This window comes from Streptopelia decaocto (assembly GCF_964273445.1).
Source record: "Streptopelia decaocto genome assembly, chromosome: 3".
In the NCBI taxonomy this organism is placed as follows: Eukaryota; Metazoa; Chordata; class Aves; order Columbiformes; family Columbidae; genus Streptopelia; species Streptopelia decaocto.
In genome coordinates this window covers 63,328-342,160 of record NC_138656.1, presented here as the reverse complement: position 1 = coordinate 342,160, position 278,833 = coordinate 63,328, and the positions used below count along the sequence as shown (strand labels likewise).

Genomic DNA, 278,833 nt, shown 5'->3' with positions numbered 1-278,833 from the left:
GAGGGAAAGGGCTGCTCCTTCCAGCCTTCTGAGAAACAGGGACTTTCTGGTCATAGTCACAGGTCTAACGTGTAACCAGCTGTTACACAGTGCATATCTTCTCAATAAACCACAGCAGACTTCCGTAACTGCGACCAGCTAATGCCTTACTGAATTGGTATCAGAAATTAGATTAATAATAGTATATATTTGGGATTTTTTCTTTTCCTTTTTTTTTCCTTTCTCTGAAATTCAACCACCACAGCCTTTAGTTTCATTTTTCTCCCTTTTTGGCCATACCAGGCAGGTATAAACAACAAGTTATGATGTTTCAGGACAACCAGCACTTCTAAAATATGCAAAGCTACAACAACAGTTTTAATTATTCTTCGGTGACAATAGAATTAATATTACTGAGCTCCTCTAATTTCTGCTCAATTTCTACTGGCTCTCTCTCTGTAAGAACAGCACCAGCCAGGCTCTTCACGTACGATACTCCAGCTCCTTCCCGGGCGTGTATCTGCGAGACCGTCAGCGACCTGCGCTCGGCCATCTGAAACAGTCCGCAAATACTGCTCGCTCCCCAGAGCTGCCCCTTACCATTCCGAATACAAGGATACTACTACTACTAAAAATCTTACTTCAAGGAGACACACGGCATTGCAAACTATATCAGTATCAACCCTCGAAAGTAACATAGCTTTTAAATGGAAAGGAAAAACGAGATGAACGCGTGGGACCACTAATCAAGGTGCTTAATGAATTTCTGAAAAGCACTCGGATGGTAGATTGACCACAGTTATATAACAAACTGGACAGAACGGTTGTTTATGCTACTTAGCATGAACATTTAGAAAGCCTCATAGATTTCCTAAATGTCAAGAAAGAAGTGTAAAAGCTGTCCTGCTAAAGCCCCTACCAACAACCGAGCGGCACCGGCTCTGCCGCAGCTCCAGGGCGAGCCGCCGCGGCCACGGCCGTCACCAGAACCCGGGGACAGGCACAGACGGCTGCGGCTGAAGGGACCGCTGGAGGTCACCGTGCCCAAGCCCCTGCCAACAGGGGCCCTGGAGCAGCCGCCCGGCCTGCGTCCCAGCTCGTTTCCAGAACAGACTATCCGAGCGATCTTTCTTCCTCCCTCAGTCTCATTTGTGATTCTGCGTGTCTGTCACCTGTTTTGAAACCATCCTCCTGAAGCTCCAGGAGCGCAGAACGATGCAGGAGCAGACAGCTTCCTTCATCTCTCTTCACAAGGAGGACGAGTCCACGGGAGCAGCTCTAAGGCTGGTTTTCTCTCCCTGTCCTGCTCCACGGACACGGCCCTGAGGCCCCAGCTGGCGGCTGCTCTGCAGCTCCCTGGCTGCCTTTTCTGCCTGCTGCTTTGTGTTTAGACAAGCAGATACACAACCACCTAATGGTGTTTCCTTTCATTCTATTACTGATAATTAGTAGACAGCAAAATGTTGCCCTTTTGCACAAAATGCCCTTTGACACTGAAAAATAAAGGTGACAACTGTAGATCATTTACATGATGCTTCTGTTCTACAAACAGGTGCCATTCATGTTAATGGTGTCTATCATCTGCAGTAGGGTAGCTGCTAAATGTGGTGGTGCATCGTGCCCACTATAAAAATAAAGAGACAGATTCTTGTAACCTAGAGGACTGCAAACAATGAGCAAGGAGAGCAGAAGCTGGACCACAAGGAAATGGCACAAGTCAATGGGACAACATAACAGGCACAGTTAATCAGCTGCTTAGCTATCAGACTTTAGAACCAAATTTCAAAATTAAGTCTTCAATTAATAGTACAACTGTAGCTAATTAATATAAAATACACCTGATGCTTTAGCTTTCTGAAACTTGAAACCAAGGTTTATCCCGAGCCTGGCATAGACCAGCTCCCACAAACAGCAATCACTGCTGTCCTGAATTAAAAAGCACCAGACAACCAGCTCCAAAACAGATACCTTGTTTTGTTTTCTTGCTAGTAAACCTATATCCTCTTCCAACCTTTTGAAAAACCTATCAGAGGCTAGAAATAAATACATCTTGAACGTATGCAGCACTTGAGAATACAAGTACCTTCCTGAATGCTCGGCTCTCGCGGCACCTTGAGAACGTCAGGCTGCGGTTTGCAGAGGCCGTGAAAAGGGCCCAGGTCAAAGCACTCCTGAAGCAGGGAAACGTTCACTTGCGAGCACAGGCTCATGAACCCCACTGCAGTGCCACCATCCTGGAACAGAAAAGCAACGTCACACGCGTGTAACACTTGAGCACGTGGTTTTAGGTCAGCACAAAACCTGAACAAACAGGCGCTGGAATGTAAAGGTTAGTGTTCCACCTCTGGCTGTGCAAAATAGAAAAACATAAAGGAACTATTGCAGCAAAAGATGCTTTTTTTTCCTTGTGTGTATTAGGACTTGTACATTAGATGTTATAGCTAACGAAGTAATTATAACCTCTGAGAGCATTAGGATTATATATATGAAACAACTAATGACATACTGTTCCAATAAAACATTTCTTACAGTAAATAAAAACCCTACCTTTTGACTATATCTCTCAAAAAGGTATATTTTTTCTTTAACTTAGAGTGCAGCTACAGTAAAAACGGGGTTTAGCTGGCCACACCAGCTGAATCATTACTGGACACAGCTTTGTAAATAAAGTTGTGCTCAAACCAAAAAGCATGTTTTATTTTCCTATGAAAAAGATTAAATTCAAGAATGCAATTATATCGTATATAAACAGTATCTAATACTGTATATGGCATATATTATTTGCAGCAATTATAAGTGCTAATTATCTTCAAGTTCAAAAAAACCCTAAGACCTAGCGTTAAACAACAACAAGTCCTGGCAAGTGTGAAAACGACCAGATCGCTGCAGTGCTGAAACGGCACTTTGCTGTGGCTGGTGATTACCTAGCACTATATGCAACTTTCTAGTGGAACACACATAATCACAACAAGTTCTTTCCTTAATACAAATAATGAAAACCTCCTCTTTACACGTAACGAAATCTCCGTGGCTGGATTTGGGTAGCTGTTTTATCAGGCCATCAGCACTCCCGTAAACAGAAAAAAATACAACGTTTGATTTTTTTCCCCTCGAACAACAAGTGATTGTTTGTTTGCCTTGTTTGCGTAACCGGACAAAAGCTGGGGCGCTGCAGTTGTCTGGCCGCTATGTAATTTTAGGCCCAAGGCTCAGCAGAGGCTGATTAACCAATCCATCTACCATATGTGCAAAGAGAGGCTGCCAGCTTCACTCTCTGCAGGGAAAATTGGCTCCTATCTTGGTTCGCATGGAGGTGTCTTTCCAATCTGCAGCAGCAGCGGCAAGTATAAACTGCGAGGGCCTGAAGCACCTTTCGCTGGTATCACATTGAGCTATAAAGTGTACAATTGAAATGTATTATTTATAAAGACAGCCATTTGTAATGTGCTATTACACTAATGCTTTATTGTTTCCCATTTGGCTTCCAATGGTAGTGATTACATGTTAAGGTTTCATAAAATCATTTGCTACAGAAAGCAGACTTCTGGAATTAAGTAGGTTATGCTGCCTATCAGCTTGTGAAGCAGAATTATACCATGCAGAATTACTAACGCATGAAAACATTAACAGGAATTTTCAGCAGGACAACTGTTGCCACTTCTTTAATTTAATTCCTGGTTTTCTGTCTTGAATTCAGCAAAAGTCTGACTGCCTGAGCCAAAAGATAGAAAATGTCTATAGCGTTTTTAACTGTGAAAGTGTTACTGGCTGTTAGTTTTCACATGTTAATTTTCACCAGGAGTGAAAACTGGTCATCTGTGATGCAAATGTCCAAAATGGCAACGTGGTTTCCTCAAGTCGCTTCCAGTTACTCGAAAAGAATCTACACAATCACTAGGAATTGCCGCTTCGTTTGCTTACCAGGAGATGGCAGTCCCCAAAAGGCACGCGCAGCCCGCGGCACGCCAGCGCAGCCCGCTAACCCTGCCGTCCGAAACCCAGCCTGTTTTCATCCGCGGAGCTGCAGCATGAGCCGTTACTCACGTGGGACATCACTAACACTGAGCCTACCCGAACCCGGAGCTTACGGCACACTGACCTCACAAACAACCGTCTGATGTTCTGCATCTTGACATTCGATGAGATTAGCAACGAAATATTTACTACAGGTTTCTTTCAGGGTCCAGATTTGTATGAGATCATCATAATCTTCCAACCTACAAAAAACAGATCAGGTCATATCCTAAAGATCCACTGTTAATAGCTGTTGATCACTTCTGTTCTACTCTGTTAGCGTATGGACAAACATTGCAAATACCCGACCCAAAGCCTCCACGCACAAACGTGCAGCTCCAGGTGTGACACGTCCCCGGTGCAGACACAGAGCACGGCCAGCACAGCCCCCAGGGCCCAGCGGAGGCGCCTGTCAGCCCCGCCGGCAGCCCTGCGCGCAGCTCCCCGCGCTGGCTGCACCGGCCTTTGGGCCGCATTTACAGTAATTACTTTCCGTGACTCAAGCCATCAGCTGCTTAGAGTTGGCAGAGATCTCGAAAAGCTACACCGGTGCAATTTAGAAAATCGGTTCTTTAAAAAAAAAAAAAAAAAAAAAAGAGTGCCTTCCTGTATGGGAGAAACAGTGCTGAGGATCGGCTAGATGGCTGTCATTACACACAGCCGTGCAGGAGTCACCCGGCACACACAGAGCCATTACGCCTTTGTGAAGGCAAGTTAATGCGCCACTACTGAAAAAGATACAAAGGCCAAAGTGCAATTATTCTCCCCCTGTGCCTCCCGAAGGCTTCTGCAGAGCTGGAGCCGCCGCTGCGGGGCTTCGCTGCCCCGCGCTGCCGAGCTCCGCGCAGCCAGGCTGCAGGACACGGGCCACATACTGCACTGGGGTTTACCTGCTGCCGAGCTCCGCGCAGCCAGGCTGCAGGACACCGGCCACATACTGCACTGGGGTTTACCTGCTGCCGAGCTCCGCACAGCCAGGCTGCAGGACACGGGCCACATACTGCACTGGGGTTTACCTGCTGCCGAGCTCCACGCAGCCAGGCTGCAGGACACGGGCCACATACTGCACTGGGGTTTACCTGCTGCCGAGCTCCGCGCAGCCAGGCTGTGTCACACTGGCCACATACTGCACTGGGGTTTACCTGCTGCCGAGCTCCGCGCAGCCAGGCTGTGTCACACTGGCCACACACTGCACTGGGGTTTACCTGCTGCTGGAGCTCCGCACAGCCAGGCTGTGTCACACTGGCCGCATACTGCACTGGGGTTTACCTGCTGCTGAGCTCAGCACAGCCAGGCTGTGTCACACTGGCCACACACTGCACTGGGGTTTACCTGCTGCTGAGCTCAGCGCAGCCAGGCTGCAGGACACCGGCCACATACTGCACTGGGGTTTACCTGCTGCTGAGCTCAGCACAGCCAGGCTGTGTCACACCGGCCACACACTGCACTGGGGTTTACCTGCTGCTGAGCTCAGCACAGCCAGGCTGCAGGACACCGGCCACATACTGCACTGGGGTTTACCTGCTGTCGAGCTCAGCACAGCCAGGCTGCAGGACACGGGCCACATACTGCACTGGGGTTTACCTGCTGCTGGAGCTCAGCGCAGCCAGGCTGTGTCACACGGGCCACATACTGCACTGGGGTTTACCTGCTGCCGAGCTCAGCACAGCCAGGCTGTGTCACACTGGCCACATACTGCACTGGGGTTTACCTGCTGCTGAGCTCAGCACAGCCAGGCTGTGTCACACTGGCCGCATACTGCACTGGGGTTTACCTGCTGCCGAGCTCAGCGCAGCCAGGCTGTGTCACACCGGCCACATACTGCACTGGGGTTTACCTGCTGCTGGAGCTCAGCGCAGCCAGGCTGCAGGACACGGGCCACATACTGCACTGGGGTTTACCTGCTGCTGGAGCTCAGCGCAGCCAGGCTGTGTCACACTGGCCACATACTGCACTGGGGTTTACCTGCTGCTGAGCTCCGCGCAGCCAGGCTGTGTCACACTGGCCGCATACTGCACTGGGGTTTACCTGCTGCTGGAGCTCCGCGCAGCCAGGCTGTGTCACACGGGCCACATACTGCACTGGGGTTTACCTGCTGCTGAGCTCAGCGCAGCCAGGCTGTGTCACACTGGCCGCATACTGCACCGGGGTTTACCTGCTGCCGAGCTCCGCACAGCCAGGCTGTGTCACACTGGCCGCATACTGCACCGGGGTTTACCTGCTGCTGGAGCTCCGCACAGCCAGGCTGTGTCACACTGGCCGCATACTGCACCGGGGTTTACCTGCTGCTGGAGCTCAGCGCAGCCAGGCTGCAGGACACGGGCCACATACTGCACTGGGGTTTACCTGCTGCTGGAGTTCGGCACAGCCAGGCTGCAGGACACCGGCCGCATACTGCACTGGGGTTTACCTGCTGTCGAGCTCAGCACAGCCAGGCTGTGTCACACTGGCCGCATACTGCACCGGGGTTTACCTGCTGCTGGAGCTCAGCGCAGCCAGGCTGCAGGACACGGGCCACATACTGCACTGGGGTTTACCTGCTGCTGGAGTTCGGCACAGCCAGGCTGCAGGACACCGGCCGCATACTGCACTGGGGTTTACCTGCTGTCGAGCTCAGCACAGCCAGGCTGTGTCACACTGGCCGCATACTGCACCGGGGTTTACCTGCTGCCGAGCTCAGCACAGCCAGCCCGCGGGACACTGGCATGGGCTGCATACTGCACAGGGGTTTACTTAAACAGACACAAACTATCCCGCATTGAAGCACTTAAAATAAAAGTTAATTCTCAGTCAGGATCAATATAAGCCTTAACAAGAAGCTTCACTGCTTTACCAATAGACTGAAGAATTTAACAGTGTCTCAGCTGAGGCACGAAGGCCAACGGCAAACCAGCTCTAACATGGAACTGCTTGAAACGACACTGCCGTTTTATCTGTCTATCTGAAACATGTAAGTGGTCCAACCAACAATTCTGCTACTAAAAGCGGTGGTAAGAAAAGCGGGGCTGAGCGGGGCTGCCAGAGGGAACGACTCTGAGTAGCCGACGGTTCAGAACTGCTGTTGTGCCACGGAACCTGCTGCCCGCTGCCGCCCGCCGCGGCTCTGCTGCCCCCTGGCGGCTCCGCGGAGCGCCCGGCCGGGCCGGTGCGGGGCCGGCGCGGCATCGATGCGGTGCGGGGTCGGGGCGGCGCGGGGTCGGGGCGGTGCGGGGCCGGGGCGGCGCGGGGCCGGGGCCGGGGCGGCGCGGGGCCGGGGCTGGGCCGGGGCCGGTCCTCCCGTGTGCCCCGACCTCGGGCTGTGTACCCGTCACTCCGCACCGCCACCGCGCTCCCGCGGGACGGCCCTCCCTGTCTCCCTAACATTACATGTCAACAGAAAAATGATCTGCAATAGTTGCAATAGTTCTCTCTTCTTCAAAAACGTTGCGTGTTGTAGAAACAGGGTTCAGAACATAATGATCAGCAGTGATTATTACTCCCCTCAGTTACAGGAAAGCTTGTGTTTTGCTTCAGGCCCCTATTGCTCAAGTCTGTATGTGCTTTATCAAAATACTTGTACCTATAATTGGGAAATCTTAGTTCTGCATATGCAACAATTCAGAAAACCAAAAAAACACAAACCACCACCACCAACAACCCTCACGATACTGATTTCTATTCTTTACGGGTTTCTGGATCTAGAAGCAGCCTTAAACTTAACACGACCGGGCCAAAACATTCCATTTCTAGTTCTGTGAAGCACGGTCCGAGTCTCTCAGTGCTGACGGACCCCAGCAGGACACTGAAGGACAATTTCAGGGGTATCGAGGTGGTTTTTGCTGCTCCTGCACACCAGAATGAATGGCACCTTCTGTAGGTACGATTTTCCAAAAGGAAAATGTACAGAAAATATACCATCAATTACTCATCTGTAGAATTAATTCAAAAGATGAAACTAAAATGGAGTTCCGGGAATAATGAAGCCCTGAAAAATCTATAGCAATTCACATGATATCTCAAGCCAAAAGAGCAGTCTTCTCTTCCCCACGGTCAGTATCGCGAGGCAAAAACCACAGTAAGGTTTTCTGTCATCAGAACTTCACTACTTCAACACAACTAATTAGGGCAGCAAATCTGATAACGTGTTATGAAACCTCGAACAAGGCAAACTAATGTAGGGGTAAAGGAATAAGACTGTACTCTTATTGAAACCTGTGTTTTGAGTGGGATACATATTACACCCGTCTCCAAAGCCCACGCTGCGCTGGCTGCTGACAGCACTCTGTGTGTAAAACACGACGGCACGAGGCCGCACACTGAGGGGCGCACGGCAAATGGTGCTGGCTCGGGGTGCAGAGCCTGAGCCGGCCCAGCAGGGCTCCACGCGAGCCCAGCGCCTCCCGCACGCTACCAACCGCACAACACAGCTACTGCTCATCTTCCTCTGCTGTTAATACCGTCCACCAGCACCACAGTCTGAAAAAAAGAAAACCCAAACGCTCACAAAACAAAACACAACAGCTTTTTGAAATAAAAATACTACGGAATTCCTAGGTTGTGATAATAAGTACAACAAAGGCATTCTACAGAGCTGCAAATTTGTGAGCTCTCATATATGGTACAAACCCAAGAATGACAGGATCTGAAGGTGAGATATCAGCAAGAAACTGAAATACAAAAGCTTGGCGGACTGTGTTCTGGCACACTACAGATTTATTTCATATGATAAAGGTCAGATGGGGAAAAACTTCAAAACCCAATGGTTAAGCAAAGCATCAGGGCGCAGGTTCCTTCCCTGCTCTGCTGCAGGGCGGGGGGCGCGGGGCAGAGGGCGCGTGCCAGGCAGGCGGCGGGGACAGCGCAGCGCCCGAGCGCCCCGCTCCGCGTTACTGTGGATGCGGCTCAAGCGCAAGGGCGAGCGCAGGGGAGGAACGGCAAGCGGCTGCTGCAGACACCGGGCAGCTCACCGAGCACCCGTCCGCAGGCAGCGTCAAAGCACGCACTTCATACCACCAGCTACGGGGCAATTTGAAAGAAAACAGTCTCCGGGTTAGACTTCTAATAATAAAAGAAATAAGCTAACGTGAATAATTCTTATTCTTCATAAGAAACCACAGAAATCCCAGGCAAGACGATACCTCTTATGTGAAGTCTTGGTATGGTCTGCATGACACTTGCAGTCACCTCAGAAATATTTCTATTGATAGCACCCAGTGGCCATCAAAAGAAAGAATATGATTAATATTAAATAAAAACCAAACAGAATAGTTGGAAATCAAGACATATGTTAACACTTTAAAACCTCAGAAATAGATTTCACCAAAGGATAACTTCGCAGTATTAAGGTTCATTCACATACTGATAGTTAGTAGACAACTCAAAGGAAATACACATAAAAGTCTAAAAATTGTAAGTCAAGCTAATATGCAAACAATTCTGTAACATATTGAAATATCCAGCCCTATAGCAGAGGGGTGCAAACGGCCAAGGTCTGGCTCAGCCTTTTTTCTTAGAATGCTCAAAAGTCCAGCTGTAGGATATTGCAAACATTGACTAAAACTACAGGGTAAAGAGCACAATCTGCAGATTTGTTTCGGGCCTGTTTGGTAAAATTAAACATGTAAAACCTCTCTCCAGGAGCCAGGATGCTGTCACAACCCAGCCCAAGATGTCGGTACGAATTAACCCCACGCGCGTGCATTTCCCAGGCGGACGTGCCTCCCGTGGCGCCGCTGTCCGCCAGCCCGGGGGACGCGCACCCGCAGCGCCGTCCGCCAGCCCGGGGGACGCGCACCCGCAGCGCCGTCCGCCAGCCCGGGGGACGCGCACCCGCAGCGCTGTCCGCCAGCCCGGGGGACGCGCACCCGCAGCGCCGCTGTCCGCCAGCCCGGGGGACGCGCACCCGCAGCGCCGCTGTCCGCCAGCCCGGGGGACGCGCACCCGCAGCGCTGTCCGCCAGCCCGGGGGACGCGCACCCGCAGCGCTGTCCGCCAGCCCGGGGGACGCGCACCCGCAGCGCCGCTGTCCGCCAGCCCGGGGGACGCGCACCCGCGGCGCTGTCCGCCAGCCCGGGGGACGCGCACCCGCAGTGCTGTCCGCCAGCCCGGGGGACGCGCACCCGCAGCGCTGTCCGCCCGCCCGGGGGACGCGCACCCGCAGCGCCGCTGTCCGCCAGCCCGGGGGACGCGCACCCGCAGTGCTGTCCGCCAGCCCGGGGGACGCGCACCCGCAGCGCTGTCCGCCCGCACGGGGGACACACACCCGCAGCGCTGTCCGCCAGCCCGGGGGACGCGCACCCGCACACACACCCGTGTCCACGACACAGCGTCCCAGGGACGCGCTTGGCCCTACAGGTCAGATCCCACGACAAGGACCAGAAATGCTAATTGAATCACAATCCTGCTACACAACTGCATCGCAATTATACAGCACTGCACTTAGAACAAACAAAAGCAACTCCAGAACAAACCAGAACCAAATAAAATTACTTCATAAACCACCACCTTGCGTGCACTCTTCCCACCGAGCAGATACGGAATTAACAATAATTCAGAGTCTGACTTTTTAAATGACATTTACGACTTGAGTCCCTAAACAAGAGTACATCTGTGTTAAAGGCACATGTGTGAGCACATCAAAGTCTTTGCTCCAAACGGCACCCACTGAAACACACGACACGATTGAAAAAGCATGGCCTGTGATTTCCGTAAGCTTTCCGAGCAGCACGGAGGAGCCTGCTCCCGGGACACAGAACGAATGACGACATGCTCATGCAGACAAAGCTGGACCAAAGAGGATGACTTTCCGTGCCCGAAGGACTGCTGGGACTAGGGATTCCCTGCTCTTACTCAATTATTTTAAATAACAGCCCTTCCCATTCAGACTTTGCTCAACAGGTCGGAATAAGACATAAGAAAATTAAAAATAAGCTGGAATATGCTCCAGGAGATCTGCAAACTACATACATTATTCACTAAAACACACAGCGGAACAACTCGGCCAGCAGATTCACAGAATCAACATTTTAAACAAAAGTATTCTTTCCAGATAGCAACGTAGTTTTACAAAAAATACAATTGATCTTGTGATGCAGTAGAATAAAGACAGCATAGTCACAGAACTATCTAACCAGGTTATCCAGGAAAACGATAGCAGTTCAACTAAGATACCAATGCTGCAAGCCAAACGGTAAAACCCTTCAAGGACAGCCCTTGGTGTAGAGGAGAGAAACTGCATTACCGTGCCGTGCGGACGTGGAGCTGCGGGTGGCACCGGTGTCTGGGGCACACGAGCAGGGTGAAGTTCTCATCCACCACTGAACCCGGAGCAGTCGGCATCTCGTCAAAGACATTCCTTACGCTTGGCCCTGTGAACGACAAAAACCTGTTAGGAGCAGGAACTTCATTACGTAAGCTTTTAAATTATCACCGAAACTGAGGAAAAGAAATTAAACCACAGATGGTATAATGCTTTACATCTTTTAAGTTAAGCAACAAAGCTAAAATGACAGTACTATAAACATGTGAAAGAATTGTTACTGGATTAATTTGTTAATTAATCCAGCATCCCACACAAGCTTCAAAGCAATCAGAAACTGGTAGGATCCAATCCCTACAGAAATACTTGTCTTGCAACTAATAGCATATTAACACCTCATTAAGGTTTACAGATATCTAAAGGGGGAGTGTCAGGAGGATGGAGCCAGTGGCAGTGACAGGACAAGGGGCAATGGGTGCAAACTGGAACACAGGAGGTTCCACTTAAATTGAGAAGCAACTTGTTGGGGTGAGGGTGGCAGAGCCTGGCCCAGGCTGCCCAGGGGGTTGTGGAGTCTCCTTCTGTGCAGACATTCCAACCCCTGGACACCTTCCTGTGGAACCTCAGCTGGGTGTTCCTGCTCCGGGGGGATTGCACTGGATGGGCTTTCCAGGGCCCTTCAACCCTGCCATCCTGGGATTCTGTGATCTGACACTGGAGAACCTTTGTCAGGACTCTTACACCGAAGGAAAGGTGACATTTGTCTGACAAAAGCCTTTATTCAGGTAACATGCAACCATGTAAACCTCTTTCACAAGGTATGTACATTAGACGATACTTTCAGATTGTATTTTCTGCAGCTTTAGAAAATAACTGTTCTCAAAATTTAAAACAAAGTAAACCCAAACCCACACATGCAACAAAAGCCCACTAACACAGTGCATGGTAGTGAGGCTTGAAATCCTTCTCATTATTTTAAGAATAAAATAGTACTAAATTCTTACCTAAATTCTCATCAGCTGGTACGAAGAGAAGGATAAACTGCAGTTCTGGTACTGTGACAAAAGCTGTCCTGGACAAACAACATCGCTGTGTTCAGTCCTCCATTGGGACACACATCAAGCATGTACAGCAGCTAGTCTTTGCCTATGTAATGGTTTCCTCTAGTCTCACTACTCTTCCTCCACAAGTCCACACGGCTCAACACTTAAAACATTCCATTTATGACAAGAAAGATCATATGAAATTCATCTGGGCATTGTTAACGTTTTTCTACCTTACTTGTCTCTTAGTTTCCCCACCCTCCGATTTCAAACATCCGCCATTTCATACCCGTTCCCCAGTGGGGAAAAAGCTACAGACGCCAGATCTCTGCGGGCAGATCCCCGATCGGGGATGAGCCGGCTTGGCGTGGCAGAGGAACCGCCATTCAACAGCACCGCGCCAGTCCCTGTTACGGCAACAGACCGAGCCGTACAAATACCCGGGGCCGTGGCCACGCCTGAGTGCTGAGCTAACACGGCACTATGCTGTGCGGTTTGTGCTCTGGTTTGCAGCCTTGCCATATCATCTGTAGCTAGCAAACTATCAGTAGATTCCCCAGGAACAAGCGTATTCCAGAAACATCTACAGCTTTTAAGCTTCCTGCTCATTCATGCACTTTCCGTTTTGCAAGTGGAAATTTAGAAAAAGGAAAAATCAACCTGCCTTGCAAGTCCGGTTTCATTTCTGTGGACAACGACAGCAAAGAGGCAGCTAAACCTTTGCGGTTTGGGAAGCACGCTCAGGACCGTCACAGCTCGGTGTCAAAGCCCACAGCGTGCGTTTCATTAACACAAAGTTATCTTTTATTACCTCCCAGGACGGTTTACAGACATATTTGATTTTGATGCAGTGATCACCTTCGGGTATTTTGAAATCCCTCACTCTGACCGAATGATGGGTGGAGAGTGCACGTGCCTCGCTACAGAAGTCACGTATGAGCTCACCTAACGATTTCCTGGAGACATCCAGCTGCGTATTCCTCTTCTGCCACAAAAAGACGCAGGAACAAGGTGTTCAAAGGCTACAAAATGAAGAATGAAAATCTAAACACCATGCAGATATTTATTAAGTCAATCCAAGTATTAACACGCACACTTACTTCCAGTATATATGATTTGCACTCAAAATGAGTAGCTTCATGTATGTAAATAACTTCAAAGCATGTGTGGATAAAATTAAGTGATTAAAGGACTTTTTTATATAATGATTTGTGCTTCTGTCCTATTTTTGATTTACACTCAGGGTTACTATTGTTTCACTACAATATACATATGTAATTTCATATTTAAGAGCAGACATATTTAATTCCAGACTAACAAAACTTTAATTTAACCACAACAATTAACAACTAAACCTTAACAACATTTAACATTTGGCTGAGAAAGACATTGTTTCTGGGTTTTAAAACAACAAAGCTCGCATACCTCTCATATTCCTAAAATGTTGTTTCTTTAAAAGAAGAAAAACTACCAAGTCTTAAGATGACATGATTAGACACATTTAAATAGCCAGGCATCAACAGAGCAGACTGAAGGACAGCTTTATCCTATATGTCTCCAGGTAACCTGGAAAGCACTAGCAGAGGAAAACCCCTGTGCTGCTATTAATTCAGCTCTTTTCTCTTGCATGTTAGTTTTGGGTGCTGAGTCAAGGAAGCTCTACCTGTAGATTAAATGGTTATACAAAAATATTTTAAAAGGGAAAGCCTGATGTGCTCTGAAGAGTTTAATATTCAACTTAAATGTCATGGCTAGAGTCATCCATACATTTCACCAACTTTAGAGCAAGAATGGCTTTAAGAGGTCGCAGCATATGGACCAGCACAAAGACAACAGGTTATTTTCATGAATGAGCATCAAAAGCCATTTCTAAAAATAAGACCGGACACGTTTTTGAATGAAGAGCATTGGTGACAATGACTCCCGCTGCCATCAGCGCTGGCACGGCGCGGACACGTCCCACGCGGCCGCAAACACCAGACCTGTGTCCCCGCAGCTTCCGTAGGGGCAGACACGCAGGTGGTCACCGACCCCTGAGCACCTGAGGCTTTGGGTGGGACGTGACCATCACCTTCTCCAGCCTCGGCGCCTCAAATCTACCTCAACCGGACCTTAAATGCTGATGCATATCTTTTATACCTGAGCCTTATATGAAAACTCAACTAAAATTACACCATTTACTCACAGTGCATTCATTGTTAATGTAGTTTGCATGTAAGAACGATTCCCACTTAGACTGATCCGTGATATCACGATTTGGATAGTCCAGAAAGGCAGCATGGGCTATAACCACCTCCTTCTCGTTGCAGAGCGTCAGAGCAAGAATTGATTCCTCTCTGTGAAAACAAGGTAATTTTGCACAAGTTGAAGAAACTACACAAAGAAAAGTGACTGACTGTTAATCCAGCCTATTAGAATATCACAATAAACCAGTTCAACAGTGCTCCCAGGATCACGCCTCAATAAAACTTCATTGCCCATATCCTAATTTGTCATTACTGCTTCAATTCCAAATATTTATTTAGTGTTTTCTGACATAACTAATGATTTTTCAAACCCTCAATCACCATTAATTTGATATACAAGACTTAAATAGTCTTTCTTTGCATGTTTCTTCTTTCATCTATTTTTTCCTCAAACAGCTGGTACTTGAGCCGTTTGCCATTAACTGGTAGACAGAGGCTGTCTCCCAAGGTGGAACAGAGGCAGAAAGCAGCCCATTCTTTGCATTAAGGGTAAGCTGGAGGAGAAGGAAAAGGCTGAGACAGGAAAATAAAATAGAACGTTCATGGTCACACAGTAATTAATACACCCGCCCGTCTATCAGTCTCCCAAGAGGCGAAAGGCTTCTGTTGGCTGAGGAGAGAGCAGACACGGGAATGGGATGGGTCCAACCGTTATTCAAAACCAGCTCATCTGAACCTGTGTACAAAGGAGGCCAGTTCGGGGTCAAAGCTTGTCCACCACCCTGGCAACAGCCACCCCAGTTCGCACAGAGTCATGCGCGGGTGACACAGAACAGAGGAAAGCAAATTTTCTTTCCCTTTTTGTGAATAGTATAAAAAGTCATTAAGCCACACCATGGAAAGGCCCTTCATGTTTTCTGCTATTTTAAATGTAACAACTTCTTGAAGTTTCCTGCAGAAAGGTAACACAATATCCCTAAAATACCGCTACTTACAAAAGGTACATGACATCAATCCTTCCAAAAAGTTCGTCTGTAAAAGTGCTGAAGAGGCCGACGATATCTGAAACATCCTGCGGTTTTGTTCTCCTGGCGCGGATCACTTCTGTATTTCCGCTGGCAGAAGTTATGGTGGTCATTGTACAGCCTGCAACGAGAGCCATATGGAAACTGATCCTCACAAAAACTGTGAACAACATGGATTTAAGTGCCTAGTTCCTGCAGACCTCTACGTAAATCCACCCTGCATACACAGACAGCGTGCAAACAGTGCACATAAAGAAATACAGCAGACAATCATCCCTGTTGTGTGTATTCTACGTGGGAAACACATGTTTTTAATAGGCTGCAAATTGCTTTTACGTTTATGGGCTATCAGAATGCTATCAGAACAGTGCCCACCACTAACAGTTTCAAACTTAATAGCCGTAAGTCTACAGGCCGGGGAGGATCAGCTGCAAACAATCAGGATAAGAATGCCCTGGTCACATTAATCAGGCATTTCAGGTGAGTTAAGTGTATTTTGTCCAAAACAGCGCCTCAAGTTCCTTTTAAACTCAAAGGCAATCCTTAAATTTCTGAAGGAACTGAGAGCTCTACAGCTTCCCGGCCCGAAGAACAACGTTTTTATGGTTCCACATTCACAGTTTGCCAGGTCCAAGTGATTTATGGGCATGCCCAGCAATTCCAGAGCGTGTAGGGCAAGGCATTCAGACCACCTGTGACTCATCAGCTCACAGGTCACTTCTCTTTCAGCTGTGCTGCTACTCATTATGGCCACCTGTTGTTATATAACAAAGAATAAGGCATATAAAAAATGACCAAACACCTTTCTGCAATTTTTCTTAGATATACTTGTGCAAAATAGAGCATTAACTAACTCAAAAAAGAGTCTACATAACCAACATACCTAGACCAGCAGAACATTTTACAAACCTGCCAAACACAACAGCCATTTCTAACACTGACCCCAAACCCACATGAGATGCCCAATTATTATGCCCCACAGATCCCAACTAAAGTGGAATAACAAAGGAAACTGGGAATTTTATACCTTTTAAATACAGAGAAAGTCACGCGTACGGCTACATCTGTCACACACAGCCAGGGCATTGCTATAGGCGACAGCACGCTATAGGCGTTTGCACAGGGACCCCAGGACCACCCTGGGGCAAAATGTCCTCCACAGGTTTTAACACATACGATTACTACACAATGGTGGTATGTAGAGAGCCCGCTGGGCTACGGTGCACTTATAACCGAGCACAGCAAGAGCATGTACACAGAAAATGTGACCCTGGCTTGAGTAAGCAGCTTCTCCAACATCTTCACTTACAAGATACCAATATTGCTCCTAATGGAGTGGAAGGCAACTACACCAGGTGACTCCTAGAATGAGCACAGAAAACGGGCACGCAATTCCCTTACATGTTTCCTTCAGCAACTGCAAACCGCGAGGCTACTAAAATAGGAGGTTATTTTTTATTAACGTCAACTCCATATACCAAAGTAAACAGGAATTTTAAAGTGCCATTAACAAACTTAAGTCTAGCATTAAAATTACTTCAACTAAGGAAAAGTTTGCCACATTTCCACATTCAGCTGTTTAACTTAACGTATTGAAAAAATATCCCCCCCTTTTCTCCTAGCTCCCCTTGAATGCCCTAAGCACTCACGTAACCGTGGCTGCCAGAAAGCAGCACTTACACGTTTTAAAGTACCTTTTCCCCAAGGAAGCGCGCTGTTCCTGCAGCAGCTCCCGTGTTTTTGTGGGAGCAGCGCTCCACAGATGAGACACTCGGCCAAAGCGGCAGGTAACGGCCCGTTCCGAGCCGACCCGCGCCGGAACGGCTCCCTCTGCGGGCGGCGCGTGGCGCCGGCACACCTGCGCCAGCCAGCCGACGGCCCCGCGGCAGGGGGGAGCCGGCCCGCGCGGGGGGCTCGGCCCCGCGGCAGGGGGGAGCCGGCCCGCACCGAGGGCTCGGCCCCGCGGCAGGGGGTGGTTCGGCCCCGCACCGAGGGCTCGGCCCCGCGGCAGGGGGTGGTTCGGCCCCGCACCGAGGGCTCGGCCCCGCGGCAGGGGGGGGGCTCGGCCCCGCGGCAGGGGGGAGCCGGCCCGCGCGGGGGGCTCGGCCCCGCGGCAGGGGGGAGCCGCCCCGCACCGAGGGCTCGGCCCCGCGGGGCTGCAGGGGGGAGCCGCCCCGCACCGAGGGCTCGGCCCCGCGGCAGGGGGGGGCTCGGCCCCGCACCGAGGGCTCGGCCCCGCGGCAGGGCGGGGCTCGGCCCCGCACCGAGGGCTCGGCCCCGCGGGGCTGCAAGGGCCGGCCGGGGCGCTCACCTGGCGGGAGCGGGGCACCCGGGACAGCACCGTACCGCCCGCGCCGCTCACACCTCGCGGGACACGCGTGGGCAGCGCGGACGCTGCGCCACGGTCACCGACACGCGAGCCGGCCCCTCGGCCGCGCCGCCCCCAGCCCGCAGCCCCCTCGGGCGGAGCCCGCCGAGCCGCTAGGGGGCGCCGTCCTGGGGCACGGGGAGCCCTCTCGGGGTGCGGGACCCCCGCTGCGCCGGGCACTCACCGTCCTCCCGCTGCGGGGGAGCCCCGTTCGGCGGCGCTGCCCGGGACTGGCGGACCAGCCAGGGGCTGACGGAGCGGCCGAGGAACCGCGCGGCCCCCGTCCCGTCCCGCCTCGCTGCCGGCGTCCGAACGCGCCGCCGTTACTCCGGCAACGGCTCGCGCCGGCGCTGCGTGAGGTCAGAGGTGGCGGGGCGGCGCCGGCGCGGAGGGCGGCAAGATGGCGTCCACGGCGGCCGGCAAGCAGCGGATCCCCAAAGTGGCCAAGGTGCGCGGCGGGAGGGCGGTGGGCCCGCGGCCTGGCCGGGCCCGGCTCCCCGGAGCAGCGCCGGGCGGCCCGGCCCCGCTGGGCCCGGCCTGCGGTGCTCCCGGCGGCCCAGGCCCGGCACACGGCCGCTGCCCCGGAAGCTCGTCCTCCCGCCCGGGCCGGGCCGGTGCTGAGGGCCCTGCCCAGCGCGGGGGCTCCGGGCCCTTCCCCGGCCATACCGGCCCCAGGAGGCCGCCGGAGCACAGCGACTGGGGGGGTTCAGTTGTGCGCTAGAGGAGAAAACATGAATCAAGCGGCCTTACTTTACAGGTGAAAAATAAAGCGCCTGCAGAGGTTCAGATCACAGCAGAACAGCTCTTGAGGGAAGCTAAAGAGAGAGAACTCGAGCTTCTCCCACCGCCGCCTCAGCAGAAGATCACAGATGTGGAAGAGCTAAACGACTACAAACTCCGGAAAAGGAAGGTAAAGGGCGAGAAAACCCACCCTAATCTTGATGCTCGTATAAAACACTAAAATTTGACTATGTTTTAACTTAAGATGTAGTCTGTATCACTTGTGGATTTTCCAGACCTGCGTAGCAATTCTTAAAAACCTAACATTTTCTTATAAAAGGCTAGTTTTGTGCAAAAATTGTAAGTTAAACATGTGTTGTTTAATGTAAAATTTGATAGTAGACAACATGCTACACGTGCCCATGTTCAGAACATTGCAAGGGAATCGCAGCCGTGGTTTCTACGCAGTGTGTTCCTCAGCACTAGCATCAGTGTGACGGCGCAGCAGCAAGCTTTACACAGCGCAGCCGTGGTTTCTACGCAGTGTGTTCCTCAGCACTAGCGTCAGTGTGACGGCGCAGCAGCAAGCTTTACACAGCGCGGCCGTGGTTTCTACGCAGTGTGTTCCTCAGCACTAGCGTCAGTGTGACGGCGCAGCAGCAAGCTTTACACAGCGCAGCCGTGGTTTCTACGCAGTGTGTTCCTCAGCACTAGCGTCAGTGTGACGGCGCAGCAGCAAGCTTTACACAGCGCAGCCGTGGTTTCTACGCAGTGTGTTCCTCAGCACTAGCGTCAGTGTGACGGCGCAGCAGCAAGCTTTACACAGCGCAGCCGTGGTTTCTACGCAGTTTGCTCCTCAGTACTAGCGTCAGTGTGACGGCGCAGCAGCAAGCTTTACATAGCGCTGCTGGCCGTGCCACCGCCGCTGCTTTTAAAACACACTGCACTCACAAGGGATATTTCCGTTCTGTACAGCTATGGCATTACTTAGAACACAATTTCTACACTAATCATGGTTATGTTTGATGGTTGTCGTGCAACTTGACCATTTTGTGTGCGAGATTTCAGGTATAACTTTCTGTTCTTTCCTTAAAAGAATCACTTTGCTTGTGCAACCTTATCTACAGTTTTTTCATTTGATAATTGCTGTGCTGGATCAGCACAAACTTATCCCCAACAAGGAGCTTTAAATGTTTTCAGCACAGAGCAGTTTCTTTAGATACAGATCACATAAACCAGGGCCTTCATTCCCTGAAGTGTATGTGCCTGCTGTGCTGAGGGCTGGTGGCACCGTCCCCGTGCTTGTTTCCCTCGTCCCGCAGTGGCCGGGGCTGCTGGCGGTGCTGCTGAGCCTCGCTGGGGCCCGTGCAGGGTTTGACGTTAGCTTTTTACATCCCGCAGAAGCAGCAGTGACCAGCCACCACGTTAACTGCCTTAAACTGCATTTACCCACACGGTAAACACCAATAGCGTTGGTCCTGATGACAGACAAACAAGACTGAGCGTGCCCTCACCTGGCTCTGAGCAGTGACATTTGCCTGGTGCGTTAGATGCCAGCAAATTCAATGCAGGGAGTAAAAATAAGGCATCTTGCTTTAAAGAAAAATTTAGAGCAATGACATACACAGTTCAAGGTGAATATACTCATGCTGGTGCATCCAGGTATGTTCAGGGTTGCCTGCAATGGCTGGATTCCATCCATCCAGCTAACTTCGCTATTGAAACATTAAGCAGGAGATTTTTAAAAAGTAAGATCTTAGTGCTGTCAGTTATTATTGCATCAGTATTTCAGGTATCAGGTTGTAGGAGTTTGAGCTTAGCCCTATTCTGTCTGCTGGTCCACACTTCTAGGTTTTCTGTTATGCAGCTTTTACAAATTGTTGTATGGAGCATGATTTGTTACTCGATCAGCATGGGTGCAAGACACTGGGAATTCTTTCCAATAATAATCCATAAGCTATTTATAACAAGACTGGTCTGCACAGAGGCACTTCTTACAGAAATAATTTTCTCCTCAGACTTTTGAAGATAACATAAGAAAAAACAGGACTGTGATCAGTAACTGGATAAAGTACGCACAATGGGAGGAAAGCCTGAAAGAAATACAGAGGTAATTATGATATGGCTGTAGACGCCTGTTTCAAACCTTTTAAAAGGCATCTTGGCAAACACCATCAAGTCTTGGAGGCACATTATAAACACAGCTTATTTCTCTTTGCTTTCCAGAGCCCGTTCCATTTACGAGCGTGCTTTAGATGTAGACTACAGAAATGTCACGCTCTGGCTGAAGTATGCAGAAATGGAAATGAAGAACCGCCAGGTTAACCATGCCCGAAACATCTGGGATCGAGCCATTACCACCCTCCCCAGGGTGAACCAGTTCTGGTACGTTTGCAGAGAGCGGAGCACCGCTTCTGCCCCCAAACACTGCACATCACTTTTCTGTCTTGATGTCATGCAGAAGTGCATTGGTTTCTGTTTCTCCAAGCCTTCAGACTTGTCTGAAAACACAGAGGAAGGCTTAAGTTTTGGAGAAGTCTTGTATTTTTCAATTGGTAAGAGTGGTGGGAGAGAAGGATGTTCGTGTGTCTGTATGCTGCCAATCACAACAGTTTGGGAATAGGTGAAGAAATCTCAGTAATGCTTTTATTAAGCACTCAAAAAATCCTTGTAATTTGTGCTTACTAAGCAATTGTTAAAACTTGCTCTTGTTTTCTAAGGTATAAGTACACGTACATGGAAGAGATGTTGGGGAATATTGCTGGATCACGCCAGGTGTTTGAACGTTGGATGGAGTGGCAACCAGAGGAGCAAGCGTGGCATTCCTACATTAACTTTGAGCTGAGATACAAGGAGGTGGACAGAGCACGTACCATTTATGAGAGATATATCCTTTCTAGTGCACTGCAGGTTTAGGCCTGCATTCTTCATTTCTTTATTGTTTATTCTATCCCCCGCTGTGTCTCGGTGCTCCGTTTTGCTGGTGTGCTGGGAGCAAGCAGGAGATACAGAAGCACATGTTGTGCGTACCTCCAAATTCAGTTCAGTGAACACACATCCTGACAACAGCGCATGTTTAACAGCACTCATGCTTCCAGCTTTTCTGCAGTCAGCACTTGCTTCAGATTTCTTCGTAAACTTCTCCCTGGGCCCTGCCTCATTCTTACCTCTCCTTAATTTTCTGTAGGTTCTCAGTAAGGCACAGAGCCTTTGCGTGCTCAGAGCTGGTTTGTGTCTTCTTCCCAGCTCCAGTTTTTTGCCATTGCCATCCTTGGGAGTTGTTCCATGCAGTCTGTGACCCTGTGGTCACTGGGAGGAGTGCAATTCAAAATGTCCATTTCAAGCACCGGTGTTTCTTTAACATAGCTCTACTCGTTCTTGTTCATCCCGACGTTAAGAACTGGATCAAGTATGCCCGTTTTGAAGAGAAGCACAGTTATTTTGCTCACGCAAGGAAAGTATATGAGAGGGCAGTGGAGTTCTTCGGAGAAGAGCATATGGATGAGAACCTGTACGTGGCTTTCGCAAAGTTTGAGGAGAACCAGAAAGAAGTAAGACCTGCTTGATAACACATCAGACTGATACCAACCACCCCACAAGGTTTCTTCTTGAATATAAAACTCATGGCCACTTGATGCTCACTTCAATACATGTGGGTTTTAGTACTGTATGAGATAGCTATTTTAGTTTAAGACAATTTTTTGCTTAACTTCCATTTGCTGTTTGGTGACATCAAGGAAATATGTTCTAAGAAAGGCAGGCAAGCAAATCTGCCAAGCCTGAGAATACTGTCATCGGGTCAAACACATATCCTCAGACTTTCAAGTTTTTGAGAGGCCTGCATGACAAAAGAAATGAATTAGCCGTGGTTTTCCTCTAACAGTCTCTTGAAAGTGCCCAGACCATTAAAGAATTGAAAACATCTGTGAACTCAAACCTCTTAAAAATATTTTAAGTATCCCAAACCTGTAAATGAATAAGGGGTCTGGTATTTACAGTATTTTTTCCCAATGTTTACTCTTCAGGGAGGTCTATGTTAGTCCTGTCTTAAAACAATCATTTACACCGAGATACTCTATTCTATTAAATATTGCCAAAAGCTCATTGAGAAATTGTGGGAGAGGACAGAAGCTGCTTTGTGAATATTACTCAAGTGATATTTAATATTTTCAGTTCGAAAGAGTAAGGGTGATCTACAAGTACGCCTTGGATAGAATTCCAAAGCAGGATGCCCAAAATCTCTTCAAGAATTACACGATCTTTGAGAAGAAGTTTGGAGACAGAAGGGGAATCGAAGAGATCATTGTGAGCAAGAGGAGATTCCAGTACGAAGAGGAGGTGAAGGTAGGTGTTACGAACGCCCTGCGGCTCCTCGCGCAGCCAGCTGCTGCTTCGGGCGCAGGAGTGTCGCGGGATAGGGAGGCTGACGAGTTTCACCATACCCTTGATACTCAGTCTGAGAAAATACCAGTAATTCTCACAGTGCAGCTTGTTTGCCTTCACTTGAATGGACACAAATGCATTTTAGCCCAGAAGTTGTAGCTTAAGCATACCCGAGACTAACAGCTTTTGTTAATATTCTGGTGAGCTGTTTTAAAAGAGGAATTCTGAATAAAAACTGTAAGTAAAGGAACAGGGTCTGTTATTTGTAGTCACTGAAGTTTCCTTCCTGTTTCCCCACTCCCTTCTTTCCGAAAGGCAAATCCACACAATTACGATGCATGGTTTGACTACCTGAGGCTGGTAGAGAGCGACACAGATGCTGAGACTGTCCGAGAAGTGTATGAAAGAGCCATCGCCAACGTTCCCCCGATTCAGGAGAAAAGACACTGGAAAAGATACATCTATCTTTGGATTAACTACGCATTATATGAGGAGCTGGAGGCAAAGGCAAGTACTAAAAACTCAGGTTTTTATCTTTCCTTCCCAGGTATTTTCCTTAAAATAAATAGTTACAGATATTTTAACAAGAAACCTAAGAACTAAGAATTGTTTTATGTAGCTAGCTACAAGATTTGCTATTTAGGTATGGTGGGGTTTTTCCTCCCCTTCATTTTTACCCTCCTATGCAGAGAGGAAAAAGTATTTCAGTTTCAGCGCAATTCATGCAGAAACACACTGATACTTAAGTAAAAGCAGGAGTAGGTCTTTCTAGCCTCTCCAAATTGCCTGTTCCAGTCTGTTTCCTGAACTTGTGAAATAGTTTTCTATTTAACAAAACTATTTGTGAACGTGTTCTCTGAAGCAGTCAAGTTCTTGTTGTAGTGGCCTTCTGAGGCTGTGTAAGTGTATGTTCTGTTATCTGGCATTTAACATCATGGCTGCTCCTTATTGAATAAGTTTTTAGTGCAGTACACCTATTCAGTGTCTGTTAAAGGGAAAAAGACTTTTGCCAAGATGGGAACCCTCCTGATTTTATTGTCTAACTCCTAGTGTTGAATCTTGTTTTGAAACGATAACTCTTAGTGATTCTCAGAAGTTCCTATCTTTGAGTTGGGTGCACTAAGTAGACATGTACATTTATATCTTAAGTATACACAACTCTGATTAACTTAAAAGTCCTCTTCTGCAGGTTTGCGATCATTGCAAGATTCAAAAAACAGTGTAATCTTAGCAGTGAATAAATTATTTAATTTTCAAAATATAGTCTGATCTTAGTAGCAAACACAGTATTTAATTTTGCCTGTTCTTGCAGGATGCAGAGCGAACGAGGCAAGTGTACCAGGCGTGTGTGGAGCTCATTCCCCACAAGAAGGTACAGCTCCTCCCGCAGCTTCTCTTCAGCCTTGCCTTGACATTCCCAGCATAAGAGCCCTCAGTTTTATTTCCCCAGGGTTCGGGTGCATAAGCTGCTAGCACACTCATGAAGATGCCATTCAAGACTTTAGATATCCCTTCTAGTTTCTCATAATGTCCCTTTTCTAAAATCAATGGTGGTGTTTTAAGGGGAGGTGTGAAATAGCTGTAATTTGTGTCATTAATGGGAAATAGTAGGGCACGTGCTGATACCAGATTTCCTCATATGGGGGCAATACAAACATTTGTGCAGTATTTTCAGGTTACTAAGTACACTCGGCGAAGCTGAACTGGTCCATAGTCTGGGGATAGCCCAGTGCTACTGAGCAGTAGCCAAGAACTCTTAAGTTCACTTACCTGTTTTTTCCTTAGGTGGGTCCTTGTGGAACTGCTCTCAGCCCAGTTACTTGTGGCACCCACAGAGTGCTTGATGCTCCATTTACGTAGGGTTACTGCCTTTTATAGCAACTGCTGCTAGTTGTGTGCGTGGCCCCAGCTGAGGGAGGTGCAGCTGAATCGGCCTTCAGGTGTGTGTTCCCCATTACTATCAGTCTTCAAGACTGTTCTTCTGGTTTTGTGGGGTTTTTTGCCAGTGAGTTTTAACTAAAATGTCCACATGGCCAATACCCTTAAAACAATTCATCTACATTGCCTTGAATGTCAAGAAATATTAGTTCATGTACTTCTTTTTCTAGTTTGTTATTAGTCATGTCATCGGGGTATCAACTGTGCAGATTAGGATTTTCTGTAATTATTAAAGAGTTGATTAGCTATTAATTGATTCAGTGATAGCTGATATTTTGCCAATCAATTGATTGATTAATGAACCGTTTTCTTTATTTGAGAAGACCTCTCTTTTGGCCGTTTTTACTCTCATCCATGGTGGAGTATGTCGTCCTGTTCTTGAGGTTGTTTTAGGTTATGAACTCTCAGCTTTTCAGCAGGAAAACACGGAGGTCAAATGCAATTAACTGCAACAGCAGTAACATCTTCTAAAGATGGTTTTCTAAAGGACATACACAGCATTATTTACTGAGCTTCCAACCCAAGCAGCACGTTGTTCTCTTTCTTTCAGTTTACGTTTGCCAAAATATGGCTGCTGTACGCACAATTTGAGATACGCCAGAAAAATCTTCCACTTGCCAGAAGAGCTTTGGTAAGCTTTTCTTAATTCCATAATTGACTTTTCTAGCTGATAGCAACAAGGGACTGGCATTAAAAGATCTTAAATTGTCCTTTATAAATTGCTGGTTTAATCCACTTAAATAAAGCATCCAAGAAGTCTGCAGGGACCAGTATTTACTGTCATATATGATTTAAAAAGAAGTGGAGCTTGACATGCTGCATTAGCCACGGGCAGAAATGAACGTAGCTTTCTTGTTTCAGCTGACAAAACACATCTAAATGCAAGAGTACCCACGTCAGCTTGTGCTCTTGGAAATTTTTAACCGCTGCTGCTTTGTGTAAATGATGCTTGTACTAACAATAGTGTTTAAAAAGGCATTTGAAATGAAATGGAGGTTTTGGCTGTCAGAAATGAAGACGCACGCCCAGGGTTTGGGTCCCGGGCCGTGGGCAGGCGCTGTGGGGACTGGGGCGGGTTCAGGAGCCCCTGCCCCTGTCAGTGGGAACGGCAGCGGCACGCGGCGCGGGAGCACGTCTGGCAGCAAACCTGCTGGCGTTACACAGCTTATTCCCTTCAATACAGTTATTCTAAATAAGCGTTAAGAACGTTGAGAGAAAGCTGCTTTCATACTGGCCCTGAGCCGAGTCTGAGAGAACAAACTCTGCTCAGAACTGAATTGGAGTTCAAGTACTGTTCAGAAAGTCGGCTGGGTTGCAAGATTTCTAAGTGGTTTTTGGTTGTGGTGTTTTTTGTGTTTTTTGCTCAACAGGGCACATCCATAGGTAAATGCCCAAAAAACAAACTGTTTAAAGGTTATATTGAATTGGAATTACAATTGCGAGAGTTTGACCGTTGCCGAAAGCTGTATGAAAAGTTCCTGGAGTTTGCACCGGAAAACTGCACGTCCTGGATTAAATTTGCGGAACTAGAGACCATTCTTGGCGATATTGATAGAGCTCGTGCAATATATGAGCTGGCTATTGGCCAGCCCCGGCTCGACATGCCAGAGGTAAGGGGGCAGATGAACTGGACAGTTGGCACAATTTTAGGGTATTTATTACACAGTATGGCTAATTAAGACATTCATAATCTACCAGCTCAAACAGAACTGCTTACCGTAGTGGCTTAGCCTGTGTCTCATTAATTTAGCATCTGTTTCTTGGCAGGGTCCGCAGGACTCTAAAACCTGTGATGAAACACAGAGGCAGAAACGTGCTAAGCTAAACGGATTACATACACAAGATCAGATATTGCTTAGTCTTAATCCCAGCTCATGCAGCCAATACATACTCAGATCTCTGAAACTTTTTCAGAGAAATTTCACATTTAGCCATGCTCCCCTTTTTTCTCTTATTGTCTCAGTGCAATATGAACATAATGAGAGATTTCTTTTTGGCAGGTTCTTTGGAAATCTTATATTGACTTTGAAATTGAGCAAGAGGAGTATGAGAAAACCAGAAATCTTTACCGCCGATTGCTTCAGCGGACACAGCATGTTAAGGTGTGTTTGGGTGCCCAGAGCTCGGAATTGGCCTTGACTGGTCCGTGGTGGTTGGAAACTGTTTTGGGTTTGTGGCTTTTTCAGATCACCAGTGAACCTGAGTTTAGTAGCCAGTTTGTGCCATTGGAGGCAGAAAGACATTTCTGACTTACAGAGAGCAACGGGTGTATGCTCGATGTACGGAGGCTTGCGGAAGGGTTCCAAGTGGCCCTTTTCTGGCCGAGTAACTCTGAAATTGTAGCTGCAAAAACACTGAAAGGAAAACACAGTTGTGATTTTCCAGTGTGGTTTGGTGCTGTTGTTTGACTGAATTCAGACAGATTCGTGCTGATTTGAAACAACCTCAAGAAATTTGTCAATGCGGCTTACTTGATTATTCTCTCTTGCCAAAATGAGGGGAATCTCACACCTGTGAAACAAAGATGACTTTTCTAGGTATCTGCATGTGATAAAGTACTTCAGCCTTGCATTGACATTTGTTCCTTGGCTGCTTTGTGTTTTGAAAGCATCGCTTAGCCGTCAGACTGCAGATGGAGGCTCAGCGTGGTTTGGCTTTGCTTTCCCGCAGGTCTGGATCAGCTTTGCCCAGTTTGAGCTGTCTGCAGGGCGGGAGGAGAACTTGTCGCGGTGCCGGCAGATTTACGAAGAGGCTAATAAGGCCATGCGGAGCTGCGAGGAGAAGGAGGAGAGAGTCATGCTGCTGGAGTCCTGGAGGAGCTTCGAGGAGGAGTTTGGAACTGAAACCACTAAGGAGAGGATAGAGAAACTTATGCCTGAAAAAATAAAGAAGAGGAGAAAACTGCAGGCTGAAGATGGGGTAAGAGGACGAACCGTGCAAGTGGTTGCTTTGGCGGCTTTCTGCGGGGGTCTGGTAGCCAGGACAGAGCTGGCTGTGCGGGTGCTGTCGCTGCACACGCTTTTACTGCAGGGATTGAAAGGAAGCACTGGCCTGAAACACGTGCTGCTGAGCTCCTTGCTCTGCCGCGGGCTGGGGGGCATTGATTCAGAGTGAAATACTCGTACCAAGTGCTCGAGCTACCTTTATTTTAAACCCCTACCATCGACAAGTCACAACAGCTTGAGGTGGAGCTGTGCAGAGTGTTTCCTGAGTTTGGGAGGCGGCAGCCCGGCTGTTGGTCCCACGAGCCGGCTGGCGATGCGCAGGGCGGCTCTGTCCCGCGGCCGTGCAGCTCCTGCTTTCGGCTGCTGTGGGTGCTCCAACAAACGCTGGTTTTACTTCTGTCTCACCGTTAAACACTCATCAGAAGCACCTCCAAACAGGTAATGTTAGCGTGCAAATTAAACTTGTTTGTGGTATTTTTTCCCTAGTCTGACGCTGGCTGGGAGGAATACTACGATTATATTTTTCCGGAAGATACCGCCAACCAGCCTAACCTCAAGCTGCTCGCGATGGCTAAACTCTGGAAGAAACAGCAGCAGGAGAGCGAGGCTGCAGAGCAGGACCCAGACAAAGACGTTGATGAAAGCCAGTCTTAATCCATGGCCTTTCCCCACCCCTTTTCTTGCATATTGTACAGTATTTTCATTGGTGACAAATAAATGTATTTGAGGACTTTTACTATTACTGACTTGTGACATTTTTTGTTTGGAAAACAGTCTGATTTCCAGCAGTTAAAAGGTCGCGGGGCGAGTGCAGGAGTCTGCAGCCGTTGCCAGGGGCTGAGAACGGGAAGGACGGGGCGGCAGCTTTGTTTGTAGCGCAAGACCCGCCGTTCTAAGGCTCTTCTAAGGCTCCCAAACCACCGCAGCACTGCTCAGGGAAATGAACGTGCCACGACAGCAGATCTACTGCAATGGGAGATGACTCTAACCATTCCTGATAGATATTTTACAGAGTTACTGGAAAAACCAATTAATCATGAGGATAGTTGAAAACAATAAATCGCACTGACTGCAACCTGTTAAACTTTGTATTCAAGTAGGCTTTTATCCCACAAAACTCTGTGGGAGGGACAGTAATACAAGTTAAATACAATGAAACTAGCCCCTGGAAGACATCTGTAGAAATTAGTACCACATAGTCTGTGCTTTAATATTTGAATGTCTTAGCATCATATTTTGTAGTATATAATCTATTGTGAAATGAAGTAGAAGCAGTATTTGTGTTTTGTAGGGAAAACCCATTGAGCCTGAGCTTCCTGATGCCCAAGTTCTTGGGGAAGGAGCCTCTTTGCTTTGTGTTCCCTGGTCCATGCGGTGGGGAGGACAAGGGCTGGGGGCGTCGCCCACTGGGAAGAGTGGGGATTTGAAAACAAAAGTGAAACTGTGGCACAGTCACCACCTGAGCTACGAGTCAGGCCTTAAAGCTGCTCTTACCAAAGCCTGGGCAGTCCCCACCGCTGGGGCCACATCTGGCCTGTCCAGCTGTGCCCAGAGCAGCTGCCCAGCCCCAGGACGGCCCCTCGCAGCCGCTGCAGCTGGAAACGCTCCCTTCCCCACGCACCCCGTGGACCAGACCCCCGTCCTGCACCGCTCCATCACCGCTGTCATCCTCCCGTCACCCACTGCAGGATGGGTGACCAGGCAGGGGACACCCCCGCACTGCTGGGGACACCTGCTGCGGTCAGGCAGGACTTTGTGGCCCCGGGGTGGCTGAGGGCATGGGGTCCCTTGGGCTTTTGCCCTTGACCCTGCGCGAGGGAAAGGGCTTGGGAAGGGGGGGCTGCTGGTGCAGCTGCTGCCCATGAGCAACTGGGCTTTGCCTCCAGAGCCCTCGGCCAGGGGAGATGGGACCCACCTGGGTGAGGAGGGCGGTGGGAGGTGGCCACGGGCTGGCCAATCCGCCAGAGGCTTTAAATGGGGAACGAGGGGCAGCAGGTGAGGGGTGGAGCAGTGGGCTGGCAGGGTGGGGTGTAGGGGCCTCAGGGTTGGGGCAGGAGGACATAAAGGAGATGCCCGTAAGCGGTGGGGGACACTCTTGGGGTGCCTGCAGGAGCGAGGCGCCTGGGACGGTCCTGTGCGGAGCCTGCTGCGTCTGGTGAGTGCCAGCCCTGGTCCCGTGGTTGTTCCTCGTGTGCTCGCCCCGCTGACCAGCAAGGAAACGTCGCTTACCGGTGGGTGCTGCGCTTTCTCACTTGCTCACCACCATTCTTCGGAGTTAAAAAGCAAATATTTGGATTTTCCAGCTAGCAATGAAAGCTTGTGCTGTTATGTTGAAGCTTGGTTATTGGGGGGCGGTTCATAGCTGTAGCGTGCCTGGTGGCTGTGATGCTGATGTCTGCTGTGCGCTTGCGCCGTTCCCCGTGCCCCAAGTTTGCCTAAAATCCTGTCTGGTGAAGCAGTGCCGTTTCACCACAACAACTGAGAGGAGCGTGTTGGCACACGGGATAAAAAGCTGTCTTATTTAAGTTTATAGTCGCTCCTATACCTTCTGGGCTTTAGTTCTGCCAGTGTCTTGGTGTGGGGAGGGGGCGGCCGGACGAGGGAGGGTCCGCAGGGCGGGGGCAGGTGGAAATGCAGGGCAGCAGGTCTGCCTCGAGCTGCCTGCTGAAACTGGGGTGACGTTCGCTTTGGGCTGAGAGACAAGACGTAGAAGCTCAGCGAACATCTGAACGGTACATCTCCAGTGGTAACGCTGTCCCACCCTCAGAGCGCTGCTGAGATGGGCTGCTTTCACTGAGCTCTCAGGTCACGGCCGTGTTTCCACCTCCTTCTCTCCTTCTCCCTCCAGTTCCAAGCTTACGTTAGAAAAGGCAAACAGGAGGTTTTTATTCTGTAAAGAGCTAAGCAAAATTTATCTGCTAATGTACCTTTTGTACAGACAAATGCTGACACTGTGCACAAACACAGGGAAGACCGTGTATGTATCTAACTTCTCGGCAGTTTTATTAGCAGTTGCTTTAAGATGTTGTGTGTGCAAAGGCTCTGTGTTTGTGGCGGTGCGGCAGGTTCCAGCGTCTCTGGAGGTCTGTTACACCGAGGCGGTGCGGGAGCGCGCCGTGCGCCAGGCTCGCGGTGACGTGGAGCGCGGTGGGCGCCCGGGCACCGCATCGGCCTTTGCAGGACCTTTCCCGCTCAGTCTCCTTGGCGGGGGGTTCCCGTGGGTCTGTCTCGGTGGGTGTGACGCGGTGGTCCCGCTGGGGTGTGCGGCTGCGGTGGCGGCCCCGGCTCACAGGTCCGAACCCCCAGGAGCGGGAACCTCTTATTCTGGAGAGGCGGATGGGCGCAGGTTTCTGTGTGTTTCCCTTGGGGAACGCGAGGCAGCTGTAAAGCAGAGGTTTGTGCCGGGCACCCCGTGCTCCCCAAGGCCCCCCGGCCAGACCCACCCTCCTGTTACACGCAGCACAAAACTGAAGCTGTTTTTTCCCAACACTTTCAGTACTAATCTTTTGCACACTTCAAAAGCGGGGTGCCCGGCTCAGTAAGGCTCAGTTTTCCAGGTATCTACAGTGTCATTTTTTCTCTCTTATGCTGTTCTGTTGCTGAGATGGGGTTGAACATGGTCTGCCAGCAACTCTGCAGGTGTTGCAGTAGATCTCGGTTCCATGAGCAGGAAATGGCATCTGGCAGGAGTCCTCCCAGGAGAAGCCAGCTGAGCAGTGTCCCACCCGTGGGGGGGAGCGATGGCCAAAGCAGCCCTTTGTAGGAACGTGCGTCCAGCGCTGCGGGCTGGACACGGAGCCGGCTCCTTGTTCCGTGTGAGCGGAGCGGCTGGCTGTGCCTGCTCCATCGGGCACGGCTTCGGGACTTCAGGAGAGAGAACCAGCAGTTCAGCTGCTCCAAATGGAAGCTCGTTTAGATGGGGCTGATGCCACCTCTGCACTTGCTTGAGCTTCAATGGGTGGTGACTCCAGAAGTGGAAAAACTGCCTTCTGTGCGTGATTTAAACTTCATTTTGTGAAGCTCTGTTCCCCCCCAACAAGTAAGAGCAGGTGGTTCTTTGGGGCAGAACATTAAGAACTACAAGTCTTTGAGTTGAAGCCGTACTGAAGCAGCGGCACAGCTGACCTGCGCTGCGGGGGCTGCCGAGGGCGACGGGGCCCCGGTCACAGCGGGGCACGGGGCGTCCCCTCAGGAGGGACGTGGCGAGCTGGAGCTGGCTGGTGACCAGCAGCTGTGTGAGATGCTCCTTCTCATGGACTGCAAATCTGCGATTGATCTTTGTTTGTTAGCAGCACCGATGTTGGCTTTGCCAGCAGGTGCTGCTCTCAGCAGTGCTTGTGGGGGCTGCTGTGGGGGCTGCTGTGCTTTCTGCCCTGGCTTCAGGGAGTTTTGAGACTGGTGAACAGGAGCAAACACGCTGCTCCAGGTGTTGCCAGAGAACAAGGCTGAAAAGAAATGTTAAGGTGCATGTCAGACGGTGGTGCTGAATTAAATTGCAGTGCACATGAAGGAACCGCAGACCTGGTTCTGATTTATCTGTGTTTCCCTCACCCTGCAGAGCTGCGGGATGCGATGTCTATGCTGTGAAGCTGTGTCCCCGCTCCCGCTGGGGTTCATCGTTCCCCGCTCCTCCCGCGTGCCCGCGCAGGAGCTCGTGCAGCCCCGTCCCTCCTGTGGCTGCTCCAGGGTCTTCAGCCCAACCCGGCGGGTGTGACGCGCCAGGGCTGCGGCTGTGAAATGCGCTTCAGCCTCGCAACAGCCAGGGTCTCGGGGAGAGGACAACGCTGAGCAGCGCGTTCGCGTTGCGGAAAGATAATCAGCTCCCCTCTGGCCCCGGAGGATCCGCAGGGACGGAGGATCCGCAGGGAGGGCGGCGGACGGGCTGTGGGAGTCAGGGTGCACTTATTCTGCAATGGCTGTTTTAAGATAGTCTTGTTCACGGAGTCGCTTGTTTAAAAGGGAGCTGACTCTCACTTTAAGTCGGGGTAAATACATTTCACACTCTGGAGCCTGTTGTGTGGCACAGCTTAGACTTTCTGTTGCTGCCTTGAGGGCCCACAATTTAGCAACAGCTGCTGTTGTATCAGGATCCAGAAATCACTGATGTTTGCAAGCACAGTGTGCTCTTTGGTGGGTTTTTTTGACAACACTTTTTTTTAAACTTTCTGACACTTAATTCTGCATGTTATCTTTTCTGAGGTTGCCTCTTTACCTGTTTTTACAAAAATACCTCTTTTTGTGAGGGGTTTATGATATTTTGCTTTCATTCTGCTTCTGGAGATACAATCAGTCGATAAAGTGCTGCTCTCGAGAGAAGATGGTGTGTGGTGCCGAGCGGCACCTTCTCAGTGAGTCTGTCGCACAAAGTTTTGCTTGGAAGGCAAATCAAAGCCGTGGATTAGCAACTGCATAAGAAACAGGAAAACACAAAGGCATAAACGGCAGAGGGTCAGGATAAAGATGCTGTGACTGTTGACAGCTGATAACAGTGATTACATTTCTCCAGGGAAATAGGGGGGGCTAGCAGCAAGGCTGCAGGATTCATACTGACAGTAAGTCTCTCTTTAATAGAAACCGGGAAATGCGAGCCGTTTCGTGGCATGTGAGGCTGGCTGAGGGTGAAACATCTGTGCTGACACAGGGGCAGCTGTGCCCAGAACGTGTGTCTGTTTTCGCCCTTTCCCCCTGTTTTGGGGGAGCCTGGGGTGATGGAATATGTCTCTTGTGAAGAATTCGTACCTAGTAAGAAGCTGATGGACAGAAATGGAGGAGGGAGAGGTTTGAGAAGTTGGTTGGGAAGTGACATAGTGACATCTGGAAAAAATAAAAACCTTTGAGAGTGTCACAGTAATTATGGAATTCAAATTGGAAATGTTCTGTGCATTTTTAATGCTCCTGTGCTGTGAGGAGGAATCTATCTGTTTTAATGTTTAATGCACGTGCAGTAATAGAAGGCTGAGCTGATCTCCATGGGCCCGTTCGTTCCGTCACTGTCCAGAAGGAAATGAATCAAATTCTATATCAGAGCGTGCTTTGGATGTGGATCAGAGGCTGACAGCAGGGAGGGCTCTGTCCCTGCCCTGTCCTGGGAGCTGCTGGCCCTGCGCATGGCGCAGCGACGGGTGACACGGCGCTGGCCCTGGGGACGGCCAGAGACGGGTGACACGGCGCTGGCCCTGGGGACGGCCAGAGACGGGTGACACGGCGCTGGCCGTGTGCATGGCGCAGCGACGGGTGACACGGCGCTGGCCGTGTGCATGGCGCAGCGACGGGTGGCACGGCGCTGGCCCTGTGCATGGCGCAGCGACGGGTGGCACGGCGCTGGCCCTGTGCATGGCGCAGCGACGGGTGGCACGGTGCTGGCCCTGTGCATGGCGCAGCGACGGGTGGCACGGCGCTGGCCCTGGGGACGGCCAGCGACGGGTGACACGGCGCTGGCCCTGTGCATGGTGCAGCGATGGGTGACACGGCGCTGGCCCTGGGGACGGCCAGAGACGGGTGACACGGCGCTGGCCCTGCGCATGGCACAGCGACGGGTGACACGGCGCTGGCCCTGGGGACGCCCAGAGACAGGTCTTGGAGTCAGAGACCCAACTGGCCTGTATCTGCAGTGGCAGGAGGGTTTTGATTGCAGGAAGTTAATTCCAGACACCTATCAGCTATGCCTTAAAAAACTTCTTGTAACACTGCGATCAGGACTGTCTTCTCTCCTGAATATAAAGCAAACACAAAGCTTTAACACTTTTCAGTCAAAGCCTTATAATATAACATAGCCGAAAGCATTTCCACTGCCCAGAGAGGCTGCAGCTCGCCGTCTGGTGTCAGGGCAGCGCGGGGTGGTTGGGTGCTGCGTGATCAGGAGCACAGCGCTGCTCAAATTACCTTCTGGATTGGGTCAGCGTTTAAAATTACTTTATCTTGATGATTTTCTTCTAGTTTCTGGCATTTCCCGTGTGGTACCTTGGAAGTAAGAGGCCCACTTACCATACTCGAAGGGTAATTAGCGAAGGCCGCGAGCAGGGGAGCGGGCTCTGTGTGCAGATGCCCGCAGATGTTGAAGGTGCGCGGCCGGGTCCGCGGGGTCTCGCGCTCTGGCTCCGTTTCCTACCGCGGTTCAGGGAAGGGATTTTCTAAATCTGACCTCTTTCCTGCTTCTCTCCGTTATTCTTTAGCGTGCTCTGATTTGTACTTCCTTTACACTTCTTTTATGCATATTATATGAAAATAGCACACGTACCTATACACAAAACAATATACTTATTTTACATTTATTAACAACAACTTTTAGCAGTGCCATCCGTGTGCTGTTTTTATGCTTCCTAACGCCCGTGGTTTCCTTTGGGGCTCGTGCGGGTTCCGCTCAGGCTGGGTTTACGGTTAAGCCCGCTGAGCGTGTCCGGGTGGTGCCGGCTGCCCAGGCTGGCGCTGCCAGCGCCGGGTGCGTGTCCCCGACCCTCAGCCTGCGCACGGGCTGAGCTGCGCGGCGGCTGCTGCTCCAGTAAGTGCTCCTGTGTGAAAGGTCCCGGCAGCCGGCCAGCCTTGGCGTGACCCCAGCCAGGGCCACCGCACCGAAAGGGGCCCAAACCAACCCCTCAGCACCTCCAGTGTCCTCTCCAGTGCTTTGTTACGGCACTCGTGGGTCGTAACCTTTCATGATTTTGCTTATCCTGATTATTTCCAAAACTTTGTATATTTGTTTTCTAAAATGTTGCCACTAGAAAAACAATCATCTTGCATTTTGTAGAGTCCTACAAGTGTTTTTCTCACCCAAGGTCCCGGCCGGGAGGCCGAGCCCTGTGCCGCCCCGCCACTCGTGCCGCCCCGCCAGCCGTGCCGCCCCGCCAGCCGTGCCGCCCCGCCAGCCGTGCCGCCCCGCCAGCCGTGCCGCCCCGCCAGCCGTGCCGCCCCGCCAGCCGTGCCGCCCCGCCAGCCGTGCCGCCCCGCCAGCCGTGCCGCCCCGCCAGCCGTGCCGCCCCGCCAGCCGTGCCGCCCCGCCAGCCGTGCCGCCCCGCCAGCCGTGCCGCCCCGCCAGCCGTGCCGCCCCGCCAGCCGTGCCGCCCCGCCAGCCGTGCCGCCCCGCCAGCCGTGCCGCCCCGCCAGCCGTGCCGCCCCGCCAGCCGTGCCGCCCCGCCAGCCGTGCCGCCCCGCCAGCCGTGCCGCCCCGCCAGCCGTGCCGCCCCGCCAGCCGTGCCGCCCCGCCAGCCGTGCCGCCCCGCCAGCCGTGCCGCCCCGCCAGCCGTGCCGCCCCGCCAGCCGTGCCGCCCCGCCAGCCGTGCCGCCCCGCCAGCCGTGCCGCCCCGCCAGCCGTGCCGCCCCGCCAGCCGTGCCGCCCCGCCAGCCGTGCCGCCCCGCCAGCCGTGCCGCCCCGCCAGCCGTGCCGCCCCGCCAGCCGTGCCGCCCCGCCAGCCGTGCCGCCCCGCCAGCCGTGCCGCCCCGCCAGCCGTGCCGCCCCGCCAGCCGTGCCGCCCCGCCAGCCGTGCCGCCCCGCCAGCCGTGCCGCCCCGCCAGCCGTGCCGCCCCGCCAGCCGTGCCGCCCCGCCAGCCGTGCCGCCCCGCCAGCCGTGCCGCCCCGCCAGCCGTGCCGCCCCGCCAGCCGTGCCGCCCCGCCAGCCGTGCCGCCCCGCCAGCCGTGCCGCCCCGCCAGCCGTGCCGCCCCGCCAGCCGTGCCGCCCCGCCAGCCGTGCCGCCCCGCCAGCCGTGCCGCCCCGCCAGCCGTGCCGCCCCGCCAGCCGTGCCGCCCCGCCAGCCGTGCCGCCCCGCCAGCCGTGCCGCCCCGCCAGCCGTGCCGCCCCGCCAGCCGTGCCGCCCCGCCAGCCGTGCCGCCCCGCCAGCCGTGCCGCCCCGCCAGCCGTGCCGCCCCGCCAGCCGTGCCGCCCCGCCAGCCGTGCCGCCCCGCCAGCCGTGCCGCCCCGCCAGCCGTGCCGCCCCGCCAGCCGTGCCGCCCCGCCAGCCGTGCCGCCCCGCCAGCCGTGCCGCCCCGCCAGCCGTGCCGCCCCGCCAGCCGTGCCGCCCCGCCAGCCGTGCCGCCCCGCCAGCCGTGCCGCCCCGCCAGCCGTGCCGCCCCGCCAGCCGTGCCGCCCCGCCAGCCGTGCCGCCCCGCCAGCCGTGCCGCCCCGCCAGCCGTGCCGCCCCGCCAGCCGTGCCGCCCCGCCAGCCGTGCCGCCCCGCCAGCCGTGCCGCCCCGCCAGCCGTGCCGCCCCGCCAGCCGTGCCGCCCCGCCAGCCGTGCCGCCCCGCCAGCCGTGCCGCCCCGCCAGCCGTGCCGCCCCGCCAGCCGTGCCGCCCCGCCAGCCGTGCCGCCCCGCCAGCCGTGCCGCCCCGCCAGCCGTGCCGCCCCGCCAGCCGTGCCGCCCCGCCAGCCGTGCCGCCCCGCCAGCCGTGCCGCCCCGCCAGCCGTGCCGCCCCGCCAGCCGTGCCGCCCCGCCAGCCGTGCCGCCCCGCCAGCCGTGCCGCCCCGCCAGCCGTGCCGCCCCGCCAGCCGTGCCGCCCCGCCAGCCGTGCCGCCCCGCCAGCCGTGCCGCCCCGCCAGCCGTGCCGCCCCGCCAGCCGTGCCGCCCCGCCAGCCGTGCCGCCCCGCCAGCCGTGCCGCCCCGCCAGCCGTGCCGCCCCGCCAGCCGTGCCGCCCCGCCAGCCGTGCCGCCCCGCCAGCCGTGCCGCCCCGCCAGCCGTGCCGCCCCGCCAGCCGTGCCGCCCCGCCAGCCGTGCCGCCCCGCCAGCCGTGCCGCCCCGCCAGCCGTGCCGCCCCGCCAGCCGTGCCGCCCCGCCAGCCGTGCCGCCCCGCCAGCCGTGCCGCCCCGCCAGCCGTGCCGCCCCGCCAGCCGTGCCGCCCCGCCAGCCGTGCCGCCCCGCCAGCCGTGCCGCCCCGCCAGCCGTGCCGCCCCGCCAGCCGTGCCGCCCCGCCAGCCGTGCCGCCCCGCCAGCCGTGCCGCCCCGCCAGCCGTGCCGCCCCGCCAGCCGTGCCGCCCCGCCAGCCGTGCCGCCCCGCCAGCCGTGCCGCCCCGCCAGCCGTGCCGCCCCGCCAGCCGTGCCGCCCCGCCAGCCGTGCCGCCCCGCCAGCCGTGCCGCCCCGCCAGCCGTGCCGCCCCGCCAGCCGTGCCGCCCCGCCAGCCGTGCCGCCCCGCCAGCCGTGCCGCCCCGCCAGCCGTGCCGCCCCGCCAGCCGTGCCGCCCCGCCAGCCGTGCCGCCCCGCCAGCCGTGCCGCCCCGCCAGCCGTGCCGCCCCGCCAGCCGTGCCGCCCCGCCAGCCGTGCCGCCCCGCCAGCCGTGCCGCCCCGCCAGCCGTGCCGCCCCGCCAGCCGTGCCGCCCCGCCAGCCGTGCCGCCCCGCCAGCCGTGCCGCCCCGCCAGCCGTGCCGCCCCGCCAGCCGTGCCGCCCCGCCAGCCGTGCCGCCCCGCCAGCCGTGCCGCCCCGCCAGCCGTGCCGCCCCGCCAGCCGTGCCGCCCCGCCAGCCGTGCCGCCCCGCCAGCCGTGCCGCCCCGCCAGCCGTGCCGCCCCGCCAGCCGTGCCGCCCCGCCAGCCGTGCCGCCCCGCCAGCCGTGCCGCCCCGCCAGCCGTGCCGCCCCGCCAGCCGTGCCGCCCCGCCAGCCGTGCCGCCCCGCCAGCCGTGCCGCCCCGCCAGCCGTGCCGCCCCGCCAGCCGTGCCGCCCCGCCAGCCGTGCCGCCCCGCCAGCCGTGCCGCCCCGCCAGCCGTGCCGCCCCGCCAGCCGTGCCGCCCCGCCAGCCGTGCCGCCCCGCCAGCCGTGCCGCCCCGCCAGCCGTGCCGCCCCGCCAGCCGTGCCGCCCCGCCAGCCGTGCCGCCCCGCCAGCCGTGCCGCCCCGCCAGCCGTGCCGCCCCGCCAGCCGTGCCGCCCCGCCAGCCGTGCCGCCCCGCCAGCCGTGCCGCCCCGCCAGCCGTGCCGCCCCGCCAGCCGTGCCGCCCCGCCAGCCGTGCCGCCCCGCCAGCCGTGCCGCCCCGCCAGCCGTGCCGCCCCGCCAGCCGTGCCGCCCCGCCAGCCGTGCCGCCCCGCCAGCCGTGCCGCCCCGCCAGCCGTGCCGCCCCGCCAGCCGTGCCGCGGCCCAAGGCTCACTGTTTGGCAGCCCCGTCGCGGCCCAAGGCTCACTATTTGGCAGCCCCGTAGCCCCCCAAGGCTCACTATTTGGCAGCCCCGTAGCCCCCCAAGGTTCACTATTTGGCAGCCTCATTGCCCCCCAAGGCTCACTATCTGGCAGCCCCATTGCCCCCCAACACTGGGACCCTCCCTGGCAATTGGGGACACTGGGAACCTCCAAAACCAACTGGGGACACTGGAAACCACGCCCCCCCGTGCAACTGGGAACCCCCAAAACCAACTGGGAACACTGGGGACCCTGGAGAACCCCCCAAACCAAACTGGGGATACTGGGACATTGAAATTACTCAGAGAAGTACTTGAAATGGGGAGCACAGCGCCCCGCCACTCGTGCCGCCCCGCCACTCGTGCCGCCCCGCCACTCGTGCCGCCCCGCCACTCGTGCCGCCCCGCCACTCGTGCCGCCCCGCCACTCGTGCCGCCCCGCCACTCGTGCCGCCCCGCCACTCGTGCCGCCCCGCCACTCGTGCCGCCCCGCCACTCGTGCCGCCCCGCCACTCGTGCCGCCCCGCCACTCGTGCCGCCCCGCCACTCGTGCCGCCCCGTTACTCGTGCCGCCCCGTCGTGCCGCCCCGTCTTGCCGCCCCGTCTTGCTGCCCGTTACTGGTGCCGCCCTGTCATGCCGGCCCGCTACTCGTGCCGCCCCCTTACTCGTGCCGCCCCCTTACTCGTGCCGCCCCCTTACTCGTGCCGCCCCCTTACTCGTGCCGCCCCCTTACTCGTGCCGCCCCCTTACTCGTGCCGCCCCCTTACTCGTGCCGCCCCCTTACTCGTGCCGCCCCGTGTTCCCGCCCAGTCGTGCCGCCCCGTTAGTCCTGCCGCCCCGTTACTAGTGCTGCCCCGTTACTCGTGCCTCCCCGTTACTAATGCCGCCCCGTCACTCGTGCCGCCCCGTCACTCGTGCCGCCCCGTCACTCGTGCCGCCCCGTTACAAGTGCCGCCCCGTCGTGCTGCCCCGTCCTGCCGCCCCGCTACTAGTGCCGCTCCGTCTTGCTGCCTCGTCGTGCCGCCCCGTTACTCGTGCCGCCCCGTTACTCGTGCCGCCCCGTTACTCGTGCCGCCCCGTTACTCGTGCCGCCCCGTTACTCGTGCCGCCCAGTTACTAGTGCCGCCTCGTTACTAGTGCCGCCTCGTTACTAGTGCCACTAGTGCTCACTATTTGGCAGCCCCATTGCCCCCCAAGGCTCACTGTTTGCAGCCCCTTTGCCCCCAAGGCTCACTATCTGGCAGCCCCATTGCCCCCCAACACTGGGACCCTCCCTGGCAATTGGGGACACTGGGAACCTCCAAAACCAACTGGGGACACTGGAAACCACCCCCCCCCGTGCAACTGGGAACCCCCAAAACCAACTGGGAACACTGGGGACCCTGGGGAACCCCCCAAACCAAACTGGGGTTACTGGGACATTGAAATTACTCAGAGAAGTACTTGAAATGGGGAGCACAGCGCCCCGTTACTCGTGCCGCCCCGTCAGTCGTGCCGCCCCGTTGTGCCGCCCCGTTACTAGTGCCGCCCCGTTACTAGTGCCGCCTCGTTACTAGTGCCGCTAGTGCTCACTATTTGGCAGCCCCATGGCCCCCCAAGGCTCACTATTCGGCAGCCCCATTGCCCCCGAAGGCTCACTATTTGGCAGCCCCTTAGCCCCCGAAGGCTCAGTATTTGGCAGCCCCATTGCCCCCCAAGGCTCACTATTTGCAGCCCCTTTGCCCCCAAGGCTCACTATCTGGCAGCCCCATTGCCCCCCAAGGCTCACTATTTGCAGCCCCTTTGCCCCCAAGGCTCACTATCTGGCAGCCCCATTGCCCCCCAAGGCTCACTATTTGCAGCCCCTTTGCCCCCAAGGCTCACTATCTGGCAGCCCCATTGCCCCCCAAGGCTCACTGTTTGCAGCCCCTTTGCCCCCAAGGCTCACTATCTGGCAGCCCCATTGCCCCCCAACACTGGGACCCTCCCTGGCAACTGGGGACACTGGGAACCTCCAAAACCAACTAGGTACATTGGAAACCACCCACCCCCGTGCAACTGGGAACCCCCAAAACCAACTGGGAACACTGGGGACCCTGGGGAACCCCCCAAACCAAACTGGGGATACTGGGACATTGAAATTACTCGGAGAAGTACTTGAAATGGGGAGCACAGCGCCCGGTTACTGGTGCCGCCCCGTTACTCGTGCCGCCCCGTCACTAGTGCCACCCCGTTACTAGTGCCGCCCCATCATGCCGCCCCGTCACTAGTGCCGCCCCGTCAGTCGTGCCGCCCCGTCAGTCGTGCCGCCCCGTCACTAGTGCTGCCCCGTTACTAGTGCCGCCCCATCATGCCGCCCCGTCGTGCCGCCCCGTTACTAGTGTCGCCCCGTTACTAGTGTCGCCCCGTTACTAGTGTCGCCCCGTTACTCGTGCCGCCCCGTTACTCGTGCCGCCCCGTTACTAGTGCCGCCCCGTCACTAGTGCTGCCCCGTTACTAGTGCCGCCCCATCATGCCGCCCCGTCGTGCCGCCCCGTTACTAGTGTCGCCCCGTTACTAGTGTCGCCCCGTTACTAGTGTCGCCCCGTTACTCGTGCCGCCCCGTTACTAGTGCCGCCCCGTCACTAGTGCCACCCCGTTACTAGTGCCGCCCCATCATGCCGCCCCGTCACTAGTGACGCCCCGTCACTAGTGCCGCCCCGTCACTAGTGCCGCCCCGTCACTAGTGCTGCCCCGTTACTAGTGCCGCCCCGTCAGTCGTGCCGCCCCGTCACTAGTGCTGCCCCGTTACTAGTGCCGCCCCGTCGTGCCGCCCCGTCGTGCCGCCCCGTTACTAGTGCCGCCCCGTTACTCGTGCCGCCCCGTTACTCGTGCCGCCCCGTTACTAGTGCCACCCCGTTACTCGTGCCGCCCCGTCGTGCCGCCTCGTTACTAGTGCCGCCCCGTCGTGCCGCCCCGTTTCTAAGTTCAGAATGCGAGAAGCTGGTCGGGCCAGGGATTCCTGGTCAAAGCTGAATGAAGCAGGGACTGTTTTGGTCTGCTCTTGTTTCTTGGCCAATCTCTAATAATATTTGGGTTTTTGGAGGGCACTGACGGGTGGTTTGTGTTTCGGTCTCCTGTCCGGGGTCCGTGCCCCTGCGCGTTCCCGTCCCTGTCTCGGCGCGTGCTGTCCCTGCAGGGACGTGTGTTCGCTGCTGCTCTCGTGCCCCAGGGATCTGCCATGTGAGGTGCTCAGCAAATACGGGGAAAGGCTGTTCCATGCAAACCCCGTGATTTCACAGCGGGGCCACGGTCCCTGGCCGCTCGGTCACCGCTCTGACCGACTCAGAGCAGCAGATGGTGGCTTTTTATTAGGAGAGGGCGGTCAGGCAGCTGTGGTGGGTCAGGTGCCTCTCTATTAGTGAAAGAAATTTTAGTATTGGGGAAAAACGCTGCCTGCATCTATCTATCTATACACTGAAAAGAACATACGTTGCAGATGAGCTGGGCAAGTAACTGTCCAGACACACTAAGCGACATGAGATGATTTGGTCTCCAGTGCTGCTGAGCCCTTCAGCAGAGTTTGTACCTGTTTACAGATTTACCTGCCTTCAGATGGTAAATATATGGGATGGATTTGAACCAATGTAATTTTATCCCAGATAATCCCTTCAGCCCGCTGTCCTGTTGCCTCAGGTGCCTTTCGACTCTGCGCTTGGCCTGGTTTCTCAAACAGCAAGGTAAGGCAGCTGTAAATCACTGGAAGCCTGGGCTTCATGCCCTTGCAGTTGCTTTTGGGGGCACAGTTACTGGAAAGTTTGTGGAACAGACTTGGAATTTCCTTTTCTGCATCAAACTGAGGCTGTTGAGAGCGTGCAGGGAACATCTGTGCCGGCTGACCTGAGAACACAGCTCGGTTTGAGCGAATACAGGAGAATTGCAGTATTGTACAGCATCAGCGGCTGCCCTGCTCTCCCTGGCCAGCCAGAGTATCTTTCAGATAAGCAAATCACCTTTTGCAGGTATTTGTCTCTTCAATTTCTGGTCTCTTTTCCCGTTATGTAAATGGCTCCAGAACATCAGCTGTGCGCCGCTGGTGAGCGGATCCGCCCGCTCGGAGTGCAGGCACAGAGCACTGCGGGGCTGCTGTGCAAATTGAGTTGGCTTTTTTACATCTGTGTTTTTCTGAGCTCTTATGTAAACTCTTGGAATGCAATTTCTATATATACTCGGCTCGTTACGCAACCCCCCTGTGCAGTGATGCCAAAGGGATTTGATTTTCTTATCGCTGGCTTTTGGGAGAAGTGATCAAGCGTTCTTTGTGCAGAAAGCACAGAGAGCGATCGAGTGAGAAACAATGATAACAATTAAACAAAACAAGGACAACTGCACATTTAAAAAGCAGGGGGGGGAATCAAAATGTTCCCAAGTTACAGAACTACTTACAGTGGCTTTGGCTGAACGTGTGATTACTGTTCAGTACCACTTGACTACGTTTGGTTTTTATGGAAGTGATTGAAAGGCTCAACATGTACATCTGTTTTACAACCCGTGCTCAATACATCCTTCATGTATTATTGGTGAAACACGCTTATTGATAGCAGATGCTGTTTAGCGGGACAGCATTGAAGGCGCTGCTGGAAGCGTGCTCCCTCGGTCTCTGTGCCGGTGCTTTTGGTCGTGGTGCCGAGCACAGTGCGAGAACCGCCATGGGACCACTGTGGCCACGGGGACCCGTGTGCTACACCTGTTCCCGGCAGCAGCAGCGATCTGGAAGTGGAACATACAAATAGATTTCACCAAAACTGAATCAATTTCTCAATTAATTGATGTGTTATGTACTAAAAAGAAAAGACTGAAGGAAAAACTAAGACTGCAAAGTCAAACACTCCAGCTGCTGAAGCTGCTGCAGGAAAGTTCCCATGACCCTCTCTGGGCTTCAGAGGTTGAAAATAGTGGAGATTTTAGAACAACAAAACGCCTCTGAATTTCCTCCTATATTAATACCTCCTATGTCTTCAAGGATTTTTTTAAACACAAACATGTCGGTGCGGTGCAGCAGCGAGTCTGGAGCAGTGCTGGGTCACTGCTGCTGATCCCACCTATAGCCTGGTGCTGCGGGGGGTGTTTCGGAGGGCGGGTGGCGGAGCCGCCGTGGGTCACCCCAGCAGAGGGACACGAGGTGTCTGTTATTGCAGAGGGCGGGTGGCGGAGCCGCCATGGGTCACCCCACCAGAGGGACACGAGGTGTCTGTTATTGCAGAGGGCGGGTGGCGGAGCCGCCGTGGGTCACCCCACCAGAGGGACACGAGGTGTCTGTTATTGCGGAGGGCGGGTGGCGGAGCCGCCGTGGGTCACCCCAGCAGAGGGACACGAGGTGTCTGTTATTGCGGAGGGCGGGTGGCGGAGCCACCGTGGGTCACCCCACCAGAGGGACACGAGGTGTCTGTTATTGCGGAGGGCGGGTGGCGGAGCCGCCGTGGGTCACCCCAGCAGAGGGACACGAGGTGTCTGTTATTGCGGAGGGCGGGTGGCGGAGCCGCCGTGGGTCACCCCAGCAGAGGGACACGAGGTGTCTGTTATTGCGGAGGGCGGGTGGCGGAGCCGCCGTGGGTCACCCCAGCAGAGGGACACGAGGTGTCTGTTATTGCGGAGGGCGGGTGGCGGAGCCGCCGTGGGTCACCCCACCAGAGGGACACGAGGTGTCTGTTATTGCGGAGGGCGGGTGGCGGAGCCGCCGTGGGTCACCCCACCAGAGGGACACGAGGTGTCTCTGGGGTGACAGGAGCAGACACATGGATGTGGTGGATGGTGAGGAGTCGCTTCCGCCCACCACTGAGCTGAACCAATTTAATAGTTGGATTCACATGGTTTTGGGCACCCAAAGTCCAACACATCATCTGCTTAATCCTTCTCAAGTCAAACACACACATACTAAGTGGATTTGAAGAATAAACGTCTGTAGTTTCGCACACTTCTGCTTCCAAAGTGTTGAAGACAGAGGTTAAACTGCGGTGAACCTGGTTCTTTCTGTCTGCAAGGATGCTGGGATACAAAACCACGTTGCTGGTCCTCTGGAATTCTTCTGGCTTCTTAGTTTGTGGCTCTTAGTTTGTAGTTCAGTGTCTTGTAAGAGGGAGAGCTGAACACAGAGCTCTTTGGTATTAATCATAAAGATTATCTGACAGCTGTTTTATCTCTGCGCAGCTTTGCATCACTGTTCAGAATAATACCATAATACCACCTCATCCAATTATACGTGTTTCTCTCTTCTCATTAGGAATCTGCCTTATCTGAATGCACTCATATAAAGCTGGGGGTTAGGTTATAGCTGTGCAGAAGGAAACTAGCTTGTTTTCTGGTTTGTGTAACATTTTCAAAGGCCTTATATAATCACTGCAGGCTTGGACGGTCAAGTTGCCATAGGTTGTGGGCAGAAAATGTATTTGTTTGATCCTTCTGTGTTCTGAATGCAGAAAATCGTGATTTCCATTTAAAGGGGAGCTAAAACTGTTTTAACTTTCATTGCTAAGATAAACTTCTGTGGCTGCAGAAGAAACACGTTACCCTTTACCACTTAAAACATGCTGCTCGTTCTGCAGTTCTTTCCTGTTTCAGTAATACAAATAGTTGTATTAATTTAATTTTGTATTAAATTTCTCATGCATGTAATAAAATCCTGTTCCTTTGTTAATCCCGCAATCTAAGCAAACACAATATAGAGCATTACAGGAGAATCCTTAATCCCCCTTTTGTTTCTCTCCCGTGTGTTCAGTGGGAGACGAGAGCGTTTCTGAGCAGACAAGGTCAGGTATTGCCTTTCTGCGTTTATTGCCCACTTTCAGTTAATTATGTACCAAACCTCAACCAATATTAGGTTTTTTCAGCTCAAATGCAACTCCGTCTTCTGTAACTGAGTATTCTTCTAAATATCCTTTTAGAATACCTGAGCACTTTGAAAGCAAGGGGAGGAAAACAGGAGAAGTGTAATTCCTTTATTGCCTGTGCAATACAGGTGGGTGTCTCTTGAGCACAAAGAGGCAAATTTAATCACATCCTTTACATCTGAACTTTCACCCACGGGCTGCTGTATGCACAGACTAGAGCCCAGGTATGCACAAGTCCTCATTTATTGCGGTAATCGAGTTCTTGTGCACGGATCTGAGCCTTTCTCTCAAAACAGAATGTCTAAATCTGGGCACTTGACGTGTAATTTAGACTTGAGATTTGAAGAGCACCTCTAATCCCCCCCAGTGTTGGACAGTGCTCGCCCCGAGCCCGGGCACAACCGCTGCGCGTTTCCAGCTTCTTAAAGCGTGTCTCACCTCCCTGGTGTGACCAATGTAGACTAGTTTATTTGTTCTTTATTTTTGCTAATGATGCTTGTGGGTTTTTATTTATTGGTTCCTTTATTTTGCTTCAATTCATGTCAAAAACTAACAAACTGTCAGTAAACAAACTACTGTTCATCAGGTGACCCAGTAACTCCTCCTGCCAGTGGATGTCAGAGTGTCTCTATTCTGGCCCCAGAGCTGCTCCAGTGCTGCTGCTTTCAGACATCCTTGGGTGCTCTGTGTTTTTCTTCGTGTGTAAGTATGAGATTTGGAAATGAACAGTGGAAATGAACCTGCTTCAGCGACTTACTGCAGCTCTGGTTGCTCTTTAAAAGTTATTTTTGTTTTCTCAATAGGAAGTTTCCCATGGAAATCTCCTTGGTAATGAGAGATTGTCGGCGTCCTTTGAAAATGTACTGCTTGCTTTCGTTGACTTCTAGAAAAGACAATTTTAGCTGTAAATATCCTTACCAGTAGGTATCTCGTGAATGTCTCAGTTCAGGTCCTGAATGGAAGGGTTACATTGCTCTAAAAAGCGGAATTTTAATAGTGGAATAGCATGAAGAAGTGATGCTGGTATGATAGGCCAAGGGTATTTGGAAAAATAATTGAAGGGTTTTCATTTGATGTGTAAACACTAATGGATTGGAAGGGAAATAACTCATGGCTGTGATGTAAGCGCTCCAAAAGAAAGGTGTCACAGGTGTCAGAATGAAAGCTGGTGGATGGGCTCGTGGTTTCAGCCTCAGAGAGCAGCACGAGCGGTGGATCAGAACCGGTGTGATCTGCCGCGGCTCGCGGTGGATCCCTGTGCGGGGCGCTGGCCGCAGCTCTCGTGGTGCCGCGTTAGTGCTGCAAGAGGACAGGTTTGGGTCTCAGGGTCATTTACCGCACCGCGCCGCAATCCACCGCCGTGGACTTTCCCTGCGAACCAGCGTGGCTGTCAGTCTGTTTTAGAGCACGCTTCGACATCATGCGAACGTGAAGTTCTTCGAGCCTGATAGCAGTGCCTGCTAGGCTCGATAGCCTGATTTCTGCTCGTCCTTCCTTTAAAACTGGCCTCCTGATCTCGTTTATCCAGAGCGGTTTTTGGGGTCTCAGCATCTCCTCTGATGCCGGAGCCTCTTCTACCGGCGATGGCTCTTGCCCGCATGGGAGTTGTTATTTGGGAGCACTTGGCTCGCGAAAATCCTGCCTCAGCCGAGTGAAACAAATGCTGCTTTGCGCTTGCAGAATGTGCTTCCCATTCTGGTGACAGATGACTTCCAACTTCCACACTGCTGTACCTGGCGTGCGTGCGGGGGGCAGCCCGGCAGTGCCTGGCGTGCGTGCGGAGGGCAGCCCGGCGGTGCCTGGTGTACATGCAGGGGGCAGCCCGGCAGTGCCTGGCGTGCGTGCGGAGGGCAGCCCGGCAGTGCCTGGTGTACATGCAGGGGGCAGCCCAGCGGTACCTGGCGTGCCAGCCCTGGGCATCTCTTGGGGGCTCCCGGCGATGCCCTCGCAGTCTGCAGGAGGTGCTGGGGACACTCCATAGGAGCTGGTTTCTCCTTTGCCTCCAAGCGAGTGGGCTACCATTGCCTGCTGAGCCGGGGGCATTCAGTGCGCTGCTGGTTTCCCAGGCGGTGGTGCATTCCTGAGTCCAGGCCCTGGCAGCTTCTCATCTGAGGAGGAAGGAACACAGTCCTGCCCCTCTTCAGACAGACCCTCAGATAGGGAAACCAGCACATTCTTCTCTCTGTTGTCAGTTTTTAGGCTGGTTCTTGCGCAAGACAGAGCTTGTTAGCACACTTGTGTCATGACAAGGCCCCCTGGAGCAAGAGCGTCCCACTGAGATGGCACGAGGCTGCAAACCTGCGCTGTTCTGCACTCCCCACACCTTGTTCTTAATGCTTCTCAGCACTGCTTTTGTGTTTTCCTGCGCTTGGAATAATTGCCAGTACGCACAGTCAAATCGAGTATGGATTACAGTAATTTGGAGGTGAAAGGCTTGTGGGTGCTTGCTTTGATTCTTTTGTGTGCGAGAGGGAACAAACCCCGTCATTTAACCACGGTGCAATAGAAACAAGCGTGACCGCGAGAGCTCGCACTGCTGGGGGAGCGGAGCTGCGAGGAACAGCAGTCCATTAAATTGGATCCCATTGCTTGTTGCATTCAGTTTAATGGGCAGCGCTGGAGCCGTGACGCACTGGACCACCACTACTGTTGTCTAAAAATACCTCGAAAATAACATTTCAGATTGATATTTCAGTGAGTCACCCTTCCCAACAAAAGGGCTTAAGGAAAACTTTGTGCGCTGGTGGGAAGGGCTCTCGTCTCCTCGGGCGCAGCAGTGATTTGGGAAAGCGGGAGCGGGTTTCCTGGCGCACGCAGGACAGCTGTTTGCAGGACGCAGGAGGGAGCCGGTGGGACCCGCTCAGCCCATCGCGCATCCCCGGGGCCTCCGTCCCGCCGCGGTCCTGCCGCAAACAGCCGCATCTCTGAGCGGTGCCGTGCTCGGGCTGCGGGGCGCTGCGCTGCAGGGGCTCCGGTAGCTCCCAAAGCTGCTCCCGCTTTCCGGGGGCAGAACAGCATCGCGTAGGCAGGATGAGGGCAAGAGCCAAGCGGTGCATCACCGCGAGGCGCCTTGCCCAAACCCTAAGCTGGGGCCACGGTAGGTGAAGCACTGACTGTCTCCTCCAACGTCAAGATGTGAGTCACTGCCTGGGTTCACATGAGGTCCCGGCACTGCTTTGGGGGACTGTGCTCGCAGAGATCAGCAGATACAGCTACTAATGTTTGTTCTAGGAGCGGGGAAACAAGCAAACAAGCCCACTCCAGCAGAAACAGCGCTCAGCACAGTCACAGCTCTCCTGCAGATTTTTGGTGGAGGGTTTTCAGTGCAGACGGTGCCTCCCCGAGCACAAGCAGCCCGAGGATGCTGCTGTCCTGGGGACGGGGCAGCTCCTGGGACAGCCGGTCCCAGATCCCCAGCAAGGCTTCTCTTGCTGACCAGCACATGGGCAAACGGGACTGAAACCCCGTTTATGTGGACAGTCATGATGCTTTCTCCTCTAACAAAGCACGAATGTGCAGTGATCCCAAGGGATGCTCCTGGCCAGCGCCAAGGAGGCTGCGCATCAGTTCCTGTCGCTTTCCTATGGACCGTGAGGACCAGCTCTGGGGACAGGCAGGGCAGTGATGCCCAACTCAGGTCACATCCCGGCCTCCCGTGCCCTCGGGGCACCTCCCATGCCCTCGGGGCGCCTCCCGTGCCCCTCGGGGCGCCTCCCGTGTCCCTCGGGGCGCCTCCCGTGTCCCTCGGGGTGCCTCCCGTGGCCCTCGGGGCGCCTCCCATGCCCTCGGGGCGCCTCCCGCCTAGGAGCCCACGGCCTGAAAAATCTGCTGCTTTAGTGGTAATAATAGCGTTGGGAACAGTAATTTTTCAGTATCGCTTCCAGCTTCTCACCAGGTCTATTTTTAAGCCCGGTACCTTGATACTGGGCTCAAGCTCTGCCCAGCAGACGCAGCGCTGGCTTAGGAAGCAGTGCGTTCCTGCGGCTCGGTTTTGGTCCAGCATCAGCACGTGGTGAAGTACGATGTAAGGGATGCAGCAAGGGTTGTTATGTGTGTCTGTGGAGCTGCACTCGCTCCCAGGCGCTAAGCAGAGCGGCAGACGCTGTCCGGGCGCCTGGGCACGGCTCGGCCACCGGCTCCCGCCACCGTCACCTTTCCCTTGGCCTGAGCCGCACGGGTTGTTCTTGCCAGCATGTTCCCAACCAGAGATGTTGAGCTGGATAACGCAAGTAAACAGGGCTGTAATTCTTCAAAGTTATGTTCGTATTCTTTCTGTGTGCCTGTGTTGCAAAACACCCAAGACAGCTTTGAAATTAGAGTGCAATTTGCTGTGCTATTCAGGTCAATTTCTGACATGGCTTCAGTTCCTTGGAGTTTAATAGGAGTTACATTCTGTTTCAAAACAGTTCCAAAATGACACACTGCTGTTTCCTATGAATTTTTATGGAGGGTAGGAAAAGAATAGGATGGGTTGGGATCTTGCTTGAGGCAGTTCGTTATGAACAAGGAAAAGGTTTCTAAACAAAAGGACAGTGAGGTGCTGGAATAAAGCTTGTGACGGATTTTAAGAGCACACCGGGTAATCTTTGCACACGCAGGGTATGTCACGGCCCGCAGATCACGGGTGTGGAGCCGGGCAGCACGTGTGAGCACGGCAGCCGTGCACGGTGCACTGGAACAGCCTGACGAGCCGGGCGTGCTTCGGAGCGCTCGGCACGCGGGGCTGGCGCTCGTCTGGCTGCTCCCTGTGCTCCCCAGCAATAGGAATGCGGTTTGTTCTTTTTAGCGGGGTGTAAACATTTATGCTCTCCTTTCTGACCCTATCGCTTTGATCTCTTCCATATACTTCTCCAGCAATGCCTACTGGCAGTGGAAAAATGCATTAGCCTGGGATAATTTGTTTTTCCTTTATATACAAATGCATTAAGTCTCGGGAAACGGGACGGTGAGGTGGGACTGTGGAGCTGCAGGGCACATCGGTGCCTCTGTCACACCGGAAGGAGCTTTCCGGGGCACGTTTGGGATGGGACATCGTGGAGGTTCTGGGTCATTATACTTTTACTTAAAGGGATTTACTTTCTCTTCTTTAGTGCTAAGCAGTTTTTGCCATCAGCAACACAAACAAGGAGGTGTCTAATTGCTCTGCCCTTGCTGAGAGCTCCTTGTGTGAGCAGAGAAGATTAAGAGGAAAGAGAAACTTACAAAGACTTGTAAGCACAATTCACTGGGCCAAATTGTGAGTAAGCACAAATCAGCTGCTCCTTTTCTGGGTTCATACTATCCCTTCTGACTAGGACAGTTTTTGTCTTGTGGTATCTCTTTTTTTCTTTTTCCTCTTTATTTTCCTGTTTCAATATCACAAACAAGCTGGTGGTGTATCACCGCTTTGCTTCTGTTTCCTGGTGGGATGACTTTTTTTTAATTAGGAAAAGGTGGCATTAGTAGGACTCCGTTACAGTGTGTGATGTGACCACGGTGTCCCCGCTGCCCTGGGGACGCTGTACCACCGGTGTGACCCGTCTGCGGCGCCCTGGCGCAGGTGGGACCGGCCTCTGGTGCCAAGGGAGCTCGGGGCGCTGCGGCCGGCGCCGGAGGCACCGGGGGACACATCTGCACCGCACGGGGCTCCCGCGCACCGCTGCAAAGCTGGGCTCAGGTGCTGGGAAACACAGGAATACCCTAATGCTGGGAATGCTACAGCAGCCGTCCAGTCTGGGGCATCTTTTGACCACTTCTCCACCCTCCTGCTGCCTGCAAAAGTAACAGAAAAGGCTTTGTTCCTTGCATTGTTTTTATTTCAAGTAACCTGAGTTTGCAAGTACACGATCACTTACATGGGACTTCTCTCATTGCAGTCAAAATACTGAAGAGGGATTCAAATACTGTAATGTGGTTTCTGGTTTTGACAACCATAAAATCACAGTGGTGTTAGGGAGAGTTTCCCGAATTTTTCCTCTCAATATTCCATTTCTAGAAGGGGAATAATCTCTTCCTGTTTTGCTACTCCTCAGACTGTGAAATCTAAGGCAAAGAATATGGAGCATCTCGTACAGTAAATTCCTGAGCTGGACCAGCACTTTGCAGCCTTTTGATGCTGCTAAACCCCTGTGGTGGGATTGCTCAAAGGGGGCTTGCAGGAGGGTTCTGGATTATCCCAGCACTTGAGACCTTTGTCACTTTTTCAGGCCTGAGCTGCAATGAGTAGAAAAGTTGGTTTTTTTCTAATCTGATAATACGCTGTTGGGTGACTCTGGTGTTCTCCGCCCAGCCCCCCGAGCTGGGGCTGAAACATCACCCGCGCCTGAGCACGGGGTGTCACCCCAAGGCTGCTGCCCCGAGGTCTTGGCAGCTCCTGGGAAGCGATGGAGCTGCGGGCTCCAGCGTTCATTACAGACATCGTGACTTCTGCAGACCTTCTTACCCTGTGCACCATACAAGGTGAGAAAAAATTATGGTTGTGTTGAAAACTTGTTAAACATGTTTCACTAAGGTAAGTGTGTACTTTGAAAGTGCCTGTGACTGGGTTTTTATTGAGGAGCTCAAAGCTGTTTCCTATGATCACTGCTGTAGTTGACGCCTTATCAAGCGAGCACTAGAGGCTGCGTGTTTCCCGGAGTAAAAGCAGCCTGTTCAGTTCAGATACAGACAGACCCCTCCGGTTTGAAAGCACCGAGTCCATAGAGGGGATGTCCGGCTCCTGTACTGCTCCTGTCCGCCAGAGATGCTGGAGCACTCGGTGGCAGCGACGGGCAGGGTGGAGGGGGAAGGTGCTGGGCCTGGGAAGCCCCACAGAGCAGGGACATGGCCTGTCACCCGGCCGCTGGCCTGTCTCCTGCTCTGTCCCCTTCTCCAGCCAGCCGTGGCAGGTTTGCTGAACTATCCTTCTGACTTGTGGTGCTGTGGTCCATGTGGGTGGCGAGGACACAGCCCTGAGCCGTGGCGCTGGTTTGGGCGAGGGACAGGGACAGCGCGTGTGCCTGGCGCTGGGCGGAGGAGCCGGCCCTGCCAGCGCCGCGGGAGCCGGCAGCGTGCCGGGGGGACGCGGAGGCCCAGCCTGGTTCTGATTAGGGGCGGCTGTTTCCCAGCGCTCTCCCGAGCCACCGCGGCTCGCGGCCTTTCTCACGGTGTGGCTGAACCGGGAGCTCCGTGACCGCAGGCTCGGGGCTGGGTGGCTCCGGCTCGGCCACACGCTAGTGCAGGCTTAACCCATTAGTGTAGCCTTGGCTCATTAGCAGAGTCATTAGTGGTCGCAGGCAGCGCGTGCTGGCTCAGAAGGCGAGCACAGCACAACCTGTGCTGGTACGCGTCCCGCCAGCAGCAGCGGGTGCAGCGCGGGTTATCCTGGGCTCTACCATGGGAAAACGCACGGTGCCCTTGGGTCAGCAGGCAGCTCTGTTCTGTCTCGGGGTGCATCTTCCTCCTCCTGCTTGTCCAGCGTCACTCACGATGGCTGTAAACCACAGCGGTATTTAGACGTGTGAAGTACATGCTGTTATTAATAGGTAACTGTAGACATTAACTTTTTCTTCCAAACCCTGTTGTTCCTGCTAACCCACCTCCGCCATGGCCAAGCCCCCAGCTGAAGCAGCTGTACTGAGCTGCCCGCGCTCGCCGCTGGCCCCCCCTCCGCCGGACCCCCGTCCCGCGGCAGAGCGCGCGCTCCCGGCTCCCCGCCCTGTGCAGTGAGAGCATGGGAAGCCTCATTAAAAGCCTCTGCCTCCTTTTCCAGTGCAGCTAGCATTGTCTTGGGAAACCAAACCAAGGAATTAGCAAAACCAAAACTATTAAAAGAGCCAAAAGTATGATTAAAACCACTACAGGCAACTCAGCTGCCTCTCTGCAAATAACAGCCTGCAGATGTGCAGAATGAAGTAACTCTGGCATTTCGCAGTTCAGCTCAACTCGATTTACTGACTGTCACTGAGAGGAAAGGGGCTTGGAGATGCAGCCCTGCTCTACCCTGGCGGGCAGAGGAGATCGCGCCGTGGATGCGGCTCAGTGAAGTCTCGCTGCTGCCCCGCTCCTGAGCCTGGGCTGGCTGCGCTCCCCTGGCCGGGATCTGGGGCATGGTGCCCAAAAGTACCTGCCCCAGGTACCCCCCACTCTCATGGCATCATGACCCCGTTGCTGCAGCTCAGCTCTTTCCTGGCACCCAGCTCCCAGTCCCGGCGATGCCTGGCGCTCGGCTCCCCATCCTCACAGCGCCTGGCGCTCGGCTCCCCATCCTCACAGCGCCTGGAGCTCGGCTCCCCATCCTCACAGCGCCTGGAGCTCGGCTCCCTGTCCTGGCAGTGCCTGGAGCTCGGCTCCCGGTCCCGGCGATGCCTGGCGCTCGGCTCCCCATCCTCACAGCGCCTGGAGCTCGGCTCCCTGTCCTGGCAGTGCCTGGAGCTCGGCTCCCGGTCCCGGCGATGCCTGGCGCTCGGCTCCCCATCCTCACAGCGCCTGGAGCTCGGCTCCCCATCCTCACAGCGCCCGGTGCTCGGCTCCCCATCCTCACAGCGCCCGGTGCTCGGCTCCCCATCCTCACAGTGCCCGGTGCTCGGCTCCCCGTCCCGGCAGTGCCTGCTCCCTGTGAATCAGGAGCAAAGAGCCCTGTTCTGTCGAGTCTCGCAGTTCTGAAGTCAACCTCAGGGTTTTGGGGGCTTGCCTCATGGTTTCTGAATAGCCGGGGCTGGCAGCCCTGTGTTTGTTGGCTTTCTGTCCGGATGACTAACTACAAAAAGGCATGTTTGGATTTCTGCAGCATTCATCGTTTATTTCAGAAAACACAGCAGCATGTTTTTAGGCAGATCCAAATATGGTAATTGCAATGCATCTGTCATCTCTGTCTGAGACAAAGGAGTGACCCAGATTCCAGCAGCTCTTCCCGGCCCTGACCCACACCTGACACCAAGGATGCAGCTATTGGGCTGTTGAAAGCTCTCTGACTCTCGCTGTGCTGCTTATGATATTTTAATGCCTTTGTGAAAGTCCCATCTCTCCTGGGATTAGGAGGAAGTCTCTGCTTTTATACCTAAAAAAAAACACAAACAAAAAACACACACAAAAACCCCCTACCACTTTTTCTGGGAAGAGAAATGTTGAGAAAGGAGAAACCAAGCCAATGTGGTAATGAGACAAATCCAAGAGGTTTATTTGTTTTCCAGTGTGCTAACAGGAGATATGACAGGAGGAGCACCCCGGCTCTCTTCCCGCGAGCACAGACGCTGGTGAGGGCCGTTCCTTGTTGGAATAAGCTGTTCCTCCACTGTGGTGAGGACCTGAAGAGCCCCGGTGCTGGCTGGTGAGATGACCTGTTGCTCCTCTCTGTGTGCTGTACCAGCCCTTTGCTCTATCTCGGTGGGCAGCCCTGGGAGCAGGGGGTGTGAGCCGTGGCCCCGGGCTCGGGGTGGTGGCCGTGGGGCAGCCCCATGGCCCCGGGCTCGGGGTGGTGGCCGTGGGGCAGCCCCATGGCCCCGGGCTCGGGGTGGTGGCCGTGAGCAGCCCCATGGCCCCGGGGTGGTGGCCGTGGGGCAGCCCCATGGCCCCGGGCTCGGGGTGGTGGCCGTGAGCAGCCCCATGGCCCCGGGCTCGGGGTGGTGGCCGTGGGGCAGCCCCATGGCCCCGGGCTCGGGGTGGTGGCCGTGAGCAGCCCCACGGCCCCGGGCTCGGGGTGGTGGCCGTGGGGCAGCCCCATGGCCCCGGGCTCGGGGTGGTGGCCGTGGGGCAGCCCCATGGCCCCGGGCTCGGGGTGGTGGCCGTGAGCAGCCCCACGGCCCCGGGCTCGGGGTGGTGGCCGTGAGCAGCCCCATGGCCCCGGGCTTGGGGTGGTGGCCGTGGGGCAGCCCCACGGCCCCGGGGTGGTGGCCGTGGGGCAGCCCCATGGCCCCGGGCTCGGGGTGGTGGCCGTGGGGCAGCCCCATGGCCCAGGGCTCGCGGGGGCTCCTGCCTCCCTCGCCCCGGGTGCTGCTGCTCCCTGCGGGTTCTGTGCTCCAGCTCCCAGCCCGTGAGCTCATCACGCAGCACTTGCGTTCATCCCTTCACGTTGGTTCTGCTCTTCTCCCTGACCCTGCTCCCACGCCACGTCAGCCCTGCCAGGTCCTTTGGTTGCCCAAAGCTGGCAAGATCCGTCAGTTCCTCCCACAGCTGTCACTGTACCATGGGTGATGTGACATTTCCCTCCCACATCCACTGTCCCATCGTCCCACCGGCCCCCCCATGCCCAGCAGAGGGGGGTTTTGGGGACCCCACCCCTGGCTCCCCGCCTGTTGTGTCCATGCTCGGTGTACGTGAAGTCGCAGGCCTGGGGCTGTGAGCACCAGCCTGGGAGCCCGTCCCGCTGCTCCACCAGCCGAGAGCATTTAAATGGTCTTGTGTCAGAGCGTGTTCTTTATGATCTTTCATAATCTCTACCCCTCCTGACTAACGACAACACCATTTACAATGTGACTGACTACATGGTCAGGTCGCAGGAAGGAAAAACAAAAGAATCCACTTATTCTCTTAAAAAAAAAAAAAACAAAAACAACACAAAAAGCTCACTTATTTTTCCGTAGCCAAAGCAATGACTTTACTGCAGTGTAGTTCCTCCCTGCAGAATGCTCCCGCTGCCCAGCCCGGGGGCTCTCAGGCCGTGCGATCACCCTGACTTCTGACACATTAACTGGTTTACAGGGTTCCCCAAAGCGCACCGGTGTGGGGAACCGGAGAGGCTGACCGAGCCGGCACGCAGCCTGGGCTGCTCCGGTGTCGCTCGCCGGCGCAAGGAGCTCTGTAAAGGAAAAAGGAGTTGCAGGAGACCAGAAAGAGATTCTGAGGTCAGGCCAGAAGGAACGGGTGACTGGCGCGTGATGGGAGACAACAGCACCGGACTCACGAGGAGGAAGCAGCAGCAAGGTCCTGAGCAAACACGGGTTTTTCCCGTTTCTCTCCTCACTGTTCAGACAGGGCAGTTCATCCCTGGGCCCTGGTTTGCTCTGCTGCAGCCGGGGCGCCGGGGGTCAGCGCGGGGCACGGCGGGCGCCCATCGCCTGTGCTGCCGGGCTGTCCGCTCACACCCACCTCCTGCTGCAGGGAACGCGGGGGGCTTCGACTGCCGAGGTGTCCCCGCACCCTGATCAACGCAACGAACACCAGACCCCTCTGCGCAAGAGAGGAGCATGCTTGGGGTTGATTGCCACCCCTGCAGAAAGAGCAGGAGCTGGGCCAGGACAGCGCTCTCGTGCTACGTGGTGTTGGTGCTGGGCTTGTTGGGACACAGCTCTGCCACCCTGAGAAACTCGGCCTGTGCTGTTCTTATCAGCGGTAAGTCAATATTTTCTCCTTGTGCTACCGGGATATACTGAGCTATGCATTAGGCTGGGTGACCGCTCTGTCCTCCAATTAACAAATTATTTGCCTATTTTAAAACTCTTGCTGTTCATCCTCTGCCTGTGACGTCTGGGCAGCGCTGAGGCAAGTGTTGTTCTAGCCCTCGGCGGTGTGTGGCAATAGCATTGCTAATTGCTGCAGGACGGCGAGGATCACTAATTGCTGTCTGGGCACGTCGAGCGAGGCTGCCCTGGCTCAAGCAGCGCAGGAAATGGCCGGATGTGCGCAGGTCAGAGCGAGGACACGGAGCCGGCGCTGGACACCCGCTCCGCAGGCTCCCCAGCCAGAGCCCGCGTGTCCCCGCGCTGCTGTCCCGGGCAGGGGCCGTGGGGTGCGCGGGAGGGGCTGCGGGGCGGGTGGGGACACGAGCGGCTCTGCTGGCGGGCCGGGGGCAGCGGGTGCTGCGGGGCCATGGGGTGCGCGGGAGGGGCTGCGGGGCGGGTGGGGACACGAGCGGCTCTGCTGGCGGGCCGGGGGCAGCGGGTGCTGCGGGGCCGTGGGGTGCGCGGGAGGGGCTGCGGGGCGGGTGGGGACACGAGCGGCTCTGCTGGCGGGCCGGGGGCAGCGGGTGCTGCGGGGCCGTGGGGTGCGCGGGAGGGGCTGTGGGGCGGGTGGGGACACGAGCGGCTCTGCTGGCGGGCCGGGGGCAGCGGGTGCTGCGGGGCCGTGGGGTGCGCGGGAGGGGCTGCGGGGCGGGTGGGGACACGAGCGGCTCTGCTGGCGGGCCGGGGGCAGCGGGTGCTGCGGGGCCGTGGGGTGCGCGGGAGGGGCTGTGGGGCGGGTGGGGACATGAGCGGCTCTGCTGGCGGGCCGGGGGCAGCGGGTGCTGCGGGGCCGGTGGCACGGGCTGGAGGTGGCTGTCCCCGCTGCCAGCGCCGTGTCCCGCACTGGGCAGCCTGGGGACTGGGACAGGCTCCTGCTCCGCGGGAGCCCTCGCACGCAGCGGCCTCTCGCAGAACAAGCGTTTGGGTTTAGGTTTCTATTAATGCTCGCTCCAGTTTTTTAATATTTTCATTATTTGTTTCACGGTTGCTTTTTTCTTGAATTGGCTTGCAGCAGATAGTAGGAGATCAAGTTTGAGGATGTACTCTGGGAATGGTAAGTACTTTAATCACTCAATGATTACTACTTGCCTCTCCTACCCCCATAGCAAACTGGCCTGAAACCATTTCCGCATCATTGTGACGCTGCTGGGCGCTGCGAGAGCTGAGCCGTTAGCTGGAGGCGCTCGGAAAGTGAGAGGTCTTGCTGCGGGGGAAAAGGAACAGTCTGTTTGTTGAGCCTGGGACATCCGTTTGGTCAGTTCCATGTCGGTTTCACAGGCCGAGGGGAGCAGAGCGTTTCCAGGATGCCCCCCCGTGTGTTCCGGCTCTGGGAGCATTGGAGCCGGGGCTCCAGCTGCGCCTCCGGCGGGCTGCGCGGGACAGCGGTGGCACTCGGCGGGTCCCAGAGCCTGCGGGCTCACTGGAAAGCTGAGATTTTAGCCTAAAACCGTGGGACCAGACTCTCAACCGTTCTGATCCTGGATGGGTGTTTTGACACAGGTCGTGTTAGTTGTTTCAGTGCGGGATCTGGTGTAGCTTTTTACTTTCTTTTTTTTTCTCCATTTCTCTTTCCCCCTCTTCCCCACATTGGCTAAACAGGGATATTCTTTTAATTACTTTTTACTTTATTTTGTTGTTGTCTCACCTGGGTGCAATGCAGAGAGATTTCTTGATGCTTACGCTGCCCAGCCGGGTTTCCACGGCTTGTTTGGGAGGCGTCTGCAGCCCCGCAGCCAGGACCAGCGCCGGGTGCCGCTGCTGGTCAGTGGCTGCAGCCAAGAGAGCCGCGGCACCGACGCTGCACCGAGTCCTTCCACGCGTCCCGCTCGCTCCAGCTTTGGGAACTGTTTCCTAAAAGTGAGAAATATTGGAAAAATAGTTGTAGGCTGGAAATGATGATACAAAAGGTGAAATTTAGGTGGAAAGCATAGAATTGTCTGAACATTTATTGTAGTTTAGAATTTGTATTGAATTAGTGGTTCTATGCAGAAGAAAGTCTCAACTTGGCACATGCAGTGTAAGCACTGAAGGGTTTTTGTTGGGGTGCAGTGATTTGTCCGTTTCCCTGGCGCAGCTGGTGGTGTTGTGGCCAAGGTCCCTCAGACGTCCCGGTAAGCTGGTGAGCAATGCGGTGCAGTCCGTGCCGTTGGTAGCTGAAAACACTTGTGAATCAAATATCCGCATCTGAGCTTTCTAAACGCCTGATGAAATTTCACTGAAAGGAAAAGAGCGTCAGACTAAATTACAGGGCAGTTATTTCTAGAGAGGGGTGGAGCAATGTTGATTTTGCATTATTTAGATATTGTCAAAGAAAATAAATAGGGATGCTAGAAGAATACGTGTGGGTTTTTTATTCAAAGCAGTCAATGGGAATTGTTATTTATATAACGTGACTGTAGCGCTGGAAACAGTGCATTAGCTGATTAACAGAATGAAATTATTGTATAGCTTCATCTTTTAAAAGAGCATCTCAGGAAGGGCAGATGACATGGAGTGGGGGAGGCATCTTTTTCTCTCTTTGGTGTTCTTAGAGTGACAAATAATAATCAGTTTCTGTGTCCAAGCCATTGACAGGGCCTGACAGCACAGCGAGTCCGTGTCCGTAGGCAGTAACCTCAGTCCCACGCCGTCCTGCTCCCCGGTGTGCGCGTCTGCCACGCCGGAGCCGGGACCGGCGGCTTTCCACGCCATGGCGTCTGACACGAGGTGCCACGCGGGCCGGCCCCGCGTTGTCCGACGTGCCACACGGGCTGTCCCCGTGCTGTCCCAGAGGTGCCACGCGGGCCGGCCCCGCGTTGTCCGACGTGCCACGCGGGCTGTCCCCGGGCCGTCCCAGAGGTGTGTGCCGGGCGCTGTGAGCAGCCATCCCCAGCGCCGGCTGCGTGAGCCGGGGCAGAGCCCTTCCCGAAGGACTGCATGAAATGCTGAATTACCAGCTAATGAAAGGGTGGCATACTGGGTGATTAACTCACTAAAGCGGTATCTTGAACACCAGAGTCTTCTTTCAAAGGTTGGCTCTTTACCTAAAATATTGTTGCCTTTGTAACTCTATGGTTTTGCTAGGAGCAGAAACCGAGGGCTCATTACTTCCCTAATTAACGACATAACCTGTAATTATCCAAAATGTTACGGGAGATTGCCACAGAACACGTTGCGAGCGGCTGAGTGGACACCTGACTGATGGCTTTGAACAGCAGGTGGATTTGTCACACCGAAGCAGTTTCTGCACAGCCCGGGTGGCCCAGTTCTGCACCGTGACACTGTTACGTCACCCAGGCCTACGGGAATGCCAAACACTGCTGGCATCCCTATAGCAACGACACGTGGGAGGACGGCAGCGCCTGTGGTGGAGCGGGAGGGTGGTTCCCGCGTGGGCCAGAGCCCGGGGGGCCGTGGGACCCGGCTGGGGACGCTCCTGTCCCGTCACAGCAGCCCCGGCTCCGTGACAGCTGGTGCCGCCTCCACCTCGGGGCTGTTCTCCTGGAGCACAAGCGTAGCTGGTGGTACCTGGCGTAGCCACATCAGCGACACAGAATCACCCTCCTTATGGAGTTTCTGAGCGTGGGACACAGAGGTGACTCTACCGTGCCTTTTTTTGTATTAGAAAAAATATTATGCCAACCCAAGATTTATTTTCCCTCCTGATTTCATGATTTTCTTCGCCGAGGCTCAAGTTTTGTTTTGAGGCAAGTAAGAGACACAAATATTTGTGGTTAACAGCCAACATTAACTAACGAGCTAATGGAAACGCAGTCTTATCAATTAGCAGTTTAACACCAGTAGCTTTTGAACTCTTTTTTTATCTACGTAAGTGGACTGCTTAAACTGTGCTTAACTTCCATGGGGTCAGTCGCAGTCTGATTTAAAAAGGTCTTAATATTATTTAAGTTTGGAAATGACGAGAGGTAAATCAAATTTAGGTCATTTTGCTTTTGAATAAGCACTTGCACTGAGGGATCGAATACAGTTCAGCTAATCCTCTGGAAGTCAAGCAGTGACCTAATGTAGGTCATCTTTCCCGAGCACGTCTGTCCAGGTGCGGCCCCGTGCTGCTGTCCAGCCGCCCTGCTTTCCCGGGTGCGGCGGCCGGCAGGATTACACCGTTTGTGCCCCGAGTGCTGGCTCCTGGACTGAGAAATTAAAAATGTCCAAAGAAATGAAGTCATGGTCTGGATGAGGTTTTATTTATTTCCTTTCTAAATAGCCAGTGAAAATACGGTGCATACCTTTTCAGAAAGCAAGCATGGATTGTATCGGACAAGCATGTGAAGCATGCCCGGTGGAAACTCGCTTTGCTCTCCCTTAAGCTCAGTTTAACACCCGCGGTGCTGGGGCCGCCCGGCGGGGCCGTGTCCCTGGAGAACGCGCCTGGTGGGCGCGGGAGGAGCCCCCGGCCAGACCCAAACACCCTGCCCAGCCTCACAACCATCACTTCTTGTTTGCTTTTACAAAATGCAGCGTCCTGATGTGCATTAATGTACGTGGCACTTGCATAGCAGGCTGTTAAGTATTACCAAAACCAATTAGCAAAGGAAAGACTCTGTTTAACGAAGCTGGTGGAGGTGTCTCTAGAGGCGGGAGACCTGACGCCCCGTTTCCCAGCTGGCGTGGGCTCGAGTCTCGTCAGAGCGCTGCGAGGGGACCGCGGGTTTGCACTTCGCTGCCTCCTCACTAGATGTCTCTGGGAGCAACGTGCGGCTCCGAGATGCGTTTCCTGATAAGCCAGAGGCACCGAGGTGCGGCTGGAACCGGGCCTCAGCAGGAGGTTATCGGCTGGTATGTCAGCACTGCCTGTTCTGGAAACCCTACCCAGTCTCCGTTTTCTGTCCGCTCAGACCTGCTATGCTCACAGTTTAGGATGCTAATGAAGCTTCCTACATCAATCATCAGTGTCCTCCCCATCTTCTCCTATATCTGGAAATGGGGGAAAGAGAAAAAAAAGAAAAGATAGGCTATAAACCATCCATCTAATCACAGGAAAGATGAGCACAGCTTCCTTCCAGTGACTTTAATCAAGCTGCTTCAGCTGGGCCAGTAAGTTTTGCTCATTCAGCCAAGCAGCCACATTTCTTATTATAATTGGGAATTATCTGATGAAGCTGCAGCACTGTGATCTGATTGCATCAGCTAATACGTGAAGTGCTGATGAGCCAGTTTCGGCTGCGGACCTGTAGATTAGCACAGGGATCTCTGCCACGTACAGGTCCTGCCAGTGCGAAGGGAACAAACAGCTCCTCGAGTTCAAAGCCGGTTTGTCTCCTGCAGACCACGAGTGCCTCTGCTGCCAGCAGGAGCCATTCCCAGCCCGCGCGAAATCCAGGAACGCCACCGACATGGGAGGGAAAGGGTTTGTCTGCTGTCACACAGCGGTAGCCCCGAGCAGCCCGTTCTGCAGGGCCGGGGCCATGAGGATCCCGGAGGGTCCCTCTGGTGGGACGCTGGACACGCTGGGCTGAGCAGCAGGTGCTGCTGCAGCCTGGGCTCAGCACCTGCCCAGCGCACCTCGCTCCGCTCCCCTTGCCTCCGCGCAGCTGGGAGTCGCGGGTCCCGTCGCGGGTCCCTGCCCGGGCGCCAGCAGGGCTCCGGGGTCCTGCTCGCGCCGTGTCCCCACGCAGGACGCCGTGACCCCACGCGGGATGCCGTGTCCCCACGCGGGATGCCGTGTCCCCACGCGGGATGCCGTGACCCCACGCGGGACGCCGTGACCCCACGCGGGACGCCGTGTCCCCACGCGGGACGCCGTGCCATGGCTCTGCCTGCTGCAGAGCCAGCATCGCACCGGCAGCCCCAGGAGAGCCGGGGCGAGGGTTTCTGTCGCGAAGAGCTCATCAGCTCCCTGTGCTCAACAGGGCGGCAGCAGAAGAGCTCAGGAAATGCAGCAAGAAGAGCTGCTTTCACACGGGCCACGGGAAGAAATGAGTCTGAGAAGTGTCCGAGAGCTGCTGTGTGCCAGCGCGGGGCCTGAGGGGACAGGGACACGGGGAAGCTGGGGCAGAGCCCTGCCGGGGGTGCTTTTCGGAGGACAGCGCTCCTCACAGGCGGGCACCACAGTCACGGTGCAGGGGGATCAATGATCTCAGCTTTGTGTTCAATTTCCTGATGTTTTGTTTGTTTGTTTCCTAGGACTTTTGCAAAACGTAAACTATTAGCTCTGGATACACTACCTTTAGGATTAATTCTGACCCTGCTGCTCTCACTATTGACAAGGTTACCCAGATTTCTGTTGCATTTCACAAGTTTTTTTGGCCTCAGAAAAAACCTCCTGTGGCAAAGGGTCCTCCGAGATAATTTCACTGTGTGTAATAGGATTTCGTTTGCGCTTGTTTTGAACGTTCTGCCCTTTAATTGTGTTAAACGTTGCTGTTTTCGAGAGCTATCAGGCAGGCAGAGCTGCAGCTCCCGATGTGATTTGGGTAGACCCCTGGCCGTTCCGCAGCCCCTCGGCAGGTGTGACATGCACAGACGTGCCACCAGCCTGCGGAACCGCAGCGCGGGCGCGGCTGGTGAGGAGACACGGAGCTGCTCCATTTGTACACCAGGTCATTGATCCGAGAGCGAAGTTGGCTGCTGGAAGGGAAGAAGGAAAGCAGAGTCTCATCGTGAGGCGTTCAGCAACGAGCTATGCAAGACATAACCTCAAACCACAGGAAGCCCTGATATCCCATGAAGTAACAAATATTTTTCTATTAATACCAGTGCTTTTATTACCTCTTTCATCCTGAAAGAACACTAGTTGGCTTTTATGCTCTGCAGACTCAACCGGGTAATTACTTCTCCTCGCCACTGAAACACAAGATATTCCCCGAGATACGCGATGCGGAGGCAGACCCTGGGGACGGGGCACAGGAGGATCTCGGGTCGGCCAGAAAAGCTGGGGACAGCGACAGGTCACCCACAGCCCCCGCCGGGGGGACAGTGACAGGTCACCCACAGCCCCCGCTGGTGGGGCAGTGACAGGTCACCCACAGCCCCCGCCGGGGGGACAGCGACAGGTCACCCACAGCCCCCGCTGGTGGGGCAGTGACAGGTCACCCACAGCCCCTGCCGGGGGGACAGTGACAGGTCACCCACAGCCCCTGCCGGGGGGACAGTGACAGGTCACCCACAGCCCCCGCCGGGGGGACAGCGACAGGTCACCCACAGCCCCCGCTGGTGGGGCAGTGACAGGTCACCCACAGCCCCTGCCGGGGGGACAGTGACAGGTCACCCACAGCCCCTGCCGGGGGGACAGTGACAGGTCACCCACAGCCCCTGCCGGGGGGACAGCGACAGGTCACCCACAGCCCCCGCTGGTGGGGCAGTGACAGGTCACCCACAGCCCTGCCGGGGGGACAGCGACAGGTCACCCACAGCCCCTGCCGGGGGGACAGTGACAGGTCACCCACAGCCCCTGCCGGGGGGACAGTGACAGGTCACCCACAGCCCCCGCTGGTGGGGCAGTGACAGGTCACCCACAGCCCCCGCCGGGGGGACAGTGACAGGTCACCCACAGCCCTTGCCGGGGGGACAGTGACAGGTCACCCACAGCCCCCGCCGGGGGGACAGTGACAGGTCACCCACAGCCCCCGCCGGGGGGACAGTGACAGGTCACCCACAGCCCCTGCCGGGGGGACAGCGACAGGTCACCCACAGCCCCCGCTGGTGGGGCAGTGACAGGTCACCCACAGCCCTGCCGGGGGGACAGCGACAGGTCACCCACAGCCCCTGCCGGGGGGACAGTGACAGGTCACCCACAGCCCCCGCCGGGGGGACAGTGACAGGTCACCCACAGCCCTTGCCGGGGGGACAGTGACAGGTCACCCACAGCCCCTGCCGGGGGGACAGCGACAGGTCACCCACAGCCCCCGCCGGGGGGACAGTGACAGGTCACCCACAGCCCTGCCGGGGGGACAGTGACAGGTCACCCACAGCCCTGCTGGGGGGACAGTGCACAACGGCTGGGCCTCTGGCAGGGCAGGGGGCTCCGGGGCGGCCGCGGACCCCGTGGGGAGCAGGTGTTCCTGCTGGGGTGCCGCAGCTTGCCCAGCACTCCCCTCCTCGCCCGCCTGCTCTCGGAGCCCTGCCCGCCCCCCTGCCCTGCTCTGCTCCCTTGCTCCCCCACAGTGCCGGCAGGGTCTGGGTGATTTCGGCAAAGTCCTGCTCTGGCCCGGGAGAGCTGGTGGCCCTGCCCCCGCTGTCACCTCTGATGGCCTGGGAAGCACCGGGGTGCGGCTTCGTTAGCTCTGTGACGGAGATGGGCCTTCCTCGTGTTGCGGGAGGACTTCGGGTCGGACTGCTGCCTCCCTAACCCCCCGAGCTCCCCCAAAGCAGGCAAGCACAACTGCTTTTGCTCAAGCTTTTCAGATAGGGGAGACCTGGCAGCCTGCACGAGGAGGGTGCTCAGCTTTATCCAAGCATACAACCTTGGGCTGTTTTCGTTTATCTAAACAGATGCAAACTTATTTATATGCTCTTAAATCAAATGGGAACAGGCGTAACCTAAAATACTACAAACTGTTTTTTACATGGAAATTGTATCAGCCGGACAGCCTTTTGAGCCCGGCTACGAGTGCATGACTGGAAAGGAAGAGTTAGTCGCTCCACGTGGCGCTGCCCAGCAGCTGACCGAAGGCGTCGCGCCCTTCGGCTGCGGCCGCCCGCAGCAGCGGCGTCCCCGCGGCTCCGCGGAGGAGCGGACACGCGTCCCGGTCCTCCCTCCGCGCGCAGGCGGCGGGACTCACTGACACCGGCGTCACCTGCAAACGGCACTGGGATGGCAGCTCTGGGAGCAGAGGGGGATCCCTCGCACGAGCCCTCTGCTCACGCGCGAGGGAGGGAGCAACCACCCCTGGCAAGCAGCAGCGCATTGAATAGCGTCCTCCTCGCGGTTTGCAAAGAGGATGTGTCTGAGGCTTGCGGGTTCAACGGCTGGGTTAAGCCAGTCCCTCTTCTTCGCAGGAGAGAAACCACTGCGCTCAGGCACCACCAGCCTGCCAAGAGCCTACGGCTTTTCATCTCGTACTTCAGCTGTGCTCAGCCCTGCCAATAAACTGCTTAAAATATATGTAAACCAGCTAAAGCATGAGATGAAAGGGTGAAACTATGTGTAGACAGAGACTTGGAGAGATGGCACAGGAGCTGTGCTGAAAAAGTAGGGCCCTGGACTAAAGCCGGAGCCAAGAGAAGCTCCTGTCCTTTCTTTCCGGGCTGCCTTAGGTGGGTCTTCAACAGCAGCTGGGTGTGTGAAGTGCAAGAGCGGCATTTGCGGTGATTCCGCCACACCAGCGCCCTGAGCTGGTCTCTGCACGTGAGTGTTGCTCAGCCGCGATCTCGCCGTGTCCTGCCCCTGCAGGTGTCCGGCAGGGCTCTGGGACACCTGTTGGTTCCTGGTGTCCCCCATCCGAACCAGCTCGGGATGTGCCCACCAGCTCTATGCGCAGCAGAATGGCTCACGTCTACCTGAAGATGCTGCTCTGTATTGATCCTAAATATTTTCTTCCGGAGTTGAAAGGTCTTTGTGAGCATAATCTGCCAGTCCAAACAGAAGAAAATCTCTGTTTGGTCTGAAGAGCAGAGCTTGGCGCAGTTTGCAGGGGAAAACGCCAAGTACGCGAGGCTGTTTGCTCTCCTTTAAACAGTCACGACTGTTCCTTAGCTCCACTAAGGCACATCTGGCTGTCATCTCTGCACATCTGTATCCCGTGATTTACAGTTTTCTCCCGATGATTTATGTGGTTTTATGCTGTGATGAGGCTCTAGAAAGAACAAAAGAGCATCTTTGTGCCCCTTGGAGAGCCAGCTCTCTGGGAACCCTCCTGCGGGCCTCCTCTGGAGCCTGCAGCAGAGCCCTCCCAGCCCTCCCCGGAGAACCGGCCACACGGCAGCGGAGATGAGTGGTGCCCTGAGGGGATCCGTGTGCGTCACTAAAGCATTGCAGGGTGCGTGGGGAAAGGAAGCCCTCCCTTAGCACCCCTGCTCTTTTTCAGCCCCAAGGTGAGGTTTAACACACACCTAAACACCATTATACTGCTTGAGACTTATGAGTCAGTCCTGGTAAGTTCGGTCTGTATTGACTGGTCCCTGGCCTGACAGGAAACAAGAGTTCCAGCCAGGCAGGGTTCAGCTGTTTCAGGGAGGATCCGCCATGCACAGAACCCCAGCACCAGCCGGAACCTGGGGCAACTGCTGAGAGCAGCAGCAGCTCCTGTCCCGCCAAGACTGTAATTACAGGAGACGTTTGCGCATCTCCTGTCTCCTCCTCAGCAGAGGAACTGCAAAGAACACGTGGTGGTTTTGCCACCTGCACCCCATCTCCAGCAGCCGCCTGGCCTCTGACATGCATCCTTGCTGACTGGCATTCAGACAGTGCTGAGACCAACAGACTCATTTTGGTGAAGAGGTGGAATCGGGTGGTACATAGCTATGATCTGACGACCTAAATGCAATGCATTCAGTTCCCATGCCGTTCACCTATTAGGTGATCAAGAGATGCTCCTTGAAGAGTATTGAAGTGGTCAGAAGAGGAGCAAGGGCACAAGGAAGAGAGCGGAAGAGGTGACACAAAGCAAACTGTATTCAGACGCATGTCAGTCTCATATGTTCTTTCTTTAGCAGTTCTTTTTTTTTCTTGCAGGAGGTTCCTATAGAAGATAAATTTAAGAGCTTTTTTTCTCAGAAGAGGAAGATCCGTGGCGATTCCCCCCCTTCTGTTTCCTCCCGCAGACAGATTGGTTCACAGCCCGCTCCACCCACACACTGCTTTATCGGTGGGAATTCTTCCCTGTCCTACGCTCCCCTGAAATGGAAATGTTTCACAAGCTGGTACTCACTATGCTAGTAAGGAATTTGCTAAATTACTTTGTGATTCTGAGTGGAAAATTTGTTCCTAAGCTTCGCAGGTATTGCCAGTCTCAGTTCTCCGCACAGCGAGCTCACACCTTGGTGTGCCAGCAGCTCTGCAGTGGGATGGAAAGGAGGCTTACAAAGGAGGGGGGAATAATGATTTTGCAATGACTCTCAGGGTCACATTTTCAGCAATTACAGACTTCAAAAGGACATGTAGGTTTAAAAGGAATGCTTTGGGAGTGTTGTCTCAGTGCTCTGCCGTGTCAGCAGCGGGGACGGTCCCCCAGGCCTGGCTGGCCGCTCTCGCAGGGCACCGATGGAGAGCAAGCCCGGGGCCGGGCTCGGCCTCGGTCACAAGCCGCGGTGCCTTAGCGCAGTGTTGGACAGCGCTGCAGGTTTCGGAGTTGTTTACCATGGGATAAAACCTGCCCCGCCAGGGGGAAGGGAGTGTATCCTCCCCAGAAACAGCCCAAACCAAAACACATCTTTCATAGTTACACCTTAAGAGTGTTGTTCGCTTTATTGACTGTCTGGATGGGAACTGGCTCTGCCTACCTGGGGCCAACAGGGACACCAGCATTTCTAAAGTTGTGCTTAGGAGCACAGTCGATAAATCTTTAAGAGTAGTGTTGAAGACTGACATCCTGATTGCGTTCAGAATTGCAAGAAAGCCTTGGAGGAGAGGTTGGAAGCTGAGTGTGTAATGAGGGCTGACCCCAGAATGAGCCCCCCTAACAAGAATGGTTATAAACCAATCAAAAATATCGAGAGAGATGTTTTATTTGTGTGTCTGTGTGCAGCTAGCCACAGCAACTCTTGGTTAACGTTCAGACCACAGGAACAGATGTGTTCAGCTTCCTTGCCGTCCAGCTGAAGGTGTTTGGCTGTGGCGGGCAGGGCGACACGCGGCGTCTGCTGAAAGGAGGATGCTGGGTGCTGCTGGGGTGCTGCTGTGCCCGTGTCCGCAGCCGGGCCTGCCTGGCCCCTGCCTCCGCAGCCGCCTCGCACGGGCTGCGGCCACGCACGGGCTGCAGCCACGCACGGCGCGGAGGAGCCTCCCCAGGTGAGGGCCGGCAGCGGGCGGGTGCAGGAGAGCAGAGCTGCTGCGTGCTGTGAGTGCAGCTGCTCAGCTGCGGCACGCCAGGGCCAGAAAGTGCTCTCCGTGTTGCTGTCTGCGGCTTGTTTTATTTTGTCACAAGTTATTTTAACTTGAAATGTCTGAAATATTTTTGGGGAGTTTCTGTTCTGTCATTGCATCAATCTCCTTTGATTTAATTCAGTGTGTTTGCACTGCAGACAGCACTGCCCATGCTTTCACACCCTCTCCTGTCATTGATCTCAGCCAGCGCCTGTCTGTTGTCAGCTCGCTTGCTGATGCTGCTTTTGGGATGTTGGCACCGGGGAGCTGGGGGGGCCCGGGAAAGGTCCAAAACGGTGGCGCTGGCTTCAGAGATGCAGGGCTCAAACCCAGACTCTGCCAGAGGTTCATTCTGTGTCCTCGGGTAGATGTCATGTAACTCCAGAGCCCCTCCTGAAGAGCGGGGATAATGGTGCTCCCTCACAACTGCAGGCCTCACAGAGACAGATGTTTCCTCGCCTGTGCACAATACGCTGGTTTCAGCGCAGCCAGCGGGTGTTTCTGTTAATACTGCAATAATAATTGTGACTTTAAACCGGGAAGGAGGGATGAGGGGTTCAGATCGGTTCAGGTTTTTCACGGCAGGAGCCCAGGCGGTGGCAGATGTGGCTGTGCAGGGGTGTCCTGCGCCGCAGCCCGCGGCACCGCTCCCCAGCGCTGCGTGAGCCCTGTGCTGGCGCAGCGCGCCCGGCTCGCACCCGCACCCCTGCACCCGTGCGCGGCGGGGACAGCCCGAGGGAGCGCTGCCCAAAGGGACATGACAGCCCGAGGGAGCGCTGCCCAAAGGGACATGACAGCCCGAGGGAGCGCTGCCCAAAGGGACATCTGCCCGCTGGCTCTCCCACGGGTCCTGGCAGAAGGGCAGGGGGAGTGGGTGTTGCTCACCCAGCAAAAACCTCAGAGCAGAGTATGAGAAAGGGAAAAAAACCCCAAACATGGTGAGAATCCTCCAGATGATGAGTGCGTGGAATGCAAAGGAATTGCACTGCGTTGTTTGGGGGTTGTTTTAAACACTGCAACAACGGATAAAGGTTTTAGCCCAGAAAATTCTGCTGAAAGTCCCTGTTCAGGCCAGGAAAAGCAAGCTAGAGCGAGGGCTACAGCTGCGGCTGTGGAAGGTCTGTCACCTGTGGCACAGCAGGGTCTGATGGAACGATGCCTGCAGAAGCATGAGGCCAGGAGCGAGCTGTACCTGCAGCCAAAGCCCCTGCAACCGTGTGCGGATCCTCGTGTGTTCGAGGGGCGATGCATGCAGCAGCAGCACCCCGAGCCCGGTGCACGCAGCAGCAGCAGCACCGCGAGCCCGGTGCACGCAGCAGCAGCAGCACCGCGAGCCCGGTGCACGCAGCAGCAGCACCCCGAGCCCGGTGCACGCAGCAGCAGCAGCACCGCGAGCCCGGTGCACGCAGCAGCAGCATCCCGAGCCCGGTGCACGCAGGACTACCTCCTCTATCGCTGAACCACACTCGAGGGAGGCCGTGCAGCTGCAAGCGCCGTGCGGCCGGGGCTCGGGAACCGCTGTCCCCGCGGCGGGACAGCCCGGGCACGGGCGGCTCCAGCTCTCCGCCCCTCTCCGCCCGGGCAGCCGTCCCGCGCGCCGGCGGCCGGGAAGTTTCCGTCCATCCATCCGTCCGTCCGTCCGTCCGACCGTGCATCCATCCCTCCATCCCTCCCTTCCTCCCTCCATCCGTCCCCCGCTCCCCGCCCCGGGGCCGCTCCGCGCAGGGGCGGTGGGCCGGCCGGCCGGCGCGCAGGCGGCGGAGGCGGCGGGGGGCGGGCGGGGGCGGTGCTGCGGCGGCCCGGCTGGGCTCGGCGCGGCTGGAGCAGCGGAGCGGCCGCGATGGGCGCCTCGGCGGCGGAGCGGCGGCGGCGGAGGCGGCGGGGGCAGCTGCTGCGGGGGCAGCTGGGCGCCCTGGCCGCCCTGGCCCTGCTGCTGGCCGGCTGCGCGGCCGGGCGCGGCGGTGAGTGGGGGCCGGGGCCGCTCCGGGGGGCGGCGGGCAGGGCGCGGGGCCGCGGCGGCGGGCGGGGTCACCTGCGCGGAGGTGCCGCCGCTTCGGGGGCCGGGAAGGGCAGCCGAAGCCCGCGGGGGCTGGGGGGCCGGGGCTCCCCGCCGCGGGGGTCCGTGCCGGGGCCGGGGCCGGAGCCCTCCCCGGGCCGGGCCGGGGTGCGCCGAGGGGCGGCCGTGGCCCCCGGCACAGGAGGGAAACTTCGCGGGAGCGAGCGGCCGCGGGGCCGGGGCCACGGGCGGCGTGCGGAGCGGGGCTCTCCGGGCTCCCGCTGTGCGGGGTTCCCGCGGCGCTGGGGGCGGCCGGGGCGCGCTCCCCGCTGCGCCCTGAGCTGCCCGGGGGTCCCTGCCCGGGGGTCCCTGCCCGGGGGTCCCTGCCCGCCGGTCCCTGCCCGCCGGTCCCTGCCCGCCGCCGTGGGCTGTCGGTTCCCGCGGGGACGGGGCAGCCACGATCCCGCTCTGGAGGGTTCCGGGGCAGTTTGAATAGGCTCCCGTGTGCCATTTTGAGAGGAGAAGGGTTTTTGGAAGAGTGACACTCGGTCTTGGGTGTTGAGTGGCCGTCTCCTGCTTCGTTTTGCAACCAGCGGTACAAAGAGGGTGACAGCAAGCAATTTGTATTTTGCATTGCAAATATGTGAGTGTAAGCAGAATTTATGCAAGGCTTATTTTCCTTTAAGTGAAGGAGAGCCTACCCCTCCATGACTTGAATTTGCTTTTTAAATAAACAGATGTGTCTTAAGGGTTTTGCAGTGTCCAGCATGGTGTGAGGAATGCTCTGATACTTGGGAAAGAGCATAAACACCAGCTAAGACTTGAACACAGTTTTTCTTATGGAGTATAAGAATGCCTGGATGGGTTTTTAAGATTTGGGACTTTAATGCCCTAAAATTAATAAAATTTTCTCTTTTTTTATACATGTATTCTAAAAGTTATGCTAGCTTTTCATGAACATGGTGATTGCTTCTGAGAAGTAAGGCCAGGAAAGACAGACATGAGCACCGTTGTGAGTAAACAGGGGTGTATGCATGTACTTACGTAAATTTAAGCCTACCCACACAGTATACACAGATGTGTGACGCTAATACCGTCCTTCTTTTATGTAAACCCCAAAGACCGCTGGTGGGACGGGGCTTCCTCTGTGGGCCCTGCCTGTGGCGCCGGGCCAGGCCGGTGCCTTCTGCCCGCTCTGCCGGTGCGAACCAAGCTGCCTGCAGCCGGTTCCGCGGCGGGGCAGACGGGCTGCGTGCTGCTTGCCTTTGCCACATGGTCAATGTAGGTTACATGGCAAAGGCAAATTTCAGACCTGTTTTAATTGGGGCTCAGAGTGCACTCTTCTTTCTGATGGGTAGTGTCGATTCCCGTCCCATCGTTTGCTCTCCTTGAACGCGGTTTTCCTGGTTGTGTGGAAGGGAGCTCCGTCTGCTGAGTGAAGGCAGCGCGGGCTGTAAAAGTCCACACGGCACAGAACCTGTCCGTGCTTTGCCTGAGTTGCTCCAAGTGTTCCCCAGCCAGCACTACTAACTTTCTTCAGGCCTCGTGCCATTTTGCTTCAGTTGGGGAGAGTATCTCGTGCTGTGATCAGAGTTGCTTTAAAATTAATCTGAGATGAGAAATAGCGTTTGGCGCAATGGACGCGGCACGCTGCGCATCAGCTGCCGCGCGGAGCTGGGAGCGACGAGAAGAGCCGTGTCACAGGTGGAGGTTTTCCACAGCGCCCACGGCATCCGCCGCCTCCTCATGGATGCGCCCGGGCTCTCCTGGGAGCCGCGCTTGCAGCCTGACGCTCTCCCGGCTTGTGTTTGTGTCACCATTAGATAGGAGGTGGAAAGAAGCATTTCAATTTAGTGATTTAAATATTTTTCTTCATATAAGGATGTGTGGTTTAAGATCAAACGCAAACTTTGACTCAGCGCAGCGCATTTATATCAAATGGCATCTCCCTTCCCGCTCCCCTGGCTGGGTGGCAGGGGGTGGCAGCCTTACCCTGCACTTCTAGAGCCGTTTTCACTAGCAAGGAGACGTGGCGTTTGGAGTAAAGAACCGGGGCTTTGACTCGGCAGCAGCATGGGTGGTGCGCAGCTCCGTGGTGCCAGCGAGACCGGTGCTGGCGTAGAGCTGGGCTTAGGCTTCACTGGGAGACCCTGGAGCGCTTGCTGCTCCTGAGGAGCCTGTGCCTTGATACAGCCCGGCAACCTTGGGCTTGAATGCCCTGTTTCTATGATGCCTTCTCACTTGCAGTGCTACTGCTTTTCGTAGTCACCGTCCCATCCTCAGCCACCGTCCCTGTGTGAGCTGAGGGGCTGCTCGGGCGGGGGGTGGCCTCTGTCTGCAGAGGGGCACGTGGTGCCCAGACCCCCCGGGAGGCTGTGCGTGCCTGTATCTGCTGCAAGGAACAGGCTGGAGCTTTGCCCAATGGGGCGGGAGCTACGGCATTTAATAGATAAGCCATCTGTGGTGGGTGACTGCAGAGGATGTGGCACAAGATGTGGATTGCTGTTCTGGGGGCTCCCGCTGCTTTTCTGGGTGACCTAAACTCTCCGTATCTCACTTGGCTGCGTCTGTAAAACAAGGCCTGCTTTTTAAGTTGCTTTGGGATCTCCTGGTGCTAAATGATGTGCAACAGCAAAGTGATATGATATTATAATTTTTGTGTGAAGGTAGTTCCAAAGATCTTTATGTTTTCAAGGTTCAGGCTTTCAAACATGGTGCAAATTAAGAAGAAATCCAAGTTCACAAAGCTGATCTGGGCAGTGAATGTGCAGCTGGGTGCGTCTTTCTCTCGTCCAGGCAGTGCGGGTCCCTGGTTGCGCTCTGGCATCAAGGAGGGCACGCTGGTAACGCAGCGGTGCGGAGATCAAACAGCCCCGCGGGCCCAGGGCGCAGCTGCCCGCCCCGGACTGCGTGTGCTTTTCCGTGTGCTGGAGGGGACCGGGCCGGAGGAAAGGTACAGGAACATCTCATTAACTGGAGCAGCGTGAGTTGCTTCCAAAACTCTACCTGACTCTGCCATCCTTGCTGAAAGAGCCAAACAAAGCATGATTCCCTCCGTCGGTCTCTTAGATTCTCTCTTGCAAAGACAGGGAGGAGTGGAGAAGAGACAGTGCTTCATTATATGAGACCATCTTCCGAACTGCGATGATTCAGGTTTTTCAAGGGAGGCTTCTGAGTCAAGCCTTCTACCAGTTCGCTCTCGCGGACAGCAAAAATAGCAGAGGCATCAGTCAGTGGGATTTGTCTTTTCTTCTTCTGTGTGTGTGTTTTTGGCAGAATGGTAAGGAAAAGCTGGGTCTGATCCTGCAGCCCTTACTCATGGGGATGTGTACATCCAAGCAAATGGAGTTGCCTGCGTGATTAAAGCCTGGAAGATTTGGGTTGCTTTTAAGTCTTGTTTTAACTTGACGGGAGTGAGGCATTCAGCATGGCGGAGCAAGGCTTGCCAAGTGCCTTTTGACTGGCTCTGAGACTTGGTCCAAATGCAAAGCTCAGGCTGTTTTCACAGCACTGAGAGTTGCCCAGTCCTTTTCAGGGGCTGCACGGGGTTGAGAGCATCCATGTCACGACAATACACCTACAGAAAGCTCCCGGGTGATCATGGGTGGCATGAGGGGACACGGGCAGCAAAGGTCCCAGCGTGTCCACCTTCCACCCCCACGCGGGCCGGGCTGAGCCACGCGGGCCCGGGCTGAGCCACGCGGGCCGGGCTGAGCCACGCGGGATCGGGCTGAGCCACGCGGGATCGGGCTGAGCCACGCGGGATCGGGCTGAGCCACGCGGGCCGGGCTGAGCCACGCGGCCTGGGCTGAGCCACGCGGGCCGGGCTGAGCCACGCGGGATCGGGCTGAGCCACGCGGGCCCGGGCTGAGCCACGCGGGCCGGGCTGAGCCACGCGGGCCGGGCTGAGCCACGCGGCCTGGGCTGAGCCACGCGGGCCGGGCTGAGCCACGCGGGCCCGGGCTGAGCCACGCGGGCCCGGGCTGAGCCACGCGGGATCGGGCTGAGCCACGCGGGCCCGGGCTGAGCCACGCGGGCCGGGCTGAGCCACGCGGGCCGGGCTGAGCCACGCGGGCCGGGCTGAGCCACGCGGGCCCGGGCTGAGCCACGCGGGCCGGGCTGAGCCACGCGGGCCCGGGCTGAGCCACGCGGGCCCGGGCTGAGCCACGCGGGCCCGGGCTGAGCCACGCGGGCCATGTCCTGGCCGCGCTGCCACGGCCCTGTCTCACAGGGCTTTTCCTCAGAGATCTCCTTACTGCCAAAATATCGGTGAAGAACCTTGGTGTGACGGATCCTGGTGCTCTAGCTGGGAATTAAGTGAAAACTCCCTGATTTCATTTGAATGTTTTGGTTTGCGCAAACCAAGAAACCCAAACCGAACTTTAGAGGTCATGCAATGAAAGCACAAAAGCAGTTGTTTTCTCCACCTCTTCAGTGAAGCATAATCCCAGCCTCGGCGAGAGTAATCCTAGCCCAGATGTAGTGCTGTAATTGTTGGACCCCTGGATGTGGGAATTTACCCTCATAACCTAGGGAGTGGCATCAGGCCAGAGCGTGGTATGTGACCTCTTTGGCAGGGAGCTTGTTTGGCCTTGCAGGAAATGACTTGTTCATTGATTTAGCGCTCGCTCAAGGTCCCGCAGAGGGAAGCCTCCGAGCGGCTCGCGGGTGCCGGCAGGGCGAGGCGTGTGGCGGTGCCGGGCGGCAGACGTGCTCGGCGTTCGGCATCTGCTGACGGCAGCGGCGGAGCCGGGCCTGCACCCGGGGGCTCTGCCTCGGGGCCTCCCCAAAGCGCTGCCGTAGACGTCCAAACCGCCGCGCCTGTCAGCGTTTGGAGTCCACTTAATTAAAATGTTACGGAAGTGCTGGGACGTGTGCCAGACCGGTCAGCTTGCCAAAGTTGGGTGCCTAAGGTAAACTCCAGCACGCCACCTAAAATCACAGGTCCTGTTCGTCAGTCTGCGGGATGCTCGGGAGCTTGGCGGGTCAGGAAGGCGAGCGGTGGCCGGCCGCCCCGGGGGTCCGCACACAGAGCGAGCGGGGCGCGGGGCGGCGGGAGCAGGGAGCTCGAGGGACGGTGTTTCCCGGTGCCCTTTAGGGACGGCGGGAGCAGGGAGCTCGAGGGACGGTGTTTCCCGTGCCCTTTAGGGATGGCGGGAGCAGGGAGCTCAAGGGACGGTGTTTCCTGTGCCCTTTAGGGACGGCGGGAGCAGGGAGCTCGAGGGACGCTGTTTCCCGTGCCCTTTAGGGATGGCGGGCTCGCTGCTCCGCGTCTGCCGCGCCGTCCAACCGCGGCTGCTCCGTCCCGCCCTGTGTGCTGCTTGCGGCTGCGCCGTCCCTCCTCGCCTCCATTTGGTGGGCTCCGGCGTTTCGGTGGCCCTTGAGGCTTTTCAGCAGGCTAACCCAGCAGAACGCTAGCCCGGGATAAATGAGATCATCTGCCAAGTTAACGCACTACACTGACTCGTTGAGGACTCTTAAGAAGCCAGTGCTGAACCGAGAGCCCTCGCGTGGTGGCCGTGGTCAGGACGGCAGAGCTTGCGGCAAGGCGGGCATGGTGTTTGGTTGTCTCTGAGCCCTTTTGGAGTAGTTCCCTCTTGTTGCTAATCCTAAATGGTCGTTAATGTTGAGAAGGCTGGCTGGTGACCTGTCTGTTCTAGGTCCAGCACGCTCACAATGAAGGGGCTGGTGGGACCTGCCATTTGTCAATGGGGCAGGTGCTCACGTCTGTAGCCGCGTGGGAGTGAGACAGTGCCAGAAGTGTCCCTGGGCTGGGGGGTCCGGGACATGCCCCTCCCGGGCGGCTGGCCCTGCTGGCCCTGCTGGCTGCGCCAGGCGTTTCTCTGTGCCTCTGTCCTCCTCTCTTTACATTGATGGCAACTCTGCGGTGGCTAGAAAAGTGACCTTTTTTTTTTTATATCTTCTGGTTTCTGTGCCTTTGGATTTGTTTCAGTTACCCTTTCTAGCTTCCTGTTCACAACAAAGCATGAAAAACTTAGTTTTCCTAGAGCCTTCCCTCCCCCCAAGGAGACTTGAAGAAAAGAGCCAGATCTCATGGAAACCTGTCACCGAAAACTTTGGACTTCTGTTTTTCCAAATGAAAACCACGCCGGGTTCCTGGAGCACAGCGGCCGCTGGATGCATCTGGTTAGTGCCATTACTTGGAAGCAGCAGAGCTTCCTGGTGCAGTTTGGCAAGGGCGGGTTTGCTCCGCGGGCACGGTGATGTGCTCCCTCGCCGAGGCGGGCTGTGCCGTGCCTCCTCCTCACTGCCAGTGCCTTTCTGTACCAAAAGACCCAACCAAAAACTGTGCTTCCTTTTGCCAGCCTTGTCTTCTGTGCCCTTCTCTAGACCAGCCCTTAAGCACGGGATTTTAAAAAGTGCTGGGGATTTTTAAAAGCTTTGTCCTGCTCTAGATTTTACCTTCGGTATCACAAGTCCAGTCAGACCAATGCCAGAAGCTGTTGTTAACCTCATCCTATTTGTTTTCCGCTGCTGTGGCTTTATGGGAAGCAGCAGCGGGCATGGCCAGGCGTGGGCAGGATCTTTATGGTCCTGCCACTGTAACCATCATGTCCTGTAGACATGCACTAGGAAGAGTAAGTTACACAGTGAGTAAGTCTTTGTGGCTGGTCTGGAGCAAAACTGCGTTACTTGCAGCATCGAAGGGAAATCCTGTGAAAACGAGAGTGGTAAATGTGTGTAATTCGCAGCTCCCGAATGTATTCTTGGCTGACCCTGAAGGGAGGAGGGTGTTTTACCTCCACCTCTCCGTGGAATCATTGCTGGCCTGTCGGAGCCTCCTCAGGCCCTGAGCAGCCTGTCCTTGCGCTGTTTACTGCCAAGGGCGTCCTCACCCGGGATTTTGCAATTAGCTGCTTGAAGCCCCTGAGGAGTAGTTCCACCTCCCTTTATCTTGTTCTCCCAGCAAAGTTTTACATTCTCTTTTCTCGCGTCGCCTTCCACAGAAGGTCAAGTCTCCACAGCAGTCAGAAAAATGTCTGTTCAGGCGAGACTTAGATCTGATTTTGTGAGCTTGGAAATCGATAGCAGTGAAACTGCCTGGATATGGAGATGGCCCAGGGCTGCGGTGCTGCCCCCAGGGATTTGGGAGGGCGTTGAGGCCTCCATCGCTCTGACAGTGGAGCCACCGTGTCAGAGGAGCATCTCTACCTCCATAAGACGTTAAATACGTGCAGTCAAAGTGCTCGGACCGTAGCATGGCTGGATTTCAGCTTAACACTCGGATTCAAAAACAAAATGGTGTAATCTCTAGATGCTAAGCTTTTCTTTAGGAGCAGGCTGAGAAAACTCTGGAAGTGAGGGGATTTCTCTGTGTGTTTGATTTTTTAGTGTTAAGGAAGGAAAGGCAGCAGGACAGGATGTTGCATCCAGCAGCAAGGGCTGGAGAATAGAAACCCACAGTAACTGGAGACAACCCCAGGCTGGATTGAAAGCCGACGCTTGATGTGCACTAAATACGTTTAAGCTGATTTTTTTTCGATATCGCTGACACTGGGAGCACTGCACAAGGGTCCAGAGAGAGGCCCTGGGGCTTGTTCTTCTGAAAAGGGAGGCGTTGAAGAGGAGTCCAGATGTGGTGTCCGGGGAGCAGGCTGTGTGGGACTGTTTGCTGGGACTTGGTTTGCCTTTTATGGACTTTCTCGGCTAACAGGGGCTGCTGAAGAGGTGGGGTTGGATGTCATCTGCCCGTAAGCCTTGCCTGTGGGAAGCAGATAGTCCACAAGTCCTGCCCGCATTGTAAGCTGCCCGCAGTGCAGAGGATGGGGAGCGTGTGTGCTGTCACGGCCGCTGCTCCGCGGGCTGCCTTCGCGTGGATGCGAGCGTGGGGACGGGGATGCACCTCTGGTAGAAGAACGACGCTCGTGTGCACAAGGGAGCGTCAGAACTGGTTTGGAGGCACACGATTTGTTGTTTTGAAACATTCCTTTGCTGAGCTGTGAGCTGAGCAGCTGCGCGAAGTGGCCGAGATGCGCGGTCTGGTCTGACCTCTCTATACCTCCAGTAGCGTGTGCGGTACTTTGGCTCGCAGCCGTGTTTGTGTGTCCATAGGCAGTTGGGCTGTGATCCAGGGGGTGACGGCTCGACCTGCAGCGTCTGAAGTAACGTGGTTGACTTCAAGTGGGCTTGCGTGTGCACAACGTTAACCAGATCCTTCCGCAGTCCGTGGCCAGGAAGATGAGGAGTAAATGAGGCAAGTAAGCAAGTCCTCCAATCATAAAGTAGGGGAACTGAGGTGTGATAAGCATGTGCAGGGCTGTCCTGGCACAGGAGCGGCAGAGCCCCAGGTGCAGCGCGGATCTGCAGATGGGTTTGTGCATCAGCGCCCGGCGTGTTGCCGTGTCCCTGCGGATCAGCGGGGAGTCTCCCGTGGCCCCGCGCTGGCTGCGGGGTAGAAACGCGCAGCCAGGGCGTTCCTCTCTGTAAGCACAGCGTGTCTCACCTGCGACGGTGGCGGACGGCAGGAGGGATGTGTGTGGAGGGTGCTGAGCGTGCTCCTCCGAAGAAAGCTTCAGTGTGCCAAGGCTGGTCCTGAGTGCTCGCTCCGGCCGCAGGCACCACCTGTCAGAGGACAACCGCACACGAGCTGCAGCGGCTGATTAGGAAGGAGCCTGCTAAAGCCCAGGAGAAGAATCTTTTTGATATGCAAGCCAAAAACATGCTCACTGAACTACAAACAACTGAAGGGGCTGCTATTAAAATAATTCATTTCCATTCAAAGATAGACTTGGCTGGTTTTTTTCCCTAAGATGGCCAGAACATCCTGTAACATAAAGCAGGAGGAGAGGCAAGCCTTACATGGACATTCCTTTCTCTTCTGAGAAGATGTGCCCTCCAGTGCTCAGTGTACCTCTTGGTGATAGTCCATTGGTATTTTGTTGCCAGCTCACAGCGAGAACAGGACAGAAAGAACCTTTTGAGATGAACATTGCAGGCACTGCGGCAGTGCAGCAGTTCCTTTTGGGGGAAACGCGAACATAAGCCATTTCCATTGACGTTACACACAATGAGGCTCACAGCACTTGATTTCTGCCGTTAAAAAAGAGCAGGCGTGTTTGGTGGTTGGGAGTAGAAGGGAGCTGTTGGGTGCCTTGCTTTGTGCGGGTGAGGCCGCGCGGGGCGGGCGCTGGTGCGTGTGGCGCTGGGCGCTGCGCAGAGGGTGCGGGTGCGCGGTGAGGGCGCTGGTGCGTGTGGCGCTGGGCGCTGCGCAGAGGGTGCGGGTGCGCGGTGAGGCTGTGCGGGGCGGGCGCTGGTGCGTGTGGCGCTGGGCGCTGCGCAGAGGGTGCGGGTGCGCGGTGAGGCTGTGCGGGGCGGGCGCTGGTGCGTGTGGCGCTGGGCGCTGCGCAGAGGGTGCGGGTGCGCGGTGAGGCTGTGCGGGGCGGGCGCTGGTGCGTGTGGCGCTGGGCGCTGCGCAGAGGGTGCGGGTGCGCGGTGAGGCTGTGCGGGGCGGGCGCTGGTGCGTGTGGCGCTGGGCGCTGCGCAGAGGGTGCGGGTGCGTGGTGAGGCTGCGCAGAGCCCTGTGCGCCGGGGGGCAGCCCGGCTGCCGTGGAGCCCTCCCGGGGCTGGCGGCTGCTGGGCAGACCAGCCCCTTGGTCTAACACACGGTACCGTGCAAGGATCTTGCAGCTGAGCGCACGTTGCGTCTCATGTCTGGGTGTGCAGACACCATCCTGCCATGGTATGGAGTGTGCTGCCTGGTGCTGGGGCCATCGCAATCCCGTTGTGAAAACCGAGCTAAAAAGACCCTTGTCCCAAAGAGCTTCCAGCCCAGGGAACATCTTACAAGGCTTGCTGCGAATACATTTGTTCAACGGGCTGCATCTGTTGCCCTCATGGCAAGGTACCGCTTGTGTGGACTCCTCCTCAGAAAGCAGTGGTGGTGGAGGGGAGGGTGGAGGAGAGGCGATATTTAAAAAACCCTCAAGTTAATTTTACTGCTGGCTAAAAGTAAAATAAATGAGGAATTTCACGTTCTTTGGATTTATTCCTGTGCTACATCAGAGGATGCTGCAGGCGGGCTGGACCGCAGGCACGGGCCGGGACCTGGCGTGGTGAGCGCGAGCGGGACGGGGACAGCCCCGCGGTGACAGCGCGGTCTGAGCGTCACGCTGGGGCCTCGCCCATGGACGTAAACCAGCCTTCACGGGGGGAGCTCTGCCCTGGTTCTGCTGCAGAAGAAAGTCTTTCACGGACAAGGTAGTTTCTTGCTACCTTTCTTGATGAAAGAATTGGTCTTTTTTCATCTTTATTTAGGTCGTGTCTAGAGTTTCTCAGCCTTAGGAGCTTCCTGTGATGAAAAGCAGGAGCCCTGGCGACTCCGAGCCCTCGTGCCATCCATCCTTCCCGCAGGAGGGTGTCAGGTGCTGGGCGGCTCGGTGCCCTGAGGAGGCTCAACTGGTGAGGAAAGCAGGCTGAGAGAAATCCGAGAACTGCGGAAAGAGGATGAAACTTAAAAGGAGAAGGGCGAAAAAAACTATCAGTCACCACCCATTACTGTGTGCCGAAGTTAAAATCCCTAGGGATTTGCAGCAGCTAATGCGTAACAGACTGTAAAATGAAACGACAGCATTGGCGGTTTTGTTTTTAAAGCCTTGATCATAAGGCTATTGTTTTAAAAATAACAAAGGCTTTTTGTTTCGTTTTAGTGAAAAAATATATTTTCCAGGGAATGTATGAGTTGTGTTGGTCCCAGTACCTGTACTAGGTGCACATTTCCAAGCATCCCAGGAGCGGGGCTGTTTGGACAGGGACATGAGGACCCGAGGCACAAATGGTTTAAGCTGACTTTGGTGGCACGGTGCCAGCTGACACCAGCTGGGAATCTGGACAGAACAACTTGTCCAAGGTCACCTCCTGGGCTCATCGCGGAGCAGTGAGTTAAACCCGGGTCTGCAGAGTCTCACTCAGGGTAAATAAAAAAGTCATCCTGCTCCTTGGAGGGTCCTGCTGTTCTTAAAGCCTTATAAAGAAAGGGAGCGTCAAACACTTGATTCTGGTATGGTGTGGAGTACTCCCCTTTTGTGCCAGGATCTCTGGTTAAAAATAGAAACTTTTTCTTTTGCTATGGTATTATATATTTTCTTAAAATACTCTGGAAAGCTGCAGTTTGGGATTTCACTAGAAAGATGCGCTTGCCGTGTGCGAGCGGGGGACTGGGCTGAGCTGGGTCTTGCCGGGGCAGTCCCACGGCTGCTTCCCGAGTGGGGCTGTGGAAAGGACCCGAACGGTGCGAGGCAGAACCAAGCAGGGTGCAGCTGTGCTCTGCACCCATGTGCTGAGATGAGCGCGGGCTTTACAGCCCCGCTGCAGGAATGAGGGACTGACTCGGCCGAGAGGAGGGGACAAGGGACAGCCTGAGGTGGCTCAGTGGTGACACCTGTTGACCGGGAGAATGGCCGTGGTGCCGGTCTGGGCGGGGGAGGCAGGAACAGCCCAGGTGTGTTGGTGTGATTAGCACTGCCGTGTGCCATGGGTGTGACAGGGCATGCAGGAGGCAGTCTGGTGGTGCAGTATCAGAGGAGCCTGTCGGGGGGAGGCTGCAGCAGGACACATCTTACTTCTTCCAGACAGACGGAGCCGGCGATTTCCCTGCGGCTGATTGCCATGCGCCTTCTCCCAGTTCCGCCTTTCCCAGGGCTGTTGGGCTCTGTCCCTCTTCCCTGATTACCAGATTTATTTCCAGATATGTTTACTAACTACGAATAAATATCAGAAAGAGATGTCCTGGGGCTTCTATGTATATTTGTCTGTAATTAAGGTAGGATTAATTGCTTGAAACTGTTTTTAAGGGCCCGTTATGAGATCAGCAGATAGAAGCATGGGATAAAATGCATCATGAACACATTATGTTATAAATAATGGACACAGCCAGTGCACAGGCATCCCTGAAAGGTAATAGCTCATTCAATATTTAATTAAGTGGGTACCATAGGGAAAACACTCTGTGTCACCAAGGTGATTTTCAGCCTGGCTTAGTGGCACACAGATGAGTGTGAATGAGGGCAGAAACCTGCACGCAGGCTGGGCGCGTGGCAGGCGCGGTCCCCGGATCGCAGGTTAGTGTTGGTTGGCTGGAGACCTGGCGAGAAGGCATAATGCTGGGGGTCGGTGCTGGTGGTGCCTGGAAGGTTTGCTGTAACTGGTGCTCTGCCCATTTTCGTGGGACAGCGTGGCGGATGGGGCAGCACAGGAGGCCTCGTGCTGCTGTCCGCTCCGTAGAACCGGGCTGTCCGGGGAGCGCTATGCGGGTTCCCCGGGCTCTGGGGCCCCCGTGCCTGTGCCCGGCGTGTCGTGGCAGCTCCGCAGCAGATCGCTCGCCGGTGCAGGACCACGAGCACCTGGCTCGCCGTGTGTGGCGCACGAGCCTTCACAGCCTTTCTCCAGCTCCTCCCTGTGGTTCTTCCCATGGCGCTTGCTACCGGGGTTCATTTTAGCCCCACGCAGAGGGAACAAAAGAGGTGCGTTAGAGCAGGGAATTCGGTTTCCTGGGCAGGAAGGCACAGCATCAGTCGCCAGGCCAGCGGCTGCCGCAGCGTGTTCAGATCTCTGACGAAATTCAGGTCTCGTGGGCTTTCTGAACAGACGCAGAAGAAGGGGAAGCGTTGCCCATCTGCGATGCCTAAACGCACACCTGTGTCCCGAACCCTCCTTCCACATTCCCGTCTCCGCCACGCTCTCGTTGCACTGTGTGTGAACGGATCTGACCCCCGCGGTGCAGCTCGGGGGTCTCTCTGCGTTTCCTCGCCTGGCTCTCCGGGGCGCTCCTGCATTTCGCCGCACACAGGGTGCTTTTGGGGAGCAGACCCGCAGCCAGCGTTGTACGGTGCAGTTAGACACCAGGGCCAGTGCGTTCTGTGGGCCGGTGCTTGTCTCCATGTGGCGGTGTCCAGCGTGTTTCCAGCGCTGTGGGAGCAGTAAATAATAACAATTAAACAAATAACAGTTACAGATTTATGGAGTGTTGGTGCAGGGAAACACAAGGGAAAAGAGTTGTAAGGCAAAGGGAAGGGCGAAATAGTCTTTTAACTTGAAAAACATGTTTGTATTGAAATCGGACACAAAAGGTCCCTTTTTCCTCTTGCTTGTTTATTTTTGAGAGATCCATTTCTTTATCTTTTGTGGAGAAAAGCATGAAAAAAATCCCTCTTTTGTGATGGCTTCCCTATCATCAGGGCGTTCTGGTGTTCAGATACCAGACTGGGAGCCAGGCCTGAGGACAGTCTTTATTTCTTTTCATTTTTCTGTTTTTTTCCTGAAAGGGGTGGCTCATCTGTAGCGCTTGCAGCACGCAGCGGGCTGGCGGGACACGGCAGCCTGTTCCTCCGTTCGCCGAGGGAGCGGGGTCCGCTCCTGCGCCGTGCCTGCCTCCCGCCTCTCGACTTTCTGGCGTTGGATGGCTCTGCAGCCCCAGAGCTGTGTCCTGCAGCGCTGCCGGGGCATCCCATCCCGGTGTCCCGTCCCGGTGTCCCGTCCCGGTGTCCCGTCCCGGTGTCCCCTCCCGCAAGGCTGCTGGGGTGTCCCGTCCCGGTGTCCCGTCCCGGTGTCCCAACCCGGTGTCCCGTCCTGGTGTCCTGTCCCGCAGGGCTGCTGGGGCATCCCGTCCCGGTGTCCCGTCCCAGTGTCCCGTCCCGGTGTCCCGTCCCGCAGGGCTGCCACGGTGTCCCGTCCTGATGTCCCATCCCGGTGTCCCATCCTGCAGGGCTGCTGGGGTGTCCCATCCTGGTGTCCCATCCCACAGCGCTGCCGGGGTGTCCCATCCTGGTGTCCCGTCCTGGTGTCCCGTTCCACAGCGCTGCTGGGGTGTCCCGTCCTGGTGTCCCGTCCTGGTGTCCTGTCCCGCAGGGCTGCCGGGGTGTCCCGTCCCGGTGTTCCATCCCGCGGTGCTGCTGGGTTGTCTCGTCCAGCTGGGGTGTCCCGTCCTGCCGGGGTGTCCCATCCTGGTGTCCCGTCCTGGTGTCCCATCCCACAGCGCTGCCGGGGCATCCCGTCCTGGCGTCCCGTCCTGGCGTCCCATCCTGGCATCCTGTCAAGCTGATATGTATAATAAAAAAAATACAAATTTCTGCACAAACTGGTAATGAATGATCAAGGACACCTGGAATAACCGCATGCCCAGTGACAATCTTTGGCGTGAGACAGTGAAAGGGAAACTATCTTCAGTTAACTAAGCCCGGAGCTGACGCTGTTCAGGATGGCGAAGCGCGGGCGGAAATCCGTGTGTTCTTGTGGAGCCTGTGTGCTGCCGGACAGATGAGCTATAGACTCATCTTATGGCTGGTCTGCGGTGGGGAGGTGTTTGAGTGACCCGGGGCGCTGGCAGACCTAATGAGAGCTGGCTTTTTAATGGATGGGTTTAAAAACAACCTGTTCATTTGTTAATAAGAACTTGCATTAAAATGCCTGTTTTATATGAATATAAAATGTCGCAGAGCTCATAAATTTAGGAAAAAAACCAAGCAATCTTCCTCCATACTTTCTCATTAACAAAAGAGACTTTCTCAGCTAATTTCTCCTCTGCTTTCCTTGAGGAAAAAATGCTGTTGCTCTTGGCTTTCCCTGTAGCTTTTGGGGAGGTGAAAAGACAGGTGCAGTGGGAACACATGCAGTCTGTATAAATAGTTCCTTAAAACCGGTTTTGGGGAGAGCCGCCAGTTTGGGCAGCGAGGGCAGAGGAGAGGCGTGCTCCGGTGACGCTCCCGGCGGCAGCCGTGCCTTGCGGAGCCGCAGCGCCGCGCTCCGTTGTCGCGTGTCCCTGCTGCTGGGAGCGGTGCCGACGTGTCGCAGGAACGGCCCCGTGCAAAGCTGGAGCAGGCGGAGGATGAGACTGGCGGCAGAGACTGCGGGCATTTGGGTGAGGTCACAGCAGGTTTGTGGCAGAGCGGGAGTGGAACGTCCATCTCTGCCATCATTGCTCTGGCTCCAGGCTCCGGTGGGCGTGAGTCTTACCTTCGCTTCGCCCAGACTGGGCCGGAGGTTTGATGGTGTTTCTCTGTATGTGCTGCAGCGAGCAGCAGATTTATCTCTTGCAAGGATATTCTTCTGTCCCCTGAGCTTTGCTGCATAAAGCACTGCAGGTGACATCAGAGCTATGGGTGCTGCCCAGCACCCCTCCACCAGCAGGGATGTACGGACTGACACCAGCCCCGGGTGACAGCCACCGGCGCCCTGGATGGCAGCCACCGGCGCCCTGGGACAGCCACCGGCACCCTGGGACGGCCACCGGCGCCCCGGGTGACAGCCACCGGCAGCCTGGGACAGCCACGGGCACCCTGGGTGACAGCCACCGGCGCCCCGGGACAGCCACCGGCACCCTGGGACAGCCACCGGCAGCCTGGGACAGCCACCGGCAGCCTGGGACAGCCACCAGCACCCTGGGACAGCCACCAGCGCCCTGGGACAGCCACTGGCACCCTGGGACAGCCACCAGCGCCCTGGGACAGCCACTGGCACCCTGGTACAGCCACCGGTGCCCTGGGACAGCCACCAGCACCCTGGGACAGCCACCGGCGCCCTGGGACAGCCACCGGCACCCTGGGACAGCCCCCGGCGCCCCGGGTGACAGCCACCAGCACCCTGGGTGACAGCCACCAGCACCCCGGGTGACAGCCACCAGCACCCTGGGTGACAGCCACCGGCGCCCCGGGTGACAGCCACCAGCACCTTGGGACAGCCCTCGGCGCCCCGGGTGACAGCCACCAGCACCCCGGGTGACAGCCCCCGTGCCCTGGGACAGCCCCCAGCATCCCGGGTGACAGCCCCCGGCGCCCCGGGTGACAGCCCCCAGCACCCCGGGTGACAGCCCCCGTGCCCTGGGACAGCCCCCGCGCCGGGTGCTGGGCAGAGCGCGGCCGCTCGTCGCGGCGGTGCCCCCGCAGCGGTCGGTGGTGACCCCGGGCGGGACCCCTGGAGTCACCGGGAGCGTGAGCAGCACTGGCTGCGCTCAGCGCGTTTCTGCAGGTGCTGCCTGGCCTTTCTTTGTGCTCGGGCTGGGAGCAGAGGGGGACTCCGCAGAACGCGTGCAGAAATTTCACTTTCAGAGGGCAGGTGGCTTTTCAGAGTTAAAACAATCGCAGTGTCACGTTTTTAACTGGTGTTTGTGCGATGCCGGGTGCCGTGGCCACCTGACCCTCGGAGCACGCGCACCGCCCGGCCAGCAGCTGCGCCGCGTGGGAGCCCCGCCCAGCTGCCGGGACTGAGCGCGTGCGCGCCCCTGCCGGCTGGGCGCGGAAGCCCCTCGTGCCCTCGGCGGGGTCGCGTGCTCCCTGCCGGGCAGCCCCGCGGTGCGGGCACCCCGGTGCGGCGGGACGGACAGGGGCCGGGACAGGGGCCGGGACAGGGGCCGGCGGGTGCGCGGCCGTGGGCTCCTGGTGGGGACCGGCTGCTCCGCGGGTGGGCACCTGCTGCTCCGCGGGTGGGCACCTGCTGCTCCGCGGGTGGGCACCTGCTGCTCCTCCGGTGGGCACCTGCTGCTCCGCGGGTGGGCACCTGCTGCTCCTCCGGTGGGCACCTGCTGCTCCGCGGGTGGGCACCTGCGGCTCCTCCGGTGGGCACCTGCTGCTCCTCCGGTGGGCACCTGCTGCTCCGCGGGTGGGCACCTGCTGCTCCGCGGGTGGGCACCTGCTGCTCCGCCGCTGCTCCCGGCTGTGCGGGAGGACGGGGTGCAGGGCCGGTGTTGGGTGCGTGGCCGTGGGCTCCGGGTGGGTACCTGCTGCTCCGCGGGTGGGTACCTGCTGCTCCGCGGGTGGGTACCTGTGGCTCCTCCGGTGGGTACCTGTGGCTCCGCGGGTGGGTACCTGTGGCTCCGCGGGTGGGTACCTGCTGCTCCGCCGCTGCTCCCGGCTGCGCGGGAGGACGGGGTGCAGGGCCGGTGTTGGGTGCGTGGCCGTGGGCTCCGGGTGGGTACCTGCTGCTCCGCCGCTGCTCCCGGCTGCGCGGGAGGACGGGGTGCAGGGCGGTGTTCGGTGGTGCCGTGAGCTGTTCGAGCTCGGGCTGTGTGTCTGGGCTCGGGTCAGCCCTCCCGGCGCTGCAGGGGTGTCCAGAGCGGCAGAGGAGCTCTGGCTCGGGCAGAGACTGTGGTCACCGGCGGTGCGGGAACAGGAGAACCGGCAGTTCCTCCCTGCGGGCCCCGGATCCCCCCAGACCAGGCCGCCTCTCTCCAGCTGTGTGTGCTCCTGCAGCAGAGTGAGAGGCCTCCGGGAGGTAATTGTGCCTGGCGGTTTTGTGGGGCTGCTTTTGGTTTTTGCTGGTGGTCACATACAAAATAGTGATAAATGGAGGAGAAAACAGTGGGGGTGTGTGGCGATAATGGACAGCTTGTTTCTGCCCGTTGGCTGCGTGCAGGAGCTCAGCTCCAGGCCCTGCTGTGTGGCTTGGTAGCAGAATGGTGGGGTGGTGCGGGCGGGCGCCGTGTCCTGGAGCCGCGGGCGCCGTGTCCTGGAGCCGCGGGCGCCGTGTCCTGGAGCCGCGGGCGCCGTGTCCTGGAGCCGCGGGCGCCGTGTCCTGGAGCCGCGGGCGCCGTGTCCTGGAGCCGCGGGCGCCGTGTCCTGGAGCTGCAGGCGCCGTGTCCTGGAGCCGCGGGCACCGTGTCCTGGAGCCGCTCGCGTTGCACAGGGCTGCTCAGGGCTCCTCACTTCTGCTGCGCCTGGGGATCTCGGGTTTGGTTGGTTCGTTGGTTGTAGTGTTGGTTTTTGAGTGTTTTTGGAGCTGGCACTTGAGTCACTGCATACTGATAAAACTGAAGAATCAGAGTGCTTCTTTTGACCCAAGTTGTTTTTTCTGCCCCCCTTTACATAATTTCCTGGAGAAGGGAGAAGGCTCGGAGATGGGGTACGAGATGTGTCTTCTTGAGTTCTGCCACCTGAGTAGGTTTGGAAGCCAATGGTGCAGGGACCTTCTCCTATTTATTAAATGCCTGGACCTGGCCGTGGCCCCTGAGCCCCGCTCATGTTACACCGGTGTTAACAACGGTGGTGGATTGCCAGGTGCGCTTCCTCGGCCCTTCTGCACCTTTCTGTCTAGGTCAGTGTGTGTGGAAATACAGCTTTGAAATCAGATGTAAGGAACAGGCTGCTTGTCAAAGCCAGGTGTGCAGGTTTTGGTCTGTGGGGTTTTTTTGTTGTAATTTTATTTGGTTTTGTTTTGGTGGGGGGTTTTGTGGTGGTGTTTTGTTGCTGTCTTTCCAAAGGATGCTCTATTTCTGTTTTTTGCTGCTGATTTTGAAAGGAAAGCATCTCCTAACTCAGCCTACAAAGAAAGGTAATCCATTTGTGAGATGCTTGTGCAAGGCTGAGCGGAGCCGACGCCGTGTGGATGTGCGGCGGCTCTGTTGCGCTGGGAGAGGCGCGGGAGCGGGCCAGCGGGCCGCGCGCCCGCGGGACGGGGACGCGGAGGGCAGCTCTCACGGAATCACAGGATGTCGGGGACTGGAAGGGCCCTGGAAAGCCCATCCAGTGCAATCCCCCCGGAGCAGGAACACCCAGCTGAGGTTCCACAGGAAGGTGTCCAGGGTTGGAATGTCTGCACAGAAGGAGACTCCACAACCTCCCTGGGCAGCCTGGGCCAGGCTCTGCCACCCTCACCCCCAACAAGTTTCTTCTCAATTCAGGTGGAACCTCCTGTGTTCCAGTTTGAACCCACTGCCCCGTGTCCTACTGTTGGTTGTCACCGACTGGCTGTGATTTAGTGTGTATTGAAATCAAAGGAAAGGACCCTTGTTCAGTGTGCTCAGGCCCCACAGCCTTTGGCGGCTGATGTGAAGCTTCAAGTCAGCGTAAGTTTTGCCTTGTAACAGTCACTTAAGGGATTGCAAGATACGGTCTGAAGCGAGAAGGCAAATGGACGTGTTGCAGCAGATTTGTCGCAGTTGTTGCGCCTGCCGTGTGGCAGCCCCGGGTGGGCGCTCAGCGGCGCCGGCGGCGGGGCCGGGGGAGCCGGAGCGGGTCCGGACACTGGCCGTTCCTCTCTCGCTGAGCTGCCTCCACACGGATCCGGGTTTCCGCGTGGTGTTCTGGAAGGGCTGGTGGGATTGCAGCCCGGATTGCATCAAGCTGCCCCTGATTGTGTGCCAGGGGCCCGTGCCAGCATGTGGCGGAACATGGACCCCACTGAATTGTCATAAAATGTCCTCGTTAGCAAGGTTACAATCTTGATATGTCTGTGTTTTCACAGGGAAATCCTTGGAAAGCAGACCTTTGGAGAAAGCGCTTCCTTGCATCTCAGCCTGTGTTTTCTATTGCTCTGAGCTGAGTGTGTGTGAGAGTGGAGACAGCCGGGCAGGGGTTTGGGCCAGCGGGCCGCGAGCGCTGCCGTGGGGCGGTGCCCCCAAACCCGGGTACCGGAGCGCAGCCCTCCCCGGCGCCAGCACCGCCGGCCCGGCAGGTGCGGCTGCGGGCCCGTGCTGCTCCTGGTCGCGCTCATTTGTGCGAATGCTGAATGTGGCCTTTATAAACACGTTTATTGCCAAATTAAGCGTTTCTCCTTCCAGTCACCTCAGATGACTTTCTTCTCTGCCCCTTGCTTGGGAAGGTTTGTGGTCTGACAGGCGCTGGAGGGCGAGCAGGCGGGGTTGTGCAGGGGGACAGGAGGGGTTGTGCAGGGGGACAGGAGGGGTTGTGCAGGGGGACAGGAGGGGTTGTGCAGGGGGACAGGAGGGGTTGTGCAGCACGGTGGGTTGTGCAGGGGGACAGGAGGGGTTGTGCAGCACGGCGGGTTGTGCAGCACGGCGGGTTGTGCAGCACGGTGGGGCCGTGTCAGCCCTCGCGTCCGTCCTGCCCTCCGTGCGGTGACACAGCCAAGCACTGGTGCTGGGACACGAGCCCCTCCGCTCCAAAAACTGCTTGTGTGTGCAACTGAAACTGCCGAGCTCGGGTTGCCAGGGTGTGTTTGCTGTTACAGGACAGGCTGATGTTGCACTATCGCACATGCTCCTTCTGAGAAACCCCTTGCGTGGGTTTCACTCGCAGTTTCGGCTCTTACCCATGCTCACGGACTAAACAAGCAGCAAACCGTCTCTGAAGTTTGTAAAGCAAAGCAGGTGCAAAGTGCTTGAAGTTTCAAATGATGATTCGTAGTTTACCAAGCTAAACACCTTGTTGTGTAAACATGTGCAAAATCCAGCAGAGGTTCGCTGGTACTTCACAGCAGTGAAAGGCCTACAGAAGTAATCGGTTGATTCGTTGTTGTGTGTGGTGGTTGGGTTGGTTGGGTTGTTTTGGTGCTGTTGTTTGTTCTTTTTTAAGCAGAGCGGTGGGTGATTCTCCAGTTCTAAACTGACTGAAGCTTACGAGTTCTCATGGAGCCATAGGTGCTTTTGTATGAACCTGTGAAGCTGTGGAGGGGCGGCCCTGGCTCCTGGCGTTTTTGGGACTAACGGGCTGTGGAGCTAATGGCACCGTACCTTTCCCGTGGGGTTACAAACACCGCTGTGTCTAACCCAGGGGCACGAGGTTTGAAACACAGCGTTTTGGCTGCTTCGAGCATTCAGGAACGGAATCACAAGCTGCCTTCCTGTGCAGTCTCATACATCTAGTGCTCTTTTCCTGTAGGTGACGATGCCCTGAGCTATTCTGTGGGCAGTGATGACAAACGGAGCGGAAGACAGCTGCTGCAGGCGAGCGAGGAGAACGCGACTGGCGTCCCGGGGAGCGCGGGGCAGCCCTACGTCAGGAATTGCACTGAACCAGGTAGGAATGGCAGTCGCTTCCAGGTGCTCAGGCTCACAGCTGGCTTTCCCACCTCCAGATAGCTGTATTGGTATCACCTTCGCTGCCGACAGCTTGTACTTAGTAATGTTGAAGTCTGTAAGCGTGCTTCTTGTCTTCCCGGTATGCGTGCACCGTAGCGGTGTTGCAGACTCCCGCAGCAGCCAGCGTTAAGGGGAGGACGTGCTGCCTGCGAGAGTACAAGACGATGTTTAGTATGCACTGGTAGCCAAGTGCTGAGATCATAAGCAGCTTGTCTTCTGCGGTTCTTGTCTAAACATTGCGTGCGGTTCTAGCGGCGGGATGTACGCAATGGAGACGTGTGCTGGTAGGGTTGCTGTCTGAGAAATTAGCTTCCCTTGGGCGAGCGTTGGTGCGAAAGTGCTGCCTCAAAAGACGATGTGTTTTTTTTCTCCTGCTTACTTCCAAAATTAAGTTGTACGAACACCTACAGCCAGGCAAAAGTGAGTGCTTAAAAGAGCAGTTTCACCTCATTGGTTGGGAGGGAAATAAAATGCCTCATTTTGAAGTGTTCTGTGGTTTTTTGCAGAGCTTGGTGTTTGTGGTTGGTTGGCAGTTAGCACGTAACAACGTGATAAGGGAAGGATCTCCTTTCTTTGACTGCGCGTGTGTTTTCAGGCTCGTTTGAAAGCTTGGCATGACATTTGCGAACTGCTATGTTTGTGTTCTCATGGTTTATCCAGTGAGCTATCTAGTAGCATTTTATCATCAGAACTGCTGCAAATAGTGGGGCTTGTGCTCTCTTCTCCTTGGAAACATGCACACTGGAAATCTGAAAGGAGTGAAATAGAATCCAGCCCAAAGACCTTTTTTTGGATTTTGTTTGTACTTCTGTAGTTTTTCACTCTGCAGCCGTTGCCATTGGAGTGACAGTGTGGTCGATCGGAGCAGTTCCCTGTGAGATGCGCGGCCGGTTGTGTCTGCGCGTCCCCGACGCAGGGATTCCGGGGCGTCCCCGACGCAGGGATTCCGGGGCGTCCCCGACGCAGGGATTCCGGGGCGTCCCCGACGCAGGGATTCCGGGGCGTCCCCGACACACGGATTCCGGAGCATCCCTGCGCCCGCGGTGTGGCGTTTGGAGATAGACACTGCAGGGTAGCCGCGGGGCCTGCACCTCGGTTTGTGCTGGAGAAGTTCAGAGAAACTTGCCGTTTGTCGCTGGTCACGAGGCGACAAGCTCAGGGCCCGCGCCGGGCGGGCCGCGCCGCGGGCGCGCGGTGGAGCCGCTGGGCCGCGCCGGCCCGTGCTGCCCTCCTGGCGCTCGCTGCGCCTGCGCTGCCCCGTGTTCCTGCGCGCTGCCGCTCCCCGGGCGCCTGCCGCCGAAAGGCCGCACGTAAAATAACAGCCCTGCTTAAGTGCGCTGTTCTAAAGTAATTATCGGTAATAGCAGGAAGTTCGTGATTACTGCAGAAACTAGAACATCTTGGTATATTCATTTAGACCCTCAGGCACAAAAGTGTTTAATTTAAACAGCCAAAGATGGTTTAATGCAATTATTTCTTACATTTCCTCCTCTTATTTCAAAAGCAACTTTCTCTTTTATCCGTATTTCTCCCGTGAGTCATAGACTATGATATTGTAATTTGTGGTGCTTGGCTGCAAAGTAGGTAACTGCTCGCTTATGCTCATTACCGTTTCTTTAGAGCCCTTTTTGTGCTGAACCACAAACCGTACCCACAAGCCCCAGACACCTCAGGTGAACCTGTGCTTTTGGGTCTCTCTCCCGGTGGGTGTTTTGTCCCCTGTGTCCTGCGTTGCCACCAGCACCGCGGGCCTCTCGGGGAGCAGCGGGTGACCGTGTGCTGGGGATGGGTGCTGGTGTCCAGTATCGCGGAGATCCAAGGAATTCCAGTTTTGAGGACTCCAGTGTGCTGTCATTCACTTTATTTTTCCCGCTCGGTGCGTTGCCAGTGGGGGTTGTCATTTGTCCCATCCCGACACCGCAGCCCCATTCCTGGGGCTCGGGCTCTGCGGTGCCGGAGCAGAGGTGTCCCCAGGGCACGGTGTCTCTGGTTACAGCGCAGAGCATCGCGTCTGGCGCTTGGGGAGCAGCGCAGAAAGGCTTCAGCAACGCCAAACCTAAAGCATTAGCAAACCGTGATGTTGGGGCTCAAACCTCCGAGATAAAAGCAGAACCCATGCTTGTTCCTTCCAGGTGTGTGTGCTGGCTTGGAGTTCTCGTTTCCTGCAGTCAGGCAGGAGAGATGTGCTCTTGGTGGGAGCGAGAGCGAGCCCTGGGTTAGTGTTTGGGAGAGTTCTTCCTCGCTGAGCCCGCCTGCTCCGTTTGTTACAAATTCGGGGAATTCTTTTCTTGTTCACTCGCGTTTGCCCTGGGCCACACACAAACGCGTTAAGTGCCGGCTGTTTCAGTGTTGATTGCTCACCTGTCATTATGGCTGTGTTTTTTTCAGGCCGTGGGTTTTTTGTTTTGTTCTGTTGTTTGGCAGCTGGAATTAGTTTCTGGAGCCAAGTTCAGATTCACATGAAGTCGGGTTAGCGGAGACAGGTGCACAGCACGTCTCTGCTGCTCACGAGCCTCCCGTCCCGTGTTTCAGGTAGGACAGGCCTTGTTGGACACAGGAGAGGTGACGGATGTTCTTGTTAGCCTGTGGCGGAGAAGTCGACCTGTGAAAGCTGTGAGAAGCTACAAGGGATGCTTAAAGATAACTTGCAGATGGTGGAAAGTACTCTGCGCTGGCCCTGCACACACGTGCATGCGGTGCTCGTTTGCCGCAGTGTCAGAGCAATTACCCTCGCGCTGGGACTTGGCACCGCGAAGCTCCTTGCTCTGGAGCTGCTTCGTGACTTGGTTTTGTGGCTTTATTCATAATCACGTTCAGTGCTCTGGAGCTGGAGCCGGGTGCAGCGTGTCCAGCGGTGCTGTGCTGTGCGCCCTCAGGTTCGCTTTCTGGGCTGCGTTGTGCAGGGCGTGCAGGGTCCCTCCGAAATAAGAGGTGGCCACAAGTCCTTTCTGTAGGACTTTTCAGTCATCTAAGGGGGTGACAGCCCAAGTGTCACCGAGTTACACTGGCATATCGGCGAGTAGGTTCCTTGGCACCGGGCGCTCGGAGTCAGGACCTGGTGTGTGCTTGCACGCGGCTGTACCTGGAGCACGCGGCTGTACCTGGAGCACACGGCTGTACCTGGAGCACACGGCTGTACCTGGAGCACATGCCGAAGAATGATTGATTTGTGCTGCATACTAAAACCTCTGAACTCATCTCCAGAATCATGCAGTTACTTGGAAAATAGGGCCCTCTGTCCACACACAGGAGGCCAATAGCATTGTTTTTGCCGAAATGTACCAGTGTTCCCATGTGCTAATGTGTGCGACTCCGGGAGATGAAGCTTTAGGGAGAAAAGGAGTGCAAGCTCTGTGATTAAAATCAAGAGGTGGCAGTGCTATTTCCCAGCTTATCCTCAGCGTGTTCTCTTGCGTTGATGAAACTTACTTACTCACTCCTTTCTGTTGGAACAAGGTGTGCTCGTGTTTTCCGTGCTGAGCAGGACCGTGGCGGGTTTTTGGGCTGGGAGGGAGCATTGTGGTGCCGTGCGGTGACGCCGGTGGCGCACAGGGGCTGTGCTGTGAAAAGTGGGCTCTAAGGGGTTATTGCCAGCTCAGACCTGTGCATCGCAGGTGGCCGTGTCCATGGTACGTGCCGAACCATCGTTCTGACCAGACGAGCGGCGCTCGCTCGGCAGACACCAAGCTGCTCGGCGCAGCGCGGCCTCGGGCTTTGCCGAGGTACAAATCTCGGCTCGCAGCCGTAATAAAGGAAATGCGCACCAGATGTACATGTTCTAGACTGGCCACATACCAGAGTAGTTTGGGGTTTTGTACATACTTGAATTATTCTTCTGTCACGGTAAATGCAAATTGTCCACTTAAACACTTAAAAATGTATTTCTGCATTTTTGTAAAATGTTATAGTTCTCCGCAGCATCCTATTTCCGCCAAGCTCCTATGTTGTGTACGTCCCGCGGCGTTTCCCCAGCGCCAGTGACAGCTGGCTTGGGCGCTGCGGGGCTCGGAGCAGCCGCGGGCTGTCGCGGGGCTGCGGGAGCGTGCGAGCACACACACACACACACACACACACACACACACACACGCGCTGCGGGGCTCGGAGCAGCCGCGGGCTGTCGCGGGGCTGCGGGAGCGTGCGAGCACACACACACACACACACATGCACACACACACACACACGCGCTGCGGGGCTCGGAGCAGCCGCGGGCTGTCGCGGGGCTGCGGGAGCGTGCGAGCACACACACACACACACACACACACACACACACACACACACACGCTGCGGGGCTCGGAGCAGCCGCGGGCTGTCGCGGGGCTGCGGGAGCGTGCGAGCACACACACACACACACATGCACACGCATGCACACACACCTGGGGAGCAGGACTTCTGCATAGTTCCACTCGTGTTTCCTGGCTCGTGACGGCGGAGATGAACTTGTCCGCCTGTGGCAAGCCCTGGGCAGGTGTCGGGGGGGGAGTCCAGCAGGCTCTTACATCGAGTGGTGCTTTGTCTCGATGACACAAGATTTCCAGCGCTCATTTGTGCAGGTAGGACAGAGCCAGGTCCCTTGTGCAAAACTGGAGCAAGGCGGGTTTTCTGTGGGACTGTAACGGGTATTCTGGGCTGCCGCATCGTTTTCCCCGTCTAAAGTAAGGCCTTCCACAATAGAAACCTATAGATGTTGTCCTATTTTAAAGTCTGTTTTGCTGCCAGAAGGGTCGAGGGAGCATGCTTGATAATGAAGAAAATCAGGGCAAATGGTTATGAGCACATGCTTTAAATTTCAATGCGTCTGTGGCATTTTGCAGATTGAACATGGATGTGTAAACGAGGGCCTCAAGCCTTAATTTAAATTGCTGTGCCTTCGGGGGTGAAAGCTGATGTAACTCCAAACTCTGTCCAAGGACAAGTTTTTATTAGAGTTTCTGGTTTAAATTTGTTATTTTTGAGCTATTACTCTAAAAGAAGAGAAATAACATCTGGCTCCATGTTACAAACTGGATTTTTGTTGCTTGTTTTTTCAGTTCTTGCCAGTAGTAAGTATTTAAAAATCAGAGGTCCAGATTTTCCACTGATGTAAATTATTACTAGCTCCATCGCCTTCATTGAGCTCATGCTAGTTTTAAATGACGGAGAATCTAATACAACATCCTAAGTCAAGAATTAATAGAGTCAGGATGGAGTCTTTATCATGTGTCATTTGCATTTTAAGCAGTGTTTAATTGTATAGTTTTTATACACAGACACGTGCATAAACTCACTTACGCATGCACAGAATAATGGCTTTATATCTCAGTGCTGAAGCAGTTTAATTTAGTGCACAGCGGTGGGTAACATAAAGGTATTTAATTAAAATGGATTTTTTCATGGACTGCATGCAGAATTTTCCAGATTAGATACTGGTTACCCAGAAGTGCAAGTTCCGTGTTGTTTTTCCGCGCCGTCCCTGTCGGAGGGCGAGATGAGGGGTTTTGGCAGCGTGGCGGCTCCGTCGCCGGGGCGGTGAGCGAGCGGGTGCTTGGGCAGGGCTGGCTTTGCTCCGCGCTCTCCAGAAGCATCGGCCTCGATGGGATCGAGGTGCTTTGTGCCTGGTCCGATAAAGCCCCACGGCAAAGCGCCAGTGCCGCTCTGCCAGCCCGAGCGGTGAGGTCTGGGGTCGGGGTAGCAGAGGCGGGGCGGCCGATGGCCCAGGCCGGCTGACCAGCCGGGGCAGCGCGCTCCGCTGGCTCCGTCTGCTCTGCGCTGCTCTGCCCCGAGGCCTCGGCCGCGGCAGGTGGCCGCAGGACCCTTGCCAGGCAGCCGAAATCTCACTTGGCCAGCTGATGTTACACATACAGAACTGTCTGCAAAAGCAGGGCGAGCTCTGGGCAAGACCAAATGATAACAAGAAAGAACGCCAGCTGCCTCGGCCCTTCAAACCAGGCAGGCGTCCGTGCGTCCCGTAGTCACCGCGTGGTTGTGGCGTTGGCCGCGGTGTGCGGCATGGAAAGCTGCTCTGTCCTTCAGGCTTGCTCACCCAAAGTTAATGGGAAGTTTTCAGATTTGTTGTTGTTTCCATCCCAAATGTAGGGATCCGCTGCTTCCCCGTCGGGTCAGGCCTCCTCCGGCCCCACGCGCGGCCTGCGTCCGGTCCTGTCACTGTGCTGGTGCCGCAGCTTCCTGTCCCCTCCCTTTCATTGATTTTAATGTGTATATGCATAGATAAAAAAAGGGCAGTTGTGACCGGTACGTGAGTACCCAGAGACACGCGTGACGCGCAGCCCGCTGAGCACAGCAGCAGTGCGAGCCCAGGCTTCTGGTGATGGACGGGCGGGTGCTGACGGGCGAATGACCTCTTCTGATTAGCACTCATTAATACTCTGCAGAGTTAGCTTCTGTGCTGCGGACAGTGACTTCAGGTGACCCGAGCACTGTGCTGCTCTGTCCTTGTGCAGCTCGGCAAGCTCGGTGCCCGGCCCGGTGACATTACCTGCTGAAGCATCCTGGTAATTACCCACCACACCAGCCTTGGCTCCTGAAGGGCTGTGATTAGGCACCAGCCAGAGGTGTCTTCCCATCTCTTAATCGATGGAGAGGAAAAGGAAGGGAGGAGGTGATAATTGCTTTGTGTTAAAACAGGGATAATTACTGCTATAGAATTCCACTAGAAAACAAAGCAGTGATTAATTATGAATCGTCACAGCGATGCGGATGGGCGGAGCTGCGTTAGGCGGGTGGCTGAGCCCCTGCTTTGCACAGGCTGTGTGGACGGCTCCCGCAGGAGACGCTGTGCTGAGCCTGTGGCTCCACAGAACCTGGGGGACCCCTGGGGGACCCCTGCCCGTGCTCCTGTAAGACGTGGCCGTGTCCGTGTGGCACAACAGGGTCAGCACATCTGAAGAAGCGCCCTGTCGTGGGAAGAGGGGGCTGGTCAGGCTGAAAGTCCGTTTGAAACTTTCTGGCTCCATCTGTGTCCAGTGCCGCGATCATGGGGACAAACGCAAGAGAAGTGCAAGATGTTTTTACCACTGGATTTGGGCCAGTGGACTGGGTGGCGCTTCCCTGGTGCACGCTCATGTCTTCCAGTAATTTGCAGCGTAAGGAGCCCGTGTCTGGGTTCTTGGTATAAAATAGCTCTTCGTGCTTTATTTTCTCTGAGAATCTGAGTGCTCTCTGACCCTGGGCGAGCCCTTGGCACCTGCAGCCGGTGTGGCCAGAGCTTCGCTGCCGAGCTGTGCCGGTTCGAGGACGCGTCTGCGGCGGGGGAAGAGGGAAGGACTAGACGAGCTTGGTGAGTGGGACGTGAGCGAGCAGAGGTGATCTGGGCAGGCAGGGCTCTCTGGAAGAGGCTGCTGCGGGAGGGACGCAGGGATGCACAGCCCTCCTGTAGCCATGGCAACGCGGGGATGCACTGGTAACTGCTGGCATCCCCAGCCCCAGAGGCATGGAAGAGGCGGAAATGAGCGTGGTTTCAAGGCCGGGCAATGGACTAAGCCAGAGTAATCCAGGTGAAGCAGGCAGACACAAGTAAGACAGCATCACTGGTGGTGGGAGCTGATGGTTCACTCCGGCGTGCCTTGGCATGCCCCCACCCCGACGCTCGGGCCGGCTTGACGGACACCTGGTACCAGGCTCCCCTGACTGGGAAGTGTTCTCTCTTGTTGCCTCTTTTGCAGACTTATTGAACTCCTCCTTGAAAGCGCCCATGGGCAGTTTCACAATCCCTGTTGTGCAGCCAAGGCTTTTGGCACTGGTCTCCCCGGTGCGGATGGGGCGCTGGGGCCGGGTTTGTCTCCGCCGCTCTCACAGCAGCAGCTGAGGCCAGGTCTGGCAGGCGTGCCACCGCGGCACCGGCTCTGCAAACACTGCGGGAGCTACCGAAGCTGGGGGGTGGGCAGGGAGTCGGCAAGGGAAGCTCAGAGGAGCAGCCGATAAGGGAGCGCAGATAAATGCTGCCACATAAACTACGTCTTGAAGCGTGAGTGTCGAACACCTACAGAGCCTGAGGCTCCTGTGGGTAATACTGAGCCTCCTCCTTTCCCCCATTCCAGTCTTGGTAACCAGGATTATGGGTTTAATGAGGATGCAGGAGCTGACAAATACTTGGACTGGGCGATGGAAAGTTCCACTGAGCCACCACCGCTCATGTACTGGGGCGAAGCCGGCAATGTGGGAATCAAGCTGTTCCTGCAGCCTCCATGCTTGAGTTGATTTTATGTTTTACTTGCACTTGGGTTCTTCCTTTGGACATCTTTCCCCACTCCCTTTTTCTTAATAAAACCAACATCGTAATGAAGCTGTTGTGAAGGCCAGCACATCTGCCGTACCTCCGCTGCGTCCTTGCTGGGTGCGTTTGGATGGCATCCCTGTCTCCCGGGGAAGACTTGCAGCGATAATTCTCCTCCGGAGAGCCAGCCTTGCCAGGCACCGCGCGGCAGCAGCGCCCGCGGCATCTCCTCCGCAGAGCCAGCCTTGCCAGGCACCGCGCGGCAGCAGCGCCCGCGGCATCTCCTCCGCAGAGCCAGCCTTGCCAGGCACCGCGCGGCAGCAGCGCCCGCGGCGTCTCCTCCGCAGAGCCAGCCTTGCCAGGCACCGCGCGGCAGCAGCGCCCGCGGCGTCTCCTCCGGAGAGCCAGCCTTGCCAGGCACCGCGCGGCAGCAGCGCCCGCGGCGTCTCCTCCGCAGAGCCAGCCTTGCCAGGCACCGCGCGGCAGCAGCGCCCGCGGCGTCTCCTCCGCAGAGCCGGCTGAACCGCCGTGCCCGGCAGGTGACGGTGCCAGCAAAGATGAGATTGACATGCCCGGGCAAATCTTTCCTTGTAGGAAATTCCCCACTGTTTGGAGTCTATAAATCAGAATCAGATGGCCATTTAAGGGAGTGTGCTGTCATCCAGTGTTTCCCATCCTATTTTGATTTTGCAGATCCTTGACATATTCCCAGCGGAGGTGCAGACTTGCCTGCAGCAAATCCAACCAGAAAAAGGAAAAGCCTGGCTGTGCTTTGGCTCCTTTCCCAGCCCAGTAAAGCGGGCCGGGGTCCCCCCGAGCCCTCCCCAGCCGGCTGATGCGCGGGTGCAGCGGGGTCCCGGGGGTCTGCGAGGGATGGGCCACCGCGCCGCCCCCTGGGGCCACCACCGTGTCCCCTCGGCGCACACAGGGCGCTGCAGAGCCCGCAGCAGCTGGGCCGAGCGGAGGGGCGGCAGGGTTACAGCATGGTCTCTTGACTAATTCCAGAGAGATATTTGCCACACTTAATTTACTGCCTTAATTTTCTGCTCCCACATGAGTAGTGGAAGAAACACGTGCTTTGCAGTTTATCTGCAAAACTTTGAGAAATGTGTGAACTGTTAAAGTGATGTTGCTGAGAGTGATGAGATGTACGGACGATTGAAATAACTCAGAGGTCTGTGCCTGGTGCTTTGAAGGTAATAGGCTGTGCTCCTCGCTGACTGTGTTACTCGGTGTTGATTGCTCTGGACATTGGAGAAGAGGGAGGTTACACAGCACATGGATGGAAGGACGGGCATGGATGGAAGGACGGGCCGTGGAGGCTCGGGAACGGTTTGGGGTGACGTTGCCTGTCTGATGGGCTTTGCTGTGCAGCTCAGTGTCTGGGGTGCTCGGGTCTGTAAAAAAGGGGTCGGCGGAGATTCAGGGTGAACAGAAGCCGATGGAAGGTGTAGCGCCTGCTTCCCGCGGGACCTCAGGTGTGCCTGTCAGTGCAGATCCACCTGCAGCGCTTGGTCTGCTGGGCGCCCGCGCGGGGAGGCTGACACGGGCACACCAGCCATACCGGGGGCTGGCGGTGTCTGTGAGCTGCTTCTGCGGGGGCGAAAATGCCTACAGAACACTTCCAATATTTCCCTCCGTTGCCTTTGCCTTTTCCCTCCCCCAAAGAGCTTCTCCTTGCTCCCGCGTGCCTGTGTTGGTGCGGGCTCTGAGGGGGGCCGAGGACGGCTCCATCGCGGGTTTGGACAGGACCGCGTTGCCTGCAGCGCTGGCTGCAGCTGACCGCTTTGGAGCAGCGTTAAATCCTGAAGCAATTACATGTATCAGCAGAGTGGGGGTTTTCTTTTCCTTTTGTGAGATACTTCGCCAGCTGTTGTTTGTGGAAAAGAAAAATCTAAGTCCTTTTTATGAGAACTGTTTTTAGGTTTCTTTGTGTTTGGGCTGGTTCATACATTATGCATTAGCACGGGAAGGCAAAATATTTATTTATCAGCATGAATATTTAGAGAGAGAAGAAGGAGGCATCGGTGAAAAGCGTATCTGGATAGGTTAGCCAGAGATCCAGAGGAACATTCCCAGTGTTAGCAGAAATTACCGGGACGAGAGCAGCTGGGTGATTCCTCTGCGGCGGGAGGAGCTGCTTCGTGGAGCCCAAAGAAAGGAGGGAGGTGGCCAATGTCTGGTAGCTGGTTGACCGTGTGTGGAAGAAGCCAAGCAGGAGCGAGCTTTCTGTGCTGATGTCTGCAGAATGATTTGTTTGACATACGTCTTTTGTGAAACCCTGTTCTGAGAAATACACGGATCTTTATTGCAGTCCCTTTTGCTTGCAATGAAAGAATTTTGATTGGAGCTCTTGGTAAGCAGCGAGTCATTGTTTGGTACGAGGCATGCTGTAGCAATAATGCTGCTATAGGAGGAGGCCCCAGACTCGGAGAAGTTAATTATATTGCTTGCTGACTGCAAAAAAAATACCACCAAATGATAGTTTCTGAGAGCCACGCTATCTCAGGAACAAAGGGTGTAAGTGGGTTGGAGCATGGCAGAAAATAAACCATGCAGGGCAAAAGAAGTCCTTACGGTTCAGAACATCCGCTTTGAGATGATGGTTGTGGAGTGGCCACTTCTCCTGGAGCGGGTCAGTGCTCAGCCCGTGATGGAGCTGCCCCGGGAGGCGGCGACGGAGCGATGGAGCTGGCGACAGAGTGGCCTCGGGAGGTGGCGATGGAGTGATGGAGCTGCCCTGGGAGGTGTGATGGAGTGATGGAGCCGGCACGGGAGGTGGCGATGGAGCCGGCACGGGAGGTGGCGATGGAGTGATGGAGCGGCCCCGGGAGGTGGCGATGGAGTGATGGAGCTGCCCCGGGAGGTGGCGCTGGAGCTGCCCCGGGAGGTGGCGCTGGAGCGGCTCTGGAGGTGGCGGTGGAGCTTCCCCGGAGGTGGCGCGGGGCTGGCGGGGCAGCTCACCCTGCGCTGTCCCCCGAGCAGCCCAGCAAAACCAGTGGCCTCGCTCCGGGTGCCCAGAGAAAAGACCAGACAAAACCAGAAGACTTGGCTGGAAATGATAACGTGATGTAGAATGAAATACAACCACCAGCAAGCAAACCACGCCACAAAACCTGTGAGCAGTGTTTCAAGATGACATGCATTAAACAGAGAAGTTGCAAAGCTTCCCGAGCAGACTGGCTGTGGAAATGAGGGCTGACCTTTGGAAGCTGCGGAACAACACAACGTCCCGTTCCCTGGAAATGCTGCGAGAACGCGCACAGTAAACAGCGATAAATAAAGGGTGGCAAAGACTGAGATTGTTTTCAAGGTTTCGAGGCTCTGCCGGAGCGCTGGCGCCAAAAAGCCTGGTTGCGCTGGGGCCGGTCGGCGTGTTTGCGCAGGGCAGGAGGTGGAAGCCGAGCAGCCGTGCGTGCCCTGGGCAGTGAACAATCGTACAAGTGCCTGCAGAGCTGTATTGGTCTGCTGGGGAACATGGGGGGCAACACAAAGCAAAACCACCCTGGGCTTTTTGCCCCAGTGGAAAATAGCGTTTTTCAGTTCTTTGGGGAGGACTCAAGCGAATTGTGTCATGGTCAAAAGCGACAAGCCCAGAATTCGGAAGGGCTCACGATTGTGCCTCCAGAAAGTGTCACTTGACCCACAGCATGTCCTGAAATAGTAATGTTTTGATAGTGCTTTCGGGGTAACTAAGCTGGAACATGTGTGTAATTCTCAAAATCATGAATGCCAAAAAAGGGAATCCATGCTAAGCTCAAAAATGTGGACTCATCATTTAATTTGAGTGTTACCATTGTAATTTGTTTTTGCTGCATTGTGCTATAGGCTTTTGGCAGGGGTTTCATGGGAGATGTGAAAGCAGCAGTCTGTTTAGCAAGACGGTTCCCTCGAGCCTTTTTGAGACCATTCTCTTAGTTTTACCCAGGTGTATGTGATGGCACGCTTCCAAAATCCCGGCTGGGCTCCCAGCCTCCCGGCGGACACTGCTCTGGAGGGCAGAGGCGAAGTGGGAGCGACCAGAGGGGCGCGTTCCCCGCGAGGGGTGGCCGTGTGTCAGGATGGCGCCGGGCTCGTCCCCAGCGCTGGGCCGTGGTGCTGTCGCTCTGCCGGGACAGGACGGCAGCCCCGCCAGGCGGCTGTCGCCAGGCTGTCCCTGTTGGTGCCGGCTCGTTGTCCCCGGTCAGCCCAGCCCAGTCCTTCTGTTCGGGTCCCTTGACAGTGGGTGATGGAGAAGAGACGCCTGCGGGGTGTGGGGCTGATGTGGGTGTCAGCGTGGCCGTCGGGACCGCTCGCCCGGCTGGCAGTGTCCCCGGGCTGGGACACAGCGAGCTGGCATCGTCCCCGTGTCCTGTCCGTGCCACCCCCTCTTCTGTCCCGTTTTTCCTGTGCTGGTCTTGGGGAGCGTTCGCAGTTGGTGGTCAACCAGCGGTGTGCAGTTATGGCAAAGCGATTGGGGCGCAGGGGGTGTCAGTTCTCCGGGCGCCGCAGCAGCGAGGCCCAGAGCCCCGGTGCCCTTCGCTCGGGGCTGCCGGGGGACTCGTCCCGGGCTGCGGATTGGCCTCCACAACCCAGTGAAGAGCTGCAGGGTTGGCCCTGTGCGCTTCACGGAGAGCAAAGGAGAGGTTCTGGCTGTTGGTGCTTCCATGGGCGTAACGTGTGTGGCCTACAGTCAAGCCATGATTAGGTGGAGCGGTCCTTGCAACGAGGGTAGAGCTGAACACTTCCAGTGTTGTACTTTTGCACATGGATACCGAACCCAGACAAAACCTTTTCACATCTCGGAGCACAGAAAATCAGTTTATAGCCGTTATATAAGGGTGTGTCATAAATGCCCTGGACAGAGAGGATGATTAAAAATGCAGAACCCTTTAATAGGGGAAATTTCTCAATTTCTCGGAGGGAAATAAAACCACAAGGGCATTCTCTTTGCTTGCCTTTTGAATTAACTCAAAGTTTAATTTGTTGCATTCATTTCAGTTCATCAGCTAGGCAAGGGTGAACTGGGGTGGACATACATCAGAAAATTAAGCTTTACCCCTAAGAAAAAAGTGCAAAGCCTTACAGCTGCCAATGTGCAGGAATTATGAGGTTGGTTAAGAGGAGACGGTGGAAAGGAGATTTTTAAAGCTAGTAGATTTATTCTTTTTATTCGTTTTCAGCTTTGGGACACGTTTTCAAGCTCTCTTCTGCAGCCTTGAGGGCTCAGGAGTGCTTTCTGCTCGTGTGGTTGTGTTTGTGGTTTAGTTTATGTTAACTCTGGTGCTGATGACGGGTGCGCTGTCCCGAGCGTGGCTGCGGGGCCCCGGGGAGGCAGCGCGTGTGCTGGGACCGGGACCGCGTGGCCCCGCAGAGCGCTCCCGCTGCTCGGAGCTGCGGGGGTCAGCACCCTGGTTTCGGGTGCTCCCTCAGCTGTGCGCTGCAGGGCGGCCTGAGGAGCCGAGGGGCACCCGGGTGTCCTCAGCCTGGCCCCCAGCTCCCCGAAATCTCAGCCCCGAGGGGCCTGTGCGTTCGGCAGGGGATGCCGTGCTGCGGTGCTGAGCGCCACAGGCATATGGCAGGGATGGAACGGTTTCCATGGAAACTTTCCAGCAGCGTGACATCACCAGCGCTGTCACATTTAAGCTTTTCAAGGCTTTTTGGATTTCAGGGATTACATAACTTGGGGGGGGTTAGGCTGGGGCTTGGATCTAATCAGTATTCAGAGTCTTAGTTGAATTAAATGTAGGAAAAAAGGAAAAAAAGCCTATCCAATGTGGCCGGGATTGGTGGCAGCTCCTGGGTGGGCCAGGGCCGAGCCATGGGGACGTGTGCCCTGTGGGGACGGCTCAGGGGGCCCAAGGGTGAGGACTCGTGCCCTGCGGGGACAGCTGGGGTGGCCCAGGGGATGGGGGCTCGTGCCCTGCGGGGACAGCTGGGGTGGCCCAGGGGATGGGGACTCGTGCCCTGCGGGGACAGCTGGGGTGGCCCAGGGGATGGGGACTCGTGCCCTGCGGGGACAGCTGGGGTGGCCCAAGGGTGAGGACTCGTGCCCTGCGGGGACAGCTGGGGTGGCCCAGGGGATGGGGACTCGTGCCCTGCGGGGACAGCTGGGGTGGCCCAGGGGATGGGGACTCGTGCCCTGCGGGGACAGCTGGGGTGGCCCAAGGGTGAGGACTCGTGCCCTGCGGGGACAGCTGGGGTGGCCCAGGGGATGGGGACTCGTGCCCTGCGGGGACAGCTGGGGTGGCCCAGGGGTGAGGACTCGTGCCCTGCGGGGACAGCTGGGGTGGCCCAGGGGATGGGGACTCGTGCCCTGCGGGGACAGCTGGGGTGGCCCAGGGGATGGGGACTCGTGCCCTGCGGGGACAGCTGGGGTGGCCCAGGGGTGAGGACTCGTGCCCTGTGGGGACAGCTGGGGTGGCCCAGGGGATGGGGACTCGTGCCCTGCGGGGACAGCTGGGGTGGCCCAGGGGATGGGGACTCGTGCCCTGCGGGGACAGCTGGGGTGGCCCAGGGGATGGGGACTCGTGCCCTGCGGGGATGGCTCAGGGGGCCCAAGGGATGGGGACAGCTGGGGTGGCCCAAGCTGGGTCCCCCTGCTCTGGAGCCGTGTCCCTCAGCCCCTCACACCCGCTGCGGCAACGGGGACACTTTAAATAGCTCTCTTGAAAGCAGATGAATTCATCCCGCTGCCCCAGCTGCTCTGCAGAGCTTTGTGCACTGCTTTGGTTTGAGCCGTCCTCTGACAGAAGGAAACGTTTCAGTAGGAGTTAAACCCAAGGACCGTGATGAAGTCCCTTTTTCCTGCGGTCAGCATCTGTGCCAGCGTCCCTACAGCAGTTGCCCAGGGGGCCGGTACCCAGCTGTGTCCCCTGGCGGTTTTGTAACAGCGTTGCTGTGCGGTTGACTCTCACGTTCGGGTTTATGGTGCTGGAAAGTGCGGTGCGAGGCAGACAGCAGCATTCAGTGTTTCCCAGCTGTCACTTCTAGATCTTTCTTGGGAGTCCGTTAAGTGAAAGACGGGAGTTAAAAAGCCATTAGGAATGATATTCGTGTTTCTCATCTTGTTAGGAAGTTATTCTTGCCGAGTTTGGGTTTCTGATCAAACAGAGCGGTGGGTGTACGGAAGACCCCACGAGTGTGCAGAGCTGTGTGTGCAGCGAGCAGCGGCTCGGCCGTGCTGCGGGCGGCGCGGCGGCACGGCAGGGCAGGGCAGGGCAGGGCGAGCACGCGCTCTCCTCGCGCCGCACCGACGGCCTGGCCCAGAGAACGCCTAGCACTGCAGCTTTAACAGGGCTTCAGCACGTGCTTCGGTAATTTCCAAGGCTGGAGATGCTTTGAAGTGCCATTGAAGTCAGGGTGAGAATTTAATGCTTCTGAGGGGAGAAGCTGGCGCATTTTCCTGCTTGGTTTTCAGCCCCGGTGTTGCCTTCTGTTAACGATCTGAATACTTCAAGAACCCTTTCCAGCGCGGCTGTTGGGGAGAAGGGGCTGGCTGTCCTCACCTCCGCCTCTGGGACAGACGACATGCCCGACCCAGAGTGTGCAACCGTCACGTTCCAGCGCCCGAGCCCCGCTGCCCCCCGTCCCGGCTGCCCCCCCCCCCGTCCCGGCTGCCCCCCCCCCCGTCCCGGCTGCCCCCCCCCGTCCCGGCTGCCCCCCCCCGTCCCCGGCTGCCCCCCCCCGTCCCCGGCTGCCCCCCCCCGTCCCGGCTGCCGCCCCCCGTCCCCGGCTGCCGCCCCCCGTCCCCGGCTGCCCCTCCCCGTCCCCGGCTGCCCCCCCCCGTCCCCAGCTGCCCCCCCCCGTCCCCGCTGCTCCCGTCCCTGCTGCCGCCCCCCGGTCTCTAGAACACACTTGCTGTTTCACCTGCTTTGTGCGTGAGCAGCCTCACGGTTCGTGCCATCTCAGGTTCTTCTCCAGCACTGACACGGGTTTGTGAAAGCAAGGCCTTAAACTCCAGCATCCAGAGTGCTAGACAGGCATGAAAAATGAGCATGGCAATTTTCGGAGATGCTGGGTGCTCAGTCAGCCCCTGGGTGCTCAGCACTCCAACTCAGGGTGTTGGAAGCCTAATGGTATGTACCATTTCTTGACTGTTCACACTGATCTATGGGCAGTCGGAACTTGTACCGCCAGGTTCTCAGCAGCACGGGCGAGGATGAGATCCCGCTCCCGTCCCTGCGGGCGGCGGGGCTGTCCTGGCGAGCCGTGGCAGTGGGTTTGCTGTCCCAGAGCCCCAGCCGTGGGCAGGGCTGTGATTTCCATGCCGTGGCAGTGGGTTTGCTGTCCCAGAGGCCCAGCCGTGGGCAGGGCTGTGATTTCCATGCCGTGGCAGTGGGTTTGCTGTCCCAGAGCCCCAGCCGTGGGCAGGGCTGTGATTTCCATGCCGTGGCAGTGGGTTTGCTGTCCCAGAGGCCCAGCCGTGGGCAGGGCTGTGATTTCCATGCCGTGGCAGTGGGTTTGCTGTCCCAGAGCCCCAGCCGTGGGCAGGGCTGTGATTTCCATGCCGTGGCAGTGGGTTTGCTGTCCCAGAGCCCCAGCCGTGGGCAGGGCTGTGACTTCCATGCCGTGGCAGTGGGTTTGCTGTCCCAGAGCCCCAGCCGTGGGCAGGGCTGTGATTTCCATGCCGTGGCAGTGGGTTTGCTGTCCCAGAGCCCCAGCCGTGGGCAGGGCTGTGATTTCCATGTGCGGGGTCTGGGCGCTGGAGTCCTCGCTCCTTCCAGAATAAGGGGGTTTGTCCTTTCTGTGTTCTGCCAAATAATCTTTCTCATTTGTGTACTTAAGGAAAATGCACTGTGGCTTTCTGTTAAATGCAACTTATTTTTTTCTGAGACTTTCAAGACTAAAAATATCTTGCAGGAGATTTTCAGATAACGTAATAAAATCTAGCGAGGTGATGAACGCTATAGACAGCAGAGGGAAAGTCTTGGGAAGGTGTGGGCTTGGTTTTTGACCACAGTTAAGTGCTCCAGACTTGGGGTTCACTGACGATAATGAGTTACAGCAATGGAGTGAGTTTCTGTGGAGCAGAGGTTGCCTTGGTCGGACACCAGTGACTTCCCTCGGCATCGCGGCGCGCCGTGGCACGGGTGCCTTTGGAGGTGCAGCGTGGCTTTTAAGCTTGCCTTGATTTTCCTTCCCTGCAAGCACATTTATTTGTGTACCTCAAAAGGCTTATCGGCTGCAAGAAGTGTTGTACCTAGAATAATTCAGAAACCAGGTGGCATTTGACTGCCTATGGTGAGTTAATCTCCTAATCTGTTTGTCATTTACCTGTAATTGCGTATGACAGACAACCGTTATTCAAGGGAAAATGATTTTTTTTAAATGCCTTTTTATTTAACTGGTATTGTTAGAGTTCACGTATGAAATTTTGATTTTCTGAACAAGTCCCTGTAACTGCCCCTGACACCCCTGTTTGGAAAGTTGTCCATGCAGATAGCAAACAGGCTGCAGCCTTTCTTTTCTCCACTAAAAGGTTATGGCTGCAGAAGATCAGGCTGAAAACCACCTGCTTTTGAAGGAGCGAAAAGTGCTGCAATTGAATAACTGCATGCGCCTCGGTTTGAGCGTAAGGACAGGTCTGCTCAGCGACGCGTGTCCCTTGTCCCCTTCCAGGGCCACCCGTTAGCAGCCAGCGTGGCCCTGCTGTCCCCGGCCAGCACCCCGAGGGACCGGGAGGTGCCGGGAGCGGGTCCGGCAGGGCCAGGGGCCGCTGGCCCCTCCTGCGTCCCACCTGCTGCGTGTCCTCTGCTCGGTGGCACGGCAGGCGCTGGGAGAACCAGAGCTCTTCGGTCTGTCTGTCTGCACCCTGTCCGGGTGCACCCGGGGTCTCTGTTGTTTGGTGTCGGGGGTAGAGAGTCAGGTGAAAAGAGCTGCCGCTCTTGCGAGAAGCTGGAGTAGGAGCTGCAGCCGGGGATGTCTCTGCGATCTCTGCCAGGACGGAGCGGGTCCTGCCGCGTTGTGCGGAGCTCCTGCCTCAAGCTGCCCCGAACCCGGAGGTGGCCGGTGCGGAATGTGTGCTGTGTGGCTCGCTGACAGGGTCCTCTGCTCCGGTGTTCGTGCGGTCGGTCTGCCTTTACTGACATCAGCAACAGTTCGTCACTCCTGACAAGAACATGAGAAGGAGTAACTCGGGAAAGAGCCAGCTGGGCTTTATTGCAGCCTGGACATCCTCAGCAATATTGTCTGATCTCTGGTGATTTCCCAGCCCTCACAGTTTTGTAGGTGATGGAGCAGAGAGAAGACAGCTCCACTTTGAAACATGGTCTGAGCTAGTTCTTCTGGCACGCAGACACCCGTCTTGCTTTTATGTGTAAGATGAACACACTGGGTAGCCAAAGGAAATAAATGCCCAATCCACAGTGTTGGCTTTTGGGTCAGCGTCCATGCCACCGAGCTTGGGGTGGTTCTGGGGGGTGATGGAGGGCTTGTAGAAGCCACAAGGCAGCAAAGACCAGTGCAGCTTCAAACGACCTCATTGCTGCGTAGGCTGCTCACTTTCTATGCTACTTGTGCTCAGTTTCCAAGCAAAAACATTCCTTTTGCTCGTGATTCAGGTCCCCATGTGCTCGCCCATGTGGTAACAGCCTGCGCATCGTTATCTGATGGGCGTCCAGCCATTAAACTTCCAGTGACCTGCCTGCTCGTATTATTTGGTGTGCTCCTGACACATCTCTGTTGGGCACCTTGCACTGTTTGCAGAGTAAATATGCGGGTAAACAATGAAAACCGAAACCAACCGCCAGGGATGGAGGTGAAGCAGAAACTTTGTACCTGGTGTTGGAAATAGGATCGTTGGTCTGGCTGCCCTGTCTGGAAAGGGGCAGGCGTGTTAGAGCCGCGAGCGGCGCCAAACACAGCACCCCTGACCTCTGCCGTCCCGTATGGCCGCTTAAAGGCGTCCTGTGCGGAACGCCGTGAGTTTTGGTTCCCGCCGCACGGCAGGTGCCGCAGGTGAGCGTGGGAGGCTGGGAAACAGCGTGGTGTGCCCCTGTGCCACCCCGCGGCCTCGGCAGAACACATCTGGCAGGGGCAGAACACATCTGGCAGGCTGGGAAACAGCGTGGTGTGCCCCTGTGCCACCCCGCGGCCTCGGCAGAACACATCTGGCAGGGGCAGAACACATCTGGCAGGCCGGGAAACAGCGTGGTGTGCCCCTGTGCCACCCCGCGGCCTCGGCAGAACACATCTGGCAGGGGCAGAACACATCTGGCAGGCTGGGAAACAGTGTGGTGTGCCCCTGTGCCACCCCGCGGCCTCGGCAGAACACATCTGGCAGGGGCAGAACACATCTGGCAGGCTGGGAAACAGTGTGGTGTGCCCCTGTGCCACCCCGCGGCCTTGGCAGAACACATCTGGCAGGGGCAGAACACATCTGGCAGGCTGGGAAACAGCGTGGTGTGCCCCTGTGCCGCCCCGTGGCCTCGGCAGAACACATCTGGCAGGGGCAGAACACATCTGGCAGGCTGGGAAACAGCGTGGTCTGCCCCGTGCCACCCCGCGGCCTTGGCAGAACACATCTGGCTTTTCCTGCAGCATGGAGCCATGAGTCACAGCACCAGGGTTCGCTGTGAAGCCCGTGCCAAACTCATAATTAGGACATTTAGGAGGTAAAGAGAGCTGCTGCATGGGCCAGACTGAAGATTTATTGTACCTGCTGTCCCAGCTCCAGCACAACCAGTAGCGGTTTTATCCAGATTGTGCTCTTTAATAGGCACTGACAGGAACTGTCTTCCATGAATTAGCCTAATTTGATTTTTAAATTAATCTAAACTTTTTGGTCTCCACAGTCCACTGAAGTTAAACAAGAATATAATGAGTGTTAACAGCCTATACCAGGCTGGGTAGCAGGGAGCTCGGGTGGCTTTGCGTGTCATGCAGGGCACGTTACCTATAGGACTAGCAGCCGCAGTCGATGAGCAGAGCATGGGTTTTGCAGCTCGTCATCGCGGCTCTGCCGCCAGCCAGCTGGGGGAAACCGCGAGAGCCCTTTTGCATAACGGTGGTGTTCAGTACAAGTTGATTTTAACTGTGTGTGTGGGACCCAGTGCTGTGGGGGCAGACCCCGGGTGGAGCCCCTTGGTTCTTTCCTGAGGAACGAGGACATTGGCCACGCGGGCTCTCTCTCCTGGGCGTGGGGAGGTCTGTCCCGCGGCATGAAAGCCTGGAGCAGCAGGTGTGGTGCCAGGGATGGAGAGCTGTTGGCAGACACCGCGGTGTCTGTGCGCTGGTGGCACCGCTGCCCGTCCCCGCTCGCACCGCCGCCGAGCGTGGGCACGGCGTTAGGACGTGCCGCTCAGTCGCACTGTAGGCGGGAGATGGTCAGGAACAGGCGTGATGTGTGAGTGCCCAAGAGCTGCTGCTTCTCGCTTTGGGTGAGGGGACCTCAGCGCGGAGTTCGGGGGTTCCCTGGGTGGCCCGGTGTCAGGGCACACGCGGTGCCTGTGAGGCAGGCTGACAAACACTGGAACGCTGCTCAAATGCACATCTGGGTGTTAGGGAGCTTGGTTGGGTTTTTCTGCCATTTTAAACAGATCGCTTGTTAGCAAAGTTTCACCCAGATGTGTTCACTGAAGTCTGTGAACAGAAACAGATAAACTTCCTGGATCCCTCGAAAGCTTTTCCAGTCCCAGTTTAAATGAACTCACTATGTTCCAGCTTGGCAGCAGTAAGACGAGCGATGAGGGAGAGGGGAAGAGATTTCAGAAACACCTTAGGAAGTGTTCCCAACAGCCACAGGCCCTCCCTTGGGCTCGTGTGCACACACCGGCGGGCTCCAGCGGGCTCCGGCGCAGCGCGGAGCGGGCCCAGCGCTCAGCCCTGTGTGCCGGGCGGCCGCGGGGCCGTCAGCAGCTACAGGACCGTGCGTTACGTGGGGATGGTCGTGGACATTCTGCTGTACAGATCAGTGCTTTCCCTACGGCTGCTGTATTCGTTGGGGTGTTTCAGGGGTGTCGCTCAGCCCGCGGGAGCACGGGAGGGTGTTTCAGTCTGTGGGTCGGGAACACGAGCCGGGCGCGGGGTCCGGCCGGACGGCCAGAGCCTCTCCAGACACAGCTCCCCCCCCTCTCGGCTGCTGAGCACCCAAAATGCAGGAGATAGAGCAGACACTATATCTGGCCGTATTTATCTTGTTCTGCAGAATAGCTGGGAGGCTTTTCCCAGGTGAAGAGCTGTGGCTTTTGGTCTCATTAATATTCAGCTGCTCTTCGGTGATATTTTGCTTTGTTGAGACCTGCCTTAGAAATATTGCGGATTCTTCTAGCAAAGCCTGTAGCAGAAATACTGTAAATCTCTGGTATTAGGTGACTGACAATATCCATGCAACACTTTAGTCTTCAGCCAGGCCATAAAAACCACTTTGGCTGATTATTTGGTGTTGACTGTTGTCACGGAGGGACCCCAAAGTCAGTTTTGGGGGGCAAAACAAGTTCCAAACCAGACTTTATTCTGGCTGGAAAAGCACAGCCAATGAACCGACCTAAGCAGGGTTTATACAATACGTTAGCACTCCAGTAACATAAGGTGAAGGTTCGGATAACGACCCTGTCAGCCCCACGCAGGAGCCATGAGCCGCCCCGCTGAAGGCGAGGGGGATGTACGACGGCCCCAGCCGCTCTGGAGCCGGCGTGCGGCTGCCACAGCTGTGCACACATCTGCTGGGGTCGTGTCCTCCCGCAGCGCGGAGCTCATGTCCGTGAGGAGTCTCTCCGTTTGCCATGTGCTGGGTTCCAGCGGCACGCAAACCTGCGGGGCTGCGGGCGGTGGCAGATGAGGCTGCGTCCCCGTCCTGTTTCACACCGTATTCGTGTTGTTGTTAGGCTGTGTTTGTGTTCACAGCCTTGTTGCAGAGTTGTTGTTGTTGACGTTTGCGCCCTGGTAAGGCTGTTGCTCCTCTGAGGGTGGTGTTCCTGGTTTTGCAGTGTTTGCTTTTGTTTCTCCAGAAGCTGTAACTGCAGGAATCCAGAGAGAAGACGCGAGAGCCTCCGTGTGCGTTGGGAAATGTAGCCTTGCGTCACTGGAGAAAAGCCTTCCTGCAGGTCTTGTCCCCAGTTGATGTCGATAATTATTTCTTTAACAGTCCTCTCTGTAAGTAGTTCTGTATTCATCTTGGATTATAGCAGCATGGATCCAATTCACAGTCTCCTTGCTGAGGTTTCCATATTGTGCTTGCCATAAAGCCTTGAACCAGTTTGGTTGTTGGCAGCAGGGGACTCAGAGATGCCAATTTTAATCAAAGCCTTTCATTGCAAATGCAATTTTTGGTTTGTTTGGGACAACGAGAATTTCTCACGATGAGAACTTTCCCAGGGTGGCCCTGAGCAAAGGGAACAGGGTCGGGGAGCCGCGGTGGCCGCGGCTGCCCCAGCGCCGAGCGTGCCCTGTGGGCGCCCGGCCGGGCTGTCAGCGAGGACGGTCAGTGCGGGGAACAACGTCCTGCCGTGCGAAGGGACGTCGCTGCAGCCGTTGTCCCCACTGGACTGAGCAGGGGCCGGGGTCTGCACTCTGCGGGTTGCCTGATTTCGGGGTGGTTTTTTCCCTCCTCGATCTGCCACGGTGTGGGCAGCAGTGGCTGCGCAGCCGGTGCGGGGGCAGCTGGGGGGTGCTCGCCTTCCCCGGGTCCTGGAGCTGGGAGAAAGAGGAAACAAAGTGGCAGGAGGCAGGAAGGACAAAGGCTGGTTTTTAATGACGGTTTCCTGGGTGGGCGGCGGGGCTGGCGGTGCGGCGGGGCTGGCGGTGCGGCGGGGCTGGCGGTGCGGCGGGGCTGGCGGTGCGGCGTTTTGGATGTCTTGTGCATCCAGGCTTTGTGCCTTCAGCTGTGAAGGAAAGGGATGTCTTAACTTTGACCTGGGAGGGATCTGACAGAACTAGAAATGGCTCAGATCTTTCAGGAGGCCGCACTACAGATGCTAAGGCATGCGCTGGTTTCAGCCAGCCCGGTGTGTGCGCTGGCACCCCGGTCTGCCCGCGGGGGAAGAGCGGCCTCCCGGCTCCCCGCCGCTCCGGCGCGGCTCCCTGCAGCCCAGCGGCCGCGTGGATGTGCCACGTTCAGCACATCGCTGCCTCTTGGAGCTCTAAGGAATCCATCTGGCTGCGTTTCTGAGGCGCTCAGGAGGCTCAGGCAAGCAGCGTGTCGTCTTCTCGGTTCTGCAAGCTCCGTGTCTCACCTGCGCGGCAGCGAGCGCTGGCCACGCCGTCGTGTCCTGGGAACGCCGGCCCAGCCTCGGCGGTGCCGGCAGCAGCGCTGTGTCCGCGGTCTTGTATGTCGTTATTCCACAGGAGGGCCTGTGTCAGGATGTTTGCAGGTTAATCACTGCAGAAAAGTGTCACAGTTATGCAAAGGTTATGCCACCGAGGGGCACGTGGTATTTAGCTTGTGATTGCCCTGCAATCTGTTGTCCTAGCTAAACCTGCCTGGAGCGCTTTGGAAGAGCCTTTGTTCCCCGCGCGTGACACAGGGAGGCCAGTCCGTGCGGTCACCTCGGGCGCCTGTGTCCCTTGGGGCTGAGGAAAGCCTCTGTCTCACACGCTGGATCACCAGAAACAGCCCAAAGCCTGCCTTGTTTGCCACACCTGTTACGGTGCGTTACCTTTCCACACCCACTCACATCCCAGGGCCCGTTTGTGTCCTCTGTCACTGGACGTCTCAGCCGTTTCCCCTTGGTGGCCCTTGTGGTCCCTTCCAGCTCAGGACGGTCTGTGGTTCCTCCCTGTGCCTTGCAGGCCGGCGTGGTGCGAGGCCTCTGGCCCCGCGTCCTTGGTGGTGCAGCGCTTGGTCTCTAGCCTGCCAAAACGGAGGGAGACGCTTGGCATCCTTCTTGGCTTGCTTTAAATGCGTCTATCTTCTTATAGCCAGTAAGACTAAAAGCCACATGTTATGCAAGTGGATTTTTCCTGTGTTAATGCTTTCAGGAGCCTTAGTCCACTTCTTATTTCAGCACGTGTGTACATGATAAAGAAATGGAGTTGCACTGGTGGGATTCTGTAATTTGCAGTGTGCAGGGTTTGGAGTTTAAACACTTGCATTTTTACCGTGGATCAGGAAGGTCCCAATCGCAGTTGCAGATTTCCAGAGTGGATCACAGGAGCCATCCCTGTCCTCCACGGGTGCCTGTGCAGCTGGCAACGAGGTGACACCCCGGAATTAATGAGTGCCCTCGTCATTGTGTCTGCAGGTGCTTAAGGTGGAGTGGATGGGTTCCATGTAAATATGGATGCAGGCAACGGCCACAGAGTTCCCAGTTTGTACGTGGTGAATCCTTGGGTGCTGCCACCCTGGGTGGAGCCCCCGAGCCCGGGGGGCAGGGGAGCGCTGGGTCTGTCACCGGGCAGCGCCCGCAGCCCCGGTGCCGCTGTCAGATAGCGGCCGTGTCACTGCTCTGCACGGGCGCCTCTCACGGAGCCTCTGGCACTTGCTTAATGACAAGCAACGCGTATCGGGAGATTCTTGTCATTTCACGCATCCCTTCTCCAGCCCCGGCCCTGCCAAACAGCAGACAGGGACTGCACAAAATGTCTATTTCACGTCCTGTTTCTTGGGGGATACAGCCTGTCAAACGAAGCAACTTTCCTTGGGGATGGGAATGGCACTTTTTTATTCTTCATTTTGGAAGGCAGGGCAGCAGAAGGGGATACGGTAATGAGGTGTGTGATATCTGGCGTAAAAGCAGAAGGTATTAAATAAGGCTTTGATAGGAAAGCGTCTCTTTGATGCTGTTCTTCTATCTGCAGCTGTAACTCGTAACCACTGCAAGCACCGCGCTTGCAAGTGGAGCTGCTGATGACCCGGGATTTTGCTGTACGGAGCAGAGCTGGTGTTGCAAGAGCAGGCGTAGCTGGAAAGCCCGTGCGGATGCTGTGCGGTGCCCAGGTCCCCGCCGCTGGCCTGTCCTCCCCCGGCTCCTGGCTGGCTGGCGGCACCTCCGAGACCGCGGCCGCCCTCGTCCTCGGGTGCGCCTCCGAGCAGCCCCTCCGCTGCCCCGCCGCTGCCCCGCCGTAACTGCCGGGGCCGTGTCTCCGGCGCTGGGGCTGCGGCCCCGCGGTAACTGCCGGGGCCGTGTCTCCGGCGCTGGGGCTGTGACCCCCGCGGTAACTGCCGGGGCCGTGTCTCCAGCGCTGGGGCTGCGGCCCCCGCGGTAACTGCCGAGGCCGTGTCTCCGGCGCTGGGGCTGCGGCCCCGCGGTAACTGCCAGGGCCGTGTCTCCGGCGCTGGGGCTGTGACCCCCGCGGTAACTGCCGGGGCCGTGTCTCCAGCGCTGGGGCTGCGGCCCCCGCGGTAACTGCCGAGGCCGTGTCTCCGGCGCTGGGGCTGCGGCCCCGCGGTAACTGCCGGGGCCGTGTCTCTGGCGCTGGGGCTGCGGCCCCGCGGTAACTGCCGGGGCCGTGTCTCCGGCGCTGGGGCTGCGGCCCCGCCGTAACTGCCGGGGCCGTGTCTCCGGCGCTGGGGCTGCGGCCCCGCGGTAACTGCCGGGGCCGTGTCTCCGGCGCTGGGGCTGTGACCCCCGCGGTAACTGCCGGGGCCGTGTCTCCGGCGCTGGGGCTGTGACCCCCGCGGTAACCGCCGGGGCCGTGTCTCCGGCGCTGGGGCTGCGGCCCCCGCGGTAACCGCCGGGGCCGTGTCTCCGGCACTGGGGCTGCGGCCCCACGGTAACTGCCGGGGCCGTGTCTCCAGCGCTGGGGCTGCGGCCCCACGGTAACTGCCGGGGCCGTGTCTCCGGCGCTGGGGCTGCGGCCCCTGCCGTAACTGCTGGGGCCGTGTCTCCGGCGCTGGGGCTGCGTACACGGCTCGGGAGCACCGGGCGGCTCTCTGGGCAGGGGAGCAGGAACCGGAGGACAGGCCTTTGTTGGGGGATACAGCCTCTGCCGTCACGTGAACGCGTCTCATTTGTTACCCCATAAACGGAGCCTCTTCCAGAGTAATGAAGTCGTAAGCATATCCTCTGAAGTTGATTGAAAGCCTTGTTGGCTGTTGTAAGGTATAATCCCACTTTAAAGACTTTCTCATTTAAAAACATGATCTTATTTTAAGACTCTCGATATTACCACGGCAATGCTTCCATTTAGGGAGGAGAGGGAGGAAAAGAATGTAATTGGGATTAAAACAGAAAAAAAAAGCTCCTAGCATCTTGGTAAAACAGATGGTCCTTTCTCTAGGCACACGGGAAATAGAGCCTGCCCATGCGGGGCTTTACGTGTCATTCCAGCTGCCCTCGCAGGCCTCTCGTTTCCGTTTTTGATTTCTCCACGGAGGGAAGCGCATCGCGTGCGCCGTTGTCTCTCGGGCAGCAAGGGCCCCAAGGCCCCGTGGTGTCCGGGTGTCCCCGTGGGCTGTGGACACGGTGTGCTCCGAGCGGCGCTCGTGGGACACCGCGCAGGGCGCGCTCAGCAGTGCGCGGGGCCGTGCCGCGCCAGGAAACGCCTTCGGTCGGCTGCGCATCCCGGAGCCTCGGTCAGAAACTCCTTCGGTATACCCTTCGTCCTCCAGCCTGCCCGCCTTCCCAGGTGTTCCTGTCCTGGAAGGTGATGGCACATGTGCCCCAGCACGTTGCTGGACGGGGTTTCAGTGTGTGCACATGTGCGTGTAGCTTGTTACGAGCTCGGATACCTACACGTGTTTTGGTTAGAGAACTTTCCAGCTAAACCGACCATTCAGTGGTGCTGATAAGTGACGTGTGCTCACTGCACCATTGTTTCTTTCAGCTTCTGCCGTTTTGCTCCTGAATTTGCTAGTGTTTGAACACAAAACAGCAGCAGTGGCGAAGCCCGGCCTGTGCTGCGTGCTGCCCAGCCATCTGAATGCGAGCACTTGGAGCGAGGGGCTTTGCGAGCTGAATGGCTCCTGCAGCGTCAGCTTGGACCCAGGCGGGGTTTCTTTCCGTTCCTGCTGCCTGTCCCTGCCAGCTGGGTTGGCCCTGGCGGCTGGCGTGGTTGGCCCTTGCAGTTGCCGTTGTCACTTGCGGCCGGCATTGTCGTCCCTCGGGGCTGCGCTGTCCCTCGCTGCCGGTGTTGTTGTCCCTCGGGGCTGCGCTGTCCCTCGCTGCCGGCGTTGTCGTCCCTCGGGGCTGCGCTGTCCCTCGCTGCCGGCGTTGTTGTCCCTCGCGGTTGCGCTGTCCCTCGCTGCCGGCGTTGTCATCCCTCGCGGTTGCGCTGTCCCTCGCTGCCGGCGTTGTCGTCCCTCGCGGTTGCGCTGTCCCTCACTGCCGGCATTGTTGTCCCTCGCGGCTGCGCTGTCCCTCGCGGTTACGCTGTCCCTCACTGCCGGCGTTGTTGTCCCTTGCGGTTGCGCTGTCCCTCGCGGTTGCGCTGTCCCTCGCTGCCGGCGTTGTTGTCCCTCGCGGTTGCGCTGTCCCTCGCTGCCGGCGTTGTTGTCCCTCGCGGCTGCGCTGTCCCTCGCGGTTACGCTGTCCCTCACTGCCGGCGTTGTCGTCCCTCGCGGTTGCGCTGTCCCTCGCGGTTGCGCTGTCCCTCGCGGTTGCGCTGTCCCTCGCGGTTGCGCTGTCCCTTGCGGTTGCGCTGTCCCTCGCTGCCGGCGTTGTCCCTCGCGGTTGCGCTGTCCCTCGCGGTTGCGCTGTCCCTCGCGGTTGCGCTGTCCCTCGCGGTTGCGCTGTCCCTCGCTGCCGGCGTTGTCGTCCCTCGCGGTTGCGCTGTCCCTCGCGGTTGCGCTGTCCCTCGCGGTTGCGCTGTCCCTCGCGGCTGCACTGTCCCTCGCGGCTGCGCTGTCCCTCGCGGCTGCGCTGTCCCTCGCGGCTGCGCTGTCCCTCTCTGCGGGTCGTGGCCGTGGGGCTGCGGGGCAGCGGAGCTGCTGGGGCATTCCCCATCCCCAGCTCTGCTCTCGCAGTCTTGCCCAGGGTTTCGTGCTGGAGTCGCACATTTTAGTCAAAGATTAATTGTACAGGGGGGCACATATCTATTGGGACAGGACTCTTCTGCTCAGCCTCCTTAAGTCTGTGCCAGGGGACTTATTTGTATCAGCTGGGATTCTGCTCTGTAGCTGTATCTTGTTTGGAAAGAAGTAGGTGCCCGGAGGGAGAGTAATACCCAAAATAAACTATTTCTATGAATAAGAGTATGCTACTGCTGTCACCGGGCCTGAAAAGCTTTTTCTTGGGTGCTTCAAAAATACACAGAAGGGGAAAAGGATAAAACATTTTAAATAATGTCTCTCAAATGACAGCCATAGCTGCCACAACATAAACCTTCTTAGTAATGTGGTTGCAGTGTTGTTCTGGAATGGTATTGAAGGTGTGAGCTGCGAAAGATGTAGAAATTAAAGAAAAGGGAAAACAGTGTTGAGGGAATGGTTTATTTATTTGTGAACAAGAGAGGAGTGTTTCTCTGTTTGTGTTTCAAACTCAGGAGCAAGCAGGAGGTCACGTTTGGCGTTCCCCAGTTTGCGGGATGGGCTTTGGAAGGCTGAAGGCCCTTGGACGTGACATCAGTCTTTGGCAAAACGTCTGCTGGAGTTTCCGGGGGCGGTGGAGTCTCCATCCTCGGAGAGGTGCGGAGCCAGCGCTGGGCACGGCGCCCTGCGCCAAGCACCCTGCGCCAAGCGTCCTGCGCCCCGCACCAAGCGCCCTGTGCCCTGCGTCCTGCCCGTCTCCGCGCTCCCGCGCCCTGCGTCCCGCGCCCTGCGTCCCGCGCCCTGCGTCCCGCGCCCTGCCCGTCTCTGCGCTCCCGCCCCGCGTCCCACGCCCCGCGTCCCACGCCCCGCGTCCTGCCTGTCTCTGCGCTCCCGCAGCCGCCCTGTGCCCGGGGCTCGTCCCGCGCCCTGCGTCCCGCGCCCTGCGCCCTGCCCGTCTCCGCGCTCCCGCAGCCGCCCCGCGCCCGGGGCTCGTCCCGCGCGTTCTGCCAGAACGTTCCGCAGGGAGGTCAGCGCAGCGCCGCGGTGCTGTTGTTGCCCACGTCCTTCGCAGTCCTGATGTAGCGCTGTCTTCCAGGACAGTGGCTGCAGGGTAGCTGAGGCCAAACCATTCTTCCCCTTACGATTTCTTCTTTTGCTCCAACAGCGCAATGAGTTTTCCTGAATTCCACAGATTTCCACAACTTTAAGGCCAGACAATGTGATTCTGCATTGTTTTGGCCAAATGTTCCTGACTTGTTTCCAGGAGGCTTAGTGACAGGTATAGGTGTATGTACAGGCAGGGTGACAGCTGTCGGGCAAGTTACCCCAGGAACCCTTTGGGAAGAGCAAATTCTCAGGGAACCACTGAAACCAAACACCCAGGTTTTGTGTCCATTTTTCTTGATGCGTGAGGAGGTGAAGGGTGACTCCTTCCTTTTACCATCCCAGCAGACAGCAACGGGTGCTTCTTCCATGTCAGCACCGGTGATGTGTAAAAGTTTGTGTATGTAAGAGGTGCAAAACATCTAAAGCATTGCAGAAAGGAACAGTTCTTTCACCTCTTCTATGAGAAAGCCAGGCTGTATTCTGAGCTACCCCAGCCGGCGGCATCCCCGGCTGACCGCGCGCCACAAACCGCCCGCCGCGGCTGCGCCGCAATGCCGCTGCAGGCCCCCGGCACACGACGACCACGACTGGGATGCTGCCTTCATCATCCAAGGCCCCAGCACGCTCCGTGGAGCCGGCGTCGGCACCCTCGTTTGGGAACTAATAAGCGTGAGGCATCCAGATGGCAGAAATAATGTGTGTATTGTAGCGGAGCCTGATGCTAACTCCTGGGGATAATGTGATGTTCCTTGGGTATCGGTACCAATGTTCTGTTCTAAAATGGTAATAAAGTGCACATTTGCTTATTAGTAATGAATGTCAAGCCATTCACTATCATGGAAATATCCCATTTCCATGACTTTGATAAATAGCTGCTGAAGCTCATGAATTTTTAATTGTAGTCCTATATTTAGGGGCTTTCAGTTTCTGAGAGAGATAAAAGGCTCTTTGGAGATGGAGTTCTGGAAGAGCCTTGTCTTTTGCAGCCGCTGCTACCTATTTAAAGCCAGTGTGGTCTTTCTGGTATATGAATATCATGTTGACATTGATTGATATGATTTTTATGCGGCAGATGAGGCTCTAAGCCTGCCTGTCACCATAAAGCAAAACGTGTAACTGCAGAGGAACCTACTTTGCTTCATCGGCATGTGATGCTTGTTCGTTCTCCCCAGTAATCACAGTATAAAACCAAACGCACTGATTGCTCTTTATCATGCGGCTCCCCAACTTCAGACGAGTAAATGTATGTATTATCACATGTATGCGTGGGGGGATGTATGTATGTGCGTATGCACACAGGTAAGTACAACTGCACATACATACCTGCGCGTACCCTGTGTAAGGCCTTTGTGTGGTGTGCCAGTCGGTGTCTCACCGGTGCTCCCCGGCAGCTCGTGGCACAGCAGGGTTCGGTGCTCTGCCGGCCCGGCTGGCTCTTTGGGGAACAAACACAGTTCACCGGCGGTAAAAACACAGAGGTCTGCATCTTCTTCTGTTGCGTAAGAACCAGCTAGAACTAAAGTGGAAGAGCAGAACTGAAATCCGCGAGTGACGCTCCAGAGGAAGGGGCGGCCCAGAGCGCGGTGTGGGCCAGGCTCCTGCAAGGCTCTTTGGGCACAGTGAGAGGAGGGCAGAGCAATGGCACTGCAGACGTAACTGAAAAAGAGACGAAACCTCTTGAATTCCTGCGGAACTCGGGAGTGGAGGTGTGGTGGACACGAGCGTGCACTCTGGGCCGTGCTGGAGAGAGGGGTCTGGGTTTCGGTGCTTGCCGGCCCCAGCATTCCGTGTCAGGCGCTGACCTCCTGCTGGACTCGGTTTGCAGCAGACCACTGAAGGCAATTAGAGACCCTCAGTGCTAATTGCTGGAGCACCCTCGGTTTAGACGGGGCCATGGTGGTTTCCGGCAGTGCAGGTCTAGCTGGCTGCATCCAGTTCTTTCTGTGGTCGTCTCCGGGTTCCAGCTGGCTCGGAGGAAGGTTTGCCGTTGCTGGATGTCTTCAGGCTGTAAGCAGTGACACTGAGCAAGCCCTGAACAGCGTTCGTGTGGCGAGCGCCGGGCTGGGGCCTGGCCCTCGCTCGGCTCGGGCGCTGGGACGGCTCTGGGCGCCAGGCAGAGCCCAGACCCGCGGCGCCGGTGCCGGCCCTGCACCCGGGCTGCTCTGCTCTGCCCACCAGAGCCAGCAGAGCCCGGACCCGCGGCGCCGGTGCCGGCCCTGCACCCGGGCTGCTCTGCTCTGCCCACCAGAGCCAGCAGAGCCCACCCAAGGGCATAATGGGAGCCCTGGCTGTTCTTAGTGGGTGAGTGATTCATCAGACTTCTTGGGACAGCGTGTGTATCCGTCTTCACTGAAAGGGTCATTGGCAAGCACGTTGTTAATGCATATAATGTTAAGAAAAATGGTGAAATCTCAGCCTGACGTTGGGAAGAGCTAGTGACGGTAATCAGCTAACGAGAAGTCTCCCAATTGAGCCTGGACACGATGAAGTTCATGGCGCGGTATCTAAAGAATTGGATTAATAATCCCCAAACCATTAAACCTGTAAAAACTGCCCCCAGGTGTAAAAGCCCAGCAAGGACATGGGGGAGCTGCACCGCTTGGTCACCTGAAAACCCCTCCCAGTTGAATTCAGAGGCAGCAAACCTCCGTGCAACATGTGCAGATGAGGATTTGCTCTTGCAGGCGCACATGAAGCGGCCGGCTGGATAACAAGAGAGTGCTTGCTCGTGTGTTAGTGCGCACGTTCCTGGGAGCCTGGTTCCCTCCAGGTGGGGGGCTGTTGGCTAATTCCTGCGGTGGTTTAGTGCAGCAGTATTGCCGGCACTGGGCACGGCTTGCAGAATTTGTTCCAGCAATCGTCTTTTTCATTTGAGTGAATGCTACTTGTTTACATTCCCAAGAATTCCCTTTTAACGTACACTCATATATCAGAGTAAAGGATTACTCTAATTCCCCTCGTGTAGATGCACCAGTTGTGCATATCATTTTAACTTCGGAATCTTGGAATGGAAGTTTTTGGTGTCGGTTTTATATGCAAAGAGATGGATGTCTGCAGTGTGTAACTGCTCTGATTCGCTCAGTGTATTTACTGAAATGGTGGGTGCCCAAGCAGTGTGAGCAGGGGGCGGGTGCGGTGCTGGGTGACGGGGACGGCCGCGCGTCCAGCGGGGCTGCGGGTGCGGTGCTGCGGGTGCGGTGCTGGGTGCCGAGGGGACGGCCGCGCGTCCAGCGGGGCTGCGGGTGCGGTGCTGGGTGACGGGGACGGCCGCGCGTCCAGCGGGGCTGCGGGTGCGGTGCTGGGTGCCGAGGGGACGGCCACGCGTCCAGCGGGGCTGCGGGTGCGGTGCTGGGTGACGGGGACGGCCGCGCGTCCAGCGGGGCTGCGGGTGCGGTGCTGGGTGATGGGGACGGCCGCGCGTCCAGCGGGGCTGCGGGTGCGGTGCTGGGTGCCGAGGGGACGGCCGCGCGTCCAGCGGGGCTGCGGGTGCGGTGCTGGGTGACGGGGACGGCCGCGCGTCCAGCGGGGCTGCGGGTGCGGTGCTGGGTGACGGGGACGGCCGCGCGTCCAGCGGGGCTGCGGGTGCGGTGCTGGGTGACGGGGACGGCCGCGCGTCCAGCGGGGCTGCGGCCGCACCGGCCCCTCCCCCGCAGAGACGGCCCGCGGCCTCATCGTCCACAGTTAATCTCCAGATAACGTAAATCACTGATTGCATCAAAGTAAGAAAACAGTTAATGGGATGCCTAATGTCAAATAACAGAGAGATTGTAATAGCTTTAAGCATTTAGAAATTTGAGGGAGCTTAAGGAGTATTAGAGTCGTTACGCAGATGAGCCTGGGCAGTTTAAACGTTGGAATTCATTTGTGGGTAACAAATCCCCGTGATGACGGCATGCGAGGCGCTCCTCGGCTGGGGGAGAAGCGGCCGGGGCTGTGGAATGTCCCTCGGTCACGGTTGTTCCTCGGTTGTTCCGCGGGTGGAGGAGAAGCGGGGCCGGGGCTGTGGAATGTCCCTCGGTCACGGTTGTTCCTCGGGTGGAGGAGAAGCGGGGCCGGGGCTGTGGAATGTCCCTCGGTCACGGTTGTTCCTCGGGTGGAGGAGAAGCGGGGCCGGGGCTGTGGAATGTCCCTCGGTCACGGTTGTTCCTCGGGTGGAGGAGAAGCGGGGCCGGGGCTGTGGAATGTCCCTCGGTCACGGTTGTTCCTCGGGTGGAGGAGAAGCGGGGCCGGGGCTGTGGAATGTCCCTCGGTCACGGTTGTTCCTCAGGTGGAGGAGAAGCGGGGCCGGGGCTGTGGAATGTCCCTCGGTCACGGTTGTTCCTCGGGTGGAGGAGAAGCGGGGCCGGGGCTGTGGAATGTCCCTCGGTCACGGTTGTGTGTGTGAGATGTGGAGCAGGGAAGTGGTAACTGGGGACTCCCGAAGGCAGGATCAATAGCAAAATGAGGAGACTTGCTTTTGATGCAAATGAACATCCCTTTGGCCTTCTCCGTGATTCCTGTCTGTGGAAAGGACAGGCTGTGTGAGGCTGGTTCTACTAGTTCTAATGAAAGGTCATGTTGCTGTTTCACAAGGCACACCAGAGCACGCTCAGAGCGGCTGCTCTCCCGGACAGGGGCTCCTCCGCGGAGGGGACGGCTGCAGCCGTGGGTGCCGCGTTCCCTGCTGCCCTGGCCGAGCGTTGGCTCCGTCCGTCTGGTGTTTCAGCCCAGGCTCCTGCTCGTTGTGTTGTGTCCCACAGCTTGTGCGCGGGGCTGGAAGGAGCGTCTGCAGCAGGAAACGTTCCCGGACCACGTGCTTAACTAAAGGTTTGACAGGTTTTGGGCAGAGTCACAAAAGTTTGTTTGCAAGAGGTTTTTTGGTTTGCACTGATCCGGATTCCCAGCCACGCCATGAATGGGGATCCGGCTGAAGCACACTGAGGGGAGCTTGCTCCCTCCTTTAAACTCATTGAATCCCTGTATCCAGCACTTGGGATTTTGAGAGATGAAAAACTCCCTGCCTTTCCTCTCCACGATAAGAAGAGATGAGACAGCAGCATCTGCCCCCTTTCAGGTGGCTTTGTAAAAATGCTTCTTGCAAAAAATGGCCTTTTTTGTTTGCTTGCCCATCAATATGAACATAATGTAAATATTTTTTCCCCAAAATCAAGCTAATGCAAGGGACTGCATTCTGTACCAAATCAGAAGGAGTCCAGGAAGGCCAGAGCAGCTGTCATTGAGCCAGGAAGTTATTGGGAGTTCTGGCAGTTCGTGCGAGGACAGGACCCAGCCAGAAACGTGTTCTGTTCTGGCTGTGGCTCTGCTGAGAGCCTCCCTGTGCCGGTCGTTGGTGTCTCTGGCCGCGCGCGGCGGGCAGGGATAACTGCACAAGGTCTGCGCTGGCCGAGGGAATCGTCCCGACCCGGGGCCCGCGGGGCTCGGCCGGGAAGGCGCAGCCGCGGCAGCGCCGCCGGTGCCCACGCGGCTCCTCCTCAGGGGGGGGCACAAACAAAGCAGAGCAAAAACGTTCCGACTAAACGCAGAGATACAAAAGCTGAAAGGTCCTGGAAAACAGTTGCCAGAATCTTGCTGGCAGAAATAAGTTTTCTACTGAACAAAAGAAAATATAACCTTCTCTTTAAAGGTCACTTGCTGTTGTTATTTGACTTAAACTCTCTCTGAACTGTATGTTGTTGCATATTATTTATTATTTCTGACTTCTTCCTCGTTTGTGTTTAGATACACTTGCTGTTGTCCTCAGAGCTCAGATGCGTCTCTGGCCTCGCAAGCTGTGCATTGGCGTGGAGGCCAAGGCAGGACCTCTGGCTTCACAGGGGCTCTGCTCATAATGCAGAGCTTTGTTCTTCAAGGCTTCACTTTCTGCATCTGGGGACAGCTTCTGTTTCAGGGAATCCTCTTCTGCACCTGACTCTTGTTCAGCGTGTGCTCACTCGTCACGGTGGAGGAGGCACATGGTGGAGCAGGACTGGAGCCCGAGGGCACCCCGCAACACAACACAGAGCCCAGGGGCTCTGAAGAGAGGGCGGACCACAGAACACGAGGTGCCCAGGGTTGGCACTTCACATGTGCCTCGTTCCAAAGGAAATGCACATTGCCATTTCTGTACAACTCTGAACACCTTCAGTGTTGAACACATCAAAATCAGATGTGCATGGAATTACAAGCAGCTGAGCCATCAGGTACACCACCAAAGCCATGCACATTTTGTGTGCGTGTGTCTGTGTGTTCTAAACAGAGATAAAGCATCTCCAGCCTGGCCAGAGCTTCCCCTGCTGGCCCTGGTGCTCCAGGGCAGGAGCGGGGCTCCGGGAGCCCGAGTGCAGGGTGTTGACATGGAGGGCGGGCGAGCTCGCTGTGCCCTGTGTTCTCAGTGAGCGATTGCTCCTGAGCGCTTCCTCCAGGATACAAGCGCTGCTTGTTCTCACTTCCCGTGCACATGAGCTGCTGGTTCTGAATTCCCGTGGTGCACGTGGTTCGTTGTCTCATATTGTGCTGCGGGCCGTGGGGCCGTCACCTCCAGCCGTGGGGCTGGACACACCGGCGGTTCCTGAGCCCCTCGTGTCCCCCTGTCTGCACGGTCACCCAGCAGGTCACGGACAGACAGGCGGCAGGACGGAGCGGTTACTCCTCTGGATAGCGGGCAGGGCCTGCGGCGCTGTCGGAGTCGGTGCCCTTCGGGGAGGTGTTGGAGGTCAGGGAGCTGGGCTGGACATGGTGCGGGCAGGCGGTGAGGGTGATGTTATTGCTGACCATGAAGCAATCAGAAATCTCGAGCTTGAGTTTAAAATTCGGAATTTGAGGATGGGGTGAAAAAAAAAGGTAACTAATTGTTTTAAACCACATTTTTATTTCCCTGTGTAAAAAGCTGCTGGCATAGATTCAGAAGTCAGAAGGTCCACCCCACTTAGGTCTGCCCCCATAGGTGATGGTAGCAGAAGTGACAGAAACCCGTTGAACAAACACGCGGGGGCGCTCCCTGGTGCGCTGTCCCAGCGGCGTGGTGCCGGTGGGGTGCCGGCGGGGCGGCAGGGTGCCGGTGGGGTGGCGTGGTGGCGTGGTGCCTGCATGGTGCTGGTGGGGCGGCGGGGTGCCGGCGGGGCGGCGTGGTGGCGTGGTGCCTGCAGGGTGCCGGCGGGGCGGCGTGGTGCCGGCGTGGTGCCGGCGGGGCGGCGTGGTGTCGGTGGGGTGGCGTGGTGCTGACGTGGTGCCGGCGGGGCGGCGTGGTGCCGACGTGGTGCCGGTGGGGCGGCGGGATGTCGGTGGCGGGGCGGCGTGGTGCCGGAGGGATGGTGGGGTGGCGTGGTGCTGGCGTGGTGCAGGTGGAGCGGCGTGGTGCCGGTGGGGCGGCGGGGTGTCGGCGGGACGACGTGGTGCCGGCGGGGTGGCGAGGTGCCGGCGTGGTGCCGGCGGGGCGGCGGGGTGGCGAGGTGCCGGCGTGGTGCCGGCGGGGCGGCGGGGTGCCGGCGGGGCGGCGTGGTGCCGGCGGGGCGGCGGGGTGTCGGTGGTGCCGGTGTGGTGCTGGCAGGGCGGCGTGGTGCCGGTGGGGCGGCGTGGTGTCGGTGGAGCGGCGTGGTGCCGCTGGCGTGGCGTGGTGCCAGCGTGGTGCCGGCGGGGCGGCGGGGTGTCGGTGGGGCGGCGTGGTGCCGGCGGGGAGGCGTGGTGCCGGTGGGGCGGCGTGGTGCCGGCGTGGTGCCGGCGGGGCGGCGTGGTGCTGGTGGGACGGCGTGGTGCCGGCGGGGCGGCGGGGTGCCGGCGTGGTGCCGGCGGGGTGGCAGGGTGTCGGTGGGGTGGCGTGGTGCCGGCGGGGCGGTGTGGTGCCGGTGGCACGGCGTGCCGGTGCTCCCTCGCGTTCCTGCTCCGCCGTGGCGGTTGCTCACGGTGTTGGTTGCTCTCCTGCCGGGGCTGGCGCGCTCTGAGCAGCCCGAGCCGGGCCCCGGCGCGACTGATCTGACGTGCGGGCCTGGGCGCGGGCTCGCCCCGTGCGCTCCCTGCCCGCGCTCGTCCAGCTGCAGAACCACAGCTGTCTGTGGGGCTTTGAGTGACTGCTGGAGTAGCGTTGACATGGAGAGTGCCGGCGAGCCCTGTTGGAGCTGTGTATCTAGATCCTGGTTTCTAATCCAGCCCGCTCATGTAATCTTTTCAAGTCTTGCTGTTCTGTAGCCTCATCGTCTGCCGCGCGGTGGGACGTGCGGCCCCTTCTCCAGCGCTCTCTGGAGAGAACCAGCCGAGCGGGATCGCTGGGCAGAGCCGTTTCGCTGACAGCTGTGTGCAGAACGGGCGGCCTCCCCACGGGCTGCTTGGCTGCTTCGCGCCTGCAGCGCTGGCACTGACGGGACTTGCTTCTGGCCGTGAAAGAGTTGTGAGGACAGCTTGAGAAAAGAGAAGTTTAAATCTCAGACAGGTTTCTCTGCTGATAATTCATTCCCTACACTGAGCATCCTCAGTTCTTCCTTCTCCTGTGAAAGCGACGGCACATTTCCCGAGTGGTTTCCTGTCCCTGGAGTAGGTGCACTGGCCAGCAGTGTGGAGACCTTAAGCAAAATGAGTATGTGCTGCAGCTTTGAGAGCTGTCAGTCCAGTACAGTGTTGGTCGGTTGGGTTTCTTTGTTTTTAAAAAGAATTCTTTTGGGAAGGTGGAAACGTTAAATAGGAGAGGGAGAGGAACGGCAGAGAAACGGGCTTTGGAACGGGTAAGGCTCCCCACTGCCCCCAGGATCACTCCAGTCTCGTCCTGCAGAAGGGCAGGAACATGAGCTCAGCAGCAGCATCTCTGTGCGGGGATCCTGGGATCTGCTGGAGCAGCATCTCTGTGCGGGGATCCTGTGATCTGCTGGAGCAGCATCTCTGTGCGGCGATCCTGTGATCTGCTGGAGCAGCATCTCTGTGCAGGGATCCTGGGATCTGCTGGAGCAGCATCTCTGTGCAGGGATCCTGTGATCTGCTGGAGCAGCATCTCTGTGTGGGGATCCTGTGATCTGCTGGAGCAGCATCTCTGTGCAGGGATCCTGTGATCTGCTGGAGCAGCATCTCTGTGCAGGGATCCTGTGATCTGCTGGAGCAGCATCTCTGTGTGGGGATCCTGTGATCTGCTGGAGCAGCATCTCTGTGCAGGGATCCTGTGATCTGCTGGAGCAGCATCTCTGTGCGGGGATCCTGTGATCTGCTGGAGCAGCATCTCTGTGCGGGGATCCTGTGATCTGCTGGAGCAGCATCTCTGTGTGGGGATCCTGTGATCTGCTGGAGCAGCATCTCTGTGCAGGGATCCTGTGATCTGCTGGAGCAGCATCTCTGTGCAGGGATCCTGTGATCTGCTGGAGCAGCATCTCTGTGCGGGGATCCTGTGATCTGCTGGAGCAGCATCTCTGTGCAGGGATCCTGTGATCTGCTGGAGCAGCATCTCTGTGCGGCGATCCTGTGATCTGCTGGAGCAGCATCTCTGTGCGGGGATCCTGGGATCTGCTGGAGCAGCCTGGCTGCAGAGCAGGGGCGGGTGTGTTGTACCAGCGGGTGTGTTGTACCAGCGGGTGTGTTGTACCAGCGGGTGTGTTGTACCAGCGGATCTCTGAGCAGCAGCGATGCGGATCCTTTTGTGAGGCAGCCAAAGGCTGAACAGGGTTCCGAGTTCAGTGAGTCGCACACTGATTGAGAACAAAGGACAAGGTTTTATTCCAGCTCGTTGTATTATGGCTAGAATAGCTTTCTGCTGTCTCGTGTGGTACAGACCCTTCCTGTAGCTGGTAGGGAGGGTGCTGGCCGTGCCGCGTGCTGGCTCTGCTGCGGGCAGGCAGCTGATCCGCTCCGTTGCTGTTCAGCCTCCTTTACAAAGCTAACCTGTACCATGCTCATAGTCATCTAGTTCCAATTACTTCCAGTTCCAATCATCCTAATATTTACTAGTAATTTTACAAGTTGCCGATGCAAGGTCAAACCGCACCCTAAGAAGGCGTTGTGTTGAGCCTGCGCTCCTGCACACGGCTCTTGTTCACCGAACGCTCACCGCGAGCTGCGCGCGTCCGCGCGCCGGAGCCGCCGTGCCCGCGGTGAAGCGCCGTCGGCGCCGGTGCTGCCCGGGGCGGCCGTGGCAGCTCGTGTTGTACCTGGTGCCGCGCAAGGAGCGTTGGTGGCGATGCCGAGCTCGTGAGGATCCGCCGGTCCGCAGGGCGGGAGCGGAGCGATTGGGCAGAAATCTCTGACAGGGTGGTTGGTTTTTTCCTGCTACAAGCCAAATAAGCCTGGCAAAATCTGCCGCTGCTTTCTGTACAAAAGCTGAGCACTCTTTGAAGCAAAATAACAAACTGCGTGAGCCTTTCTAGCAGCTAAATAGGGCAGCTGTTGGTGGAGTGGTGTTCCAGCAGCACCCTTTATTTCTTCTCAGAAAGGAGCTCCTGTGTTTCGCAGAGCTCTGCTCTTATCTGTGCTCATCTGCACCTGATGCATCTCATAAAAATGCAGCAGATTTCAGATTTGCATACATTATTTTGTAATTGTACACGTTCAAGTGTAAGCCACTAAAAGCGTTAGTGTTCGGACAGTGTCGTAGCAGTGCAGTGACGGACACCTTGGGTTTGCTTAGCGAGCGGGTGCATTTCGCTGCCGCGAGGGCGGGAGCGGGGCCCGGCGCGTGAGCCGTGCAGAGGGCTCCGCAGCCGCGGGGCCGCAGCCCGGCCTGGCTCCACGCTGCTGTTTTACCTGGGGTGCGCTCGGGCTCCTCGAGCACGCAGACACTCGCCATAAGGGCGCTGGGTTCTGCCGCCTCTGTCATGAGCTGTCGCTGAACTCCCCGGCAGCTGCGGGAGGATGGGGAGGCGTGTGTCAGCAAACCATTGTGCACAGTGCTGAAAAATACCTGCCCACGTTCCCTTTGCAGCGTCTTACGGGCTGGCGAGCAGTCAGGAACGTTTCTGAAACAAAACCGGGATGAAAACATTTGCCTTCCTCATGTAGTGGTATTTTTTGAGGAAAGATGAACCCTTTCCAGCTATTCCGACTTCATTGCCTTTTGTATTCTGTAGTGCTTTGTGGTGTTTGGGTTTTTTTTCCTTCTTTTTGATGATTTAGCGTCCTGTCCGCGTGCCGGTGCCGCTCTGACCGGCTCCCTCAGCCCGCGCGCCCGGTGCGGCCCGGCGGCTCGGCACCGCCGGCACCGCGCGGGCTGCGGTGGCAGGAGGGTGGCGTCCTGCCCGCACAGCGCCTGCTGCCTTGTTGGCGCTCGTTAGAGTATTTACCGGTGCACAGGAGCACAGTCGACAGTCTTAACCCCAGTCTTTGCCCAAAAGACTGCTTTCATAAACAATACTGTTATCCTCCTCAGACAGTGCCCGGGTAGATCCCTTGCTTGCATCAGTAACACAATTAAGAAGTAGCCGCCTTTTGCTCCGTTATTGCTTCACAGGCAGCAAAACTGTGAGAGTGAGCTGTGTTGTTTTTCCGTTTCATCATCTGTGGCATTGCTGACTTCTAATTTCTGGAGCTTTATTAACGATAACGACGTGAAAGCCAGCAAAAATGCAGCCTGACGTTTTCGGACTTGCGGTTGAATGTGCGGAATTGGCCGTTAGAAGGAAAGCGCTATTTCAGCTGTTATTGAGCAGCTCAACTCTGGAATGACTCAGGAGCACTTGGAATGCCAGAATACCATCTTCTCACTTGCTTTTCAGTTTATAACCAAAAGCCATTCCTGCAGCCTAACCTGCAGACTGTCTTTAAGTGCTTTGTAATTCCGTCAACATCCAGAACAGTAATAAAGCATTTGAGTAAGTGAAAGTAATTTGTCTTGAAATGCCTTGCAACACCGTGTTTGCAACACGGGTTACCTGGATGTATTGTGTGCTCTTTTCAGCTGTTGTACTGATTACCTGCCTTCGGAAAGAGAACGGCTAATCTAACAAAAATGTATTGCTCTTGATGAAGACACAGTGAGCAAACTAAACCGCTGAGTGGTTTGTGGGCTGGCACAGGGGCCGCCCGCTGTCCCGATGGCTGTCAGCTGCTCACTTCCAGACCTTCTGGCTCTCTCGGGCTCAGGCGCCGGAGCCGGTGTCGGCAGACCCGCTGCGGGCACAGCTCCGGGTGCTGCGCGGAGCACACGAGCAGAGCACCAGCGCTCGGGCATCCCGAGGTCACAGCTCGGCTTCCCCCAGCGCTCCTGCACAGTCCGGAGCGGCTCCTTCTCCTCTCTTGGCTGTTCAGAAAGTGCCCAAGTTGGAAGTCGGGTCGATGGGCACCTGGCCCAGCGTCCTGCCCTGGCGGTGCCTGGCAGGGACACCCCGGGGAGAGCGTGAGAGGGAGCAAACGACACAGCAAACGTTTGGGGAAGGGCCGTAATTGCCAGGGGACAAGTTAAGCTGAACTAACAGGGAGGCAAAACAAAGAGCCCCTGGCATGGCGGTCGTACGGCTGATGGCCAGCAGAAGGGCTTGGGCAACTTTTCGTTATGTTACTTAACAGCAAGGTGGTGGTTTTGAGTGGCTGATGAAACATCTAAACTTTCTTTTCTCCCCCCTTTTTGCAGCCCTCCATGAATTCCCTAACGACATCTTCACCAACGAGGACAGGAGGCACGGCGCCGTGGTCCTGCACGTCCTTTGCGTAAGTTCTGTCACCGTGCGCGTCTTCTGCAGTCGCTGCGGCCGACACGATTTTGATAGATGCTCCTTTGAAGATTGGAATTCTGTGCAATGTTAGGCGTGGAGTTTTGTGATCTCTGCCCCAAGCAGGTCGATGTAAGTGACGCGCATGGGTAAAGCCAAAAGTAAAGATGCTCAGGATAAATTTATGTGAATAGCCCTGGTCTGTCCGTCCACCGGACACTTGGCTTGTGCTGAGCAGCCGTGGTTCTCTCACAGAGGGCGGCGCGGTCCCTCCAGACCCGTTCCTCAACTTCTGGTAGGCAGATGAAGGCAATTCTTTTCTTTTTTAGTGTTCTCTTAATTGAAGAAGAGCTGCCAAGCTGGTACTTCTTGGGGGAAGAGGCATTCTTAAGCAGCCAATGAACGTGTGAAAGCATTTCGTAATTTGTAGTCAACTTAAATGAGCAGTCACCGTTAACTACGTTCAGTGATTCATGGTTTCTTTTATGGGATAAATTAGATTGTATTGCATGTTGTAATGCGAGTGCTCTGTGTTATGATTCTATTTCAGCTAAATGGCTGTTGCGTAGCGTCCCCATAAACTTTGGCAGGCTCAGGGCTTGCAGGTTTCCATGGGAACGCTGCGCCTCGGTGGTGCAGGAGGTGAGCGCCGGGCCGAGCTGGGTGTGCAGCGCCACGGCAGGCTCAGCCATCCACACCACAGCCATCCGCACAGCCCTTTCTCCAGGGTGCTGGGCCGAGCTGGGTGTGCAGCACCGCGGCAGGCTCAGCCATCCACACCACAGCCATCCACACAGCCCTTTCTCCAGGGTGCTGGGCCGAGCTGGGTGTGCAGCACCGCGGCAGGCTCAGCCATCCACACCACAGCCATCCACACAGCCCTTTCTCCAGGGTGCCGGGCCCAGCTGGGTGTGCAGCGCCGCGGCAGGCTCAGCCATCCACACCACAGCCATCCACACAGCCCTTTCTCCAGGGTGCTGGGCCCAGCTGGGCGTGCAGCGCCGCGGCAGGCTCAGCCATCCACACCACAGCCATCCACACAGCCCTTTCTCCAGGGTGCTGGGCCCAGCTGGGCGTGCAGCGCCGCGGCAGGCTCAGCCATCCACACCACAGCCATCCACACAGCCCTTTCTCCAGGGTGCCGGGCCGAGCTGGGTGTGCAGCACCGCGGCAGGCTCCCAGCCATGCACACAGCCCTTTCTCCAGGGTGCTGGGCCCAGCTGGGTGTGCAGCACCGCGGCAGGCTCCCAGCCATGCACACAGCCCTTTCTCCAGGGTGCCGGGCCGAGCTGGGTGTGCAGCACCGCGGCAGGCTCAGCCATCCACACCACAGCCATCCACACAGCCCTTTCTCCAGGGTGCCGGGCCCAGCTGGGTGTGCAGCGCCGCGGCAGGCTCAGCCATCCACACAGCCCTTTCTCCAGGGTGCTGGGCCCAGCTGGGTGTGCAGCACCGCGGCAGGCTCCCAGCCATGCACACAGCCCTTTCTCCAGGGTGCTGGGCCCAGCTGGGTGTGCAGCACCGCGGCAGGCTCCCAGCCATGCACACAGCCCTTTCTCCAGGGTGCCGCGCGGCGCGTCCCTTCGTGCCGTCCCGGGCCCGGCGCGGTCGCGGCCGGCGCGGTGAGCGCCCCGGGGCTGCCGTTTGCTGTCCTGCGGCCCACAGGGCAGCGGCGCTGTGCTCAGCTTATTCAGGGACCTGCGTCAGCTGCACTTAGCATACAGAAAGTGCGTAAACGTCGTAACGTGCTCTTGAGAAATACGGGTGGGCTGTTGGCACCCTCTAACTACACTGCGGGTGAGACGCAGCGCTCTGAGCGCTGTCCGAGACAGCAGCTCACCCTCTGCGCGTCACTCCATCTCCACTTGGAAAGCAGCGCCTGTGCAGCCGCTCCAGGCAGAGCTGGTGGTTACAGCACTGGGCTGCTGCCTTGGAACCTCACATTTCTTACCTTTCGCACAAAAACTGTTTGTTAAAGCTCTTGAGTTACAGGAATAAGTTTATTATGAGAGCATTAAAAATGTGAATTTCTAAAACAGTAGTTAATCTCTGTGTGATCCCTACCTCTGAACGTGCTTTTCCAGGCTATTTAAGAGATGAGACCTGGACTGTATTTTTTCATTATTAATAACAATGAAATCACACAGCATTCTCGTGCAGTTGACTACATAAACCATGAGATGGATTATTTTCCAGTCTGCTATAAATTGGGATTTGGGCTTCAGCTCTCAAAATAGTCTATTTTTCCACAGGCTTTTTTTGTCAGTTCTGAATAAGCTGAACATACTTTTAACGTGTATCCAAATGAGGTCTGGAAGACTGACATTTCAAGAGGAATGGCCTACCTCAGAATACAAAGAGAAATCTGGGTTTGTCAGGAATTAGAGAGCTGGAGAAGACAGACGACTGTTGGCGCTTAGCAGCCTTGCTCTTCGGTCTGGGTGGAAAGGGCTGTCACCGTATTGGGTGGTGAACCTCGCATTCTGTGTTTTACTTTGCAGAAATGGTTACCAAACACAATCAAATCAGAGCACACACAGAAATGCACTTTGTGGGGAAAAAAGGATGTAGACACAGAGTCCCATTGTCTCCATGGAAATTTCTTTGTGGGTTTGAGGAAACTGGACTGTGACAGGGGCTTTGAATTGTAGGGAGGACAATGGGGTGATGATTAGCAGGTCATCATCGCGCTTCTCGGTTATTGACCTCCCCTTACACTGTTTGTATCCATTTCTGTAAAAACTCACTCTTTTTCCTCTCTCCCTTTGCTCATACTTTCATGTTTGTTTCTGAAGGACGTCAAGGTGAAGCTGGTTTATCAGAAGCCAGAGAAGGCGCTATGGCCGCGGTCCTGGGGGTGTCACGGGCTCCCTGCCGGGGCTGTGGCCGGGTCCTGGGGGTGTCACGGGCTCCCTGCCGGGGCTGTGGCCGGGTCCTGGGGGTGTCACGGGCTCCCTGCCGGGGCTGTGGCCGGGTCCTGGGGGTGTCACGGGCTCCCTGCCGGGGCTGTGGCCGGGTCCTGGGGGTGTCACGGGCTCCCTGCCGGGGCTGTGGACGGGTCCTGGGGGTGTCACGGGCTCCCTGCCGGGGCTGTGGCCGGGTCCTGGGGGTGTCACGGGCTCCCTGCCGGGGCTGTGGCCGGGTCCTGGGGTGTCACGGGCTCCCTGCCGGGGCTGTGGACGGGTCCTGGGGTGTCACGGGCTCCCTGCCGGGGCTGTGGACGGGTCCTGGGGGTGTCACGGGCTCCCTGCCGGGGCTGTGGACGGGTCCTGGGGGTGTCACGGGCTCCCTGCCGGGGCTGTGGCCGGGTCCTGGGGTGTCACGGGCTCCCTGCCGGGGCTGTGGACGGGTCCTGGGGGTGTCACGGGCTCCCTGCCGGGGGCTGCCAGGGCGTCTGCGCACTGTTGTTTAACAGAGGTGAAAGCACAAAGACCCCAGCAGATCCTGCGCAGAGCTGTGCAGAATACTCAGCATAATCTGATGCTTCATAAATATGAAAGTAGATCCCAAAACGCTTCAAAAGTCTGGGAAAAAATGGGCAGGAACAGTTTAGCAATAGTTTTGGGTCTGAGCTGAACTTGCTTCTGTTTAAAGGAAAAGTGGGCCACTAAAAATAGATTATGTTTGGAGCGATAGAGCTTAATTTCCTTCTAGTTGCTTCTTCGGAACTCATCAAGTGGTTTCGCGGTTTCCCCGGCGCTGTGCGCGGTTTCCGCGTCCCCTGCGGGAAGGGGGCGGCTGCAGGGACAGGGACCCGGTGCTGGTCCCTCTGGCGGCGGCAGCTGCAGCCAGGGCTGCGCAGCGCTTGGCTTTGCGTGCTGGCACAGAGCTTCCCTGGGCACTCTGTGTGCTCCTGGCCTGTGCAGGTGTCTGAGCACCCCCGCAGCTTTTCTGGTGGTTGTGGCTTGTCAGGCAGACGGATGCTGACGCCCACTGCTGCGGGCTGCTCTGGAGTGTCCTGCCGTTACCTGTTTCTGCCCCGCGTCAGAGCCAGCCGTGCCCCGTTCCTCCAGCACGGGGCTGTCGCTGGGGAGATGGTTTCCAGCGCCCCGAACGCGCTCGGCTGGGCTCGGCTGCACGATGCGGGGTTTGCTGTCGCGCACATGGTGGCACCGCGGGCTGCTGCTCCGAGCACACTCGGACTCTGGGGGTTGGCCAGTTGTGGGCCGGTTGGTTGGTTGTAGAGATTTTTTGTTTGTGTTGTTTGGTCGTTGATTTGTTTGGTTTGTGGGTTGTTCGTTTGTCGGTTTGGGTTTGTGTGTGGGTTTCTGTGCAGTGCGGGAGCTCCGGGCGGGTTTGCGGTGCCGTTGGGCTGCGAGCGGCTGTGCCGGGTGCAGCCGCGGGGCCGGAGCTCGGCGGGGCAGCCGGGGCCGGCACGGCCTGCGGGAGCTGCTGGCTCCTGCGCCTTCCAGCTCTGTATAAACAGTGCCCGGCTCTACCTCAGCAAGGCCAGTTTAATCCCAGTACAAAGACTGGCACGGGAAACTCAAAAGGACTGCTGGACAAACAGGATGGATTATTATGTGTCCTGTGCAACAGAACATGTATTTGGAGTAAGATATTTAATCTCCTTTGATACAGAGATTACAATTAGTTGTCTGATGCTTGTTTGTTAGAAACATCATTTTAAAATCAATCCTAATGTAATGCTTAATCTGGTATTTGTAATCGTTTTATGCAAGGCCATTATATTTTCATGATTTTTTAATGTCTGTCTGGGGAGGAAGAGTGTCTTTAAAATAGGTTGCCTGTTCAAAGACTTCCATGTCTTCACTGAGCCGAACGCAACTAAATGGTGCTGAGACGTGTGTGCAGTGTCGTTTCCAGCTGATGCGCTGGTCCCGGCACAGCCCCGTCCCGGCCGCCGCGCTGGTCCTGGCACAGCCCTGGCACAGCCCTGGCACAGCCGCCGCGCTGGTCCCAGCACAGCCCCGTCCCGGCCGCCGCGCTGGTCCTGGCACAGCCCTGGCACAGCCCCGTCCCGGCCGCCGCGCTGGTCCCGGCACAGCCCCGTCCCGGCCGCCGCGCTGGTCCCGGCGCAGCCCCGTCCCGGCCGCTGCGCTGGTCCCGGCACAGCCCCGGCACAGCCCCGTCCCGGCCGCCGCGCTGGTCCCGGCACAGCCCCGTCCCGGCCGCTGCCCTGGTCCCAGCACAGCCCCGTCCCGGCCGCCGCGCTGGTCCCGGCACAGCCCCGGCGCAGCCGCCGCGCTGGTCCCGACACAGCCCCGTCCCAGCCGCCGCGCTGGTCCCGGCACAGCCCCGGCACAGCCCCGTCCCGGCCGCCGCGCTGGTCCTGGCACAGCCCTGGCACAGCCCTGGCACAGCCGCCGCGCTGGTCCCAGCACAGCCCCGTCCCGGCCGCCGCGCTGGTCCTGGCACAGCCCTGGCACAGCCCCGTCCCGGCCGCTGCGCTGGTCCCGGCACAGCCCCGTCCCGGCCGCCGCGCTGGTCCTGGCACAGCCCTGGCACAGCCCCGTCCCGGCCGCCGCGCTGGTCCCGGCACAGCCCCGTCCCGGCCGCCGCGCTGGTCCCGGCGCAGCCCCGTCCCGGCCGCTGCGCTGGTCCCGGCACAGCCCCGGCACAGCCCCGTCCCGGCCGCCGCGCTGGTCCCGGCACAGCCCCGTCCCGGCCGCTGCCCTGGTCCCAGCACAGCCCCGTCCCGGCCGCCGCGCTGGTCCCGGCACAGCCCCGGCGCAGCCGCCGCGCTGGTCCCGACACAGCCCCGTCCCAGCCGCCGCGCTGGTCCCGGCACAGCCCCGGCACAGCCCCGTCCCGGCCGCCGCGCTGGTCCCGGCACAGCCCCGGCACAGCCCCGTCCCGGCCGCCGCGCTGGTCCCGGCACAGCCCTGGCACAGCCCCGTCCCGGCCACTGCCCTGGTCCCGGCACAGCCCCGTCCCGGCCGCCGCGCTGGTCCCGGCACAGCCCCGTCCCGGCCGCCGCGCTGGTCCCGGCACAGCCCCGTCCCGGCCGCTGCCCTGGTCCCGGCGGGTGCTCGGGGTGCAGCGGGACGGCGCTGGCCCGGCCGGACAGAGCGGGTGTGCTGCAGGGGAAGCGACGGGACTCTGTTGGGTTCTCGGGTTCAGCTGGGTGGTGGCTGATAGTGCCTAGCGGGCTGCAGAACGTTGGAGCCGTGCTGTTGGCGCTCCTGTTTGAACGCAGGTGGACGTGCTTGCCCTGCTGCTGCCGTCTGCCTTCTGTCCACATGAGGCAGCCTGGACTGCAGTCTGGGCCCCATCTGATGAGTCTGACTTGACATACAGTTACATGTTTTGCTTGTGTTTCTGCTGGCCCAGACTCAAAACCCTATTTTGTTTTGCTTGTCTAACAAACAAACAAACAATCCCCTCCAAAAAAACCCCGAAAAACTTTCAAGGAAGTAACAGTTTCTGTCCTTGTGTTCACTTACCAAGGGTGAGTGCCATGAATTCTTCCTGCAAGAGCGTATTTTTCTCAGCAGTATATACCAAAACAGTCTGAGCTGGGATGCTGCAGTTTGTTTCTGCTTGACAACCTCCAGACTCAAATCTTCTCTTTTCTTTTGCAGGCTGTGTACATGTTTTACGCCTTGGCGATTGTCTGCGATGATTTCTTTGTCCCTTCCCTGGAAAAGATTTGCGAAGTAAGTACTGAAAGATGTTACTTGAACTTGTGTGCTGCTCTAGCGTGAGTTCTCGCGAGCCTCAGGATGTGCCGATAGTGTATTTGCTGCAGTCCTGGAGCGTTCCTCGTGCTTCGTGCTGTGTCGCTCAGCGCCGCGTGTGCGCTGGCTCGGTGGCTCGGCCTCGCGCCCCGCTCGCCGGGGCTGGGCCGGGAGGTGCGGGCGGGCACCCCTGGCCGGCACTGCCATAGAGCCACCAGCGGCCTCGCCAGTGACAGCTCCTGTAGTGCACCACAGCACTTCTTGACGGTGAAGGCGACTTGCGCCATAGTGACAAACATGTTGTCTGGAGTAGCGGTTCGCATTGCTGCTCCGGGACACACGGCTGCTCCAGGACACACGGCTGCTCCGGGACACACGGCGCTACTCCGGGACACACGGCGCTGCTCCGGGACACGGCGCTGCTCCGGGACACACGGCGCTGCTCCGGGACACACGGCGCTGCTCCGGGACACGGCGCTGCTCCGGGACACACGGCGCTGCTCCGGGACACACAGCGCTGCTCCGGGACACACGGCTGCTCCGGGACACGGCGCTGCTCCGGGACACACGGCTGCTCCGGGACACACGGCTGCTCCGGGACACACAGCGCTGCTCCGGGACACACGGCTGCTCCGGGACACACGGCTGCTCCGGGACACACGGCTGCTCCGGGACTCATTGCTGCTCCGGGACACGGCGCTGCTCCGGGACACACGGCTGCTCCGGGACACACGGCTGCTCCGGGACTCATTGCTGCTCCGGGACACGGCGCTGCTCCGGGACACACGGCTGCTCCGGGACACACGGCTGCTCCGGGACTCATTGCTGCTCCGGGACACGGCGCTGCTCCACACCTCTGCTTCCTGTGCGGGTCCGCAGAAACTGTGGTCCTCGCCTGTAGCGGCAGATCCCGACAGGAAACACTGTGCACAGCGTTAGCGGTTGCTGCCTTTCCTGAGGAGAGGCTGGCAGGCGGAGTCCCCTCCTCCAGCCCCCGCGTTCCCTGGGCGAGGGTCTCGCGCCCCCGCCTGCCTGGCTGGCTAGAGAGCTGCACGTGTCAGGACTGTGGCGCCGTTTGCTCTTCTGACAAGTTCTCGGACGTGTTTGGGTTTGTACAGACACGTGACATCCCGTGTGACTGTCACACGGCAGCGACAGGCCCCGGGGCCTAGAACGTACGTTCACTTGACCAGGTCTTTACTTTTTGGGTATTTGTTGCGTTCTCAGCGCTACATAACAACTTCTCATGTGCATTAACGGTCCTAAACTATTGTGTTACCCAACACCACCAATAGAATAAGGTGACATTATAATAACAAGAGAAAAGTTAGCGATGAAACACTAGATCTGGCAGACTTGTACTAAGAAGCTGCTGTCCAGAAGTAAGATACTGTGTCATTACAGATTATCCAAATGGATTATCTGAGTGGGTCTGAATTTTACTCTTCCTATTGTTCCTACATCATTCTCTCCCAAAAAAGGTTTTTCTTGTCCAATAGGTCACTTTTGAGGGCATTCAAGTCCTTTTATTTATGTATGTTATGCATAATTAAGCTGTTCTCTAATTACATGATAGCAAAAGAAATACGCTTGCCTTTTTCTTGTGCCAGCTCCTTTTGATTTTATCGGTGCAGAACGGCTCGTCTTCAAAACATCCAGCTTTTCATGGTTTGTCCTTGACGCTGGTGCTCAGGAACGTGTTGGAAAAGGCTCGGGTGGCTTCTCAAAGGCCTCGGCAGCTTTGGGTCGTGTCCCCCTGTCTGATGTCTCTAGAAGGGGAAGGTTTTGTCACTGCCACTGACCGCAGATGGTGCCTCCGTGGCTCACGCCAGCCAGCGCTCTCCCCGCATACAGACCCTGTGACGTGAGCGGGCTGACCTGGGGAGGGGAGGTGCCACGAGTCCTGCTCCATCACCCGCTGGGGCCTGGGTGTCGTGGGTGTGTTCCCCTGTTCGTTAACTCAGAGCCCTCGCGGGAAGCGGTTGTTGTGTTAAACCAACAAAGCATTTGTGCTCCCAAATGTGTGTGCTGAGATGAGACTTTGTTCCAGAACACCAGCTCTGGCAGACATTTGCGTTCTGTTTAGTTCAGATGTGCTTACAGTAAAGCCCTGATTTTCATTTGCTTTCTAAGACAGCTTGCACTCATGTTGGAGGAGACCAGGAGCCGGCGCTGGTGAAGCTGCCGTGCTGCTGCTCCTTCTCTCCTCTGTGGGGGTATCGCGGCACAGACTGCCCTCTGCACACAGACATGCTGACTGAGTAACCAGTGCCCGTGGTGACTTTTTCCCCTGTACTTAAAATTCATTAACATGAAACTTTATACGTACCGGCAGTTTCCCACTCTTGGTGAACAGTTTAATGTTCCTAGTTGAATTCCTTCAGCCTCTCAGTGTTGTAACCAATGTCTCTGTTGTGTTTTTCTGCAGCGCTTGCACCTTAGCGAAGACGTGGCTGGGGCAACGTTCATGGCAGCGGGAAGCTCTGCGCCTGAGCTGTTTACATCTGTCATAGGTAACTGACTGCTGCTGCTTCTCCAGACCTGCACGTGTCCCTGGCCGCTCTTCAGAGTTAGAGATCGGATTGCTCAGTGCCTGTAGCACTCGTTACAGTGCCCTGTGGGCACACACAGGGCTAATTGCGGGGTATCCTCCCGAGGTGAAGCAGCACTGAAGGAGCGCCGTTGTCCCCCAGCAGGGCTGCCGTGGGGGCGGTTTGATCTGACCCCGTCACAGCAGGGCCAGCGGGCCGTGCAGCTCCCCTGTGCTGTGCCTTGGCCTGGCTGGCTCAGCTCGGCCGAGCTCTGTGCCAGCAGAGCCCCGGCCTGTCCCCCGGCCTGTCCCCCCACCTGTCCCCCCGGCCTGTCCCCCCACCTGTCCCCCCGGCCTGTCCCCCTGCCTGCCTCGCTGTCCCCAGGACGCTGGTACCCGGGCAGACTCCTGGGGTCCCCAGCTGCGGGCTCTGCCATCACCTCCGCTCTGGCTGCTCTGGTCACGCTGATTCCTTTGGGGACAGCCAGACTGGGGAGGAGAAGAGGATTTGGAATGCTTGCTCACAGCGACTGGTTGGTCAGAGCCTCACGCTGCCCGGGCGGTTCTCCGCTTACGGGCAGTGTGATCGGGGTTCAGTGGTCCCGGGAACCTCGTGTGGTTCAGCAGCCCTGAGCGCAGGGGGCTGCAGTCCGCTGGCGCACAGTGATGAACACGCAGTGCCTGCTGCAGGGGAAAACGTTCCTGCAGTCTTACTCTGCCACGTCTCTGTTGGTAGTGATCATCAGAGCCGCGGTTGGGAGGCTGAGGTGGGCTTCCCATCACCAAGCAGAATTATTCTCAGCTTAGGTATTCTCTCTAGAAGATACCGCTATTTCAGTTACAGCAATCAGATGCAGAGCACAAGTTAATTCAGGCAGAGCTGCGTACTCTGCAGAGAGGTCTCATTACACAAGCAAAGCCTCAAAATGTAGAAGCTGATGCTGGACCGAGTTGGGGTTCTGTTCTGTTAAGGATAGTGCAGTAGCGGGGTGGAAATAAAGCCGGATTCCTTCAGGCGGCTTAGAGAACCCTGGCGGTCAGATCATTATCTCGCGGTGCCGTAATCCACCAGACAGCGAGAGTCACTTGGCGGGTGACGGCTCCTGTGTGACACGGCTCTGAGAGAGGGACAAAGTGGGAAAATAGATCCAAACTACGCTAGCTGGAGAAATACTGCTGGAGCCTTCAAAGCAAGCGGTGGATTTAAACAAACCGGCAGCCAGCAGGAGACGGAGTGTTATTTTTAGGCCGCCTTCGTAAGGACAGAATTTTGTGCAGTACCATGATGCACGTGTCTGTCAGTTCGCCTCCCTCACCATTAACCTCACGGACAAATTTTAACCAAGTGTGACAGAAGAGTTTGTGCTGTGGCCCCAGGACTCCCCCGAGAGGCCCCGTCCAGCCGGCAGCTCCGGCTGCCACCGGCCGGGAGCCGGTAGGGATGGGGACGCGGTGGGGACAGCCCGCGGGACATGGTTGCCGTGGGAGCCGGTAGGGATGGGGACGTGGTGGGGACGGCCCGTGGGACATGGTTGCCATGGGAGCCGGTAGGGATGGGGACGTGGTGGGGACGGCCCGTGGGACATGGTTGCCATGGGAGCCGGTACGGATGGGGACGTGGTGGGACAGCCCGTGGGACATGGTTGCCGTGGGAGCCGGTACGGATGGGGACGTGGTGGGACAGCCCGTGGGACATGGTTGCCGTGGGAGCCGGTAGGGATGGGGACGTGGTGGGGACAGCCCGCGGGACATGGTTGCCATGGGAGCCGGTAGGGATGGGGACGTGGTGGGGACGGCCCGTGGGACATGGTTTCCTGCAGGTCCGTGTGCCACCAGCTGCTCCTGTGGAGCTGCTGTCTCTGGTGTGTGGATTGCCATAGCGCTGGGTCACAAATCGGGAGGCGGGTGACTGAGACACGTCTAAGGTATTTGGTTTTCACGAGACAGTCTATCCGGGTGCCCTCAGAAAGCAAGTGCTGCACGTTGCCCTATTAAACATGAGAAAAAGTGGCAGAACGGGTACATTCTTTAGATAAATTATGGGCTATGAGGTCTGCAATTTTTTGTGGAAAAATTGTGCTCTTTGCAATTTACACAGCTTGCCTTGAACTTGTTTTTCAGGTGTTTTTATCACAAAAGGAGACGTAGGCGTTGGAACCATCGTAGGCTCAGCTGTATTTAACATCCTCTGTATTATTGGCGTGTGTGGGCTTTTCGCAGGACAGGTAAGAGCGTTTAATGGTTCCTAACAGTTCTTGCTCCATCCTGTGCCTTGACCGTACTGTGAAATTAGCTGCTGGGTTCACAACCTTGCCACAAATTTCTCCGGCTTTGTTCCCTTCAGTAGAGCCCTATGCTATCCCTCTTGCACTTTGCAGTGAAAAGCAGAACAGCAAACGTCAGCTCAGGCTTTTTAAGCTGCCAAAGATGTGTGGGTGGTCAAAGGAATGAAAGTTGGTTATTTAACACCTTGTCTTGGTAGCTATTGAGAAATGCATTGTGGCGTTGGTACGTGGTTCTCTTAGCCCGAGGGAGCGGGACGGTGCCCGTCGCTGGCGGAAGCCCCGCTGGGCCGGGTTGGCTGGTGGAAGCCCCGCTGGGCCGGGCTGGCTGGCGGAAGCCCCGCTGGGCCGGGCTGGCTGGCGGAAGCCCCGCTGGGCCAGGCTGGCTGGCTGGCGGAAGCCCCGCTGGGCCGGGCTGGCTGGTGGAAGCCCCGCTGGGCCGGGCTGGCTGGCGGAAGCCCCGCTGGGCCAGGCTGGCTGGCTGGCGGAAGCCCCGCTGGGCCGGGCTGGCTGGTGGAAGCCCCGCTGGGCCGGGCTGGCTGGCTGGCGGAAGCCCCGCTGGGCCGGGCGGGTTGGCTGGCGGAAGCCCCGCTGGGCCGGGCTGGCTGGCTGGCGGAAGCCCCGCTGGGCCGGGCTGGCTGGCTGGCGGAAGCCCCGCTGGGCCGGGCTGGCTGGCGGAAGCCCCGCTGGGCCGGGCTGGCTGGCGGAAGCCCCGCTGGGCCGGGCTGGCTGGCTGGCGGAAGCCCCGCTGGGCCGGGCTGGCTGGCGGAAGCCCCGCTGGGCCGGGCGGGTTGGTGGAAGCCCCACTGGGCCGGGCTGGCTGGCGGAAGCCCCGCTGGGCTGGGCTGGCTGGCTGGCGGAAGCCCCGCTGGGCCGGGCGGGTTGGTGGAAGCCCCACTGGGCCGGGCTGGCTGGCGGAAGCCCCGCTGGGCCGGGCGGGTTGGTGGAAGCCCCGCTGGGCCGGGCTGGGCTGGCTGGCGGAAGCCCCGCTGGGCCGTGCGGGTTGGCTGGCGGAAGCCCCGCTGGGCCGGGCGGGCTGGCTCTGCGGGCACACGGCGCCCGGGAGCATCACAAGAGCTGCCGCCGTTGTGCAAGATGCTTCAGATGCACGTGCTGAGCCGGCACAGCGTCGTTGGCAACTGGCGTGACTTACGAGTCACCGATTGTATCCAGGATCACAAAGGGACCTCTGGAGGTGTCTCATCTGGAGCCCTCACCCCCCTGGCCCCCAGTTCAAAGCGGGGCTGATTTCAGCGTCAGGTCAGGTTGCTTAGGACCGTGTCCAGTCAGGTTTTCAATACTTCCCAGGATGCTCCGTACGTTTCCTCACTAGCAGTAAGGGGCTCTTATCCCCAGTGTAATCTCTGGCTGTTTGCAGCATGTCAAACTACCTGTGACAACACAAGCGATTCATCTGAAATTAAAGTAATTAAGTTTTGAGATCTGAGCTGCTGTCTGAATTGCAGGCATGATTGACTGTATAATTAAATATCTGAATCTGCATTCACCTTAGCGCTTGCCAACATACCCAGTATTTTTACAGTCTCACAGAATGTTCCTTGAAACATCACTGTGCAGACTCATTTGGGAAGAAGAGAAGCAAGATAACGTTATCAGTACAGGGCAATAGGGTAACGAGCTCTGGAAGAAGCACTGAAGGGAAGGGCCGGGGTGACTTGGTCATTATGAGGAAGCATGCGGAGAGATTGGGCTGTTGGGAAGTGTTGTGATCCAGCTGTGTTTGCATTAGCACTGAACTTTTCAGGGCGAAGGGGAAGGTTTCACGGCGGGAGGCTCAGGAGGAGCCCACGGCGCTGCCTTTGGGCACCTCGGCTCCCTGATTTCCGCGGGCGCGCTGGGAGCTGCACGTGCTCGGCACACTGCGGGTTCTGCTGTAGCTCGTCCTGTGAGAGCTCTGTCGGTTCAGACCAGTTTTTAATGACCAAAGCTTTTCCAGGGCACGAAGCTGTGTTCCCTGGAGGTCTTCTCCTGTCCTCAGTAGGACTTTTTGCCCAGGTTGCTTTTTTCAAGCAAATGAAGACAATTAACTGTTTTGCACAATGGCAGAGAAGCTAATTCTCCTGATTTTTACTCTCCATGATTGCATGCCTCAAACCTACTGGAAAGTAGCTACGGATGACAGCTTCCAGTGGACAGGGTTTGCTAGAGCTGGGGTTGGCGGTCAGCGTCATCTTCCGGGCCAGGCCAAGAGCTGAGATTTGGGCTGAACTGTCCCAGCCGCTTCTGTCCCTGACTCTGCTGGTGTTTTGCGTGTGGTCTCGTCAAGTCACGTCTGTTTGCTGCAGCGTAACCCGCAGAGGGGCGAGGACTGAAAGGTTGACGTTGCTGTGTGGAATCATGATTTAAACCAGCAAGTAGGAAACCTCCGTTTAAATAATCCAGGTATTCTAGATAAAACTGTTTTGGTTTGTGCCTTTCATTTTTTCCTACTTCCAGGCCTTCACCAAGAAGTCATTCACCTTTACTGGTGTGGTTAATCTTTGTGTGTGTGCCAGTATTACCAGCAGTTTGGTTTTATTGTCACTGATGTCTCCACAGACGCACTGAGGTGGGTGCTCAGTCAGGTTGGCGGCTGGATTTCAGTTAAAATTGCTGAAATGCTGAAAATTGGGAAGAGTTTGAAATGCGGGTTAAGTCAGAGACACGTCTGCCCAGCAGACCCCTAAGAGTTAGCGGGCGTCCTACGAACTGCCAGAACAGTTATATAAAAGGAGTTGTGCCATGGTTCTGTACTGAAAGGTAGAAATGAGTATTTCAGTGGCCTGTTAGTGTTGATGACACTTTGCGGATCGCCAGCGAGGGTTATGGACCGGAGGGTTGTTTTCTCTGTCTCTCCTCACTGATGGGAGCGATGGAATCTCCTGAGGTCTGTATCCCTGGCGCGGGAGGGCCCATTTCCAAACTCAGAGCAGGCCGCCTGCGTTTTTGATGGGCAAACCAAGGCCGCCCGCAAAGGCTGGATTTTAACATAGCGTCCGCGCTCTGAAAATCAGATCTGCTCTGGAAATACCTCACACTGGGCCTCTGGCAGCTGAAGAACTCAGCCTCTGATGCGGTGTGAGACCTCTGGCCAGGGCACATTTGGAGAGGAGGCTGGTGCTGTGGATGCCGCGGTGCCGCGGTGCCGCGCTGGGCTGCGGCGGCGAGCCCCGGGGGCCGTCCTTCCTGATCCCTGCTCTCTGTTGTAACGTTCTGCTGATGCTTGTGATTCTCTGGTACCTGCACACACACCGAGGAAGATTTGCCGTATTTCAGCTAGGCAGCAGGTACAGATTTTAACCCGTAGATGGTTTAGTGTATAGAAATACGTAAAGAACTGTCCCCATACCCCAAATGCTGGTGTAGTGCAGGTTGGTTCTGTCTGTAGCTCTTTGCTCCATTGTCCTCTGACACTAATGCAGGTTTTTTCAATTGTATAGCTAAGTCACAGAACCTGAACATGGTTTATTTAGCTGCTGTGCCTGTTTTGCTTTCTGCTGCCAAAGAGAGCGTAGAGGAAGGTCAGAGGACGCTGCAGGCGATGGAATGGCAGCAGGTTCAGCCTTCAGACACAAGTCCCTCAGCGTTTGGCGGGGCTGCCTGCTGGGGGACAGGAGGAGGTGCGCCCGAGGAGCCTGCTGTCTGCAGTGTGGTGTGTGTGGCTTTTCCGTGACCGCAGACACACTGTGCACGGGAGACGGACCTCAGGCCAGGGTCCCCCCAGCCTCCACCTCTCTGTCCCGGCTGCTCTCGCTCTCCTGTTTGTGCCTCACGCGCTTTCTCCCCCGCCGCCCTCCCGTCCCCTTGGCGCCGGGGATGGGGGCTCTCGGCAGCAGCCGGTGCTGCGTAACGCGGCTCTGGCTCAGCCAGCACTAGCAGCGTGGGTTCCGTTTTTATAATCCCCTCGTGCGGATTGTCCCTTTCCTGCTGCTCTCTCCTGCACGTAGCCCGTCCTCACCCCACAGCCTTTCGTGGATGAAGGAGAAGAGCTTAGTGGAAGCAGTATAACCGTGAGCTGCAAGTCACTCCAGCACTAAACAGTAATTTTTAATCTGCATGGCTTGATTTGTTAATTACCACTTGACTGCTGTGTTATTGAGTTCGGTTTTCTGTGTTTCACCCTTCCCCAGAACAAGACAGGCTGCGCTGGGAGGAGCAGGGGGCCATGAACGCTGGCTCGTGCCAGAGACATTCTTAGTTTTTAAGAGGCTCTTCCAGTTGTTTCCTCTGTCACGGGATCCAGTTGGTGGCCAAGTGTCATTCCTCAGTACACTGGAGTCAAAAAGGACTGTCCTGCCTGTCTGACCTGCCTCCTCCTGCTCCAGTGGTGTCCCCGGGACACGAGAGGGAGATTCGGGATGACGAGAGCAATCTGTTGGAATCATCTTCCCAAGGAAGAGGTGGAATCCCCAGCACTGGACCCTTTCAGGATTTAGTTGGACAGGGTGCTAGGCCAGCTTGTCAAGACGCTGCATTTGGCCAGGAAAGGCTGGACCAGGGATCCTTGTGGTCCCTCCAACCCGCTGTTCGATGAGGAAGCGATGAAACGCCGGCGGCTCTGTGCTGTCGCGTCTCAGTACAGCCTCGTGCGGGCTGGCGGTGCCGCTCGGAGCCGCCGCGATGTGCGCGGTGTCACCTTGCTGTGAGAATGTACCCAGGAAATGGCTGTTACAAATAGCAAAGCGCTGAGACGAGGAAACCGAACGGAGATTTAATAACCAGGTACAACATTGTTCATTGAAGAGACTGGGACTTTTGTAATCTATTTTTAACCTAGTTCTGTGTGCAGTTAGCTTGCATGCATCTTAATCTTTTAAGCTTTAATTTCACTGACAACGAGTAATTCAGACTGGAGTAGTTACTGACCCTTGGCTTAAAGATTGCGTTCATGAGCTTTTATTTCCCCTCTCCTGGATTGTGGAGAGTTTTGGGAGGGCAGAGCTGGACCGTTATTTCTTTCCTCATTGGTGTGTGACCATTGGAAAACAGGTGGAATCGTGCAGGAGCGTTTCAAGGAGCCCCAGGTGTTGTGGGAATGGTGCTGATGAAAATGAGGCCTCCAGGCGCTGCTGGGCAGGCCAAGGAATGGTGCGCAGCAGCGAGCAGAGCACGCGGATGCTGGTAAGATGATTAACACGAGGGCAAAACCCAGCCAAACAGAGAGAAAAACTGTCAAAACAGAATTGCGTGTGAAAGAGGTGGATATAGGTGAGAAATGAATGCAGTGCAGCAGCTCGGTAAGCGTGCGTCTGTGGTGAAGGATCTCATCCCTCTGCACCCCACATGCATTTATTCTTCAGTGCTGCTGCTGAGAAAAGGACATTATTTTATCTCCCGAGCAAGGAGGGGAGAGCGCTTGAGTCCCTCGCCTGAGCTGAGCGCGCGGGGCCGGGCGCAGCACCAGGGCCGGGCGCAGCACCAGGGCCACGCACAGCACCAGGGCTGAGTGCGCAGGGCCGGGCACAGCATCAGGGCCACGCACAGCACCAGGGCCGGGCGCAGCACCAGGGCCACGCACAGCACCAGGGCCGGGCACAGCACCAGGGCCACGCACAGCACCAGGGCCGGGCACAGCACCAGGGCCGAGCGCAGCACCAGGGCCGGGCACAGCACCAGGGCCGAGCGCAGCACCAGGGCCGGGCGCAGCACCAGGGCCGGGCGCAGCACCAGGGCTGAGCGCGCAGGGCCGGGCACAGCACCAGGGCCGGGCACAGCACCAGGGCCGGGCGCAGCACCAGGGCCGGGCGCAGCACCAGGGCTGAGCGCGCAGGGCCGGGCACAGCACCAGGGCCGGGCACAGCACCAGGGCCGGGCACAGCACCAGGGCCGGGCGCAGCACCAGGGCTGGGCGCAGCACCAGGGCTGAGCGCGCAGGGCCGGGCACAGCACCAGGGCCGGGCACAGCACCAGGGCCGGGCGCAGCACCAGGGCCGCGTTGCTTCGGTCCCGGGCCAGCGCTCTGCTTCAGTGCAGCGTGGGGACACGTCTCCAGGAGACGTGCAGGGGTCTGCAGCGGCTTCGTGCTGAAAGTCATAGACGGATCTGCAGCCTGGGTTAATGCAGAGATGAATACAAATAAGGCAGTGTCACTCACATTAATACATGATGCTTCATGGATATCTCGACCTGCGAGGATGAACAGGCAGGTGGCAGAATCCTTGTAATTACCTGAGCTGAGCAAGGAGTTCTAAAAATAACGAACGGCAAAGTTAAAAGGCAGAGCCTGTGCCCTGTCAGGGGAGCGGAGGAGCCCTGGAGGACGGCCCCCGTCAGCGCGGTGCCGGAGAGGGAGCCCTGGCGGCTCGCCGGGGCAGTCACGGGCGCTCGGCTGTCAGAGCCGGGCTCTCCCGGGCTGTCCTCAGAGCCGGGCTCTCCCGGGCTGCCCTCAGAGCCGGGCTCTCCCGGGCTGCCCTCAGAGCCGGGCTCTCCCGGGCTGCCCTCAGAGCCGGGCTCTCCCGGGCTGCCGTCAGAGCCGGGCTCTCCCGGGCTGCCGTCAGAGCCGGGCTCTCCCGGGCTGCCCTCAGAGCCGGGCTCTCCCGGGCTGCCGTCAGAGCCGGGCGCTCCCGGGCTGCTGTCAACGCAGGCTAAAAGAGTTGGGCTGTTCTTGCTTTTCCATACAGGCTGACGGGTGCTGGAGCAGCACAAGATTTGAGGGGTGTTTCTGAGTCCTGTGGTTTGAGCTGCTGCCCCTGAGGGTGTTGGGCTCCTGGAGGGTCGGTCCCTGGGGTGCGGCTGTCCCCTGAGGGTGTTGGGCTCCTGGAGGGTCGGTCCCTGGGGTGCGGCTGTCCCGTGAGGGTGTTGGGCTCCTGGAGGGTCGGTCCCTGGGGTGCGGCTGTTCCGAGCTCTGCCGTGGCCATCGGCCTCGCGGCCGCCCGGCAGTGCCTGGAAGCAGCAGCCCCAGAGCTGATTCCAGGCCTTGTCACGATGTGAGGGCTTCAAGGAACTGCCCCACAGGTTTGTTCTCATTCCAAAGCAGCTCCGTGATTTTTAAGTGCCACCATTTGTAGGAAATGTAAGAATCCCTTTATTTCTGTTTCTTCCACATACATTTCTCCCTAATGGCTGTGACTTTTCAGATGTGAATGAACCTTAGACTGTATTTAACCGAGTAAAGGCAGTGGAACTTCCTACATTTTACCTGAGCACGGTGAAGTAGATTTTCTTCTTATTTCTGCCCAGCACTGACACGGATGACAAACTGCTCGTAACTTGAACTTGGCAAATGAAGCACAGTTCTATCTTTAACATAGTGGTCTGGCGTACAAGGATGAATCCTTGTAGGCAGGTTTTGCTGCATCCAGTAAAGTCATTTCCCTCTTTCCCAAGTACCTGGTGGAGAAGGTGTCTCAGTTGTTTCATGAAAGATGTTTTAATTTTATTCTTGGCTCGGCTGAGCAGCTGTGACTTCGGGATGATTGGTTGGATTTGCATAAGGTCATTAAGATCCAATAATGATGGTTATTGCTAAGATACCTGCCATTTATATTCATGCAGAGCAAGTAAAATTAAACCTCAACCAATATGGGTGTTGTTACTGATGGAGTTACCGCAGTGGCCCCATCCGTGAGCGAGGATCCGGCAGGGGACGCGTCCCCGAAGTGCTCCCGCTGGGGCGGTGCTGGATGTGTCCACTGTGAGCCGCCAGGCGCTGCGCTCACCATCGGCACGGTGCTGTTGATCTCGGTAGCGCTCCCGCTGGGGCGGTGCTGGATGTGTCGCTGTGAGCCGCCAGGCGCTGCGCTCACCGTCGGCACGCTGCTGTTGATCTCGGTAGCGCTCCCGCTGGGGCGGTGCTGGATGTGTCCACTGTGAGCCGCCAGGCGCTGCGCTCACCGTCGGCACGGTGCTGTTGATCTCGGTAGCGCTCCCGCTGGGGCGGTGCTGGATGTGTCCGCTGTGAGGCACCAGGCGCTGCGCTCACCGTCGGCACGGTGCTGTTGATCTCGGTAGCGCTCCCGCTGGGGCGGCGCTGGATGTGTCGCTGTGAGCCGCCAGGCGCTGCGCTCACCATCGGCACGGTGCTGTTGATCTCGGTAGCGTCTTGGGGCTGATCACCGTGGGATTGCCTGTGATCCTTTGACACCCTCGCCCAAGCACTCCTGCCTCTCCACATTAACAAATTATTAGCTCTTAATGCCTGAAAATCTGGACCTTCTCTGCCAGAGGGCAACAGGGAAACAAGATTAGGAAGGTTTTTTCCAAAGCCTGGCACTTCCAGGCAGTCTTTGTAGCTGATTATTTATGCCAAGAATGCCATTCAAAGAATGGGCCATGAGAGGAGGAAAAGCCCTAGGCCCCCTTGGTCCCTTGTCTGGGGTTTGAATTTCGGGCCCTTCCTTCAAATGGAGGAAACGTGTAACCTGACAGTCAGTGGTTTTACAGTTGCCTCCTTATGCTCGGCTCCCAAAGACCAGCCCTCTGCTGGCTTACAGTGCCGCTGATTCAAAGCTCAAATGTGACCGTGCTTTTACCTAAGCTGATTGCCTCTCTGATCTCCTTTCTGCTTAGACTGCTAAGCTGCAATTGAAGTGTTTCCAGTGCATTAAGGTTCATGTGGAGTCCTTGGTCTCTGTAAGACGACGTGGCACAGCTCGGGCGTTCAGGGTCTCGACAGCTGTAACGAGACTAGGTGGTTGCTGCCGTGGCTGGAAGTCCTGCCGGTTCCGCGGTGCGCGTTAGCTCCTCGTGCCCGCAGTGCACGCTTACCCGATGCGTGTGGCTGTCCCAGCTCAGGGTGTGTTTCCTGGTGATCGGGTGGCTCAAAGATGCAGTTAAATGACTCGGGCCCTCAGGAAAGCGGAGGTTGAGTTGCCCCACAGTGACTGCGTTAGGGAGACCGCCCAGGACGCCTGTGAACCGTGAGCAGGCTGCGCGGGTCCCGGGCAGGAGCGCGTTTCCTTCAGTCCTCGTGGTTCCACAGTGCTTTGCCGTGTGCCTTTGCGCACTAGGTCCCTGTTAGATAGTCGCCTTTAGGCATCTGGATCTCAGTGTGCTCATTCGGGTGTTATTTAGGAAAATTCCCTGGAAAAATATCGCAGACTACTTTCAAGATGGTTGTACCGTATCAAAGCAGAGGAGAGATGCTGGCTGGACTCCTGGAGACCCGGAGGCCCTGCTCCCGCAGGCGCGCTGTGCGGCACGGGGACAGCCCTGGCACCCAGGAGCGTTCAGGAGACAGAACAGCGGCACTTGCAAGCAGGACTGTTCACGTGGGGCTCGTCATTCATTTCAGAAGTTGTGACTTTTATTATAGAGAGCTTAAGTTTACAGCTATAAAATCCCCACCAGCATCCATGCTGAGAAAAGTGCATAAGTGCATAGGACCTTAAGCAGCAGCACAAAAGCTGAGTGGAATAATGTCAAATTGGTTTATAAACTGTCTTACAAAGATTGCTCAATCAAAATGAAGGGAGCCACTATCTGTAAGATGTGAGATTTAATTAAGGATCTCTGAATAGAATTATGAACCCAACTCCAGGTTTCTACATTTAGAAATTTCCATCATAAAGGCTCTCCATTCATCTGTCTCTGTGTGCATCGAAATGTATTGTCAGCTGGTATGAATCTCATCTGACTCAAGCACTTTAAACACCTGCTTTTTTATTTTAGATTGGAGTTTCTTACATGTCAATGGCTGCATGAAGAGACTTTACACTGGGCGTGAATTACGTCCAGTTTAAAAAGCCACGCTCTTAAGAGGCTGCAGGGGTTCTTAAGTAGAATGGTCAGTATCTTTTTACAGCTTTTGTTTTGCCAGCAGTTCTGGAAAACTGTAAGAGTTAATATGCAGAGTAATGTGGGAAGCTATTTTTGCTATCACTCTGAAATAGGACCTTTTTTTAGATATCATAGAAATTAAAATGAAGCTAGTGTTTGTTTGACTGAATTCCTGCACAGGCGTGACGGGAGGATGTGGTCAGAGAATGGGTTTACACGTTCAGGGGCCAGACTCAAGGGAGGGTTAATGAGCCGGTCTCCCGTCTGCCTCCCGTGGTTCACACCCAGGGAGGATGTGACTCACAGTGCTTGAAATGCGCTCCAGAAATGGGAAGGAAAGATGGGAGGAGAAGCTTCTGTAGAGGGGACTGTCTAGGGCTGCAAAAAGTATGGTCATACTGAAGAGGTTAATCTGCCCTTTTCAATACTGTTAATGAAGTTAGAGGCTAATATTCACTTCTAAGATTGAGTTGCAGGCTACAGTGACCACGACTCCTCATTTCCTTGGCTTTGGAAGGCGTCAAATGAAATGAACTGCACCGCAATCCCATTTTATCCTCTTCTGCGTATAAATTCCTGGGTTCTCAGTGGCTCGCTCGGTTGTTGTGTATTTGTATGGAAACCTGTGCAGGTGCTGGCGGAGCTGCGGTGGTACCGCCGGTGCAGCCGCGGCTCTGCCGAGGGCCGTGGGCGGACGGGCTGTGCCGGCCGACCCGACTCTGCTTTTGCGACTTCTGCTGCCTCACACCTGTCACTCTTCACATTCGGCCATCCCCGTCTCCATAGCAGCTGGTCCGGGGACAGCCCGCACAGGCCCACACAGAGTGATGGGGACAGCCTGCACAGAGTGACGGGGACAGCCCGCACAGAGTGATGGGGACAGCCTGCACAGAGTGACGGGGACAGCCCGCACAGAGTGACGGGGACAGCCTGCACAGAGTGACGGGGACAGCCCGCACAGAGTGACGGGGACAGCCTGCACAGACCCACACAGAGTGATGGGGACAGCCCGCACAGAGTGATGGGGACAGCCTGCACAGAGTGACGGGGACAGCCCGCACAGAGTGACGGGGACAGCCCGCACAGAGTGATGGGGACAGCCTGCACAGAGTGACGGGGACAGCCCGCACAGAGTGACGGGGACAGCCCGCACAGGCCCACACAGAGTGATGGGGACAGCCTGCACAGAGTGACGGGGACAGCCTGCACAGAGTGACGGGGACAGCCCGCACAGACCCGCACAGAGTGACGGGGACAGCCTGCACAGAGTGACGGGGACAGCCTGCACGGAGTGATGGGGACAGCCCGCACAGAGTGACGGGGGCAGCCTGCACAGACCCGCACAGAGTGACGGGGACAGCCTGCACGGAGTGATGGGGACAGCCCGCACAGAGTGACGGGGGCAGCCTGCACAGACCTGCACAGAGTGACGGGGACAGGCTGCACAGAGTGACGGGGACAGCCTGCACAGACCCGCACAGAGTGACGGGGACAGGCTGCCGGGCTCTGCTTAGGCACAGACGGTTAGCATGGTGCTTGCGCTGGGGATGGCCTGGCTGACCTCCTCTCTTTGCCTCTCTCCCCAGGTCGTTGCACTGTCATCATGGAGTCTGTTGAGAGATTCGATCTACTACACGCTGTCTGTCATTGCACTCATTGTGGTAAGTTTTTGAAGGTGGGAGCCCACATGTCTGGTGCCGCCTGTCCAGGGACCCTGCTAAGAAATCACAGTCTTGTAGCTAAGATCCTGGCTCCAGGAGTCGTGTGGTTTTGTGCTTGTGGAGGAGTGTCCTTGTGTCTCCCTGGTTCTGTAGCAAAGCTTGGCCCAAGGGCAGGAGATGGAGGATGAGATGGAGGATGTGCAGGGAGCAGTTTGATGGCAAATAAGGATTTTTCCTCTCAGAGTCAGCACTGCTTCAGTCTGAGGAAGCTCTCCTCCCCTCAGGCGCAGGGACCCCGGCGTTGCGGTGGCTCGGTCTGCCCTGTCCTGTACGGCAGGACCCGGTGCAGGCAGCCGCACGCTGTTCCTCAGACACCGGCTCCCGGTGGCGGTGGCTCGGTCTGCCCTGTCCTGTACGGCAGGACCCGGTGCAGGCAGCCGCACGCTGTTCCTCAACACCGGCTCCCGGTGGCGGTGGCTCGGTCTGCCCTGTCCTGTACGGCAGGACCCGGTGCAGGCAGCCGCACGCTGTTCCTCAACACCGGCTCCCGGTCGTGGTGGCTCGGTCTGCCCTGTCCTGTACGGCAGGACCCGGTGCAGGCAGCCGCACGCTGTTCCTCAACACCGGCTCCCGGTCGTGGTGGCTCGGTCTGCCCTGTCCTGTACGGCAGGACCCGGTGCAGGCAGCCGCACGCTGTTCCTCAGACACCGGCTCCCGGTGGTGGTGGCTCGGCTGGGACACGGCGCCGGCTGCCGGCCCGGTGCAGCGCGGCCGCGCCTCCCGCCGCCACACTGCGCTCTGCCTGGCGCTTCAGAAGGCACTTAAATGCTTTGCCATATACGGATAATTTCCCATATCAGGGCACTGAGGCTTCAGCTGCGGCTGAAATACAGTCATCTTTCTTGAGGGATGATACTGCTTGTCGAAAGTTGCTCTCACGGTATTTTAAACAGCAGCTTGCGGTGCTGTGTTATAAATTGTACTCCACTGGTGTCTGTGCTAATCGTAAATACACCTGAGGGGAAATAAATATGTTCCTGCCAATGTTGAGATTCAGCAGCTCTTTTAAAAGCTCACTGTTCTGCTGAGTAAATCAGTGCGACTCTGTCCCCTTCCGTTTCCAGTAGCAAGGGAACGGTAGTGCTGCAGTAATAGACACCAAAGCTGCGTAAACTCACCTGTTCGGTGCTCCGGGCTATTTCATAAGAGTGAACTCTAAATCACAAATTAGTAGTAAATAAACTGCATTTACCATTCTTACCTCATCTTGATTCAGCGCTGTGCAATTATTTTGTTTTTAGCCTTAATGTTATAAAGACACCTTGTCTTCTTGTAGAGCTCGGCAAAACTGATAGTCCTTATTTCCCCTGAAAGGAAAAAGGTGCCTGTGTATCTTAACTTGAAGGGACGTGGTCGCAGTCGTTAGTGACAGAAGTGGGACAGGTGCTATTTTGAATCACAAAGGTCAATGCACGCGCTTTCATGTCCCATCACGCCAACACGTTGTAACCTAAAACAAGCCTTGTCAGGTTAGATCAGGGTGACTGGAGCTGTACCTTACAGCATGCATCATGCTTTCTCCCAGTGAGCACTGTAAGTGTTGCGGGGCGCTGGCTGTCACGCAGGAGCTGCTATTTACAGGCTGTGTAGCTGAAGGGACGCGCTGGGCTGTGCTGTCACAGGCCTGCCTTCCCTCCCTGGCCCCTGCGGCGTGCCCATCCCTGCCTTCCCTCCCCGTTCCCTGCGGCGTGCCCATCCCTGCCTTCCCTCCCCGTTCCCTGTGGCGTGCCCATCCCCGCCTTCCCTCCCCGTTCCCTGCGGCGTGCCCATCCCTGCCTTCCCTCCCCGTTCCCTGCGGCGTGCCCATCCCTGCCTTCCCTCCCTGGTCCCTGCGGCGTGCCCATCCCTGCCTTCCCTCCCTGGTCCCTGCGGCGTGCCCATCCCTGCCTTCCCTCCCTGGTCCCTGCGGCGTGCCCATCCCCGCCTTCCCTCCCCGTTCCCTGTGGCGTGCCCATCCCCGCCTTCCCTCCCCGTTCCCTGTGGCGTGCCCATCCCCGCCTTCCCTCCCCGTTCCCTGTGGCGTGCCCATCCCCGCCTTCCCTCCCCGTTCCCTGTGGCGTGCCCATCCCCGCCTTCCCTCCCCGTTCCCTGTGGCGTGCCCATCCCCGCCTTCCCTCCCCGTTCCCTGTGGCGTGCCCATCCCCGCCTTCCCTCCCCGTTCCCTGCGGCGTGCCCATCCCTGCCTTCCCTCCCCGTTCCCTGCGGCGTGCCCATCCCTGCCTTCCCTCCCCGTTCCCTGCGGCGTGCCCATCCCTGCCTTCCCTCCCCGTTCCCTGCGGCGTGCCCATCCCTGCCTTCCCTCCCTGGTCCCTGCGGCGTGCCCATCCCTGCCTTCCCTCCCTGGTCCCTGCGGCGTGCCCATCCCTGCCTTCCCTCCCTGGTCCCTGCGGCGTGCCCATCCCTGCCTTCCCTCCCCGGTCCCTGCGGCGTGCCCATCCCTGCCTTCCCTCCCTGGTCCCTGCGGCGTGCCCATCCCTGCCTTCCCTCCCCGGTCCCTGCGGCGTGCCCATCCCCGCCTTCCCTCCCCGGTCCCTGCGGCGTGCCCATCCCTGCCTTCCCTCCCTGGTCCCTGCGGCGTGCCCATCCCTGCCTTCCCTCCCCGTTCCCTGCGGCGTGCCCATCCCTGCCTTCCCTCCCTGGTCCCTGCGGCGTGCCCATCCGTGTGTTCCCTCGGTGCAGACACGGCTCTTCGCCTCCCGCACAGCCTGGACCTGAGAGCGGCCCGGGGGCAGAGCCGAACCCCGGCAGGGCGGGTGCTGCAGCCACCAGCCGGTCACCTCCCGTGTGCCTCAGCCCCCAGACTGGCACCGGGGGCAGACACCCCGCACCCCTCTGGCACAGACACGTTGCTTCCCCTGCACGGAGCATCTTGCACACGCGTCTCTTGCCCAAGGAGTTTTGCACAGCTTTGTTATGAAACCTTCAGCATCGTCTGCAGGTGTGCTGAAGTGACTGTCACAGCAGTTACATTCAGCTGGGGTGGCGATCATGTAGATCGTAAGGAAATAACGCCTTGGGCCCCGTTTTTGGCCAGCAAAATTCCACAGCGGCTGCAGAGCTGGCTGTAGATCTGCATCTCAGTTGCCAGGAGCAGGTGAGGGAAGCGGCCGTGTCTCCGGTGAGACCCACCGTGGGATTCGGGGCAGGTAGAGCCGCTGCTCCGACCCGCTCCTGCAGTTCTGTTGGCGCTGCTGCCTCGCTGCCACTGCAGCCCTGGTCACACAGGGTCCCGTGTGTCTGGCGTTTGGGAAGCGGTTCCTGCGGGGCGAGAGGAGCCGCGGGCTGGAAGGTTCACAGGCTGGGCAGGAGGGCAGTGCCAAAACAGCCCAGAGCTCCAGCCCTGGCCCTGGGTTGCTCTGCCGCTCTTTGCTGTTTTCAGCTGTGATTTCATGTGTAACATGTCTGTTTTTAAATCTTTTCTCCACAGTTTATTTATGATGAAAAAGTTTCCTGGTAAGTATATCCTTTTCTTTTGATTTTTTCCTGGTTACACCACAAAAGCTGCAATTAGTAGAGTTCCTCAGGGGAGGGGGGGAAAGCTAAAAGGTTACACAGGGCAATTCAGGCAGCAGTTCCCTGCTGCGTGAGAAACCTCAGCGCAAGATGGGCTCGAATAACTGGGTTTTGAGCTGGGAAGCCCAGGAGGGGCCTGTGGGCCGGTTCCCGGTGCGGCGGTCGGTGCCCTGTGCCCGGCGGTCGGTGCCCTCTGCCCAGTGCCCCGTGCCCGGCGGTCGGTGCCCCGTGCCCGGCGGTCGGTGCCCTCTGCCCGGCGGTCGGTGCCCTGTGCCCGGTGGTCGGTGCCCTCTGCCCGGCGGTCGGTGCCCCGTGCCCGGCGGTCGGTGCCCCCTGCCCGGTGGTCGGTGCCCCCTGCCCGGTGGTCGGTGCCCCCTGCCCGGCGGTTGTTGCCCTGTGCCTGGCGGTCGGTGCCCCCTGCCCGGCGGTCGGTGCCCGGCGGTCGGTGCCCCCTGCCCAGCGGTCGGTGCCCTGTGCCCGGCGGTCGGTGCCCGGCGGTCGGTGCCCTCTGCCCGGTGCCCTGTGCCCGGCGGTCGGTGCCCCCTGCCCGGCGGTCGGTGCCCTGTGCCCGGCGGTCGGTGCCCGGCGGTCGGTGCCCGGCGGTCGGTGCCCTGTGCCCGGCGGTCGGTGCCCGGCGGTCGGTTGCCCTCTGCCCGCCCGCAGCAGCGGGATGGACGCGCTGGGCACCGGCACAGGCGCTGCCCGCGGCCGCTGTGCCGGGGACACCGAACCCGTCACTAACGTCTTCTAGTATTTGGATTTTTAATAGTTTAAAAAACAAAAGCTCCAGAGGCAATGTTAAGGAGCAAATGACCCATTCAAAGAAAAAAAGAAAGAGTAAAATATGTATGTTAATATCCCCATGGATGTGGTTAAATATACTGTAATAGGTATGGTAGGCTAGCAGGGCTTCAAACACAAGTGTACTTTCAGTTGTTTTGCCTTCATGGTTTTGTTCCCAGCGCCTCTAAGGGCTGGAACAGCCACAGCGATCGCTTTGATTTCGTTCACAGCCGGTATTATTTAGATTACAAGCACTAGGGGGAGTCAGGCTTCTGGGGCTGCATGTTTTCTTAAACTTGTTCTCGCTAGGGGATTTATGTTTAATTTCAGGGGATTTCTGAAACACCGAGGTTGCAGCAGCTTGGCTTTCCCTTTTTGCTTTGTGTTGTTTGTTTGTTTCCAATGGCATGGGCTCGAGCCCAGTTGTGTCTGACTGTGCCCTTCCAGTAAAGCGCATCAGTGCGGAAGCTGAGGGCTGAGCTGTCAGAAGCGGGGAATGAGATACCGATATTGTTAGTGCAACGTCTCAAAATCCTTCAAGAGAAGATGGCCCATGAGTTTTAGTACAGAGCAATGTGATAATGGATGTTTTCTACAAGGACTAACAGTTTTCTGGAGAGAGCTACACAGTGTACAGCATTTCGGTCAATGAGAAAGCTTACCTAAAACAAGTTCTAGAAGTCACATTCTGTTTTGTGTTCATACAAATTTAACTGGCTTGACACACACAGTGGAGGAAACCCCCGCCAGCGCCCGCTCGGCAGCTGCAGCGCTGCGGCTGCGTTCTCGCCCCGGCGGCCGCGGCGGGAGCAGCTGCCCCGCGGTCGGGGGTCTCTGCGCGGTGCGGGCGCCCCGGCGGGCCCAGGAGCCCAGGGGCCGCTCTGCACCCCTGCAAGCAGAGCAGGGCGGCTGCTCCCCTCCCTCTGTGCCGTTCCCCTACAGAACTGTCCGTGTTCCCTGGGTGCTGGTTGATCACTGAACTTCTGGGTTCAGCCGCTTGTTCTTGGCTGGTGTGTTGATTTGGCCAAGCAAAACAAGAGCAGAGGAAAGCAAAGGAGGCATCACGCATGGACGTGTGAGCCGCTTCCCTATGCGCCCCCTTTTCCAGAAGTGCGTTAAGAGAGGGCCGGGCCTTTCCGCGGGTTGCGGTGTGACGGGTGGGGGACGGCTGAGCTCACGCAGCTGACTGCAGTGCCCTGCTCTCACGTGCCCTCTGTGTCGCTCTTGTTTGCAGGTGGGAGTCCTTGGTCTTAGTGCTGATGTACATCATCTACATCGTTATCATGAAGTAAGTCAAATGGCCCCTGGCTTGTTTAGCTGGTAAGGCTCCTTGCTCCAGAGCTTTCCCGCTGGTTGCAGAGGCAATGAGAGCTGCAGGCTGCCCGCAGCGCGTCCGCTGCATCCCCAGCTTGCACGCCAGCAGCAGCCCCCGCAGCAGGGCTGAAAGCACCTGCCCTGTCATGGACTTACCTGTAGTTTATCCTGGTGAGGTAGGAAGGGGCTGCTTAACCGCATAGGACAGATCTGAGAATCAGACACCTAAAGGTGGATGCTTTATGCATCTTGCTCTGTGTGAACTGACCAAGGCTCATGCAGCAACTCTGCAGCAGAGCAGGGAACCAAATTTGTGCAAGTCCCACAAGCCGCCTCTTCTGACTTTGCTGTAGCATCTCTGCTCAGAAGTAAACGTGCAGTTGATTCCAGTCTGCTTTTTGAGAGTGTAAGGCTCCACAGCAATTCGTTCTTACTTGAAGACTCATGATAGAACTACAGCACATCAGCAGTGATTTTTTCAGCATCTGACCCGTGTGAGTTCTTTCACGCAAGTTCATGCTAGCAAAGCTGGTCTGTTCTGCTCTTGGTTCCCTCCTCCTGCCTTGTTTTTAAAAGCCAGTGGAAAGGAAACCCAGATTTAACTGGAACATTCAACAAAACCTACCAGCTGCCAAGCACGCCAGTGGTCTTGTCTCAACAAGTGAGAGTAGAGGTTTGTTTTTGAATGATGATTAGAGTAAATATTGTGAGAGAAATTCTCAGTGAGAACAGCAACACACTCAGGCTGGGTCGAAGAGACACGAGTCAGAATTCATCTCAGTTCTAATAAGTAGAAACTTCAACATGAAGGGTGTCTTCACCCTTGCAGCAGTTGCCTGCCCAGCAGAGCGGACCATTGTGGTGTCCGAGTTCAGACGGGTTATTTCCTGAGGCAGTGCCGCAGTGTGCGCGGATGTTCCGGCCCGTTCGGTGACAGCTGGCGGGGCGGCTGGCCTGCTCGGGGGCCGCACCAGCCCGCAGTGCTCTGCTGCCCTCGCCTTCGAGTGTCGGGCGGGACGCTCAGCCCGCGTTCGTGTCAGCTCCTGGCTGCCCCAAAGACATAACAGACAAAAATAGGGCTTTGTTCTTTCCCCCAAAGTTGAGACAGAACTTAGCCTATAGTCTTGTATTTCTGTGATGGGTCTTCACAGGTAAAACGACACTCACGCTCAGATGTGATTATGTGATAAAAAATAAATTTGGACAGTGACAGGTAATCATTACTTGCTATATGGAACGTTATTGCCCGTAATACATAAGCATACATGTCATTCAGGATTCGTGTCTGTATCTTTCATAGCCCTCTGGGTGCAGAGATTGCGTTGTACACAGTTTAGTCAGAGCTCTGGCACACTGCGGCTAGATCTCCTTAAAACCAGGGGGGGTTTCTTCCCTCCCTTAGTTGGATCATGCAGGATATGAGTCTAGGAAAGAGTGTAGAGAAATCCATGTAGAAGAAGCAAAGGTACATCTAGAGCTTGTTTCATTTTTGCAGGTACAACTCAACCATACATCACTGCTTTGAAAGGAAGACAAAGAACTCTGCAAATATGGTCAACGGTTTAGCAAACAACACGGAAATGGATGATAACAGCAACTGCGATGCCACAGTGGTGTTACTAAAGAAAGGTAACTGTTCCCGTAAGTCACCCTGCTTGCTCGCGTCATTCTGAACATGTACGAGTTTGCTGGCTCGTCGCGCGGTCGGGACGGCTCCTGGCCTGCCAGCCACAACAGGTGGGGAGGTGGCCCTTTGGTGACCCTGCCCGACGCCGTGGCTGCTGTGCCTGGGGCCGCGTGGTGACCGGGCCCCGCGGCCGCGCGTGGTGACCCGGCCCCGCGCCCGCGCTGCCCGAGGCAGCTCCAGCCTCCGCTGGGCAGCTCTTGCTGCTGTAACGGGCCTCTCCAGCTTCATACCCACCTGCCCAGGGGCTGGCTTTACAGCCCGTTAACAGCCGTGCCGGTGTAAGTCGCCTTGTGGGCACCGTTATTCTGTGCTGAACATGCCCGTTGACGTCTGGTGCCTGCAGTTGGATTTGCCTCCGTTCCAGGGCACCGTGGGCTGGGCTGGGACGGGCCCTGCTGCACCAGCGCACACGTTCCTCTGGTGGAGGAGGGCGGGACTCGCTGTTGGTCTGGGTAGCGCACTCTTACTGCACGTGCTGTCTTGAACACGCACAACTTTTCCATGTAAATGGTCTTTTAGTGGATTTCACTTCGGCTGAAATCTGCTCCCATTTGGTTTTAGCCATGATCATGTATAAAAATGATTGTATTACTTCAGCTTAAAAAAACTGACCCACTCCATAGGTCAGCAGCAGTAGCTGGGTGTGTGCATTTGCAAGCATGTGCTAAACTGTATTTACAGAGGATGATTTTTTGTCTTTGCAATAGTCAACAAGCATGTGCAGTAAGTACTTGGGACTTACCAGCACCCATCATCAGGAGTAGCACACCCCCTGTCCCTGGCTTAACTCGAGAAAGAGTTCCATCTGGTATAAAGCAGTCCTGGACTCTGCCTGCAGACGGGCAGACAGTCTGTGTACAGTAAGCGAGTAAAGATGAAATGCAGAGGGGGTTATTTGCTGACATCAAGCCCTCCGAGGCCAGCAGAGGCTGTTGTGCCGCTGGGCGCTGAGGGCAGCTTTGTGAGGGCCGTGCGCCTGCTTTGGGAGGATGCTGTTGTGGGAGCAGCGCCGCAGCCTGGGGCTCTCCGCAGCACGCTGTGCCGGCAGGGTGGCTGCGCTCTGTACCAGTAAACCTGGACTGGTAAAACTCTCTGAGCATAAACTCAGGCCTTAGTCATCTAGGTTTACCTAGTGACCCCAGGGCTATGCGTAAATGAGGCAGTTCTGACTGTGGGATTTGGTGTAAATCTCCCCAGAACGTCTCTTTGCGTGACACGGCTCAGCCTCTGGGGGTTTTTTGTTTGGACACTTGCGGTTAGTCAGACCGGCCCAGGAAGGAAGACGAAGCGATTGCTTCATTCTCTTGCAAGTTGTTCCTGTGTTTACTTGGCTGGGGGCCACCGGGGCCTGACGGGGAGTGACACGGGGAGTGACACTGTGCTGTGCACACCAGCTGGTACATGGGGGCACACGCAGCAGTCCTGACGGGGAGTGACACGGGGAGTGACACTGTGCTGTGCACACCAGCTGGTACATGGGAGCACACGCAGCACTCCTGACGGGAGTGACACGCTGTGCACACCAGCTGGTACATGGGGGCACAAGCAGCACTCGCTGCAGAGGTTGCCTGAGGGTTTCAGACCGTGCTGTTTGTTTTCTGAGGCCTTTTCTGAAGAGAAGACCAAAAATAATTGATCAGAAGGATTTCTCTGTTTGGGGCAGTTCCCCCGAGTGTTGTGCAGGAAATACCCGCATGGAAAAGTCACAAGGAAAAGCTGTCTGGCTGGTTTGATTTTTTTAGTACGGATGACCCCACTTATCTATCCCAGTGCATAGAAACCTCCTCAGTCAGAAAAAACATAACACTGAGGCCAAGGAGCTGCTATTCGGTGAGACTAACAGTGATGGTGGTAAACAGCAATGTCACGAACATCTGCCAGTGTTCAGCACTGATTTAGTGAAGCGAAGGCGAGGTGTGCTGGGCAGACCTCAGATCTCCTGCTGCTGGGGCCCGGTCCTGGCCCAGAGCTCACGGTCAGGGCTGGCACCAGGCAGTTTATTTAAAGGTGGAAATGTAGGACATTTAAAGACAGAACTTAAGAGGCGTGTTTTGAATGGCAGTAGCTGAAGGAACGGTTCTTACAGAGGACCTCTGGAACCAGGTTTGTTCTCCCGAGGGCCATGTGGGGCAGAGGGAAGGGTGCTGGAAGAAGAGCTCTGTTTCTCTTTGTGCTTGGCTGCAGGGAACTTCCACCGCAAAGCCTCGGTGATCATGGTGGATGAGCTGCTGTCCGCCTACCCGCACCAGCTCTCATTCTCTGAGGCTGGGCTCCGGATCATGATAACCAGCCACTTCCCGCCCAAAACACGTCTCTCCATGGCCAGCCGCATGTTAATCAATGAGGTGTGTCTTTTATCTCCCCCCACCTCCCCTTCTCCCTCCGAATTTGCTTTTTCTGGTAGCAGTGTTTAGGTCAAAATGGAACTGTTGTGTTCCTTCTGTATCCCTGATAACATTTTCCCAGATCTTCTCCTTCTGACACTGACTTTACTAAATCATCCCTTGCTGTCTCTCCCCATGGAGATTTTAGCAGAGAAGGTTTCAAGTTGCTCTGTGGTTAGGTTGTTATGTTACCTGTAGCTGTTGCTCACAGGAGGTGCCCCCTGCATTGATCTGACATGATTATTGCTAACACTTATTTAATAATACGGTACTCCACTGAGTCTGCATTTAACCTGGCCCTGCTCTTGGAGTGTTCCTGTAGTCAGTTCTACGGGCCCCAGTCACTCTTATAAAAGTTGCATAGGTGAGATTCATCTAGTCATCTGCAAGCAAGCATCACGTTATATCTGATCAAAATTAATCCCTTTTGCTTTTAAGCCAAATTTTTAAAGAGCTCTGCACACCTCTTTTTCTCTGTTCCTCCCTTTCTCCTTAAAGAAATAAATTCTAGAAATCTGTCTTTCAGCAAGAGTCTGTGCCTCTCTTTACAGAGACAGAGGCTGATCAACAGCAGGACTTACACCAACGGTGAGTCGGAGGTCGCCATCAGAATACCCGTCAAGCGCGTGGTTGAGAACGGGACGGGCCCCGGCGGCTCCGCGGAGCGGGGCGCGAACGGCACGCGCTGGGACGAGGACGCGGCCGAGGCCGGGAACGAGACGGAGAACGAGAACGAGGACAACGAGAACAACGAGAACGATGAGGAAGAGGAGGAAGATGACGATGATGAAGACCATGAAGGACCATACACACCTTTTGACCTGCCCAGTAAGAATCTGTGTGTGTGTGTTGTTGCTGAAAGCAGAGCTCCGTTTGGCAGTGCCAGGAAGCTCCGCAGATGCCTGCTGAGGGGAAGTGTCTCCAGCTGCCCGAGCGTAGGTCGCATGTGTGTGCATCGAGGCCCAGTTTGGCTGGGGGTGAGGCGCTCGTCCCGCGCTGTAAGCTGTGGTGCTGACGGAGACCGCTGCTCATGTGGAGCAGAGACGCAGGAGGCCCCGGTGCCGCTGTGTCTTGCTGCTGGCTGGCACAGCCACAGGTCTTCTCGCTCCTCGGGCCCAGAGTGTCAGAACAGCTGCCCGATTAAACAAAGTCACAGCAATCTGGACTAAAGCAGACCAGAATTGTGGTTATTTCCCTTTTTTGTTTTTCAGCTGGCAAGATGGAAATCTTGAAGTGGCTCTTCACATGGCCATTGAGTTTTGTCCTGTACTTCACAGTGCCCAACTGTAACAAACCCCATTTGGAAAAGTGGTTCATGGTTACCTTTGCTTCTTCTACCCTCTGGATTGCAGCTTTCTCCTACATGATGGTGTGGATGGTATGTACCAAGGAAAGCAGACCCCACAGCCTGGGACACGCAACTGAAATGTTTTCTGTCAGCTTAGAGAGGCATGTAGAAAGTTCTACACACTTGAATTTTCAGATGAGAAACCTTCAGTCCGCTTCCATCCCTGTTAGACCTGTCTACACTCAGAGAAGAAAACTAGGGGCCAATCACTATGGCTTTTGAACTTGATTCAGGGCTAGAATCTCACTCAGGTTCTTTAACATGGGAAAAACTGACTCTTGCAGCGGTTTCACACCTTCTTGTGGTGCAGAGCAGTGTAAAGAGGCCCTGATGCTAGTGAGAATCGGGCCTCAATCACTTTTCCTTGTCCCGGAGCCAGCAAGCTTGAGAGGCAGAGTCGGGAATGATAACACTTTGAACTCGGTGTGAACAAAAGCTTAACATTCAGCACAACTTGCACAACTGCTCTAGTCAGCAGGAACTTATTTCTACTTCATTATCCTAAAGGTAGGAGGTAAATAAAAGTGAACACAAGGAAATCCAAGTGTAGTTGGCCTGTTCACAGGGAGGTTTGAGCGCTGGCTGGGTCACTGAGACAGTCAGCTCGCTACAGGCCACGTTACCATGTGTGTGGATGGAAAGTGTAGGTTGTCCTCATGAGGATTATGGTAAGACTGCAGCATGGATTGTGTTTCTTTTGGGGCAGTCTGTACTCTTCAGCAGAATCACACAGTGATGAGGCTTTGGCGTCAGGACAGGTGATGAACGTATAAAAAACCTGTCACCACTTCTCTTTAAAGAAGGCGTGAGTTTGCACTGAGCACTTTGTCTCAGCAGCACCTTGGGCCAAGCTGGGCTCCGATTTTAATTCCTGTAAACAGCTTGACAGTTCATTTCATCTCCTTAGGTGACAATCATCGGCTACACGCTGGGAATTCCAGACGTGATCATGGGCATCACTTTCTTGGCAGCCGGCACCAGCGTGCCGGACTGCATGGCCAGCCTCATCGTGGCGCGGCAAGGTGGGTCCCGCGCGGGGGGTTCCTCCCGCCCTCCTCCCCCTCGGGCAGCGCAGACGTGTCCCGAGCGTCACAGCGCACGGAGCCTTTTCCTGAGCCTGAAACTTAGAAGCAGAACAAAGAAGAAAATTAATTATGTTGCTATTGCAAAGTAGCTAACGAGTTCTTCATGATGGGGTGGAACGGGTTGTGGCACCGTTGTCAACTTCAGGCCTTCCCAAAAGTCACAACATTTTTCTCGATTCAAATACTGGTGTTATAGAATGGATTAGAGCACAGCAAAAGGGTCTTTCAGGTCACTTTCCAGCTTTTCTCCACAGTCGTAAGGACTGGAAGGTATTACTGTTTTTAAAGAAAACTTGCCCCCCCCTTGTGACTCCAGCAACAGGTGTTTTAAGAGAAAAAGAACGTTGTTAGTACTGCGCAGAGGAACAAAACTAGTGGGTGTTCATTAGAAAAGCAGCTACTTAGCGGAGTGCCTGAGGACCTGGTCTCACCATCCAGAGCAGGAGCGCGTGTGCCGCGCTCACCCTGCGCGTCGCAGCCCCGCCGAGCACAGCGCCAGCGCGTCACAGCAGCACGGCGGGACCGGGGACCCGCGGGGAGGGCTCGCGGGGGGGTCTCAGATCCTCCCAGCAGGAAGATCCAGCCCCTGCAGCCTTGTGGGAGGGGGAGGGGGGGGGGTGGGGGGATACCCACAATTCCTAATCTGTGGAAATTGTCTGGATTAGCTCAGATTAATGTATGTCAGTTTAAGACTTTCCTGAGACGTGTCTGATCGCAGGTGGTTTCCATTCCTGCAGGTATGGGCGATATGGCTGTGTCCAACTCCATTGGAAGCAACGTTTTTGATATTTTAATCGGCCTAGGCCTCCCGTGGGCTCTGCAGACCCTAGCAGTGAATTATGGATCATACGTAAGTCCTATGTCTGTTCACATTATTATTTTTATTTATTTAGATACATTTAGGAAAAAAAATGGTCCAAAATTCTGTGGATGGAATTTGAAGAAAGAAATAGTTTTGCTTCGTTATGATTTGGGAGAAGTAGCAATTAATTGTCAGTGGACGTTCCCCATCCTTTGGAGGACAAGTACTTCCATTTGCTCCTTAAAGCCTGCAGTCTGTGCTGAAATAAGATGACTCACTAGTGTATAGTGTATTTTCACACATTTGAACATATTCCGAATAAGGAGAATTATCCTGTTTTTAATAAGACAGAGGGGATAAACACATAGGTGGAAAGTAGAGGATAGAGCAGACCTGTAGGGCTTTTGGTAAGAAAAAATCTAGGGTTACTAAGCTGCTAACACACTGGAAGATGAAGGAAGCTGCTAAATGACTGGATATTTCAGAGCGTGACTATTATCAGCAAACACTGCTGAGCTTTTGTGTTTGAGGAAAACTACCCAGCACCAATGAAACTGTGCTTTACTTCCCAAGTGACAGAGAGTCACTCCGCCGCCGAAGGTTTTGTAGGCTCCCTCTGGGCAGGCAGGGCGGGAGATGGACAACCTCAGCAGGGTGTGATACAGGAGCGACTCTGGACTGCATCGCTGAGTTAAACACATGGAGAATCACAGAACTGCTGAGGTTGACAAGCACCTCTGGAGACCCTCCGGTCCCCAGCGCCCTGCTCAGAGCAGGGCCAGCTAGAGCAGGGTGCTTGGGACCGCGTCCCCTTGCGTCTCGAACACCTCCACAGACGGCGGCTGCACAGCCACCTTCAGCATCCTGCACCGGTGATCGAGCACTCTCACAGGAAAAACTGTTCTTATGTTTAACTGGAATTTCTATATTTCAAATTGTGTGTGCTGCCTCTTGTCCTTCAATGGATACCACTCAGAAGAGCCTGGCTGCACGTTCTCTGTCCTCTCCCATCAGGTATTTATACACATGGATAAGATCCCCCTGAATCTTCTGTGGCGCATCAGCCACCCCTCCCCGTTTGGTATCAGCCGCAAGCTGCGGAGGGTGCCCCTGCCCCATCATCCAGGTCATTCATAACCAACTGAAGCAGTATTGACCTCGGGGTAAAATACCAGTGGCGGCCTCCAGCTGGGCTCTGAGTGCAGTTTAGTCTGTTCTTCCTCCGTTTGTCTACGAGGATGTTTGAGAGACGCTGTCAAAAGCCTTGCTAAATTCAGCATGAACATCGTCTCTTGCTCTCCCCTCATCCAACAAGTCCAGCTCATCAAAGAAGGCTGTCAGGCTGAGTAAATGTGATTTCTTGTTCATAAATCTATGTGTCTACTTGCAATCACCTTCTTGTCCTTCATATGTTTAGAAGTGCTTCCCAGGAACCAAGGTCAGGCTGACCAGTCTGTGTTTCCGTGGATGTGCCCTCTTCTTGAATTCAGGGGTGACGGAAGGAAGCGATGTGTAGGAATAAAACCCCCGTCTTTGATGAGCAGCGTATCTGTAGCTCATCTATATTTTTGCAGAAAAGGATGAAAACAAGTGGCCGAACAGCATCAGCCAGCTTTCACGGAGGCATAACAATGTCAGTACTGTTTTGCACACCCAAAATGTTCATTGTATGGTGTGATCACATGGTTAGAAAAGGAGGTCTTGGAAACAGCCCCACAATTAGCAAAGAGAGTTTCCTCAGTTTTCACTTGCAGTTCCTGGATTTCTCTCCAAATCCTTGGATAATTTGACTTCAAAACAAAACAAGGCCTCCCCTCTGTCTCCCCCCATTAGCAGTAATTAATTATGTCAGTATTGCTAAGTTTCCAGGAAAGGCCAGAGCTAGCTGGGTCAGGTTTAGCCTGGTGACGGCACTAGAGCTGCAAGACGCCGTTTGTTTTGCAGGGACTGCTGCTGCGCAAGGGGCGGCAGATGAGGAGCTCCCGCTCCTGCTCCCGCTCCCGCTCCTGCTCCCGCTCCTTCTCCTGCTCCTGCTCCTTCTCCTGCTCCCGCTCCATCTCCTGCTCCCACTCCTTCTCCCACTCCTTCTCCCGCTCCTGCTCCCACCACTGCTCCCTCTCCCGCGGGGCCGCTGGACGCCGGGTCTGCTCGCTGCCCGCGACCCGCAGGCTGGGGCCGACCCGCTTGTCCGCTCACTGCGCCTGAGAGTCAGGAGCCCCAGGAGATCTCTGAGCCGACAGTCGGATCCAGCGCTGCTGCTTTGTGTCCAGCAGGATCCGAGTTTGCCTCGCAGCATCTCCTCCCAAAGAGGAGCTGTCAGAGCTCCTGTGTGCGGAGGGAAGGAGGGGGTTGGGAAAGACAAAACGAGCTTGCTTGATCACGATTGCTTGCGCATAGCTATCTAAAACCATGATTGCCTCCCTGGAATGTTTAATATTAGAGGACTGAGGCAAAATTAAGCTTTTGCTGAAAGTGGAGAGTAAATGCATTTTAATAAACAAGCTCTTAAGGCAGTAATAGCTTTTGTGGAAGCAAAAAAATGTAGATTGTGTGATTCGAAAGTGAAGCTTTAATGCAGAAGAGCCTCCTAGAAATGCCCTCCAGCCTTATTTTTCTGGAAGTCCGAACACTCAGGGCTTTCTCCAGAGTGTGGTATTTCACTGACCAGCCCCGCAGCCACTGCGAGGTGTGTGGGGTTTCGTTCTGAACCTGAAGGCAGTTCCACCGCTAACGGCGCTTTCAGCTGCTGCAGCACCTCTAGTCTGAGCTTCTGTTGGAGCCTTCCTTAAACTCTCTTAAGGGCAGACGGGTGTTTCAGAACCCATTTTACTGATATTTTTCCCATCAAAAGGCAGATCTAGTCAATATCAAACAGCTTCCACATCAGATCCCTTCTGTTTCTACAGTATCTAGTTTCTAAATCTTATTATGTTAAGAGTCCTTGTTATTCTTGGACACCCATTAATTCCAGGCACTGCCTCTGCCTGCCCCTGTGCTCCCACTGGAGCTCCCATCTTCACTGCTCAGAGGCCACTTGGCCACCCTCCCACAGCTCTGTCCCTCTGCTGTCAGCCACAGCCCCCCAGCACGCCAGCAGCATCCCCCTGCACCTCGAGGGACCTTCGCAAGGGTTCCCTTCCTCATCTCTGCAGCGGAGTCCTGGGCACACTGCTGACTCTAATGCTGTAAGCGTCCTTCCCGGTGGCCGTGGCAAATCCAGAGGGGAAGGACATTCACTCCGTGTCTTCCGTCCAGGTGCTTCCCTCTGGAACCTTTTTTAGCATGAGAAGCTGTAAACCAGACATCAGCCAGGAGTATTTTAGCGAACAGGAATTTTAGCCTAAGGATAAACAGCCAGGTTGATTTGTCGTCATCAGCACTTGGGAGTGTGATCGTATGTCTGTCCATCACTCCTCTGCCTGATAACTGCAGCCACTCTCAGCAAAACTGGACATTAAGTTAGGAGTCTTAGAAATATTCCTATAGTGCAACAGGCAGCTAGAGAGAGGAGTAACCCAGCATGAGCCTTGTCAGACAGCGGGGAATCCAGAGGGAGGCGGACACTCGGCAAACACACGTGGAGACAGCAAGAGTCACTGCTTTGCTGCTTGCAGACCAGTTTGCCATTCATTGTTTTGATTCCAAGGCACTGCGACGAATCTTCTGACCTTAGGACAAAGCTAGGCTTTGTCTCCTCACAGCCAACATCTGTGTGTCTGTTCCCTGCCCCATCCTGGCCCAGTTCTCTGCATGCAGACCACCTTACATCCTCGGAGGGGAGAGGGACTAATAGGTTCATCGGGCAAACATTAAGGTCGAGGTTAGCGACAGGGTGGTGACTCCTGGTGTCACGTGCAGGTGCACGCTGAAGCTATTGTACCAACTGGTCCCTCCAGCTTTCTGGAGTTGTTTGCAAGTATTGAGTTAATTTGCTCCCTGGTTTCATGACAAAGAGCCTGGGATGATTATACCGTGGCAGAGCAAAAGTGTCTGGTCCTTTGCAAAGCTCCTGACAATACAGGAATTGTCTCCAACCACAACATGTGCATTTCTTGTTTAACACCTGGAGTGTCCATGTGCAGCACTCAGCGTTGCACACTCCAGCACGTGTACCCTCTGCAAAGTGAGTTGTGTGGTGCAGAGCAAACCGGGGATGCTTGCTGAGGAGTCTCAAAAAGGGCCTGAATGCAGCACATCTGAAATTCCAGTTTGCTGAGTCCGCTGTCTCGTGGCAAGACCTTGGGGAATGCAGAATTTCCACTGAATTTCCACTGCCGGGCAGGGACACTGCAGGAAAAGGATCCCCAAGCAGACAGGCGACCTGCAGCTTCTTCAGCCAAGGGACTGGAAATACAGCAAAGTTCTTCTAATGTTCCTGAATGAGGTCATTTCTCTCATATTTGGACCCTGGAGCAAAACCAGTTTGGGTTTTGGCAATAGCTCCCTGTTTTCCCTTGAGCAACTGCCAGAAAAGTACTCAAGAAGAGGACTTTTGTGTTATTTCCATTGTTTTTGCTCTGCTGTGTCGCCTCAGCCTCGGTGGCCCGTTCCGCGCCGGAGCTGCACGGAGCGGCGGGAGCTGGCGGCAGCAGCTCTGCTGTACGGGAGCTGGCAGCAGCAGCTCTGCTGCACGGGAGCTGGCAGCAGCAGCTCTGCTGCACGGGAGCTGGCGGCAGCGGCTCTGCTGCACGGGAGCTGGCAGCAGCAGCTCTGCTGTACGGGAGCTGGCGGCAGCGGCTCTGCCACACGGGAGGCAGGGCGGCAGCAGCTCTGCTGCACGGGAGCTGGCGGCAGCGGCTCTGCTGCACGGGAGCTGGCAGCAGCAGCTCTGCTGCACGGGAGCTGGCGGCAGCGGCTCTGCTGCACGGGAGCTGGCGGCAGCGGCTCTGCTGCACGGGAGCTGGCGGCAGCGGCTCTGCTGCACGGGAGCTGGCGGCAGCGGCTCTGCTGCACGGGAGCTGGCGGCAGCAGCTCTGCCGCACGGGAGCTGGCGGCAGCGGCTCTGCTGCACGGGAGGCAGGGCGGCAGCAGCTCTGCTGCACGGGAGCTAGCGGCAGCGGCTCTGCTGCACGGGAGGCAGGGCGGCAGCAGCTCTGCTGCACGGGAGCTGGCGGCAGCAGCTCTGCTGCACGGGAGGCAGGGCGGCAGCAGCTCTGCCGCACGGGAGCTGGTGGCAGCAGCTCTGCTGCACGGGAGCTGGCGGCAGCAGCTCTGCTGTACGGGAGCTGGCGGCAGCAGCTCTGCTGCACGGGAGCTGGCGGCAGCAGCTCTGCTGCACGGGAGGCAGGGCGGCAGCAGCTCTGCCGCACGGGAGCTGGTGGCAGCAGCTCTGCTGCACGGGAGCTGGTGGCAGCAGCTCTGCTGTACGGGAGCTGGCGGCAGCAGCTCTGCTGCACGGGAGCTGGCGGCAGCAGCTCTGCTGCACGGGAGCTGGCGGCAGCGGCTCTGCTGCACGGGAGCTGGCGGCAGCAGCTCTGCTGCACGGGAGGCAGGGCGGCAGCGGCTCTGCTGCACGGGAGGCAGGGCGGCAGCAGCTCTGCTGCACGGGAGCTGGCGGCAGCAGCTCTGCTGCACGGGAGGCAGGGCGGCAGCAGCTCTGCCGCACGGGAGCTGGTGGCAGGAGCTCTGCTGCACGGGAGCTGGCGGCAGCAGCTCTGCTGTACGGGAGCTGGCGGCAGCAGCTCTGCTGCACGGGAGCTGGCGGCAGCAGCTCTGCTGCACGGGAGGCAGGGCGGCAGCAGCTCTGCCGCACGGGAGCTGGCGGCAGCAGCTCTGCTGCACGGGAGCTGGTGGCAGCAGCTCTGCTGTACGGGAGCTGGCGGCAGCAGCTCTGCTGCACGGGAGCTGGCGGCAGTGGCTCTGCTGCACGGGAGCTGGCGACAGCAGCTCTGCTGCAGGGGAGCTGGCGGCAGCAGCTCTGCTGCACGGGAGCTGGCGGCAGCAGCTCTGCTGCACGGGAGCTGGCGGCAGCAGCTCTGCTGTACGGGAGCTGGCGGCAGCGGCTCTGCTGCACGGGAGCTGGCGGCAGCGGCTCTGCCGTACGGGAGCTGGCGGCAGCGGCTCTGCTGCACGGGAGCTGGCGGCAGCGGCTCTGCTGCACGGGAGCTGGCGACAGCAGCTCTGCTGCACGGGAGCTGGCGGCAGCAGCTCTGCTGCACGGGAGCTGGCGACAGCAGCTCTGCTGCACGGGAGGCAGGGCGGCAGCAGCTCTGCTGCACGGGAGCTGGCGGCAGCGGCTCTGCCGCACGGGAGCTGGCGGCAGCAGCTCTGCTGCACGGGAGCTGGCGGCAGCGGCTCTGCCGCACGGGAGCTGGCGGCAGCGGCTCTGCTGCACGGGAGCTGGTGGCAGCGGCTCTGCTGCACGGGAGCTGGCGGCAGCGGCTCTGCTGCACGGGAGCTGGCGGCAGCGGCTCTGCTGCACGGGAGCTGGTGGCAGCGGCTCTGCTGCACGGGAGCTGGCGGCAGCGGCTCTGCTGCACGGGAGGCAGGGCGGCGAGCGCCTCCGTTCCCCTGCACGCAGAGCAGACTGCAGGACCGCAGACCCCTCGTGTGATCCACCGACGCGGAGCGTTCTCTTGGCCTGTTCCATGGCCTCTTGCAGGAAAGGCCACTCATCTCATGAGGGGGCTGCTTCACTGCCTTCTGCCCTAATCTGACAGGTCAAGGGACATTTTTCCTAAGCTCTTGTACCAAACCTCAGGCTCTTCGTGGCTCCCGTGCTCACAGTCAGAAGTCACAATAGGAAATAGGGCAGGCTACAATGAAAATCAAAGAAGTGGGAATAGCTCATCAGTTAAAACTCTGTTTCCAAAGCTGTAGACTATGGGAAATTTGTGAGACAGCAGCAGGTAGCCTAAAATCAAACGCAGAAATTAAAGGGTCCTTTAGGCAGGTAGAGAACTAAAATGAACGAAATGAGAAATAAGTCAACAGTATCTGTTCAGCCTAGTTTGGATGTAATGATCTCAGAACCACTGAGCAATACTGTATAAAACAATTCATGGTTCTGTGTGGTTACTTTTTGAAGCAGGTGGTCATTAGACTAGAAACCACTGACAGGCTGCCAGGGCTGGGGAGGAGGTTGAGAAAAGCAACACGCCTGCTTGTGCGGGTTGTGGTCCCAGCACCGCGGTGGCTGGAGCGCCGCGGTGCAGCCCGGGCCGAGCAGGAGGCGCCGCAGGAAAACCTGCAGGAAAACCTCCAGTAAGAGGCCTGGGCAGCAGGCTTGAGCAGGAACAGTGTGTGCAGGGAGGGAGGTTTCTTACGGGTGTGGGCCAGCCTGCTCCGGGCTGCCTGCAGCACCCCGGGCCCGGGCGGCGCGGTGCCCACCGTGCGCCGCTCTGCGCCGTCCCGGCAGGGGCACACAGCAGCACCCCGGGCCCGGGCGGCGCGGTGCCGAACGTGCGCCGCTCTGCGCTGTCCCGGCAGGGGCACACAGCAGCACCCCGGGCCCGGGCGGCGCGGTGCCGAACGTGCGCCGCTCTGCGCCGTCCCGGCAGGGGCACACAGCAGCACCCCGGGCCCGGGCGGCGCGGTGCCCACCGTGCGCCGCTCTGCGCCGTCCCGGCAGGGGCACACAGCAGCACCCCGGGCCCGGGCGGCGCGGTGCCGAACCTGCGCCGCTCTGCGCCGTCCCGGCAGGGGCACACAGCAGCACCCCGGGCCCGGGCGGCGCGGTGCCCACCGTGCGCCGCTCTGCGCCGTCCCGGCAGGACACGCAGCAGCGGCCCAGGGCACGGGGCCGGGCTCCCCGCGCACCCTGCAGAGCTGCTCTGTGCACAGGCAGCGGCCAAATCAACTGCAGTACTTGTGTGCACGTGGAGAGCTCCACGGTGCGAACACGGCAAGTCCAGCGCCTCTGGAGCTGCACCCAGCTCCCGTCTGTGGAATCCATCTCCCAGCTGTCCTGGGGCACGTCTGCTTTGGGGACAGGCTGACATCCCTGTCGCATTGTTCCAACCGTCTCTTTGTTGGTTTTCATTCACTTCTTGTTGTTTCACAGGCCATTTTGCCTGTTGCCTTTGTCCTTTTCTGCCCCTTTTCTGCCGTCCCGTGGCTCGGCAGGGATCGCGCATGCACCGCCTGAGCCACGGTGGGATTATCGCGAGCTCTGCACAGCTTTTGTAGCGCTCCCAGCTCACCAACAGCGCTTTTCACCCAAAGACTTGCACTCTCTCTTCCAGAAGGTCCAGCTGTGACATGTATCCAGTTCAACCAAATGAACGAATGACAAAGTGCACGTCACAGCCAGCATTTGCTCACCCGCGGAAACCTCCCTTTGCTATGTACGTGGGAGGCTTTTAATCCTGCTGTCCTGGGGCAGAGTGAGCTATTAGGTGATAACCCTAACGAATGCTCTGATCTTTTGTGGAGCAAAAAGCACTGGAACGTGAAAACTGCATTAGAAAACACCCTTTCACCTCTCCCAGGAAATCATTTCTTTCTGTGGCAACAGTCAAGCCTGGTAAAGGAGAGTTCTTGTTATTTAGGTTAATTGATAGCTCGTTGCTCTGCTCAGCAGCGGGAGCTGGGTTGGATCCCAGGCCAGGAGCGTTGCCAGTTAAGCCCGAGTTGAGAACCGCTAACTGGGAGGGAAACCCGTGTGTTCATGGCGACCCCGCCGCGGGGAAATCGCCTCGTTTGCTGTGCCCGCGTGGGATCCCTTCCGTTTGTAAGGCTATTGTAAATAGTTAGCATGCACTTTCTGCTTTTGGATAATCCTTGGTAGCAACCTGTGTTCCCCTGAATGACCTCTGAGGAGGAGCCTTGCAGAGTCCAAAGAAGCGTCCCGAGCTCCTCTCTTTGGAAGCACTGTCCTCAGCAGCCTTTGGAATGGTCGTCTTTCCGAGCGTCTGCTGGTCTTGTGTTGGTTAATGATGTAACTGAGCAGCAGCGGCTGTGCTTTCGGTTGACTTCAGATATTTTCCATGCTGAAATAAGTCCAGCTGCTTCATTTGCTTCCTTTTCCTGTGGATTCCTTTCCGACTGATGGATTTCATACTGGCAGTTTTTGCAGATACTGGCACTGGTCAGACAGAATTCCTGACCAAAATCCAGGCAGGAATTTGTTGTGGAATAGTATCTTCTTCCCTAGCCAGCTGCTGTTCCCTCGAGGCAGCAGAGAAGGGGGTTTCACGTTTGTCCGTTAGGCACCCCCAGCTGGGAGCGGCTGCGGCGCGGCCCAGCGCGTGCGCACAGCCCGGTCAGCGTGGTCGGGCTCGGAACCCGGCGGCTCTCGGCCCACGAGCAGCTCTTGTTTCGGGAAGACTTGGCGGTTTGCGTGGCACTGGTAACAGAAGCTGCAGTGGCCTTGGAGACTTCTGGAGCTGCAAAAATATGTGTCCTCCTGTCCAGCACTTACAACCTGCCGTTTACATTAACAGTGGAGTCACTGACGTTTTTCACCTTCAGTTATGTGGACAGTCCCACAATTGGCATTCAAATACTTCATTTTTTGGACAGTTGGTCTAGTGAGAATGTTGTATTTTACATGTAATGGCCATAGGAACATAAGGGTCTGCCATGCAGACACTTACCGCTTACGTCTTAAAGAAATCCTGTAATATAATACCTTTAAGGGCAAAAAATCATCATGGCTGTAGCTGTTTTATTACGGCAAAAATCAGTAAAGTAGGAAAATAAGCCATTTGTTTGAGCTGGTGTTTTAACAGACGCAAAGGCAGCAGCATGAGCTCTGCAAACTGTTGGGGCGCTGTGAGTACAAGCGCTGTGATCATTGCGCTGTGATCGTTCCGGCGCAGGAGCTGCGCGAGGCCTGTTCGTGCTTGTGACAGCGTGTCACAGCGCAGCAGCGTGTCACAGCGCAGCAGCGTGTCACAGCGCAGCAGCGTGTCACAGCGCAGCAGCGTGTCACAGCGCAGCAGCGTGCCGTCCTGCGGGATCTCGGTCGGATGGACGAGGGCAGTCCCTGCAGGCTGCGCAGCGCGCTGTCCCGGCTCCAGCGCAGGGGGGCACAGAGGACGCTGGTGCGCGGCGTCAGAGCGCATCGCCCTTGGCTCCAGCGCGGGTGGGCACAGAGGACGCTGGTGTGCGGCATCAGAGCGGATCGCCCTTGGCTCCAGCGCGGGTGGGCACAGGGGACGCTGGTGCGCGGCATCAGAGCAGATCGCCCTTGGCTCTGGAGGCCAGGCCCTGCACTCGGCGCTGCCTGGAGAGCGGAGCCAGCTCAGCGCTCTGCGTCTGGGGCAACGTGTGGGTGAGGAGTTTTTCCTGACTATGATGCAGAATTACACCAGTGCCTCAGCAGTCTCGCATTCATGAAACTGTAGTGCTGCTTGTGTCGAGAGTTTAGATTGCGGGGTGACAGTAAAACCCTGGCAGGTGTATTGTTAATCCCCTCTCCCCCCCACTTCCCCCTTTTGCCCCTCCCTCTCCCCCCTTCCACTCAGGACAGGCGATCGGGAGGGAGAGAAGGACAGAGAGAAGAGAGCTGGAAACATTAACAATGTTTTATCAATGCTACTAATAAGAATAGAGAAAATAATACAAAACATACAAAACCAATCTTGAAAGTCTCAGCACCTGCAGAGCCGGCACCCGAAGTCCTGGACTGGACTCTGCAGCCAACCGGAGCTGGATTCAGTCTGTCAGTGGGCCTCCGTTTGCAGGGACGACTCACAAGGTCCTCTGCTAATGTTGCCATAAGCAGAAGGGAAAAAGGGACGAGATCCTCGTGATCTCCCACTTTTATATGAAGTATTCACATGAATGGGATGTTATACACAGCTGGTCAGTTTCTCGGTCACCTGTTTCTCGTCGCCCCTCTCACAAGGTGTCCATCCGTGCTTAGCAACAAGTTTGCATTCCATTGCTAAGTTTACCAAAACATGTGTCTGGTTCTCCGGGAAAATGCAGTTAATATGAAGCTTTAGCTGACAGGCAAATTCACTAAAAGAGAAACTTGTTTTGTAACAAAACCAGGACAGCTTGTCATTGAATTAGTAATACCCACTTCTCTTGCAAATGCACTTTATAGCCTAACGGGAGGGATGCAAGCACTGAAAAATGGCCACTGATACACTATGTACCATTATTTTCTGTGTTGACAGTTGAGAAAATAATATCATAGCACAGAAGTTTAGTTTGAATCGTTTATTGGACTAAAAACAGTTTAAAAAAATACAGTTAGAGTAAACTGTGTTGTTCGAGGTGGATGAACTTGCATTCTGGGAACTGTTTTCTTGTCTGCAGAAGTGGACTCGTGCTTTTGCTTTTCCTAGTATACAAACGCAGAACAAGCCGAGCAGTTGAGAACTGGATACCAGCCCATTTAAGGGTGTTGACTGCATTCAGTTTTGCTGTTTGCCCTCAGCAGCACAGTGGTGGCTGACAATATACCCGCATTGCACAGATCCAAAGTCTACCAGACGGACAGTAGCTTTCTTCTGTTCTGAAGCATCCTTGGAAAACACTCGTATGTGATTTCTTGCTAAGATTAATCTCCTCTAGGAAACTTCAATAGTCGGTTACTACTTTAAATAGTAATTTAGTGGTGGTGGCTGTCAGTTGGAACGCAGCTCCATGTAGGGTTACGTTGCACAGAAGGCACAGGGAGGAACACAATGGGCTGTGCTATCTTACAGCGGCCTGAAGGTAATAACTGACATGAGGTGGCCTGCGGATTTTCGGTTCGGGCCCCGTGGCGCCGCCGCAGCCCCAGCTGCCCTGTTACGCCCCGGGACGCCGACCCTGCAGTGTCCCTCTCAGAGCAGCCCCACAGAAACACCTGCAGAGACCCCACCTGCTGACGGTGCTGCAGGTGATGCTGCTTGAGAAGATCATCTACAAATGCCCAGAGGGGCAGCGGTCCAGCTCCCTGGGAGAAGAATGGGATGCTGAGGAGAAGCGTGATCCTACCTGAGGAACAGGAGCGGAGAGGCAGCTTTGCTCCCTGGGGCTTTCCTATGCAGCTTTAGGTTTATGTCACATCACACCATGGTTTTAGATGTGTTTAGGGCTTAAAGATGCAGGTGAGTGCCTTTGATTAGACTCCAAAGCCTCTGGAAGGGGCAGTTAAGTATCTCCACAGCTTTGAGGGCCCTTGTTCTCCCCTTGCACGGGGGGTGTAACGGTGGCTCTGCCGTGGAGATGGCTGCGTCAGACCCTGCCGTGTGCCTGCGTACCTTGGTGACCACATCTATATCACACAGCCCTGCAGGCAGTTAATTGTCTCTTTGCTTTATTCGCCTCAGCCCTAAGTGTCGTTCATGCTGTGCTAGCACGCCGTGGTCCATTCATACCCAGGATTTGCAGCCGCTGAGGTTCAGGCTGTGAGATTGCTGACTTGAGTAGGGAAGAAAATACCTGTTTGTGTGTGTCCTTGTTTAATTTGCCCCACTGCGAAGCATTAACTGGTGACTGAATGCAAAATTTCCTTTCCCTCTGTTTGTTCTTATAGGTCTTGCATAGGCGTTAATTGCCAAAAAGAACATTTCACGATATAACAGTATAAGGGCTGGCAGGGCCCACGCTGGGTGGAACAGTCTGAAATGCTGTCAGGTCCTGGGGACGCTGCTCTAATAATGCTCCTTCCTCGGCCATAGGGAGCGTGCGGAACAACCTGTGATGTGATGGTCTGACTTGGCTGGCAAGCCAGTGTTGAGCAGCTCAGCAGTTTGGGGTTACAGAATTATCAGCAGAAAGAAATATTGTTGCTTAAAATTGTGACATGATTTTATAAACTTCCTTCTTTTACAGATTCGGTTAAACAGCAGAGGACTTATCTATTCTGTTGGTCTCCTGCTGGCATCTGTTTTTGTCACAGTATGTATATAGTCTTTTGTTCTCTATTTCCAAAAGAGTGATTTTTCTGGACGTTTTCTTCACCTGTTCCTTGCTCAGCTCCGGCTGTGGTGGTGGCTGCACAGTCTGCTGGTAACGGGTGGGAACGGTCACTGCCATTGCGAGCTTCCCGAGGCCTTTGCGTGGCGCTCGGCCGAGCTGTCCTGTCCCAGGGCGGTCATTTGTGTGTCTGTCATGGGAGGAGCCCAGGAGATCCATTACTGAATATTAGCTATTTTCCGTGCTAGAGTTGAAGCAGATCTCTCGATGTGTGTTGAGATCTGTTTTCCTGTTGGACAGGTAGACAAAACACTGCAGAGTTTGCTTTGGGCCCCTATAGGAACTTCTGGCATACAGCACAGAGCAGAGCAGCGGCGCCTGGACGCGCCAGTGTTCTGTTGAGAGCGGTGCCTCGCATGCCCTGACTTGTCAAGTCCAGCACAGCAGAGCAGAAACGATAGAGAAGAGGATTTATGTGACATCTTCTAGATGCCGAGAACAGCTGCTCTGGGGAGTCCCCGTGTGTTGCACACCTGCACAACTCCCTCGTACACAGGACTTGAATCCTTTAAGAGGTTTATGCGAGAGCAAACTAAGCAAAGTCAAGCACAGCCTTAGCCATTGTGGTTCTAGATTGAGATGCAGAGGGGCACATGCAGCAGTTTGAGCAAACAAAAAGGGATCTGGCCTTTGCAGACATTTCTGATTGAATTGAAATGCATTGTTCTTGCTATAATGAAACTCACCGCAGACACTTAAGGCCCTTGGGCCGGGACTTGGTGCTGTCAGTGTGGCTTCAGTGACTGCCAGGGGCCGCTCTGATGTCCTCAGCTCCCCTGTTGCAGTACTTGCATTATGGTTGCTTCCGGGTGACCGTGATCAGTAACGGGACAGTCATCTTCATGCCCCTGAAACTCAGACGGGGATCTACCACTTTATTCCAAATGTTCCTACTATGGTGGCTTACTCTGTGTTTGTTGTAGGTTTTTGGCGTCCACATGAACAAATGGAAACTGGACAAGAAGCTAGGGTGTGTGTGCCTTTCCCTTTATGGCATCTTCCTGTGTTTCTCCATCATGACAGAATTCAATGTTTTCACGTTTGTGAACTTGCCCATGTGCAGAGATCACTAACGCAGGCGGCAGACTGTCGGGAGAACTTCCCTCTTACCTGTGCAATACAACCCACGGCTGGCGTCTCCTGAACGCGGTGCACCTCCGAGTCGTGACGTAGAACCCGCTCACTGTTCATAGGACGTGGCCCCATCTCGCTCTGCCCTTTCCCCGACCCCCAACAACCTGGAGAAATCCTGCATCGATGTGAAGATTACTTTTGTCAATGTTCCTGTGATTTCCTCGCTCGGTTTTGAACAGTGTGACTGGGACTCTAGATGAACTGGCTGCTAACTGGCGTCAAGCCAGGCAAAACTGGTCTGCTACAATTCCTTCTTTTTTAAGTTATTTGATGGAAGACTAATCTAATTTATGACTTAAGACTATTGCTACAATGTGGAAGAGGGTACATCGGACAGGGGCTGATTTTCAAGGAGAATTGTTGGAATTTGTTTTATTCTTTTGTTGGGGAGAGGGTGTTTTTTATTTTGTTTTTGGTTTTTAGGTTTTTGGGAGGTTTTTTGCTTTGTTTTTTAATTGACGGAGATCAACGTCCTCTCTTGCATGTGGGTCTCCCGTAACAACCCAGAGGCCACAGGGCAGTGTAATTCGGGAACACAATTCAAGGTACTCAGCGTGTGAATGGATTTACTGCGCGTTAAAAGAAGATCGTCCAGGCAACAGAGGATGGCGTTTTATCGTAAATGATGGATCCTGTACAGGTGTGATGAGGAATGCAAGATAAACGTGGATTCAGAGGGTAAACACTGCTACCATTTTACTGCTAAGGCTGGAGTTTATTACTGGAGTGTTGATGGTATTTCCAAGCAATAGTTGGATCGCCAGCCCAGGAGCGCCGCCAAGGAGGGGTCCTGGGTTTAATGGTCTGCACGTGGAAATGGAAGGTCAGAACCTTCTCTGCTTCATCAGATTTCTTGTTTTGGGGGGATTCAGTAGTTCATGTCTTATTTCTTCCAAGAAGGACATAAGTACATGTTGGAACTTTTCTAAATGAGTTACAGACACTGGTTTCTTTAGAAGGAAAGAGGCATATTTTGCACAGACATAGATACTGAAGTCATAATTTGCCACTCTTTAAAGAATACACTGGACCTGGCCAGATATTTGTCTTCTTAAGCAGATGAACTTATCTGATAACGGATCATGTGGATTCATAACCCTCCTTTGGGAGGGAGGAAGACACAGAGAGAGATGGCACTTCTTAAAATGTGGGATATCTTCAATGCAGACTCACGGATCTTAAGTTATTGTGAAAGTTTGGCTATTCATTGTTCCAATATCCCTGCTAGATTTTGTATAATTCTGTATTAGTATGCAGGCAGATCCCACCCCATGAGAAACACCATCACGGCTTCATTTGTATGTATTGATACTGTGGATTCTTGCCAGTGCTGGCTCTTGTATTTACTTTAAGCACTGATCACTTCTGATTCATTTGGTATGGTTTTTCCTCTTTCTTGTATATGTTCTACTATGAAATGTATTAAGATACTACCAGCTAGGTGAATGTTTTTGTCTATGGTACAAACAGTGGCCAATATTGGTAGTAAAGGCGCAGCAAACCCTGTGTTAAAGAGAGGGGGGGAAGGGAGGAGGAAGACAAGCCTCCAAAAAACAAAACAGCCCGTTCACAGAGAGAACGCCAATTTTTATTCCGTTTGCACTTTGGAAGTGATTTTTTTCAGTTTAATTTTCTTTTGGCGTAACGTTATAAATGAAAATCCGTACAGCGTGTGGTTTCCATTCAGCTCGGCACCCCGTTTCGCTGTCAGGCTGCCCGTGGCGAGCCCTGCGCACGGCCGGGGGAGCGGGGCGCCCGGGCCCCGCGGGGACGAGGAGGCTCCGCAGCAGGTCACTGATGTGCCTGCGTCCTCGCTTTTCACTCCAGAAAACACTGATTTGCCCCGCGCGGGGCGGCCTGTGGCGGGGCGGCCTGTGGCGGGGCGGGGAGGCCTCCTCGCGCCCGTGCCCCCGGGAGCCTCTCGCGTCGGGAATCCTGCTGTACCTCCCACTGTTGGCTTTTCGTTGCTGTTGTTTCTTTTCTTTTGTCGTTGTTAGTGAGATTAATAATAATAATAACCACTGAAATGCCTAAAATACTTCCTTAAATCAAACAATGTTAGCAACAGCGTGGCACACTTCACTGCAGTCCACCCTGGAACGCACGGCTGTGCTGGCCTGGCCAGACACGGCTGTTCTGGGCAGTGTTTCCTTGCTGACAGAAGGGACAGATTTGGGGAAGAAAAACAAAAAAGAGAAGTTTCACATCAGGGCCTATTGTTACTTCTATTTTGAATATTTTTACTGCTGCTCCAATGGAGCCAGTTGGATCTATTTCTACGAAATAGCCACTACCTATCCCACGGCACAAAAACTGCGTGAGTATTTTCTTAGGAACTTTTCCTGTTGGTGTGCATTAAATACTGTAGTATACCGTAGCTTCGCATTGCGTGTAAAACCTGAAATAGTTTGTTTTGACGTGTGTTGTGCAAGAACGTTCTGCAAGTCGTCCGTCCTAAGCAGAAGCGAAGGTCCATCGAGCGGCCGTTACGGATTGATGCCGTATGGATTGATAGGCGCTTCCTGCACTGGCTGTTTCGGTGCAGTGTGCTTGTGGTTTGCAGCCAAATCGATGGGTGCGGACCTGGTTTGGAGTGGGATAGACCAGCTGAATGTGTGCATTCTTGGTTTTGTCTCCAAAAGAGAGAGCCTCTCAAGTTTGTGAGCACAATCCAAACCTGTGGAGGAGTCCCCAAAGCCAGAGACCGGAGCGAGTTTTGTCCCGTCTCGTGTGTGACGCGGCAGTTCCGTTGAAGCGCGTACCGATGTCTTTGCTGTGCCGAGCCCTATGGAGCCCCGAGTCTGAGCGGTGCTGTGCTCCCGACGGCGCCGCGGGGCCGGGCGGTCGGGGCCGGGGAGCCAGGGGGGGTCTGGACACGGCTGCCGCTCGCTGGCGTGTCATTCCTCCCAAGGCAAGGGGCAGCTTCACGCCTCAGGCCGCTCTGCTCCTTGGACCAGGCGGTTTGGTTTCCACTCCTGGCGGTGTCAGACGGTTCCTAATGAGCCTTTCAAAGGGAGGTTTAAGAGCCTTTTCCCTGGTGGAGAGCACTTCACTGCAGCTCTGACTTTGTGATCTACAGATGTGATCCCACACTAGTTTCGAATCTGTTTGACATGTGGGTGGCCTTGCTTTGCCAGGCAGAATGATAGGATAGAATATGATGTGGGGAGTTCTTAAGATATGCTGGGAAAACGGCTTTTGTCCCTACCAAAGGTGAACTTTATACATGCTTGTTTTGTTTCCTTTCTTTTTGCTGTGCCCCACTCTGGTGGATTGTTTCTGCGACGGGAACACCAACATGAGGTGGGTGCGCGGGAGGAGATTTTTGCTGGTACAATTTTGGGGTTTTTTGTGATGCTGCTTGCCTGCTTTGTTCTCAGCTTTCTGTCTTCAGCTGCGTTAATGAAATCAGTTAACATGCGTTGCATTTGTGATATTAGTGCTGGTTGTTAACGTTCAGATAGAGGTGTGACCTGCTCTTTTCTTGACAAAACAAATCAGGTAGAAGAGCAATCTAGTTTTAGAGAAACAACATTCAGTGTAGTTGGAGCAACCTGAGGGCAACATTTAATATCCTTGTCAGAACAGGAATTTTTATAGGCCTTTTCCAAATAACCATATTACTACTTGTCAGACAAAATGTAGAGTGGGTGTTTTGGACAGCTTTTTAGAAAACCGTAACTTTCTGCTGATTGACAAATGTTTCCTTTATCAAGAGTTTTTGGAAGCCCGAGTCCTTCCAGATGAAGCCTACGGTGATGCAGTAGTGTAAGGCTCATCTGTCTCAAGGTTGTGCCGCTGGAGCTTTAAATGTTTAAATACAAACATTAACAATCAATCTCAGTGGGCCATGCTTAGCTGGATTTAAATCTGCCTGTATTCATGATGTTTCACTTGATAAGTAGCCACTGTAAGTTAGTCTAAAACAGACTTAAATCCAGGTAAGAATGTCCATATTAGGTCTCTATGACTTTAACTTAGTCAGGTTCAAACTGGGCTTTTACAGAAAGCAGTGGACGTTTGCGTATTTGGGAGACCTCAGCCACTTCAGCTTTAAGGGTCTGCAGAGCCTGAGCGCTCTGCAGAGATGGACCGAGCGACTGCCGGGCTGAGGTGAGAGGGGCAGGGCTCTCGGTGTTCGCCGGCTGGAGCGCAGGGTGATCTCTGAAATCGTCGGCAAAGCCCAGGGAGTGTTTCTAGGGCCCAGGGTACGTGCTGGCAGCAGCGAGCCCTGGAAAGGGCTGCTGCACCTGGGTTTTGAACACCAATGAACCTTTTTGGTTTCTTATCTGAAAAGATAAGTGAATAACTATTAATACAACCAGGTAGCTTTAAGGGAATTTGCATTAATATTCTGTTAGCACTCAATCGCCTCAAATCTGAAGCATATTTCGTAAATGCATCTACTTCCACCCAGACTGCTCGGAGTTGTTTGGCCGAACCTCCAGAATCAGGCTTAGGTGAGGACAAACGTGTCCTTTTGGAGGAGTTTTCTGTGTTCATGGGAGAGCAACGAGGGAAGAAGTGGCTGTTTCGTTGTGCACCGGGGGCAGAGTCTGGCTGTGGAATCTGTCGTTCACTGCCCCGAGACCTAGGCCAGGTTATCCAGGTTTGGGAAGCATCTAACTTCAGGAAAGCTTCGAAAAAGCACAATTTGTTTAAAGCAACAGATTTTGTAATGTATTTATATACTTAAAATTACTTTATTGTGGTATATTTTAGGTAGGTTTTTGTTTTACTTTTTCTAGCAGCCTTGTAGAACAAGTTTTTAAATCTTCCACAGAACAACCTGACAGAAGTCTTGTCAATATGATCCTCATCTGCTGGGTAGGATTTGAATGGTGCTAAAAGTCAACATGATAACTATACAGCAACAATTTAATACAACCTTTTTATTGCCAGTTGAGGGAAAACGTGACCCTGTTTCACAGAACACCGGCCCCTGCGCAAGGGGCCCGGGGCATTTGCACCTTATCCCTGGCCTGATTCGATCCTGGCGCGCTCGGGCAGGCCCCGCTTGGGCAGGCTCCGCTCGGGCAGGCTCTGCTCAGGCAGGCCACGCTCGGGCAGGCTCTGCTCGGGCAGGCTCTGCTCGGGCAGGCTCTGCTCGGGCAGGCCCCGCTCGGGCAGGCCCCGCTCGGGCAGGCCCCGCTCGGGCAGGCTCTGCTCGGGCAGGCCCCGCTCGGGCAGGCCCCGCTCGGGCAGGCCACGCTCGGGCAGGCTCCGCTCGGGCAGGCTCCGCTCGGGCAGGCTCTGCTCGGGCAGGCTCTGCTCGGGCAGGCTCCGCTCGGGCGCGCCACGCTCGGGCAGGCTCCGCTCGGGCAGGCCACGCTCGGGCAGGCTCTGCTCGGGCAGGCTCTGCTCGGGCAGGCCACGCTCGGGCAGGCCCCGCTCGGGCAGGCTCTGCTCGGGAGGCCACGCTTGGGCAGGCTCTGCTCGGGAGGCCACGCTTGGGCAGGCTCTGCTCGGGCAGGCCACGCTCGGACAGGCTCTGCTCAGGCAGGCCCCGCTCGGGCGGGCCCCGCTCGGGCAGGCCCCGCTCGGGCAGGCCCCGCTCCGGCAGGCCCCGCTCGGGCAGGCTCTGCTCGGGCAGGCTCTGCTCGGGCAAGCTCTGCTCGGGCAAGCCGTGCTCAGGCAGCTCCGAAGCTGCAAGCCGGGAAATACCAGAGCCCACGCTTACCCTGGAGCTCATATCTTGTGCTGCCATATGTGAGTTAATTCCTTTGGTGTTCTCTTGCATTGCTGAAGTGTGCCCAGGGCTTGTGTCTTTTGAATTTGAGGATCCGGTTTGCTTTTGGAGGAGGTGGAAAAAGAATTTTGCATTGCCAGCTTTGAGCTAAGGTAGCACAGCAGGAGTCCTCTCCTGTGTCCCAGCTCCGTGCAGCTGCATCTGTGCACGTAAAGGTGGTGAAGTATGGAGGGTTCCCACCCAGGACACTTTGCTGCTGCTGCTGTTGATGACTCTTGAGCCAGCACTTAGAATTCGTTGTGAGTCATGTTACAAAACAATGCGTTTATATTGTGACTTTGAGTCCTGGTGCAGCTTGCGCGTAAATAGGATTATTTCTGGCAGAACTATGGTAATGAAAGGCAGTTTGTGGGACCTGGTCCTGTGTTTGTTACTTGTTGACTTCGCTTTGTTGAGGACAGCCTTTATTGAGAAACGTTGATTTTCTGTAGAGTGCTGCACTGTGCCTGTGGAAGCCAAACGCAGTCCCTAGCAGAGGGCAAACCTCCTTCTGGCTGCTACAGCCTTAGAGCTGCATCTTGGACTGTTCTTAGCAAACGTTAAAATAACAAGAACTAAGCTGTCTGGTAAGGGAAGAGGGGATTGGGGCTGGGGGAGTGCAAGGGAGAAGATAAACCCTGCAATACTGTAGTTTGTGATCATATGGATGCAGAGGGCTTGAGTTTTCCTCCTGCGGCCTGCAAGCACGGCGTGTGCCATCCCGCCGCGCGGGCACAGCTGTGCAGCCAGATGTGCTCTGGTGCAGCTGTGCCAGGTGTGCGGGGCCGCTGCCTCGTCCCGCTCTGCCGCACACCGCCCGCCCGGCAGAGCCGCCGCGGCACCGCGCGCCGGCGGGCTCGGGGCGGCGCGTGGGCGCTGCGGGACGGCGGCTCCTGGCGCGCAGCTGCTCCGGCGGGCGCGTCTCTCTGGGGCCTCGGGTGCTGTTTTCAGGAGGACTTCTGATGGAGATGAGATGTCGCTATGTGCCATTTTTTATTTCAAAACCAGGCATCCCTGCACACCCAACAGCCACCTGCTCGTTTCCTTGAGGCTTTATCTTGCTCGTTGTGTTGCAAGGGTTCAAGGTTTTGCTTGCAGCTGCTGTCTCGTAGCAGGATCCCTCTGGCTCTGGAGGCTGGCTTATGGCCGTAACACAACTCAGCACCGGGCCAGCGCAGATAGGATTCTTGATCCAGTGAGCTGATGGCAGGAAATGCAACCAGATCTTTGCCTGGCACACCAGTCTCAAACAACCAGACTCCAAAACAGTCTAAGCCTGCTGTCTGCCTTCAAAATGTCCCAAACCACTGAAATGACCCCTCGTTACACAGCACATGGGAAGACTTCTCATGGGATGTCTTTTCAGAGACTCTTCAGAGGCAAATTTGCACATATGAGAATACTTCATCTTAAGTGGCCTCAAAATGAATGAAACGGGTACAACCCTGCTCAGTTCCTGTTATGCAGAGACACTTATACAATAAATATAATTGGCCTGATTAAATGATTATAGATCTGACCTGGGCCTTTTCTGCTTTATGAAGCCAGATGATACTATACTGGTTTTACTGAGAGGCACAGTCATAAGTTCATATAATTCATTGGCAGATCTTTGGCATTATTTTTTTTAAATGTATGAATGTACATTTGTATTCCAGCAGCATATATGTGTGTGTGTGTGTGTGTGTATATATATATATATATATTTACACACTTCACCTAGTACATCCACTGTTGTATAAAGGAAGCCCTGCAGTAAGCGGCTGCCATCTGCATAGGAATAAAGCCCTGTCATGGCAACTGCTAAGATGCTATGTGTATCAGTATTTAAAATAGTCTTACATCTATTTATAAATGCAAGAGATGGTTACTAGTTTTTATTTGTTTCCACATTGTATTAGCAAGGTATTGTGAGCGATGCATGGCAGTTGCGTATCTATAATATAGCAGGTTAAAAGCTTGAACAGCTTATTGTTGTACATTCAGTAATATTTCCAATTGTAATTATTGTTAGTGATCTGAAATTCCAGTTGCATTTTCTGAACATGAAGACACCTTTAAGAACGAAAAAAGCACGTGTGAGACATTGAGGAGGTCGGGAAATTCTGCACTGAAGTATTTATACATTTAGTTTATTTATTGATGGTACACTGAGAGCTGAGCCCCTGGCTCAAGAAACATTCCCCGTGCTGGGAGGAGGTTCAGGAGCCCAATCTCAGGCTGAAGACAAGGGTGGGTTTTCCTGAGCCGGGGACCGAGCGGCCCGAGCCCCTGGAAGCATCGTGCTGTCCTTCTGAGGCCGCGTTGGTGTGAGACCTCTCGGATGCTTCGTGTAGCTTGTACCAGTAGAGAAGCTGACGGACGCTGAGAGACCCAGAGGTGCTTCTGCAGGGCTCGCCTCTTGGTCTGTAGGAGTAGACGTATATAAATAGCAAATACTCATTGCGCACTAATGTTTGTATATCACTGTCACAAGGTACCATTTGCAATAATTAAAATTCCCATTTCGTAAGATACCAACAGGTAGGGTTTGGTGGGTTTTATATAGTTTTTAATTTTCAGTAAGGAAGTAATGTTCTCCCGCGGGTTTTCCCAGCTCCCTGGAGCAGCAGGCGGCTCCGGTTCGGTGTGAGACCTCCCTCTGAACACACGTCGAACGCTGGAGGGTGCTCGGTGGAGCCGGCGTTCGGTGTCCCGGCCTTGTGGCGGGTGGTCACTGCTCACAGCAGACGAGGGTCTCTCCGCCTGGAACCCGCGGTGTCCCGGCCTTGTGGTGGGTGGTCACTGCTCACAGCAGACGAGGGTCTCCGCCTGGAACCCGCGGTGTCCCGGCCTTGTGGCGGGTGGTCACTGCTCACAGCAGACGAGGGTCTCCGCCTGGAACCCGCGGTGTCCCGGCCTTGTGGCGGGTGGTCACTGCTCACAGCAGACGAGGGTCTCCGCCTGGGAACCCGCGGTGTCCCGGCCTTGTGGCGGGTGGTCGCTGCTCACAGCAGACGAGGGTCTCCGCCTGGAACCCGCGGTGCAGCTGGCCCCGCTGCGCCCAAATGCGACGCTCCCTGTTCCTGTCCTGGCTTCCTCTGGGTCAGTGCATCTCTTGCAGGAGAATATATCACGTCCTTGCTGTCTGTGGGAACCGCACGGGGCTTCTTGTTGCGAAGTACAAGAGCAATGATGGAGTCATTTCACAGACAGGGTGTTGGGAGTGGAAAACTGTGTGTCATCAGCTCTTACGGACTTGGGGATTTTTCAGATTAGAGAAGTAAAAATGGGAAGACACAGGCAGATTGCGTAGAGTACCGTGTCAGCCTTTTGTAAAGGTCTGTGTCATGTTCAAAATCTGCATACCGTGAGCTTCCCCATCCTGTCCAGCACAGAGCTTGGCCGCATTTTCGTCTTTGATTCTCAGAAACAACACTTTTCTTGCAGTAATTCTCCCTGGCGAGTCAAGACCCACGTGTGCAATGTACAATCTGTATCTCAGACGTGTGTCGTGAGGTCGCACTGTGCTTGGGTCAAGGGAGCAGGCACAGAACTGGAACTGCAGTTCTCGAAAGAAGCCAAAGCAAGATGTTTGTGGAATAACTTTGTTTTGAAGGATTTTTTTGAGCTGGATGGCAGAAGCAAAGGACACGAGTAGGATTCTGTAGTTGCTCAGCAGTCACGTGGCATCACGAAGAGCTGCTCATTGTGTTACGGGGATACCGGCAGGTTTTGCGGGGGTTGCAGTTGTGCAGCGGTTTGCCCAAATACGCTTTGATCTTTACAACTCCTGTCCTCCTGATGAAAGGTTTTTCTTCCTGGTGAGAAATACCGCATCCCTTTATCAGGGACAGGGGGAGAGACGCCAAACAGCTTTGCAGGTATGCGCTTTATCTGTTAGGTGAACGGTTGCGTGACCGTCGGGTAGCGGTCTGCGTACCTGCGAGCTGAGCTGGCGGGCGGCAAACTTGGCTCGGTTGGAGATTTAGGGACAAATTTTACTTAATGTTCCCTTGAGGAATAGTTTGATTGACTTCACTGTCCTTGTAAAGCTGCAAATCATTACTGGGCCCTTAGCGCAAGCACCATTTGTAAGAGGTGCCTAAAGGAATGATAGGTCAGGTTCATCCTCACATTGAATGCTTTCAAGACCGAAACCAAACAAGGAAGATCCTTGTTGGGGTTTGGGGATTTTGGTTTGGTTGGGTCTGTGGTTTGGTTTCTGGTTTGTTCTGTTGTGTTTTCCCGGTCTGTTGAATCCTGTGCGGTTGGAGTCTCTGGTGAGCTCTGGGGTGTTGGGGTGTTCCTGTTGCTGAGCACCACTGGGGCCGCGGGGCCGTGCCGGAGGGCAGCGCCGGTGCTGCTCCGGGCTCCGGGCGCCTGGCCGCAGCCCGTGTGCCGAGCGGGCGCAGCCCGGCTCTGCGGGCGGTGGGAACTCGTGTGCTGATAAACCAGGCTTAGCTGGAACGGAGGCACGCAGGCCTGATACCCCAGGTATGCCGCCCGAGTTCCGGAGCGCTGCCCTCCTCCCCGGCTCGCCCAGCGGTGTCGTGGAGCCGCTGCCGTTAGCTCAGCGCTCCGTGGGCTCCCGTGGGCGCAGCCGCGTGGCCGGAGCCCCGGAGCCCGCGGCCCCGCTCGCGCCGTCGCCAGACCGTGGTGTAACCGGGATTATCTGAGCTGTGCGCTGTGGGTTCCCTGCTTCGCGGTGCAGCCGCGGCATCGGAGCTGCAGGAAGCACAGCAATAGAAGTGACTGGTGCGAGCACCTTCTGTGTGAGTTGGGATCAAAAGACTCTGGGTTCCCTTTCACTGAGTGGGAAGATTCTGTGATGCTTCTAACCCGAAAGAAGAAAAAGTAGGTGGAGCTGAGCACAGATGCGCATATCATGTACGCTCATTTACAGCCAGCCAGCAAACAAAGGATCGGTGGTTTCTAGTAATACAATTCTACTCAAAATAGCTTTTTATTAAGTCAACTTACAAGTGTTAAATGGTGGAGCCACAGACAAAACATTCGTTACCTTTTGAAATGAGTTACAATGGCTTTGTCATACTTGTACAAGTATTATAAGGTCAGTTCTTCTGTATGTTTTACAACCTGTTGTAGAATAGTCTTCTATGCATAGCTGTTCCACTTGACTGTGTAAGTTACAGATTTAACAGAAATGAAAGCATGCCTTTTTTCTCTGTTTGCTGGTAACCTATGGAATTAGAAACTTATATTTCCGTGTTTTTAATGTGTTATACTATAAACAAAATTCACAGCACTATTGTCTATGGAATATCAAGAAGTTTTATTAGAATGAATTACTTTAAATGTTTTGTTGTTTGATTTAATAATGTGTCAGACATCTACACTAAGGCAATACAATGTTTATCAATAAAAATCTCCTCTCTTTGTACTAACCGAACACTCAGGGTGTGCTTGGGCGCAGGAGCGGAGCACCCCTGCGGGTCACGGTCCCAGTGACTTGTTCACTTTTGGCGCAGTTCTGAGTACTTTGTACCACTTGTTTGACCTGTTTATTGAACTGGGCAGCGAAGGAAGAAGAAAAGACGGGTTTTGTACGTTGTGTTTGCCCCGCCGCTTGACGTGTGTTGGCTGCGAAGGTGCGTGCAGCACGGTGGGTCATGGAGAAGTGGGCTGGCTTGTGCGACCGTGTCTGAGTCCACACGGAAACAAACACCGAGGGAGTTCTAAATGTTATTGTGTAATGGGTCAGATTCCGCTCTGTTACACCAACAGACGTGGAATTACTGCACTGAGGTTGTTCTGTTCCAGACGAGGGGCAGCGGGAGCTGGTGGTCACTGCTCCAGCCGGAGGACTTTGTTCAGTCACCCACAGCTGTGCTTGTGAGATCCAGTCCCTCTGAAAGCATTTGTGGAGTAATATTTTCAGTAAAGCTTGGAATAATAATGTGGAGTTGCTGTGATTACAGCTCCGACGCAGCCAGTTCCCATCACGGAAAGCTGCAGAAAACCTTCTAGAGTAAAGCACCGGTTCTGCCTCCGTGCTCCGCAGCAGCTGGCGGAGACGGCAGCTCCCAGCCGGCCCGAGCGGCCCTGGCGCAGGACTCTCCCTGCTCTGCCGCCAGCAGGGGGACACCCCTGGGCTCCCCCCCGGGACACCTGCTGGGTGCGAGGGCTTGAGGTCCTTGCATGAGAAGACGTGTAACCGGGACTGGCTACCTCACCCAAAACACCTTTTCTTGCGTCTTTGTAAGAGGCGCTGCCAAATGCTCTCCTCCTTGCGAAGCTCCACGGCGCCCGCAGGAAGCAGCGCTATGTCGCAGGCTGAGGAGGTTATTTATTTACCCTTCTGCAGCACTGTCCGTGTGCAGAGAGTCCTGCGGTGCAGAAAAGGCACACGTGCTGATCCCGTGTCTGTGTCCGTGAGTACAGGGATGAGGTGCAACCTTGATGTTAATGCAGAAAATCTCTTTCATCAGTGCAAGCCCAGCAGTTGTCTTGAATATATTGTCCATTTGTTCGATTGTTTGCTTTCCAACTCTGTGTGCTGGCAGCCCAAAAAGTACATTGGAATCCTTATGGATGCTGTGGAGACTTCCCCGTGACTAGTTTTCTGGTTCAGAGATAATCTCGCTTTTCATCACAGTTCGGAGCTGTTCTGCTGGCTGTTGGACTCTGAAGATACTCCCGCTCCCTGTCCCCGGCCAAGGTGATGTGCCAAATATGCATCTTCTCTGATCCAGCCTTGTGATTACTTCGGTTAAGAAAAAATGTGTGTAACTTACAACCTGGGAAGTTAGAAATTGGTTTTCAGAGGTCAGGGGGAGTAACTGAATTTCTAGCTGCTTTCGTTTAAGTTGGGGAGGTCAGAGTGTTAGGGCAAGCCATGGTTGCTTTTGCTGGAGGAGCCATCAAAGAGTGTGTTTCATAGTCATGCGTTCACTCTGCTTTTTTAGAAGCTGTTGCTGTGCCATCTCCGCAGTTGTTCTTCAGCCGTGACAAACCTCGCCTCAGCAGCGGGGGGAACCTTTGGTGCAGAGCAAAAAAGAAACAGCAGAGCACAAGTAAAAGGTGGTGAAAAGAAAAATAACCCTCCTCTCCCACCCAGCCATCCTCATCCATCACAAAGATGCAAAACTGGGGCACAAATCCCGGTTTCCTTTTGGAGGTCAGTTCTGGCTTGCTTTGCAGAGGCCCAGCTTGTGTCTTCACCACCCGGAAAGCTATTTGCTTTGAAATACCACTTTAGAGATGAGAGATCCTTTCTCTGTAAGTTGCAGTTAATGATTTCCAATTGATTTTGATCTGTTGCTGATTGAACAAAACCACACCTGCCTGTGTTGTCAGCACAATGTCCTCTGATTGGTAACACTGCAGCCTTCGGGCTCCCACTTCGGCAGTGGTGCTTGCAGGAGCACTGGTTGATGAATGGCTCTGCTGCTGCTAGTGAGAATTCCCACCCTCTCGTGGGTGCTGAGACACGTTACTGACCCTGGAGAAGGAGTGCTGGTGGCCGGGGCTTCCAGTCTGGTGCTGGGATGGGAGCACAGGGGCTCCGGCACCTCCTGCTCTCCAGAGCGCTCCTGCAGCAGAGGTGACACTGCGGTGTCCCCGCACACAGGGGCTCCGGCACCTCCTGCTCTCCAGAGCTGCAGCAGAGGTGACACTGCGGTGTCCCCGCACACAGGGGCTCCGGCACCTCCTGCTCTCTGGAGAGCTCCTGCAGCAGAGGTGACACCGCGGTGCCCCCGCACACAGGGGCTCCGGCACCTCCTGCTCTCCAGAGAGCTGCAGCAGAGGTGACACCGCGGTGTCCCTGCACACAGGGGCTCCGGCACCTCCTGCTCTCTGGAGAGCTCCTGCAGCAGAGGTGACACTGCGGTGTCCCCGCACACAGGGGCTCTGGCACCTCCTTCTCTCCAGAGAGCTCCTGCAGCAGAGGCGACGCTGCGGTGTCCCCAGAAGGGCAGCATGCGGACGCAGGACTGGGACAAGCTGCAGGTATGCCGATTGTGTGCGTTCCCTCCCCTCTGCAATGGCGGTTGGCCTTCTCGGCATCGCTGAGCCTCTGCCCGCTTCCCCTCCAGCTGCTCCGGCGCATTCAGCGCGAGGAGGCTCGTCTCAGCCCCGGCCCGGGGAACAAGCGGCGCTCTGTAGCCGGTGTGAGCCTTCGCAGAGCCAAGAGGATCGCTGGGGAAGGGCAGCCCAGAATGAACAAAAACAAATACCACAGCCCGGAGAGAGCAGGTGCAACGAAACCACTTCAGACCAGAGCAGTTGCTCACTGCGACTGCTCGCACAAGAAGATTTTACAAGTGAGCCTTTAAAGAATGAATGAAAAGAAAAAAGAATTGGCATAATAATGTATTAGCTGCCGTGGAAATGTCTCAAGCAAGTAACGTTAAAAAGAGAAATCCACTATTGTCTTTTTGTGTGCGATCTTAAATCAACACTTGTCCTGCCTAAAATTCTTTCATGCTAACTGCAGTGGGAGCTTGGATTTTAGAGGTGTATCTTCTAGTGTTGCAGGGAGTGCCATCCAGGGCATGTAGACTCACAGATACCAGCAGGAATGCTATCTGTCACAGTGACAAAGCTTGCTGGGTTCAATATTAATAACTGGTTCATCACATATGCATTAGGCCTATTGGGATTTGCTTATTTTCAGTATCTGCTTCCAGCTTTCCAGAGTATGCTCTGGGTCAGATATTGATGGATAGTTTTGTCTCCACTGGAAAATAATGGGTTTCTGTGTATACCTTATTTCCTCTGTCAGCCCGCTCGATCGCTTTCATCCGCGCAGCGCGGCAGGGATTGCCCGTGGTCTCACTAATCCTCGACCTCAAGGGCTCCACTGTGGCTGATTAGAGCAGCAATACACTTAGATAGCAGATTAAAATATTAAACCTAACAGGCCAGATCTTGACACCCTTATTCGAAAAGCTGCTTACTGTGTTACTGAGATCCTCCCGCTCCAGCCAGGCTGTCTGTACGGCACAGGTCTGCGCTGGTTGTGTCTCAAGCACGCGGCCCCGTTGCAGCTCTGTCCTCACTCCTGGCTGTCGCAGCTCTCCAGACTGAAGATGAAGCACCAGATATAAGTAGGTAGCAATCCGCTGGGTTCTGTGACCGTAACTACTTATGGACCTGGACTCACCTGTGTTATATTTTAGGTACTGTATTTTCCTCTTGCTTCCTACCATTTGGCTTCATAATTGTTTGCCATTCTACGGAATGGTAACAATATTTAGTGGCACTTCAGACCAATATTGTGTATCTGTTTCCTGTTGTACATACACAAACTTGCTCCCCGCAGGGGCTTCAGTGCTCGAGCCCAGGAGATCGCTCAGACCGCGGGGCCGCTCAGCAGCCGACTGCCGCCTCTGCCGCTCGGAGCCGCTTGTCCCGGGGCTGCTGGCCCCGTGTGCCTGGGCTGTTTCCACAGGCCGCCCCAAACTGAAGGCCAAATACTTGACTGTAACGTGAGAGCACATTGAGAAATGTTAATACTTCCACTAATAAAGACAGGAGCTGTCAACAGAGCTACAGGCACCCTCCCTCCCGTGGCCGCGGGCAGTCTGCTGCCGTCCCCGCAGACGGAGGGCCGGGTTCTCCTCCAGGTGTGTCGTGCTCGGGTTCAGCCACCGAGAGATAATAGAGCAGATTCCTGATGCCACCTTAGAAGGGCATTGCCAGTGGGAACAAAAATGCACATGTAGGCATAGTGAAGCGCTGGAAGTCTTGGGAAACAGTGGGTGGATGTTAACAGTATAAATTAAGAAGCAGAAGCTACATTAGTTATATTTTTGTTGGGTCAATTAAGCAGTGCACTGTTAAAACATCATACTGAAGTGACAAATCATTAGTTGATCACAGTTCTCCCCAGTGATCTGTTTTCCCATAAACTGGTGTGGTGCATGTCGCTTCTCATTGTAACTGGACATTTGAAGCACAGATTACTTTGTTTAGCAAACAATTTTGTGGCCAGTCCACCAACACTGTTCCTTCCTCTGCTCCAGCAGTGTTGTGAAGATGAAAGGATGACTCGCAAACGTTCCTTTCCTGCAAGTCCAGGCAGCTGTGAGGGGAGCACTGGAAGCGCCAGCCGGTGGGTTCTGGAAGGCGGTGAGAGCGCGTTCTCGTTTGCCAGTGCCGCGGTCACCGCGATGCAGGCAGGGGCTGGTTCACTCGGTATTGCCAGTGCCGCGGTCACCGCGATGCAGGCAGGGGCTGGTTCACTCGGTATTGCCAGTGCCGCGGTCACCGCGATGCAGGCAGGGGCTGGTTCACTCGGTATTGCCAGTGCCGCGGTCACCGCGATGCAGGCAGGGGCTGGTTCACTCGGTATTGCCAGTGCCGCGGTCACCGCGATGCAGGCAGGGGCTGGTTCACTCGGTAGCTGGTGCGTCCGAGGTTTAAAACCGATGTCTGATTGAAGCAGCCCAAGCCGCTGCAGTTCAGTGGCGGCTCTGAGGCAGCTTCGGTGGCTCACAGTTCAGGTGGAGTGCGGGAGCAGTTGCCCAGATACGGGCCCCGCACCCCTTCCCTCCTCCTGCGGGGCGTCACGTAAAAAAGGCCTTTGGCTGGGGCTGTAGAGCAAGGAGCAGCCTTGGCCTGTGCACAGCTGGAACGAGCTTTCCTTGGCAGCTGGAGGCTCGTTATTGCGCCTGCCGTTCTTGCTCCCTGCTCTAGCGAGGCTGCGGTGAGGGGTGGGATCAGAGGCCGCGGCCCGCGCGGTGCTCAGCCGGGCAGGACGTGTCTGGTGCCCCTTGCCCGTGGTCTGTGCTCTGCACGCTTCTGGGAACCCTGGGCTCTGGTCCACGTGTCAAAGTGCTCCTGCATCCCTGTGCAGATTCATGTTCTATTTGAATACTGTTTTCAAAAGAATACTTGAGGAAGGAAAAAGTAAGTGCCACTGACTGGAAGTGCAGCTGCGCAGCGTTTTGGCTTATCCGTTTCCTGACTGTCAGGAGGACGCGTGAAGACTGGCCGCGGTGGGAGCTCTCGGCAGCACCCACGTGGAAATCCGTCTTGGTGTGGGGGGGTGCCGAAAGGCTGCTGGCCACATCTCCCTTCGTAGGATGAGGCTGAGTGTTGAAGTTCAGAGCACAGCACCGTGAAATAATGAGAGAGTGGTTTCTTCCCATGGGTGTAGTGACTAACGGTCCCAAGCAGCAGATTCCAGCCCTTTGCAATCAACCCTAAAGAAGGGAAAGGAAAAGAGCAGCAGAAAGAGCGGCTCTGCGATGAGCAGGGACTAGAAGACACGTTTTCTCCTTCCCTGTTGCAGAGGCCATATGACAATGCAGAAGTGACGTGGGGCTTATTCATAACATTAGTCTAGCCTGATTTTTATCCGATTTGTGTAGCCTTTAGTTCAGTAAATGCAAGAATGCTGTATGGGCTTATCTGGGTACAGAGGCAAGTTTTTACTATAGGAACTTGATCAAAGTATGGTAATGAGGATGTGAAGCAAAAAGCGAACAGGAGAACTACTGTGTTGCCTCAGAAGGGAGAATGGACCAGTACGACGTGTCCCAGCTCTGAAGCTGTTTCTGTGCCTGACATGGGTGTCTGTGCTTGTGGAGATGGTGAGAAGCAGCAGCCAGCCGGAGCGGAGGGGTTCAGCCTTCTCAAAACCCACCGTCCACGACTAAGTCACAGCCTTTGCCCGCTCTCTTCATCCGAACATGGCTCTGTCAGTGCCAGACAGCAACAAGATTAACCAGTTTCTCATTTGCAGGATTCTAGCATTGTGACTCACCAATTTCAGCCCCCAGCAAATTAATGATCAGCATTTTTTATCCCCACATTGGCACAATTGGCCAGCCCCAGGCTGTCTGAGAGGTCCAGGACCGTTCTCCCAGCAGACGCGGGGAGCACCGTCGCCCGCAGTGGCGCTGGGTGTTCTCCTGGCGCCGAGCGGTGTAGCGTGAGCAGGAGGCAGCTCTTGGAGGGGAGATCGCTCTTTGAGGGCAGGCTGGCCGTGCACGCGCGGCGGGCAGGCGTGGGGCGCAGCGGGCGCCCCGGGCCAGCCCCAGCCACAGGGCTGCTCTGGGAACCCCCAGACGGGCTGCCCTGGCCGGGGGTCCCGCTGCACGTCATTTCCAATTTTTCTCTATTACAGAGAAAGCGGCTGCCAGACTGGAGGGAGAATCTTCCAGTCTTTTGTTATTGAAATAGCTTGCACTGAAATAAATCTAATAAACTTGTGAAATAGCATTAGGACCCTGGAATGAGCTGTGGAACACGCACATCCTAATGACACCGGTGCTGTAGTTTATTTTCTCCAGTTCGTTTGCTGAGGTCGGTGAGAAGACTCGTGGGACGCGCCCTGCGGGCGGCACGGCAGCGGCTGCGCGGGAGGAGCCCCGCCCGGGCCGCGCTGCTGCGCGGGAGGAGCCCCGCCCGGGCCGCGCTGCTGCGCGGGAGGAGCCCCGCCCGGGCCGCGCTGCTGCGCGGGAGGAGCCCCGCCCGGGCCGCGCTGCTGCGCGGGAGGAGCCCCGCCCGGGCCGCGCTGCTGCGCGGGAGGAGCCCCGCCCGGGCCGCGCTGCTGCGCGGGAGGAGCCCCGCCCGGGCCGCGCTGCTGCGCGGGAGGAGCCCCGCCCGGGCCGCGCTGCTGCGCGGGAGGAGCCCCGCCCGGGCCGCGCTGCTGCGCCACCGGCCCTTCGCTGCGCCCGGCCGGGGAGCGGGCCGGAGGGCGGGGCGGGAGCGGGCCGGAGGGCGGGGCGAGAGCGGGCCGGAGGGCGGGGCGAGAGCGGGCCGGAGGGCGGGGCGGGAGCGGGCCGGAGGGCGGGGCGAGAGCGGGCCGGAGGGCGGGGCGGGAGCGGGCCGGAGGGCGGGGCGGGAGCGGGCCGGAGGGCGGGGCGGGAGCGGGCCGGAGGGCGGGGCGAGAGCGGGCCGGAGGGCGGGGCGGCGGCGCGGGCAGCTCCCGCGCAGCCCCGGCCCGCGGCACCGGCCCGGCTGCGGATCGCGGCCCGCTCGGCTGCGCGGAGCGGAGCGGGAGGCCCGGCGGCGGAGCGGAGCGGGAGGCCGGCGCAGGCGCTGCCCCGGAGGAGCCGGCTCCGGGTGAGGGGCGGGCACGGAGCCGCGGCCCCTCCCCGAGCCTGGGCCCGGCGGCCGGGGGCGGCTCCGCCAGCGCTGCCGGCTGCTGGCCGCCGTGAGGTAAGGGTAAGGGCCGGGGGAGCTGAGCCGCGCTGTGCTGAGGGGCCGCTTGAAACCGCCTCCCGAAGCGGCGGCCGGGGGAGGGAGGGAGGCCGCGGAGCGGGCTGGTTCCGCGGAGCAGCGCGCTGTGCCCGCCGGGCCGCAGGTGAGGAGCCGGGCTGCGGCCGCTGCGCCGCTTTCCCCTGCGGCCTCGGCCGGGCAGCTCCCGCGGGGCGCGCTCCGGGGCCCGCTCCGGGCCGCTGCCGGGGCTCGGGCCTCTGCCGGGGCTCGGGCCGCTGCCGGGGCTCGGGCCGCTGCCGGGGCTCGGGCCTCTGCCGGGGCTCGGGCCTCTGCCGGGGCTCGGGCCTCTGCCGGGGCTCGGGCCTCTGCCGGGGCTCTGGCCGCTGCCGGGGCTCGGGCCTCTGCCGGGGCTCTGGCCGCTGCCGGGGCTCTGGCCGCTGCCGGGGCTCTGGCCGCTGCCGGGGCTCTGGCCGCTGCCGGGGCTCTGGCCGCTGCCGGGGCTCTGGCCGCTGCCGGGGCTCTGGCCGCTGCCGGGGCTCGGGCCGCTGCCGGGGCTCGGGCCGCTGCCGGGGCTCGGGCCGCTGCCGGGGCTCGGGCCGCTGCCGGGGCTCGGGCCGCTGCGGGCCCGCCCGGGACCCTCGTGGCGCGCTCCCGCCGAGCCGCCCGGCCCCGTCCTGCCGCCCGCTCCCCGTGTGCGGGGTCTCTCAGGCTCGGCGGAGGAGCTTCGTGCGCGCTCGCAGCGCGGGGCTGTCCCGGCCCGGCCTGCGGGCAGCTGGGCTGAGCCCCGGGCTTAGCCAGGCGGAACAAAGGGCTCTCAGTCTGGGCACCTGCGTCCATTTTCTGGCTGGAATAGGGGTTACCGGGGCCCAAAAGATGGGGATGCGGCGTATGTCTTGCCAGTTCCTCTTCTGAAATGTTTCCTTATACATATCTTGGTTAAAGTTTACTTTAAATCACACAGGTCCGATTTGATAGATGTAGAACAGCAGAAGGTGTACTTTCCTGCCTTAGCCTGATTCTTTTGTCTTCTCATGCTTCTAAGTTACTCAGCTCTCTTTTGTTTTATTTGCTTGTTTCCCGAAGTGTAACACTTAAGCCCTTGTAAGTAAGGAGCACCTTCATGTGCCTTTTGATGAGGTCTGAGCAAAACATGATTTCCTGCTGTATTTCTGTGTGGGCACAAGGCCCTGGGGGTGAACAGGACGGTGCAGCGGGAATGGGGAATGGGTTCTCCCCTGGGGGTAAACAGGGTGCCCGCGGGAATGGGGAATGGGTTCTCCCCTGGGGGTGAACAGGGTGCCCGCGGGAATGGGGAATGGGTTCTCCCCTGGTGGCTGGTGGGGCAGCTGCGGGACTCCAGGTGCCTGAGTTAGTGCGTTTGCCCAGGTGTGAGCTGGGAGGCTGGTGCAGCCGTGCTCAGGACGGGCTGTGGACTCCGGCGCTCCACGGTGACTCCATCTTCAATTCTGCTATGCCTGTGCTGACTCCGTGAGTAATTCTGTGTTTTGCTGCGATAAAATGTGCCAGTGTAGCTGTTGAACCAAGCTCTTACCTTTCCTCAGGTCAGATCTGTGTTAAGTCTCGTTAGTTTTAGATCTGTTTAGCTCTAAAAATATTTAATTCTTAGTAGCTACTTGGGACTTGAATATTTAGTTGGATGAGCAGGAAGACGATGGTAAACAGAATTGTTAATCACACAGCTATGCAACAAAGTTGTGCTGTGATTCTGAAGATGTTTATGTAGTACAGTAACCCTAGGATGCATTTAATTTTATTGAATGGATTTGTATTCAATCCACTGCCTCATTCTTTGTGTTAACTAAAACGTAAACTAAGTAATAAGCACCAGTGATATCACCAGTATTGGTGATGGAAACAGCTGTGTGGGACAAGGCTCCTGTCCGTTGCTGGGAATGCACTCACCAAGTTCCTTTTGCAGTTGGCTTTTTTCAAGGAATTTTTGTAGTTTTCAATCTGTTTATATGGGGTAAACTTGCAAACGTTTGGGTTTTTGTTTGGTTTTGCCCCGCCGGGGTCTGGGATCAGACAGTGCTGTTGGAAGGGCGAGGTGTCCCTGGCGGCTCAGCCTGCGACTCGTGTGCCATCGCTGTGCCGGAGGGTTCGCCTGGCTGAGGCTTTGAAAGAACAGCCAGCACAAATACTAGTCCGTGCTCAGAAACTGATCCTGTTAAGCTTTAGAATTTTGAGTTTGTCTCAAAAACTTCTGGTGGCTTGAGAAACTTTTGTGCTGAACAAGGTGCAAACCTGGTGATCCCCGCTGTTGGAAGCGCAGGCGGCCGGGCTGTGGATGGTGTTGTCACCAGTTCCAGTTCCCCACGCTGGGGCTGTGCGGCCGTGCCGGCCGGGGCGCTGTGGGGGCCCGGCTGTGGATGGTGTTGGCACCAGTTCCAGCTCCCCGCGCCGGGGCTGTGTGGCCGTGCTGGCCGGGGCACTGTGGGGGCTCCCGGGGTGACCTGGGCGGGGTCCCCGTCACGCTCCCAGCCAGCCCGTGTCCCTGGGTTGGTGAGGCCGTGGTCTCTGTGTGACGCTGCCCCGGTGTCCCCCAGCTCGCTGGAGCACCGAGTGTGTGATCAGCTGTGTGAGGGTTTCGATGTGTGGCAGACAGGACCAGGAGGGTTGGCTTCTCTTGCTCTCAAGTATGTCTAAGGACGAAGACGACTGGCTCTTTTACTTAAGGCTCGGGGTGGTTTGGGGTTGTTTCTGAAGACAGATCAGACATAGTAACGAAGGCACTGAATGAGTGGTAGGGTCACTGGATTTTTCACAAGAGAGCTACTGCTTAAAAAAAAAAAGGCAGAAGAGCGCTGTCAATTTAACCATTAAAAAGCTTCTGTTATCTACTAGAATAATGTAGCTGTCACATTTTAGTGATAAGTAATGTAATTCATCTCCTGACAGCAGGAGCGAATCGGCAGAGTGCTATATGAAGCAGATATGGTCTCTTTTCTTACGATGCGTTACCAAACCGCAGCCCCAGCTCGTCAGCCCGTGGGGCCGCTGGGGGCTCGGCAGCGGAGTCGTGGTGGTGCCTCGTAGACGTGGTGACTCCGGCACAGCAGCGTGCAGAAACACGGCTCTGTGGCTCCATGGCCCTGCAGGACTTGCCTGTGGCTCTAAATACTCTGCATACCATGCAGATCTCAAAAATAAGAGGTTTACATACCTCTGAGCTGTAATCAGAGATTTATCGAGCTGTGTCTCATGGAAAACCTCTAAAATTCCCTTCTTAAGAGTTGCATGGCGAGAATGCTGAGCATTAGCTAAGCATTGCCAGTTAAACTGTTTGTTTTGTTCAGGTCACTTATTCAATTGCTAGGGTGTATCAGGAGAGGGGACAGAAGTGTAACTAAATATTTGGCACCTTGTGTTAAGTCATTGTGTAACAAAACACAGAGGTGATGTCGTAGGAACTGGCTGGATATGAAGCTCTAATTTCCAGTACATGTCATCTTAGTTTAGAACACTGAAAACAAATTATTCCTGACACATAAAATTCTACAGCAAGGTACTTAATGCAGTAGAGTTATCCTGTATTTTGTTATGCAGCGTGTTACTGAGAGCTGGAGAGGATGTCACATGCACTTCTTAGCGTTTATGGTGTGCGTGGTCTAGAGCGGGAGCACTTACGGTCACCGGTTCCACCCGATGTGCCGCCAGCCGCAGCGCCCCGGCCCTCGGGCGCGCGGGTCGGCCTGCGCTGCGGCTCCGGAGCCCGCGCTGCAGTGTGAGCAGCACAGGGGGCTGGCAGCGCTGCGGCGGGGTCTGTCTCAGCGGTGAGCCGGTGCTGCAGCGTGAGCAGCACAGGGGGCTGGCAGCGCTGCGGCGGGGTCTGTCTCAGCGGTGAGCCGGTGCTGCAGCGTGAGCAGCACAGGGGGCTGGCAGCGCTGCGGCGGGGTCTGTCTCAGCGGTGAGCCGGTGCTGCAGCGTGAGCAGCACAGGGGGCTGGCAGCGCTGCGGCGGGGTCTGTCTCAGCGGTGAGCCACTCTGTGGAGGGGTGGCTGCTTCCAGTTTGCGTTTCTGAGGGTAGAGTCTGAAGAGCTTACGTGGTCTGCACCCTGTGTCGTACCTACTTGGCAGGGGAGACATTCTGTTCTGTAACCCAGCCTGTTCTAGTCTGGCTTAGGGGGCCTCTTGGAGGTGGGCCCAGACAAACAGGTACAATCTTTGCACTCTGCCGCCTTGTTCTGCAGCGCTGCCACAGAAGTGACGGGGGCGCGCCGGGCGTCACGGCCAGGCAGCCGGCCCTGGCTGCTCCGCGGGAGCCGGCGGGGGCCCGGGGGCCGCGGGGCAGGAGCCTGCGGGGCGTGGGGGCCGGCGGGGCCCGGGGGCCGCAGGGTGGGGGCCGACGCGGGGCGGGAGCCGGCGGGGCCCGGGGGCCGCGGGGCTCGGCAGGGGCTGCTCCGACCCCGCACCCGGGATCCCCGCACACCGGTGTCGGCGCTGACTTTCCGCAGCCCAGTGCTGCTGTCCGAGGCTTCCGGGTAAAACAGAGCAGGTGAATGTAGCGAGGCGTTTGCAGGATCTCTGATGCCTGGAAAATCCAGTGTTTATGGGATCATTCCTCACCTGAAGGAGTGCAGGCCTCGTTCTGCTCTTGACAGTGAGTTTTATATTTATTCTGGTAACTTCATGGGAGTTGCTCCTGAATTTTTGCTGTTACTCGTGAGTCATAGAATCAAGCCCAAGAGCTTGTTTTATCCTTGTAACTTTTTGTTGCCTTTTGTGGTTTTTGTGAGTCTACACATGTAAAGCCCGTGCTTAACTCTGCGAAATAAAACGGAAAATTTTGCAGGGTGGCCACAGCCATATTTCTGTCATTTTTTTTTTCTTTCTCACATCATTTATTGAAAGTTTGCCGAAAGATTTAAATGTGTTCTCTAAGAAAACTGACTAAAATGAATTGTCTTGTAATTGCAAGATTGATAGTATATCCATTGGTTGTGTGCTTAGGAGAAGCTGGGGAATATTCTTGTGCAATGATTTGGAAATGGCCGTCTGTCTGCTGCAGTTCTTTGGGAGGAAGCTGGCTGATGCAGCACATGTGGATATTTGGGGTTGTTTTTCTGCCTTGAGATCAGCAGAGGAAAATATTACACATGAAGGAAAAGAAGTTGTGAGCTGCAGACACATTTTCTCAGTAGGTTCCTGCTGGTTTTTTGGACATACAGTTCCAAACAGCCCAGTTGACAGTTGCTGAGCGTTAGTGCTGTGCTGTTCCCTCTGAAGCTGGTAGGGGTTCTGCCATCGCTGTGGAAATGGCAGGAGCATGGAGAGCTTGCCGTGATACAGCGACAGGCGCAGAGGGACGTTACTGGAGTCCCACCGGTTCTCTGGCAGGAATAACAGTGCTTTGTGATGTATAATTGTCGTATATGACTTGGGATTAGTGAACCTGTTTGTGGTGGGTGTTGTGTGAAGACTGTTAGGATGCTGCACCAGGGAGGACTCTGCTCTGTGGAAACGACGTGTAACAGGAGCCCAGGATGGGACAGAGGGCGTTTTTCCTCTGGTCTCGAACAGGGTTTCCCAGGCAGCCGTGCACATGGAGGCTCTCGCGGTGTCTGCCCGGGGACTTGTCTCTGCAGAGCGGGAGCCCCGCGCTGCACGTCAGCAGGTGTTGTCTTCCTGCGTTCTGGGAAGTCCCAAGCCCTGGATCGTTGTGTATGGTATTTAAGGGACAAACCCTTAGCTGTAAACGGCGGTTGCTCCATCACAACCAGCGGAGCACTGCATAGTGACTCTGAGGCATGCTCACGGTTGGCTCCCCTATCTCATATATACAGGCTTAGATGCAGAAACAACTTTATTCTGAGAGGCTTTCCTCAAAAACAAAGCTTTTCTTGCTCCATAATGCACCAGCTCCAGAGTGAGCGTCACCTGGCGAGTGCGCGGCCCCGAGGCGGCGCTCCGATCGCGGGCCCCGAGGCGGCGCTCCGATCGCGGGCCCCGAGGCGGCGCTCCGATCGCGGGCCCCGAGGCGGCGCTCCGATCGCGGCCCCCGAGGCGGCGCTCCGGTCGCGGCCCCCGAGGCGGCGCTCCGGTCGCGGCCCCCGAGGCGGCGCTCCGGTCGCGGCCCCCGAGGCGGCGCTCCGATCGCGGCCCCCGAGGCGGCGCTCCGATCGCGGCCCCCGAGGCGGCGCTCCGATCGCGGGCCCACAGAGAAAGAAAAGCTCTGGGTGCTTTGCAGTGGTTCTCTCTTCTTTTTTTTTCCAATTTGAAATGATGTCTTTGGCTTCTGCTTTATATTTGCTGAATACAAATCCATGCTTTCCAGTAATTAGCTCTGGGGCTCTTTGACCCTGACTTTGTTGAAACGTACTTCCAGCATGAAAATAACCCAGAGCCTTACTGGTTTTTCCTTCACACATGACGTGTGCTGCCTATGCTGACATTCCCTCTCTGAACTTGTCTGAGTCCGCAGCCTTGTCTTCTCCTTAACCCTTTGCTTAGTAGTTTCTCTTACTTGATGATGCTTTTTGTGCGTATGCAAAAATAGGTATTTAAATACACTTGAGGAGGGATGTGTGAAAACCGCTGAAGTGCTGGCCTGCCCTGGCCGTGTGCTCGCTGAGCGTGCTGCTCGGGCCGGGGCGCCAGGACGGCGGAGCCGCTGCACTGAACAGAGAAGCCTTGGCATCAGCACAGTTTCCTCTCACCCTTCCCTTCGCAGACAACGGCGCGTGTTCGGCAGCGCGGTTGGAGCTCCTGCTGGGACACGGCGCGGCGGTTGTGACGGGGAGGCTCCTCGGGGTTTTGGTGCGATCCCTTCCAGGCACAGCGGGGTTGTAGCGCTGGTTACGGGCGTCTGCTCTGCGCGAGGCAGAGCGTGCCCTTTGGTCCCAGCACAAGGGAAAAAGCCTTTGTTTTGCCAGCAGAAATCTTCATTTGGGACACTTAACTGGTGCATTGAAAGGACAATGAAATTAAGAAAGGTAGATCATAGTATTCAGCAAGACATCTGTACTTTATATATGCAAACGTAAACATGTGAAGGTCCTGGGTTGATGCAAAGTGCCTAAGTTATCATTTCAGGGGCAGCCTCTTAAGTTCCAGCCTTGGTGGTCATGAAATGGCAAATTAAAACTATTACTGTTCCAGGCCTGATTGTGGTAGGTGGCGTCAGTGTGATTTGCGTGTAGGTGTGAAACGCGTGAGTGCAAGGACAGGCACGTTTCGCTGTGAATTTATGCATTTGAGGAGCTTGGAAAGAGATGCTGCTTTTTATGACAAGCTGCTAAGAAGCACGGCAGCTGTCTGAAGGTGCCTGTGGGCTTGGCATGCATCTCTGATCTAGAGATTAACGAGCAGAAGCTGTCAAAAGTTCGCTGAACGCGCAGGCTTCAAACCAGCAGCTGCTGCAGCTGATTTCTGCAGCGCTGGGCGCGCGGAGCGGTCCCCGTTTGGTGCTGTGCGAAGGAGCGGAGGTAGAAGGTGTTGCTGGCAGGATGGGCAAAGCATGGAAGGAGAAATGGAATTGCAGAGTAAAAACGGATTTAGATGTTTCTAAAGCTGGATTACAATCTGGGTCTATTTCTCCTGTGCGTTGCCAAACGAGATTCCCTGGCCAAGGGAGGGACTGCAGCAGTTGTGTTCTGCAGAATGTAACTTTTATCTGAAAGGGAGAAGGGGATAAAAACTGGTTCTGGCCCTCCAGGCTGAGAATAGATGTGGGAAGCAGGAGCTGAACGCAGGCAGAGCGGCCGCTGAGCTTTGCTGCTGTCACAGCGGGCTGCGGCAGGACGGAGCTTTGCTGCTGTCACAGCGGGCTGCGGCCGCTGAGCTTTGCTGCTGTCACAGCGGGCTGCGGCAGGACGGAGCTTTGCTGCTGTCACAGCGGGCTGCGGCCGCTGAGCTTTGCTGCTGTCACAGCGGGCTGCGGCAGGACGGAGCTTTGCTGCTGTCACAGCGGGCTGCGGCAGGACGGAGCTTTGCTGCTGTCACAGCGGGCTGCGGCAGGACGGAGCTTTGCTGCTGTCACAGCGGGCTGCGGCAGGACGGAGCTTTGCTGCTGTCACAGCGGGCTGCGGCAGGACGGAGCTTTGCTGCTGTCACAGCGGGCTGCGGCAGGACGGAGCTTTGCTGCTGTCACAGCGGGCTGCGGCAGGACGGAGCTTTGCTGCTGTCACAGCGGGCTGCGGCAGGACGGAGCTTTGCTGCTGTCACAGCGGGCTGCGGCAGGACGGAGCTTTGCTGCTGTCACAGCGGGCTGCGGCAGGACGGAGCTTTGCTGCTGTCACAGCGGGCTGCGCAGGACGGAGCTTTGCTGCTGTCACAGCGGGCTGCGCAGGACGGAGCTTTGCTGCTGTCACAGCGGGCTGCGGCAGGACGGAGCTTTGCTGCTGTCACAGCGGGCTGCGGCAGGACGGAGCTTTGCTGCTGTCACAGCGGGCTGCGGCAGGACGGAGCTTTGCTGCTGTCACAGCGGGCTGCGGCAGGACGGAGCTTTGCTGCTGCCCCAGCTGCCCGCTGGCGGGGCAGAGCATGGGCAGAGCAGGGCGTGGGCAGAGCGGTGGCCGCCCTCTGGGCTCGTGCTTTCCTGGAACGGCGGCACGCTCAGCAGGCTGCCAGCTCCCGCTTGGGCTGGCGTGCGGCCTCAGCAGCGCCGTGGGCACTCCGCTCGCCCGGTGTGCGGCCCTGGGGCGGTGCCGCAGGGTGCTGGACGGGTGTGTGCAGGGGGACGCTGGTGAGCGTTGCTCCGGTGAGGTCGTGGTCCGTGGATGGTGAAAGGAAGATGTTTATTCTCCTCGATTTGCCTCTGGCGCTGTGGTTCTGCAAGGGAGGCAGAGCGGGACAGAAGTAACGAGGTGCAGGGTGGACTGAGTTCCCCCGCTCGGTCACTGCAGGTCACGTCACTCGCTCGGTAGGTTTGCGGCTCCCCGGAGACGTGGGCCTGTGTTGGTGCGGGGGACATATCATAGCCGAGGAACAGAAGAACAGAGAGAAATGAACTTGGTGGTGTTTATTTTAAGACCGGTTGATAGACTTTGAAGGGTTTTTTCATGTTGCTGAATTTATACAAAGAAGCCCTATAAAAATAACTGGCAGCAGATGTAGAAGCAATAAAATAATGCTGTGTGAAGTCTTGAAACTGTGGTATGTAACCACAAGAGCTATTTTCAGCTGTTGGCAGCTTTCTCTTTATTATCTGCAGAAGGAGAATGATGGAATGTGTTAGCTGTTAAACAGTTTAATTTTTCATTTGCAAAGGGACAGAGTAAACCTGTCTCCAGTGTGCTCGGTCCCAGCTCCCGTACACACCGATGGCCGAGGTTTGTTGCTGACACTCGTGGGAGCCTTTGGTACCAGCGTGTCAGCAAGAACTAAACCTGGAAATGCCTCCTCCTCTGACTCCTGCCTCGCTTTCTACATTTGGTCACATTCGATTCCAATCGGAAAGGAAAAAATGTGCCACAAATTCTTCATCTGACCTATGTGCATAACATAACCCCCCATACAGTAAACATGTGGAGTCACCAATTCGTTTGAATTCGGAATGGTCTGATGTTGTCAGTACTTTGACCCAATTTCACCATTTCAACAAGCGAGGCTTATTTTCTTCCAAAACACTTATTTCGAAACACTTTGTCCCAGGATAGAGAAAACAAATTGTTTACACAGGCAAACGAATAGCGGAGAGTTAAACACCCACACTTAGTTGTTCCGGAGCTCCCCTGCTCGTGCTTTCTGCGACTCACGAGTCCGGTGAGGAGAGGGACGCGCCCAGCAGTGATCAGACGGGTCGGGATGCGACTGCTCGTGCTGCCGAGGAGGCAAACTTTGGCGATGGTGGTGTTCCCATATCACAAGTACCCCATATCACAGATGGGTTGGACAGAGAAGGGGAAACTGCTCCTCCCAAAATCTAGGGAGAGTGAAGACCTTCTCTTCCTTGTCTGGATGGAGACAGCCTGGGGTGGGGCTTTCAGCCCTTCTCTGTACTGTGAGAGCCAGTTGGCAATTGCGGCATCAGTGCTTCCCTCCTTATATATGGGAGCGTATATGTCCTGGTCTTTTGAGGGACCTGAGGAAAGGTGCGGGTGGGTGAGTTACTGGGGTGATGATACCAGCTTTTCAAATACAAATGTGATGCTGGAAGAAGGGGCGAGGACGGGAAGGCTGCTCAAACCTGTGCAGAATGCTGGGTCTGGAGATGTCTTGTTATACGAAATACGTCTGTCTTTCCAGGATCCGTATGCAGATGGCTGGGAGAAAGGGGGAGAAAAGGAGAGGAGCTTCGGTAGGAAGTAGAAAATAGTGAGAACTTCAACAGGTGAAGAGGTTGGGGTTGGTGGATGGAAAACTCGCAGGTACAGGGAGGAAGGCTGTGAGGGTCACGGGGTCTTATCCTCGGGGAGTCGGCTGTGAGACTGAGGGCAAGTTTGGTGCAGGGGCTGGGGCAGGAGAAGCTGGGGCTGGTCGAGATAAGCAGTGAGAGGAGAGAGCTGGCGCTGGAGGAGAGAGGAGAGAGCTGGCGCTGGAGGAGAGAGGAGAGAGCTGGCGCTGGAGGAGAGAGGAGAGAGCTGGCGCTGGAGGAGAGAGGAGAGAGCTGGCGCTGGAGGAGAGAGCTGGCGCTGGAGGAGAGAGCTGGCGCTGGAGGAGAGAGGAGAGAGCTGGCCTGAGGAAACGGGAGCGGAGCAGGAAGGCAGCAGTGACCTTCGCATGGTCGAGGCATTGCGAGGCAGCGGTGCCAGAAGACGGAGGGGCCAGGGATGGTTATCAGAGGGAACAATTGTCCTCTGGGAGAGGATCAAGAGGAGCAACATGAGGATAGGAAGGATGACCCACGTTTACGTGACTTCCAAGTTACCCGGGTTGAGACTCAGCCAAGAAGCTTGACTGGCACTGTCAGTCCCATGGTGAATATATAAACAACAGGAAGAGGAGTGGAATTAGCCTGGGACAGATATTTCAGGAGCCTTCAGCTTTGAATTTCCTGGCTTTCATTGGTGTGTCATAAACTTTTTGTTTTCACCATTTTTTCGTGAAGAATTGGGATGGAAGAAGAAACAATAAAGAGTGTTTATTGGAATAGAGTGTCATGTTTGGCTTCTCTCAATTATTTGGTGTAAGTATATTTAGAGACTAAACTGTAGGTTGTAAATATTTGAGTTTCTGAAACTCCCTTGTCGCTCAAAAGAAAACGTCTTCCAAACGGATCCCCCAGCCCCAAACTGTTAGGCTGCTCGGTTTATGCGTCCCCTGCCCCCAGCGGGGTCCTCAAACAGGCAGGAAGTGAAGACCGTTCAAATTAAGTTATTTTGCTGCCTGGGATCTGGTGTGGTGCCTTATGGTTGGTTGTGGGTGGGTTGGTTGGCGGTTGGTTTGTTTTTGACTCCTGCTAACGTTACGGAACAAGTTGAGGCCTTTCTCCCGTGGTGCGTATTGGCGTAGCCGAAAGGACGGCGGGAGCCCCGTGCTCTGGGGCTTCCCTGCGCGCCGCCTGGCACCGGTGCCGCGGGGTGAGGGCAGAGGGGCCCGGCCGGTTTTCGCTCTGCGCGGCTCAGGCGCGGCGGGGATCGCAGGGCGCGGGCTGGACCGTGGTTTCCCCCGCGCGGCTCAGGCGCGGCCGGGATCGCAGGGCGCGGGCTGGACGGTGGTTTCCCCTGCGCGGCTCAGGCGCGGCGGGGATCGCAGGGCGCGGGCTGGACGGTGGTTTCCCCTGCGCGGCTCAGGCGCGGCGGGGATCGCAGGGCGCGGGCTGGACGGTGGTTTCCCCTGCGCGGCTCAGGCGCGGCGGGGATCGCAGGGCGCGGGCTGGACGGTGGTTTCCCCTGCGCGGCTCAGGCGCGGCCGGGATCGCAGGGCGCGGGCTGGACGGTGGTTTCCCCCGCGCGGCTCAGGCGCGGCCGGGATCGCAGGATGCGGGCTGGACGGTGGTTTCCCCCGCGCGGCTCAGGCGCGGCGGGGATCGCAGGACGCGGGCTGGACGGTGGTTTCCCCCGCGTGGCTCAGGCGCGGCCGGGATCGCAGGGCGCGGGCTGGACGGTGGTTTCCCCCGCGCGGCTCAGGCGCGGCGGGGATCGCAGGACGCGGGCTGGACGGTGGTTTCCCCTGCGCGGCTCAGGCGCGGCCGGGATCGCAGGGCGCGGGCTGGACGGTGGTTTCCCCCGCGCGGCTCAGGCGCGGCCGGGATCGCAGGGCGCGGGCTGGACGGTGGTTTCCCCTGCGCGGCTCAGGCGCGGCCGGGATCGCAGGGCGCGGGCTGGACGGTGGTTTCCCCCGCGCGGCTCAGGCGCGGCCGGGATCGCAGGGCGCGGGCTGGACGGTGGTTTCCCCCGCGCGGCTCAGGCGCGGCCGGGATCGCAGGGCGCGGGCTGGACGGTGGTTTCCCCCGCGCGGCTCAGGCGCGGCCGGGATCGCAGGGCGCGGGCTGGACGGTGGTTTCCCCCGCGCGGCTCAGGCGCGGCTGGGATCACAGGACACTGGCTGGACGGTGGTTTCCCCCGCGCGGCTCAGGCGCGGCTGGGATCGCAGGGCGCGGGCTGGACGGTGGTTTCCCCCGCGCGGCGCAGGGCAGCGGTGCCGCGGTGCAGAGGGGGGTCGGTGGGGCTGGCCCCCCCCAGCCCGTCTGTCTGAACCAAGGCGGTCAGTGCTGCGGTCTGTCCAGCTGAATGGCCTGTCCAGTCATTGTTAGAGGATCCCGACTAGGTTAGAGCACTGAAAACTCTCGCTGGTATAGGGTGGCTGCTGTATTTACATGGGAGGTCTGTGTATGGAGAGCAATTAGTTTGGGTTAATTAAGTGAAATATTTTCTTGCAGTCTTTCCTGTGCACAAAACAAAATAAATACTTCAAGATATAAGCAGTGTTCTTTTAGTCTTTCTGGTGAAAGTATCTTCCTTTGTTCATTGAGAACTAGGTCTTTTGCTGGGTACCAGGTGCAGTGTTTGTGCACTGGTTGGTTGTGTGGGAGGAGTCGGTCACCGCCTGGAGCTGTGCGAGCGGTGCTGGCAGAGCGCGCCCAAGGCTCTCGGTGCTGTCCTGTGGGGATGGTACGGGAGCCGGTCAGAGCGCGCCCAAGGCTCTCGGTGCTGTTCTGCGGGGATGGTACGGGAGCCGGTCACCGCCTGGAGCTGTGCGAGCGGTGCTGGCAGAGCGCGCCCAAGGCTCTCGGTGCTGTCCTGCGGGGATGGTACGGGAGCCGGTCAGAGCGCGCCCAAGGCTCTCGGTGCTGTTCTGCGGGGATGGTACGGGAGCCGGTCACCGCCTGGAGCTGTGCGAGCGGTGCTGGCAGAGCGCGCCCAAGGCTCTCGGTGCTGTCCTGCGGGGATGGTACGGGAGCCGGTCAGAGCGCGCCCAAGGCTCTCGGTGCTGTCCTGCGGGGATGGTACGGGAGCCGGTCAGAGCGCGCCCAAGGCTCTCGGTGCTGTCCTGCGGGGATGGTACGGGAGCCGGTCAGAGCGCGCCCAAGGCTCTCGGTGCTGTCCTGCGGGGATGGTACGGGAGCCGGTCAGAGCGCGCCCAAGGCTCTCGGTGCTGTCCTGCGGGGATGGTACGGGAGCCGGTCAGAGCGCGCCCAAGGCTCTCGGTGCTGTCCTGCGGGGATGGTACGGGAGCCGGTCAGAGCGCGCCCAAGGCTCTCGGTGCTGTCCTGCGGGGATGGTACGGGAGCCGGTCAGAGCGCGCCCAAGGCTCTCGGTGCTGTCCTGCGGGGATGGTACGGGAGCCGGTCAGAGCGCGCCCAAGGCTCTCGGTGCTGTCCTGCGGGGATGGTACGGGAGCCGGTCAGAGCGCGCCCAAGGCTCTCGGTGCTGTCCTGCGGGGATGGTACGGGAGCCGGTCAGAGCGCGCCCAAGGCTCTCGGTGCTGTCCTGCGGGGATGTCACAGGCAGTGGGTGCTGAGGGAGTAACAGCAAACTGCGCAAAGTCTGTGACGTGCAGCTGTTCAAAGTGAGCAGCACAACCACGGAAACTCGTGGGCCATTTTCCTCATATGGGCTGTTTGATTACTTTAACCTCTTGGCCAGAAAGCAGTAGTGGAAATGTAGCTAATGACACACCAATACAATTGTTCTTGAACAAAAAGCAAATCCACAGCTGCACAGCTCGACTCCACTCACGGAGACGTAGGGCGTGCGTGGGATTAATCCATCAGAGGAAGGACCCACAGACTCTTGCAAATAAATGGTAAAATGCAAGGCGTATTTCCATGTCTACTACTGAATTTATTGGTTAAAACATGTATACCTCAACTGTTAGGTAAAGATACCATGTATGCCAGAATGCTCTTGCCATGGTATGGATGTGAGTTCAAGTTCAATCTGCTGTATCACCATGTTGCAGGATTTACGTTCCTGTGTATTACAGTCACAGAATGGTGATACTGGAGAATATTGATCCTGAAGTAGTCCTGAAAATTTATGGATCTGGAGAACAAATACCACATAGTATAGTAGTTTTAAGAATGTTGGTCTGCGTTTTGGCAAATCCTTAAAAAATGACGGTGAAGGTAGTTTATTTTAGCAGGAAAATCTTATTTATACTTTCTCTCCTGTCTTCTGACGTTTCTCGCATCTGCAGACTGTGCGTACGTTTAATAAGCAATGCCAGGCGCTTCGGGGCTGGTTCTCAGCGGTACGCGCGGTGGCCTTACCGGCGTTCAGGGAGGTCAGCGTGCCCGCGGCTTTTTCAAACGTGATCAAACCAGTCAGGTGTGCATCAGTAATTGTTAGGAGCAGAGAGTAAATTGTACAGAAGATGCTGCGCTAGGTGCAGCTGTCTAATCCCAGACAAGCACACCGATGGCTTAGCCCTGGATGGTGGGGATGTTTGAGCAGAAGGGCGTTTGAGCTCCCGAGGCGGCCGCGGGCCGGGTGGGCGCGTCCCCGGCGGCCTGGAGCCGCTCTGCCCGCCGGCCATGCTGCTGTCCTGGAGCCGCTCTGCCCGCCGGGCGGGAGGCCAGCGCCCCGCTCGGGCGCCCCAGGTCGCCGCAGCCCCAGTGGGTGGTTATCTGCTCCGTCTCCATCTCCACGCAGGTGCTGTAACTCGCCCGCTCCGCACCTGGCTTAGTGCTTCATTGTGAGTTCTGAAGCCTCTCCAGACCTTGAAGCTATATTGTAATTCGAGTCATTACCTTTCCTTGCTTGTTCCGGGAACTGCAGCTCAACGTTAAATGTTTTTTAAGAGGTTTGAAAACATATTTCTGAATGTTTTCACTTTTATTATTCACTGGTTTGGGCAGGAGTAACAAATGGAAATTACTGAAATACTGCGAGAAATTCTAGTTCTGTGAGATATCCAGGCCAGGGAATGGGGAGTAATCCGAACCTTCTGAAAGGTTACCAAATCAAAGCCAGTCCTACCAATGTATTTCTCTGACATGTCTGGAGGCAAAACAAGACATGAATGTATCAACGTACAATCGTTCTCTTATAAGAGATGTAGTGGTATCCTCCACGGTTAAATGCTGTGCCAAAGGAAATGACTTGGGTTTTTATTCCTTTTCAGTGATGTGGAAAGTACAGCACGGGAGCCAGCGGGAAGAGGTTGGTTAGTGGCAGAGAGGCAGAAGAAAGTGTTTGGAAGGGGTGCAGAGGCAGCCCTTGCCGCCAACATAATCCTCTTGGTGGCTTGCCGTGCTCAGCCAAGCTCAAGGTTTGGCTCTTCTGAGGCATTGGTGTGTGTCTGACTGTACGTCCCTGTTGGAAAGGGTGACGCGGGGTCTGTTCCTGTCGGGGGAGCCAGCCCAGCCCAGGTGTGCTTTTCAGGTGCTTTCGTTTCTGCAGTTGTGACTCCAGCAGAGATAAGGGGGCACACAGCTGTGGGACAGCGGGCCTGTCCAAAACCTGATGGGCCTTAGAACCTCCCCCAGGGCGCCGTGCTGAGACAAGTTCAAAGCAGTTCCTCTTGATCCTTCCGTCTCAAATGCTGCCAGTGAGCAGGATCTGGAATCAAAGGGGAAAACAAGCCTGGGGGCAAAAGGTTGGTTGAGGCAGGAGTGATGACTAGCTGAAACCAGATGTAGGAAGAGGAACGTATGGATTTGGCAGTGATATTCCCACTCCAGATTAAGTCAGATAATATACCAGCCTGGTGCATGGGCTGGTTCTCAGCCCCTGAAGGTCCAGGTCTGTCCAGGTTGGGTTCCGTGAGCAGTGGCTCACGTTTCATGGCTCAGTGCACAGTGAGGTGGAGTCCTGGGAAGGGCGGCTGTGATTTTCACAGCATTGCTACGTTTACCAGGGTGAGGAGCGTTGGTCCTTCAGAACGCAGGAACCAGAGCCGGGGCCCTGACGTGGTCCTGGTGGCAACCAGGCTTTCTGCCGGGGAGCCCGCACAGCTCCCGACGGGCAGGTGGCACCGGTACAAGTGAAACCCGCGCCTGAGGAAAAGGGGTGTTGATCAGGGAATGGTTATTTGCAAGGTTTTTCAAACACTTTAATTAAAAAGACAAAAAAATATGCAAAGGATGCCTTGTCGTTTTTTCTGTATGCGCTGTTTCTTCTCTACAAGTAGTCTGCCCTTATGTTATTTGAAGAAGATAAAAAAGACTGTAAATCCTTTCTGCAGCCCGAAGAATGATGGAAGTGGGGACCCTGTTTTGCGTAACCCCCGGCTTTGTGCGAGTGGACACAGCTGTGCCAACACAAAGCGGCGCTTGAGCCGGGAGTCCGCGAGGCGCTGGCACCGGGCTCCCTTTCAGACTGAGGCTCTTATGTGGCGGCTTTCAAAGTGATACTGTGCTCGGTTGTATCCGTGGCCCTGCAAGCGGGCTCTCAGTTCGCTTCTCAGAGGAAATACTTTCAAAAGGAAAAGGTTAATTTTGCCAAGAATCAGATAAGGTCAGAGTACTTAGACAAACCAGAGCTTTGTAGGTTATAGATGAACGCGATCCTCTCTGCAGTGCGAGTGCGCGAGGAGAGCAGGAGAACGGAGCGCGTGAGGATGCTCGCATTTGCAGAAAATCCGAAGTGCCGTGTGTATCTCTCAGCATATTCTCAAGTACAGGATTGCATTTTACAAGTTTTTCACAGTTTTAAAAAAGTAAAATGTGTTTATCCTTCCTGTTTCTGGTTTCCAGTTTAACCCACCGGAAAATGGGTTCACTGAACTAAGCGTGATTTTTTTAATGCTATTTACTTATAAATTATTGTAGGTAGTTTGTAATATGATGCGAGTTCACCGTGGGTCTTCGGGGGCGCGTGCAGGAGGCTCTCCCGCCCTCGGCGCGCTCCTGCCAGGCAGGGCTGGTGTCCAGCTCCTCGGCTGTGCCCGCACAGGGCGGCACCGGCGGCACCGTCAGCACCGGCGGCACCGTCAGCACCGGCGGCACCGGCGGTACCGTCAGCACCGGCGGCACCGTCAGCACCGGCGGCACCGTCAGCACCGGCGGCACCGTCAGCACCGGCGGCACCGTCCGCGTTCTCTGCTGACACAGCCGACCCCTGCCCGTTCAAACTTCAGGCCTGCGCTGGCGTTTTCTCCCGTTCCTCCGTGGCAGCAGGATGGCGAACCCTGCCGTAGCTGGTGTGTCTGCTCCGCGGTTGCGGGGCCTTTACGGGCTGCGAATGAGGGGGACGGCCAGCCCGCCGGTGGGTTCTGCTGTTTCTGCTGGTCGGCCAGCAGAAGGAAGGCTGCACGTTTGTCGTCTTCCTTTAGTGATGGCATTAACGGAGTGTCTTCCCCCTGTCCTTTTGTCAGTATTTGTAAGCAGAGACTTTTCCTCCACCAGCTTCCCAGTCAAAGAAGGGATATCTTCCTGTGTGACAGCCTCACGCTGTCCGAACTCCACAAAGACAGTTCCAGAGCAGTGGTTTTAGCCGGTTTTGGATCTGGATAAGCATCAGACGTGGACAGCTGTGTAGAGAAATGAAACCTCCGGCCAGCGGGTTTGTGTTCTGCAGGTGTGTCTGCACCAAGCCGAGGGGCCTCAGCTCCGCGGGGGAGACAGGCCGGGGCTGCCCCCGCTTTTGGATTGGTGCACCCGCTCCTGGACGTACATTTTACCAGCCAGTCTTAATACCTAGTTGCACGTTGGGTGGCCTAAAGAAAGCACATGCACCAAACACCCCCACCTAAAACATCCCCTAACCCCCCACACCACAAAAACCAACCAAACAGAAAAACCCTACAAACAAAGACGACAAAAAACCACCACTACCCTAAAACCAACAAAACCCGAGAAGCCCCCGAGCACCCAACAGCAGCGTTTCCTCTGTGCTGATTTAATCAGAATCGCGGAGCCAGCGAGGCATGGAGCCGTGCTGAGGTGAGCCGGGTCAGCTGGGGTGACACGGGGACCCACGCACAGCGTGGAGCGATTCGCCGGCTCCGTGGAGAGGACGTGAGCCCAGTCATCGCATCACATAAACAGGAACAGTGGTGCATTACGTGAACAGTAACAAGAGCAGCTATGGAATAGTTTAGAGCTTCAGAGCCTCTTACAAGCCAGTTGGAAATCGTTCTTGTTTGAAGCGCTCGTCTGAGTTAGCGCCGTCCTGCTCTGTGTTTGCATTCCGCTGGGTTTGAGTGCGGGAGCTTATAAACTCTGGGTTTGAAACCAAGTGAATGTAGGAACTTGGCACGCGCTTGTTTTGGTAACAGGATTGCAGGCAGACATTGTGGTTAAATTAAAAAAAGACAAAAACCACCAAAACACGAGATTTCCTGTGCGAGAGTTGTTGTTTGCAAATGGAGTGATTCATGACCGAGACGAGGAGCACGTTCAGCTGTGGGATCTGGCTCATGAGCCCCGGATGTAGCTCATTTCAATCTGTGGGTTTTTGTGTGGCTGTTGGTTGTCGTTCGCTGTGGGCTGGATTTGGTGTTGCCATTTAGAGGGCAGCATCAACTCGGAAAACTGATTTAGTTTCCTAGTTTCTCCGTGGGTCTCCTGGGCCGCCCTCCACCTCAGGTCTTTCTGATGCACGTTCCCTTTCAGAATTAATTGAAAGAGAATATTTTAATTTTATAATCACAACTCTTTGTTGTATGACAACCTTTTGATTGCTTAGAGAGCCAATATCAAATACCAAACCTCTTTATTCTTGAGACTTTAAGTAAAGCAACACAGATCTGAGTGCTTTAGGGCCTCCTTGGGAATGTGTTCCTGTAGACATGCTGATTTGCAGTTTGATTATTTTAACCATTCCCCAGTGCTGTTTCTTGTCTTCTCTCGATCATCCTCCAGAGTTCAGGTTTAAGGCGCAGAACTCGGGATTTCTCGTTCAGGTTTAAGGCGCAGAACTCGGGATTTCTCGTTCAGGTTTAAGGCGCAGAACCTGGGATTTCTCGTTCAGGTTTAAGGCGCAGAACTCGGATTTCTCGTTCAGGTTTAAGGCACAGAACTCGGATTTCTCGTTCAGGTTTAAGGCGCAGAACTCGGATTTCTCGTTCAGGTTTAAGGCGCAGAGCCGGCATTTCTCGTTCAGCCCTCTCGGTCTCCAGGCCGGTTCCTGAGCTTTCCGGCAGGCTGTTTTTAGCTGGAATCCACTGGAACAGTGTCCCCGTTCTCTGCTCTTGCGGTACAGCTTCTGGAGACACAGGGAACAGTTTAAAACCGAGAGAAAAATGTTTCTGTTCTCCTGCTTCTACCTCTCACCGTTTCCCATTGCTGGTGCTTGCCAGGGCTTTTCATTTAACGCGTTTGTCGTTCCTCGGTGCTGTGTGCCCTCGTCCATGCCCTCTCTCAGGCGTGAGAGGAAGCAGCAGCGTGTTTGTGTGTCAGATTTCCTTTTTCAGCTCGGCCTCCTCCGTTCCGCTGTCCTGCTTGCCCAGGCTCCCCGGCAGCCCTGCCACTGAGCGTTTGTGTTCCAGTTTCTGCCTGTTCCGGAGCAGAAGCTGCCACTCTGTCTTTATGGCGTTTTGCACCTGTGATATTTGCCACTGAGGTGACTGAAGCCTCCAGCATAACTGACTGCTGCGGTCAGTAAATGTGAGTGAGAAGAGCTGGGATGTTTAAATGTAATTGTGCGCTCACTGTTAAAGATCCTAGAAGGACTTTTTAACCATGGAACTTGGGCCCGGTTTCGTTCAGAAGTTTGTTCACAAGTTGTTGGTGTGAACTGGTTGTGACTTCAGAGGAACTCTGTTGGTCAGCCGGAGATCACCGGGACGTTTCCCTTTGTGTGCGCGGGTGTTCTAGTTGTGTGTTATTATATTCTTATGGGTATTAAACCACTTACTCAGTTGACATGACGGTGGAAAATGCAGATTCTTCCTAACTGCATCTTCGGTTTCTCTCTTGGACTAAACTCTCAGAAGACTTAATAGCATTTTAGGAACTTGAAGCAGAGTTTTTGGGGGAGTGGCTGTGGTTGTTTGATTTGGTTGGTTTTGTGGGTTTTTGGTTGGTTTGGGGTGGATTTTTTCACATTCATGGTAATATGTTTTCTCCCTTGTGGGTGATTCTTTTTCCCCTCCTGGACAGCCCCGTTAATTCTGTGATATCTGAACCGGGTTGCAGTGACATCCAGCATTTTGTTCTGTTTGTGCTGCAGGCCGAGGTCAAGCAAACAGACAAAGCAATCGTTATGTTTTAGCATTCTTCTTTGATGAGCACATCACAGTCTACTCAGAGCTCCAGGGTCAGCTGCGAAGGGAAGAGACATGGAGCTCCGAGCAGCACTGTCTTTTTCAAGCAATTTATGGAAAAAGGGTAGACGAACGGGATGCGTAAGGACTCTGGTAGGAGACCAGTGGCACCGTGTTGTTGACAGGAAGGGTTTTGGCAGGCGGCTTGTTGTGACTGCTTCTGGGGCTTAGAGAGGAATTTCCTACAGACCGGACTAACCATTGAACTGTCTCTGCTTTTAGGAGCTCGAGGCCTGCAGTGGCGTCTCTGTGCGGAAGATGTCGTCTTTGACAATGAGAGACCATGGTCTGGACAAAAGAGGAAGCTTCTTTAAGGTAAATGGAGTATTTATACAAAACGTGGAGCACCTGGTTTTATGTGAAACAACTGCTGCAGAGTGCAGTGCTGTCTGTGATATGTAGCAAGCCCGTTTTGTAACATGGGAAGAACTTCATTGAACATCTCTTTTTACGCCCTTTTATTTCATGTTCATATTGCTTTCCTGTGCATGTAATAGAATAGTCGGTGTAAACCAGCCTGTGGCTTTCTTTGCTGCTAATGCTGAGAACATAAGCTTTGTTTTACACAGGCGTAAAGTTATTAGAGCTTTCATGGGTCACCATGTCCCCTGTTCTGCCTCCTGCTCTGCGTGAGGTTTGGTAAAGCTTTGGAGACCAGTCGGAGCCTTTTGGGGCCGCGGTGAGTTTTCTCTTTGGCTCACGCAGAGCTTCATGTGGTCAGCAGTAAACAGGGTCTTCTGGGGACAGGAGCTGCTTCTCCATTTTGCAACACGCTTTTGTTATGTCTCACATTTCATAAACACAAGCGTTAACCTCGTTTGGTGGCAGTCCACAGCTGGGTCGGGAGAGCGGTCCCGTTTTCAGATCATAGCAAGAAGCTGTGTCAGTTATGGGGAATGTTTCTAGGTTGCCACTTACGCATGTGCTGAAGGAATCGTGATGCCATTGAGGCTGTAAGCAAGTGTCCGTGTCGTTTTCTGCAGTCTTTTGATATCTCCTTGTGTAAGTAATTGTCGTGTGAAAAACAGGTGGTGGAATAGCTATTTTGCGCGCCTCCTGTTCACGATGTCATGGCTGTAGTTACTCGAACTGGTTAGGAACGCAGTGTGCCCGGGCAGTTTCAAGATACTGGACTCTAAGGCCGTCAGAAACATGGCCAGTTAAGAAACCGAGGTTGTCCTGGATTTTCCCAAGGAAGACCTGCAGGGAAATGGCCCTGAAGAGCAGTGGGAGTGAAAGGTGCCTCCAGACCAGCTGTTCCAGCCTCTCACGGTCCCCCGGAGGCCGGGCCGCTGTCCTGCGCCCGGTGTGGCCGCGGGGCTGCGGCCGTGCCGCGCGCGGTGTCTGTGGGGCTGCGGTCGCGGGGCTGCGGCCGTGCCGCGCGCGGTGTCTGTGGGGCTGCGGTCGCGGGGCTGCGGTCGCGGGGCTGCGGCCGTGCCGCGCGCGGTGTCTGTGGGGCTGCGGCCGTGCCGCGCGCGGTGTCTGTGGGGCTGCGGCCGCGGGGCTGCGGCCGTGCCGCGCGCGGTGTCTGTGGGGCTGCGGCCGTGCCGCGCGCGGTGTCTGTGGGGCTGCGGCCGTGCCGCGCGCGGTGTCTGTGGGGCTGCGGCCGCGGGGCTGCGGTCGTGCCGCGCGCGGTGTCTGTGGGGCTGCGGTCGCGGGGCTGCGGCCGTGCCGCGCGTGGTGTCCGTGCCGCGCGTGGTGTCCGTGCCGCGCGCGGTGTCCGTGCCGCGCGCGGTGTCCGTGCCGCGCGCGGTGTCCGTGCGCGTGTCTCTGCGTGAAACCGCCTGCTCTTTCCTTCCCTGTCCTACGTCTGGGAAATCGTGACGAGCTGCCTTTGCTGCAGCTGGACGGGTGAGCAATGACAACACTTGGCACACCAGATTTTGGCAGTTTGTGCTGTTTTAATTTGTCTTGTCTGTCTGTGTTTAGGAGACCTAGTAATTAAGACCGTGCAGTCACCTCTGCTCTGGTTCTCGTGTTGTGCTTGTTACTTTACAGTTGCCCAGGAAACCTTTAGCATACTGGCATGCAGTTTCTCAGGGCACTTAAATCTCCATGAAGAGCATCTTACTGTTCTCAGCAACATTTATGACAAAATTGACAAATACCAGTGGGAAACTCTACCTTTTCTTTCTGGTTCTTAAGTAGTTCCCATTGCTGTAGCTTCTAACCATTTCTTGGTATCTTCACATTCATGATTTCGGTACACCAGGGAAACAGAGAGCGGAGGTCCAGAGTTCTTTAGGCTGAATTCCCCAGTTTTGTGTCTGGCAGTTGGTGAATGCTCAGAGACATCAGGTGGTAAAATGCAGTAAAGATGGAATCAGGGTTGGGTCGTTCTGTGGCTGAAGAGCTTCCCCGGGGTTAGGGAGGGAGTCTGTGGTAAAGCAAGGAACTGAATACAGGTCTCGGAGAAACATCCTTTTACTGAAACATCCTCCTTCTCATCAACATGTTCCAATCTTTACTGAATTGGCAACACCACTAAAGCTTTTCTGCCCCCAAATCAAACATCAGTTCAAACTTCATTGCTTACAGTTGAATAAGACACTGAACAATATTAGTGGTCTTGGGGATTCATAGCTCACTGTGCAAAACAACCAGAAACTGCAGCCAAGTTACCCAATTAATTGTATTCAGACATCGGGACGCGTGTAGAGGAGCGTTCCCGTTCCCGTTCCCGTTCCCGCTCCCGTTCCCGTTCCCGTTCCCGCGCCGGCCGCTCTCCGGCGCTCGTCACGCGGCGGTCGCCGCGGCTGCCGCGCGCCGCTTGTCCGCGCGGGGAGGAGCCGCCGCGGCGCGAGGGGAGGCGGGGCCGCGGGCGGGGCGGGGCCGCGCTGCTGGCGGGAGGGGCGGGCGGCGCGCGCTGGGGCGCATGCCCGGTCCCGCACCCGCAGTCCGCGCCCCGGCCGGGTGGGAGCGCCGCTCCCGCCGCTCCCGCCGCTCCCGCCGCTCCCGCCGCTCCCGCCGCTCCCGCCGCTCCCGCCGCTCCCGCCGCTCCTCCGAGCTGCTGTAAATCTCGTGCTCAGAAACGCTCCGCGGCGGGCGCTGCGGCTGACTCTTAATGCGCTCTCAGCGAGACGGCAGCTTCATTAATTCTGCATGCTATCTTATTTACCTTTCAACACAAAACACAGGAATTCAGTTGCAGTGATGGAAGAGTGATTTTTCTAAAAACGTCCTGAAACAGAATGAAGCCCAAGCCCCTTGGCTTCCTCCGGGCCGGGGCAGCTTTGATGACCCGGGCGAACAGGAGGAGCGTGGCGGTGCCGGGCGGGAGCGGGGCAGCTCTGTGCAGGGGCTGCGAGCACACCCGCTCTGCTCTGCTCTCCGCCGCTGCGTGACATCCCGAGAGATGCAAAATGTAAAAATGACGTACACGTTCTGGTGAGAGAGCGCCGAGGAGCAGAAATGAGCTCTTGGTCTCCATGTAGGAATTACAGTGTCACCCCTGCCAGCTTACAGAAGGTGAGGTGAGTCCTGTTGAACAAGAATCTCTTGACCGTGAGCACAGCGTGATGTGTTATGAAAAGAAACCTCGTGGTTTAAGACGTTTGAATTTCGTCCTGGGTTTGAGGAATGTGAACAGTTAGTACTGGGGTAAGTCTGATACTGAGGGCAGGTTTGCTCAGGGGTACAGGACTGGGCTGCTGGGTGAGCTCATGCCAGGTCATTAGTATTATTTGGGTTTACAATGGTTGTACTGTAGTTTCTTTTTAACTTCCAGAACAGTGCTTTATCAGCAATAAACCCCAGAGGAAAAACATTAGACACAAAAATGGCTATTTGTCATGCTATATAAGGTCTTTTTTTTTTTTATGTTAAATAATTCACGACCTGAGAGGATGTCATACTTTCAAATACATTTCTTTATATGTAAACCTTCTTTCTGTAGCATGTCAGGGTGATATCTGTTTCATAGTCCTAAATAATCTGTGGCAGATTGCTTCAGATTACCTTTTCCCTCTTGGGGCTCAAGTATGTTGTTCTACACTAATATATCCATCCACTTCAGTTGTATTTTCCTGTGCAAACTGCCTTTTGTGGTCTTGATTTCAAGTCTGTGGAAAACAATGTGTGACCCTTCCCATTATTTCCAGCAAGGCAGGACTCATGCTGTTTGTGAATATAAAATGTTTGAAGAGCTCCTTGCGCGGGATCCTTCCTGCGTTTGGTAGGAGCGCGTTATCAGCAGCTCCGCTTGCTGACGCTCATCATGCAAACATCACATACCCTGCATAACGACCAGAGGTTTAATCGAGCCTAAATACTAAAGAAATGATGTCATCAAATAACGAGGATACGTTGTGTTATTTGATAGCAAACTATTTGTCAGGTGCTGTTGCATTAGTGTGTGTCAGTTGACTGCAAGAATACCCAAATGATGCAACTCCAAAACGCTTTTTTTTTTTAGTCGGGAGAAGAGTAACTTTAAGGCATTAAAAAGAATTCAAGGAAAATGAGCTGCTGTTTGCAGAAAATGTTGGCAGTTAGTTGTAAAACGGCGGTATTCGTTCCCGAGGACAAGCGTTCTGGTCGGCGCGGTGCCCGCCGGTGCCCGCCGCCGCGGTTCGAGCGCCGCGCGTCCCGCCCTGCGGACGCCGTGCGTCGGGTGCGGGTCCCCGTGTCCAGGACGTACTGACTCCTCACAGACTAAGGAAGGGTCCTGGTGTCGCGGGGCATATGGAGTAAACCCGATACATTTCGTCTGTAGAACAGCATGTGAGCATAAGATTGATTGAAATGTGTCATTTTGTTGAAGTTACGTTTAGAAAAACAAAAAATAAAATCCCTAAACAGAAAAGTTCCTCTCAGGAAAGAGTTTCTGACAAGTTCTCTTCAAGGCAGACATAGAAATTAAAGAGTGTTACAATTACAATGTGTTCAAGGTAAAACTGTTCTGCAGCGTGTGCCTTGTGCTATTCTGATTTAAAACATTTATAAGTTAAAATCTGTTTTAAAACAATGGTTTTCAAGAACTTTAATCATATGAGCAAGTACCTTCCCCAGACAAAGGTGTGAGAGGCAGGTGCGTTAGAGAGGCCGAGCGTGACAGCCGTGCAAAAGCGGGTCTGGGAGAGCGTCGGGAGGCACGCTGCTCGGGTTGGCTTGTAGGGGTGGTGAACACAGGAACAACCGCGGAGCTGGAGCGCAGGAAGGCTATACAGCATTCCAGTGCCTTTGCATTGTTGGTCTGTTCCACCTTCTGGGGTCAAACTGATGTATGAAAGGATAGCATGAAGTGTGGAGTGTCAGCTAGAATTTTTGAGCATGTTATTGTGTTTTTAGTACCACGTGAATTAGAATTCTTTGCTGTAGTGCGCAAAGATTTTGTCTTCTGGGAGGGAGTTGTTCTGTAGGGTTTCTTGTTTGTGGGGTTTGGTGGTGGTTTGCTGGTTGGATGGTTTTGGTTTGGTTGTTTTCCGGCTCTGGTTGAAGGCAGTTACCACTGTTCAGTCGGTTACAGCCAGATGGCGGCGCAGCAAGGCGGGTGTGAGGCAGCGGCTGAGAGCCCACGGTGCTTCTGTGAGACCCTTGTATTGCCTGCTTTCCACGGAAAGAGGCTGAGACCCTCTTCTGTTGTGCAGACTGTTGGCCCGCGAGCCGCTTGCTCTCCTTGCATTGTCTGCTTTCCACGGAAAGAGGCTGAGACCCTCTTCTGTTGTGCAGACTGTTGGCCCGCGAGCCGCTTGCTCTCTGTAGGTGTGCCAGAGAGCCCAGCACACTCTCTGCTGTCTGGTTCTTTATGGCAACGACTGGTGTTGTGGGTGCAAAGACTAAAGTGATGTTGAACATGAAGAGGAGCTACTTAGCTGAGCTGATTGATCCTGTCGTCGTGTCCGGCCCCTGGGGAACAGCAGCTTAGCTGTCATGCAGTTATTGGTGCGGGAGGTTTCATAGGGAAGGACATCGGGGCCGTGGTGCTGGCAGCTTATGATTCAAAAGCAGCTGCTGATGTATAACAGAGGGTTGCTCCGCTTCGCTTACTGTTTCCCCTTCTGCCTTTGAAGCAGGAGCAGGTGCTTCCCACGCTGCTTCTCACACAAATACCTGGTGCCCCTGTGCCCCCGGGTGCTGCGGTGTCCCGGGTGCTGCGGTGTCCCTGGCGCTGCGGTGTCCCTGGCGCTGCGGTGTCCCTGGCGCTGCCGGTGTCCCTGGCGCTGCCGGTGTCCCGGGCGCTGCCGGTGTCCCGGGCGCTGCGGTGTCCCTGGCGCTGCCGGTGTCCCTGGCGCTGCCGGTGTCCCGGGCGCTGCCGGTGTCCCTGGCGCTGCGGTGTCCCTGGCGCTGCCGGTGTCCCTGGCGCTGCCGGTGTCCCTGGCGCTGCGGTGTCCCGGGCGCTGCGGTGTCCCGGGCGCTGCGGTGTCCCTGGCGCTGCCGGTGTCCCTGGCGCTGCGGTGTCCCTGGCGCTGCCGGTGTCCCTGGCGCTGCCGGTGTCCCGGGCGCTGCCGGTGTCCCTGGCGCTGCGGTGTCCCTGGCGCTGCCGGTGTCCCTGGCGCTGCCGGTGTCCCTGGCGCTGCGGTGTCCCTGGCGCTGCCGGTGTCCCGGGCGCTGCGGTGTCCCTGGTGCTGCGGTACAGCGAGCTGTCGGCGGCTGGCGCTGGCTCCCGGCCTGCAGGCCGCCCGCTCTCCGTCCGGCCGCTCCTGAGCTGGGCAGGGAAGCGCCGGGCAGGCCTTGGGGCTTGGTGCAGAATTCACTTGCCCTCCCCTCGTTCCCGGTCGGCTCCTCTGCATGAATGGCTGACTGCACCAAAGACGCCAGGGGATTGCTGAGCAGTCTGTCTCCTGCTTGGCTTGAACCTCAAGCCAGGAGCTGACACTTGAAGGAAGACTGTTGAAAGAGACACATCTGTTCGCAGGTAGAGCTGGCGTGAGCCCTGTCAGTGATTTGATGATAATCCCTTGAAAGCTAATAGGTGGTCAATTCCAGCTCGGTTATTCTGAGAGTGACTGTCTCTGCGATGCTCAGTGATTTGCCTGAGGTTTCCCCATGCTCCATGCAATGGAGGGAGCTGGGAGTGGGGACGTTCCTCCAGTTTCACACTCTCCCTGGTCCCCCGCGGTCCCCCCGGAGGTTCCTCTGGTTTCACACCCTCCCTGGTCCCCCGTGGTCCCCCCGGAGGTTCCTCCAGTTTCACACTCTCCCTGGTCCCCCGCGGTCCCCCCGGAGGTTCCTCCAGTTTCACACTCTCCCTGGTCCCCCGCGGTCCCCCCGGAGGTTCCTCTGGTCTCACCCTCCCTGGTCCCCCGTGGTCCCCCCGGAGGTTCCTCCAGTTTCACACTCTCCCTGGTCCCCCGCGGTCCCCCCGGAGGTTCCTCTGGTTTCACACTCCGTGGTCCCCCATGGTCCCCCCGGAGGTTCCTCTGGTCTCACACTCCGTGGTCCCCCGCGGTCCCCCCGGAGGTTCCTCTGGTTTCACACTCTCCCTGGTCCCCCATGGTCCCCCCCGCAGTGGGGATCACACAGGGTGACCCGTGCGCGGAGTGCTGGAGTTGCACTGCGAACTCAATGAAAAGGCTGCTCTGCTGACCAGATTCAGTATTGAATGCAGCAGAGTTCTAACCAGCAATATATCTGTTTCATTAACAGATGAAATCCTCAAATAGCGTTTAATAATATGGTGAGCTTGATGAGTTCATATTTTAAGCATCACATATAGCTGCAGATCACTGTGAATCACTTGCCATCTATAGTAAGGCTCGGGCGGTGACTCGCGTTGTGTGCCGGTTGCCGCCTGGCATTCCCTTCCTTCTGCGGTGGCTCCAGCAAGCCGTGACGAAAGCCCTAACGTATTTACACCGGGCTGCATTGCTCATAGTCCTGACTGCGTGGTGCTTGAAAAGCTTCGTGCTCTCACAGTGCACAGGGAGCATCTTCAGGGGATGCTGTGGCTGAAAACTGAAAGCCAAGCCTTGCGGCATCTGCTGGAATAGTTAAACCTTTAGCCATTACTGCAGGACGGAGCACACGAGGCGGCTGTGTTCGCGATGGGGCTGTGCTCGTGACTCCTCAGGTGTCAGAGCCTTTGTGGATGGCTGGTGCGAGAAGAGAAGAGGCTGCAATGTGGTCAGTTCCAATAATAATTCACTCTCAGTTGTGTTCAGGTGCAACTTCGGGAAGGTTCTGACAGCAGCGGGAGGTCGCGGCAGCAGGGAAGGGCTGCACGCTACCTTATTGAAGCAGTTGGGAGGTCAGGAAATATGAAAATACTAGGGACTTCATAGTAAACAGTGTGAACTCCACTTTATTCGCTCAGCTTCCGGAGACACTGCGAGGATTTAACCTGGGAAACCTGCTGTTCGGAGGCTGGAACGGAGGGCGGGAACCTGTGCCCCGCGCGGCTGGGAGCTGAAGGATGTCGCCTTAGTTTAAGTCTGTCTGCTTCTTAATCTAGAAGTTCGGCTTCCTGACACTGAAGTACGTTAAAATTTGCGAGCCTTGTGCTTGCGTACTTGAAAAGTTGAAACGTCTCTCCTGAATGGAGGATAGAAAATGTGGGGCAGGGAAGTGGTGAGATGGGTGCCAAGGTATGTAGGTAGAGGTGTGAAGGTTGAGTAAAAAGAATGAACAGAAGACTGTGCTGAGCAATTAGGAGCTGTGTCACGGAACCGAAATGAAAAGCTTCATCAGAGCCAGAAGGGACAAGGAGGCCACAGAAGCTGTACAAGCATGGTAAGGCCTGCGTCAGCAGCGCGTGTTATTTGGCAGTAACAACTTGTATGGCTGTGCGTGAATGCCTCATTGCACTTAGCAAAACTAATAATGAATGAAGACTGGGGATGTAACAACGAGAAATCCATTGTGTCAGTATTTCACAATGCCATTAGTTATTTAGAACTACTTTTGAGAAGGCACATTCATGTTTGAAACTAATTGATAGTTTAAGAGCGATTGTTGTGGCTGGATGCTGTGGTGGATTGCTCTTCAGAGATTTAGGCCTAATAGAGCTGATCCTTCCACTTCTGCTCAGTCACAGCTTGGAACAGAAATGCAAGTTTTTTGTCTTTTCACTGCTGTCGTCAGCTTCTCTGTTCTGAATTGATTGACCATTGAACTCAATTAGTGGGTCTCTTTGCAGATACAGAAGGATTGCTGTTAAAAATTGTCTAAGTATAATATATCAGCTAGCTGCAGTTTGGGTTTGTAGCCAAAGACTTTCTGTAGAACAATTGCTCTCTTTCTTTAAAACCTGAACAGCAATTGGTGTGATTAAAAGAAAATTATTTAAATGTCCTGCTTTTAATGGATGACTTGAAGTCTTGGCATGGCTTGTCAGAATTTATTTTTAAAAGAACAAAGTTAGATTTAAATATCCTGGGAGCATCACGTGCACAGTCCCGCTCTGAGCACTCACCGTACCTGACAAGGGTGTGCAGCTTCTGCTCCCTGGGGAGGCCGCGGTTACCTTGTCACCGCGAGTGTCAGCCCAGAGCCCGTGTGCCGCTGCTGGCCCGGCGCTGGAGGAGCCGCGCCTCTGAGCTCCAGAGCTGTCCTGGAGCTGCCGAGTTTTGGGTGGCTGCTTTGGGTTCCCAAGCGGGGCGCAGGTTCTGTGCTCAAGGTCAGCACAGACAGCCCCACAGCCTGGGGGTTCGCTGGGGTGGCTGAGGGACGGGGTGTGTGGCCGTGGGGGCTGGCGCGGTGCAGCGGGCTGCCGGGCGGGGTGCAGTGGGCTGCTGTGCAGCGGGCTGCCGGGCGGGACGCAGCGGGCTGCCGGGCGGGGTGCAGCGGGCTGCCGGGCGGGGTGCAGCGGGCTGCCGGGCGGGGTGCAGTGGGCTGCTGTGCAGCGGGCTGCCGGGCGGGGTGCAGCGGGCTGCCGGGCGGGGTGCAGCGGGCTGCTGTGCAGCGGGCTGCCGGGCGGGGTGCAGTGGGCTGCCGGGCGGGGTGCAGCGGGCTGCCGGGCGGGCAGTTGTCCTCCCGGCCCGTCCCGTCCTCTGCTCCCGCTGTCTGCGCTGGACACCAGGCTCAGGCCGGTGAACAGCACAAAGCTGACCACAAGACAAAGTGAGAAAGTCTTAGAACCTTTGACAAGCTGAACCAGCTGTCAGGGCTAAATGAGCAGCCGGGCCAGCCCACGTGAAGAGGCGGCACCTCCCTGTTGGGGGGCAGCACAGCACAGCGTGAAGCCCCCCCTCAGGTCAGTGAGACTGCAGCTGTGCTGCGTTCCAGAAGACTACAAGAGTCAATGTGTTAAGGATGATGATGCTAAGGCAGTAGAGGCTTTCAAAGAGAAGAATCGAGGCAGTGTGATCTGCAGGATGCAGTCGGTGGGTAGGGCCTGGAGCACAGGCCCGCGCTGCCCTGAGGCGATGCCGCTGCCCAATCGCTCTCAGGCGCGCATGGCGATGCCTTTCATGAGGCTCATCCAGCAGCAGCAGCATGTGCATTTTTCACCATGTGAAGCCAGTGTGGGGGCTGGTGCAAAAGGAGGGACGAACTGACCCCGCAGGCGCCCGGCGGCTGGTTGCTGGAGGTGCTGTTCCGTGGGGGTGCAGCGGGGAGCAAGGCCGCTCCGTCAGGACGCTGCGGCTCCTCCTGCCGCTCCTTCCCGTGGTCAGGAAGGCTGGGGGTGCTGTTTCATCGGGTGCAGCGGGGAGCAAGGCTGCTCCGTCAGGACAGTGCGGCTCCTCCTGCCGCTCCTTCCCGTGGTCAGGAAGGCCGTGCTCACAGCTCACCGCAGCGACTCCGGGCTGCCTGGGGGTCAGCAGGTGGGAGACGTTGGTGAACTGTATTGCTAGTGGCACAGTGTGACTGGGAGCTCTGACCTCCACACAAAGGAGCCGGTGGAATGGCTGTAGTGTATGGTAGTTCATTCTCAGCCCACACTGAATGGAGCTGGCCTCTTTTAAGTAGAGACTGAAACTTCGTTGGAATCAATCAGAAGAATGCTGCACGGCAAGGAGGGTGTCAGCTTCTGAGGAAGGGGAAAATTCCCAATAAAACAGCGTAGGAAAGTGTTGCCTGCGATTCCTTGAAAACGCTGCTGTACTGAGCTCCCTAACGCCAGTGGGACTCAGGGCCGTGTCCTGTGGGTGACTGTGAGCTGTTCTAACTGGGACTGGAAGGCTGTTGTTACGCCAGCTGCAGGTTCTGTTGGTTTGCTCCGAGGTTGGGGCGGCGGTGAGGAGGCGGCAGCGCTGCGGGCTGTTCGGTGGGTGTCGCTGCGGGCTGTTCAATGGGTGTCGCTGCGGGCTGTTCAATGGGTGTCGCTGCGGGCTGTTCAATGGGTGTCGCTGCGGGCTGTTCAATGGGTGTCGCTGCGGGCTGTTCAATGGGTGTCGCTGCAGGCTGTTTAATGGGTGTCGCTGCGGGCTGTTTAATGGGTGTCGCTGCGGGCTGTTTAATGGGTGTCGCTGCGGGCTGTTTAATGGGTGTCGCTGCGGGCTGTTTAATGGGTGTCGCTGCGGGCTGTTTAATGGGTGTCGCTGCGGGCTGTTTAATGGGTGTCGCTGCGGGCTGTTCAATGGGTGTCGCTGCGGGCTGTTTAATGGGTGTCGCTGCGGGCTGTTTAATGGGTGTCGCTGCGGGCTGTTTAATGGGTGTCGCTGCGGGCTGTTTAATGGGTGTCGCTGCAGGCCGGAGAGGGCAGCGCTGCCGGTTTGTGTGCTGTCCTGCCGTGGGTCAGGCAAACTCCATGCAGTTGCTGCAGAGAATTTCCAAGACAGCGTCCTTTGCAAGCCTCATAGTTGGTTTCTGCTCAACCAGATGTTTCCCAGACATCTGGCTAGCAAACGCCATGCTCCTCAGGATACAGCCCTAGTGCTAATCTCACCTGCTTTAAAGTGCGTTCTTGCCGTCCTGTCCGGAATTAGGATCGTATTCCACCTGAGCTGAAGTGTTACAAGGCAGTTCTCTCCTGAGTTCTGCTCACTTGCAGTCCAGGACCCAACGTGAAGAGCAGCCACCCATTTCTCTCTTGCGTTGTTGCTTTTCATCCACCACAATATCGTGATGCTGGCTTGGTGTCCCTTCAGAAATAGCCCTTGCAGATGCAGCTCTTCTAATGATGTTTTTTGTGTAATTTGAGAAAGTAAGTGCTACAAATGATGAACTCATTTAGTTCTTTTGATCTGTTGTATAATGTATTTACTAGATTCAAATTAAAAAGCCAGCCAGCCTGGAAGGTTTTGTACAGGTGCAAAACAGACATTATTTGTCCTTCACGAATGATCGTAGTTGTCCCCAGCCCTTACTTTTTCCTTTGCAAGGGGAAGTCCAAATAGGATGCAGTTAAAAAACCCAAAGTGTGTAATCTCTGGTGACTAACGTTGCCCGGGCTCCGTTTCCGCGCCTCTTCACTCGCCTGACGTCATGTGTTTTTGTCCCTTTCTAGCTCATTGACACGATTGCCTCGGAGATCGGAGAGCTGAAGCAGGAGATGGTGCAGACGGATCCCACGGTGGAGGACGAATCTGCCGATGTGCGCAGGTGATGGACGCGTTCCTTCCCGTAGCAGCGGGAGGTGTGCCCCGACAGGAGTGTTTCACTGTGCTCCCTCCTCGGCTTGTGTTCTGGCACTTTCCATCCCACCAACACGGGGGGTGGAGATAACTCTGCTCTTGGTTCCAGGCACTTGCCTTTGTGCGGGGGGAGTGCTCAGAGATTCCGTTGTTCTGTGTATTTGCCTGAATATCTTCTAAAAGCAACTGCACTTCCCTTCTGCTTCCTTGTTACAAGCCTGATGAATGTCTAAAGCAGGAAACTACTGATGTTGTTCCCATTGTCTAGGGCGATGAGCTTTGCCTTCACACTGTAGAAGCTAAAAATATTCATTGCTTCAGGGGGCTCTGTGAAGATTCAACATACAATAACATGATTTATTTGCATTCTCAGGCTAGGAAGTAAAATATTGACTGTTAGGAGCTGATGCTTTTGTGGGATATGTGTTTAAGTTCATTTATATGTGAATATCTTACACGTTTAAAAAAAAAAAATAAAGGTAGATGGGGCATTTTTTTAACCCTAAACTGTTTTGATATGTGGTTCTGGCTTTTTAACATAGATGACGGCATACAGGTGCGGGCTCTGGAAATGTGTAACGTTAAACTTGTACCTGTAAGCGGGCATAGTGGGACTCCGGCATTTGGGCTTTGCTGTGGCTGCTGTCCGTGACTGCTGAAGCCTGTTAAATTTGCATCTGGAGGATATTCAGTGTTTTAATCATTGTGTTAACAAGAGAGCGTATCTTTGTGCCTGCTGGTGAAGTGCTTGTTTCCAGCGGAGGCAGCGGCCCGACGCGGCGTTCTGCTCTGTGCCACTGCGGCCCGAGCTGGGGCTTTGTTCTCCAGCCAGCGAGTTAACGAAGTTGGTCACATTTTGGTATTTAGAACTACATCCGTGTTTTTAGCTTTTTTTCTTTCTATAAATACTTTTGAAATGTGATAGAACTGTCTACAGTATGTATTCGAATTGTTGGGATAGAACAGTGAGCAGCAGCCTTGCCTGAGTGGTAAGAGCGTGAGACGGCTGACCCAAGGACAGCCCTTGGCCGTGGCGCTGGGTGCACATGGCTCAGGTTTGGAGCTTTTGGAAGCGCAGTTCTTTCGTAGGTGTGGACAGTTTACTTTCTCCATTTTGGTGGCTTCAGCTAATTAATTTCAACAAGTGTTAGCTAATTTGCGGCTACGAAAAGGCTTCTTAGTCTTTCATATGTATGGTGTATTCAAAGATACAAGATCTACTAGTTCTAAAATCTTGGTGGAAACACTTAGCTCGGAACAGTCAATTAAATTTCCTTATTTTACATATCCAGGGGATTTTTTTTACTTTTATTTATATATATAATGGATTTTTAACTGCATTTGTTAATTTTGAATGAAAAATATATTTTTATTAAAATATGTAAGTAAAGCTAACATTAAAAAGTGAGAAATGCAATTTCCATTATTACTTAACTGAATTCAGTTCTGTATTTTATTTAAGTCATCGCGAGTTGTGTTGAAACTCATCTCCCACTGGGGAGGAACCAGCGTAGTGCCCCGCGTTGCAGCGTTGCAGCGTTGCAGCAGACCTTCCGCAAGCGGTTGGTGTGAACTTTGAGCTTAAGGTGACTTAGTCACATTGTCTTTTATTGGGAGGCACTGTGGAAAAAAAAAAAGGCAAGCAAAAAAACCAAACCACAAACAACCAAACCAGAACCCCACCAAACCGAACCCCCGCTAAACCAAATAGAAAAAAAAAAAAGTAAAACCAGGAGAGAAATTAAATTGTTGCATTATAGGTAGCAGATTTTGCTAGTGCTTAGCTATAGCTAGTGGGAGCAGCTGTGGGCGCTGGGCTGTGGGAGCAGCCATGGGAGCAGCTGTGGGCGCTGGGCTGTGGGAGCAGCTGGGCTGTGGGAGCAGCTGGGCTGTGGGAGCAGCTGGGCTGTGGGAGCAGCTGGGCTGTGGGAGCAGCTGGGCTGTGGGAGCAGCTGGGCTGTGGGAGCAGCTGGGCTGTGGGAGCAGCTGGGCTGTGGGCGCTGGGCTGTGGGCGCTGGGCTGTGGGAGCAGCTGTGGGCGCTGGGCTGTGGGAGCAGCCGTGGGTGCTGGGCTGTGGGCGCTGGGCTGTGGGAGCAGCTGTGGGCGCTGGGCTGTGGGAGCAGCCGTGGGTGCTGGGCTGTGGGCGCTGGGCTGTGGGAGCAGCCGTGGGCGCTGGGCTGTGGGCGCTGGGCTGTGGGCGCTGGGCTGGGGGAGCAGCCGTGGGCGCTGGGCTGTGGGCGCTGGGCTGTGGGCGCTGGGCTGTGGGAGCAGCTGTGGGCGCTGGGCTGGGGGAGCAGCCGTGGGCACTGGGCTGTGGGCGCTGGGCCGTGGGCGCTGGGCCGTGGGCGCTGGGCTGTGGGAGCAGCCGTGGGCGCTGGGCTGTGGGCGCTGGGCTGTGGGAGCAGCCGTGGGCGCTGGGCTGTGGGCGCTGGGCCGTGGGCGCTGGGCCGTGGGCGCTGGGCTGTGGGAGCAGCCGTGGGCGCTGGGCTGTGGGCGCTGGGCTGTGGGAGCAGCCGTGGGCGCTGGGCTGTGGGCGCTGGGCTGTGGGCGCTGGGCTGTGGGAGCAGCTGTGGGCGCTGGGCTGTGGGAGCAGCCGTGGGCGCTGGGCTGGGGGAGCAGCTGTGGGCGCCGGGCCGTGGGCGCCGGGCCGTGGGCGCTGGGCTGTGGGCGCCGGGCCGTGGGCGCTGGGCTGTGGGCGCTGGGCTGCGTTCACCTCCTGCTCCTGGGAAGTGGCTCCTCGTAGGGTGTCTGGTTTGCCAGACCTGGCTTTCCCAAGCTGTGCTTTTGCCAGGGTCCACCCAGTCTGATCTTTCTCTAGTCCTCTTTATGTATTATTTGGATAGTAAATAATGTTTAAGTGCTGTTTTTTCTCATTTACCTTCCCACAGATTGCACTAACACACTGATACTGACCTGGCTCAGGTGTGTTGCGGTCATTTGACCTGGCAGTGTTCAGGAGTGGCAGGAAGTCTCGTCATGGTCAGATACTCGTAATCTTTGGGTTATTTCCTCAGGGGGCAGAAGCGGCTCCCACGAGGAGGTGCGTGCGTGTCGGGGTCAGTAAGGCGTGGGCTCACACGCTGCGTTCCTCCGCACCTCCGCATGTGGGAGGGATTGTTTACTTAGGTACCTGGAGGTTCCAAAAACCCGGCAGCTCCTTATTCAAATTAATCTTCTGATTTGTAACAGTTGGGTTTGACGACGTTAGGCCAGCGGTACCGAGGAGGAGCACTGTGACCCCGTGTACCGTGGGCTCCGAGCAGCCTGAGGTTGTTTGGCGGCAGGGAGCAGTGCCAGGCCTGCAGCTGGCGCCAGGCACGCACCTTCTTTTGCATGGGATGTGACTTTCTGGTTTAGGCAAAAAGTGTTTCCCTTGCAGACATGTTCCCTCTGCAACAAGCTTTGTTTCCACCTCTTGCCCCAGGAGTGGCAGGAGGTTCCACACAGTGAAACCCGCAGCCAGTGTCAGTGTGTAACCTGCGCTTTGCCACAGCTGTCTCAGGTTTGCAACATTGCTAACCCGCTCTGAAGGTGACTGGAAAGTTTCTGAGCAATATTTGCTGGAGGTACAGCTCATGAAAACACTTCTGTGATTCACAGTGAGACTTCTGTGGAGATTCTATGTGTAGGTTCTGCTGGGACCATGGCTGAAAGAGGAATGCGGGATTCCTCTTGCGGCAGGGTCGGAGCCCTGTCTTAACTAACACACACTTGGCTTCCCTCCTGCGCACAGCGTGCTGCTGTGTGTTTTGTGCCCCTCGAAGGCATATTGGCAATTACGGACACCTTCTGACACTCAGGGAGGGAAGATCTGTATGCAGTTTGCAGGGCAGTGCGGCCGCGGTGTCCTCTGCCGCGCGGCCTGCAGGCGCTCGCCTGCGCCTGCTGTGGGCCCCGAGCTCGCAGGTGCTCTTTGTCTGTGCCCAAGTATGGTCACCAGGGTGACTGCTCTGCAGTGATTTCTAGCACTGGAGGAACCACAGGATGCACTTCAGCTGAAAAGTGAGGAGTTTGAACCACCAGCACAGGTGTAATCCTGCTGGCTATTCTGTATTCTATGAGTGACAGTGAAGCTTTGCGTAGCAAAAGGAGTTCTCAAAGTATTCAATTGATTTGGATTTTTAATGCATAACAAGTGTCTGTAGCCTCCAGGAGTTGTACTTAGGGGGGTTGTTTGGGGGATTTAATCCCTTTTTCTTGTTCCTCCCCTTCCTCTCTCCTTTGTGTTTTCTCCTGGCCGCGGTGTCCAGCCCCTCATCAGCACGGGGAGCAGAGGGGTGCGCGGCTGCGGGACGGCAGGGCTGCCGGAGCACCGGCAGAGCTCTGCAGAGAGGATGAGCTGATTCTGGTCTGTAGGCTTCTGTTGTGGACATAATCCCTACAAGCCAACAGCGGAAGTGCTTGTGTTTGGCGCAGTGGTCTCCAGCAGGTAGCGGGTTGCTCCATTGTCAGTGTTGAACAGGTTTTTCTGGCAGAGGAAGAGCTCTGTTGGTTGCAGTTTTTTCCACCTATCTGAGAGTAAAAATATCTGAATTATATCAATACCTTTGAAGAAACGTTTCGTCCAGATGTGAACATAATGAAGAAAAGGGGTGAAATCTTCAGTCAACCATGTATGCATATACATCTGTATCTGAACTGATTGCCAAATTTCAACAAACCAATAGAAGAATGCTGAGGTTTAGAGTTGAGGACAAGTGAAAGAAAGAAGTCTTGTGGATAAGAGAAATTCTGTGTATGCTAATTATATGAATTCTCAGTAGGAAAAACACCAGTCCAGGGTGCCAGCAGTGCCATGAGCTTTGTGGTAACTGTTGTCTGAACCGAGTGGTGCTTTAAGGCGGGTTAGCATGTCTGGTTGTTTGTTTTATTTTTCATAGACCAGTGAAGGACATGGATAATGTCTCTCCTGAGAAGAACGATGTAAAGAGCTGCCCCCGGGACTCTGGATACGACAGCCTGTCCAACAAGCTGAGCATATTGGACAAACTCCTGCATACTCACCCTGTGTGGCTGCAGCTTGGTCTGAATGATGCCGAAGCCATGGAAATTCTGCAGGCCCAGCCTCCCGGGGTAAGAACTTGCATTTGGATTTATTCGATGCGAGTGTTAACAAAAAAAACAAAGCCAACCAAAGAAAACAACACCCCACCTTCGCTTCTGTGCTTTGGATAATCCAAGTGAGGGCTTCCTGAGCGTTTGGCAGCTGGACCAGTTGGAGTGTGACTCTGTACCTGGGCTGATATGTTGGGGGACTAGTTTGGGGTCCTCTGGAGCTGAGAACTGGACTAACTAGACTGCTGCAGTTACAACTCCAACCTAACCAGGGTTGTGTGACCCATGTATTTCCCTCATAACAAGACAGTAATAGATAAATGGGAAACACCAGTGTTCTGTCCTTCAGTGACGCCTGCACTGAAGTGGCTAGGCTGGAGCGCAGGCCCTGTCGGCTCGGGTGGGGCTGGCGGCGGGTTTCCAGCGCCGCCTCGGCCCCGGTGCGGAAGGGTGGATGAGCGGGCTGGGGACACGCTCTGCCGTCAGGCTCCTCCAGTCTGCCTGGGCTCTGCTGTGTCTGGAACTGGCGAGCTCAGGGGCGTGCATAATGGACTCGGTGTCAGGTGTCTGCGTTACACAAGGATGAGACACTTTCCTGAGCGTTCTGCTGCCATTTTGCACCAAGCTGTTGAGCCTGATGCCGGAATGACTGAGTAACATTCAGAAACATTTTACATAGATCAGAGATCATGAACTGAAGCTGGTCTGGTTCCTTTTGTCTATAATATGTCTCCATTCAGGCATCTGTGATGAAGCTAAAGCCATGTCCTTTTGCCTTCTCCACAACAGATATTTCTGGTTAGGAAATCTGCGAGATTGCAGAAGAAAGTCATCTCTCTGCGTCTGCCCAGTGACTGTGGGTCCTGCCTGAAAGAATTTGCAATAAAAGAAAGCACATACAGTAAGTAGTGAGTGACACGCTGCTCAGTGTTTGTCTCCGAGCTCTCTGCTTTGGCGACCCCCACCCGAGATGGCACGCAGGTCCACGCAGGCAGCGCTGCCGCTCTGCACGGGGCGCTGCGGCCGGGCTGTCCGGGACGGGGGGTGTGCGGCAGCGCTGCCGCTCTGCACGGGGCGCTGCGGCCGGGCTGTCCGGGACGGGGGGTGTGCAGCAGCGCTGGCGTCTGCGCTGCACGGGGCGCTGCGGCCGGGCTGTCCGGGACGGGGGGGGTGCGGCAGCGCTGCCGCTCTGCACGGGGCGCTGCGGCCGGGCTGTCCGGGGCGGGGGGTGTGCGGCAGCGCTGCCGCTCTGCACGGGGCGCTGCGGCCGGGCTGTCCGGGACGGGGGGTGTGCGGCAGCGCTGCCGCTCTGCACGGGGCGCTGCGGCCGGGCTGTCCGGGGCGGGGGGGGTGCGGCAGCGCTGCCGCTCTGCACGGGGCGCTGCGGCCGGGCTGTCCGGGGCGGGGGGGGTGCGGCAGCGCTGCCGCTCTGCACGGGGCGCTGCGGCCGGGCTGTCCGGGGCGGGGGGGGTGCGGCAGCGCTGCCGCTCTGCACGGGGCGCTGCGGCCAGCCTGTCCGGGGCGGGGGGTGCGCGGCAGCGCTGCCGCTCTGCACGGGGCGCTGCGGCCGGGCTGTCCGGGACGGGGGGTGTGCGGCAGCGCTGCCGCTCTGCACGGGGCGCTGCGGGACGGGCTGTCCGGGACGGGGGGTGTGCGGCAGCGCTGCCGCTCTGCACGGGGCGCTGCGGGACGGGCTGTCCGGGACGGGGGGTGTGCGGCAGTGCTGGCGTCTGCGCTGCACGCTGCTCGAATAGCTCGCTCGTGCGCCTTGCTGGGTCTAGGATTCATTGATTACTGGGGGTAGTTACCCTCCTGTGTAGAAACACAGTCCATAGTCCAGTCTGCTGTCAATGAATGTCCTTGCGTTTTCTTGTACCCGGGGGGACTGTTCTTGGGTGCAACTCTGTCATGAGTTCTCTCATCAGATCTGAGTGTGGCTTTTTTGATGGTTGTGGGGTGGTTGGTTTGTTTGTTTTTCTTCTAATGTAATAACTAGATGGATTTTAACCCTTTGGAACTGTTTCTGATGTGAGATCAATGATTTTTCTTTTTTAATTCCAGCTATGTTTGTTCCCTGTTTTCTGTCTGATAGAAATGAGCAAATGTTAGTTTGGTCAGTTTCAAACAATACTGCCCTCATCTCTTTAGAGGGACAGCGTGAAAAATAGCTCCCAGGTGTAGGAATGCAAAAAGGAAGCTGCAGCTGGTGCATATAGGTGGTGCAGAAACTGCAAGGAGAGCACATGGTTCATTTGTACAAGAAAGTGAAAACTGGACAAAATCTGCAACAACTTCAGTGAAACTTCCCCGAAGCAGAGAGTCTGCAGCATTAGCAAACTGAGACCATTTTACCTGCCTTTTTCCTTTTTACCTCTCCCTTTCCTGCCCCCAGCAACAAGAAGTTAATTCTCTGTGTCTGGTTTGGTTCCGGTCGCAAACAGGCGTGGCAGGGACAGGAGAAGGTTACCAGTGGTAGCTGGTCTAGAGGCTGAGTTCGTAGGCTGTTACACTAAGGAATTCCCTCTCCCTCATCTAGAGAATGGGATGAATAAATTCTTTCATGAATAAAACTTCTCCACAAGGGGGAAGCGTCTACTGGTGTTCTGCTCACCGGTCATCGCTGAGGCTGTGGCTGCGGCCGGGGACCGGGCCACTCATCTCCTCTCGGCACAGCCCAGGTCACCGCGTGCTGACCGCGCCGTCAGCCTCTCTTAAAGAAATCCCCTTTTCCACCGCATGGGTGACCAGGCTGTGAAGTCTGGATGGAAGATCAGTGCCTGACTGAAGTTTCCCTCTGGTTCACGTGCAGACGGTGTAGTCAGTGGCACTGGAACCTTGGCATGGGGCAGCGGCCTTACAACATGGAGTACTGACAGCATTACTCCTTCGCTGCTTGCTGAGAGGCGTTGCTGAGGTGTCCAAAGCCGCCGCTTGGATTTTGGCTTCCCCCTCAAGCCCAGGAGTCTGCCGCGTTTCCGCCTGCAGCGTCTTTGGCAGTGGATGTGCTCTCCAGGCACATGTGCTCCAGAAGCGCCCCTCTGCCGGCGGAGCGGCGCCGGCGCCTGCACCGCACCGGCCAGGGCTCGCCCGCCGCCTGGCTCCCGAACGCGGCATGGGCTGCAGCAGCCTCGGGCTCCACATTCACCCCTTCAGCCAGGGCTCGCCCGCCGCCTGGCTCCCGAACGCGGCATGGGCTGCAGCAACCTCGGGCTTCACATTCACCCCTTCAGCCAGGGCTCGCCCGCCGCCTGGCTCCCGAACGCGGCATGGGCTGCAGCAACCTCGGGCTTCACATTCGCCCCTTTGCAGAAGCTGTTGGAGGCTGCAAGAGACTGGCGGCCTGTGCTTCAGGACCTGTCACATGCCGCCGTTGCGTTTCATGAGCGCTCTCAGTCACCTCCAGAGGTGGAGGGTCTGGGTCGTGTCACTCTGGGAGCTGCTTCATCGTTGTAATCATTGGGTGGGATTTGCCACTGCAATCAGAGAGAGCTTAGTGTGAGGTGGCAACCACTTCTTTGTCATTGTTACTGTGAACAAGTATTCATATCAATAAGAAGCAAGGGTATGGAGCGGGAAAAAATGAAAGGCATTGCTCATGTCTTGCTCACCTAGTGTGCAAGGAAATGGAGCAAAGCAGAATTGTCTGAGGGGTTTTTTTTAAAGGGCTTTCAAGTTAAATGTTTTTCTTGAAGTGAGTGCAAATTTATCATCTCCCATTAGGTGCTAATGCGTGGGGAGAAGACGAGTGAGTAGGATGGAATGTAAGAGAAGGAAATAAGAGATTTAACTTAGGTATATTAGTGCACCCGGCAAACAAAGCCTCAGTTATTGATTTATTGTCTATTAGCAAAATGTGCAATTCTAATCACACCTGCTCTCTTTACCAGGAATTAGACCATATGTTTGGAATACAAAAACAAACCTACCACCAAGACTATCCGTGTATTCTTGTATCAGAGACGTGTACACCTCCACACCGTTTCCTCTTAACCACGCTGTCGCCAGTTTTATAATTTTTGTATAGTTTTACAATAATTTTATGCATAAATCTGAGATGCATTTTATTAAGCTTTTCTAAGAAATGGTGGATAGATGTGTGATTCTTTCCTTTTTGTAACTTTCTTTGCAGCATTTTCCTTGGAGGGCTCTGGAATAAGCTTTGCTGATTTGTTCAGGCTCATTGCTTTCTACTGTATTAGCAGGTAAGGCGGTGTCGGGTTCTGAGTTGCCTTTGCTAGACTGTCTTGAAAAACGAGAGGCTCAAGGACTCGGTTCAGCATGAGACCTGCCTTGCAAATCTGTGAATGTTTCTGGGTAGTCTTAGAAGGTAACGGGAGAAATAAGAGGTGAGGATTGGAAGCAAGTCTCTGTCTCATTTGTTACTGATTATTGGAAGGCTGATGTTAATTACCCACCCCACTGTGAGGTGTTGCAAAGTTGAACTTTAGCTGATGCCTTGTAATGCTTAACTGCTCTGTAGCTCATCTAACACGCACAATGAACTGTCTTGCAGTGTGCATTTACTGGAATTGCTAGTAAAAAACATTTTTGAGCATAGTGAAAAAATGTCAGATCACACTGTAGAATATCACAACTGAGAGATGTGAATGTAAATTGTGAACAACAAAAATGGCCTGTTTATTGTTGCCCAACTTGTTTTCCAGGTAGCGTATAGAGAAAAAAATAGCTGCTGTTTTTAATCTTTTAAGTTGTTTTGAGTTTGAATTTGGTTTACTGGTGAAAACTCCTGTACCGATGCTCAAGCCTTTGACACGTATCCATAGCAGGACGTGGCCAAACCGCACGTGTGCGCAGTTTCTGGAGGAGGGCAGAGGTGGCTCTGACGCTCTCGGTCCTTCCGTCGCAGCGAGGTTGGCGCTTGGTGCCGGCGGAGCGGCCGGTGGTGCGGGGGACGCTCGCTCGGGACGCGCTCGGGGTGCTGCGCTCGCCGTTTCGGTTTGTGGGGGGGCGTCTGGACCCCCTTTGTCACAGACCTCCATGGCGCCAGCTGTAGATGCGTGGGGTGAAGAAAGTGTCTGTACCACACCAGTGACTGGCCAGCACTCAGGTGATAGGTGAGCTGACACTGCGTTTGAAAGCACGTCAACGAGGAGAGATTCCCTATCCTGTCACCCCGTCAGTTCTGTGCGCCAGCCAGGCTCTGGTGAATTCACTCTCAGAGCCTGCAGGGAGCAAGCAGCAAATGCACATTTCTTCATATTAGCTTATCCCTTATCTTTCACTGAGGGCTCCAGGTTGCTTTGAATTTGCTAAAAGTAAGCGCACAGTAGGTTGTTGCCTTGCATATGAGTCTCGTAACTGAGAGCCTCTTCTGCAAAGGGGCCTCGGTGTTCATGGTGATATTTCAGTCAGCAAGTGTGAATTCAGTGTCCTGCAGTCTGGCCTCCCGTTCCGGAGACGCACTCACCACTGCACAACCAGCCTCTTCACCGGCTCGTCGCTCTGTTCCTTTTCTGGTTACCCTTTGGGGAAGGAAGTGGAAAGAGTGGTGACCACAACTAGACGTGGTGTTAAACTTTCCTAGTGCATCTTCTTAAACACAACTTGAGCTGCAAACCCAGCCACAGATACCAGTAATAAATAGAACTTCAGTGGCAAAACCATCCAGAGATTTCAGTAAATGAAGCTCACTCTTTGATTGCGGGTTTGCTTTTGGAAGTGGGCGCTTATTTCTGCATTCAGTGGAGAAACATCCCAAGCATTTCTGTTTGCCCAGTGTTCCTGAAGGGGCAGCACGTGCACCCTTGTCCTGCTCCGGCGCAGCCGGGGCTGCTGGGGCTGCGGGAGGAAGGTGTATGGGCTTCCTAAAGGAAAGCAGATGGGTGGCTGTTGTGAGAAAGAGAGGACCCTGTGGTGCATCACAGCAAACCGGGGGCGTTTCCCCAGACCAGAGAGGATTGCCTTCAATGGATAGTCTGTGCGAGGAGTCAAGGGTTACTTACCTTTGTATTAAGTCCATTATGATATTCTAGACTCTGGATTATCTCTGGTACAATATTGAAAGAATCTTTCCAAATACTTTTTAGTTAGTGTATCAGTCTCGGGCATATGCTTGATTTGAATGAGTGGCATTACAAGATCCTGTGTTTTCAACAAGTTAACATACAACATAGAGAATATTGATGTGATGAAGACCCACTGCCTCTCTGTGCTGCAACAGATGGTTGGCTTGTTCACAGCCCTAAAACAACATATGCTGACATTAGATGTAGGTAGGATTCCTGTGCTCCGTTTGTTCTCATTTACTTGTACTACACAGGTCCTTCTGCTACAGACTCTGCAGTTCAGCACGCACTGTTGTTTGAGGGCGGGCAGGCAAGAGGTACAGGATTTGTTGATGGTAGTGCTCATACAGGGTACATATGGTTACGTAGATTTGTCCCTTAAAATCTCTGTCTTAAAGCTTTTTCCACTGGATTTGGCTTATGTTGTTCATGCACTCATGCATCTCCCTTTGTCAGCATCCATTGAATTTTTGTATGCAGTGAATTAAAAACAGACTCTCTTAAGTGAAGCGTGTTTTCAGCCTAGGACAGGGTAGTACCAAAACATCCTAGCTTAGGAATTTTTAGGGTAGCTAACCAGGTACTTTTTAGATTTTTATTCTGAGAAGTGGAATTCAATTTTGAGAGCAATCAACAGCATATTCAGAAAATAAGAAGCTTCATTGAAGGGTTATGGGCAGATAACACTTTGCGTCTCGCTGGTATGCTTGGAAAGACCAGCTGTAAAAGCATCTGCTGTCACGGGAGAAAATATTGGATGGCTCTGTGGAAATGAGCCTAAAGAAAGTCCTGGGGGCTTGGCTGTCGTTTGCATCTCGCACCACCTTCCAATGCAAGGGAGCCCCGAGACTGGTAATGTTTTTACTGTTCGCTGTATTTATGACTCTTGCTACCTGCCGTAGCTCAAAAAGAAAACAAGAACCGGAGCTCAGCCACTGCCAGTGCTGAAAACGAGTGCTTTTAAAACTATGGATGTTGTTGCAACAACCAGCGTTATTTTTCTCTTCAACAACAGGGATGTCCTTCCATTCACTCTGAAGTTGCCTCATGCTATTGCTGCAGCAAGGACGGAAGCTGAACTTGAAGAGATTGCTCAGCTTGGACTAAGTAAGTAATTCTCTACATAGATGTCATTCTCTGTAGCATTGCTGTAAGCTCGAAGAAATAGTCTGTATTAGGAGGTAGTTCATGTTGGTCAGTGATGATACAGATTTAATTTAGGAAGGCAGCTTCTCTTACTGGGAACCTTGTAATTGCCAAATGGTGACCTGGCTGCTCTTCCTTCCTTCTGTGACATTTTTGTGACTGTAGTTTCCTTCCTTCCGTGTTCATTCCCTCTCTGGCAGCCCCGGGTGAGGCCCGTCTCAGCCGCAGAGCGGGCTGGGTGCGTTTCGCCCGTCTCAGCCGCGGAGCGGGCTGGGTGCGTTTCGCCGCGCGGGCTGCCGCTGGCTGCGGGCTCACAGCCCGCTTGGTGACCGTCTCACAGCCGCAGAGCGGGCTGGCTGCGTTTCGCCGCAGGGGCTGCCGCTGGCTGCGGGCTCGCAGCCCGCCTGGTGACCGGCACGGGGCCGCAGAGCGGGCTGGGTGCGTTTCGCCCGTCTCACAGCCGCAGAGCGGGCTGGGTGCGTTTCGCCCGTCTCACAGCCGCAGAGCGGGCTGGGTGCGTTTCGCCCGTCTCAGCCGCAGAGCGGGCTGGGTGCGTTTCGCCCGTCTCACAGAGCGGGCTGGGTGCGTTTCGCCGCGCGGGCTGCCGCTGGCTGCGGGCTCGCAGCCCGCTTGGTGACCGTCTCACAGCCACAGAGCGGGCTGGCTGCGTTTCGCCGCAGGGGCTGCCGCTGGCTGCGGGCTCGCAGCCCGCCTGGTGGCCGGCACGGGAGCGCAGAGCTGAGGTTCGCTCTTCATTAAACTCCTGCTCAGATTGACAGCTCAGCTTAGAATGGTGATGTTTGAGATAAGCAGCGCAATGCAGTAGCATATTAATTGAAGGAGGATTGTATGCATAGGATCTGCAGAACGTATCCATGCATGTTGGTTTGGTGATATTTTTAAAATAGCAAAAGGAAATGCAAGGACATGTCTGTGCATTGCTTGACTGCTACAACCAAATGCAGGCTCACTGTAACCCTATTTTGAGCTTGCAGAGCCTGGCGAGATTTGAAACATCGGCTCCACCCCAACGAATCGTTGAGCAACTCCTGCAAAGCGCTGAACGGCCTCACTTCCTTTTGCAGGAAGGCAGGGTTGACTGTCAGCAGTCTGTGTCCCGGCAGATCTTTGAATCATCTTTGGTTTAGAAGCGGATCCTCACTAAGTCAGAGTATTAGCATGAGGCTCTCTAGAACTGTTGGGTGGGACTCTGCAGCAAAGCCATGCACAGGGAAGTGTTGCACTGCTTTTCGTTTTGTTCTGCTGCAATAGCAATGCAACTAAGGGATTTGTTTTAGAGAAGAGAAAAATGACTTCTGCACTGATTATCTGGTAGTTGCATGAAAGCATGGATTTTCATGGGAATAGGGACAAACATGGAAGTGTTGATTAGGTGAATGTTTGGACAGAAAAAGAGTCTGATTGGGATAGTGTAGTGAAGACAGTCTCCCAGTAACACCTAGAAGCCTTAAAGTAACGTCAGGTGAGTTTCTCCATAGGAGATGATGGTGGTGTTGAGCAGGCTCTCCAGACTAACCATCTGTCCTCAGTGCCTGAGAGCACCACTGCTGCAGGGTCGTGCTCCTGAACAGTCTGTCTGCTTTGCAGGCGGTGTTTCTGTAAGCTAATACGCTTCAAAGCTGAGGAGGATCGGTCTCTAAATATGCGGTTGGTGTATTTGGGATCAATTACCTACTGTACACCAGATCAAGATCACAGTTTCTTTGAGCAAAAAGCAGATGACAAAGTCGAGATTTTGACAGAGTTTTAGGTGTGCATGTGCAGAAGAGCACACCAGGAAGCCAGCCCCTCAACACAGTGCACCCAAGAGGTGCCTAAAATAACTCCCAGGGGCCCTTCCTGTTAAGCCTGAGCTTTCCTTAAGCAACATGTAGGCACAAAACACCCTGGTCCGAACACAGAGGGTTATAGCTCCGGTCAGAGCTCTGTTGTGCTGTAGGCTCAGGAGAACTGAACAAGGCAGGTCAGCGGCATGTAGCCCAGCAAACCACACCAGGAAGAAACAGCGGTGAAGGTGTCAAGGCTGTTGCCAGCCTGTAAGGTTTGATGTGCTGAACATAAGATTCCCTCTCTGGGTCTCTCGTGTTTCACCTGCAGCAGCGTTACATCGTGTGTTCGCAGCAGCCCCCATGCCAGGGCAGCTCGCTGAGGGTCTGCACGCAGGATGTGCAGCCGTGGAGCTGGAGAACAGCAGCAGCATTGCATGACCAAGCAGAGAAGTATGTCTGTGCCTGCACGTGCTCTCTGGCGGTGAGTGGCCTGTCACCGGAGCGTTTCCTGCCTTCTCCCCGAGGGCAGGACGTGGCTCCAGGCCTGGCCCTGCGCTGGAGGGTTTGGCACTGGGGCCATCAGGCCCAGGTGTCATTGCTCAGCAGCCCAAATGAGGCATCCTTACACTACGAGACTGCACATTTTAGCAAAGTCTCCCTCCTCTGGTGTTCCTCCCTTGTTTCAGACTGATTGCTGTCCTCGAGGGCTTGTCTGGTGTCATTCTTCACACTTTCAGGAGCTGATGGGTTTTGCTGTTGACTCAGTTCCACAAAGGTGCTGACACTTTGCTGGGACAGAGCAGAAGCTGCAGCTGAAAGCTGCTGGTTTAGTGCAGGTTCTCCACACCGCTGGTGTGGGACTGCGCACTCGGTCTGTTTATGTGCTGCTGGGAGCCTGAACCTCAGACAGTGTCCCCATCGCCAGGGCAGGGCTGCGGGCCAGCGCTCCGGGGCCAGCGTTTCCTCCGCATGCTGAGGATGACGTGTGCACCACCGCAGCAACATCTGAGCTGCCTTTTATGTGTAGTTTCATTTGTTTACTATCAAACCAAACCAAAGTTTTTATTGAGTAAGTGACCGTCAGCTGGTGTCGATCAACCCAACTGTTGTCTTTAATGGAGTGAGCTTATTAACACCAGCTGAGAATCTAGGCTTATTTCTCCTGAGTGAGATGCTAGTAAGTAGTTTATGTTCATTTCAGTCTCAAGTTGGTAAGAATTACTCTGTTACAGTCTCCGCTCTGTTCTGTGGTTCTTAGTTTATTTTTAAGCTAAGTTCAGTGGGCTGTGCATTGGTCATGGTATTTATAAATGAGGAGGAGCAGCCCCAGGAGTGCAGCTCGCAGTTATGTCTGGTGGTTCACTCAGAAGTTGGGTTTATTCCCCTTCAATTAATAAAAGCTTGCCTAAATTTCTTAATACTTGAAAGTGGCGATGTTGAGCTGAATGTTCTGAAAGCCGTCTGCATGCTGTTTCATATTCTTACACTAACGCCATGATGCTTTTCAGACTATTGGAACTCTTCAGCTAACGGCAGCCCCCCAGATCCCTCGGCTCCCCGCAGGCCTGCGCCTTTGGACGGCGCCTGCAAGGACTCGCGCCAGCTCTGCCTCATAAATGGAGTGCATTCTATACGAACCAGAACGCCTTCGGAGCTGGAGTGCAGCCAGACCAACGGCGCGCTGTGTTTCATTAATCCCCTCTTCTTGAAAGTGCACAGCCAGGACGTCAGTGGAAGTCTGAAAAGGCAGAGCCCCAGAGCTCCAGACGCGAATGGCACCGCGAGGCCTCGCTCCCCCCCGCCCCGGCCGCCACCTCCTTCTATTAATAGCATCTTCACCAGTCCACAGCTTTCCAGGACTATAAAGCAGGCGAGCATGCCAGAAACAGTCAGCCATAAGAAAGAGAGAGGCTTGGATTCGCTGCAGCATAAACCAGCCCCTATTCCGCCTCCTCGGCTGAAGAAGCAGGCTGCGTGCTCGGAGGTGGAGGGCAGCGCCAGCGCCGCGGCGGCTCGGCCCGGCGGCAGCGCAGGGCGCGTCCCCGAGGCCGCCCCAGGTGAGCCCCTGCCCGAGCCGGCTCCGGCAGCCGCCGGGAGCACGGGAGCTCCCGGCTCTGAGTCACAGCCGCCCTGGAATGGGGGCCGGCAGAGGCTGAGCGACATGAGCATTTCCACCTCCTCGTCCGACTCGCTGGACTTCGACCGGAGCATGCCGCTCTTCGGCTACGAGGGGGACACCAACAGCAGCCTGGAGGACTTCGAGGGGGAGAGCGACCAGGAGAGCATGGCACCCCCTCTGAAGCCCAAGAAGAAAAGAAACAGTTCTTTTGTTCTCCCCAAGATTGTGAAATCTCAGCTACGGAAAGTCAGTGGAGTTTTCAGTTCCTTCATGACCCCCGAGAAGAGGATGATCAAGAGGATTGCAGAGATGTCCCAGGACAAACGCACTTATTTTGGATGCCTAGTGCAGGACTACGTCAGCTTTCTCCAGGAAAACAAGGAGTGCCATGTTTCGAGCACTGATATGCTGCAAACCATTCGGCAGTTCATGACCCAGGTCAAGAACTACTTGTCCCAAAGCTCCGAACTTGATCCCCCGATCGAATCGCTGATTCCCGAGGACCAAATAGGTAAGAAACGCTGTCCTGTGTTTCGGGCCGCGGTGAAAATGTGTAATCTGTGTTTATAGCGATGCACTCCTGAGGGTTCAGAGGTGGGGTTGACGTTGCTAGCCGAGTTTGGAGCTATTGCGCATTTCAGTCTTAAAACAAAACACTACCAACTCCCCCCCCGCCCGAAATCGCCCTAGCGACTCAGAGGGACTAAGCTACAGATTTGTTCATAATAATTATCCTTAAAATAGCTACAGTGTGGACTTTTTACCTGTGATTATTACTTGGGTTTTTTAGCTGCTGTGCTGTTAACAATACAGGATCCTTTATTTGCTAGCATATGTGTATTTTTCCCCTGAATTTGGCTGAAATAGTTCTAGATGTTTGGACCAAAACTTTGCCAATTTTAACCATATGGAATATAGCCATGAAAGCAGAATTTATTCAAGACCCATGGCAGTTAAGAGCAGAGGCACATTTCTTAGCAACTCGCTTTTGAAATAAATGTCATTCTTCCAAATGTTCTCATTCACTCCTAGCAAGGCTGTGCTGTCCCTACACTTGAAGTTAAGTGCAAAGATATATGATAGTTCGACACAAATGTGTGCAAGAGTGAGAAGGGGCTGCTAATCCCAAGATTTCTGTACCTCTTTGTTACATGTATGTGTTAATAAATGGTTGCAGATGAGCTATATGTTTGAATACATGTTTTAACAACAGAGAGAGACTTGTGCATCCACAAAAGAGAAATCATTGTTGCTGCATAAAATTTCAGTGCTTCTCTATGTTGCCCAGTCTGAGCAGTATTTGTTAAGGAGTCTATAAGCCACGTTTAGGAGATAAACACCCCTCAGGGCAGAATACTTTCCTTGTGAGCTCAGCTCAGTCCTAATTTGCTTGTTTTTCTCCTGTACCTCGGTGTCCCAACACTTGGCCCACTGCAGAATTGGCAGATAGTTCTTTCTCTGGGACTAGAGGCTGGTTTTGTGTCGACATTTCTGTCCTCGATGGAGGGGAAGTGTTGTCATGTCGCCTCAACTTCAGATACACCAAGTCAGGCCAAAGTAGGGAGCACTGCTACAGCAGGTACAACGCTATGAAGGGTGTCCCTGAAACTGAGACTCTTTCAAAGGCATCTATTGTTCTTGCTAGAATAATAAAGAACATTATGTGGGTGTTACATGGAAGAAGAAAAAGCGAGTTGAGCAGAGGTGCAGGCGCGTTTTCGCCTGGGTTTCTGCAGAGGACTGAGTATGGGACAAGGAAGTACGGATTTGGTGTGCTGGTAACTTTGTGAAAGCTTGGTTGGACTTGTACTTCTCGTTGTCAGGGTGTGGTTAAATTGGACCGTGTGTCTCTGAAGACTGGCAAAATGCTGTCTGCTTTTAAATGTCTCTAGTGTGGAGCAGCATGAGCTGTGAAACGTAATAACTAAACTACATTGGTTTTCTTCAGTGACAGAAAGTCTGGCTTTGATCATGTGATTAAATGCAATTACTTTACAAAGCAGGGTAAACAAAGGAAGAACTTGCTTTTGAATCATGAACTGCCTATGGCTGGGGCCTGCCAACAACCTCAGTGGATCGGGAGCGTCAGATGTTGCTGATCTAAGCAGATAGCTATGTGACAGCAAGATTTAGTCATCCCTATAGAGACCTTTTTATGATGTAGCCCTGCCCATTATCCACAGTTTTGCTTGACTCTTTCAGTACGGAATTGCAGACTGAATTTTCACATCGTGAGTAGTCGCTTATCCTCTGTCAGTTTGCACTTGTGTGCCTCCCGCTCCCCGCAGAGCTGATGCTGGTCACCATTGGGGACAGGCAGACCGCACCATACCCGCTGGGGACGGGCAGACCGCACCATACCCGCCAGGGACAGGCAGACCACACCATACCCGCCGGGGACGGGCAGACCACACCATACCCGCCGGGGACAGGCAGACCGCACCGTACCCGCCGGGGACGGGCAGACCGCGCCGTACCCGCCGGGGACGGGCAGACCGCACCATACCCGCCAGGGACAGGCAGACCACACCGTACCCGCCGGGGACGGGCAGACCGCACCATACCCGCCAGGGACAGGCAGACCACGCCGTACCCGCCGGGGACGGGCAGACCACACCATACCCGCCGGGGACAGGCAGACCGCGCCGTACCCGCCGGGGACGGGCAGACCGCACCGTACCCCCTGGGGACGGGCAGACCGCGCCGTACCCGCCGGGGACAGGCAGACCGCACCGTACCCGCCAGGGACAGGCAGACCGCACCGTACCCGCCAGGGACAGGCAGACCGCACCATACCCGCCGGGGACAGGCAGACCGCACCGTACCCGCTGGGGACGGGCAGACCGCACCGTACCCGCCGGGGACGGGCAGACCGCACCGTACCCCCTGGGGACGGGCAGACCGCGCCGTACCCGCTGGGGACGGGCAGACCGCACCGTACCTGCCGGGGACGGGCAGACCACACCGTACCCGCCGGGGACGGGCAGACCGCGCCGTACCCCCTGGGGACGGGCAGACCGCGCCGTACCCGCCGGGGACGGGCAGACCGCGCCGTACCCGCCGGGACGGGCAGACCGCGCCGTACCCGCCGGGGACGGGCAGACCGCGCCGTACCCGCCGGGGACGGGCAGACCGCGCCGTACCCGCCGGGACGGGCAGACCGCGCCGTACCCGCCGGGGACAGGCAGACCACACCGTACCCGCCGGGGACGGGCAGACCGCGCTGTACCCGCCGGGGACGGGCAGACCGCGCCGTACCCCCTGGGGACGGGCAGACCGCGCCGTATCCCCTGGGGACGGGCAGACCGCGCCGTACCCCCTGGGGACGGGCAGACCGCGCCGTACCCACCGGGGATGGGCAGACCGCGCCGTACCCCCTGGGGACGGGCAGACCGCGCCGTACCCGCCGGGGACGGGCAGACCGCGCCGTACCCGCCGGGGACGGGCAGACCGCACCGTACCTGCCGGGGACGGGCAGACCACACCGTACCCCCTGGGGACGGGCAGACCGCGCCGTGCCCGCCGGGGACGGGCAGACCGCGCCGTACCCGCTGGGTAATTGGGTTCTCAGGGCACTGTTTTATGCACCTGTTCATGGTAATTACCACAGGACAATATTTCCCTTGTTTGATTATAGGGAAGTTGCATGTAATAGGGTTATGGGTCTTAGAAAGGCCAAGATACAGCCCAGCCCTTGCTCCCCTCTTCTTCAGTGTTCCAGTTATCCTCTTAAAGCAATTAGAATAGTATGCTACCACTTCCACTTGAAAAACTCACGTTGGCTGTTTTTTTCAGCACTGTGCTACTTCTTCGATGCTCATAGGTTTGTTTTGGTGTCCCGTTCCCCTGCCCTGTCGTTCCTCCTCGTGTATTTTCGTGGTGGGTTGAGGCCACCCAGTGTGTCACCCAGCTCTCCTCCTGTCACTGCAGGAGCGCGGGCAGAGAGAAAGACGCAGAGGATTTGGTTCTCCCTTACTCAACCATCCCTTTGATTTGCTTTGTGACTTATTCGCTATTCCTTTATTACATCCTAAGAGAAGACTTGTGTTTACCACACAGCCATAGTGTGAGTTTTAATTAACCCACGGCTGATTAAAGCAACACAAACCTAGCACAGATAGTTCTGTGACTCGTTGGTGTTCTTTATGCAGATAAAACAAGGGGAGGTTTACCCTAGAGGCCTTCCTTCCCTCGTTGCTCGACTTCTGCCACTGCTGCCTATCGTCACCCACCTCATCCTGCGTCTGTGTTCGGGGCTGTGCAGATTGCCAAGGAATGGGGGTTGTGTGAGGTCCTACTGTCAGTGTTGCTCCTTTGGAGAAGATGCCCACGTCTGCATGACAGGCTGGGCTGTGTCACGTCCACCAAGAGCTGGGCACCTGGCCATACTGACATGAGCTGTCCTAAAATAGGTCCACGTCAGTCATGGCAGCCTATGAGCATGCAAGGTACCAGGAAGATCCAAAGCAAAGGCGATGCGGTAGTCAGGTGTGCTACTTGTACACGCCACACTGGTCACAGCAACCTGCTGCTTTCAGCCTCCGGGACAGCGTTATTCGTGCCTTTTAGTGGTGGTTCCCAGGCGCGCTCAGTCTCTTCCTCAGCCCTTCGTTTACTGGTGGATGGTTTGGCCAGGACAGATGATGAACAAGGCTTGTGTGTGGATGCAGGGAGCGGACACTGACTGGTGACCCGGTGGAGCAACAACAGTTGGTTGCTGGTAACCTGGCAGCCTGTAAGAGGTGAGAGCGCACCTATGATTTCACACAGCGAGGTTGTGAAGAGGCTGTGTAAGGACACTTGCGATGACTAATACTGTCCTCTCTAGATGCAAACTTGTGTGGTTTGCAGCAAAACAAAATAGCGTGTCAGCACAGGATGCAGATGTGCTTCCACAAGCCACAACGAAACTGGCTGGCTGGCCTTCACGGTTCATTTATCGAAGCATTTCCAGTTCCCATTTTGAGGCTGGAGGCTAATTATAAGTGTCATTTCAGGAACGCTACATGGCGCTCAGCTCCAGTGATATTCCATTAAAACAACCCAAACAGCTGAAGAGTGTCTGTCTTGGAGTATCACACATTTGAAAACACTTTGCCTATGCTGAAGTGAACAGGAATTTTTGTTGCAGGTTTGCATCTGAGAAATACACAGAGATGCTACCACAAAGGGTCAGTCCTCAGTTCACATCTGAGATGCTAATTTGTTTGGGATACCCTTGTGTACCTTTTTGGTGACCATTAGAAGTTAAACCAGTGAAAGCTGCTGCTTGTTGGGAACTGTTTTGCGGGATCGTATCCAGAAAACACCTTTCTCTGAAAGGCACCGGTGACAGCAGTGCAGAAGGAAGGATGAATAGTTGGATGGTGTGATCCCAAACATGCTTATAGGTGTCTTGTGACACTGATGATTGGTCTAAGACCCAGATCATAGGAAATGCTGTCCTTCCAGGCTTTAACAGTAGCAGAACTATTTATGTAGGTTTTGTATTAATTAAGATACATATGGGTGTTGTTATTGACAGTTAAAAAAAGTCCAGTCCTTATCAATCTTGCCATGTTATTGGCCTCAACAACTTGCTAGACTTTTCTGTCCTTACATTAAAAAGTGTAACTCTGTGGTTCTTCTGTCTGTGCCAGAATTCATAAGGGAGAGGAACAGACGGTGGGTTGGGTTGGGTTGGTGGGGATTTTTGTGTGGTTGGTTTGGTTTGGTGTTTTTTTGGTTGGTCCCATTTTCGGCACCACCACCAAAGACCTTGGGCAAGCCGTCCTGTTCCGGTCGCTTCCTCGTTCGCTGGGTTCTGCGCAGACTTGCTGCGTTGGCAGTTTCACTCCACCCTTAGTAAGCCAAGGCAGTCAGTATCTTTTTGGAATCACAGTTATGTGTCCTTTATTTCATTTGCCTCCTGTTCCCTCTCGTACAGTTGCTGAACAGTACTGAAGGATGCTTTGCTAAATACCCCATCCTATTTTTATCTGCCCGATTGCGTTACCAGCGCAGAAGCCATTAGGAACAGCCTTCAGCAGTGAGTGCTTGGACTCTGTGTGGACACAGACAAACAGAGGGTAAACACAACACGTGAAGCAAAGGCACCATAAGAGGAGTATGCGAAGGGCACGTTTGTGTGAAAGATGGGTATGGAGACTCCAAAGGAAACGTGGCTGAACACAAGGATAAAATAAATGAAAGCATAAAGCAAAAGCAAGAAAACAGAAGTCACTCATGCATGTTTGGAAGGGGTGTGTGTGTAAATCCCAAGCCTTAGCAATAGTCTGCAATTTAAAAAAAAAGGGGAGAGGGAGAAAAGAAAGAGACTGTGATCTAGAAAAAACACATAAGATCAGGCAAAGAACCTAGAAAGGGCACGAGGTTCAATGAAACTGGAGTGAGCCAGCACCGGCAGCAGAACGTCCCCTGCGGCTGGGTAACGAGTATCCAACCGCGACACAGGCTCCTGCTGCCCCGGGCCCTGTGCCCCCTGTGTCCCCGCTGCCCGGGCCCTGTGCCCCCCACTGCCCGGGCCCTGTGCCCCCTGTGTCCCCGCTGCCCGGGCCCTGTGCCCCCTGTGCCCCTGCTGCCCCGGGCCCTGTGTCCCCACTGCCCGGGCCCTGTGCCCCCTGTGCCCCCGCTGCCCCAGGCCCTGTGCCCCCTGTGTCCCCACTGCCCTGGGCCCTGTGCCCCCTGTGTCCCCGCTGCCCCGGGCCCTGTGCCCCCTGTGTCCCCACTGCCCTGGGCCCTGTGCCCCCTGTGTCCCCGCTGCCCCGGGCCCTGTGCCCCCTGTGTCCCCGCTGCCCCGGGCCCTGTGTCCCCACTGCCCGGGCCCTGTGCCCCCTGTGCCCCCGCTGCCCCAGGCCCTGTGCCCCCTGTGTCCCCACTGCCCTGGGCCCTGTGCCCCCTGTGTCCCCGCTGCCCCGGGCCCTGTGCCCGCGCTGCCCGGGCCCTGTGCCCCCTGTGCCCCCGCTGCCCCGGGCCCTGTGCCCCCTGTGCCCCCCGCTGCCCGGGCCCTGTGCCCCCTGTGCCCCCTGTGTCCCCACTGCCCGGGCCCTGTGCCCCCTGTGCCCCCTGTGTCCCCGCTGCTCGGGCCCTGTGCCCCCCACTGCCCGGGCCCTGTGCCCCCTGTGTCCCCGCTGCTCGGGCCCTGTGCCCCCCACTGCCCGGGCCCTGTGCCCCCTGTGTCCCCGCTGCCCGGGCCCTGTGCCCCCCACTGCCCGGGCCCTGTGCCCCCTGTGTCCCTGCTGCTCGGGCCCTGTGCCCCCCACTGCCCGGGCCCTGTGCCCCCTGTGTCCCCACTGCCCGGGCCCTGTGTCCCCTGTGCCCCCGCTGCCCCGGGCCCTGTGTCCCCTGTGCCCCCGCTGCCCCGGGTCCTGTGCCCCCTGTGCCCCCCGCTGCCCCGGGCCCTGTGCCCCCTGTGCCCCCGCTGCCCGGGCCCTGTGCCCCCTGTGCCCCCGCTGCCCCGGGCCCTGTGTCCCCTGTGCCCCCGCTGCCCCGGGTCCTGTGCCCCCTGTGCCCCCCGCTGCCCCGGGCCCTGTGCCCCCTGTGCCCCCGCTGCCCGGGCCCTGTGCCCCCTGTGCCCCCGCTGCCCAGGCCCTGTGTCCCCTGTGTCCCCACTGCCCGGGCCCTGTGCCCCCGCTGCCCCGGGTCCTGTGCCCCCTGTGCCCCCCGCTGCCCCGGGCCCTGTGCCCCCTGTGCCCCCGCTGCCCGGGCCCTGTGCCCCCGGCCCCTCTGCCTGCTCCAGCCTCGGGTCCTGCCCCTGTCCAAAGGGTCACCAGCTTCTTTGGTACTCGTGCAAGTTCATTATGGTACAAATGATTGATGTAAGCTAATCATTAGTGTAAGATGTTGCCACAGGGACACTGAGTGGGAGAGGAAATTAGCTTAGAAAGGCAAGGTTTGCAGAGAAAATGTTTAGCAAAGAGCTTTCCCTGTTGATGTGGTCCAGACTTTGAAAATGCAGAATAACTGTTAAAGAAAAACTTGAGTAGAAGATAAAAAAACCCCAACAAACCCACTAAGTCAGCGATTACTGTGCCACGTGTGCACTATTGCCAAACAAAGAACTTCCAACTTGATGACAAAGCTGGATATAAGCTTGCATGATGAAATCCGAAGCTGGGCAAACACGGCTTGGTTTTCATTTATAGTTTAAAGCCCATAATCTGTCCAACTTGATAAAGATCTTGACGAAGTTGAGCCAAGTTTTAGGAGGCCTTGGCTGAATTATAGTTCCTGATGGAAACTATGCAAAAAGGATGGGCTTTCATGCCAAAGCAGACAAAAGTTATGGTTTTGACTGCGTTTTACTTGAAGTTTGGGAGTTAAAGTCTGAGTTCAAAGTAAAATAAAACTCAGAGACTTCGGGCCAACAAAAGAAAAAGTTCACTGAAGCCACAGCTTGCTTTGTTTTCTTTGCTTTCTCGTGCCACTCTATAGTCTGTGCGTTTGTTTGGTTGTTCGTTTCTGATTTACCACACTGCCATAAATGAAAATGGAATACAGATTCTACTCTGCCTTTTGTTTTCTTGTTAACAAACATCTGGAAACTCGGCTTGCATAATAAATAGGCCTTAGCCAGTCGGTTCTGCTCTGCAGTGTCTCTGCTGGGAGTGGTTCTGTTACCCTGGCTCTGTCGGGAGCAGGAAGTCAGCCAGCCTGTGCTTTGCCGTTGCAGATGTTGTCCTGGAGAAGGCCATGCATAAGTGCATCCTGAAGCCGCTGAAGGGCCACATCGAAGCGATGTTGAAGGAGTTTCATACCGCGGATGGCTCTTGGAAACAGCTGAAGGAAAACCTGCAGCTGGTGCGGCAGAGGAACCCTCAGGAACTGGGCGTCTTTGTTCCAACACCAGACTTTGTGGACGTTGAAAAGATTAAAGTCAAGTTCATGACCATGCAGAAAATGTATTCACCTGAAAAGAAAGTTATGCTGCTGCTGAGAGTTTGCAAGTTGATTTACACTGTTATGGAGAATAACTCAGGTATGGTGCTTCTCGTGGTTCAAGTTCACTGATAATCCAGACCTGGGGCTGTCTTTTGGTGGAGGAAATCGGGCCTCCGGTTCTGCAGATGTGTCCTTCTCCTGCAGCTCGTGTAGCATCTCGCTCTTCAGAGAGGGATTGTTCCTCTCTGCTCCTTTCCTGATGTCTCTGACGCATCTGGCAGCACATGTTACAAATTCAGTGTGAAGCAGCTTAAAAGAAAGCAGCTTTGCTTTAACTGCGGCCTTTAGAAACCGGCTGTCAGAAAGGCTGTCCTGTGAGCCTTGAATTTACACTAGTTCTACATGAGTATGCACTTTCCTGCGTACTGATAGCAGGAGATTCTGGAGTGATACAAACGTACTGGCCAGTGAAGGCGGCAACACAGCGCTTTCCTTTCAAACACTGAAACTGGTGAGAGGTTGTGATTTGTGTGTCACTGTGTTCTCTTCAACCCAGGGAGGCTGTATGGAGCTGATGACTTCTTGCCTGTGTTGACATATGTAATAGCCCAGTGTGATATGCTGGAGCTGGATACTGAAATTGAGTACATGATGGAATTGCTGGATCCGTCTTTGCTGCATGGAGAAGGTAATCTACTTATTTTTATTTGCATGGAATGAAGGACTAGAGAAGGGGGATTCATTCTTCCACATCGTGCAGTTGCCGTTAACCTTGTTTGAGTAGAAATCCTTTCATGGAGAGTCCTAAAGTCAGCGATGTTGTTGGTGTAAGAGGAGGATCTCATCGTGTTTTCCACCCTGAAGTAAGGGAAGGGTGGTTAGTTGCAGAGTACAGGCCGAGTGACCTGAGAATCTACGGACGGGTACCACCCCATGAAGGAATATGTTGTTTCCAGCCAAGAAGCGGGAGACGCTGTGACTTGGCAAGCAAACACATACACCGTGCAGGTGTCAGACGTGGTTACCCTTCTGTGCCTGAAAACATCCCGAGATCATTCATAGGGCTGCAGCATTCGGTTGAATTGTGAGCCATGTAACGGGACTTGGGCTAGGTGCTGTGTAGAAACTTCGGGGGGGATTCTCTGCCAGGAAAGGGCTTTCGAGAATATTGCCCCACTTAATGATCTTTGCTTCTTCCCAATATTTGCTTCTCACAAAGTATTTTTATAAGCCCTAGCAATATGTTTCCTAAGGCACTCCTGAATGGCGGCTGAAGTCCACTAGAGGCAGGGAAATCTCCCTCCTGTTTTCATGGTGGTGTTTTTAACAGTGGTATTCTGCAGGCCCTTGGCAGGCCCCAGAATCTGCTGGTTTCTGAGCAAGTTTAAAGGTTCTTGTGACCCAGCTCAGCTGTGAGTTCAAGTATCTGTGTGTTTCCCACTCCCGCTGTCTCTTGTCTTTCTGACGTTGCTGTATCCTCTAACTCGCCAGCGTGCCGGAGAGAACCATGCCAGGATTCCCCCAGCGTGGCACTGGCCTGTTCCCTGTTTCGTTTGCGTAGCATCCTCTAGCGCATTGTTCAGGAATCTTAGCATGGAAAACACTTGAGATGTGAAGCTGGATATCACTAAGATGCTTGAAAAGCAGAAACATTTACTGGACTATAAAGTCATGACTATAAAGTCACTGGCTGGCCCTGCCTCTGGCTCCAGCTGAACTGTACTGAGGATAAATTGGGGTTGTACAGGTCAAGCATAACGTGTTGTCCAGTTTGTCTCATGAGTCTTGCATGTTTTTTGTGTATTAAAGTTGTTGCAAAGCTAAAGGCCAAGAGTATGCTCTCAGTATTCCCCCATGAACACTGCAGGCTTGGGGAAGAACAGCTGGAAAGTGCCCGGTGGAAAAGGACCTGGGGGCATTGGTGACAGCGGCTGAATGTGCCCAGGTGGCCAAGAGGCCACCAGCTTCCTGATGTGCATCAAGAACGGTGTGGCCAGCAGGTCCAGGGCAGTGACCGTCCCTGTGCTGGGACCTGGGGAGGCCAAACCGCGAATCCTGGGGGCAGTTTTGGGCCCCTCACGCCAAGAAAGGCCTTGAGGTGCTGGAGCGAGTGGAGAGAAGGGAACAGAGCTGGTGAGGGGCTGGAGCACAAGTGTGATGGGAGCGGCTGAGGGACCTGGGGGGTTCAGCTGGAGAACAGGAGCTGAGGGGAGACCTTCTGATCTCTGAACTGCCTGAAAGGAGCTTGGAGCCAGGGGGGTCGGGCTCTGCTCCCCAGGAACAAGCGCCAGGAGCAGAGGAAACGGCCTCAAGTTGCGCCAGGGGAGGTTGAGGTTGGATTTAGGAACAATTTCTTCCCCAAAGGGCTGTGGGGCATTGAACAGGCTGCCCAGGGCAGTGCTGGAGCCACCATCCCTGGGGGGGTTGAAAAGATGCAGAAATGAGGTTCTCGGGGACATGGGTTAGTGGTGGACCTGGCAGTGTGAGGTTTGCAGTTGCTCTCAAAGTCTTTCCCAACCAAAATGATTCTAGTACAGAAAATACTACTGTGAGCACAGAATGCGTCCTTGAATGGCTCCATGAATAGACTAATTGGACACTCCCACTCAAATAGTTTATTTAAAAAAAAGGGGGGGAGAAGTGAGAGAAATAAATGGCAGTGTGTGTTTTGTTTCTCCTGGTTGTTGAGGACTGTTACCTCTTGTTGAGACTCATTTCCCTTTGTGACCTGTAGCTTCTTTTGTGTATTGGCAACTTCGTCTTGTGTTCAGTGTGTTCTCCACTCATGTAATAAAGGTGAAGTATGGAGGATGTAAACATCCCCTCCTGAACTAGTCAGACATTATGGGGAATGCTAAAAAGGTGACAAACACAGCCTTCCTTTTTAAAACAAACTCTTTGAGGTGCTTTCAGGGTACAAATCACACATTCAGATGTTGCTTTATTGCCACTAAGGGTGGTGGTGGCTTTTAAGTTCCTGCAGAGTGGTGGATTGTGTTTTACTTTGTTTAAACAGCTATGTTTGTTTCACCCACACTCCAAGCTTGGGAAGAAACCAAGTTACTTGTTGGAAATTGTTTGGAAGAAGCCTCATGTCGCAGCTTTGTAAGAATGCTCAGGAGCGAAGGAGCAGCAGCAGCGCCAGGCGTGCCCGGCGCCGGCGCCGCGGTCAGACGCCGCTGCAGCGCCGGGCCCCGCGGGGAGCGCCAGGCCCGGCGCGGCTCCTGCGCCCGAGAACACGCCCTCCGGCGCTTTGCGGGCCAGTGAGATGGTTTTCTTTATGTATAAATACTGTGGCAGTAGAGGCAGGGACTTTCATACGTATGTATGTGTGAATATATATATATTTTAAAGCATTTGTACTTGCAGTGTGACCAGTCCAAACTGGTGTGCTGCTCGTGACCGTTCTGAGAAGTGCCCTTGCTGTCCTTCCCAGGAGGCTATTACCTGACAAGTGCTTACGGCGCGCTCTCGCTGATCAAGAACTTCCAGGAGGAGCAAGCTGCCCGGCTGCTGAGCTCGGAAGCCAGAGACACCCTCCGGCAGTGGCACAAGAGGAGGACAACTAACAGGATGATTCCTTCGGTTGATGATTTTCAGGTAGAGCTTAGGGCTGGAGCAAAACCAGAGGATGATTGTTTAGTTGGAAACCCCCATTTGAGAGGTATGATTCATAGCAGTTCTCTTGGGGCCACAAGGTAAGTGGGAGTGAAGCAGTGCTGAAAATATGGCTGGCAAATTTGCCTTGGTTTTGAAGTCTTTGCACTTTATAGTACAGTTCGATTATAATGGTCTAAAGAAAACACTAAATAATGGAGCTTTCCCACACTCCTCCTGTTTAAGTCATGTGGAGCCAGGACAAACTGAATCATATCTTAGATCCAGCTTCTTTGTATGCTTTACTGTTAAAAAAACAGATCAGATTTTCAGTGGTATAGATCAGCACAGCTCCCCAGTAGCTGATGGTGGCGTACAACAGGTAACAGAGGAGAGGGTGGGAGAAAAGCTTGCCCTCGGTTTTAAAGTTTAAGCAAGGGGTTGAGTCCTGTGCTACGGATGACATGACGTTTGTTTGTGTTTTTTTCCTCCATTTCTTACTGCTCTTTCAGAGCAGGGTAGTAACTTCAACTGAAGAACAACAAACCGGTCGGGATTCATTCATCTTTTAAAACCAGGCCTGCATGTCTTTCACGTAGCATGCTGTTGGGTGTCTGTTCAGATGCATCGGTTTGTGGGCTGAAGCAAGGAGAACATTGGAAGAAAGGAAAGAAGAAAGGATCTGCTCCTGTGTATTCAGTTGTTTACAGTTCATACCACAAAGTTGCCAGAGCGGCCAAGAACAGCCGTCAATTAGATGTGATATAGCGAAGAGCTTGAGCTGGTCAGGGGATAGTGGAACCTTTCAGCTGGGTCTCCTCCTGCTTTATCGGTGTTTGTGCAAAGGACTACAGCACAACATTGTATAGGAAGGAGTTGGGAAAATAATCAGTCTTCCACCATTTGCCTCTCCTAGGAAGAGGAGAACTAATTAACAAAAATTCCAAACTATGGCCAGTGCACAAAGTTAGTCCTTCTTACTGGGATCCAGTTTATACTCTGCTTCCCTGTAGCTAGATGTCACATTCAAGTAGCTCAAGTCTTTGTAGCAAAACGCTGCACTTTTCATAGGAAAATTCATCACCTTTGTATTTCTTCTGGATGACTAAATGACAGAAGATCATTTCAGCAGGATCTTGTGTTCTGTTTCACCTTCTGTTCCGCGGCAAACGAACTTTAGCCAAACGAATTGTGCGGCTGCACGCGGGAGGACGCGGGGACAGAGGAGGAACTGGCAGCCAGCGTGCGCCGCGCTGCGTCTGTGGGGCCTGTTGTCCCTCGAGAGGGGGGTCGCGCCGCCTCCCCTGCGCCCGCGGGAACGCGCTCCAGCTCAGCCCTTCCCCACGCGGCTCTGTGGCGCGGCCTCACAGCCCCGGGAGCCTTCATCCTCCCTCCCTCAGGGTGGGAAGGCAAGAACTCCCGTATTTTGTTGATGATTAAATGCGACTTTCTGATACTGCATAAATAATTTTGATACTTGGTATATGAGTTTCAGGCATTTGTACCAACTTCAGCCTCTGCTCGGAGCAATCTTGTCTGTCCAAAAGCACATGCATTTAAAAACAGATCTTCTGTGTGTTAACTGTACATTAGCAATTAAAACCTTAATGTATTTTGCCTTATCTGGGGCTGATGCTTCTATAATTTACTCGTCCTGAGTAACAACAGAGGATCAGTTCTGCTCACTCGGGGTCAGTCCCAGTGGTTTAAATGCTGCTGCAAAGCTTCAGTGTTTCAGTCTGCAAGCTACCAAAAGATATGTCGTTAAAGGCAAGAGTGCTCTTGGAACTCAAGTTATACGAACGTTCTTTTAGTCCCAGCTTTTAAGAGCTTGCTTTTACACAATGTAAATTTTTACCATTGTGATCTAGCATGCTTCATTTATTCCGTGCAGAAACACAGGGACCAGCCCGGTCAATAAACAGGCCTTTCTCGCTGTCATTTTTTTCCACCTCCTTTCATTTTACTGCTCTTTAGTCTTTAATTGCAGTTAATTTCTGTTTTAAAAACTCACGTGACAGCAGGCTGCTTTGGTCACGGATACAAAATATTTTGTGGGTTTTTTGTTTTGTTTGGGGTTTTTTTGAAGTGTTTGCTTTTTATGCCTTTTGCAAGGTAGAAGGGTATTTCCTTAGAGGACGTGCTTCGAATTCAGCCAGAGCTGGGGAATGTGCCAGTTTCCACAGAGAACAGGCAGCTTTTCCCCAGGATCAGAGGGACTGGCGGGCGTCTCGCGGAGGTTTTCTCCCTGCGCCCCCGAGCCCCATTGGAGCAGACGGCGCTGACCCCGCGGCTCGTTCCCTGGCGCTCAGACCGCGCGTTGCCCGGCTCTGTGGAGCCTCTGTGCTGCAGCGCCCGCCCAGCGCGGCATCATCTCCCGGCTGCGCTGCCCGCGCTGGTTCTGCCTCAGAGCGCCTCGGTTCCCGTCAAGGCCCATTAAAACCACTGGTGTTTTGCATGTGGCTTTAAGGCCGTACCTGATCACTCTTAATTGCGGGGTTAGAATGTGAGCCAAGGAAAAGAGGATGTCGGCTTCTGGATTCCTGTTCTGCCCACGACAGCCGTGCCACCGTGTCGCCGTCGCGTTCGCTGGGGGCCGGTGGCGCCCAGCGGTCACCGCGCGTTGCGCAGCGCAGCAGGGAGCCGCGTGCTGCTTGTTGCCGGCCCTGCCGAGGATGAGGTTTGGTTTTTGGGTTTCTGATGTCTCTTTTCTTGTTCTACAGAACTACCTTCGTGTTGCATTCCAGGAGGTCAACAGTGGATGTACGGGAAAGACCTTACTAGTAAGACCATATATCACTACCGAAGATGTGTGTCAGCTTTGTGCTGAAAAGTTTAAAGTGGACAATCCAGAAGAATACAGCCTGTTCCTTTTCGTCGACGACACCTGGCAGCAGCTGACAGAGGACACCTACCCGCAGAAGATCAAGGCGGAGCTGCACAGCCGTCCGCAGCCCCAGGTCTTTCACTTCGTCTACAGGCGCATCAACAGTGATCCATACGGGGCCATTTTTCAAAACAACAGTGACTCGGCTTCTTAAAACCAGCAACTCGTCATTTAATTTCTGTTCCTTTGTAACGGTTGGCTGCCTTCCTTAGGAGCTAAAGCAGGTCTTAAACCGTAATGCCTAGAAAACACGTGGGCTCTTCCTTCATTGCCTACGAAACCCCATGTAAACCTTGCATAGGGCCAGTCCTGTGGGGTACCCCACCAGCGTCTTAAACAACCCGTGAGGCTCAGTTTCTTGTACCACAGACTCTGTTGCCACATATTATACTACGGCCCTCTGCAGGTCTTTTGCTGTAATGTGCAAAAATCTATTTTCTTACGCTCATCCTTTAGCCAAATGTCATTTTGATTTACATGTATGTACACTAGACAAATATTTCAGTAAACTGGCTGGTATGAGTTCAGTTTCACCAGCACGAGTTGGACAAGACTGTCCGATGCAGGGCATCAATTAACTCATAATTACCTGGATGATTGCATCCTTTCCCAATTTTTTTAATTACACAAAATCGCCATGTTTTTATATATATATATATATATACATATATATATATAACAGGAATTTTATAGCAGTTGCAGGTAAACTGTCAGGGTTGGTTTTTGAAATATTTTTTTAACTATAAAGTATTCTATAATTATGCATGTGATTTTAACATTTAATATACAAGAATAAATCTCTTGCTGGTTTTAGAGTATTGCATTAAAGGTCTCTGTGGTTTCTCTTTTTCCTGTTACAGGAGAGGTCTTATGAAACTTCTGTTATCTGTAAGAAGATTGTAACATTTGCACTGGTGGTTTCAGTGCCTTTGTCTGAACTTGATGTACTGTTATCTCCATTATTTTTATATGCATTGTTTTAGACAGAACGAGGGGTTGGAAGAGGAAACTGAAAGAAAAGGATGTAGAGAAGGGGCAGAGAAAGAATGTCGAGAACCTAATTTAGGCTTAAAATGTGTTAGTCTGCTGGTTCAGGCTCCTTGCAGAACACAAGAGAAAGAGGTTGGTAAGGAACTTCTATGTGAGCAGTGTTGTAGAGTCGCAGTGGGATTTGTCAGGACCTATCCCAGATACTATTTGTCTCAGCAGAGGGTTAAATATATCAGTAAGGTGAAAGAGAACGCTACTTTGTACAGTGTGTCACCAGCATCAGAACTGTCTCAAACTGCAGAACGTGTTCTGGCGTTTCATGGTTCCAGGTCACTCGAGTAGATGAGATGTGGAAGTCAGCAGAGGTGAAACGGCATCAATCGTGTGTTCCGGTAGGTCTGCCCGGGGCCGCCCGTGCCGCGCGGGTCCCCGCTCCCTCGGGCGCCGCGGGTCTGCGCGGGTCTGCAGCGGCGTGACGCAGGAGCCTCGTGCGCAGCACGTGTCGTGCAGACAGCCGTGGCATTTCTGTCCGTTTGATGTGTATCTGAAACCCCTGGCACCTGTTTGTATTGCATTTTGTAAATGGTGAGTTTTGCACATAATAATACATTGTAATATTGAACTATGATTTTGGATGTTGTGCACTGTGGTTTTTGTTTGGGTTTTTTTTTAAGACATGGTTCACACTTGAATGTTCTGTCTATCAATAGACTCTAATGCTGCTGCTTTCCATCCTGCTCGACCCATTTTAAACTCTTTTCAGAGGAAGGGTGCAATAGCATCATTATGCAGGTAGTGTGCTTGACCCGAGCAGTCAGGAGGAGAGGCAGCCTGGGGGCTCGGCTGCTGGGCCAGTTCTTGCGAAGTTTAGACCCACATTCAGTGCTAAAGAAAACTCCGGTGTTTGCAGCTCGCACGGGAACAGGACTGCGGCACAGAGGCAGAATTAGTAGCAATCTCAGAGCTTCGGGCATGAAACGAAGGAAAGCAAAGAGTGCAGAAAGGGAAACGCACGGCAAACCACCTCAAGATGATTCCGCTGTCTGTCCTGGTGCAACTGCTTTTGTTGGGTTTTTTTTTTTTTAATTAAAACATTTTATTCACTGTGCTGTGCAAAGCACTTCTCATTTCTCATAGTGCCAAGAAAGAGATGGTACACAAACTTTGGGTAAGGAGTTTGAGCTCAGAAATAAGCTATTCCGTCTTCTCTACGGTGAGGTGTTTGATATTAGAAAATACTGGAAAGCAAGAAAACGCTTACAGTCGAGGTGGTATCTTTTATATTTATTACTCCCTCTTTTTTGAAATAGAGAAGTATCTGGAAAGGCTAAAGGAAATAAAGCTAGAGGTATTAAATCCCTAAATCTTACTAATAAAAGAGGCTTAACAGAAAAGTTAACAATACATTAGGGGTTTATTCATGAATTCAAAATACCTACTGTAAAATCACAAAATGCCACCTGCAGCAGCTTACATCACCTCTCACAACTTCTTGTCATTTCCGTGAGTTAATTTTCTTACTTTCCATCACCAACGCTGTCGCCCCTCCCTGCAGCCCCAGGGCGTCGGTGTCTCTGGAGCTGCAGCCCGGAGCGGTGGGGCGGGGTCTGTAACTCAGAGAAACAGCAGAGCACGGAGCCTGCGCTGTGTACACCGGTGGATACACCAGCCTCAGCTGCCGCGGCGCTGCACGGGGCGGCGGAAGTGACCCCGTGACGCTGTCCCCGCGGGGCAAACCGCGGCCACGGAACGGGGGCGCCGCCGGAACGAGCAGCCCGGGCCAGGCCCCGCCTCCTGGAGCCAGGCCCCGCCCCCCGAGCAAAGCCCCACCCCCAGCCAACCCCCCGAGCTGGCCCCGCCCCCAGCGCCGCTGCCTCTGCCCCGTTAGCGTTAAAGGCAGGAGGTCTGTCCTTTCAGAGGAGGACGACTCGTCCACAGGAGCCCGCCGGAACGGTGGGGCGGCGCGGGGCGGCGGGAACAGGACGGGGGGTGCCCCAGAAGCGCTCCTGCCGCCCAAAGCCCCTTCTGGTGCGGAGAGGCGGCCGATCTTTCATTTTCTTCTTGGCAGTTGCAAGCTTACAGTATTATTGACCAAGCAAAACGCCTGGGAGTCGTGCCGGCGGGGGTCCCGGGCTGTGTGTAATGGCTGAATCTACTAAATTATTAAACCACATGGAAATCAAAATCTGACCTGTGTGTCCCTGCCCCTTCCCAACGGTTTCTCCCCAAATGTGCCCCACACCCGCGGGGCACCTGCACCCCCACAGAGCGCCCATTGTCCCCCCTCTCACTGTCCTCCCCACCCACTCGCGTCTCTGCAGCCCAGCCCCACCGCAGTTGTTTCCCCTGGGAATTTATTTGTATTTTGCAATTGTTTCCATTTCTACCACCGCTCAGAGTTTCTGTCCCTTCCGTTCTGCTCAGAAGAGCAGCGGTCGCCCGGCCTGTTGGGAAAGAGAAATAAGAGGAGACATAAAAAACAGAGAAAGAAATAGAAAAGGAAATACAAATTAAATATAAGAAAACGCCACGCCGAATATGCAAATCGCCTAGGGCTTGGGGCGGGGCGACGAGTGGGCGGAGAGAACGCGAATGGAGATGCAGAGCGGGCCAATCAGGTCGCGCAAGAAAGCTGGAGGGGAGGAGCGGCCGGCAGCGGGAAGAGCACGGAAATAGCGCCCTTGTCAGCGCAAAGCAAATGAGCGCGGTTTGTTGTTTCCTCTTAAACGCGGCTGCTGGAAGCCGCGCGGCCAAGGGGCGTGGCGGTCCCGGCAGAGCAGGCGGGTGAGGATGCAGGGTGGGCCAATCAGATGGCTCGGGAGGGCTGGAGGGGCGGAGCGCTGATAGGCGGGGAGAATGGCAATTGATGTGCGTAGGCAGCCAATGAGATTGCCAGAGAGGCGGGCGTTGAGGTGTCCGCGCGGTGGAGTGGAAAGCAGCCAATCAGAGCGCGCCGACTCAATCCCGTTTGAACAGCTGCCTGCCTGGCAAACGCGTCCGTGGTGTCTCGGGGCGAGGGGGGAGGCTGTGGAGCGCTCATTTTGGCCTCTCCGTCCCGTTTGCCTCGCTCTCCCTCTCTCTGTGTCACCTTGTCTGGCTCCCTGGCACTGTCTTTCTCTGATAAGCTGACCTGCTCTTTGCCCTCCTTTTTTGGAATCACAGGCTCATTCTGCTTGGAAAAGACACGTGCAATTTTAAATTTGGGGTTGACTTCTGGGGTTTTTTTCCCCATTAGTGTAAATCGATGGCACGTTGTCCTGCGGCTCAATCCCCGTTCTGTTCCGTGGAGTCTTCAATTTAGGATGTTCAGGTAAGAAAGTTTGTCCTTCCAGAAAAGGAACAGTCATTGGAGCGAGAGAGGCTTTGAAGTGCACGATCCGAATTGAAGCCAGTTTGCACTTGCCGTTGCTGCTGTCCGTCTTGTCTCTCACTGGTTTCCCCACGGCTCCCTAGTGTTTGGGCGAGGTGAGCGGGCGGGTTAGGATGCAGAGCGGGCCAATCAGATGGCGCGGGAGGGCAGGAGGGCTGGAGGGGCGGAGCGCTGGTTGGCTGCCTAGGCACGTCAGTTGCCACTCTGTCCGCCTATCAGGTTGCCAGAGGGGTGGGCGTTGGGGGCTCCGTACTGCGCATGCCCCAAAGAGCGAGCGCTGATAGGCGGAGAACATGGTGATTGGCGTGCAGCCGGCAGCCAATGATGTTGCCGAAGAGGCGGGCGTTGCGGTCTCCCTACTGCGCATGCCCCAATAGCGAGCGCTGATAGGTGGCGAGAGAGGTGATTGACGTGTCCTACGCAGCCAACCGGGACGCTGCAAGGGGCGGGTGCTGCAGTATCCCTACTGCGCATGTCCAAACCGCGAGCGCCTCGGTTGGGGGGGGTAACCGGGAGCGAACGGGAACGGGGGTCGGGGCTGCTGCGGAGCGCTCGCTGCGGCCGGCGGGGTCGGTGCCCGCGGAGCCCGGCGGGAGAGCGCGAGGGGAACGGAGCGGCGAGAGACGCGGCAGGTGAGTGCAGCCACGGGGACCGTGCCGTTGGAACGGGGGGAGCGGGATGGGCTCCGTTTCCCCCCCGCCCTTACGGCCGAGCTGGCGAAGCTGGTGGGCGGCGTGCGAGCCCGAGGGCAGGTGCGCTGAAGGCTTGCGGTCTGGAGCCGCGTCTCCCTCCGGCGCAGCGCCCGTGCCCGGTCCGGCAGTCCCTCCGGGAGCGGCGCAGCCCCCGTTAGTGGGGGCACGTTTAAAAGCGGAGCTGAGGCGCGGTTGCAGGCTCGGTGGTGGGGCGCCGCTTCGGCGGGAGCTCGGGGCGAGGCGCGGCGGGTTCCGTGTCCTGTAGGCGCGGCTTTCGTGCCGCGGCTCTCCGTGTGCTTTTTTGTTCTGTTGCGTTTGTTTTTTGGGTTTTTTTTTTCGGGATTCCCGCGACACGTGGCGCGACCGCTCGCCCGGGGCTGCCGCGGCGGGTCTCAGTGTCGCCGCCCTGTGGCGAAACTCGGGTACTGCAGCGCACGGCCAGGGGGCAGGGACGCTGTTTGCCCCGAAGCAGCCAGAGGTGCCAGATAAGAAACACAAGCAGCCAGAGGTGCCAGATAAGAAAGAACCGTCAGAACCGGCAGGAGCTGCGGCTTCAGAGCTCTGTCAGCGTTGATCTTATGACTCTGATTTTGATGGCCAGTCATTTTGACTTACATTATGCTACAGTGTTCTGTTTGGCACTGCTAGTGGGTAACAAATAATTGTGCTGTACCACAGCACGAGATGATAATATTTTGTAGATTTGTACTGCCAAAGAATTTGCAAGTATATTGCAAAGGGGGGAATTCAAGAGAAGCTGCCAAGTTAGTGTATGCTGTGATGAAGTTGTAGAACTCATACCCTCATTAACCAGTTGATGTGAGGTAAAATGCTTTCTGACCCCCTGCATGCTGAGGGGATATTTTTCACCTTTTAGATCCTTCTGCATGACAAGAGGGAGACAGAAGATTAAATAACACGTTGTTTAGAAGCAGAGTGCTTAGTTTCTATTTAACTAATAGGTGTATTGTCAGTGTATTGGCCAGCGTGCCGCAGAGGAGCAGGAGGCGCCAGCCGGCCGGGGGCAGATGCCGGGTGCGTCCCCAGCTCGCCAGAGCTCCCCCTGAGCCTCCTCCCGCGGCCCCGCTCGCCCCGTGCAGCCGCCCCCAGCCGCGGCAGCTCCTGCGAACCCGTCCCGTGTTCCCGGGCCGCTCCCGAGCCCCACGGTGAAGGCGGCAGGCCGGCCCTCGGCACCTCTCCGGTGGCCCGTGCGGAAGGAGCAGGCTCAGGCAGGGGTGAGCTACGGTGCTAACGGCTGCTGCTTCTTCTTTCCCGCTCCCAGAGGCCACGCTGAGGATGCGGCCGTTCGCTGCCACCCCGGGGATGCCGTCGGCTGCGCCCGCCTCGGGCTGGCGAGGCTCGTCTGGCAGCGCGGCGGGAAAAGGGACGGGGGAGCGCGTCCCGTCCGTGGACGGGTGCTGCCGCGGCTGGAGCCGGAGAGGTAAAGAGGAAGAAATGCGGGGCCGTCGGCCCGACGTCTGCTTCCTGCGGCGGGCAAGAGAGGGAGCCCCTCTCTCCGGGTGGCGAAGGGTCCCTCTGCGTGGCGTGCAGCGGGCCAGGCCGTCAACGTGCGCGGCAGGTCCGTGCGCGTATCCCGGAGCGGGACGGCTGCGTGGCGAGCGAGCCAGCGAGGCTCCGTGTCCCCGAAGCCTCGTCTGGTAGCAGCCCTGACACCCCACCGTGTTCTCCTAGGCTGAGGACGGCCGAGCGCCCCGAGGGAGGAGAGGAGGGGACAGGAGCGTCTGAGCTGTTAGAAGCCTCCTGGCAGCCACCGAAAGCGAGAGCCGCTGTGAGTCCCTGGCCCTCGGGCCTCGTCCCCCACTTGCACGTCTCAGTGCCTCCCTGCCCCTCCTTGAGGGTGGTTTGTTTGTTTGTTTGTTTTTTTGTTATTTTTTAATTTTGCTTCCCTATACCTCTCCTTTTCTCTTTATTTTTGTGTCCTGCTCCATCTTCTGTAGCTGTTTTTCCCTTTTCCGTCTCGTTGTCTTGATCTGCATCAGACCCTTTTTCCCCCCCAGTTTCTATGGCCCATTCCCTGCTGTTCTTCTCTTCCCTGTGCCTGTACATGCAGCTCTTATCTCCCCACCTTCCTATCTCTCTCCTTTCTTCCTTGTCCTTCTCTCTCTATTCGTTTGTCTTGCTCACTGTTGCTGGCATTTTTTGTTCAGCATCTCAGCGTTCCTTTTCTCCTTCCTGTTAATCTCTTGTTCTTTCTGACCTTTAATGCTGCTCCCTGTCCCATTGTTTCTCACTGTATCCCTGCTCCCTACCCACACTCATATTCTTCCCTGTCCTGTTGGCCATCCCAGGTTTCTTCCTCCATCTCCATCCTCTCTCCCGCTGCCCATTTTAGGATTTTTCCCACCGTCTCTGTCTCCTGCTCCTTGTCTCTGATTTTGGGCTCCCTTTTGCCTTTCTCTCTGTGTCACCTTGTCTTGCTCCCTGTCCCTATCTTTCTCTGGCAAGCTGATCTGCTCCTTACCCTCCTTTTCAAAGGAATCACAAAATCACTTTGTTGGAAAAGATAACTGCAATTTTAAAATATCTTTACCCTTTGAAGAAATGGCCTAGGAAAGATAATTTTATTTTTTTCCAGTGGGGCAGTTCACAAGGACAGATGGGCTGCTGGACTCTTCAATGCCAACATTCAGGGCGAGGAAGGAAATCTTGGCTATACTTAGGTGATATCTGTGTCTGTGTTCTGTGTGTATCTGGGAAAGTGCGTTCTAGGGAACTCAGGCTGCCAATGAGTCAAAAAACGGCCTGGTTGTCTAAAAAACGCAAACGCTCCAGTGACCGTATCAACAACTGTACTAAAGATGGTGCAAAGTACCTTTTCCTCCACTCAGCTGTAGCCTTCGCAAGAAAAAAGGAAGTGTCAGATTCCTATCCAGCTTTGTTCTGAAGGGTTTTTTCCTCTTTCAGCTTGGTGTCCACTGCCACCGTCTCACTGCGGTTTCCCCGTCTTCTGCTACAGAAGGACAAGACAGACAGACAGACAGAATCCGGAGTGGTCTGCCCGTACAAGGTGCGGCTAAGACGTGTGTCTGCGTTTTTCCTGAGGTACTTGTAGAGTGGACTTTAAAGTTAACATTAAGAATGCACCGCCTCTCCTATATTTTTAATAGAAACATTTTACCACATGTACTAAAAGTAAGGTCTGTTCCGGAGCATGGTACACTGTGCAGAGCTCACCTCCCTCTGCGTATTTTCTCTTCCTGAAAGCGTAATCTTCTGTTTCTGTGGGCTTACTATTGAATGATACAGTGGAAATGATTTTGTACTAAACGAGGAAAGGAGGTGTTTGTAAGAGTTCAGATGTCCAGAAGAAACAGCTGCTTCAATGACAAATGCTTTGTTCTTTTTCAGCCAACAGGTTTTTAAAATATCGTAGCTTTTTGAGTGCTATTCTGACTGAGATACAGGCACCTGGCCAGATCGGTTTTGTTCTGCGCATTTGCCAGGTGTTCCCAAGAAGCACTTTCAGCCTCGTAACTGGCGGCAGTGAGTCCTGGTGTGGTTTGGGTGAGTTATTGTTTCAATAATGACTTTTTTCTCTTAACGTACAGTGTGTAGTTCTGACTTCAGTTGGTAAGAAGTCTTCCAGGACGGCAGTGTTCCTCATTCCAAGAAGCTGCGTTTTATGAACCTGCCCTCCGAGTGGATCTTCCCAGGTGATGTAATGGGCAGTGGCCTCATCAGCAACAGGACTGTTCATTTTCTTTGAAACAACCAACCCAAGTCCATTTCCTTCCAGAGAGCCCAGCACAGCAGGTCTGGCAAAGGTCGGTGGCACCGCTGGGCTTTGGGTTCCCGGTTGTGACAGTCGAGCTGTCACAGACACGTGTTCCCCTGTGTGCTGCAGCGCAGCCAAAAGCGTTAGCGAGTCTGATGCTCCTTTTTCGCAGCCATATGCTGTACTGCAGGAATGGGGATATTTATTTATCTTTAAGTAAACCCATGTCTTCTATTTCACTGATTTTCCTATCATCAATGAAACTTAAAACAAAAAAATGGTCTAATTTACATGTTGACTTCCATAGTTAAAAGAGTAATTGCTGAGTAGGCGCAGCATATAATTAGGTGTACTTAAGCAGATGGGTATTTGTTCTAGACGCTTAAAAAGACAGGCAACTGGATGCTATGAGTGTTTTCCCAATATTTGGCAGAGCGCTCTGACGTACTTTATTTGTCTGGTTCCATGGCGCGTGTCCCCGGCGGGTCAGGGCTGCGCCTCTCGCTGGGCCCGTGCGGCCACGTGTTGCTGCTCATCGTGTCACACGCCACGTGGGAATCGGTATCTCTGTCTAAATACATCATTGTAACAATATGATTGTAATAATGTGCCAGCATCTGCAAGTCTAAAAAGATATTTGTGTCCAAAGAAAAGGCTAAACAGGTGCATAAGTATAAATAGATATTCTAGGTAATGTGTTGATATATAAGCGTAAACAGATATTCTGTATAAGTTTAAGCATATATATACGTGTAAATATGTACGCAAGTGTGTAGATGTCTAAGTAGATATATATTACAGTGAAAATAGATGATATATATCAAACAAGTATATTCCCTAAATACATATGTACGTGTAAAAAGAGACATAAGAGTCAATATCAGTGATGTATAAGGTTTTTAAAATGCAAAGAAATCCTGTTTACAGAAAGGATTAAGAAACTCATCCTCCCCTGGAAATGTCTCTGGCGGGTGCACTCGACCCCCCAGCCAAAGCAGCGGCGGCTCAGGCTCCGCAGAGGGAGAGGCCTGAGCTGCCCGGGGAGCAGAACGGCCCCTGCGCCCCGTCCGCGGTGGGAGCGGGGCTGCTGTGGTGTGTGTGCCAGCCAAGCGCTTTATTCCATGGCTGCGGCAGCCGGGAGCTGCTGCGAGCTCTCTGAGTGACTGTGTGGTGATGGGTTCTACTGCTCACAGGTCACTGGATGAGCCCAATGTAGTTTTCATGTATCACAGTATCACAGTATGTTTGGGATTGGAAGGGACCTCAGAAGATCATCCAGTCCAACCCCCCTGCTGGAGCAGGAACGCCCAGGTGAGGTCGCACAGGAACGTGTCCAGGTGGGTTTGAATGTCTGCAGAGAAGGAGACTCCACAACCCCCCTGGGCAGCCTGGGCCAGGCTCTGCCACCCTCACTGAGAAGAAGTTTCTTCTCAAATTTAAGTGGAACCTCTTGTGTTCCAGCTTGATCCCATTACCCCTTGTCCTATCATTGTTTGCCACCGAGAAGAGCCTGGCTCCATCCTCATGGCACTCACCCTTTATATATTTATAAACATTAATAAGGTCCCCCCCTCAGTGTCCTCTTCTCCAAACTAAAGAGCCCCAGCTCCCTCAGCCTTTCCTCCCACGGGAGATGCTCCACTCCCTCTAGCATCTTGGTGGCTGCGCTGGACTCTCTCCAGCAGTTCCCTGTCCTGCTGGAACTGAGGGGCCACAACTGGACACAAGATTCCAGGTGTGGTCTCCCCAGGGCAGAGCAGAGGGGCAGGAGAACCTCTCTGACCTACTGACCACCCCCCTTCTAACCCACCCCAGATACCATTGGCTTCCTGGCCACAAGGGCACAGTGCTGGCTCATGGTCACCCTGCTGTCCCCAGGACCCCCAGGTCCCTTTCCCCTACACTGCTCTCTAATAGCTCATTCCCCAGCCTATACTGGAACCTGGGGTTGTTCCTGCCCAGATGCAGGACTCTACACTTTCCCTTGTTAAATTTCATTAGGTTATTCCCCGCCCAACTCTCCAGCCTGTCCAGGTCTCTGGATGGCAGCACAGCCTCTGGTGTGTCAGCCACTGCTCCCAGCTTAGTGTCATCAGCAAACTTGCTGATAGTGCACTCAATTCCCTCGGCCAAATCATTAATGAATATATTGAATAATATTGGCCCCAGTACTGACCCCTGAGGCGCTGCACTAGATACTAGATAGGGACAGGGATTGATACGGGATCGGTACATCAGGGACAGGGATTGATACGGGATCGGTACATCAGGGACAGGGAGATTGATACGGGATCGGTACATCAGGGACAGGGATTGATACGGGATCGGTACATCAGGGACAGGGATTGATACGGGATCGGTACATCAGGGACAGGGAGATTGATACGGGATCGGTACATCAGGGACAGGGAGATTGATACGGGATCGGTACATCAGGGACAGGGAGATTGATACGGGATCGGTACATCAGGGACAGGGAGATTGATACGGGATTGGTACATCAGGGACAGGGATTGATACGGGATTGGTACATCAGGGACAGAGGTACGCGATGTTTCAAATGCAAACCTGAGTTTGTATTAAATGTCTCTTCGCATCTTAAAGAGAGTCTGTGCCTCATTTGCTACACCCCTTTATCTGTTTCCCAAATTGCGATTTAAACACCATTGTAAAAATAAAGCTTTCTCCCCTTAATTTTTGTCACATATTGTAATTAGAATTAAAAGAGATCTTGAAGCCCGTCCTAGCTAAACTGGAAAAAAGACAGCAGCCATGTGTATTTTTAAATAAAGACTAAATCAAGTCTGCTAGCTCAATATCTTTAAGCGTTTTCCTGTGATCACCTCCCTCCCAAGGTTTTGTGTCTGTTGTATCAAGGCCTGACACCCACGGCCACAGTGGATGAATCACCATGGGCACAACACCAGGAACCGCCTGTTGGTGTCCAGGATATCCACTGCAGCAGATGCTGTTAGTAGAAGAGCACATCATGGACCTGAAAAACCATCTAATTGTGTCATTATACACATTCACTGCTCTTTTTTCTGCTTTATACCCCTTGTAGCACACGGAGCCCGATTTTCCTTCTCTAGGGCCTTTCACCCGGTTCACCGCACCCGTGTGATCATTGCGCTGCACGTGGGCAAAATCAGCCGTGCCCTGTGTTTCTCCTGTAAAATAGTGAGAATGATAATATAATCAGGCCAGGAACTGCCTTCACAGTGAATATTTGAAGGAACATGCTAATGTATTGTTAGTTGGTACTTGC

The 278,833-nt window shown here is 55.7% G+C and overlaps 5 protein-coding genes and 1 long non-coding RNA gene across 16 annotated transcripts in view; 5 read left to right on the top strand and 1 right to left on the bottom strand.

The window, feature by feature from the left end:
* The window catches only part of CFAP61 (cilia and flagella associated protein 61), a 101,852-nt gene extending 83,679 nt beyond the window's left edge, over positions 1-18,173 (bottom strand). For 5 of the 7 annotated variants that reach the window (XM_082047498.1, XM_082047501.1, XM_082047500.1 and 2 more), the window contains exons 1-8: positions 17,178-17,280; positions 15,454-15,604; positions 14,458-14,608; positions 13,218-13,294; positions 12,234-12,301; positions 11,212-11,338; positions 4,079-4,196; positions 2,063-2,213 (exon numbers count right to left, since the gene is read on the bottom strand). In XM_082047498.1, coding sequence (XP_081903624.1) covers positions 2,063-2,213; positions 4,079-4,196; positions 11,212-11,338; positions 12,234-12,301; positions 13,218-13,294; positions 14,458-14,608; positions 15,454-15,596 — 835 coding nt within the window. In that variant the 5' untranslated portion in view covers positions 15,597-15,604; positions 17,178-17,280. Of the gene's footprint in view, positions 1-2,062; positions 2,214-4,078; positions 4,197-11,211; positions 11,339-12,233; positions 12,302-13,217; positions 13,295-14,457; positions 14,609-15,453; positions 15,605-17,177; positions 17,281-18,035 lie in introns of those variants that run through there. The other 2 variants (XM_082047499.1, XM_082047504.1) reach the window with 2 other exon arrangements.
* A 22-nt stretch (positions 18,174-18,195) lies between these two features.
* CRNKL1 (crooked neck pre-mRNA splicing factor 1) lies at positions 18,196-28,573 on the top strand. The gene is made up of 14 exons (XM_082047505.1): positions 18,196-18,299; positions 18,609-18,761; positions 20,590-20,681; positions 20,798-20,956; positions 21,292-21,458; positions 21,944-22,122; positions 22,745-22,915; positions 23,270-23,461; positions 24,267-24,326; positions 25,443-25,523; positions 26,263-26,502; positions 26,893-26,994; positions 27,563-27,811; positions 28,324-28,573. The coding sequence occupies exons 1-14, from the start codon at positions 18,252-18,254 to the stop codon at positions 28,489-28,491; spliced, it is 2,061 nt and encodes a 686-aa protein (XP_081903631.1). The 5' UTR covers positions 18,196-18,251; the 3' UTR covers positions 28,492-28,573.
* A 42,399-nt stretch (positions 28,574-70,972) lies between these two features.
* Positions 70,973-185,101, top strand: SLC24A3 (solute carrier family 24 member 3; the record flags this gene model as incomplete). Its single annotated transcript, XM_082048462.1, has 17 exons — positions 70,973-71,093; positions 91,693-91,830; positions 133,545-133,621; positions 140,169-140,243; positions 142,693-142,777; positions 144,916-145,019; positions 156,380-156,454; positions 159,942-159,967; positions 162,045-162,098; positions 163,620-163,765; positions 165,996-166,156; positions 166,747-167,023; positions 167,407-167,573; positions 168,451-168,565; positions 169,366-169,478; positions 182,148-182,213; positions 183,215-185,101. 17 exons carry the CDS (start codon positions 70,973-70,975, stop codon positions 183,362-183,364), a joined length of 1,950 nt encoding a protein of 649 aa, XP_081904588.1. The 3' UTR covers positions 183,365-185,101.
* A 5,387-nt stretch (positions 185,102-190,488) lies between these two features.
* Positions 190,489-195,119, top strand: LOC309437782. The gene is made up of 3 exons (XR_014183620.1): positions 190,489-191,888; positions 192,155-193,071; positions 193,258-195,119. It is a non-coding gene; the product is annotated as an uncharacterized lncRNA (long non-coding RNA).
* A 6,920-nt stretch (positions 195,120-202,039) lies between these two features.
* Positions 202,040-268,872, top strand: RIN2 (Ras and Rab interactor 2). Of its 5 annotated transcripts, none has more exons than XM_082049103.1 (12): positions 202,040-202,269; positions 223,045-223,137; positions 235,151-235,245; positions 240,158-240,350; positions 241,122-241,233; positions 244,462-244,534; positions 247,374-247,465; positions 250,803-251,924; positions 260,085-260,390; positions 260,850-260,981; positions 263,730-263,893; positions 266,614-268,872. In XM_082049103.1, exons 2-12 carry the CDS (start codon positions 223,081-223,083, stop codon positions 266,929-266,931), a joined length of 2,664 nt encoding a protein of 887 aa, XP_081905229.1. In that variant the 5' UTR covers positions 202,040-202,269; positions 223,045-223,080; the 3' UTR covers positions 266,932-268,872. The 5 variants fall into 5 exon arrangements, with proteins under 5 accessions (XP_081905229.1, XP_081905228.1, XP_081905226.1 ...); XM_082049102.1 differs by having other exon boundaries at positions 202,143-202,269; positions 264,403-266,752; XM_082049100.1 differs by lacking the exon at positions 202,040-202,269 and adding an exon at positions 203,739-203,757.
* A 2,558-nt stretch (positions 268,873-271,430) lies between these two features.
* Positions 271,431-277,036, top strand: LOC309437564 (uncharacterized protein; the record flags this gene model as incomplete). The annotated part of the gene is made up of 7 exons (XM_082048107.1): positions 271,431-271,513; positions 271,626-271,769; positions 273,112-273,270; positions 273,522-273,618; positions 274,426-274,510; positions 274,755-274,857; positions 275,399-277,036. 7 exons carry the CDS (start codon positions 271,431-271,433, stop codon positions 275,403-275,405), a joined length of 678 nt encoding a protein of 225 aa, XP_081904233.1. The 3' UTR covers positions 275,406-277,036.
* Positions 277,037-278,833: the final 1,797 nt, after the last annotated feature.

Bases quoted from the DNA above. Each gene is read 5' to 3' on its own strand.
- CRNKL1 (XM_082047505.1), top strand. From the start codon at position 18,252: ATGGCGTCCACGGCGGCCGGCAAGCAGCGGATCCCCAAAGTGGCCAAG. The intron at 25,524-26,262 runs GTAAGCTTTTCT...TTTGCTCAACAG, and splicing joins CACTTGCCAGAAGAGCTTTG to GGCACATCCATAGGTAAATG. The intron at 26,995-27,562 runs GTGTGTTTGGGT...GCTTTCCCGCAG, and splicing joins AGCGGACACAGCATGTTAAG to GTCTGGATCAGCTTTGCCCA.
- RIN2 (XM_082049103.1), top strand. From the start codon at position 223,081: ATGTCGTCTTTGACAATGAGAGACCATGGTCTGGACAAAAGAGGAAGC. The intron at 241,234-244,461 runs GTAAGTAGTGAG...CTTTCTTTGCAG, and splicing joins AATAAAAGAAAGCACATACA to CATTTTCCTTGGAGGGCTCT. The intron at 263,894-266,613 runs GTAGAGCTTAGG...CTTGTTCTACAG, and splicing joins CTTCGGTTGATGATTTTCAG to AACTACCTTCGTGTTGCATT.